The sequence below is a fragment of the Caloenas nicobarica genome, chromosome 13, assembly GCF_036013445.1.
Source record: "Caloenas nicobarica isolate bCalNic1 chromosome 13, bCalNic1.hap1, whole genome shotgun sequence".
Classification (NCBI taxonomy): Eukaryota; Metazoa; Chordata; class Aves; order Columbiformes; family Columbidae; genus Caloenas; species Caloenas nicobarica.
Genome location: NC_088257.1, coordinates 18,012,354 through 18,241,038, shown reverse-complemented (window position 1 = coordinate 18,241,038; position 228,685 = coordinate 18,012,354). Strand labels below are relative to the sequence as shown.

Below are 228,685 nucleotides of genomic sequence, written 5' to 3'. Positions count from 1 at the left end.
TTTAATCCTCTAGTCCTTGGCTGTACAGTATAGTCCCCTAGCGTTGCAAGTACAAGTCTCGTTAACCAACGATATTTGACATGTAAATGGGCAGAGTGTTCTGTCTTGTGTTAGAGGAAAATGAATTTGCATACTTCAAATTAGGCAGGAATATAGTATTTCCACTATTGAAGAAAATTACATGTATAGAAAATGTGTGCCTTACTCAACTTCACCTATCAACATGTGCAGAGTTAGGACTAGCTCTGATGGCCCAGATGATGAGAGTCTGCTTAAAATATGTCTTAAGTGGAAATTAAGGACAGACTTCTTAAAGTCTAATCCTGAAAGCCCCCAAGTTCTGCTTCTGCGTGTGCAGATGTGTCCTGACATTACCAAGCAATTTGGTTTTTTCCTTTAAGTGCCCAGAAGTTTGTGATCCCGTATCTGTCTTACAGAAGGGGCTGGGTTCATTTGGTATTTAAAGGGCAGACTTCACGCAGGGCCTATGCAAAACACAGTGCTGCAATGCAAAGTACAGTGCTTTCTTTTTAAACTCTGAAATGGAGAAGAAAATTGTGTGATCCCCTTTTTGTCAAAACCATCTTATGTTTAAGGCTTCAAAGTTAAACTCTGGCTAAAAGGGTTCAAACTCACCTCTGGATATCGAATGGTAGGAACTTTGTCATGGGACTGGAGTGATCCTTAGCCTTCCTTTCAAAATATACATTATATTCATTAGTAGGTGATAGTTAACCACTAAATCAGTACCTCTTTGCTTCCACATTGTAGTTCTTTCATCTACTTCATTCTATTTTCTTAACATATTAATCAAGGTAGCTAAATAAATAAATACATGTTCAAAAGAAGCCCCACAAACCCAGTACAAAGTTATGGGTGGCTCAAAGAAGTTAAGAATAAATATGGGCTGCCTGAGTGAATAAGCAGCACGTCCCTTAAGTTGAACGTTTCATCTGAAACACAAGTTTAGTTGTGTTTCCTTCTGAACATATGGGAAAAGCATCTCTGTGCCCAATTCACAATCATCTGCCATTCTGAGAGTAAAACCAGGGTATTACATACAGTGACAGGAACAGAAAAATGTTCATTACACTGTTGTTCAGTAGATGGAGCATGAGTTACTTTTACACAAAAATGCTAACCCAAGAGACTCCTAGCTATCCAGTCTCTTTGTTTATTAACATTCCCCACTAAATGCACAAAACAAAACAAAAAAAATCAGAGAAACTACTTGGCAAAACCTTTAAGCTGAACAGAATATACCTCTGCAGTGAATCTTGCTTTGTACATAACCTTCACATGCCTCATGAGCAAAACATCAGAAAAATCAAGATAGATGCTGAATTGCACAAATACTTGAGTTCCAGCATCACTAGGATACCGCAAAAATTTTCTTCAAGGCAGTGTTACCTAAGAGTGAACTACAAAAAACCAAGAAAAGTGAATATTATTATAACCTTTTAATTTACACAGCATTCAGACAAGCCAAATGACGATCCTTCTGAGAATCTGAGATTTTTAACTTGCTTGCTCTCCCTCTTACTTCATTGATAGCTTAAATGTTCTCCAGCTTTGAAACAGTGAGACACAGCTGGCTGAAAATACATCTTCCACGAGGAAATACCCAGTATGTTCCAGGGTGCTGCAAAGGAGAAAACCAGTGAGGCCTAGTACCGATAATAAAAGCTGGATTAGAGCAGAAGCTATTTGATAAGACTGAGAAACTAATTTATCATCTTTCAAAACAACAACAAAGAGGCTTATTTGTAGTTGAGGGGAAAAGTAAGAAATTCTGAGGAACACAAAATAATCATACAGATCTATTAATACCGGCAGCCTCTGTTAGGCAACTTCTGACACACTGTCTTTAAGAACAGATAATTATTTTAGGAAAAGATATCAGATTCTGAAGCATATTGCTGCTTTCTGCTGCTACATAGAAGCCATCCATCTGTTGTCAAGTTCGTCAATAGTTTGAAATCCAGTTGTAACATACCCAGAATGTACATACTTCGTACAGCATATGGGGGCAGTTCACATGATACTGGACAGGTGATACTGGGAGGTCCTTCATTGCAAGTATTATGGGATAACATCATCAGAATCAGATTTCTAAAGGGGATCCTGCATAGAAAGCATGTCAGGATGCACGGCTGACATGGCCCTTACCACCATTCCTGGAGGGTCCTGTGTCAGTGTCCACTCCATGTGGATGCTGCCAGGTCATTGAAAGGGCAGGAGGGGACAGCTTGGTGGAAGATGCGAGCAACAGTCACCTCTAAACTGACACCTCCAACAAGGCAGCTTTGGCAGGCCAAGACAATAATCTGGATCTTAGAATCATAGAATCACTTCAGTTAGAAGAGAACCTTAAGTTTATCGAGTCCAACCATAATCTAACTCTAGCACTAAACTAATGTCCCTAAGACCCTCATTTATAAGTCTTTTAAACACCTCCAGGGATGGTGACTCAACCACTTTCCTGAGCAGACTGTTGCCTGACAGCCTTTTCTGGGAAGAAAGAAAGGGTTGAAGGTTGAAGTTACTGCTAGGGCACAATTACAGGACAGAGAGAGAACATTGAGTGATATTCAGTGCTTAAACTGAAGTGACTCGTGCTATATAAGATGAAATACAGTGTGATGTACCTAGTGTATATTTACAGAGCATACAAGATGCCCGGCCTTGTCTTCAGTGCCAGAAGGACATGGGTCTCCCATGGAACCTGTGTTGCATCTTCTAGTCCTCTGTGGATATCACAGTTACTGTTGCATATGGTACTGGCTGCCAACAAGCAAGTAAAGGAGTCTGACCTCTTGTTTCTAACACAAAATTACTGTACTTGGACACAAGGGTAAACATGGAGCAAAAGTCACAAGCTAAGGGAAAGAAGTGCTTTCAGCCACTGGGAAGGAAAAGAGGTGAACAAGTCAAACCCTCAGCTCCTACCGCATCATATGTTATTCACTACTTTCTTCTAGATACTCCTCTCATTGTGTGGCAACAACTTAAAACTCTCATCACAAGTCTAATGAGGAGAGTGCAGCTTAATGGAATGCAGATTATGTCAAAAAGATTCGATATCTTTGTCTGACAAGATTACAAATATAAATGATAATGGAGACTGTACTGCTGATGTAATCAGACTTTTGTAAGACTTCTGGCTTTGTGCCTCTAACATGCAGATAAAAAAAAGTAAAAACAAGAGAACCATAGAAAATCAGAATGGCACATGCTGAATTGAATTTGTCAAGTTGATAGTCTTACTGCAATTAATGTGGATGCATCTAATAATTGTGAAGTCCTATAAAGACTTTCTCTTGTGCTCTTATATAGTTAAAATCTTCTTTTGCAATGATAGAGATAGAAGTGTAAACATACAGTTGTTTTTAGAAAGTTTTCAGATTATATAAATATTGGGATGGTGATAAACAAAAAGCCATTGAGTAGTCCACAGAATGGCAAAACAAGGCACTTTCAGATGTAAACCACAGCCTTATTCCTGCAGGATCAAAGAATCATATGCAGAGACCTGGCTCTGGACAGTGCTCCAGAAACCATCAGTTCTGGACAGACTGAAAATTTCTGTAGACAATCTCTTGAACACCACTAGGAAGGCTAATGTGGCTTATTACAGAAGAACACTGAACAGAAATACTGCGTTTCTTTGATAGACACCATTGTAACACAACCTCCACTTCAAAACTCTCAGTCATTCGCAGATGAACAGTGAGAGAGAACAGGGCACAGAGACTGAAATAAATCCAGTCTCCAACTTAGCATAGTGAAGTTATAGGTGGTTTGATCAGACTTGAACAGATGTCTATTAGGCGGCTCTTTAACATAGCAAGGGCATCTGACACATCCTTGTTATGATCCAGAAGAAATGAAAACTGAATAAAGCACAATTTGTAACACCAAGAGGACACAGCCAAGGCATATGGCGTTACCTCTCATCTGATACCTTCAAGTCAATAGGTGGGGTCTTTCTAAAGACAGTTTGTAATTCTGTTACAAATCAGTGCTCCTGTTGCAGGGAGCAGTGGATATGAATATGTGGTGTATGCCATGCACAGAGCAGATTAGATGATCACAAAATTCATCTTACAACTGTGAAATACATCCATTGGTATCTAACATGTCCCAGGTCTTATATCATGTCTACTCTATTTAGCCTCTCCACATTTGATTCCCAAATACCACTTTACTATAATAGCTTTCAAAATCACCCAATATTTTAATTAACGCTCAGATTCCCTAGAAATTACATTTTTAAACAATATAATGAACCAAATCCAGCTTTTACCTTACTTTGTGCCCCTAATAAAGATAAAGAGAACTAGAGCTTTTCACAGAAGTTACTGAAACAACAAAGATAAAACAAAGGTCAAACTTCCTACCTTTGGAAACACAGGCAATTCTCTTTCCTTCTGGCCAAGACATATGTGAGCATCAGATGTCGCTTCCTGTGAGTCCATTTCCCACAGGATTCTTTCAAATCACAGGCTCACCTCTGTGTGCTATTCCGCAGGGACTGCATACATGTGTATTAAGTAGGATAAGTCAGTGGAGTGGGGTTTTGTGCTTTTTTTGTTTGCTTTGTGAGTGCGGTTTTGTTTGTTTGTTGCCCCAGATTTCATAATTTTGGAAAGACCACTTTTCAATTCCAGATGTCTTCTGAAGAGTAGATGCGCCCTGCTGATCCCCTAGATATATTTGGTTCGCATATTTTCCTTTGAGATCTGTAGAGCCAGCTCTGTTCTGTCTGTTCAGTATCACAAATATCAACCGAAGTGTTAATGAAGATGCATCTGCAGGGCCAGATGCTGGCCTTGCTAATGGCTGTACCCAGCAACTTCCCTGCCTGCCATTGTATATTCTGAAAGGATGATCTTTCGGAAGATGAATATCCATGTGATGTGTTAGATATTACCTTTCCTATTACACCTATCCACCAGACAGTGCAGTCTGATTTTGATCAGAAATGCTGTTTCCTGGCAATAGAAAACATACTTCTTACTTTTATTAGGAACACATTTGATTTGTGTTCATCCAGGCAGTCAACAAGGGATTCTTACATCCTGTATTTCCATCATTGCTTTTTAAAGTGAAATATGAGTTTAGTTTGCCTTAACTGGAAGGGGAAAGCTTTTGACATGTCCTTTGTCACTACCCACTGAGAAGTGGGCCCCTATTTTTCTTAGCCTTGTTTTTGCTGTCGTAATTCTAGGAGCCTTCTTGTTGCTGTGGTATCACCCACTGGTTCCCACTCCAGCTCGGCTTCAGCCACCCTAGCTTGACCTCAGCACGGTCAAGTCAGGTCTCTATATTTCTTTGGAATATGCAGTCTGGCCCCACTTGTACTGTAGAACTCCTTTTTGCAGTTGTGCTCAGTCAGGAGTTTGTTGATGGTTCATGTTGGTTTCTGCCATGCCTGCTTGACTTCCCATGTGTTGGAATGGCACCGTCTTGTGCTTTGAGGAGGTTGTCCTTGAAATCCAATGGTTCTGTCCTGAGTCCCTTGCCCTTCACTGCAGTAGTAAGTTGGGCAGAAGTTTCTAGGGAATGCGATCAGGATGTGGGTAAACCAGGCTGTGATGTAGAGTGGTAACAAAACAGATGAACATTTGCTCCTTTGAAGGGCTATACAATCATAAACACATAAATACTACCAAAAGGAAACAGGAGGAAGGATTTAATGTTACCCATGCAAGCTGAAATATTTAATTACCTGGGTTTCCTCAAGGGCACTGTTTACAACTCTAACTCCTACAAACTAGCTAGAAATAATTATTCTGCTTATAACATTACCACCTGTATTCCTGTTTCAGTCCTGTTCTGGAAGTGAAAGCACAAAGGCTGAACTAGAAACAAATAGGACATCTTCAGTCACCAGGCATTACTCATTGTGCCCTTTGCTAATGACTGCATTAACTTATTTCCCCCAAAGACCATAGTATTGTTTGTTTCCCACACTGTTATTTCCCATATTTGACTCTCACCTGTTCTGTCTTTCATCTTAATCATAGCCAAATTTGAGGAAAGTTCTGGAAGATATTTCATAATGAAGTACTAGGATGCCAATGAAACTGACGGAAAAGGACAAGTAATTTCTTAACACCACCACCACCAAATCTCCAGACAAATCTCTTCAAGCCAAAACTGTTTATATTGTCTTTAATAAGTTACTAGTCAAAAACTGTTTTGATGTTTGTTATCTTCTGGCCACTTCTCAGTTGTGCACCTTGTTAATTTAAGTTGCCTGAAGAAGTATGCCATACCAACTTTTGACCACCTCTTTCCTTCCCTTACTCAGTCTCTTATTTATCAAAAGATCAGGCAGCCCAGCTGTTAGCTCTGGCATTTATTTCAATGTGGCTCTGTAGGAGTGTTTAACCTGGACAATACACATCCTCATTTTACTCACAGAAAGACCTGAAAGAACAGATGAAGGAGACCAGGGTAAAGAGAGAAAATCTCTGCACGCCACCAGAGCACAAAACCCCTTCCCCGAAAATGTACAGGGAGCCCCATGAGCAAATGGAAAAAGGAGCTCTTGCTGGTTAATGATACTATTATGTATCCATTAGGATCAGCTATGCCAGAAATAAAGGGAAAACACCCCATAGTTTGGATTAATCAAAGTGAGGGTGCTTCCAATCCTCTGATTTTTTTGTGGTGTCCTAACTTGTTCTGGCACATTAAACTTTCCTTGTAATTTGATTGTGTGCCTTTTAATATCTTCTACATAAAACCCAGCTCTGTAAATGTTGATAGTGCAAAGCACTTCTGAAATATCCTGAAAAGTAGTATAACATCTGTGCTGTTACCTTGGTTTTAGCTGGTGTAGTCTAAGGCAAAAAGCAATGTACTCCGCAAGTCAGCTGTGTGTTCTGGCCAATTCCTACATCCCTACTTGCTGCTTTGTTCATGTATTTCTTTATACCATCCACTATAAATTAAAAAAACAAGAAGTTCAAATATACCACTGCATCTCTGTACTCTGTTTAGCATAATCAATTTCCAGTAAACTTCCTGTTTTCTAAACAGCAGACATGAAGCTTTTGTATCATTTTTAATTAACTACAGTTCCTAGGTCCACGTGTAATTCTAACTGATTTATATTCTCTCTGTTTCTATAATATCCGTTCTATAACAAACGGATGGCCACATCACACAGGATAGCTCAAATGCAACATGTTCATAAACTTAGCCAATCCAAAGAAAAATTATCAACTGATAAAAGGCTTGAAGGAAATTAAATTTGAGGAAAGAGAGTTAAAAATGTATAGTTTAGGGAGAAATAGATGAGGAGGTGAGATACAAAAATCAAAAGTGTGTCAACAATGAAGCAAGAAATAGCAGAGGCACCGGGGTACAAAACTAAGCATGTGCACAAAATTACTTAGGGGAAGATGTAAACAGAACACTAAGGAACTGTTGGGGTTTATTTACATAAAGATCCCTGCAAGTCCAAACATGATCTCCATATAAAAGCATATTCTAAAATTGATTATAGCAGACTTTTCGTGAATATTCTGGAGCAAAATGGAGAAACAGAGACCACAAAGGAGAACAATCAGCATTCTTGACCTACTTTCTCATTTGCCTTCTAATATCTTTTCTCCAACTGCAAATTCTATTAGAAAACTATTAAGTTTACCAAGAAAGTAGTTAAAATTTAAGTGCTGTAGTTACTGAAACAAATTAGCATTCCTAATATCAAAATTCCAGGTTTAACCTTAGCTTTAAATTTATCTAGCTGTACAAAGATAAAGAAAGGTATGACTAAAAATTATGTTTTACCTCTGCCTTATAGTTACACCTTGTATATGTATCACTTGTTAAATGGTCATCATAATGCAAAGGTTTGTGTTACCACCTTATTTTTATCACCAGCATATTGGCTTTGACCAGACTGCGTACATTTTTGACAAAGAGCCCATGGCCTGAGAGTCCAGCAGTAACCATGATAACACCATAACTGACAACAGTATTTCAGCCACATGAGAAACAAGAACAACCCTGGGAACTACTAAAAACATGTAATAATTAAAGCAGGACGTGTTTCCCAGGAACAGTTATTTTAGAAAACAAACCCCACTGAAATAAACTGGAATTTTGCCAGATCTGGTACTTAAAAAGAAAGAAGGGGAGGGGGGAAGATAATAAAGGAAAAAATTAGAGCATTTGAAGATTAAGCAACTGTGCAAAATGAGAAAGCCGCCTTCACAGAGTCCTGAGGCAAGTACCAAAAGAACTGGGCCACTATTAGCATATGTATTCACTATGCCTCTGGAAGCAAGGAGGTGTTTAGAAAGATTCAAGTGAAACACCTGTCTTTTATACTAAGGAAAATACAAGAATTTAATAAAATGCAGGAAGGGTAACAGAGGACACTGTTAAGCAGAGGTGGAGCAGGCCAGCTGGACTGTTATAATTTGATTAAGGAGAGTTTGACTCAGTGGGATTCACACATGGGAGATTATTCCTATCAAACCTGACAGAATTTTTCACAGTGGTAACAAATACCACAGAGGGAAACTGCTGACATAAAAATGGGTTGACACTGTACTGCATATTGTTAAGTTAGAAAGTTAATGATTAGGGTATATACAGCATGAAAAGCTCGCAAAAGGAAAAAGCTGGTTTTGAAATGAAATATATGAAATCAAAAGACAAAGTGTAGACCAAATTTTAATTTACTGAGCTTCATCAAATTAAATGTATCTGCCTATTCCTAATATCTTTTGGTCAACTAACCATAGAGGCATAATGCACCACTTTCAGCAAAACATGTATTCCCATATTTGCTGCCTCATCTTCTACCTAAAAGTGTGTAAATTGTACATTATCTACATGAGACCAATCCTTCTTTTGCTTCTGGTCTTCCTGGGAGCTCAGTGTCAAGCTGCTATATTGGGAATCAGTTGTGCCATCATTCACAGAGCCCTGGAACAGTTGAAGTTAGAAGGCGTGCTCTGGAGATGACCCCCTTCCCAAAGCCAGGTAAGGTAAAGCAGGCTGCTCAGGCTCTCAGTCAGTTGGGTTTTGAGTATTTTCAGGAATCAAGATTTTGCAACCACTCTGGACAACCTGTTCCAGTGGTAAACTACTGTTAAAGGATGAAAGTTTTTCCTTATGTTTAGAACTGAATTTCATATATTTCCATTCCTGTCCATTGCCTGTTGTCCTGTCAGATAGTCTTCCTCTACCTGCATTACTCCCTTTGATCAGGTATTTGATCAAGTCTACTGATCCTTCTCTTCTTTAGGATGAGCTCTACCAATATTCTGAGCATCTCCTCATAATGCTAACTGGTCTCCAGCTGAACTTCCTACCTCTAGTCACAATCCTTTGAATCTGGCAGTTTAGCCAGTTTTCAGCCCACGTCAGTGTCCACTTATTCAGGCCATTCTTTAACAGTTTGTCTGTAGGGATGTTGGAGGAGACAGCACTGAAAGCCTTATTAAAGTCAAGGTAAACAATATCCACTGTTCTTCCCTCCTCCAGTGATCTAGTTATCTTATTGTACAAAGATATCAGGTTGATTCAACATGATTTCCCCTGCATAAATCCATGCTTACTACTCAAAGTCACCTTCTTGTCCTTCATATGTTTCAAAACGGTTTCCAGGATTCTTTGCTCACCATCTTCCCAGGGATAGAGGTGAATCTGATGGGCTGCAGTTCTGTAGATCCTCCTTCTTGCCAGTCTTGAAGATAATAGTGATATTTGCCTTCTTCTAGTTCTCAGGAAACTCCTTCAAACACCATGACTTTTCAAAGACTGGGTGGTCTTGCAGTCACATCAGCCAGCTCCCTCAACACTCATGGATGCATCCCATCAGGTGCCAGGCACTTCCGTGTATCCAGTTTGCTTAAACGTTCTCTAGCCAGATCCTCCTCTGCTAAGGGTAGGTCTTTATTTCTCCAGACTTTCCAACTGCTGCCAGAGACTTCATTTTCCTGAAGGCAAACCTTGCTCATAAAGACTGATGTAAAGAAAGCATTGACTGCCTCCTTGTTCTTTGTCACCCTCTCCCTCATGCCATTCAGCAGCAGGCCTACATTTTACTAGTCTTCCTTTTGCTGCTGGTATACCTGCAAAAAATTGTTGCCTTTCCCATCCATCACCACATTCAACTCCATATGGGCTTTAGCTTTTGTATTCCGTCCTTGCATGTGTCTTGGACAGCATGTCTATATTCCTGTGGGATCACTTGTCCACTCTTTCTCCTTTTTTATGCTTCTTTTTTATGTTTGAGTTGTGCCAGGAACTACTCCGATCATCCATTCAGACTTTCTGCCACCTTCATTTGATTTTCTACACATTGCGGTGGACCATCCTGGAGCTTGGAGAAAGTAAATCTCTGAAACATCCTGAACTCCTCTGCAGTCCCAGATTCTATGTGATTCTTAGAAGCAGAACCCTGAACAATCCAAAGCCTACTCTGCTGAAATCTAGGGTTCAGAGGCTGCTATTTGCCCAGTGCCTTCCTCCCAGAATCCTTAACTCCACCATTGTGTGGTCCCTGAACCTAAGGCTCCCTCAGCTTTCACACCCCTGACCAGTTCTTCTTTGTTTCTAAGTATCAGGTCTAGCACAGAACTTCCTCGCCTTGATTGCTCAGTCACCTGTATCAAGGAGTTATTAATGAATTCCAGAAACCTCCTGGCTTGCTTGTGTCCCACTCTGTTGCCCTTTCAGCAAATATCAGAGTGGATAAAGGCTCTGAAGGATCTGTGAGCTTTTTCTGGCTTTTGCTCTTTATGCTGTAGTCAAGTGTGGTAACTGTCCCTGCTGGGGGGAAAGGATATACAATGGTGCATAGCTACACAGAGAATACACTAGCAGATAATAAAGTAGGCACTATTTCTTTGGTAAACCTCCAGCTGACAAAAAGGTTTTTATCGCTTTATCTTTGCAGTGCTAGTGTGTGGCACAGAGAGAAAATTAATCAACAGCTTCCATTTATTTTTTTAGGATGGTTAATATGCCAGGCCTTAACAGGAGGGAGCACAGCCTGTGTTCAGCTGAATGCAAGGACTGAATTATAACCTAAAAGACTGGTAATTTTCTCATACAACCCCTCTGGTGGATTGTATCAGGTGAGGCTGTTGTACTACCCAGAAAGGTGGTCTAGAGGAACTCCAGGTCATTGTTGGAAAACATCTTTAATGAAAGCTCCTCAGCTCTAAAACTCATCTCCCTGCTTGGCTTAAGAGGAAGAATGTTTGGTGACTTTGGCTTCAAAACTGCACTTTAGTTAAGACTGAATTTATTTGAGTAAGTCCGTAATGTTTCTAGATAAAAGTTTGTTAAGGTTGAAGACAGTCACCCTAGATAATATCAACCAAATAACAAAGAAAGTTAAAGAATTACTCATTTCTTTTACCAACAGTAATGTTTACAGCAATGTAATCTGTTACAAAGATAACTTTAAAATAGCCTAATATTTGGAAGGAAATTAAATGCAGGCTTTCACAATTATCTGTTCTGAAGATCAGAGCTGGGGTCACACATATTGATTCTCTGTAATAACATTCTGAGTTCGGTTAGCAAACTCAGAGCTCTCAGTTTGGCAGCAATAAAGCAACACATTCATCTCTGTCAGGCTGATATTGTGGTCATTTCATAGACAAAAAAAGCAAGATAGTGGGTTCCTTGCTAAGAAAACATAATAACAATGTACGTATGTTAAGTAGTACTTGGAAAGTTTAGTTTTGTAGTTTCATATACATTGTAAAACATTTTAAACCCCACATGTTAGTGTGGCATTTAATTATATACTTTGTGGGGTACATGTGTGAAAGCTGCATTGCATCACGTAGCTGCATCGTATAACCCTGTGCCAGTATTCTTCCTCTGGGAAGGAGATGCATAAATCCCTTTTCTGAAATGATTTATGAATGGGGTGAGGAAGCCAGAAGAGAAATGCTTCCATACCACAATGCTGTGGTGCACTTCTACACCACAAATGCCTCCAGCTGCTGATTCATCCTTGACTATTTATGAGTATGAAAGTATAGCTATTGCTCAATATACTTGAAGAGGGGATTGCACAACACTGAGTAAAGGTCAAAAAGCAAATTCCACAAGTGACTGCTGCTGAAGATACCAAACTGGACATGTTTTCTTTTATGGCTACCACAGACCATATTACCCAATCTATCTGGGGAACCAATCAGTCAGTTTTCCAGCTGAACTGGCTCACCAGACCCAAGTCCTGAGCTCTGAAAGGAGCTGAGGGTTGGTGATATATTGGACAGAGGCTGTGAGTATAAAGCAACTAAGCTGGTGGCTTTGTGTCCACCCCCACCCCCAACTCAGGCCTAATCCTTAAAGAAACCTTCACCTCCTATCTGGACATTGTACTGCCTCTCAGTTCTGCTGGTATATCAGCATCTCTGAGCACTGTAAAAGCTGTGTAAATCTGCCCCACTCAGTATCTCACTGTAGCATATATTGTTCAGCCAAGCTAGCACTAGAATAGTTTGTCAAGCCAGGGGAGGGCTCTCCTTGGGACCTACCTCAGGTTTATCTTCAGGAGTGTCAAATGAGTTGGCACTGTCCTGTGCCGACTTTGTACCATTTATTCTCTACTCAGAAGTATACAGCTCCTCAGAACCTCACCGTTTCTAGGTCCTTCCTGTTACTGTTCTTCATGACATCGGCCTTGTGACATATGCCATGGGCTTAACATGCAGATGTGAAAAAACACATTTTGGTCTCTGACCACTTCATCTCTTCTTGAAAAGCCTCTTTTTTTCCTCAAATCTCACCTACCTGATACCTCTCATACATCCCTACTGCAGCCTGTGCCCGGAATAATGGCAGAAAAAACTTTCCACTTGTCCAGAATGTCTTGATCTCTTAGCTGGGCACCTATAACATGTATAAAGCCACCTCCTTATTTTCCTTTACTTAAAGAAGCCCATGTGTCTTTGTGTATGTGATTGAAAAGCACTGACCTTTCTTACAGCTGGTCACTTATCATATACGGAGGCTGAGTTTGTGCTGACTGGTGCCCCAGAAAGAAGATAAGGACAACCTAAAGGTAGGCTTCAGTGAGCTGAAATTGATATTCAACTCTTTCAGCTCTTAAACATAAATAAGCCACAGTGAAGCTTAAAAAGGAAGGAAGACATAGGCTTCTTTAAGTAAGAACAAAATGCCCTTGAGCAACAAAACGATGCCGAGTGAAGGAAGCATGAGCAGAACAGAATGATTCACACATGAAAGACATTGTGAACTGTACGGGAAAAGGTGCTTATTGTGCACAGGAGCATCCAATTACATGGGCACCAGTGGGCTTGGCTTACCCCGCTGTGCTGTCACCCATGATTACAGGGATCTAAAGTGACAGTAGATGTATAGGGAAATCCCAGACTGCTCTGACACAGAAAGATGGCACATAAAGAAGGGACTTGCACTATGAAAAGTGGTTACCCAATAAGTTGTCTGTCCTTTGCATGGAAGTACAACTCCTAATACATCTTCTGCTGGCAATGATCCTGACTGGTCTCTTGACTTTGATAGTTAGTAGACAGAAATGGGAAATCTAATACTATTTTTTTCAAGGGTTAAACTCCTTAAAATATTTCTGGTTTAGCCAGCCATCTTTGAAAATGTCTGTGCAAATTTAAGCTTGCACTATACCTAACCCATCTCAATTTCGTGTTTGCTATGGTGTGTGACACCTTTTTTTAGAGAAGATAAACATGGACCTATTACTTCTTACTGCTCTTTTCCTTCATCTGGTTGTTCGTCTGTCACCCACACTTTCAGTCCCCTATTACAATTCCTTCTGTCATAACATCGTTGTTTCTGACCTGTTTTCTCTGTTCCCCTTAGATGTTTTGCCCTGTTGTCCAAAAGGAAGTTGTTTCCGTGAGCAAGAATTGGGGTCTATTTCCCAAGCACACTTCTGCTGCTTTTGCTTATAATGTTTAGCAATTCTACAAGATCTCTTTTGGTAACATGATCTTTCTACTTTCCAAATTAATTTTGTCCTTCAAAACTGGTTTATTCCTGACTAAAAAAACCTGCATCTCTTTTTGTACTTACTTCCCAATGCATTGTATGTCTCTGCTAACTGTCTGCTAATATTCCTCTGTTCCTCTTCCTCCAGAATATCTTTATGAATTTTTGTGCCTATTTCTCCAGTATATTTTCTTTTCCTGATGCCATGTAAATCAACAGTCACCTTTTAATAACTTGTTACTCCAACTCTGACCTCTTCCTTCTCCCCCACTCAACTTTCAACCTGACACTTCTATCTGCAAAATCAAGCACATAAACTTCAAAAAGCAACCTAGTTACACCTTAGAAATGGTTTAGATTAAATCACCATAAGGTTCATGTATAACTGACTCCAAAGAAATTCAGTGTTTAAAGTGCAGTTTACTGTCAATCTGTGATGAAATTTCATATATTCTCCTACAAGAGTCTGTCATGCATCCAACTCTACAAAACTGTTTTACTAGCACCTTGAATGCTACTGTAATGAACACAAAATCTTAGCTGATGCCAAACAGGGACAAGGAAAAAGGAAAGATTTTTGGAATTCAAAAGAACCTTGAAAATTTGGGAGGGAGAGTCTAAAATAAGAGAAAATTTTATAGTGACACATTCTAAAAGGTATTGTCAGGAAGGTCAGGGCACTTATAACAGGACAAAACGGGGAAATGAGTGAGCAGTACTGCAGAAAATATCTGGGGTTATAGTGGTTCACAGACTATGAGATGCCACTTTCAAAAAATGGAAAAATCTCATTCTGGGGTATATTATCAGAAGTGTTGTATGCAAGACAAGGGAGGTAATTATTCTGCTCTACTTGTTACTAGTGAGAGAGCTTGGTTTCTGCTTTGGGCATAGCATTTAAAGAAGCATGGACATAGAGAATATCCACTAGAGAGCAAGAAAAAGAAAGATTTTCAAAAACAACGATCTTTAAAGGAGAATTTTTTTATGTTATAAAAAGGAGGTTGAGGGAAGGGGGTAAGAGTCTTCCAGTTTACCCAAGGTTATTACAACAAAGAGAGTGATCAATTGTTCTTAGTGTCGTCTTGAGGAGGGCAAGAAGTAATCTGCTTAATTTGCAGCAAAGAGGATTGAGGTTACACATTAGAAAAAACTTGCTACTATAAGGATAAGTTAACTATAAGTTAAGCTCTAGAACAGGCTATCTGGAGAGGTAGTAGGATCCCTTCTATAAGAATTTTTAAGAACAATTTTGGCTGATGGATAGGAGGGATAGGAGCTGCATGTATTTAACGTTTAAAATGAGGTAGAATATGATTTGGTCATAATTCTACCATAGCGTCTACATATATTCTATATGTAATTATACTGGATCAGGCTGTACATCTGACCTCGCAGTGATGAGCATCTTGATTGCAGAATTAGCAGGAATTCTTAGAGAGAATTTCTAAAGTGTTTGGTAAATGATACCATTGGATGTGTTCAAGCCATCTTCAGTATAATTGGTTATTTACACACATGCTGATAGGGATCATTAGCAGCACTATTTGATGACTGTTTCATTACAAACCAGAAAAAAATATGAAAGCAAATTATTTCAGGGCAGATCCTGCTAGAGCGGTCTATGACTGTCGACAGGTTGCTACAGTATTTTTGACACGGGACTTCCTCAATTTCCAAAATTCTTTTGTGTCAAATAATGCTCACAGAGAGCACATCTTACTTATATTTTCAAGTGCAATGTTTTCACATTTGTGAATTTCAACATATGGATTTTTGTCTATAAGATCAAGTTGTTTGTCTTGTTTACCTTGGAAATCCTCTTTCTCCCCATGTGACACTAAGCTACTGAGCTGCTCTGGCACATAACAACCTATTCAAATGGGAATAAACCCTTAGCCTGATATTTTCTTTTGGTGACCTGCATGTTGAATTCACTTCCTTCCTAGATATGACAATACACGATGTTAGTGTCTTGACATGTAATGAGGTTAGTAAGTTTTATTACACAACTTAGGATCTTTCAACTTTGCAATGGAATAAGGCATTTTTTAGACTTTTAATGACACTAAGTTTGCTGGACTTTTATGTTTCGAAGAAATTATAAAAGTGTCCAGTGGTCCAAGGCAAGTGCTTTGAGTAAATTACATTTAAATAAACAGATGAATAATCTGCTTATACTGAGCTGTGATAATGACTTTGTTATGTTTAATTCTCATAATCTTTCACTTGCCCATTTGTGGGACTTTCATTGTATGATGCCAGTAGCAAGAAGAGTTGTTAGAATTTTAAATTAATATTACATGCTTTATTTCCCAAGGATTAACAACTGCTTCAACAACGCCTTTCAAAACCCCAGTTCTTTCTTTTGTGTGTTGCAGGTCTATTGTTTTAACAAGCAACTAGTGATGCACACAGAAAAGTGAAAGAACTGTACTTCAAACTAACACATGGTCTTGCAAACACAAGACAAATGTTGGGAGATAATGGGCAAGAAATAATGTCTGCCAAATATTATTACTACAGGATGGAGATGCAAGAAAAGATTGTCCACACAGACTTAATTAGATAGTTATTGCAAGACAGATCTGTCAAAAACTCCCAAAATCCCAAGAGTTACAAAGCAAAGTATTCTGAACATAAGGTGCCTAAGACATCCCAGAACAAAAGCCTGGCCCAAACAAAAGCCAGCTCAATTGCTGTGGTAATTAATGACTGAGAAGATGAGTAGTTTATATATTAAACTCCATTACTTTAAGCTTGTGAAAAGAAGTCTACCCCATCAGGTGCTCTCAAAAACCTCAGACACCTAATTGGAGCAAGTAAGTCACAGTGCCTTTTCCCTACCATTGTAATAAAAAACCCTGATAGCACAAAGACCAGCAGCAAGTACAAACTGGTTTTAAACTGGTTTGGGAGTGTCTGTGGTTTGCTCTGGGTCTAGATAGGAAAGGATTCCTTTTAAAGGCTGTACCAGCCAGTTAGCTGACTGTTAGTCCCTTTATTACATCAAAGAACAATGACTTTGTTCTAATCCAGAATTTTTCAGCTTTCTCCTAGTATTTGAAGTTATTCATTCAGAGAAAAAAACCCAGCAACTCAGAACAATGGGACAGGTTTGGATCTGTGCTCTTTTCCGTAAAAATAGGACCAAATTCCATTGTATTTTTATGATGGGACCAGAAATATACACTAAGGGCTGCAGAGGCCACACAGGATCTACCTTATGAGCCTGAGGAAGGGCAGGCTGGGATACGAAGGTTCAAGAGCTGAAATTGTTCAGAGAATCCAAAGGTCTGGTAACTGAGAGGGAAAGAGAAGGGGGCAGAAAATGTTCTGATGGTATTTGTAGTCTTTCATTAGCTGTACCTCCATGTGATGCTTACCATAATTGAGATTTTGAGCCAAAGAAGGCATATCATCATATTTCCAAGTTGTACAACAGGTCAGGGAGATGGTGATGGAGCTGAAATATATGCAAAAGGAGTGTAACTTTTCTTCCATTGAGTCAGCAATGCACAGCTGGTGTAAACCACTTGTGTTTACCCTATGCCTTTAATCCGTCTGCAGTCTGTAGAACAACACATCCCTAGAGTCTTTCCTAGTCCTTGAATTCTAGGAGCTGTCACTTTAAATTTATTTCTTCCCTTGTCTGGGAGCTATTTTAGAGCAAATGCAGGCACATGTGCTCTGAGCAAGGCTCCTAAAAGCAGTCAACATGACAGGTACACTCCTACATATGTGCAGTATCTTCTTTCAACAGGCTAGAAACTGGTGGCAAATATTTTTCCTTTTAATGCATTTTTGTTAATCCATGGCCTGTTGCAGTTTTCCTTTTCTCCACTGCTTCCCACATCATTCCCTACGGCATAAAGCATTAGCCACAGCATCTTCGTAGAGTTTAAGGTAGTGCTGGGCTCACAACAGCCAAAATATCCCGGGGAAAGAGTAGTGCAAGGACTTGTGCTGGGAATCAGACCTATTACAGGTCTCCTCTGTTGTAGTTTTTCACATCTGCATCTCTTGAGCTCCAGCTTGTTTGGTCAGCTATTGCTTTTCAATCATGAGAGTCATCTTAGACTCTGGAGTCGCACTGCCTCGTTTCTGGCTCATTGCTCCCTGAATATGTTGTAGTGTCCTGCCTCTCCTTATAGTGCAGATAATTACCCTGCAGCCACTTCTCCAGCCTTGTCTCTTTGTCCTATATTATGAGCTAGTGACCGCTAGAAAAGCCTGAGTTTCATTCCGTTAGTCATTCTCTCCCTTTAAGTAGTATACATTGCATTGCTATTGTACCTTGCTCCCCAGAATAATCACCTTTTAACTTTTTCATCAACATAGAAACCTGCATTCCTCCTGCACTCAAACAATACTCTGATGGGATCCAAACTGAGGTGGGGGTGAGGCTTAAGGAGGATGGAGACTGGGAACACCAGCTGAAGCAGGGGAAACAAAAGAAAGGAGAAAAACAAACAAACGAAGAAAACAAACCAACAACAACAAAAACCCACCAAAAAAAACCCCCCAAACCACAACAAAAAAAACCAAAAAACTTTGCATAATGCATTTACTCTGGAGTTATTAATAACAAATCAATATCCACTTGACTCCAAAAACTGGATTGCTTGGAGAAGTTTAAGAATGGCAAACCAGACTAATCTTACTAGGCTTTCTTACGCTGTCTAAAATGAGATTTTAGTAGCTTTGCCTGTGAAGACACAGAAGAGGAACTTCTGGCTAGATGAGCTTCCAGGAGCAGACATCTCTAATAGCCAAAGGGCGAGATTCCCCTGTCAAAATGGAAATGTTTGTGGTGCAGAGTGTCACCTTGGAACTCATTGTCTGGGTTCTCTTTACAAAGAGACAGAAATAGGCCTTTCAAGGGTCACCTCATCTCACTCGAAGATAGGACAAATGACTAGAAATTCAGAAGAGTTTATTTCCCTCCACTGAATATGAAAGGAGACTCAAAAATTAGATCAGATGCAGGTATCTATGCTGCAGACTTCTCAGATTAGGTGAGATGAGTTCCGCTAGGCTCCCCACACATTTCCCATTTCTTTTATGTAAAAAGAAATACTTAAATACTAGATATAACGTTAAATATTAGATATCGTATTCCTTCACTACTGAGAGTAAAATTCCTTAGTAGACCCCTTACCATGTTGCAAATGTACTAATCAGGGAAGAGGACTTTGCTGTGATGGGAGCATTTAGAAGACAGATAAACAAGGGCAGCTTTCAACTCTAAAAATCAACCCCACTTCACTTGCCTGATATTAACAATAAACAAAGCTAATATTTGTTGGTACTTACTATTACTAACCATTGCCACATATTCAATAAGTTATTTAACCACCTTACTTAAAATTAGCTGTAAGCATACCATACCTTGGAGAGGGTGCCATGTTGTCGGGGCCAAGTGCTCCTGTCCTTGATGCTCTTAGTCCATAAGGTGATTGGTTTGGAGAAAGGGAGAACTGGAATTGAAGGAGAATATTCTTTACACCCCCTAAATTCAATGTTTCCTTCTTTTATAAGTGTTTAAGTTTCTGGACAGTTCTTAGACATTCACTTGTGCACTTTCCCAAGCTGCTACACGTGTTGTGTCCTGTTGTTTTGTGCTGGATTTTTTTTAAATTTATTTTTTGTTTTCTTCTTTAATCTTTTGTTAAACCGCTGCTGTTGCTGTCCCCTCCTTCACCTTACAGCAAAGTCTTTTCCCAGCTCTCCAGGGTGTGCCTTTTTAATCACCAGTGGCTGATCACTAATAATCAACTCATTGCTGACTCACAGCTCTCGGGGCTGTTTCAACATGTGCCCATATTTTCAAGGCCTTCACTGCTATCCCGAGTTTAAATTGTGTATATAGCTAAAGCACCAGCTCAAGTTCACACATAAAGTTCTTATAACAAGCTGTTAACAAACTTAACAGGCAGGGACTGGAGCCCGGCACAGTTAGTGTAAAGCCTGAGCAATGGCAATACTAGTTTTACGAGGACACCAGTTACAAAAATGTTTATACACTTCTTGATATCTATGTGATCTGAGTGTGTTCATGTTTGAATTCAAAACAAACTGATTTTAATTATCTCCTGCTTATTGAGCTCCTACTTCCAAGACTGCAATCGGTAGCCAAAAGGGGGAAGAAACAAACAAACAAACGACTTTGATTCTTTAAAAGAGAAGAATGAGCATCTGCAAGTGTTAATTCACTTCTGAAAGCACCCAGAAGAGTCTTCCTCCAGGAAAGCTGTTCTTTGCTGACTGGAGAGGCAAGATGGGTCAAGTGCCCTCAGATAAGCTTGTGTTACTGAACAAACAAAAAGCAGCTTTGAATAATTTTTCCACTTTAAGATGCCTACAGTTGGAAAGAAGAAATTCAGGCTTTCATGAAGTCATACTTCTATAATTATTTTTACTAGTAACTATAGGAACTACCACCAGGCTTTGTAAGTGCTCACCATACCTACCAAATGTCTGGTTTCTTTTCAAGGCAGAAGTACTACCAGATTTTGAAGCATCAATCAGCCTGAAATTAAACAGAAACTGTATTCTCCTCTTTTTTTTTTTTTTTTTGAAAGAACTATTACCTGTGAAATCCACAGCTCGACGTCTTTATTATTGTTAAACCCAAAGTTTCTCTCATTTCCTCCCTTCACTTCAGACTCCATTATTTCATTTCATAAAGGAACAAATAATTCTGTATCTTTTATAGGCTGAATCAACCCAGATGTTTCTTCACCTGACACTTTTTAACTAATTGGTGTCAATTCAAAGCACCTGTTGCTCAGCTATTTATCCCACTGTCTTTGCATTTATCCTCTCAGTCTATGTGGTTTTTGATGTGATGCGTTTTCTTTGCAATTTTGCTACCAGACTTAAGGAGAATAAGCAAAATCAAACTGCTCATTTTCTTTAAATCTAGGATTCTTTGAGCTAAGGTGGAAGCACTTTCTTTGTCTTTGTAACTCTGTCTTTTTTTCTCCTAGACAAAATATAGACTTCAAATACAAAAATACTTCTTCCTTGTTGCGGTCAATAGCTGCTACTTGCCAAACAGCAAGAACAAAGGTAGAGATACACTTCCAGCTCACTCATCCTCTCACAGCATGAAATGCACATCTGTTTAGGACTGAGATCACAAGGTAAGGTCTGAGAGCGGCTTATGCTCTAGGGACCGATTCAATCTAAACCCTTCCTGAAATCATGCCCTTCTCTGACACTGTCAGTCCAGAATGCTATCTAGGGAGTTGAATATATCAAGGGATAAACTTTGTATTCTTCCTTCTCTCTCTTCCAAACAGCGATTTCAGAACCTAAATTATTACAAGCACTTGTGTCTTACAAGAGGAGCAAACAAATTAATGTCACTTGTTTATTCACCAAAAAGTGGGAGAAAAGGAAGAAAAATATTCAAGCACCTTCCTGATATTTAATACTACAGCAACTGCCCCATCCCAATGCTTAAGAATAAATTGAGAGTTTAACCTTGTAGCACAGCAAATAAGAAGGCAGGCTTCCATGCGCACAGATTTGCTCAACGGATCCACTGCTGACAGCACACGTCAACTTGAACTGAAAAAGCATTGCTGAGCAAAAGTGAATTAAAAAACGAAAAATGGGCAGAAAGACCAGAAAAGGAAAACTCTCCTAGGAACTGAAAGAGCATCTATTCCAGTGCAACAAGGAAACCCCGAATATGTTTCCAACTGTAACAATTTGGTTTCATCAGGGCCCACTTAGTCCCCTCCATGGTCACTGTTCGGGCTAATAGTGTTAATTGGAGCAGGCTTTGATGAGGTCCAGACATTGCAGTGCTAATTGCCCATTAGGCTTTGTGCTGCCCATCATTGGGTGATGTCTATTAGTTGTTTAAATGACCATTATCTCCTGAGCGTTGTGGTCCCTAGTAGCGTTAGACTAAAGCTACAAAGCAGGAGATGGAAAAGCCAATTAACCCATCAGTGTCTCACTACAACTCCAACATCTCAGACCTCACAGTTATTTTCATTGCACTAGTGCAAGGCCCTGAGGGTTAGAGGGCTTTGGGTGCAGAGGTGACAACGCTGTCCCAGGGCCTGGTGGGGACTGCAGGGCTGACAGACTGCAGGCATATAAAGCAAAGGCTGCCGAATTGCAAACTTCCCAAGTTCACATTACAGAGGTGAAAGCACTAGGAGTAAATCTTTGCCATCCTTGCCTATTTTGGAGGATATTGATGTTTGAAGGTCAACTTCCCACTAATGGAACTACAAATGGGTATTTTGTCACCCATGACAGTCTTCCTCATTAGAGGATGTCTTACCTGTTCATTCATTTTCAGTTTTTAAGTGTTAGAGGTAGATCTTTACAAGCCTGAAATATCTTTTTCCCAGGATTCAAAAATCTAACAAAGGTGCTTCAAATTCATAGCCAAAAATATTGATATCCTACACAGCAATAATAACATTTGAGCTATTAGGTAATTAAGGTGTGGAACCTCCAAACACTATTTGGTAGATGTTTTCTTCTCTCTCTCTCTCTCTCTTTTTTTTTGGTGACCAACTGATTCTTTTACAATTTTTTTCGAAGTATTTTTTCCACTTTCTTTATCCTCAGGGTTCTGACACGGAATGACCTTCTTTTCTAGTCTGAAATATATTATTATATTAAGCTGTGCATTAAAAGAAGCTCAGCTGCCAGTTAAATGCCAAAATCTTTCGTAAAATAATTTATTATCTTTTAAAAAATTACGTGAGTGAAAAGTGCATTGGATATTGGATAAAGCATTAAAGGATTGAATTTTAAAGTCACAAAATGAAGAAACTAGGTTAGTAAATATGTAAGATTTCTAACCTGAATCAAAACAATAAGCTCAGATGAACAATTCTTTTGCTCCCAATGGTATTAGATTTCCAGATCAGCTGGTTTGGACTTTAAAAAAATCATTAAATGTGTATAAAAATATGTTTAATTGCTCAGGATGGGATCTCCCACACAATACACCCTGGCAGTGTATGCCTAGTGGGACTACCAGATATTTTCCAACAGTGCTGGACTTCTTAAGCAGGTAACTCCCTAAAATTGCCAGTTCTGGACCATTTCTCTACCAGCAGTATGCCTGTGCACTCATTTCTTCTGCTGTGGTCATTGCCCACAGCAGAAACATACAAAGAACAGATGTTTTGTTATTAACGTTGCTCTGGTGGAAAAGAAATAGTGTCTGCTAATGCTTCAAGCCTACGTGTGCCTTTTCTTAGCCATATTCACAGTGAGTCACGATGATCCTATATTAACAGGAAAAAAAGCAGTGATATGATCCCAGTGACCTTACTGGATGTATTTGAGAGAGAAGCTCATTTATGTGACTGTAGCAGAAAATGTCTTGTACTGACTGAGGGAAGCAGTGTATGCAATAATGCGCTATTTTCAAAACATGTCAGTGAAGGCAAGCTTGCCCCCAGCTTTTATCGTGGCATGTTATATTTCATTACTGTTAAAAACTAGAGGCTGATGAAAGACCTTGTGTAATTTGCCCACTGCATGATCAAATTCTTATTTTCTTTCTATTATTTCATGCTTGTCCTTGTCATACAGAAGACGATCTTGACAGTGTGTCTACATTTTGACGGGGTTGTCTGAAGTCAGCAGTCAGGGAAATGTGAACTACCACGTCTCAAAGAGCTGAAAATGGTGAAATGAAACATTCATGGTTCAAACATCAATATCTTTAACTCTTGAATTTCTCTTCACGTTTACAGAAAAGCTCCTTTATCTGCATCTCCCTCCCACATATTTTCATGTGTTGAAAGCTCCAGTTCTTCTCTAATAATTTTTGACACTTTCTATGAGACTATTTTCAGAGAATAGGACAATCAGGGCTCTTGAGAAAAAAGGAAAAGTGTGTCATGTATGTAATTTCATATTAAAGCAAACAGTTCAGAAGAACTGTGCTGATCATGTGAGCAGTTGAAAATGAAACCACTGCAAAATTTCTAGTCTTTTACACCAGGGACTGGGGAATGAGATACTTGAAAGTAGGATTTAGGACTCAGTTTTCAGTAGCACATAAATGACCTTGACAATTAGATTTGTGACATTTCCCTATCTAGCCTAAAATTCACTTGTCAGAGGGATTATATTGAATATTACACTTCACTGTGGCCCAAGTAAAACATTTTATTAAAATCCTAGCTTCAGTACACCTCACTGTCAATAAAACTATGAGATAAGAAACAAACCCTGAGAAACTGCAAGACCTTTGTTCTACAGAGCTTTGAAGAGGATGAGAAATTGCTAGATAAGTATCTGCCAAAAATGACAGTAAGAAATGAGAACATTTCTAGACAGGTTTCTAGCATGCATGAGTTTTTCACTCGTGATTGTTATTTTATTAAAGTATCAGCCTGAAAGCTTCACCGGGAGTGGTTGTTCTAATATGTTAAGTACAAAATAAACCTCTGCTGTGAGAAGATGACAATCGAAACAGATAAAATCCTACAAAGTGCAACAAGTGAGCATTGGTTTACATGCATTCACATTTTTGCATGTGTAAGTGAACCTGGAGCTGATGGCAGGTGAGATACAGAATCATACAATCATTTTGGTTGGCAGAGACCCTTAAGACTGAGTCCAACCGTTAACCCAACATTGGCACTACCCCATGTCCCTAAGAACCTCATCTCTGCATTTGTTAAACACCGCCACGGATGGTGACTCCACCACTGCTCTGGGCAGCCTGTTCCAATGCCTGACAACCTTTTTGGAGAAGAAATTTTTCCTAATATCCAATCTAAACCTCCCCTGGTGCTACATCTTCACTCAAGAACAACACAAGAATTGGCTCAGGTCCCTTCAGTGATTGATTATTTTAGCACCTCTTGGAGCTCTGGAGAAAGACCAGTGAAAGAGGCCAAAAGGCAAGAGCTAGGACGTCAAAGGGCAAAGGGCCTGAAATTTGTGCCAGGAAAAATTAAAGAAAGACTGGTACAGTATGCAAACAGTGAGGAATAAAACTATGGTTTTATGAAAAATGTGTCTTGTCAAATAAATGCAATACAGTTTTTTAATGGATCCTTGGCCTGATTTATAGAGAAAATTGTGCTAACAAAAAACCTGATCAATTTGTGTACCTTAGTCATACACAACAGTGATCATATATAATAAAGCTGTAAACTGGCTACCAGATATCTTACAACAGATATCTGGCAGCAAGTAAGCGTAAATCTTTCTCTGGGATCTTCTGTGCATCTCCAGGGGATTTCTTCTTCGCTAAATGCTGCTAAATTAATAATGTAGAAAAAGATAAAAAATTATTTAAGGAAAAACATGCAGATGGCTCATACTATTAGAATGGAAAATTATACACTTATCTCTATTATACAGACTAACCTGAACTGGTTTGGAAGGTGGAGAGCAACTGAGACACACATACTTCACCACAGCCAAAGGCATCATCTTATATGATCAACAATGTAGGTCATGTGTCTGACCAGAGGAATCATACCCATAACAACCATGTATTGAAAAGGGCTTTGGACCAGTCAGCAAACCAATTCTATTGGGAGCTTATGCTCAATATGTCAGTTAGGATTGTCCCTGGATGTGTAAGTGTTGCCCACGCATGCCAGGGAAGGATTGGGACACTGGTCGATGGAGCTTGGGGGTATTTGCCTTCTTGGTCTGTGTCAGCCCTTGGCCACTCAACTTTACAAATGGCTAAAAACCTGTGAGCCACCAGTTGTCAGGAACGAAGGTACAGGGCTTTTCAAAACATTTTAAACAGTTTTGTGAAACAGAGCTTGGGGTGGGTAGGAGAGCAGAAGAGAAGCTGACATGACAGGCTTAGACAGGAAGTGTTTGGACAGTCTCTTCATTTTGAAGGTGTGTCTGGATACAGGCACAAATCCAGTCTTGCCAAACCTATGCAGTTCTGCATTTTAAAACAAGTTTTTGGAGGAGTCTAGGGGAGCTGAACTAGGGCAGGAGGAGCAAGTGCATGGTTTTCACCACCGAAATACAGAAAGGTGTGATCTCCCCCATGCATTTTGAAGATGACATAGGAGTTGTGTTCAAGCTGACTTACGAGAGGGGAAGAACGACAGCCCTGACCTCACCCAGCTACACAGACATGAAGAGACTTTGGGAGCTTTCAGGATGGGCTCAAGCAAATCGCTGTTTGCCATAGGGCTGGGTGAGCATCTGTCTCATTTGCCATCATGGTCCCATCACTGACTGACATCAGGTATAGATTTTTGTAGCCAGCCCTATGCCTTTACACAGAGCAGGTACCAGCAGCCCAAAGCCCATTGGTACCTGCAGTCAACAATATAGATATATATGGTGGAGCATACACGTGACCTTGCAGATTGAGGTCAGGGAGCATGGACAGAGCCTCTGGGGTTAAGAGGTTTAAGTATGTACCTCTGTGTTAAGGAGGGACAAGACAGCATGACAAAATTTTTCCAGAGTGTACCCTGTGGAGTGTGCAACTGTCCTGTGCTCATTGCACAGTGCACCATTTGGACTGCACATGCTTACACAGTTTCCCTGTGACCTATTTGTTATTTTATACAGCCACACGATTCTGTCAGGCTCTGTGGCAGTGAGCGCTTTGCCACAAAACTCACTTGCTGTAGGGGTTTCACTTTGTAAGTCAATCAATGCAGAACTAACTGCACCATCAACATTGATCAGGTTTTGATGGCTTCGGCATTACAACACTGCAATATCCCATTACTTCCAGGTTGCTTTGCCTGCGTGCATACTGATGAAGGGCAGCACCCACATAACTTGGCTTGGCAGGTTCACAGGATGAAGCACAATAAGGCCTAAGCAAAGATACTTGATAGGAATTTTAATTTTTTCTTAGGTACAAACAACTGGAGCAATATAACTCACAGGTCAGCAGTTCCTGCCATCAGCCAAACAGCATATCTGACAGCTTTGCAGATGATACGGGCTGTCCATTTGTGAAAGCTTGCTTGACCCAGGGGGCCATTAGCAAGATCCAGAGAGGGAATAGCCCCTCCCTCTGACTGAATGTAAGTGCATTTAGTGCCCTGGGTTGACCTGTCACACTTTGAATCTCTTGTTGACTTCTAATGTTGTGGAAAAATTCACCCACATAACACTCCCACTACTTTCTGGCTAATAAATGTCTCCTTGTACTGCTGGACAGAACCTGACTATGTGGGCAGCTGAGACCTCCCTTTGTGGGTGTGAAGGGAGCCGGAGGGTAAAATAAATCTGGTTTCTCCTTTTTGTGCCATTTACTCCCTGAGAACAGAGGGAGGTACTCATGTCTGCCAGTTCTCAGTGCAGTCACCCTGCAGGGTAAGACACAGCTTATCTTCAGGATTGCATTTATATTGCAAATGCACTGAGGTAGATTAACAAGAGATTGTTACATGCGGCTTTGGGAAGACCAAGGTAGCTTTCGTGATGCTTGGTGGCAGCTTAAACTCAGTCCTACAAAGAACTATCTGAGTCTACAGGTAGCTGATCTAACACAATTTACACATATTCAGGGTTAGGCAGCTCCTCTTTGTTGGGTAAACGCCCATAAGCACATTTGTCCATCACTCTCTCAAATGTCGTACTTAAATGTTGCATAATCCCCTTTTAGGCATCTAAGAAGACAAGCGGAATTCCATGGTTTTAGGCTTGTCCCTTACCTATCATGTGGTAAAGGCTGCACCCCAGATAATTTCCATACTGTGAGGTAGAGGGGTGAGAGCAAATTCAGCAAAGTTAAGCCCCTCCAAGCTGTCACCATGCAACCCTGCTGCCGGCTGAAGCTGCCCACAGCTGGGGTTCACAGCGTCTGGGCAGGGCCAGGTTGGCCTAGCTGCTCTGAGCCAGGCCTGAGCCCACGGGCATGACGTTTGGGGTCCTCACTGAGCCTGAGGCTGTTCGCACCCCAGGTGATGAAGAGGAAGGTAGAGAGCAGTCAGTAATGGCTTTGACAGTGCACATAGTCTGGTGGTGGGGGGTGGTGATGTCTGAAAAGCCATAAACTCTAGCGTACAGAATTGATTTGACTTGTAATCGCTTAGCGCACTGTTTCACAGGCAGGGTTCTTCAAACACTGATGGAAGGAAGTTCTTCAGAGTAGAGAGTGATTTATGTCTTCCTGGAGCAGGGCTATGATACAATGGGCGTCTAGTTAGGAGATAGGATTACATCTATAGACCTTTTCAGTCTAGTTTTCCTCAGAATTACACACATTTTTCCCAGTGAGTTTGCACTGGATGGAATTTGAGTCCTAGAAAAGCTGAAGGATTTATCTAACAGGAATACTATTGCAGGATTAAAAGTCTAGGGTGGCTGTGATTGATGTGTTGTAATAACTATTATGTCTTGTCAGGCTTCTTCTGTGACGCCATTCCTGTAATTAATGGCCAAGGACTTTCTAATTCTCAGTGCTGCTCAAGGGTGCCAAGACACTTGAACCTTCCATAAAATATCACCAGAGGAGCTGGAACAGGGCTGCCAGAGCCAGCTCTAATGTTATCCCATCTCAGTGCTGAAGCCTGCAATCAAGTGTAATGCCCCAGCACGGATGCAACACCCACTCCTGAGTCCATGGGGCAGCCCTGCAGGGTCTCACATTTGGTAGGAGATGTAAATATTGCTTCTCCTGGAATGGCATGTTGGTAACATGGGCTTTCTCCCTTCACCTAACACGATCCCCCACAACATGCCTTATTGCAATGGTATGCCTGTAGCATAACATTTCCCACCTGACTGCATACATGTGATTATCTCTTCATGACATGTCCCACTCCCCCTCACTACAATGGTGCTCGTATTTTGGGACAAGTGAGTTAAGTGGTTGGAGGGCGTGACAACAGATTCGTGGCTGCTCTACTTGGTATGAAGACCAGCTTAATACCTCTTAATTTTTTTTCAGGGTCCTGGTTTTGAAATCTGGTTTTCAAGCCTAGCATGTCTGTTCTGTAATATGCTCCAGACATCAGTTTTTAAATGTAGATGAATTACTTGCTGTCTTTATTCAGACAACAGTTACATAGCTGTGGGCACCACTGGCAAGGAAACATTTTTAATATTTGCAAAGCTGTGTGGCTTCTGAGAGATGTTTACATCACTACACCTCTGTCATCTTTTGATGTTAAAGCATGTGTCAAAGAGATTGCACGGAGGCAATCCTGGAATATGATGGGGGCTCCACAGTGCAGTGTAAGATATGCTCTTCTCAACATGTGGCAGACACAATTCTGTGGTACTTCATGCTGAAGAATTCCTGTCATTGGTTCTCTAAGCCAGCCAAAGGCACCTGAACGCTACATATTCCAGAAGTAGGTGCATAATGTCACCATAATAGCATCGCCTTGAGAAATCAGATATATTTGCATAATGGGCTTTACCTAAGTAGTATTACCTCTGACAGTGAGTGTTGCAGTATTCTGTACAGCAACACAACCAGGTCCCAGATTTTTATACATATTTATATAAATACTTGCATATATATTTACACAGCCCTATTTGCAAATGCAGAGGGATATCACTGGATCGCCTAGTGAGAAATAGAAGCCATAGGGGGGAGAAAGACCTCAGGAGAGCAGAGAATATAGCATCCCCATACCAAAAGCTAACGGAAAATTAATTTATATGCTAGCAATATTGATTTTCTAGTATGTTGGTTTAAGCTGCACAAGGTCACTAAAATGTGATAAAGCATTTATTTATTTACAGCTGTTCTATGCAATCTTGGTATATCCAATTGTGTGAGTACTGTGCAAAACCAGCCACTCGGGCACGTGTGAGCATTATACAGAGCTTAATGTATAGCAGCCACCGTATCAGGCCCTTCATATACACAATTTATTATTGTATTGCTTGGAGTCCTCAGTAAGTCCTATACTTTCTAGGGCCTACGTTCATGCGGATTAAACTATGTGTGATGACCACAGAATCACAGAATCACAGAATGTTAGGAGTTGGAAGGGACCTCAAAAGATCATCTAGTCCAATCCGCCTGCCGGAACAGGAACACCTCGATGAGGTTACACAGGAAGGCATCCAGGTGGGTTTTGAATGTCTCCAGAGAAGGAGACTCCACAATCTCCCTGGGCAGCCCGTTCCAGGCTCTGTCACCCTCACTGAGAAGAAGTTTCTTCTCAAATTTAAGTGGAACCTCTTGTGCTCCAGCTTGAACCCATTACCCCTTGTCTTACTGTTGGTTGTCACTGAGAAGAGCCTGGCTCCATCCTCGTGACACTCACCCTTTATATATTTATAAGCATTAATGAGGTCACCCCTCAGTCTCCTCCAAACTAAAGAGACCCAGCTCCCTCAGCCTTTCCTTGTAAGGGAGATGCTCCACTCCCTCAATCATCTTCGTTGCCCTACGCTGGACTCTCTCCAGCAGTTCCCTGTCCTTCTTGAACTGAGGGGCCCAGAACTGGACACGATATTCCAGATGAGGTCTCACCAGGGCAGAGCAGAGGGGAAGGAGAACCTCTCTCGACCAACTAACCACCTCCCTTCTAATACACCCCAGGATGCCATTGGCCTTCTTGGCCGCAAGGGCACAGTGCTGGCTCATGGTCATCCTGCTGTCCACCAGGACCCCTAGGTCCCTTTCCCCTACACTGCTCTCTAATAGGTCATTCCCCAACCTATATTGGAACCTGGGGTTGTTCCTGCCCAGATGTAAGACTCTACACTTTCTCTTGTTATATTTCATTAAATTTTTCCCTGCCCAACTCTCCAGCCTGTCCAGATCTCGCTGGATGGCAGCACAGCCTTCTGGCGTGTCAGCCACTCCTCCCAGCTTGGTGTCATCAGCAAACTTGCTGATAATACACTCAATTCCCTCATCCAAGTCGTTGATGAATATATTGAATAATACTGGCCCCAGAACTGACCCTTGAGGCACTCCACTAGATACAGGCCTCCAACCAGACTCCGCCTCATTGACCACGACTCTCTGGCTTCTTTCCTTCAGCCAGTTTGCAGTCTACCTCACTACCCGATCATCCAGTCCACACTTCCTCAGTTTAGCTGTGAGGATGCTGTGGGAGACGGTGTCAAATGCTTTACTGAAGTCAAGGTAGACCACATCCACTGCTCTGCCACCATCTATCCACCTTGTTATGTCTTCATAAGAGGCTATGAGGTTGGTCAAGCACAACTTCCCCTTGGTGAAGCCAGGTTGACTGCCCGTAATGACCCTCTTATCCTTGATATGCCTTAAGATGGCACTAAGGTTAAGGTGTTCCATCACTTTCCCAGGGATGGAGGTGAGGCTGACCAGTCTATAGTTACCCGGGTCCTCCTTCTTGCCATTTTTGAAGACCAGAGTGACATTTGCTTTCCTTCAGTCCTCAGGCACCTCTCCCATTTCCCAAGACTTGGCAAAGATCATGGAGAGTGCTCCAGCAATGACTTCAGCCAACTCCCTCAGCACCCGTGGGTGCATCCCATCTGGACCCATGGATTTATGGATGTCCAGATTGCTTAATTGCTCCCTAACCCAGTCCTCATCAACTAAGGCAAACTCCTCCATTGTCCTGCCTTCCTCTGGGGCCTCAGGGGTACGGGGCTCCTCAGGACATCCTCCAGCAGAGTAGACAGAGACAAAGAAGGCATTCAGTAATTCTGCCTTCTCTGTATCTTCTGTCACCAGGGCACCCATCCCATTCATCAGTGGGCCTACGTTGCCTCTGGTGTTAGTTTTATCTGCCATGTATTTGAAGAAGCTCTTTCTGTTGTCCTCGACCCCTCTTGCCATGTTTAACTCTAAGGAGGCCTTAGCTTTCCTAGTTGCCTCCCTACATCCTTTAACAACAGCCTTATATTCTTCCCAAGTGGCCAGCCCCTCCTTCCATGATCTGTAAACTCTTCTCTTCCACTTGAGCTTACCCAACAGTTCCTTGTATAACCACGCAGGTCTCCTGGCTCCCTTCCTTGACTTCCTACGTGTCGGGATGCTCTGATCTTGAGCTTGGTAGAAGCGGTCCCTGAATGTTAACCAACTATCTTGGGCCCCTTTACCTTCAAGCAGCCTTGCCCATGGGATTTCCTCTAGCAATTGTTTGAAAAGGCCCAAGTTGGCCCTACTGAAGTCTAGGGTTGCAATTCTGCTTGCTATTCTGCTCACGCCACACGAGATCCTGAACTCCACCATCTCATGGTCACTGCAACCAAGGCAGCCCTCCACCTTTACTGCTTCAACCAGACTCTCCTTGTTAGTGAGGACGAGATCCAGCAGTGCACCTCTTCTAGTCGGCTCCTCCACCATTTGCATCAGAAAGTTATTGTCAATGCACTGGAGGAACCTCGTAGACTGAGGCTGGCTGGCTGAGTAGTCCTTCCAGCAAACATCAGGGTAGTTAAAATCCCCCATAACAACCAGAGCCTGTGACTGTGAGGCCGTGCTCAGCTGCCCGTAGAGGCCTCATCAACTTCCTCACCCTGATCTGGTGGCCTGTAATAGACTCCCACAACAGTATCACCCCTGCCAGCCTGCCCCTTAATTCTCACCCACAGACTCTCAACTCGCTCCTCAACTGCACCTGGACAGTACTCTATACATTGTAGTTGCTCTCTCACGTAAAAAGCAACTCCACCATCACGCCTGGCTGGCCTGTCTTTCCTGAAAAGGGCATAGCCATCCATGACCACATTCCAGTCATGTGACCACATTCCAGTCATCAAAACGTTGTTCAGCTGTTCAGTCATTTCTCCTCCAGAGATGTGGGAAGGCAGAAACCAAAGGGCTTGAGCACACACTTACTCACCAAAGCCAAACTTTTGATCAAAGTGATACTTCTTCATATTCTTCTGCATGTTCTCTTCTTAAGAGAACATGGGGCTCTTGGCATTGTCTTTAAAAAGTGCCTGTGTCAAGGAACAGCCAGTAGTTTCCAAACAATTAAATAACAGCAAAACTGAGGAACTCACTCATTCTTTAGGACTCAAATGAGGATAACAGCTCAGCTCCTTTCTTAATACTCGTCTTACGTGAGATCCCCAAAACTGCTGCTAGGGAAGAATAGGATAAGGAAGGAAGATTGTGCAAGGTTTATTTTACCCAGTTGTTGACACAAACTTGTCTATAACCTGGATTAAAATGAGGCCAATTGTGTAAAAGAAAGGCAGTAATTGACTTTACGTTTTAAGAATGTAATTATGGTTCGAGAACAGGTGATTTTAGAAACACAGAAAGCTCTAACTGAAGTGTTTGGTGGCATGAAGCAAGAAGAAACATGGATTCATTTTGTACCTAAGTACGTTACATACAGCTTAGGGAGGTAATAAAACGAAGTTTCCTGCTATTTATTGGAACCTTGAGACTGTTAAACCCCAGAATGTGCAGGTCTAAGTTTTTGACCAGCCAGCATGAACTGTGTATCCTATAGAAACTGTAGTCACTGTATCACGTACTAAAAAGCACTGTTCTATAAAGGTAGCTCACATTTCTCCTGGGGAGAAAGTCAATTAACAGTGTAACAGCTTTTTCCAAAAATGGAAGTGGTTCTTGACGCACATCAAGTGAGTCAAAAAGAAGGGGAAATGAAAGATGATCCTAAAAGATACCAAAGCTGGCTGCAATTAGTTCCATAATGGATTTTCATATATGAAATTTGGGAAATGTATTTTGGATTCTGTGTTCTTCCTCTTATGTAATGTCATTGGAAAATTTTAATTGGATCCTCCTCCTGTGATGTGCAATGACCCAAATACTGAGCAGAAAGTAACTGAACAAGATTAAGCCTTAGAAGCCTGAAGTAAAATAACTTTTAATGACAGGATGTAATTAATATACAACATAACTCAGGCTTAATTGTCGTAAAAGCCCCATAGTTTTGGCCACTTGTATGCATAGAAACCACACTTCCTAAGACCATATGCTCACAGAAAATATGTGGATTCTGAGAGAAATAAATTGTTCAAGTGGTAAAAAGCCTCAAAATGGTAATTCCTTGTTAACATGTTCTGCAGTGCATTTTGTCTTGCTGATTGTCAGCAAGAGGATAAAGGGAACTTTTGTTTCTTGATTCTTGTTGGTCTGATTCTCAGTTCCCATTGTGTGTGGTACTTAAACGCTGATGATCCAAAACTGTGCAGAATGTGCAAATTCTGTGTATCCCCCCTCCCCATTCCCCAAATACTTCAAGCCAAGCGTTTTGCCTCCTCCTGGACATCCAAAATCAAGGATATCAATGGTATAATTTGTATACTAGCTTTGAAATAGCCAAATTTCACTCACAACATTTCTGCATTCCAGTTGTTCTAGAGGGCTCAAATATGGATTTTTTGTTTGTTTGTTTGTTTGTTTGTTTGTTTGTTTAAATCTGGTGGTGAGGTGCCTGATTCAGCCCTCTGAAAACACAGTGAAACTGTGTCATTTATATTCTAATAGTGCAATCCAGCTTCTTTCTAAACAATTCCAGCAAGAGCATCTCCTCTCCTCTGAGAGTTATTTCTCTGTTTCATCAGATCTCCATTCTGGAATATGTATCTTCAGGTATTCTGCTTTTGTCTACCAAGTCATGTAAGCATACAGTCATCTTGTAGTAGTCAACTGCAACAAAGCTGGCATTGGCAAATGTAATTTTGTGTTAAAACAGGCAAATCAGAGACATACTGCAGCTCTTGGTTCATTCTGACATAAGCAAGACTTGGAAAACCAGCTGTGTATGACCACTGATGAAAAATGAATGAATCTGATTGGCCTGTATAGAGGAAAATGCAAGCACTCAAAAGAAAAAAAAAATATTCAATTAAAATCTAAAAATAATAAAATGTTAAGAATTCCTGTAAGGATTAAATCTTTTGCTGGATTTTTGCCAGAGGCATTGAGGACAACTGCTTTATGACAAGTACAAAACACCGCTATCCTTTGTGTTTAAGTTACCACAGTAACTCCAGTTTATGAACAGTTTGGGAACTGTTTGATTAGACACCAAATTTAAAAAAAAAGTCTAAATGTATTTGCATAGCATGCCTGCATAAAAGAACAGCTCCCTCCCAAAATTTTAAGTTTTTTTCCTCTTGCCTAGCCTTTACAATTGAATCAAGGATTCTCTTTCTCAAGTAGCAGCGCTTTCATTGCCGGTAAAACAAGGCTGGTAGCAAAAGAAAACTCTTAATAGACCACATGAGGCCATTGGAGGTTCATGCTTCCAGATATGAATTCTTTTATTAGAGCTTTACCTTCTGTGATGTTTTAAGACTTGCTGCAGGTTCTTTAAAATGAATAGGAATTTTCCTATTCCGAACTGTCAGCAGTTTGGAAACTTAAAACATCCAGGACATGTCTCAAGAAAACCGGTTGTTCTTTGATCCTAGATTAAAGCACCTGTTAGAAATTTTAGAGCTATGTAGTTTCTTACACAGTTCCAATTAATACGACACTTGAGCTTTATTCTGTGAATGCACAACAATGTAGAAAACTCCTTGGAATTCCCTCATCAGCTATATTCTATTTAAAAATACATGTATTGGTTTTTTATCAACATCCTCAACCACATTCTATACTCCATTTATACCCTCAGGTTTAGGAATTCACAGAGCTTTAGCTTCACAGTTTCTTACAAATAAATCCCAAAATGCATGCATGACTTGATTTAAGAAAGATATTTTACTTGTGTTTCATACACAAAAACTGATAATCAACAGTGGCTTAAAAAATTAACACTACTCCACTTTTTCACAAGTGTACAAAAAAGAAATAATGAATTTACATTCAACGGTAAAGCTTAAAGTCCACTCTAATAATAATAGTTGCATTGACATTCACATACACAAGCACAGAATAAATATTTCAGGATTCTTATAAGAGCATACAGCATACATACAGTACTTGAATTTTACATAATGCATGTTAGTAGGGTGGGAAATTCATAATCTCATAGAAAAAAGTAAAACTAAAATCAGAAAAGGTTGTGTGGGAGGTAACACCAAGGTACTGCACAGAGCGAGCAGGTTAATAAATCCATTTGTGTGAGGAGTTTGCTTCTGCTTGTTCATATTAGGACAGTTTGTTTGCAAAGGTGTATTCAAAGTGCAGATTAATGCAAAAAAAAAAAAAAAAAAAAAGGAGGATATTCTTGTATTTATTAATACATGCAAGAGGCAGCCCCCAAGTCACCCGACAGAATAAAGCTGTTATTGGCAAGTGGCCGATATAATACAGATGTTTCAGGCAATTTTTCTAAAGCACTTTAATAGCAGCAATTGTAATTTATAATGGCTCTAGATTGACTTCTGTTTGGGTTAAAGGGCATCATATTTCTTTAACATTTACAGCTATATTTCTTTATAAATAAATATCTCAAATAACAAATAGCATAGTTAACATTTCTTCTTTCTCTCTTTTGCATAAGTGTCGTGGAAAAACTCTGACCTTTTCAGAGACATAATGTGCAAAATAATGTTAGAGTGGAAATAGGGACACAGAGCATCACAGTCAGTTACATTCCTGGGATGTCAGCCCAGCGCTTCATACACTCTGCGGGCTGGCCGTGCCAGGGAAATGCAGGGCTTGAAGGGACAGTTTTCCCAATGGCTTGCTTGGTAAAAGATAAAAATTATGGTATCTTAAAGAGCTGTAAATGTGAGGGTTTATTTGCAGGAGTGTGTACAATACGTCATGTATAGGACTCAGTATTTCCACACAGTGACTTCTCAAGATATGGAAAGTCTGGTCACCTCCTCTCAGACATTTCCTCCCCAGCCTGAACATCTTTGAAAGTTTGTGTTCATCAGGTGTTTCCTCTATTGCATATTTACCAGCTCTTCTTGCATTTTATAATCTGATCTCACATCGCCTAGCTGACATCTGCACACAAATATTTCCAATCAGATAGAGGGTGCACAACATTAAAACTTTTAAACCTGTCCTGTAAGTGTCATCAAGACAGGAGCACAGGAACCACAGTGCAGAGTCCAACCTCTCACTGGCTGTACTGTGAAGATTCTCCTTTTCGGCGTAGGAGAAAGGAAACTTGTGTCTGCTTTTTAGATTCTGAAAACAAGCCAGAGTGGAGAAAAAGAGTTAACACCAGACTTAATAAAGCTTTTAAGACAAAACCTGTTAAGCAATTTAGACAGACACTGTGAATTTCCTGCTGATTTTCTCAAGTCTGTACATACAGGAAAATTGTTAATAGTAGGAAGAAGATGGGAGTTGCTACATAGGAGAAATCTGCCATTATTACAAAAACTGGCTAAATGGGTTCTTTCAGTATAAACCCCTCACTGGTCACTGTTCTCAGTGGTGCTGTTGCCCTTTTCTTTTTTCTCCTGAGTCTTGTTTCCCTTCTTCTTTTTCTTCTTTTTCTTGGTCTCTTCCTTCTTGCCAAAGGTTATGAAGTCACTTTTGTCAATGTGGCTGTTTGGTGGCTCCTGCCGGATGGAGATGATTGCAGGAGATCCTGGGATAATGAATTTGTCTGGCAACTCACCAGGACCACCTTGTTTGGAATTGCCCGGTCCAAATTTAAAGGTCCAGCTGTTGCTGTTCACACCAGCTCCCACTGGGGGGGACACCTCTCCTGCCTCAGGTTCTGAAAAAGTCAAAACAGCAAGAAAAGCTTAAAGCATCATTAAACACAAGCACTCACTGAGTATCAGCTTCCTATTTGAAAACTATGGCTTTAGCCTTGCTCTACATCAACCCTGGGTTGTCTGGCTGCTCATCTGGGTGTTAACAACTGGTTCTTGTCCAGGTTGCTCAATGTCAGTACACATCGACTCACACCACATACTGCTGGGCACAAGGTGTTCTGGATCCCATGTTGTACCTTGAAATACAGTTGTTCTCTATGTTTCTTGTGAATTTTAAGTGCATAGAATAAGAGATTGCTGTGATGCAGCTGACTGTAGTGCTTTATAGCATGAAGCACAAGCAGGTGTATTGTGTGGCATAAGGGTATGTTTGAGGGTGTCAAGTCTTTTGGGATGGGGTTAGAGGAGTGTCCAGGGCAGGGTGAGTCAGCCTTGGCAGTATGCACGTCCATCCTTGATAGCTAAGTAAAACCATCCTGTCAGCTGTGTCCAGGATTCCTCACGGAGGGAATGAGTTGGTGCATCCCAGACAGGAAACTGAGAGCCAACTAGTGTGTATGTATGTATGTACATATATACGCAACGTGGCTGATCAGCAGACATGGCCCTAGAGCAAAACCAAGTGTGAACTGAATTGCCTGGGTAGGGATACCACAGGACTCTTTTAAACAGTACAGAATCTGGTCTCAGAAATAGTTACAGTGGTCTTCAAGGCAAGGCTCTAAGAAAATGTTCCCTTATGCCAGGAAATAGGGTGACTCTTGTAAGAGAGTTGTAAAGTTTTTCTAAACTATGAACTTACAAGCAAAACAGGAAATTGGAAAGGGCTGGTGCCAAATCTGTGGTAAGCTGTCAAGAATGGTTCAGAAATAAATTAAATTGCAGTGAGTTCTCAAACCAGGAAAGTCCTCACTCTTATGTTTCTTTTTTTTTCTTATTGCAATATCACAACAGAAAGGCTGAAAAACACCAGATTGGTGACTAACTCTTGGCTCTTTGAATTGACGTGATAGAACAGTAGAACACAATATTTTCTACAGGCAAACATAAAGTGAAGTTCTGATCTCAGCTTTAGGCTTGGAGTATGAAGCAAGTTTACATTTTATTTCCATGATTTTTAAAAGATTGAGTTAATCAGTTTGAACTGCTTACATATGTTGCCCAGACAAGGACAATTTTAAGTGTTTAAAGGATTGTGATCAGGGGAAAGCTCAATGCTTATGTATTGATGCTAAAGCTCTCAAATCTGATGAAAACATTCTTATCTATCCTCTACAAGTGCAGTATTGCAAACATAGGAGCTGTCATGCTTGTAACCCAGCCACATACAAATTCTTGCGATGCCACACAAAAAATGACAGTACCCCTGATATGGTTAAGTCTCAGCATCACCTATTCTGCATCAGAGCTGTCCAGTTGAGTAGGTGAAGATGTTAAGGGTAAAAAAGGAGGTGGGATCTGCATGGCTACAAGGAATGGTTGAAAAACCAGCTGAGAGGGGCTCCATAACCCTTGGAAGAGGACGCAAGGGCACACAAAGGAGGAGAAGAAACAGAGAAGTCCTAAGTCTCCTGCTTGTGAAAGAGCACAGGAAGAGAAAACAACACAGACAATCTAGAGGGAGATCTCCAATGTTTCACCAGACCAGAAGATACTCTTCATTAAACCTCAGCTACTGACTGCTCTGTACCCCTGTAGCAGTAATGAAGAACGCTGCATTTGCCTTAGCAGCCATTCCAGGAAATGAACAGCATCTCCTGGACTTCTTATCTTACGACTCTTCATCTTCTGTAATGTTGTTCATACAATTTTCTATTTTATGAAATAAAACGCATGTCATGTGTGCAGATGTAAGGCTCTCCTCGTTCGAAAGCTAAAGAACACATTCTGCTGCTTGACAATCTTTCTCTTACCTGGCAGCAAAATAAACACTGCTGGAAAGCAGGATCCTTTTTCAGCTTTTCCATACCTACACAGTCCACGTTACAGAGCCAAAGAAATGTGTATAAGTGACACATCAGAACTGTCTCTGAGACCATCTGTGTAATACATTTGGCACATGGAATCTTTGTAAAGGAGGTGATATAACTGCTTTTATAATGTGATGTTTAATCAAGAATTAGAAGAGCCTGTACAATTCTTTTTTCCCTAAGACTATATTTAATGATAAAGAAGATTTGACTTCAAGTTTATGCTCTTTCCAGGAACTGCTGAAGTTGTTTTAGTGACCTTAACCTCCCTAGTCTCAAATATCGTTTTTGAAGTTATTATTAATGCAGAAGTTCTTCTATTTTATCAGTTGTAGCTTTCCTGTGAATTTCCTATGGTCTTAACTAGCAACTTCAGATTTTTTACATGCTTGTTGTTGGTAATAGCAGTGTTCTAGCAAGCCATTTCATACTAAATGCATTAATATGAACCAGCTTTCAGTTCTGCTTAATATTTTGGTCAGGTACCTTTTATACCACTTTTGTTTCTTTAAGATGACAAATTACAAAGGTGAACGTTATATGTCTTGGCCTTTTTCCAAATTATTAATCAATTGTCTTTCTCCGGCAATACAAAAATGTGAGCTTTCATATTGTAGATAATAAATTAAGCCTAGTTCGACAAATAAACTCTTACTCCATCCCAACAAGCCCATGCAACATTCATTCCAAACAACATTGGCCCAGACCCAATGCTCTTTTCCTGTTCCTGGCAGGAAAAAAACAACTGAAGGTGACCTCAAATCAGTTTTGAACCATCCTTGCTCTGGCTGGGGAGAGCCCTGTAGCACCGAATAGTCAGAAAAGTACTTCGAAGTGTAGAGGGTTACAACATTCTGTGGATTGCAGTGCCACCACAACACAGCTGAAACAATGTGGTGTGTGGTCGTGCCATTTTGACACGAGCATATTAGGCTGAAGACAGGATGAGGCAATGATAGTGACTTTATATTATCAGTTTTACCACACAGAGTAATGTGCAAGAATAGAGGGTATCCTTAAGGTACAGTATCTTGTGCATGAAAACTCTTATCAGTCTGACAGGGTGCACGTACACGTCTGCATTACTGAAATCTAATTCAGAACAAGATACTGACCCTTTAATCTGGTTCTGCCTGGACAAATCCACTCAGCAGATGAAGTCAGTAGCGTTTATCAGAAAGCCATCTGACCTAATGTATCCAAACATAACAACCCCATCACATCTATCCTGGAGTCAGGATTCTGTCAACTTAAAGACTAAGGGGGTTTGCTTGCATTTCTGTGTGCTTTTCTCCCAGCCCCCAAATATGTTTGTTGTCATACACATTTTAATACTCCTTAATACTCACTAAGCCAAAGGAAACTAATCATCCTTACAGCTGTGTGGAGAGCACACATACAAAAAGACAGAGATAGACAGAATGTAATGAGTTAATAACCATGATTTCCTACCAGTGGGGCTTCCACAGGATCCTCAGGAAATGTCCCTTCTGCGTCATTTACCAGATAACCTGTGTGCTTATCTGTACTGGCAGACTCGAAGGTCACAGTTCAGCTGTACTAACAATGTTGTATGTTTAGGCATTTCAGATCAAGGATAAATGTCACCACCTAGTTTCCAAAGCTTCCTTAAACATCTCTTCTGTTCCTTATTAGTGGGAATTTAACAATAAAAACTTTCCACTTAGATGCTATTTTACATTTAATAGGATTAGTTGTACTTCTCTTGCATATTTTCTGGGTTTTAATGAATGCTTTAAAGTTGTTTATTTAACTTAGAGGAAAACCTAAATAAAGCAAATCCGCCAGCTATATTTATGACACTTAATTTAAAACATTACACTTCTTCCTACAGCTACCCAGGGGGTTTTTGCCAGAGTTTGCACATAAAAGAGCAGAGTCTGGCCATTTCCTGGTGTAACTCAAAGGATTACTTTGGAGACTGCCCCTTTACTTTATTCTCAAGGAATACAGAAACCTTCATGTTCAATGAGCAAATGATTTATTTTTAAAACGCATGCATGCAGCAGAACCCAAAATCTAGGCTGCACCTGCAGGTCCTGCTGCTTCTTCGCCTGTGGGCCTGCCTGCTAAAATGGGAGATGAACTTCTCACCCCTTCCATTTTCTCGTACTCTCACCAAAATACAAGTGTCTCAGTAGACTTTAAATGGAACCTCGAGCAACAGAGACTCTGCAGTCAAGTAGATCATGTATTTTAGCTGGCAGGAAACGACTTCCAGGTTGTCTTTCAAAATTCTTTTTCTATCCAGTGACTGTTGTCTGAAAGGCACAGGCAGATTTACATACAAAAATCCCCCCACATCCTAAAATCACCCTTCTGACAGCTTGAAGCAGTAGGGTATGGTGCCTGCCTACTTTTTTCTATTCCAGAGGCATTTTCAGGTCAGATGCTGTAGCCCTCTACCTCTCACAGGACTTGAAAAACATACAAATCTCAGTCAACAGGCACTGATTCAGCAAGTCCTAATTGCTCTGAAAGCACCTGCTTTCCTACACATCATCACATAGAAAGTGTCACACAGATGTCACAGGATCCAAGATCCCAGGAGGGGAGCAGGTTGCAGGTGAGCTGTGACACCTTGCTGAGCAGAGAGCTTCTTGCTTGTGTGCTCCAGGCTGTTCTGATATTTGGGACACAGCCACCCTGGCTGTACATACAGACTGGAGAATGAGATGCTGGAAAGCAGCTCCATGGAGAGGGATCTGGGGGTTCTGGTCGATGGCAAATTGAACATGAGCCAACAGTGTCCCTGGCAGCCAAGAGGGACTCATGTCCTGGGTGCATCCAGTACAGCATCACCAGCCAGGCAGGAGGGGATTGTCCCGCTCTGCTCTGCGCTGGGGCGGCCTCATCTGGAGCATTCACTGTGTGCAAGGCTGGGGACACAGGATAAAATGGAGATAAAACTACTGGGGAGTGTCCAGAAGAGGACTATGAAGTTGGTGAAGGGTTTGGAGAGGAAGTCATATGAGGAGCTGATAAAGTCACTGGGTTTGTTCAGCCTGGAGGAGACTGAGGGCAGAGCTCATGGGGCTGCAGCTTCCTCAGCAGCGGAGCAGGAGGGGCAGGGCTGAGCTCTCCTCTCTGTGACCAGTGACAGAACCCCAGGGAATGGCAGGAAGATGTGCCAGGGGAGGGTCAGTTGGACATGAGGAAAAGGTTCTTCACCCAGAGGGTGCTGGACACTGGAACAGGCTCCCCAGGGAGGTGTCACGGCCCCAAGCCTGACAGTGTTCAAGAAGAGACTGGACAACGTCCTCAGACACACGGTGTGAACTGTGGGGTTGTCCTGTGCAGGGACAGGAGTTGGACTCAATGATCCTTGTGGGTCCCTCCAACTCAGAACATTCTATGATTCTATGATCTCAGCACACAGGTTTCTCGGAAATGCCCAACTCTCCCCATGTTCTTGTGCAGGGAGCCCAGGCCCAGGCTACAAGAAACAGGGTCCCTAAAATTTAGCTTGTAGTAGCAGCTACATTTTTTTTTTCTTAGATGTCATCCATAGAGCAGGGTATCCTTTCTCTAAATTCAGCTACCAAAAAAGTAGGCATCCAATCTAAACTGTCTTAATTTAGCTCTTGCTACAGTCTGTAGACAGGCATCCTCAGAAGGCAGTTCAACCTACCGAGCTTAAATGCCTGTTTTCAGATGCACTGAATGCTCTTTGTTCCTCTCCTCTTTGTTCCTCTCCTCTACCTTTGTTTCTTTAACTACAGATAAAGCCCAGGCAGCCAATTTAAACTAGACAGAGCTAACTTTTGGGTGGCTAGTGCAAAAGGAACTGAATTCCACTCCCAGAAGCGAGCTAAGCAGCATCATGGCTTGGGGGATGTTGTACTAATGACCATGCCAGTGTATTTAAAAAAAAAAAAAAAAAAAAAGTTGGAAATTGATCTTTCTAATGGTGACAGTCATGAAAATCCCGTGCAAGTATTTGCAAGATGAAGCCACTTTCTCAGCCCTTCGTGGGATTTTTATTTAGGCAGGCATGGGGATCTTTTGTTCAGATATCCCTGAGAAAACTCAGCTGTATTGTTAAGGTTGCACCATTTCCACCCCTTAGAAGGCCACATTTTAGTTATGACAGCAACAACACAGGAACAGTTTAGGTCTTGAGTGATACTCTGCTGCAAAACTCCCAAGTACAGGTCTGTCACTGAGATTTACAGTGCTGTCTTTTCAGGTGCAGCATTTGTGAATTCACTCAACTGAAGGCTTGGCTTTCATCAGCTTGTAAAACCATCCGAGCTGATATGTAAGTGGAACAAAGTTGAAATGCTGAGTGATGGGTACAAACAGTCTGAAATTGAGATGTCTTCTAAATTTGGGGCAAAATGCCTTCTCACACAACATTTCATCGCTCAGTCCACAAATCGATACACCATCAGCTCTGGGCTAAGACTGCAGTTTCTATCTCACCGACTTTTTTCTCTCTTTTGGGGAGGCCACGTGTTTTTTTCCTGTCCCTGGATAGCCCCACAGCTCCAATCTGGTGTTTACTAGGAACAGGTGGTGCTCACTTCCCATAACGCAAGCTGGCCATATATTCCAAGTGTCATGTACATCGTCTCTACCTCCTATGCCTCTGCTGCTTTCTTAAAGAACCTTTGTCAGAAGGCTAACCAGTGTTAGAACAGATGTGCTCCTGCTCAAGGGGGAGAAGAGGAAAGCATTTCTGCTCAGCTCTGTCTGCCTGCAGAGACATTTTTGACTGTGTGACATGCTCAGCCAAGACAGCAGCTTGCGTTCATTCTGTTCCACCCCTCCCCACTTTGTCCCTGTCCTTAAAAATGTGGTGGCTCATGGACTCAGGAGATCATTTGGATAAAAGCTTTCAATCAAACCATCTACTATCATTAAGTTTAAAGGAAATATTTTTCAGTGTATTTTTCTTTTTTTTCTAGGCACCAGAACATGCCAACTAAAGCCACCGTGAGACTAGAAATACCCCATCATTAATCACAGACCCTTCTGTTCGCAGGTCAGAGGAGCAAAACACATTAATTAAATGAATTTATTTAAAACTAAGATCAGGCAATAAGCAGGAAGCAAATTGCAGAGAAAGCTAGTCATTAACCTGATTTCTCTCTTCCCTGCTTCCTCCACTGATGCTGTACTGACTGCAGCTTCTGCCTCTGGCAGACTTAATGAATATTCACTGTCTGACATTCCGCACTGATTTTGAAAGAGCACATCAAATGCAAACAGCGTGCACTGAAAAAAACCCTCTGTGTCATTTGGAAGATCTCTGCAGACATTCTGGCTTCGCTGATCATCTCTAAGCCTTTTTGGGATTAAAATGTCCATTTAATCTTTTTTTTTTTTTTTTTTTTTTTTTTTAAATCACAAAACCACTAAACCCACGACAAAGAAAGCAAATAAAAATCCATCATCAGCATGATAAAATGACAGATACTAAACTGAAAGACAGACAAACGATACAGTCAGAACAAAGTTGAACCATTTTAACTATCAGTCTGCCAAAAAACCCCAACCACCTCTAAGGGCTATGTCAATTTGGAATCTTAAAGAAAAAGCGAATAATTCTCACTCTCTGCCCTTCCATCTGTTTGACCTGCTCTGCACTAATGACTCAGATACAGGAGGAATGAAGAAAATGAAAACTTCTCCCCACCAAGAACCCTATAGCTTTAATCCATTGCTTGGATTTAAAGCCAGTAACATTAAACAGGGTAATTATACCACATATGTTGTGGGAGATCTGTAACCCCCCACTGCTCCAACATCCAGATACAAAGCAGGGGGTGGGCACAGAGGTCACTCCCAGCTCAGTCTCAGGTTACTGCTCGTGCTGACACTGAAATTCAATTTAAATAGAGATTATCTGTCTCATTATAAGAAAACAATCTCAGATAGTTGTGTATGGGAGCAATTGTCTCAGCTACCAAATAGCTCTGCCAGCATATTCTGAGATACGGGAAAGCAAAATTTCATTTGCTTGCTACCACAGCCTGCTGTGGGCAGAACACAGCACAGGCTAAATGGCTTCTCACAGCTGCTGCAGAAGCAAACAGAGCCAAGTGCCTGCAGCCCCAAGCTACTCTCACTCCCTTTTCACTAAAAGAGGCTTTTCCTCCTGCAAAAACATCAAACTTCTCAGGTGACATCCTTCTAGTGCTCTACCTGTGTCTGGTCCTGCTCCCACAGGTAGAATTTATCTTGGGAAACACCTGTAAGTACTCTCTCAGCACAAGCTTTAACCTTTTGCTCACCAAACTGAGGACTAACCTGCTGCATCACCGCCACAGCATGCACAGACATCCATGATGCTCCATATCATCTTCCCAGCTCTAATGGGATGCTGGACTCTGGGAGATGCAGCGTATGAATGTTTGTGTTGCATGCAGAGGTTGTTAGGGAGAGACTACTCCTGCAATCTATGGTAGATGGATTTTTACATGGGCATTTCACCATGTCTTCAGGCCCACAGTGACCATTTTTGAGAACTTAAAGTTGAAAACAGCCCCTTAAGAACAAACTAACAAAACCACACCAGCCAATTTTCATCTTATAAATGGTTTGTATATACAGTCTGGACAGCTAGAGCATCAGCTGTTCTGCCCTTGTTTCAATTCAAACAGTAAGGGAAAGGGCAGTGAATAGTGCAGGAAATCTGGTGTTGGGGGGCTGCTGTGCCCCTCAGTACCTGGGAAGGGAGAGGGGAGAGGTGGCCTGGGCAGCGGTTGGGGACAATGTTTCCCTGAGGACCCGTGGTGGCTTGGCCTTGCTGCCACCCATCCCACCTCCACCAAGGAAAAGGCTTTTTTCTGCTTTTATGTCAAACCAGGTGCTATGGAGCCTCCTTAAATGCCCCAAACTGAACCACTGGGAGCAGAAAACAGCTCCCCAGGCCTCTGCTGGGGCCTGATTTTAGGATTGCTAGGTGACACAGCCCAAAAATGTATAATAGACTTTGAGACAAATCTTTAGAAACTGGGATATCTGATTTGCAGTTCAAATCCCCCTCTGGATGTGACCAGAAGGGAGGGGGCATTCTAACTGCTTTCAGGTGATTGGTGCTGCCTGTGGGTGCTGCCTCTGTTATATAAAGACATGAAATATTGCCAAGAGAGCAACAGTCATTGCAGAAGACAAAGCCTGGAATGTCAGGAGGACATGAACAGATCCGTGCACTGCTTAGTCTGTATTATGGAAAGCCAATCTGGTTACTGTGCTCTGTCCCATTTAAATAAACAAATAATTCAATCCTTACATAGAAGCACTTTCATGTGAGAGACAACAGGCTCACAGACCATCATAAATCCTGCTGGGAAGGCGAAAAGGAGGGAGCATTTCCTGGCTTCTGCTGCAGCCTGTGTTCTGTAGCCGGGCAGCTCCTCCTCCCCTTCTCTCTGCTAGATGAGCTGTGGAACGGGGACAGTTCCTGTCACCTCCTGCCACTGGAGGCCACTCTGTTTCTGTGGGGTGATCGCAGGATCAGCAGCTTAGAATCAGAATCATTTTGGTTGGAAGAGACCCTCATCAAGTCCAACCATAACCTAAATCTAGCAGTAAACCATGTCCCTAAGAACCACAAACTTGGATTCCTGTCTACAACCACCACAGCCACCTTCCACTTCATCGCCATCTCCATGGCTGGTTGGGATTGATTCCCCAAAGAAGGAAAATGTCAGGTTACCTAAGGGAAGACAGAAGGCAGGATTACATGTTTTCCTGGTGCTGGATCTCCTGGACAGGACTTGCTTATTTTTATTTATGTCCGCCTTGGAGAGTGAACACTCCTAAGAGAATCCAGTTGAATTCAGTCCCTTCTGCTTACCCTGAACAAAACTGTTTACCAAGTACCAGTCTCTACAGCTGTGAAAACCTTCTGCAGGTTAATTTTACCTTAGCACAGTCCATATTGCTGCTGGTGCATAAAGAGGAAAGAGCCCAGCTCAGCTGCCAAAACCCAGGGCTGGTAGGCAAAAGAGAATTCCCACTTTTTATCTGAGCACAATTAATAGAAAGACAGTAACTATGGAAACTTGAAGCATCAATTTTAGCCTTTCAAAGCAGAACCTAATTTTAACCAACCAACTGGATGCTTGAAGTGGTAGTGAAAGAAAATGGGACACATTTATTTCAGTGCTTGTAGAGGCATCTATTTTAAACATGAATGAACGTGTGAGCTTCATTTAGAAAGGAGAGCACAGATGGATCATGGACACCTACAAAATGGTCTTAAAAGATTTTTTTTCTTTCTTCATTGTCCATGCTTAGCTTACAGGCCTTACCCATTCGTCTTACATATGGCTGCCAGCCCAGCAGCTCAAACCACTCTAATTTCCAGGCCAGATGAGTACAGTGTGAAGCCTTCTGCTTGGATCTTCCTTTCAAAAACCACACAAAGCTTTGGAGAGTGGAAAATGCAGTGCCTTGTCTCTCAGAGGCTGAAGGTGGCTCCGTGCTCTGAATCTCAGAGCTGGAACCTGTTCCCTGGATCCCTCTGGCTCTGATCACAAATAAAGGGATAATTTTACTGGTATTTTATGGATGAAAGATGAAACTGGCCTTTTCTCTTTCTGGACCATAAAGGGGAAGAAACTGTTCAGTTTAGTTTCGTTTCATTATCCTCAAGGGGTTTCTTCATTTAAAAACTAAACTGTACCATATAGGTATGTACAACTAATTCAGACCTACAAAATCCTTTAGCTGACCATCTCTGACTAGTTTAGCACTGAACGTTTGCAAACTTCTCCTCCAAAAGCCAATTAACTAAATACTAAACAATGTCTATTTTGATTCTGACTGATATGGCTGTTAGCCAGCAACCTGCCCTAGAAAAGGTGTTTTACTTTAATACCTTTCACAGGAAGGGGCTGTAAAACCGAAGACATGGCAGGCCTCAAAACAGACTCCGGCAGTCACAGCCCTCTTTCCCTTCTACAATATGTATGTCACATTGGCAGCTTCCTATCATCTCCTGTTAGGATCACACCCCATTAATATTCCTTTTTACTGATGTGGGATGAATGGAGCTAGTAATATTTCATATCAGCTAAAAAGGAATCTTAATTAAATGTGATGAGTAACGGCTAATACAATATGATAAGCCCCCTGGATAAGCACGCTACACCATTTCTCTATTTTTCAGAATCCTTTAAACGTTCTCCAAGGAGAAAATGGAGGTGACATTGCGAAGACTCCCCACATCTATTCCCCTACTGCAGAAATAGCTCTGCTCTTTCAAGTGGTTGAGAGGTCCACACTTGGAGGACTTCTTAAGTTGTAGATAAATCCAGATATTATGACCATTTATAGTCATCTGGGTCTTTATCCTTTAAAACAGATTATTTTGGTACTCATGAGATGAACCAGACTGACTGCCGTGGAAGTCTGGACCTACTGTATCATGGCTCTGGGCCTTCTACCTGTTTGTCCATCCGTGCAGCTAAAGTCATCCTCTCTTAATGGAGAGGCCAGTACCTGCTTGAACCATAAGATGAAAAGTCGCATGAGGTTTTCAACAGATGTTCATCTGTGTGTCAACCAGGACACTGTGTAATTCTGCTGAATTTAATAGATCTGCATGCAGTTCTGCTCTGGGTGGCTGTTAAAAAGCCAATTTAAGTGTATTTCTGAACTTCATAACTTGTTCAGTACTTTATTCTACTTGGTCACAAAACTGAAATCACAAACTGCCAGGTGATGTGCTGTAAAGGCCATATAATGTGGAAACAAAATAAATTTAACAAAGAGATTACTTGAGGGGGGGTAACACACAATTATGGAACAAGAAGGTATGGTTATCAAAGTAAAGATGACATCGAAGTTGGCAGTTGCTTGAAATGGATGGCACCAGATCTCAACAGCCATTTTAACAAAGTTGCAAATGCCTTTTGTGTCTTGTGTCTAGGACTACACTTTCTTAAATATTCATCAGATGGTAAGTATTAAGTCTTGGAGGCTTAACACATGCAAAAAGTGGGTAGAGCTATCTCTGTTAATTTTCGCTCACTGTAACCTTTTCAGGACAGCACCCTCATAAGCCCAGTTGAAGAGTTAGTAAATTACCTACTTTCTATTTCAATTATTTTTATTTTAATTTAATAGCCTCAGTCATGCTTTAAGCCAAGAACTGTTCTCTCAATGGAACAATTGGACAAATGGCTCAGGCTTGTCTTTCCACGTAAAATGATGCTTTACATTATACTCAGGAACTGCTCATTTGCTAATGAATTCTCTTTCAAAAAAGGCATTGCTCAACCAGTTGTAGTAACATATCAGAAAGTTATTCATATAATATTCCTGACATTTCACTTCTCTGAAAGAAATATTAAAAATGGAAGAACTGGCTTGAAATGAACAGGAAGATCAAATCTGGGCAATGAATTACTACACATAAAGTGTAATGGATATAAAATGGATGTCTGACAGCAAAGTAACGAAAATTAACTTCATTTCTACATTATTGCTTAATGGAGGTTGACTTAGAAAAAAAATACTATCCTGATTAAATTTTAGAAAATTCACATTTCTTATAGCTGTGATACCTTTAAATGAAAAGGTAGGAAGAAAATCAAGGACAAACTGTATCTGGATTGATAGCATAGTTATTTTCCTTCCAGGAAATGTGTCATATGCCCAGGTAACTAGGACAAGCTGTCAAAGAATAGAGATATTTAAAAGATTTTAGTGATTATAAAGGCTAAAAGCTGATGTTATTGCTTCTTGAATCCTTCACTTCAAAAGGAATTTTAAATCACCATCTGGTGGGATCAACATGTAGAATGTTTTTAAAAATACTTTAACATTGAATTAAACTTTAAACATTTGTTTTCCCATCCTAATTGTGTGTGTATACATACATGTTAATATACAATTGGTTCATTTGTTTTGAATTTATGTGATTGTTGAGGAGGTGACTGGCTTCTTTTAAATATCCATTACTGCCTTTCCCTCTAGCTTTGAGATTCATACATGTGTTAGCTAATATAATGGCAAAAAGATCTCATTAATCATGTATGTTTCTACACACAGCACAGATTTCTTTGTTTTGGTTCTACTGTATTTATCTGGACTCTCTTTATCCCAGAATAGGTCCCTTTGCTAATTAAGAACTCGTCCTGACGACCAAGGATTATAATTTGCTTTTGTTTTACTTTCGTCTTGGAGATTCTTCCTTTAGTTGTCTTGGTATTGCTCCTACTTTTCACAATCTCCTCTCAGTTGGAGCTTCCATTTAATAGATACATTTTTGGTAACGACTACTTTCTGCCTGTCCTGGTCCATTTTAATCCCCACAGACTGCTCAAATTCACCGAGTCATGATGGGTGGTACACCTCATATTCCTGCTATTCTAGGGAACGCTCTTCTCCCATTCGGGCATACCAGGTGCCGGGCAAACCAGCTCTCCAGATCCCTCAGCTGAGTGCATTTGGTGTATGAGTTGGCAGCAGCTGCAATTCTTGATTGCAAAGGTGTGAGACCAGCACGTGTCAGCAGGGGAGCACAAAGCCAAAAGACCTTCATTTCCCCCTTCATAAAGGGAGATTTTCTTGTCAGCTATTTCAATATATTCCCTCACTGGCAAGGGCAAAAAAAAAAGAAGGCAACTTCTGCAGCAAAAGGCCAGTTGCCTGGACAGCAGCAAGAGCAGCCATGCATTGATCTTGATATGCCTTGTTCCACTATGCACTGGGTGTAAATGGCTGCAACCCCTACACTGCTTCATAGTCTCCCTATGATCCACATCTGCAGCACTGAGCCTAACTTAAACATATTCCCTTTACACCAGACTTGAAGAAGAAATGGCTTGGGGTCAGCAGCAGAAACATAGTTTGTGACAACAAGGAGAAAAAAGCTCTATTTTTATCTCTTCCTGCTGACACATGGAATAGCACCCACTTCATTCAAGCATACACGCAGCTGCTCAGTGGCTGGAATTTCTGCAGTGGCTTAGAGACCAGAGGAAATGCAGTCAAAGCACATATACTGTGTACCGAGGAGAAAAGACAGCAAAAGGATGCTTTAAAATGCTGTGTTTGATATGGTTCATTCTGCTCACCAGAGAGGCACAGAATTCTGAATTTTCCATTCAAAAATGTGTGTATATTTACTGAAACTAGCTCTAATATTTAATAGCTCTTCCTGTAAAAACAGTATAATCATGCATGCAGATCTTCGACAAGCAGCTATTGACAATTTTTGCATCAGCAATTATCCAATTTGCATCTCTAGTGAAACAACTCAGTGAACAGGAAAATAGATTTGTATCTCTGTGGATGAGCAAATCTGCCAGTTGCTTAGAGCTGCTGTGTCTGTCTTCAGGAAGGGACAATACCTGGAGAGACGACAAATATTCAGGCTCAATAGCAAATACTGATATGAGCCACACAGCCTTGCCCATATTATCTGAAAGAATCAAATAGCAGAAATATATTATGATGGATGTACTCTTTTTTTTTTCTTTTTTTTCAGGGGCCAGAGCTTTCCCTTTGGCAGATAAAGATATTTTAGCAGTAAAGACACAATTAAAAAACCCCAACCCCCCAAACAAAAAAAAAAAAAAAAAAAAAAAAAAGCTGAGAGGGTAAGTCAACAAAACAAAGGTTTATAAATACTGAAAATAATCTATGAATTGCCCAGCTGCTCTCTTCAAGGCCTCAGTCATTCACCAAAGTATATCGGATGGTGCCAGGTGGGATGATTTCCCCCTCACTGAAGAAGCTGAGATAAACTCATTGATTCAAAGCCACACTAGGACCCAGATTCACCTGCTTGAACAACTATGTCTGCGACTGCACCCAAACCTGTAGAGCTTTCTTAAGGCAAAACCCACTATGTTTCCCCTCTATAAATAACTTAGGAATCAGTTCCTACTGCTCCCAAATATCCTTCCCACTCCTGCCTCCAGCTTTGTTTTAGTGTTTGTCTTCAGAAGCCAAAGGGAATCACCCATTTCCCACCTCCTAATCCTCAACTCTCACAAGCTGTATCTACACATTTTCTGCTGCTCCCCTGGGTAATTCTGCTTTGGGATCAGTACAAAAGCTGCATTAAGAAAGAAAAATGCTGAGCAGGTGGCACTGCCATAGTCTAATACACACAGAATGGAACCAAACTTGTTCTCTTGTGGTTGTTGTATTTTAATCGCAGTTAAATAATGAAAGAACATAAACTTCAGCCTGAATTTTCTTGTGTAGCTTTTTCTACCCATGTGGGATTTTTGTGTCTCTAGTCTTTGCTCTATGGAATCATGTCATGCCCACTCACCCTGCCAGCTCTCAGAATATTTGTCACTTTGCTTAAACATCAGTTTTGTGATTGTATGAGAATCCCAGGTTTCACAGGGGCAGGGGGGCAAAGTTACTTTTACCTGCTAATGCATCAGAAAGCAAATAAAAGGAACAAATTCTCTGTTTTATATAAAAAAAAAAAATCTCTGCTTGAGGATTGAGTTTTGAGTGTTCTGGATTGGCAGCATAGGACTGACCCAATACAATTTCATGGTCTATTTATCTATCCTATTCTCTACACCATCATGTCTTTAATAACAGGTGCTCTCCCTTCCCCAGGCATCCGTGACAAACAGAACACACCATGAATGTGCTACTGCTGCAGAGAAAGCAACTGCCTTCATAAATCTAATTGCAGTCAATGAAGAGCTCACGTCTGAAAATCACAGAACTGGGTAATCAATAATCACGGTCTGCAAGAGAGAAAAATGTCTTCCGATGGCTTCTTTCAAAGCTGTGCACTGTTCGCTGGGTTCTTTTTCAGTATTCCAGTATTCTGCTGCTCCCCTAAAGGCTGTGTGAACCAACACCATTATTCTGCATAACTGTATCTGGCACTTGACCTGAATATGTTTCTCCCGATTAGGCAGTGACATTCTCATCTGGAAACTCTGTTTGTACATTTGAACTGTTGTCTCAGCACAAAGGTACACCCAAATTATTCTGAAAACCCAGCTGAATGTTCGTTAGGATGCACTGGCTGTATCTCAAAAACTTTAGTGATTGGCATGATTTGGAAGCTTTCACCCCCAGAGCCCAGCATCTGCTACAACTTGCACCTCCCAGCCTGTGTGTAATGAAGTGATGGGTCTCTGTCAAGTGGTGGAAGGGGCAAACCTCCACACCACAAATAACAATTACAATATTTTTTCCCTTACTGCCAACCTCAGCAGAGACATAAGAGAATTATTAACCCATAAATAAGAAATAGCCAGGGGCTACTAGCCTCGATTGTTCTAGGTCAAAGATGAAACACAAGCAGGCCTGCAAAGGAGGTAGAAATTCCCACCCAGCACCTCTCCTCTGCAGTAAACAGGAGACCTCACTGCCAGGTGCAACAATTTGCCTCCTTTCACAAATACTAAATTTATCTCAGCAACCGAATATTCCTCTTACCTTAATCCATGTTATATATTTTTCATAGTTACCATCAGAATTGCAGTCTCAGACCATATGTTCTGCACGAAAAAAACCTGCGACAGTTGCCTCTTTTCGGAGTGAATAAAGGCCATTCAAAATACAAACAATCCTCTCTTGTCTCCTCAGTTCCTCTGTGAAAGGAGAGGGAATTTGTACATAGCCCAGAAGGTCACAATTTTCGTATTTGGCAGAGCAGAAGGCAAGCTCTGCTCTACGGGAATACCGCTTCACCAGTTTCAAAAGTAACACTCTCAGCATCTGAGCTGACCTTAACTATTAGCCCAACATATGAAGTGGGTGGTTGTGCTTCCAAAAGTCAAGATCAAGAATATCTAAAAATTCACAGTACAGCAGCAGCACAATATGTTGAACATTGGCTTGACTAGCATGCCAAAATTGTGGTAAAATACTGTATTTGTATGTTCACAAAAATTAATACCATGGAATTAATACAGCTCCACTTTTTACTAGTAATTACTCTGAAGTGCAAAATAGCCAGTTCTCTCATTTTGTGCATACTACGCAATGGCTGCTGACTTTTCAAAGGCTCAAATGCTGCTCCAGAAGTATATAATCTCAGAATTTAACAAAATCAAATCTGTAATCCCTATGGCTTTAGGAAAAGCCTGGGTGGGTGGGTAGGGAGCAAAAGTAGGAGAAAGAAAAAAAGAATCATAACTCTGATGATGTAGAAAGCAAACAAGCAAACAAACAAAACCCCAACCAAACAAGAAGTTTATTTTTTTTTAAATCCAGTGATCTTTGGATGTTTGACTACTGACCTCTGTACATAGGACTGGTACTAATTAGTTTTCAAGTAACTTCTCAAGTATAATGCTCTGCACATCTCAAAGGAAAGGTTACTGCTGTGAAGCTGAAATGGTAGGGCAAATATTTAATTACTATTTTCTCCAGTTCCCAGCTTGTACCTCAAAAGTACATGTACAACCAGTCCAATGCAATCTTGTCCACTTTTGCCAGAATCCATCATATTACCCAAATCTCAGGCATTAGTATCAATGACTGTTGAAATGTTTGGAAACAAACAAAACAAAACAAAACAGTTTGGTCTTCTGGGCACTGTGTATCATTAAGGGAAGGCATCAACTAGACTGGGAAATTCACGTTCCACAAATGAGCTAAAAATAAAATTTTAAATTATAGAGGTGATTAGGGGTCTCTGAATAACCCTCACCACCACCTCAGCATTTTAGTTCTTCAACAGGAGCAGGTACAGGTCAGATGACTGCTCAGCCCATGTAAGGAGAGAACAGCAGCAGTGTGCTCAGGTGGCCAAAGAGGCCACCAGCATCCTGACTTGTTTCAGGAATAGTGTGGCCAGCAGGACTAGAGAAGTGATTGTGCCACTGTACTCGGTGCTGGTGAGGCCCCACCTTGAATACTGTGTTCAGTTTTGGGCCCCTTGCTATAGGAAAGACCCTGAGGTGCTGGAGTGAGTTCAGAGAAGGGAACAGAGCTGCCGAGGGTCCTGGAGCACAAGTCTTACGAGGAGAGGTTGAGGGAACTGGGGCTGTTCAGCCTGGAGAACAGAAGGCTGAGGGGAGACCTTCTTGCTGTCTACAACTACCTGAAAGGAGGCTGTAGTATGGAGGGCGTTGGTCCCTTCTTCTAAGTAGCAAGTGATAGGACAAGAGGAAATGGCCTCAAGTTGCGCCAGCGAAGGTTCATATTGGATATTAGGAAAAAATTCTCCCCAGAGAGGGTTGTGAAGCAGTAGAACAGGCTTCCCAGGGCAGTGGTGGAGTCACCATCCCTGGAGGGGTTTAAACGGCACATAGACGAGGTTCTTAGGGTCATGGTTTAGTGCTAGAGTTAGGTTATAGTTGGACTCAATGATCCTGAGGGTCTCTTCCAACCAGAATGATTTTATGATTCTTCTGAATATGCTCATGCAACACAACCACATGCAAGGCTTCCTCTACCTGCTATGATAAATTCCAAGCAATAGTGTCTCACGGGTAGCGGGTTTCTTCTCAAGAGCCTGCAATTGCCCACTAGCCATTAAATAGTTCTGTTAATACAACACATAGGTCACGTTCTCCAATCCAATCTTGCTGCTTATCAGTATTGCTGCTTATATTGCAGCTGGCAGCACAATCCATCTGCAATGGAATTGGTCATTGATCACACAGACTGGCTGCACATGTGGCAGCTGAATGCCTGGCAGCTCTTTCTGACTAGCGTATCTACTGAGAATGTCTGAGTCTGCTAAAATCATACCAGAGGTCTCATCTTCATTTAAGTTTCCACATCATTAGGTGCATTCTTGTACCTAGTTTTTCTTAGGCTGGACGGCTACAGTGTCCAGACTTAGAATAAATCTGTTTCTATGCACAGTGACACTGTTTGTCATTCTCAGCACACGGCAAAGGTTACAGCGCTGACTAAGAACAGAGAAGTCATGGCTCTGTGTGGTTTTTGCCTCTGTCTACAACATGGATGTCAGCATTTCCAGTGGTCATGGTAGGCTACTCGAATAATAGTGAAAAAGGAACTTGGTGAACATAATTCAGCTGATCAATTTTAGTTACCTGCCCTAGGAAGTGACAAACTAAGTAAAATGTCATTTCTCTCCATCAGAATTTGCTTGAGCTCACAAGCTTGTGTGACCAATTGGGATGTTTTCATTTATGCCACAGGTGACTGAAGTTAAACCAAAACGCCGTCCTGTTTCTTTTCCTGATTCTTAGTTTTTTACATGTGGATCTGGTAACACTTGTGTTCACAGCAGTCAAATGTTGATCTGTCTCCTGAACACCTGAGCATTTCTCTGATGTTGTACCTGGGTTTTGTTTGGTTTTTTTGTTGTTGGCTGGTTGGTTTGTTTGGTTTGGTTTGTTTTTCCTGATTTCCTACTGAGTGGCCCCAAAACAACACTTATCCACACTTGAAGCTCTGCATAAGCAAACCAGGGAGCATAAACAGGAGAAATATTCAGTACTTTTGCAAGTTGACTGCGATATAGAAGAGCTGAGCACCGCCTGAGTTATTGTTACAGTGTAGCTGTAAATCCATCTGTGCCTCATCTCTAATTTCGGAAATTAGTGTCTCCAGTGCTGGAACTCTATGTTCTTCATGCAGATATCTATCCAATATTCTACTTCATAAATAAACTTCAAAAAGAATACATTTTAGAAAAACTGACTCTGTCAGGGGATTACTGTACTGCTCAAATCCATTATCAAACGTTTCATTATTCTTGGACATCGTATCTCATTGTTTGTGTTCTTATTCAGGTAATGAAAGTCCTTATCTTCTTTTTCTCTTCATTATCTGTTACGATGAACTCTTCAACATGATCAGTTCTTGTTTCGTCTTTCTGCCACCATGTTTTCACAAGGTTGATTCTCTACAAGCACAACCGTCCTTCGTGCTGAACATACAGTTCCAGACTTCTAGTCTGTGGTAGCCCTACTCGTTTTTGTGCTGGTATCAGTTCTCATCAGCAGCTAATTGATTTGAAAATTAAGCTTACACAGGCCTTTTCAGGCAGATCAGCTCCCTGAACCTGCTAACACTATAGTCAGAGGAGAAACAACACTGATTTGAGAGCGGACTGGAATGTATGGCAAGAACTAAAAGAAAAAGCTGAACCACAAGTCCCAAACTTAGGCTGGTAGAAGCTGAGATGGAACTACACAGAGCCCATCCATTTAGCCCATGCGATCTCCCTGAAATGCAGGCAAGCTCTTCCCTGCTACACACCTCATATCATCCCTGCCAACTGCCTCCATGTTTCTTGGAATACAAGCTGGGTAAGAGCAAGGAAATATCCCATTGTCCTGAAGTTGAAAACTAACTTCTTTTTTTCGAATTAAAATTACTTGCAGTAAGCCTGTAACACAGGCAGGACTACAGCCATTGGGACAGATGTCAGCTTCCCAGTGCTTCCTCCAAACTCTGCTTTGTGCACCCTCTCGCCTCCCTCCATCCCCTGCAACCTTGCTTAACCATCACTAAAAAAAATTGAAGAATAGCAGCAAAAATCTGTCATGCTCATGATATCTCTGTGCCTTATAAAGCAGGGATTTTTATTTTGGTTTCCTAGCAACTCTGCAGGCCAACTTGGCAGTGATTTTGTACCGAGCACTACTAACACAGGGTTGTTGCAGCTCTTCTCAAAGAGATACTTCATACTCTCTAACTGTCCCTTTTTCTCCTGTTCCGCACAAGTGGAGTGCACTCTAAGACTGCCTGGAAGGTTAGTATAAAACAGGAAAAAACACCTATCTTTTACCTATATTCCATCTTCTGACGATTTTTTACTCCACATGAGGGAACTGTGAAGAGCTCTGAAACTGGTATTTAATTCAAATTCATCAGGGGAAATGAACAAAAGGAAAGGAGAATGTGCAGATCAGAGTGAAGTTATCATCAAAGATCTCTAGCCAGGGCTGACCTCACATCACAGTTATGAAGGACCCAGACACAGTTTCTACATCTGTTACAAACACCTGCCATCTGGGAATGGTACAAAGAGAAATACCAGTCAGGAGTAGGGAGGTTAATTGTAAACCTTGATGAGGATTAAGCTTTTAAAATTATATTTGACACATAATTTAAAGAGTCATAAAAATCCATCACGAAATAAACAGTCATAGCATCAGGCTGGGAATATATTTTCCACCGAGAAGAGCTACAAAGCTGGCAGAAACGCTCCAAGCTCCCCGCCACGCTGTCTAGCCAACACGCCTCAGAAAAGATCAGAAGTCGACCTGCACGGATTTAGCCTGCATGACCCGCTAGCCTCCCTGCCAGGGCTGCCAATTAGTTTCAGTTGTGATAGTGTTTTCTCCGACATGGCAAACTGCCAAGGGGGAACTGGATTAGGACCACCAAATTATTTTGCCAGTTGGCCCAGAAGCAAGCAGCTCTCTTTCCTGTTAATGAGTCTCCTAGAAAGGTTTAGCTGCAGTTTGAACGTCTGTACACTGAGATACATACACTGATTTACCGTGTGGAACAGAAACGTGCTTTGTTCTGTCTCCAGACTTCACTGCTGAAAAACATTTTACTATATAACTGCACCTGCAGTCTTCAGAGGGGTAACGACAGGGATCCAGAGCAGACCACAGCGTGTGTGGTTCTTGTGAAACTCTGTGACCTTTACTGCCCCACAGGAAATAAGCTCAATTAAAAGCAAAAGGTGACGTTGTTCATGGTGCTTTATTTCTCCCTACTGCAGTGAAGTCTGGGAATAACTGAACCAGATAATCTGACACTAATGCTATTCATTTATTTTAATTCTTCTGTTTTCAGCTACACATGTGGGAGGCTCTACTACCTACTTAGCATAAATTTGCAGCAAGATAATAATCTAGGAAGAACAGGTAATTTTTGCCACGAAGAGGTGATATTATGCATGATAACTAGAGAGGATGAATCCTTTGGAAAGCTAATGAGCCATGTGGTGCCAGCACACTCCTCCTCCTCCTCCCAATGGTCTGTGCATGCCGCAGGTGAAGGTTACTTCTTTGGGCCAGCTTATCCTCTATATATGACTGAATACATTTGACTGCAGGCATTTGGAAAGGACACTGCTTACCATGACAGTCTGTCTGCTTATACTGTCTGAGACAACAACGGGAGCAGTTTGAAATGGTATGGTGAACACTGAAGACAAAATATTCGGTTACTGTAGTTATTAATTATGACCACTTAGGTACCACAATAGGTGTGCAAGGTGATTTACCACTAAAACAACAGCCTCTTGCTCCTGGGAGCACACAGGATCACGGAAAAGTAATACAGCATGAGATAGTGAAAAAGCAAGAGCAGGAGGGAGGAGAATATAATTTGCAACTGCAGATCGTGAGATGTGTTTAATGTGTAATGTCCCTTGGTAATAAAAAAATCCAGTTTGGATTTTGTGTCTTACAAGCATGTTGTAAGGTCTGCAGGCAGTGTTTGAAGGAAACCTGGGGGAGGAATTGTTCATCCTTCATTTTTCAATATTTCAGTAATAGTTTTAAATACAGGTTTTGCCACTGTTCACTCACTGCCTTTGTTGAAAACCCCTCTGATTTTATTCTGAGTCTTACAACATTCTGTTCTTCCTTTAAGCTCAGCTACCATATTCAAGTGATTATGCCCAGCAAAAATGGCAGAAAATTGAATCAAAAGAACTAAAGAAGGTTCAGGATTTTGCCATTTGTTTTTAAGCTCAGTCTATGTCTTTTTGATTTCTAGGTGTCTCCCAACGTATTAAAAATCTGAATGTGAAAAACCTGCTGGAACTACCTGAAGACCAGAGTTTTCCTCTCGGCAATAACTAGGTATTTCTTTTTCAAGGTTTGAATAACCTAGTTAGAATAAGCAATCCAAAGGACCAGGCACTAGGCCAGGGAGGTGTGATTACAGGATAAGAAGGTATAAACTAAGGCAAAATCCCTCAGCCGGCTCTAGTAGCCACAGGGACAAACACGGAGTGGGAAGGGCAGCTGACCTCTCTTGCCATTAATTGTCTAAGTGAGCCTAAGGAGATCAGCTGCACAATTAGGTATTTAATCAGTGCCACTCCCAGCCAGGGCAGCAGCCTGTCTGTGTGTGCTTCAGTATTATATGCCTGAGATCTGACCTTTACATAAAGCTTGAACTCCCTTTGCAGCCCCTCAAATCCCACCCTGCTCGATGCAACAGCACAGCACACACCTCTCAAGGGAGCGTGAGAATCTGTTAGCACAGGATTTGCTTGCCAGTCAACAAATCTTACTTGCTTTTTCAACAGCTCCTTTCCTTAACAGTCAAAAAACAAGACGCAGGAGGCAGGCACAAGACAGAACTGGGCCACTAATAAATGCAAATGAAGCACTTGTTCTGTTCCTAGTAACAAACTCAATCGAATTATAAGCAATTTCATTTCATCATGTTCCAACCACTACCAATGAATTCTATTAGAGCTCCAGCCTCCTTGATAGCATTCATTGTGGGATGAACTGCTGCTGTGGACTGTTTTGCTCTGGTTATTTTTTGGTATTTGATGCCGGCACGGCGTGCTGAGCTGGGGTGTGCAGGCTCAGCACAAGGTCCCACAGCCTGCACCAAGTCTCCTCTGCCTTCTCTGAACCTGTCTTCTGCTGTGCAAGTAGAAGCAGCACACTATTTTTCTCAGCATAAACACATAGAAACAATTTCCACAAGACCACAAAGGGTTCGTGGGTTTTTTCTTCCTAATCAACCCATTTATTTCGCTAGCTGTGTGTGCGTGCTAAGAGGGGATGCTTTTAGGGATGGGTGATTCTAATTATACAAGACAAGAGCAAAGAAGCTGCACTCAGATTCATTCCCTCCACAGCCAGAGCCTTGATTTTTCTGAGAATTAAATCCCCATAATGAGGAGGATGCTTTTGCATGCTGCTATTACTGTTTTACATCTCTCATTACACCCTCTGAGTGCACATAAGTAATGACCGAATGAGTTCAGAGTTTAGCTCTCAAAGTAAATTCAGCATCTTTAGGTCAATGTTACATAAATAATCAAAGGTGTGCTGGAAAAATATGCACGGTATTGCAGTATTGCTTTCTCTGCTCTGTGCAGCCCAGTTCCATTCTGGCAGTCCCACCAAAGCAAGGATACAGCAAAGAGATCAGCAGGGTGCAATGGAGAGAAACGACCATAGAATAGTTTGGGTTGGAAGGGACCTTCCCAGCTCCCCCGGTGCCACCCCTGCCATGAGCAGGGACATCTGCACCAGCTCAGGTTGCTCAGAGCCCCGTCCAGCCTGGCCTGGGATGTCTCCAGGGATGGGGCATCCACCACCTCTCTGGGCAACATGGACCACTGTTTTACCACCCTCATTGTTAAAAATTTCTTCCTCATGTCTAGCCTGAATGTCCCCTCTTCTAGTTTAAAACCGTCACCCCTTGAATGGCCAAGAGGAGCGTGAAGCAGCCTCTGCTGGCTTCTTCAAAAGCAGGGCTTGTGAGCTGCTAAAGGTCTGACATCGCAGGCAAAGGGCCTGTAAGCACAAGACGGCTGAGACAATAATTACACAAGGTTCTGCAAACCCTGACCTAAGGGGCTCTCTAGGCCTGAGCAGGCTGGAGCGGAGCAGGCAAGGATGCCCTGAAACAGGCTCACAGCTCCGTTATTCTTTGCTCACCCCTGCTGCGGTGAGAGCATTTGGGGCCAGGTGGATGCAGACCCAGTCCTCAGTATCACCATAGAGCAACCTGTGATAAGAATAATTTTAATTTTTCTGCCCCTTGTTTTTTTTCTTTATAAACCAGGATAATGATCATGTCCTTTCCCTTGTGTTCCCAGCCTTTGCCGGCCCTGCTCATGTAAGTAGTAAGTTCCTTAAGGCAAGGCTTGTCTTTTCCAATTTGCATGGGCTTTGTGTAGTGCCATATGACCTGAGAGGCACTGCCACACTACAACATTAATAAAAGACATTGAAGCAATGCCCAGTTACAAAAATAAACACATGAAAAATACATTCATAACCCTTGTGTACACCAAAGTGCTGCAAACAGGCAGACATCCATTAGGGGAAGATGTAATATCACAGAGTGGTCTGTACTCCCTCACCCTCTTTTCTCCTTCCATCCCTTGCAATATAAATACATTCCAGATTAAAGTTTCTTAAAATCACTTAGAACGTTCCTTATTTTATTCACCTATTTTCTATCAGATAATGAATTGTATATTGCAAGACATAACAGCGTTGAAATTCATCTGGGATCATCAGTATGACAGGTTATTTTAACATCTACTTGAGTATATTTTCTTTTAGGAAAATCTAAAAAGAATAAAATTAAGACCACAGCAGTAGAGAAAGAAAAAAGAAAAAAGAAAAAAGAAAAAAGAAAAAAGAAAAAAGAAAAAAGAAAAAAGAAAAAAGAAAAAAGAAAAAAGAAAAAAGAAAGAAAAAACCACACACACAAAAGGAAGGCAGAACAGGGAGAAAATAAAGCAGCTGTAAGCTCATGTGGAAATAATTTGATTACCATCAATTCCCTGAAGTACTGACCAGATAAACACTTGTTTAGTTTATAAGTTCTGACAAGATCACAACCTAAGGTAGTACAGCTGTGAGTGATTTTTCTATTTATTCATTGAAACCTCTGTGAAAATAATACAGATGAAAATCAAAATCCATGTCTTCTGTGTAGCTATAGAATATTACCAGTCGGTATTTAGGACAAACTCCCTGTTTTTTTTTTTTTTACCAAGATCATAAAGCAGCACATGCCTAGAGCAATGGACAAGTGAAAAATTTGCTTAGATTGGAAAATTGGACTTTATTTTATTTACAAAATATTTTCCTAATAGATGTCTAGGAATCAATTACATCATCTGGAAAATCTATGTTTTTTGTAAGAAGTGTTGCGTCCCCCTTTTTTGCTCAGTTATGCAACATTTGGGGTACAACTAACTTCTAGATGGTAGGTTAATCAGGGTGGAAACCTGATAAACTGAGTTTTTGGTGTTTGATTCAAAAGAGTTAACAAACTGCTGACCATTGCAGACATAGCAAAGTTAATCCTAATAAAAATCTGATACTTTTCAAGAGATGTTCCTTTGTTCTTAAAGAGTAGAGTTAGTAACAGCTATCAAACAAGAAACACTTTTTAGGTAACTGACATTTTGAGGAAGCAAAGAGGTTATTGTAGGAAAGGATGAATTAAGCAGACAAGGAGTTACTGTCATTATACTTTCTCCCAGCACCTAAATATAAAAATTATAGCCAGCTAAACTGCTTATGTAAAATCTTTGTCATTTTAAGGAGTGATAACAGAAAAGTCTTGAGCTGCAGCAGCTTTTGTCCACGGTGTGGTAACAGCTGCTTCATATTACTCAGTCACAGAAGCCACTAGCCCTTTTGTGCCTGTTACTCTCATTTTATTCCAGGTGTCAGAAATTTTGCAGGTTTCCTGTGTGATTAGTATCTCAGCTGGAACTATCAGCCTTTTACGAACCTTCAAGAAATACGCATTGGAAAAATCAGCCCATGTGGAGATCAGAAGCTGGATGTGGTCATTTCCACTTTGGGAAATTCAACAACTGGCACCAGTCAGGGACAAATGTGGCCCTAAAGGATGTGGAAGGGCTGCACATGCACAGGGACTTGACTAAATTCCAAGATGCACAAATGCATTCTGCATTGCCTGGGGCTAATGATAAAGGCTAATTCCTCTCACAAATCTTCGCGGCAGGTGGAATCAAGAATTCCCCATGGTATATAAAGACTCTTTGAAGACTCTTTCATAGTCAAAATGAAATTAGTCAAATTTATCGAGACAATTAGACCACACAACTTTGATATTTCCAGCATTAGCCTTTTTCAAATTCTAATGAGATTTTTTTTCGTACACTGAGTCTTCAAGGACGAAGGTATCACACACTATTAAATCTCTCATCCATGTCATCTAATTTACTTGGTACACTCCACTGAAATATAATGGACCCCATGTGATAACGCTCACAAATACTACTTCAGGTCAGCCATGGGTTTTTTGAAGCTAAGAGGAAAATAACTAACAGAAAATAAATTTAACAGTGGCCAAATCATGACTGCAGTTTCTGCATTATATAATTTATCTTCCCCTCCTTTTTTTGCCCACTCAGCTGAACAGAAATCTAAACTAACCTCTTCATTCACCTAGTCCTGACTGCACATACTGAGAGCCCAGACTGCTGGTTCAGCTATAGTTTGCATGTGCTGAAGCAGAAGAGTTCCTGGGCAGAACAGTCATCAGCTTTTAAAAAATAATAATCAGTACGTCAAGCTGCATCTGTCATAAAAACATTCACATTTTTTTGAGATGTTCTTTTGAAAAATCTTTCTGATTTCAAAATGCTTTTCTACAGCTTGAGCAGCATCTGAAATTCTCAGCCCTCTCCAGCCTCCATCAGGCTGTCAGAAATGAGAAGCTTTAGTTCAGTGTGAAATATTGAAAAGGTGACGTGTGGCCGAGCCAGCGATCTGCATTTCAGCATTCCTGGAATAACAACACAAGGGGGAGGCACAGTGGACAGATGAGCAGGAAGAGACCAGAGTCACTAGATGAAAGGAATAAATGAGTTTTGAAGAGAAATAGGGAAGAGAGAGGGGCATACCTGGCAAAAAAAAATAGGCAAGAGATGAAAATGGAGGAAGCAGAAAGGGAAAGCAGAAGAGCAGGAAGTATCCAGGAAGTATCCTGAGAATAGTGTACTGGGAGTAGGGGCAAAACTGAGGATGGTGCCTCACATTGAAGGTCTCTGCAACTCAGCGGAATTAACTTGAGAATTCAATGACCAAGGTCAAAAGATGAGATAAAAGAAAGGGATTTAGCCTTCTATGGTCCTTGCAGATTATTTGTATTTTAGCGTAGTGTCATTGCTCTGCATCTATGTGAGAAAGCTGCCGTGATTTCCTTCTCTGGACTCTACTGCGCTGGTAGAGATACTGCAGCTTTAAATAATTATTTTAGCATGCTTTATGGGGATGATTTTTTTTCCATGATTACAAGAGGCTGTGAACCAAATCGCCATGATACTTTACTGTGTAGGCTTAGGAACTCGTTAAACTGCTTATGATCTTCATTTGAGGGATTTATTATATCACTAATTTGAAGACTGATTTTCAGGAGAAACATGAATACCTCAGTTGTGGTGTATTTTCCCTATTTTTTCCTTTTGAAATATTACAGATATTATCACAGTGGTTCTTAGACCACTTAGGTATGGTTCTTAGACATGGTATTTTGATACGTTGGTATTTCTGGTTTTGAAAGTTGGAATGATGAAATTTCATAGAAAATTGGTTATTGATTAAAACAATTATAGAAGATACAGATGTGCACAGCCGCATTTTCTAGCTCCTCCCATTTTAAACAGCTGCAACATTCTGCAATAAACCAAGATCCCACTTTTGTATTCTGGGTTGTTAAATTAGTTATTATCTTTTACAGCTTTAATCAATGAGCTGCTAAAGCTAAGCTAGGCTTGTGTTCTGTGCCATTATTTGTAAATTAACCTTTAACAGTCTCAAAGCAGCAACACTTTTGGCTCCTGCACATTCTTTGCAGTGACTGCTTGACAAGACTTAATTAGCCCCTTTTTCTGTAGATAAGGTCATTTGAAGAAGGTGAATAGAAACTCACTGACATTTAAGAAGAAATTGTTCTCCATTTACAACCACAATGTAAAGCTATATGATATGCAATATGTTGTACCTGAGGTCTTACAGCACTCAGTTATTTTCTTAGGCTCTTTCTCTTTAAACTGAATTTTTAGAAAAATACTTCAGAGGCCAAGAGCCTCGTGACAGTATTGTGGACCCCTGGGAGATTTTACTGCACTGTTATCCTGCTGTATTTCAAGAATAATGTCTCTTGCAACAGTGAGAGTCAAACTTAAAAAAAAAAAAAAATTCATTCCCTTCTGTGCTGATGTTAAATGGAGTCAAAGAAACAAACAGATCAAATTACTATTCCACGAAAAGAACAACTAACTTCAGTGTGGCTTTCTGTCCCCCTCATCACAATCTATTACCAAATCTCAGTGTGCCAATCTTCTTTCCAGTGACCTATGCTCAGCAATCACTTAAGAGTCTACACTGTGCCATTCCCAATGCTATCTGCATCCTGTAGGCCTTGTAGCATCCTTTCTCAATTGTTTCCTTCTACCAGATCTTCTGTGCTCACCTTCCTCTTCCAAGATTTTGACTGGTATCCCTTCTCATGTCCTTAGATTTCTCTGCTCAGATCTCTCCTGCTTACACTAATGCCCCATGTCATAATGAGAAAAGAAGAAAATGTCTCTTTCTGACAGAATGTTCTTATTCAAGTAGGATTTACTTGCTTGACAAACAAATCAGTCCATGAAACACAGAATTGTGTATATCACAACTTACACTAGATAATGACAGTGATTTCTTCTCCTACCAAGGTATCCTTGGATATTTTTATTAAAATCCGTGCCAGCATCCCTCTTCCCTTTCCTCACAGCTTTCCCACAGTCATTCTGCTCACAACACTCTACCCCAAACCAGTAGTATAAAGCTTAATAGGAAGACTGACTTCACCTTTCAGATAATTTTGCTTATTTGCCATATGTATAGTTGCCTCCCATTTAATTTTCAGTATTCATCACTTATTCTACAGCCCATGCCCCAGCAATGGACCTCTTCTGCATTCCAGATAATTGCAGCGGGAACCATCCTCTGAGAGCAACATAAATCTATTCCAGAGCAACTATAGGGTAAAACCTAAGAGGCTCTACAGTCTTTTAGGACAGTATGAGATATATGGACATGGAATATCCCTAACTAGCATGACGTGTAAAAAGGTCACAGTTAGGCAGGAGGTAAGGAACAGCAGGACAAACTGAATAAGAGAGGAAAGCTGTGATACACAAACTTCAGAGGACAAATATTGAAAAAGAGTCAGGCTTGGGGTGGTGGGAAACAAGGAGCTATATACGACTTTGTATAAAGATTTTATATATATACATATATAGCACATACAGTTCTCTTCAGACCTAGAGCTGATCTCTGGGTTTCTTAGTTATAATATTCCCCTGCCTTTTCAAGCAGCTACGAAACCCACAGCTAACCTGTCTCTCCTGCTTATTTCTCTTAAGGAATAGCAGCCAATATTACTACTGCTGTTTCCTTGGCCAGTTCAAGGGATAAACATATGCACCATGAATGCCAAGCACGGAGGACTGCCCATATTGAGGTCAGTAGCTTCTCACACAATATAATTGCTTTTTTCATAAGAGTGCTTTGAAAAACAAGGCTACCACTTCTCTTCCCCTGCTAATGACTTGGTAAAAGGAAACCAAAATGGCAGACATACTTAGAAGAGCGTTACCACTGCAAAATCAGAAGCATAAAATTAGCATATTTTAGGATTTCATTTGCCTATGCAACCTTAATTCAGTCCCTTGTGCATATTCATAATCCTAGCTTCCTTGAAGTCGGTGGGCTATTTGCCATGGACTTCAGAGATGCCAGTGTTTCACCCACGCTCTTCACCTACGTGCTTCCAAATTTCTGATGCAGATATTTCAATGCGGTCCTCTCATCTTTTGTTTACAGAGTTGTCGGAATGGAAGTATTTTTTTCTCTCTCTATATAAGCGGTGTGTGGCCCAGTGCCTTATTTACTGCACACATATAAAGCCTGCATTGAACAGAGGATTTAAAATTTCTCAGGGATGTTTTTCATCACAAAACCTTATCGTTCTCCTGAGTCTTATATGTGCCATGAATGCCTCTTTAGACTGTTTTGTGAAGCACTTCCATTACTAGTTCTGTTTTGTAGGTTGGAACCTGAAGCACAGAGACATAGACACAGATTTGTCTAATGCCCACTAATTCTAAACTCTGAATCATGCATATGTCTGATTTATTCAGAAATCTTCAATGCTGTATGTTTTGAGCAAAGTCTCTGTTCATCTTGGTTTCTATTATGATCTCCCACCATTTCTGCAAATCGAGCTCTACTTGTGAGTTAGGCATCCAGAAAATAAAGTTCAGTCAGATTAGTGGTCACCTATAGAAAGTCTAATATAATTGCCAAATCTGTTGAAGGACATAGAACAGAAACCAGAAATCTGTCTGCATTTCCTGGACTCAGAATATAGCATATGGGGGACACACAAGACGGCCCAGAGAGCTAAACCCAATGCTGTTCTCTACCCAGAAGGGTTTGAGCCTTCTTGTCCCACAACACTTGGAAATACCCTGACTACAAACTATTGGACTGGTGCATAAGAAAATGCAAAGATAATTTAAAAATGCCAGATCAAGATTCACTGTCCCCTCCATGGGTGAAAATAAAGTCAATAGGAGTGTTGTCAGTCAAATGAGGACTGGGTTTTTCTTAGGCAACACATATTTGCTGAAACACCATGTGACGTTCGAGTACAGCTGTGCATTAGGAATTAAGGATTTACTGATTTAACACTTGTTCATCCTTCTTAAAGTGCTCCTGTGACATCATCTTTGAATGCTCTCATTTATTAACTCTCTGAATCTGTCTCCATGAGGCATCTCATCTGTGACTTTTGCGGATTGTTAAATTAATTGAATGGTTTAGTGACCAACTAATTGGGATTAATCAATTGACTAAAACAACTTCACGGAGAATGTGTGCACAGAACAGGCTTGAAGGCGGTTTCGAGTCATCAGAAGTTGAGACCTGCAGCTGCCACGATATGCTGATAATAACAGAGATAACAAATAGCTTATCTAGGAGTTTATTTGGACCCAAGTGCACCCCATTCCTATGCAAATGATATGTTTGGAGCAAATGCATTTGATAACTGAATTGACTGCAATTGCCCATAATGAGTTCAATCTCTTCTGGAAACCATTAGCTGTGTATGTTAACCTGAAAAATATTATAGGTCTTGAACCTAAGCTAGAAAAAGAAAGAAGCATTGAAAGAGACATTTGTGGGAAACTGCAGGTAGGATTCCACAACAGTGGTAGTAAACTGCTGAAAATGTGATGCATGGTGATGTACATAAGCTATGAGAATTAACGCAGTCATTAATCCTAACTGAGATTTCCCTGTGAATCACCTGTTCACCATTGAGGACCGGGGATATTTATAGCTTTTGCTTACAAAGAGTGGAGAAGAATATTGCCTGAAACCCACTAAAAAAAGGGCTAATTAATATTATGTCAGGGTCACTAATCCCTTGGGAGTAGACAAAGACAAAACAAACGAGTCTTCGTTGTGCGGGAAAAAATATTGATTTACAAGGAACCTGATTCACAAAAATTTAATTTAAAGTCAGTATGGATAGTCCATAACACAGTTTTAATTAGTCACATTTTCCTGTATGGCAGAAAAATTCCCTGTTGCTGAAGGTATTTCTTACAACTTGTTTTAATAGTCAGCTAGAAATAAAAACCACAGAGAAACAATGGTCTACAATGCTCAGTCCAAGGGCTGATGATTCTATGCTCAGGTTCCCAAAGTGAGTCTAAAATGGTAAAACTCAAAAAGAATAGCAGGGATGAGTCCAGACAGTGGAAGAGGGCTCTGAGACCCAAATGCCAATGGACCCCCTCAGAAGACAGGACCATCCTACCTTTGCATTTACGTTCAGGCACTCAGAAATCTCCATTGCCGGCAAGCAAATGTCTGGGTGAATATTTGCATCCCTACTGAACTTGGTATAAGGTAATACACCGAGTGCTCTGTCAAGGGTGATTAGTGCAGCTGAAAAGCCTGAGGGAATCCCTTATAAAGGTTAGAGCGTACTTGTGGTGACATTTTCAAATGCAAACTCAACAGTTATGTGCCCTTCACAACATGCACAAGCTGTGCCTGCCTGCAAAGCCTGCAACAGAAGGAAGAGCACACAAAACCCAGGTAATTATAGCCTAGGGGCCCATTACATATTATATTAATTTCCTAATCTCTTTCTGCAGACAACCCTTCTGCAACACCAGTGCAGGTTTTGCTGGGCACCATTAATTCATGGATGTGTTGTAACTGTGATTGCAAACCCTAAAGTTTCTCCTCAGCCCTTTATCAGGTAAGATTCCCATTTAGGCCAAGGGAAAGTTTTGCACCAAAAAAGGATTAAATAAAGCAGATCTCCAATCTTTTCTGCTGGAGACCCCACTTCTTGGCCTTTGAGCTGCCTCTGTGATATGAGCCTCACTCCTCATTTTAATTTCTGGAGGACTCACAGTTCTTGCAGAGCTGCCATACAGGGCTCACAACCCTACACAGGGCACCCACTAAGTTTAGTTTAGTTTGGACATGACTGAAACTGCTCATCACACCAGTGACTGGCTGCTCCGCTACCTCTCTATATTATTCCTGCTCCAACACAAAAAGTGATAATATTTTGTTGCCTGCACTGCAAAAGATGCAGGTGATTTTCTTTTCTGAATTCAATGAGGACCTTTTGCCAATTCTTATTGACTGCTGTGAAGCCATCAGTCAGTGACTGAGTAAATGAAGCTACATTCTAAAATGTATTTTTGGTCATTTCTTTTGACAAGCAAATAACAGTTTAGTTTCCACAATGGTGTTCTAGTGAATGAAAATAGAAAAAAAAAAAAAGTCTGATTTCACCACAGAAAATGAGAAGAGACATTCAAAGAGACTTACAGGGTTTGCAAAAGTAAGAAAGGGAGAACTGATAGGCTCCTACTCCAATTTTACTGTTCCTTAGAAATAGAGGGAAAATCAAATCTAGGCCCAAGCATTTTGAATCCGAATACACACATCAGAACTGACATCCTGTCATTACACAAACCAATAACCTCTAAAGGCAGGATGAAAGCTGGGATCAAGGACTCTTATCTCTGGCGCTCATCTGAGACCACGTAAAGAAAAATATGCATTTTATGGTTTATTATTCCACTCTATCTAGATTCCACAGACTAATTTACAAGAACTTTACTTAGAGACACAAACCAGAAGAAAAACTAAGTTGGAAGCATTAGGAAGTCTACTTCAGTTAACATCAGTTCCTCACATATATTCCAGATTTTCACACCCTTACCTGGAGTAGCACTGGAGACTGTTGGCCACTGCTGATCCGGCCCTCCTGGTCCTCCACGTAGGACTCCTGCCTCCTCCATATGGACAGCACTGAATAAGCATATATCACAGTTAAGATTATACAGTTCGCCTCTGCCCTGGGCTTTAGAATATTTCGCTTTCTTGCTACTCTTCAAAGGTCATAACTGTTTGTTGCTGTGCAATTCCTGCTATAATACTGCATGATGCTAACAAATTCTGCTGGAGCACTGGAGAATTAGCTATTTTGACTTAAAAAAAAAAAAGTTATATTTGAATATTTACTAAAACACAGTTGTGGTGTAATTTATAAAACAAACACACCTGCAGGACACTTTGCTTTCATTGACTGGAAGACACTAACAAGGGAGTTACACACCTTCTGTGCTGTTACAATGTATTAGCATTAAAGCAAACAACAAAAGGTTGGTGGAGTTAGTTCTGAGCTTCTGTCATTATGCTGCTTTAACAGATCCCACTTTCCTGGGTTACTGCATGCTTCTCAAGGGCAATTCAGAAAGAGAAATACATTTTCTGAGATGCAGAAACTAACACAGCAAATTTTACAGTGTCATATCGTGAGCACTTGGCCTTGAAAGCTCCAATTTTGCTATTAGCCAGCACCCCAAATGGAAGGAAAAGAAAAAACTGCTACTTTTAATGCAAAACTAGGCACGTATTTGTGGGCAATTCCTTAGATAAACAGGATTCTGTGACTGTGTCCCTGCTCTCTGCTCATCTGCTGCTCAGCTCCCTTCCATGCTCCCAGTTGAACTTAATGGGCAGTTTCAACCAAATGTGACAGACATCAAGGTTCCTATGGATACTAAATTTCTACAAGTTTTATTAAAAAAATAGCATTTTATGAAAACCATCAGCTGGGCAGGTTGCACAGGCTCAGAATCTGAGATTCCAGGTAAGGATCCCATTGGGAACACACAAGAGCACACCTGACTCTGAGGACCAGTTGATCAGCTGCTCAGGTAGGCAGGAGAATTTCTACTTCAGCATCCTGCTCCCCAGACTGTTTACTCATTTTGCAGTAAGCAGTCAGGAATTAAAAAAAAAAAAACAAAAAACCAGTAGGAACATAAAACAAAGAAACCAGTTTTCCCAACAGAGCACAGAATCAAGCTTTGTCCTCTTTTCCTTCTGATCCCTGAGGTTTAGGTTCCTTTCTACACAGCAGCCCAAAGTCAGCTGGACAGGTACACTGTGCTTTAGAATTGCATCTAAACCTCTAAGGTAGTCCTATTAATCATGTCAGATTACACCTGGATATAAAACCAGTTTTCTAATCTGCTCAGGGAGAGCAAAGATATTAACTTACTTAGGCTCTACAAAACCAACTTTATTACAATGGTTTTTTTCCAGGTGTACTGAGTAGCAAATTGTAGCAGAGACTGCTTGTGATGTTAGGCAGAGGACTTTCAAAGATGTCTAAAGAGATTTGGACACAACCTCTCTTTTCCTTCTTAGAAAATCCAACTCATATCTTCAAAATGTCCTTTAAACTGTGTTAATCATCTTGATTGCACCACGTGGTTAATAAACTGACTGCAGGAGCAGCATACTATATGGTAATGAGAGACAACAAGATGGAAAATGTATGAATGCTGCAGACAGTCTGTCGAAATGTATCAGCATAGGTGATTACAGGGAGCTTTAAAGTAAAAACAAAGTGTATCATCACAGTTAAATAATCCAATAATTGGAGCAATTATGCCTCAACAGTCAATGCATACAAAGGCAGGAGCTAAAAACAAAAAAGCACAGATCTATGGTACTACAATAATATTATATAATAGCATAAGATGCAGTCAGACTGAATCTGTAACACCTGGAGATTGGAAGGGACAGCAGCAGAACTCAGGTGCTTTCCATCTCAGCATACAGATATCGTCAGTCTGGGGAATCAGAAGCCAGGCAGCTTTATCCTTTCCACACAGGACAAAGACGATTCTCCTTCCCATGTGGAAACACCATACATACCTTTGCATTCCTGCCCTTAGGGATGCAGAGTAGCGCCAGTCAGGATTGGGGTGTTTTGGCTGTAGAAACAAAAGTCCAGGATAACATTGTTAATGTGCTGAAAAGCATATGCATCTGGCTAATTTTGTCTACATGGAGCTACTCAATTTTTGTGAACATTCAGAACTGCCAAATCCTTCTATAAATCTAAAGAAACTTTCAAATGGGCACACAGAGATTTGTCTCTGTAAGAAATAATCGTTTGCATGCCAAGGCCTTTGGCTAGAGATGATCTCTGTGGAGGGACATTTAATACTGGAAACTGGTGGGCAGTTATTTTGTACATTCATCAACAGTCTGGGCATAGGAGAAAAAATCATAAATCCATAATACACATTGTTTGTTTACCTGTTAAGCTGAAGAAACTCAGGCTCCTGCACTGAATAGCATCTGCTCAAGGAGGTATAAAATACAGCCCCCTGCCATGGGGACGTGCAGGGTAGTGCATTTGCTGTGAAGTTTCTGCTGGCATTTCATGTACTGCAGAGGACTGCACTAGATTGTATCAGATTTGCGGACTGCAGCAAGTCTTTTATCAAAGGCAAACGTGCTCTTTCATAATATCAAGAGCTACTACATTCCCCATACTCTTGAGAGGGCAGAAGAGGTGGAAGGAGAAAATAGCCAGCAATACCCTTTGACCAACAAACCTCAGCATATGCTGACTTGCTGCAGAGTGTCTTGGTAAATGAAGAAATAATTAAGAAATCCTCTGTTGATAAAAATTGCTCCAGAAAACCTCTTTTGTATTCTCAGGGGACCATGACAATAATTTTCAACTACAGCCAATGAATGCAAGCTCAGGTCCTTTAAAATTAAGCCCTAAGCACATAACAAGGTTATTTCTCAGGATTCTCAAGACATTATTTTGTATGTGATATCACAGCCAGTGCTTAACTTCAGGGACCTGAATTTAAAGAGAGAATTTATGTCCAGAAATATGATGGACTACGATCATTCCTGGTCTGCCTTACACCATGCCAGACACACAAATAATATATGACAGTAATGGTTTAATTCTCTTCAAGCTATTGGAGACAGATCAGAAGTGAATTTTGTCCCATTACTTGAAAGAGAAGAAGAAAGTGTTGAATCCTCTGAATTATTTACAGCCAACTCTGTCTTTCCTCTTGAGGTTTGGGGTATGCTTTTCCCTGGATCAATAGGGTTTATTCAAACAAAAATGGAGCAATTAAAACTTATACCATCCCTCTATCACCAATATTTCTCAGGTTCAGCATCACTCAAGAGTGAGATGCACTTGGATGATGTGCGTTCTACTATTCTTTATGGTCTGAGTTACACAAAAGAGAGGGGGCTTCTATTTGCAACCACACATTAAACATCTGTGCTGGCAATTTCCTTCCCATTTAGCCCCCAGTTCTCTGGCACGCTCAGGTTCTGCTGAGTTTAGCAGAAAGTGGTTTGACAAGGAGCCCATTATGCATGGCTCCAGTGTTTTCTGATTTATTCCATTTTGGCCCCAGTCCCAGGGATGTCAAAGCAACTCTAAAGTCCACCATGTAGTAATAGTCAATGAAACAGGATAGAAAATAACACGCACTGATCAGATCCTCTCCTGAGTTTGCCTTTCTTGATGCACAAAGGGTGTTGACACCAGAAGATTTTGCTTTTCCTCTGCTGGGGATTTTCCTATAACAAGGGAATCTACAGGCTGGGAGTGGGGCGAAGGTCCCTTTGCTCTTTTTTGCAATTTGAGAGGTGCAGGCTACTAATTTGTACAGGCTTATGGACAGTGTGAGGAGGAATCTTACCACAGACCCAGGCAAAACACAGATGAAGTGAGATTACATCAAAGAGCTGGAAAAGTCTGACACGAGCTGGGTAGGAGCGAGAAAAGAGGAAAACAGCCACTTGTTTACAGTATATATATTTTTGGTTTTCAGCTGAGAGCTTTCCAGCTCTTGGCTAGAAAACAAAAATCTATGTTCTGTTGCAGTGGAAACTTCAAGATATCAGATCATAAACAGGTGATGACAGCAGGAGAAACTCATCAGGTAGAAATTCATCATTCATTCATTCTGCATGCACAGACCAACATTCAGCATGTCAATATAACAGAAAAAGCAGTAATTAGGAGGTTGAGGTATTTTCAAAGGTTACTACCCAGAAGCCATGGCATCTCGTGGCTACTCCCAAACAGTTCTCTATTTGCTACTACTCTTTAGGCAGGGCTATACTTATGCTCTCAGAGGAGCAAAAGAAGGAAGAAGGAGACAGAATCAGAAAAATATACTCTGGAGATGGACAAATCTGTTGTCACAGTTGACTTTCAGACCTTCCAGGGGCTGTTTTTTGCTTTCAACTGCAAAGTTCAATGCCTGGGACTTCTCTACTTTTTGAAATCTTTACAGGAAGAACGGGAGGAGGATGCAGCTGGGCAGCAGCCTGTCTTTGTCTGAACCTATTCTCACCCAGCTTCACTGTGCGCACTGCTTGACTGGGAACTTTCAGACCTCAGCAAGAGACGCATGTTTGTCCCACACTTGTGTTATCACAGGTCAATGTCCTGTAACTAGCAATATTAGTGACATTCCAATTTTGTCGGTATAATCAGCTTCTCCTTCTGTTCTGCTACAGACTTAAAGATCCTCTAGTCGTATGAGAAGAGTTGTTTCAATACACCTTTAAATGAGATTGGGCAATTAGGAGCAAGAAAAGCAAAAAAAGCATGACCGATAGTAGAAGTGACAATCCAGTAGAAGAAGCAAACCTGTTCAGTAATATCTTTCCCCAGTTCAGATGCAGCAGTATTGCTGCTTATAGATCCATCAGGCATTCGCAGTCTGCATGCTTGGGTTGGCTTACGTCTCTGGCTATGAAGAGCCCACTTTACCAGACCACCCACTGAAACCTGCCACATTGGCATGTGCCATCCCATGGCACACAGGCACTGGGTCATGACACGATATGGCCCATTTCAAAGTACAGCAGTGTCTTCAGCACAGTCCCAGGGGACAGGAGGCTGCACAGGAGCTGCCAGCTGGCTTCTCTGCAAAGCCCTGTCACAGGCTTTGCTGTGAGAAGTGTCGCTGTGTCATAAATCACCACCACCAGGAGAGGGTACAGCTGGCCAGGACGCACGGGTACAGAGAAGAAGCACAAAGAGGAACACAGACTCTGAAGTGGTCCAGACACTTCCCACTTGTACATCCCCATAATTTCACTATGTCACACAATGCTGACAAAGGTAATATTGTTCCTTCTACCTCTCCAGTTCCCAACTCATTCCAAGACCCTGTTTATCACATGCCAGCCCATTTTACTAACTTTAAAGTAATCTTAGCTCGCCATTTTCCTCAGAGATTTTTGGAGGCCATGTCTCAAGTCCAGTGGTCCTGTTCTTACCACTCATCAGTGGAGGTGAGGGAAATCACACAATCCAGCACAGAAGAAATCAACTTTTCCCCATCTCTCCCATCACCTGTTTTTTCTGATTTAGTAACAGTACACAATGTCATAATTGTGAGATGAGGCAAAATCTGCCCAGAGGCCTGTAGAAGTGGTTGTCACTGCACCAGGTGAACACCTCATGCCAACAGTCTGCTCCTGCTTGTTCTTCCAGGCACCAGGGTTACATTCTGCCAATCACATAACCACAAGCATTAACATGACTGGACATAAACAACCAACCCTACTTGAAAGTCTAATAAACAAAGCGAATGTATGATATAAAATGGAGCCACCTTAGTAACAAATAAGCTCATGAGAAGTTTGACACGGTTGTTCTCAAATTGCACAGCATGGGTTAATTTAAGAATAATTTCATTGGTTCATGAAGAATAAATTTAATTGAAAATACATTGTTACAAACATTTTGCCAGTCCTCTTTTTTAGCTAATACTTTAACACAGCAAGGATTTGTCCCTGGGATAGAAGGAATTTCTAGAATTTTTTAACATTGTCTTGATCCCATATTCATGAAAATCAATGCAAAGCATTGGCTTCAGTAGGTGTTAGAAGAGGGCCTGCTTGAGGTAGAAAAGTGTGAGTTAAACATTTACAGTTACCAGATGACGAGATTGCTAAAAGCATCCCACTCCATTCCTATTTCCACAGAAATGCACGACAGAATGGCATAAGGTATATTTATCAAATGTATCTGCTTTGAAGCAATAATAAAAGGCCTTTTAGAAGCCCTGACCACATACAGCTCTGCTTATTTTCCTGTGAGGCAATGCTGACAGATGTGGGGAAACAGAAGCTTCTATTCCTGATTTCCTTCTGTAAATATTTAGAATTAATTTGATGTGGAGAACAAACTATTTATAGATTGCACATGTGTTTACCATACAAGAAATCAGAATGGAAACTGGCAAAGGGTGTAATTCAGTAGCCCAAAGATTTTCTTCCTGGCAGTGTTCATTTGCATTCCTAACTCTAAGAAAATTAAGGTGAAGAAAACAGGCAAGTGCATCTGTGAAGCGTATGTAATGAGTTCCAAGAGAAGGAAAACTCCTCTGCTTAATATTGGATGTAAACATCTGCTGGCACAGCAATAAGCGTCAACCCAAGAGCCTGAGTGCCCTGAGGCAGAGAGCACTCTCCCTGCTTAGCAGGACAGGTTCAGATACTGCCACTAAACAAAAGAAAAGAACAAACATTTATAGCTAACCTTTACAATGTCAGTGGGGCTGGAGCATTTCTTAAAGGCTTAAGCTCTTGAACTGAGATTGTAAGATATTCCACCATTAATACCTTTAAAGCCTCTGTGAGAAATCTCTTTGAAAGACTGCTCCAGACAATGCTGTGCGTTTACTAGATTTAGACGCTTCAAAACACACTTGCGTTTTAAAGCAGCATCAAGACGTGTCCAACTCAAGTCTTGTTCTTTTTTTTCCCGTGTTTAGCAAGCTGGTTTTGAAGTATGAAGTACAGAGGAAGAGCCAGAAGCACAGTGAACAGCCGTAAAACTCCAATGAACCCCTGTGTCTTACCACCACTAATGTGCAACTTTTGTTCTTTCTGAAAAGTGTGCACAGAGCACCATGCAAATCTATTTATGAACATTGCATGGAACACCACATTTTGTCAGCCACGTGTGTCACCACACAAAAAATGGTACAAGGAAATGTATAATCAGAAGAGCTGATATCTAGTTCTATCAAGTATCCAGACTGCCCACTCATCATTAGGAATGTACCAGGCTGCCTCCTGGGGCAGAAAACTCCAGTTAAAACATATGTTGGTTTGATTGTTATTCCCTGCACTGAAGGCAAAAGGTTGTCGTGAGATGCAAGACATCCTGAACGAGCTTAACCGCACAGAAAGTGAAGAACAAGACAGGAGAGATGAAAAGACAAACCAAGGACCAGACACTACTCAGACTCACTCAGCATCTTCACAGGCACATGAGGAAAGGGCCTCCAGACCAAAGCACTGAAATGTTTCCTGAAGATGATGGAACATTACTGCAGCAGTGCAGCAGTAACAAAATCACATCTTCATGCCCCCTTCAAGCCATGTGCACCCAGCTCCCGAAAGGCAGGAATCCAGGCTGCCCACAACCGCACACAGAGCTGGCAACGAAGCCACAGTATTTTGCAGTCTCTATATTTTGCACACACCGCCTGCCTGGTCACTGCAGTTCTCTAGCTGATGAGAGCATGATACCCGTCGACCCCATGTTCTGATCCCTATCACCAGGCTCCTGACTGCAATAACTGTTTCCAAGGTTTTCCATGCAGCTGCGTCAGTGTGTTTCTTCTTTTACAAAACACCCTTAGTTTGAGATATTCTTATAAAGGACTGTACAGGCAAGGAGTGTGAATGCAGAAGCACAAGCTGTCTTGCAGAAACAAGCTCTCATTCCACCACCACAATGCCAGCAGTATGAGTCAGAATAGCCGCACAGGAATCAGCACTTCAACAGAAGAATTCCCTACCTAGCCTTAATACACCGGGTTTTCTCTTCCACTGCATCCTTCTAATGACTCAGTGAAGTCAGTCACAACTTACTGTAAAGAAATTATTAACACCTTTGACCTTACTAGTAAATACAAAGAAGACCAAGATCTTATTGCATCGAGTGTTGCTGAGATTAATCCCAAATAACTTTGAAGTATTTTGAAGTATTTTTCCTCTCACTGTATTAACATTTGCAAAATATTCACCTCCATGAAACCCTATGTGTGATACATATGTGTAGAGAGCCCATTCATCTGGTCCCATCCTCATCACTGAACAACTAATGCTAATAGAGCCAGAAGATCAATTCCCAAAAACTGAAAAAAAAAGAGACCCGTTCACATTTTCCAAAAGCAACAATCACATCAGAGATCAGCTTCCTAAAACAATGCAAGGACAATGATACCTGTTGCTATGCTTCACAAGTGAAGGCGTGGGCTTTTAAAGACTGCCTAAAAGTTCACTTTAACTAAAAAGAGAAGCACAGTTCTCTGAAGATCTAGTAACACAAAAATCATTATCCTTAAAAAGTAGAATCTGGTGTTGCTAAGCAATAGATAGCTTTTTTTGGTGCATATGCCGAGCTTGAAACAAGGGAAAGACAGGATTTTATAGTATGTAATTAGCTAGAAACTACTAATTAGTGAATGCCATTACATTCACCCATTTTCTCATGTACACCTGGCACTGACACATTTTCATAGTATGTACAACCACAGGGCAGTTTAAGAAGCAGAGACCTAAGAAAAAACGTTGTGATGAGTAAAACTTGTCAGAATTTCACTTCTGCTTATATCACACAGAACTATTTGAATAATTGATTACTCATTTGGATCATAACTCCACGCGGGCAGGCATTCATTACTTTGTTCCATGCTTTTGCACTCCAGGTTTGGGCTGGCTTTGCTGCCACTGCCTGATCTGCACTGATGTTCAAAACTTGCTAATTCATTGCATTCAGTGGAATGACTCCCTAAAATGGGATAGGAATCTGTCTGTTAAACTAGTTTCCTACCACTCTTGCATCCAAATTTAAGCCATTTTCAATTATTGCTCTTCTTTGTTTCCCCTGAAAAAAACAGATTTAAGGTGCATATTTCACTCTTTGATTCTTCAGCATACATGCTTATAGAATACATCTCAGGTTCCCTCCTATATCAAACACATTCCAGGCATTTTATTATACTCAGAAATATCTTAAGCTGTGTAGAAAAAACAAAAAATAATTCCCCACAACCTGCCACTGTGATTTATAGGAAAACACTGCATTAGTTTTAAATGGATTAGTTTTGAGTGGATGATCATTACTCCCTAGAAGGATTTTTATGGAAGACTTGCTAGTCCTTCAGATTTGTGCATCTTTGTGAACAGTTACAAAAGATGCAAATGTCTTAATATGTGAATAAGTATAAAGCAATAAAGAAACTAATTATATTTCTGCGGTAAGAATACACAAGTCAGGCTCCTTTCTATCCCACCACAGTTACTCCCCCAACTTCGACACATCTGGAGTCACAGCACACATTAATGTACAAACCAATCTATGTCTACCACAATTGCAGGGTAAAAACACGCAGTAATTGCAAAATTTTCCTTTTGTGAACCACAATTAGTGTCTCCTGTGAGTGCTTCCAAGTTTAGTTCTGATATATGTAGAAAGGAAACTGTACAGAGCAGGCAAACCACCCCCTCACTGCAGACTGCCTGGATGCTGGCATAAAGCAACCATTAATTCTTCACTGTGGGAAAATATTGAAAAGGTTAATACACTGATGGTCAAACCATAGGTATTAAACAATTTTCAATAGCAACCCAGCAGTTTAGAAGTTGTCACACTAACATAACAATGGTAACTTGCTGTAATTCTGTACAAAGATGTCACTGGATTGTCACCATCCAGAAAGCACAAAATGCAGCACAGAGTAGGACAAACATCAAAGGAGGGACTGCAGTTTTCAGACAATTGAAATACACCCATATTAGTAAGCAAAGCAAATTATTGCAATGATCTAAATTCAACAGCTTTGCCTAGGGTTGCAAACACCTATAACTGCCACAGAGTAATCTATTGATTTCCAGGCTAATCACTTTTTTTTTCTTGCAACGTTAGTTTTAGTGTTCCCTAGCACTCTGGCAGCAGGCAATTTTAGATCTGTAAGAGAAAAGAGAAAGAGGCACCACTCTGTACAGCATATGTTGCAAAAATTAAGTGAATCTCAACCAACAGATGCATATACTGAACTTACCAAATGGACCCTGAAAGTCCCAGTATTTACCTAGAAACAAAATGCATCGCAGAGATTAGAATTTGTTAGAACCATGTTTGGCAGCTGTCTGTCATCGGGCCCAATAGGGAATAGGCTTAATCTGAATTTTCCAGCCTGAACCTCTGCTTAAGTATAGATTTGATCAGAGCACCCTGCTGACCATTTATCACTGTAGCCTCACCTCATTAGGAGTAATGGAGTCATTTTTAAGTATGATCAGGTTTTGTGCACTCTGCCCACTCTGTCCTGTCAGATGCCTCTCAGTCACCACTGCAGAGGGACCAGTAGTTCCTGTTGGGCCACAGGTATTGTAAAACATAAAAGTGTCACTTCCCGATCCCGCAGTGAGGCATGCCTTATAGCAGTAGGTCTTGGTGAGAGACCCGTTGCCCCTCACTTCAATGAAATGGGGTTGGACTTTTAACCCCTGGGGCAACCTAGCATCGATGTTGTTGTTGGCCTGCTTGTACAAGTCAGCAGGGCACCGTTCTCTGACCCCACAGAACCCTGCACAACAGGAGTCTCCGTACAGACTGTATCTGTAGCACTTGATAACGGTAAGCCCAATGATTGTGAAAAGGAAAACAAAGGAGATGGCGCTCAAAGCGATGATGAGATAAAGAGTGATCTCTGAGTAATTGGTTGGACTTTTAAAGTGCCTTCTTGTATCAGGGATGATTTTGGAAACTCTGTCCACCACAGCAACAGTGATGGCTACTGATGAGGACATTGGTGGCTCTCCATTGTCTCTCACCTCCACCGTCAGGTTGAAAGTAGGTGTGCTGTCCTCCCCCAGTTTGCGAGTAGTCCTAATCTCCCCAGTATGGAGCTCTATCCTGAACAAACCTGGATCTGAAGTTTGCACCAGGTGGAAGAACAACCAGGCATTTTGTCCTGAATCCCCATCAATGGCTATAATTTTGGTTACCAAATATCCAGCATATGCCGAGCGTGGGATCATCTCCAGGGCTGCTGAAGTGTTGGTTGAGGTAGGATACAGAATCTGTGGGGCATGGTCATTCTCGTCCACCACATAGATGTGGACAGTGACAGTGCTGCTCAGTGGTGGGGTCCCAGCATCCTGAGCCTGGACAACCACCTGGAACTCCCGCAGTGTCTCATAGTCAAAGGATCTAACAGCATACATGTTGCCACTATCAGATTTAATAGAGACATAGGAGGTGACAGGTAGCCCTTCAATCTCCCCATCTAGCAGAGAATAGGATACGTAGGCATTTTCGGCGACATCTGGGTCAGTGGCTTTGATAGTGCACATCAAGGCTCCAAGGGGGTTGTTCTCTGTGATGTAAACTGAGTACACAGGTTCCTCAAACTGTGGAGGATTGTCATTGATGTCAGAGATCTCCACGTGGATCACCTTCTGGGAGGAGAGAGGGGGGCTCCCAGAGTCGGTAGCTGTAACTGTGATGTTGTAGGCTGCTGCTTTCTCATGGTCCAGTTTGCCCTGGGTGATCAAGGTGTAGGAGTTCTTGAAAGAATTGAGTGTGAAGGGGAGGCCAGGGGGAATACGCAGGCTCACCTGCTTATTTAGCCCTGAGTCCTGATCAGTGACACTCATCAGGGCCACCACAGTTCCTGCCTTTGCATCCTCTGGCACTGGGCTGTACAGGGAGGTCAGGACCACCTCAGGAACATTATCATTGGCATCCACAATGTTGACCAGAACCTTGCAGTGCCCAGCCATAGAAACAGGGCCCTGATCAGTGGCTTGCACATAGATCTCATAGGAGGATGCCTCTTCATAGTCCAAGGTACCATTAACCCGCACCTCCCCTGAATGTGGGTCCACACTAAAGAGCTGCCTCACCTTCTGTGGGGTGTAGCTGCCAAAGGAATAGATCACATCCCCGTTGGAGCCCTCATCGGGGTCTGAGGCATTGAGTTTGACCACTAGTGTGCCAGGCAGGGCATTCTCCAGAAGGCTCACAGTGTAGGTGGAGCGGTCAAAGGCAGGTGGGTTGTCATTGGTATCCACAACTCGCACAGAGATCTGGGCCGTACCAGACTTAGGGGGGTCCCCGCCATCCACAGCAGTGAGCACCAGCTGCTGCAGGGCACTCTGCTCCCGGTCCAGTGGTTGCTGCAGCACCAGCTCCAGGAGCTTGCTGCCACTCTGGAAGCCTTTAAGGTCCAGGACAAAGTGGTGGTTGGGGCTGAGCTGGTAGCCCTGCACAGAGTTGGTGCCCACATCAGGGTCCTGGGCACTCTCAATGTGGAAGCGGGCGCCGGGCACAGCAGACTCACTGATCTCCAGCCGGTAATCCTGGCGGGGGAAGCGTGGTGCATTGTCATTGATGTCCAGAACCTCCACCTCCACGTTGTGCACCTCGATGGGCTGCTCGATGACCAACTCCAGGCTGAGGAAGCAGGCAGGGCTCAGCTCACAGAGCGCCTCACGGTCCATGCGCTCCCGCACCAGCAGCACCCCTCGGCCCAGCTCCAGCTCCAGGTACTGCCGGCCGCTGCCCGAGGTCAGCCGCGCTCCCCTCGCCGCCAGTCGCCGCGGATCCACGCCCAGGTCGCTCGCCACGCTGCCCACAAAGGCACCGTGCGGCAGCTCCTCCCGCACCGAGTAGCGGAGCGGCCCGCCCGCCGCCCGCCCGGTGCACAGTCCCAGCAGCAGCAGCAGGCCCAGCACCACCGCCCCGCCGCGGCTCCGCCGAGCAGCCGCCGCCATGGCCGGCGGGGGTGGGGAGCTGCCGGAGCCCGGAGCCGCCTCGCCCGGCCCTGGCCCGGCCTCACTCCCCGCCGCCGCCCGGCTGCCTCATGCAAGCGGCGAGCAGCAGCAGCCGGCTGCCTCCGGCCCCGCCGCCGTCCGGTCCATGCTCGCCGGCTGCCCGAGACGGCGACTCCGGGGAGGAGGAAGAAGAAGAAGGAGGAAGGAGGAGGGACCGGGACTCGCTGGATCCGCTTTCTCCTGCTCCAGCTGCTGCGCGGGAGGAGGCGGGGGAGGACGCTAAGCCGCGGCTGGCTCCGGTTCAGCACCTGGGCAGCGAACAGCGACACGGCTGCCGGCGGGAGCCTCCCCCGCGCCCGCTGCCTGCCCGAGCCCGCTGCCTGCCCCGGCCTCACCCACGTGTTGCCGCCCCTCGCTGAGCCGGGCCCCTCGCTCCCGATGGCCGCGGGCTCTCGCCCCCGAGCCGGGAGGGGTGCGGCTCCCGCGCCGCCACCGCCCCTCGGTCTCCGCCCCGGCTTCGCTGCTGAAGCTTCGGGGGTGCGGGGAGGAGCGGGGCGGGGGAAGGGCTGCAAAACGCCAGCACTTCTGGACCTGCTGCTGCAGTGCTAAAGTACATCCGCCTGGAAGGGTTAAATCAGCGCAGGGCTCCGAAAAAAAATGGGCTTCCAGCCAGGTCTGGTGCCGTCCGTGCGTTGCTGCAGTGTGGTTGACGACCTCTTTCTTGGAGACCTGCCCCTCTGCTCCTTTGGAGATTCATCCTTGCTGCAGCACCGTCCCTCTGCCCAACCTCTGCCGGCCCCCCCGCTCCGCTTCCACTCTCCATCTACTCGGCTCCCTCTCGCCCTTGCTGCAGCCACCGTGCCCCGACAGCAGCTGGGCTGGTAGAATTCTGCAAGTCACACCCACGAGTTATGAGCATTTAAGGTGGGCTTCAGTTTCTCATCCCATGCAATAGACAGGCTCAAGGTGATCAAGTGCAGCTGGAGAGAAAAAGGAGAAATGCAACATGATCCATTTTCTAGTTACAGTTTTTTTCCTCCTCTACCCTTGTGATGGAGGACTGACAAAAAACAGGGCCAGAAAATTGAGCAAACTCAGCAGTGGGGCTAAGGGTGCTGCAGCTGCAACGAGTTTTACCCCAGCGCCACAAATCCCATCAAAGACAATAAACTTAAGCATTCATTCATTCATACAACATCTAAGTCACTAAGTTGACATACCAATTGAGACAAACCAGAGGACATAGTCCTCTAGGGGTGCAACTATGTTGCTCCTACTATGCAGTGCAGAAACTGCTTCTCTGCTAGTATTTCTCTCCCTGTTCTTTTTTTCCTTGCTTACCCAATGAAGTCTTTTGGAATGTCCACTGAATCTCTCTGGATTGGGCTGGGAGGGGGTGAACCCAGCATTCAGCTAAAACCTCTTTCATTGCCCTTTGTGGGACTAGGCACCCTTCACCATGTGGGATGAGTTTTGAGAGCACAACCTTACACTATAAATCTCAACAGTTTTACTGTAATGTACCTGATGCACAAACCCCAGAGAACAATCTCCCCAATTTTGACTGCTAAGAACCATTACCAGTCTATGGGCTTTTATCAGTGGCCACCATTATCAGAAAAGACAACACTAAGAGCAGGATCACCACATTTATGTTTCGACTGATGGGTTCATTTACTTCTCAGCCGATTTTTGTGGCCCAAATGTTTGTCCTCAGATTCATTCTAATGCGCCCAGTACCCCACTGTCTGCAAATATTGCTGCGGAACCGCCCAACACTGCTTATCTTTCTAAGCAGGATAAATGTAGGTATGTGCAGACCAAGTAGGGCAGATAGAGATGCCAAGTGCCTAGAACATATGGAAATGTGCCCATTTCATCCAGTTGTCTAAACAGGAGCCAAACACTTAAAAGAAAAATCAGCTTCAAATCTTTGGCTAGCTATCCACCTTTGAGATCACAACATTCACAGATACAGAGCAAAATGCCTTGACAGCCTCAAAAAAACCGCAACACCAATGCCCTGCTAAAGCTATTTTAAAAAAAGCTTTAGCAGCACTACTATACATGGATTATGCAGCAGTGAGTCAAAATAACTTGCAGTCATCCTATAAAACAGAAGTCCAAAGGGCCACACTTTCAGTTTTCCAGACAATTAAATAGTAGTTTCATCCAGACAGACCACAGATCATCTCTGCCCCACACCTCCCATGTGTACAGCCATGAAGTCCTCTAACAACCATACAGCACACCAATACAAGCTGCAAAACCACAGCAACACTGGCAACAGCTAAGGCCCTGCCTTAAAGACCATGTTCATAGAATCATAGAATCATTTTGGTTGGAAGACATCCTTAAGATCATCAAGTCCAACCATAACCTAACTCTGGCACTAAACCATGTCCCTAATGTTGGTACAGACTCTCCTGGAAATGAACAATGTGCATGCTAAGAGGTGATGGGAAAACAAAACTCATCTCCGTAGGCAGTGCCTTTCTGGCCACAAGTTGATTTTACTTAGAGTGTGTGAATGAATCACACCTATCACACATCCAGGGGTTTTAATACCAGCAAGGAATCTTTCACGCTGTTCCTAGACCCCACTAAGCTACTTGTGACAGACATACAGGTTCTGCTCTAGCACATTCCAGATGGGTCTCGCAGCACAGAAAAGCTGACGAACACACAAATGCCATCTCACCTCACTATTCACACACTACACAAGTTCATCTTTCCTCATGTCCTATCTGTGGACAGCTGAGATGGTGCACGACCAAAGTTTTGCAAAGCACCACAGAATTTAAAACCAAACAGAGATAACAAACACACACACACTTAACGGAGCCATGCTACAACATATTCCATAATATTTTCATTCCCACTAAACATGTTTCTAAACCTCAGGCTCTTCAAAATTCTTTCTGCTAATTTCAGAATTGTAAGTCCTAAGATTGTCTGGCTTCTTGCCTTTTTATAAGTTTTATAGCACAAATAAAATAGGTACTCTGATTTTCATTTTACAAAGTAATACTATAGCTTGGCTTATATACAGTAACACTGTACAAATGTAAGTCTTTCTCAAAATATGAGCTTTATACAGTTTATGCTGATTACATAGTTTATACATGATATACTGAAACTTGTTCCATCTGATTAAATGTTCCCCAATTCCCTTTAAATCCATATAAAAATTAATCAATGGCCACAATAATTTAGTTATTTCCATCAGCTTCAGTGGTAATGCTGAGTCAGTCCTGCAGGCCTCAACTTTTAATTCAGGAAAAACTTCCATTGAGAAAACACTTCAGGATCTAGTCAGTAGTAATATTGATTTTTGTAATGAAAGGCAAAAGCTGAAACACAGAAAAAACATAATTTCAGTTTCAATTGAATTGAGGCTTAGGGGCTTTCTAGTTTTCTTTTTCCCAAAGTTTTGCTTTCCAGTAATTTCTTGAAATTTCATCTAAGCATCAAATTTTGAAACACCTTCAAAGCTCACTAAACATAAATGTACCCAGCGGGTTCAGATCAATGCACATGAGCAAGAACATCAGAATCCATCCCTGCAGTAAAAACAGCTGATAAAACATACCAGGCCCAAATATCCATTTGCTGATAAACCTCATAACCCCTGAAGTGATTGGTTATTGCCTGCATGCGGGATCTCTATACCCAGGCCTTTTGGGCTTTGCTGACACACAAAAATTGCACCACTTTAATTAGTCTGGTTAAATTAAATGGTACATGTCCTTTAATATGAGTACAAACATACAGACATAGCAAAGAATACACTGATTTTATCAAGTCCTGTAGAAGAAAATTAAGTATATATCAGCATAGTAATAAATTGACATGTATCTATGCTAGCGGTTTTAGTAATATAACTATTTTAGCCATATAAGTCCTCACATTCCTGTGAAAGCCTTCCTTGAAACAGTTCTACATAGAGATATCCTTGAATTAGTAACAGTGTAATGCAGTGCCACAGAAATCTTTCTGTAGGTATTTCTCTCAGGAATGATACAATTTTACATGGATACAATTCTGTAAGTATTTAGGGGCTTGAAAAGTTCATCCATTTCAAATCACACCTGTACAAGGAATGTTTTCATATAACATTGTAACTAGAATCACCTCAATTTGCTTGAATAGCAATAAATCTGTGTTCACTTTGCTTCACTGCAAAACACCATACACAGTCTTTCCTCTGGCTGTTTTGGAGTCTTACACAGCAAAAGGAGAAAGACATATTAGAAAACAGGAAAGTGTAAAAATACAACATGTTAACTGAAGAACTCCAAAGTATTTTGACATCTGAAAAGAAATTTTGCTTCTTTGTAAATAATTTCACCATCAGTAAATGACATCCCTGAAACATGATATCCAGCAACTCAATATCATGATGCAGGTCCTTTCTGAAATGGTAGGCAGTCACCAGCTCCATGGATCAGGCTCTTGATTTTTGCATGTAATCTTGTTAGGATGTAGGTTTTTAGCAATCATGAGATTATTAGCAAACCATATAAATGCTCACACAATTTCTGCCAAGTGGTAAAACAGCATGCAAAAAAATATGGAGACAAGTCTAGAGAATCCATATAGTCCAGCCACTAGCACGCAGGTAAGCTGTGTCATTCTCTATAAAAACCTAGATTTTTCTCTATGTGCCTGCTTGCTTGTGGTGCCTACAATTTGTCTGCCTCACTTAGAATTAAATCAAGTCAAGAGGAAAGGAACAGCCATCAGTCACAAGCCAGACTACATCAACCACAGTGGAAAACAATACCCGTAAACTCTAAGGCAATGATTCAAATTTGTGGAGTTTCGTATATACAGTATTTTTCCAGTGACATGGTGGGACTGTAGCACCATCTTCTAGCCCACAGGTACTCTTGAGATCTATGGAAAAAAAAAAAATCTTGATAATTTCAAGGGATGCTGACACTATCTTCTTCAGTCCAGCCCCATCTTTCTTGGGATTCCTGCATTCTTCTGCATCCTACTTCCTTTAGTCATGCCCATTCCCCTTGTCTTCTCTGAAGGAGAATATCTACAGGATTGTTTCTGGTCTCTTCCCACATCTCAAGTACTATCTGATCAGGAAGATACTACCCAGAGACGATAAAGCAATGTAGCGGTGGGAGTAAAATGGGTTCATACCCTACAGTGGCTGACAAGCCTCCATCAGTCTTGATTTAGCAATCTGAGCTCAGAGATCCCCAAATATGAGAGCGCAGGTTCTGTAGGCACAACAGAGCCACCAAGCAACCCCTTACACAGAGCTCTGCCGGTGAACCAGATCTCTTTCAGCACATGGTCTGCATTTTTTCTATGGGAGTTTCTGGAGAGATGGGATTCTCCCTCTTCCCAAAAATACTGCAAAATGCCTTCCTGAGGTAATGTAAACTTCTTGTTTCTACACCGAACTTCTTTGCTCCTATGTTCAGTCATCTTCCATACTTGAATTACTTGTTGACAAGTCATCTTTTCACATGCCACTTGCTTCTCTCTTGTTTGAAATGAGAAGTATGGTGCCAAATTGCTCAGCTGGATTGGCTCTACTCTGACATATCTTTCCCTAAATCAATTTTTTCACATTGTATGAATCTAACTGGTAAGAATTTTATTTTGTATCACAAACATCTGAAGCCAGATTATGTAAATCATTGCTGTTATGGGAACCCAGGCTGCTAAACAGCCAGAAAAAATCCTGTTTGTATTTAGGCCACAATTTCTTTGCAGTAGTATACTTGCTGTCATTCTAGAAAGTAGCATGGAAAGAAAAAGAGGTGGTGGGCTGGGGTATGGAAAGGGATCTGTGTTGTAAACCTGAATTCAGACAAATCGCATCTAACAAAGATACATAGGAAATACATTTTGCTTCTCCTGGTCACCAGTGTACATTCAATTATTTCTCACTTCTGGTCTAAAATTTAAGGATGGATCTCTCTGACTCATTCTGTTTGTCTTCTGCGATATTTCTCTGATGACTCTAAAATCCTTTCAGTAAATTATTGACAATAACATCACATACTGTGCCATTCTAAATGGAAGGACATTAACAACTCGGACATTAATAAAATAACTTTCACCTTTCTGAAGTCACCACAAAGCCTGTAAGTGCTATTTCTACTGTGAAATGTTTTCTGGAAGGTTTTTATTGGCATGTTTTATTTTCAGAGCCACAGTCTGTCACTCTTCTACACAGGCTGTGATACTTCAGCTCAAGCCATCATCACTAAATATCCGCTCAGTGGACTGGTTGTGAGAGACACTCTAGTCAAACAAATCTCTTCCAGATGATTGTAACTGCATTTGTCTCCCTGGCTCTGGCTACTGCCTCACCCCGTGCTTCTCTTTGCATCACACACCCCTCTTTACAGTTTGAGAACTGGGACAAAGTTACAAGGCAGCTCTTGAAACCGTTCATGAATGTGTTGCCCAGAAACTGAAGTCTTAGTTTCGTTTTCTGCTTTAAGGAGTTCAAGCTTCTTTCCTCATCTCCCTACAAAGTGCCTTCACCATAAGCCACAGGATGTTCTCTGCCTTATTGAAACAAGGCAAAAACTTCTGCCATTTTAGATCAAAGAGAACAGCAATATAAGCATCATCCTGTATCCCAGTACCTGGGAAAGGAGGAGATGATAATAGAAACCTGGTTTTGCTCCAAGAAGTTTTATTAGCTTTATACTAAACCACCTTGGGATATAATTCACAGCAGAACCAGTTCTACTGTTGTATAGCTTTTGTGTTAGTTATTACATACACACTTGTGTTTGTCAGTGATGATGAACTACTTTCACAGCATGAGTTCTCCCATTTCATGCTCATAGCTCCAGATCCTGATGACACTGTGTCATAGGCAGTGCATAACCAGTATCATTACATCTACACTAGCACTTTATATTCTTTGTTATGTTTTTAATATTTTTAATACATAAATGTTGAGCTCTATGGGTTTAGGTAAATTTTATTAATGTCACTTTTTTCCTATCCTATCCTTTCCATGAAATTTAGTTATTAGTCAGATAGTCCTTGACCTAGCTTTTGTTGAGCCCCATTAATCCCCATACATGAAGCATTTCATACATGTTATTCTCATGTTCAGGCATATTTTGTTAACTCTACACCTCCTATGAGAAGATTTCAAATCTGAAGGGTCTATTTTCTATCTTTTTCTCTTGAAAGCCAGTCCTCCTGGAAGATTTTCTAACTTGTCCAACATCATGCATATATCTGCCAGTAAGCCATATTTCTGAGAAACAGGTAAGTTCCAGCACAAAGTGACTTCAAACACTGCTTTATTCTATTAAACAAGATTTTCTACTAGACTTGGATGGTCCTATCAGTCCAAGTCTCTGCTGATGACTCCTGAGCTCTCCTAACTGGACATCCAAGTTGGATGAACAGCTCTAAATCTGACAGTGTTGTCTTCCTGTTCACAGTCTGGCTCTTAAACCCATCCTTTCCTTCTTTGCTTGTCTATCTATTCTCCCTCTTCAATATTGGTTCCATGTGTTGGGGGTTGGTTTGGTTGGTTTTTGTTTTCCTGTTACTAGTCACGGCTTAACTTCAACTTTCTCTCTTTTATTTATACTATCTTCCCTTTTTTTTTCATTTTGGTTCCTATGCCTTTCTCCATCTTGTCTCTTTCCACCGAATATTCTCCTCTTCCCTTTCCATCTTCTACCTCTAGTTCATTCATTTATTTTCTACTCCATTTTCCATTAGTCCTCCTACCTCTTTTCTTTGTCTTAGGTCATCCACTCACTTCCTTTCTTTATGATGATATTTATTTCCCCTCAGTGTCCTAGGGCTTTTCTGTTTGTCCTTCTGGATATACAAGAAATTTACTGCATTCCAAAGTGATGCTGATAAGGGATGCTGATAAGGGATGCTGATGTCTCCTTTTCCCTTCATTTTTGTCTACACAACTCAGGTAAAGTAGGCAGCTAAGCACTCAACAGTGGCACAGAACCAATGGAAACAGAGACCTTGGTATAAAAATAGATAGTGAGAATCAAAAGTACAGGCAAGGAGTAATATGAGGAAGAGTCACCTTCTTCACTGCTGAAAAAGACTGATAGCATTTTCTTTAGAGCCTGTCAGTGCCTCTCTTTAATATGCAAAAGTTCAGGTTTTCATTATAAAAGACTATATAAGTACCCAAGTATTGTGTATTCGTTCTCTTGAAAACAGATACTGAGTTGCATCTGTCAACTTTATTTCTGCTCTCTGCTTACTCCTCAGTGTCTCTTAGAAGTTAACCACCTAAATCTGAAACTGCCTAGTTTGGATCTGAAACGGAGCTGCCAATTACGTAGGTTTGTGATCACACTGTTTCAATGATGACCTAAGTTTGCCTTTGAGCATGTCAGAAGTATTAACTGTCAATGCCCTAACTATGACCTGTACATCTTGTGCTACATCAGATTTTGCTTTTTGGAAGGTCAGTGCTTTCTCCTCCTTCATTTGCACTTTACTTTCTTGCTCTGTTGCTCACCTAATGACTTTTCCAGGTTTGTTGCATTGCCTAATAGCATCTCTGTGAATACTCTTAATCCGTGAAAGTACATCAAGTCAGAAAATTATAAATTCAAGACATAAAAAGCATATCTTCAGCTTTAATTTCAATGCTTAATTTATTGAGCCATGTATCTGGGCAATCATATTTAATTCAGATCCACAAAACTACACAAAAACACATTTTGAAGATCGCTTTTCCTTAAAAGAGTTGACCTGCTAACTTCCTAACAGGATTATCACTTGTACTGAATGGTTCAGTCATGCTTTTTTATTCAAAAGTTCTTCCACTGCAACTTTCTTTTACAAGCCTGCCTAATCCTTCCTTGACACACCTTCAGGTTTACTAAAACATTGTATATCTTCCACTACCTAAATTTAAAAAAAAAAAAAAAAAAAAAAAAAAAAGAGAGAGAGAGAGGCAAAAAAGCAGACTCATCTCTCTCACACCTGCTGCCACTCTTCTTCCTGATATTTTCAAAAATCATGAAACACAGCACCAGTTGAAGCATGACACTAGCCTACTGCACTGGGCTGCTAGTACCAAGTGCATTTTCTCAGCAAAGCAGACCTAGTCCCAATGTGACATCTTCAATGTGACATCTTCAATGTGACTTAAGTGTTTTGTGTTTATTCCCTCCACAGGAATATATTCCAATATACATTAAATGTACTGCCTGCAGTCACTCCAGACAGCCCAGACATGAGTGGAAGTCTAAGATGCATGAAGTGAAGATGGATGGACATGAACTATCCAATGGTTATAACTAAACAGTCTTCAGGTTGCTCTAAATTTCTTCCAGCAGCTGAGTCACAGTTCTGTCCTTATTTCTTCCCTGGCACGTCTCCACTCCAAAGCTACAAGGGAGGTTAAAACTGAGCTACAAGTGTCTGTTCCAGACCACCATGATATTCTTATAACTTGCTCCTGAAGCTAAATATATAATGCAGCACAGAAACTATGGACAGACTTTCTCAATCTAAAAATCAGACCCAAAATGCTACTGTACGGAGTTGTACAGAGCTGTCCTACATTTCAGCAATTTCTCAAATTAATAGAACAAACTATACTTAATCAGAATTAAAAATGTAGAGATGACTTTCCTTTACAAGGTTACATTTTAGGATTAACTGTTTAAGAGCTGTTTTCTTCATGTTGGAAAAAGTCAAGGTCAAATTTACCGGAAATTAAATCACTAGAGCCATGCTTTTTACAACTTAAAAGAGAGGCAGCTCAACCCCTCTACCTCTGGCTGCTGCACTGAGACAATTCCCATGCTTTCTCCAGCCAGAGGCTCAGTCACCATTCATTCCTTGCTGCAGAATGAATGAGCAACTAAAGCAACAGTAAAGGAAGAAATTTCACCCTGAGAACAAATGATGGAGGAAAATTTCCATCATTTTAGCACATGGCCAAATACCCAACAACTTTCTACTCCTACCAGCCTTGTGGTTGTGCTTTCTGCTGCAGGTCTTTGCCTACAGTTCTGATACATGTGCCGTGATCTGAACTACGCAGGTGGAAAATTAAAAACCTTCAACTATTTTAAAGAGCAGCTGAGAGCCATAAAAGAGGCCGGAGTGGATTAGAGCACAGGCTCCATAAAACAGAGTCTGTGAGGATGTTTTTTATGAGACCAGTGTGCTGCTCCACAGGAATGGCTGAGAAGGGAAAGTAGGGCAGGGAAGTATTTTTTTGTCTGCTAATTCTCAGCAGGCATTTCTGAGCTTAGAAGATTTTTACCTCAAATCCTATCTAAAAAAAAAAATTCCATCTGCCCAAACTGTCCTGTGCTTAGAATATTTTTAACCTTTAACCACATATACGATGGGCAAAATGTTAATACTGCAGATTCTGTTGAAATTATCTGACCTCAGGACAAGTCCCATTGATTTTCTTACTCAGCAGAACCAGGCACAGCATTTGACCCTGACTTACACTCTCTGCCAACGATTTTGGTTCATATTTGCATTTCTCTTCAGGGTCCTGGCACACAGTGGGATCCCACACCCTCCTTGCCCTCCAACTCTCTCCTACATAAACATGCAAAAGCTTGTTCTTTTTTTCTCTCTTCACTTGTAATCTATGTTCCAGTCATTTTATGCCTTTTACCTTAGTCATATTTTCGCTTTAATAAGGTTATCAGAACAGCAAAGAGAATTGGATTCCAACTGTGCACTTACAAGCAGTACCTGATAATGTGCCAAAAAGATTGTCTGACAATAATTCTATGCAAAAAAAAAGAAAAACAAAAACCAAAAAACAGCAACAATTTTGCTTTCTCACTTCTTGTGAATACTGTATCAATAGTTTGAGTTCATTACCCATAACTGATCTGAGTTTTTCCTTTCTGTAATCCTTCTGTACCCTTTTATTATCTTTTCTTTTGCATGTAAAGATGAAAAAAAATATATGTATAAGTATGAAGGAAGCATGAATATAAGTGTGTGCACATGTGAAAGCACACAAAGAAAATACAAAACAAGTATTAACAGGGAAAGTATACATTAATTGCTACAGAGCACCCTATATGGGGATTTAATCCAAATGAATGAAGAGGAAAAAAATTGCCTAAAATAAGGTGTCAAAAAGATGGAGAGGAGAACTGAAGCCTTAAAATGCACAGCTGAGGAATACAAGAGAACTGTAAAATTAAATAATGTTACCTAAGACTTACAAAGGGCTGAGACAAAATAACAATGCAAAAGATCGCAAACAGCACTTGTTCCTAAAGGCAACAAAGTCCCAGATCAGTCTATTGTCACCAGTGAATGAGAACCTGTGAGGCACGATAGCCAGTGTCTCCTGGTCACCAGTGACCATCAGGCACAGGAGCTGATGCTTGTGAATATGTGGATGTGAGAGTGTGAGTGAGAAAAATCTATACAAGAATGAGTGAGAGCAGGAAACTTCAGAGAATTTGCAGAAGAAAAACCACTTTTCCCTTCCACAACATCTTGCATTTAGTTCTGTTATACTGATTTCCTACATAACAACTCCCGATTCTTCTCTGAGAGACAGCATTTGTACACAAGGTCAGATCCTGAGAGCGTAAGGGTTCAGTGAGAAAGGATGAGACATAGCAATAGCCAGAAGATACTGTGAGGAACCAAGACAATCAAAACCAAACAACACTATGTGGAAGGGCCCAGAGAAGAACACGCAACCATAACTTTTGCAACCCAGGGAGACCTTAAGAAAGGCTTGAGGGCACATCCATAATAACTCTCTGCTCCAGGCCCACTTGCCCACCTACACACAGACATCAGCACCAGCTCCTGCATCCTTCTTCACAGCTCCTTGCAGACTCTAGCACTTGCTGCTGCTATTGCTGCTGGAGAACAGGACTAGCTCCAGGTAGCTGGAGAGGTTGCAAGGAGCAGAGCAGGAGGAAATGAGATGGGAGCAGTCGGCAGCATCTCTCAACTCACTATCTGGATGGGAACAACAACAGAGAATGAGGCAGCAGTGAACAGACCTTAGAAAATACAAGAACTGCAAAGTTGCACACAGGATTACAAAAGGATTTGGCAGCATGGCATGAAAAAAATCCAGTGTTGGACAGGCTGACAGGGACACTTATGGGTGAAACAGTGGTCAAGTTATTAAGAAGATGACAGAAGGCTGCTGACTACAGCTGCCCAGTTCAGGGCCTGTATGTCCAACTTCAGCACTGGTGAGACAGTTCAGACTCACCAGGGCAACATGTTCACTTCTGATTTACAGCACATAAGAGCACCTGAGAGTACTTAGAAGGGGAAGCAAAGGAAAAGGGAGATGCAATGTATACGGTGGGACAGATCACGACCGGAGGAAGGACTGAGAAGCAATGGCTTTCATGCAGTAACAGGAACGGAAAAAATAGTCTCTGGACCTAAGTTGGAGCTTTTGAAAATGGGACAAGACAAAAGCGAGATGGTGACAGAAGCAGCTGATCATGCCATAAAAGGAGAAGTCAGGAGATCTGGGTTCTGTTCACTGTTACATCAAGGGCTTCGTGACTTTTGGCAAAGTATCTTAATTGGTTCCTAAGATGTCAGCAATATCTGGGCTCAAATGGCCACTGCAAGGTTTAAAGCACTACTGTAAAGGATAATTGGATCATCTCAAGGAAGAAAGTACATATACATATTTATAATTTATTATTTGTAATGGGTGCTGAAAGCAGAGAACTGTTTGGATTTTTTTAAGCATACATTAAGCAAATCTGTTTCCAAACTTCTCTCCAGAATTCTTAAAACCTCAGTGAGAAAAAATATTTATGTTTTAAATTTAGTAAGAGTTCAATATTTCTTTCCTTGAGCACAAGATTCTTTACTGAATAGGTCAGAGTGGTTGACCTAATACAATATTCTTTTAAAAGCCAGATTATATCTGGTGTTTAGCACTAGTTAGTGCTATAGAATTAATGCAGATTTACCTTATGTATTTTGCATGTGGCAAGCTCATTCTTTGGTACTAAGGGAAACTTACATCATATATACCTGTTCCTGCAACAGCAGGCGATGGTTCTGGGATGCAGTGGGCAGTGTATCCTGCCTGGTGCTCAGCTGCTCTTCCAGAAGGGCACAGATCTCCCACAGGTCATGTCTGCCAACCTTACAGGGATACATCTGTTAGCCCTCCTGTACCTCAAATGACACTAGAGTACTTGCTTTTAACAACTCAGCTGAGCTCAGTGTATTTCTTCCACCCTTGAATAGAGAAACCACAGCAGGACATGTGAGATTCAGAGTGATAAGCAGTGATGATGATATCAAATGTACCCACTGAAATCAATCCCTCCTCGTACTAATCAAAACATTGTCCTCCACAAATAGATAGACCTATGATGTCTCAGTGTGATTCTTCTCATTTAATATTCTTTTAAAAATGTCTTATTTGGAGACAGATTTCAGGATTGAGCATTTGGAATACAAACTATTACTGGTCACATAGTTAGGAAAAAACTAAAATACTATCCAGCAGCAGCACCAGTGTTTATCCTGGGTTTCTTTATCACACTGAAGAGTGCTTGAAGGCACAAAGTTTAGGGGCCTTCAAGTCTAGTCCAGTCAGAAGGTGGCCATATCCCCCCGAACCATTACCACAGTACTCAGGGGAGGCATTTCTGTGGAAACAGAGCCAGTCTCCAGCCAACAAAGTCAAGGTTCACAAGATCAAAAAAGGCAGCCTGGTTCTGTCCTGGAAAGGACACAATAGGAACAGGAGACTGGGGCTGGTCCCTCTCTCAGGGGTTCCTAGATTTTAAATTGGAGTACAATCTGAAAACATTTATGGGAGGAGGAACTAGATCTCAGGAGAAGGTGAGGAAAGACAGGCAAGGGCTGGGGATGACCAAACAGCAGCAGAAAGAGCCAAAAAGCAGTTTTGAAAGACAGGAAGGCACAACCCAATCAGTATTCCTGTCCTTTGGGTACTTAAGTCCTGCAGCCATAAACACCATCATTATCTTCCAGCAGTACATGCACTGGGAGCAATCTTGACATTGTATTTTCACCAAAGACTTCCAGGGTTTTTTTTAGTCCTTTGTTCAATAATTCTGGCACATAAAATTACCCACAATGGGAACTCTGCCAAATGTTAATACTGCTGAGTTATCTTCTGGTTTTTATACTGCCACAATACAAAAGCCTTTACACTTTTCAGTCTTGCTAGAATCTCTCTGAAATAAGGTATCCCCCCTACAGGTAAAAGTATTAAAAAAAAAAAAGAAGCTATTAGATTTCCAATCTATCAAACATTTTATCTAGTATATTCCATTGTGATACTTCTGTTTAATTACTATACTGTTGCATCATCTAATGACTTAGTTAAGCTCTGCTTATTTTAATCTTTGATACTTCTGACAGTGCTGGGTTAATGGTTTGACTTGATGATCCTGAGGGTCTCTTCCAACCAAAATGATTCTATGTTTATGTCTGTTACAGTCTTTGTTATGTTTATTGGTCAGGCTTTATGTCTCCATGTGTTTGCCTTCCTTATCATCCCAATCTGACAAGGTCCTTAGTCACACAATCTTACTGGAAAAAACAATCGTTCTTGTACTCCACATATCCTTACCAATTAGAGTGACTGACCAGATTTTTTCTTATCACTACCTCCTTTATCATTTGTCCATCAGGTTTGTCTCTGTGTGTTCTCTTTATGGTTCCTTTGACCAGATACCTTTAAAGGACCAGACACTCTCCTTCCACATTTCACTTGAATCCTCCAGACTCTCTACATCCTCCTGTATGACATACCAGCCCTCCTCTATACCAACTGCATCTTTTATATTTCTGTATTGAACAAATCCTACTTTCACTTTTTCTGTTGTGAACTTTCATAAGAAACTACTTTAGAAAAACTCCTCTGGATAGTTTCCCCTCTAGTATAAGTTTCTAGAATTTAAAGTCAGTTCTTTATTTCACTGTTCATCATCATCTCTACCTTCTCTAATAGTTTCCCATGTGGCACTTGATAATGCTCTTCACTGATGGCCAAATAAATGGCTATTCTTCTAAAGTTCTACGCACCACTTACATCACTGCAGTCAGACAATGAAATCTTCATAAAGCCTCCTTCTTTCCACTCCATCAGAAGACAATATACATAACAGTTCTCCACATACACATACTAATCTTGACTCGATGAAACTCTTAACATAACTTGCTATTGGACTCGGATTCTCTTGTGTCAATTGTTTTGTCACCTGTTCCACATCTTTCTTCCCCCCACTTTCGCAGTTTCTTTGTTAACATCTCCAAGTCATGTCCCAGCTTTCTCTCTTCCTCCTGCCAGTTCTCATCTGACTTCACTGAAATGCATAATATTCACCAACACTGAGCTTATATTTGATACTTCACTTTGGAACATCTCCAAGCACTTCGCAGAGGAGCAGTCAGCATGACTGACATAAATTTACAGAGGGAACTTGACTCACAATGGCAGAAAGATCTGTCAAGACCATGCAGGAGAACCAAGAACAGATCCTATCTGTCTCCCACAACCCAGTTCAGTGCTCTGCTCATGGGACCACTGGGTCTCCTCCTGGGCAATGTATTAGATGAAGTTCTTAGAGACATGGCCTAGTGTCAGAGTTAGGTTATGTTTGGACTCAATGATCCTGAGGGTCTCTTCCAAGTAAAATGATTCTATGATTCTATGATTTCTACACCTTCTGCACTGAAATTAGGGACACTCCCGTTCCCTGCAACCCTGGTCCTGGGCTGGGCATTGTTTTTTCTTTGCTCCTAGTGTTCCTGTTCTCAGTTTCCATTCTCAGCTCAAGCCCCAATGCGGGTCTGGGCCACAATCATACAACTGCAATTATAGGAAGGTCCTGCCAGCTCTTGGCTGAAGCAGAGTTCTATGCTGGCAGGACTCGGAGGGAACTGAGCTTTCCAGCTCTTGCAAGTATCTACCAAGTACAGTGAACAAGAATGTCTCAAAAGCTTGTAACTCGGCCAACGTCAGCAGAACTTAATGGCTATCAAACATGACACAAAGACCAATTCATAACAAATATCAAGTCCTTTTTTCCAAAATACACTTCAGCAAGACTTTTAAAAGAAAGATCAGGCACATTTTTACTACAGGCAAAAATAGTATTTTTCACTACCTTCATATAATGGACAGAGCTGGAAATACAGAAATCCGTAGGTCCAAGATAATCAATTGAGATTGCTTTCATTAAAGAAAAAAGAAGAATTAGTAAGTTGCTCAGATTGTTTCCATCTGTTACTGAGGTGACAGAGTTCAGATGGCACATTAATCTGTCCTTTGGTTTGAGCAAAATATCACCCATACAAACAATATGGGTTTGCTACTAGAAGCAAATTCAGTTTGAACACAAGATGCTACCACATACAGTAATTCCTACTGTCCAGTTTCTCTCCGTGAAAGTATTTTGAAAAGCGTTCTTTTTGGAAGAATTAATATTACATTAAAATTTGTGGTATTAAGTGACTTAACACTACTTATAATAGTAACTAAAAAGTGTCTTTCAGAGAGAACAATTTTATATATAAAATTCTCTCAGTTTTATTGGAAGCAAACCAGGTTTGAGCATCAGCAGCAGCCAGACATATATTTGGAACAGTCTAATTGTACAGCAACATGGTTGATCAAAAGGATATTTCTGCTACCTCTGTGAATGTGGCTGGAAGCCCTTGGTACACAGAAATGAAATATTGTGAGATAATGTAATATACACTTGTTTGGGATTTCTAATGCATTTTAAATGGCCAGAAGTTATGGAGATTTTCCAGAATGCACATGAAAAACGCCAAGTATACAATTTATTTAGTGTCAATATATATTTTTACAAATGAGAAAAAAATATGATGGTGTTTTCAGGGAAGAAAAAAAAACACAACAAAAAAACATACACACACCACCCGAAAACATACAAAACCATAGCTATTGTAACTCCATTCTTCTACTTCTGTTCTACAGAATTAGTTAGGAGGAACCAGGGACATTTGAAGGTATCTTTGGCTTTTTCAATGTTTTGGACTGTCATGCGATGGAATTCAAGACTCCCCAGAGTCCTCCAAGTCCAGAAGCAAATTCTGTCTCATGAAACAAATTATCAACTCCCTTCTGCAATGGGAGAATACCATTAATGGTAGTCCTGAAAATCTGCAAGCTGTGTAATCTTGAATACTAGATCCAGTTAAATTTCACCATGAGTCTTGCAATAGTGTGATCTCAGATAATAATCCCCTGTGATGGGGGAATAATAAGGCTTTGAAGTGAGGTGATATTTGCTCACAGGTGCTCAAATGTTTCTTTCTTTCTCCCACATATACTTGGTACTACTGACAACGAGATTGCTAAAAACAAAATGAAGGAATTCTGATAAAATTAATTAGAATCTTGATTGCAAGTAGATAAACAAGCATTTAAAAGGGCACTACAAAGAACTTTATGGGTAGCATTATCATTTCATATCTTAAATGAGAGATTTATGAATTATTCAAAAAATGTCCTTGCTATTTGGCAGGATGCAAAAGGAATTAAAAACTCCTTACAGAACTTTAGTTTGGAAGGATCAGTGCAGTTGCCACCATCACAGATAGCTCTCAGCTGGTATCAATGACACAGTGCAGGTATAGGTCTAGGTAGGTACAGGTTAATTTTGAAGTATTAACAATGAGTTCCAGTAAACTGAATTTTACATTAAATCAGAGTGATACTTAATTTAAATGCAGTAGAAAAAAAAAATCACTTCTCTTGTTCTTTTATCTTACTGGTATTTCTAATCTGGCACGTATCTCTATCCCATTAATTTTTCTGCCTCTTAAGCACTGCCTTCAACAGTTCACAAAACATCATCCAGGAGAAGCAAAACACATTAGCACAATGTATCCTTTCAAAACAGGCTGTGTGTAGAAGATTATACTGTTCAGTATGTATCATGTATGAAAACTGACATTTCCTTTAATCACCTTCCTGATGACATTTACCATTGCCTTTGTCAAACAGCAAAACAGACTATAATAATTGTGTATAATCCCTTTCCATCAACTTTGCTTGGGTGCTAGAGTTACCAACAGGTTCAAGACAGTGTGACAGAACCTGTGAAATTTGCAGCAGAGAGTATTTGAAAGGTAAGGTAGGGTAGGATTTCCCTGCAAAAGGTAACACACAAGCTGCAGATTCTTATGCAGCACACCATGAACTGATAGCTGCAGTAAAGCCATCTCCACAGCTTTCCATGGAATCAGGGTACTACACCATGGAGTATCTCTCCTTCTTCCCTGTTGACAGTTATCCTAGAACCCTGAGTGCATATGACCAACTGCTCGAGCTCTGTCACCAGTCTCATCATTTTTATAGTGCTGTTTTATCTAAGGAACTCTTATTTTATAAGAGGAGAGAGAGAAGAAAATTAAAATATTCTCAGTTACATGTAGCTGAGGATAAAGGTGAGATCTAGGCTTCCTGTGGGAGCTGAATGATTAGCATAAATGCTTTCTAGTAAAGGAAAATAGCTACCCTACTACAGAAAAATATTCTTTCAGAACAGATCTCAGGACTACAAAGTACAAGTAGACTTGTAGTCTTGAGATCCGTTCTACTTGTTCTACAAACACATCTCAAGACTATGAACTACAAGTACAAACTTCGTTTCAGATACTGAAACTTTCCCCGAAGCTAGGTACGTGTGGTTTCAATCCCATGCTTGTGTGGCAAAGCAGAGCTTCTTAAATTTGTGTTATCCAAGTACAACCATCACCGCAGTTGCAGCTGGGGACAGGTGGATACAACTCAGCATTAGCATCCATGATGGGGTGCAACCAGCTGTGCATCTGACAGGGAAGGAAGTCAGATGTTTTGGCATGATTTTCCTATCTTTCACAGTGGGAATTGAGTATCTATTGGGAAATATACAGTAGTTTCAGGACCCTCATAAACACTTCAGTATGGCTCTTGAAAATGGAATTAAGCATCATTTTTGGAAAGGCTATAACACTTTTAAATGTCTACATTTGCCACATTTCAAAGAATCACAGAAAAAATTTAGGTTGGAAAGAACCCCAAGAGGTCTCTACTTCAACCTCCTACTCAAAGGGAGGAGGGCTGACCTGACAGGTAGATTAGGTTGCCCAGGACCTTCAGCCAGTGAAGCTTTGAGCATTTCCAAGGATGGAGATTCCAACGCCTCTCTGAGTTCTGCCCCTGGCTTGCAGTAATCTTACAAGGAAGAATTTATTCCTCATGTCCAGCAAGGATTTCTCTTGCAACAATCCATAACCATTTCCTCTCTTTCCATCACTACAATGCCCATTAGATAGTGGAAAACTACTGTTAACTACTGTTAATGCCCCCCCCCATTTTGTGTTTTTTGTGGAATTTTTTGTGGTTTTCGTTGGTTGGTTTTGTTTGTTTTTCTCCTTGTTTGCGTTTGTTTGTTTGTTTTGAGGGGGTGTTGTTTGGTTGTAGTTTGTTTTTTTCTTGGTTTCTGGTTTTGTTTGGTTTGGGGTTTTTTTCCAATTAAGTTTAACTCCAGTATTGGCTGATTTCCAAATTTTCCAAGAACCTAAATGACCTACATTGAAGAACACTGACCCTATATCCTAGGTGGTAACACAAACAATACAGAAGAGAACCACTTCGTGATGAACTATTAATTCATACAATGGGGCCTTACAGCTTCAAGTCTTAACAGTTCAATTTAGATTTTATCCAAAAAGCACCTGGTTTGTCTTTGACTAGCTTGAGTGAAGAAAAGCATTTTCATGAGACACAGCATTGCAATAGTAAAGAGCCTCACTGGATTAAAAGTTCCCAAATGATGATATTCCTCAGTGGGGATTTGTATTCTATGGCTGTGTTCTGACCATGAGCAAACTGGCATCTTTCCATATTCTGCATTAGCTCAGGTTAATTTTTCTGGCAGTTTTTCAAATAAGGTGAGATGCATTAAAGAGATTGAATGCCTTGTAGAGAAGCGTGATGTTGTAATAGAGAAGACAGGAACTCACTAATTCTGATCCCTAGACAAATCTACAATAAAATTAAAACAAAGATGAAAGTGCAAATAGCAGTCTTAAACCAACCACCCCAAATCCTTTGAAAGTATTCCAGCTGGCAACTCAGATTAGACAAGTCATTTACTGGGGTGATTTTACTTCACCAGCCCAAAAAAAATGATGAGACAAGGTGGCAGTTATATTTCTTCTGACTGGAAGGAAGAAATCGCTTTCTTTTTCCACCAGATTTCCTTCCTACCAACACTATATTGAAAACAAATAGCTTCAGAGCTTGATTGTCTTTAGGGTGTTCATGATTGCCCAATCAAAAAAAGCCAAAATGAAACAAAACACCCCACACACAAAAAAAGAAAACAAACACCACCACCACAACAACAAAAACAAACAAGTAAAAGATTCACTTGAAGGAACATATATTGATAACACAGAATTTATATAGGCCATGCTCCATGAGACTAGGATTCTACAAAGAAAACTAAGCCAACAGAAGGAAATATGTTTACAACATTACATTTTAATGGCTCCTGAAATACCACAAATTTTCTCATTATGTAAACCTTTTGGAGATAAATAGCAGGTCGACATATAAAGCAGAATTGAGATTATTTTAATACATTTGCCTAGACTTTTTCCTTCTTTTGGGGGTTGGGGCTGTGAGGAGTATGGGAAGAATGGGTAATGCAAGCCAAAGGGATTCTGGCTACAAGTCTGAAACTTAAAAAAAAAAAAAAAAACGACACCAAAAAAACCCCCACACCACCTCAGCCTGCATTGTTGCAGGGTCATTGGGTTTATAATATAAAATATTAAGTCAGTTCTGTTTCAGCACCTTCAGCATTTTTGTGCTCTTTGCAAGATCTGTACCCTTTCACAAGATCTGGTCACTGAACATTCACATCATCAATTACCTTGAGTAGTGCTTTTACTGGTGTTTATCAGTATTCATAAATTTACCGTTTTCTACTAAAAAAACCCTCCTCGAATTCTGCAGTTCTTTTAGGCCTACCCAAATGCCAAATGTTTTGAGTTCTTGTTATCTTTAGTACCTTAAGAAAAGAGAAAACAAACAAACACACACCCAGAAAAGGTCTCCTGAGCAAACACATAATTCGAGTTGGGTTTTTGGGGTTTGTGTTTGTTTCCTTCTCCTGTCCAAAAAAAGAGATTCCCCAAAGAACAGACAAACAAAAACTGTCTCTCATCTAAGTCTACAAAGTGTGATGTTTCCGAGATAAATTCCTCAGCAGCACAGATCCTATGGATAGATTATCCTCTCACAGAGTACCCAGTTGCTAAAAACTTTTGTCACATTAACCCATTCCCCTGCAATCCCCACTGTGCTAATTTAGACTGAGCAATACTGTCCAGCAACATTGCTTTTTATAGACCAGCACACTTGGTCCATGTTGCAGGCACAAACACAAAACCCAACAGTTTTGCCAAATCCTGTAACTTTAAAATGGCCTAATTTAGTCCTTACTATCTCAACTATGACAAACCAGTGGTTTAAACTTAAGTCTAAAAAAATATAATCTCTCTCTGCAGTCCTCAGGCATTCACCCACACTTTAGCAACATCTATCTCATGCTTATAGCTCAGCACCACTTTCTCCCCACAATGTGCCCAAGAGTATTTTATCCATCAGGAAACCTACTGGAGCATATAATCCACATACTAGAAGTTGCACTTTTTCTGCATCATAATCACTGGGACCAGTACTGTTTAATATCTTCATCAATGATATAGACAACGGGATTGAGTGCACCTTCAGCATGTTCATGAATGACACCAAGCTGAGCGGTGCAGGTGACACGCCTGAGGGACAGGATGCCATCCAGAGGGACCTAGACAAGCTCAAGAAGTGGGCCCATGAGAATCTCATGAGATTCAACAAGGCCATGTGCAAAGTCCTGCATCTGGGTCAGGGCAACCCCAGGTATCCATCCAGGCTGGGTATATAGAGATTGAGAGCAGCCTTGTGGAGAAGGACTTGGGGGTCCTGGTGGATGAAAGACTGGACATGAGCTGGCAATGTACGCTTGCAGCCCAGAACCAATCGTATCTTGCGCTGCACCAAAAGAAGCGTGGCCAGCAGGTCGAGGGAGGGGATTCTGCCCCTCTACGTTTGCTCCGGTGAGACCCCACCTGAAGTACTGTGTCCAGCTCTGGAGCCCTCAGTACAGGAAAGACATGGCCCTGCTGGAGAGGGGCCAGAGGAGGCCACCAAGATGATCAGAACAGCTCTGCTGGGAGGACGGGCTGAGAGAATTGGGGTGTTCAGCCTGGAGAAGGCTCTGGAGCAACCTCATTGTGGCCTTTCTGTACTTAAAAGTGGCCTATAAGAAAGATGGGGACAGAATTTTTAGCAGGGTCTGTTGAGATAGGACAAAGGGTGATGGTTTTAAATTAAAGGAGGGGAGATTCAGGCCAGACATGAAGAAATTTTTGACCCTGAGAGTGGTGAGAGCCTGGCCCAGGTTGCCCAGAGAGGTGGTGGATGAACCATCCCTGGAGACATCCCAGGCCAGGCTGGACGGGGCTCTGAGCAACCTGAGCTGGTGAAGATGTCCCTGCTCATGGCATGGGTTGGACTGGATGAGATTTCAAGGTCCCTTCCAACCCAAACTATCCTGTGATTCTATCATACAGCCCTGTAAGATGGGGCACACCTAGCAGACTCCTTCATTAAGGACAACCGAGAATCATAGGCCAGTTGTGTTTCAAGTTTGTGCCCATTGCCTCTTTTCCTCTCACTGGACACCACTGAAAAGTGCCTGGCTCTGTGTTCTTCACACCCTCCCTTTAGATATTTACACACATTAATGAGATTCCATGGACTGAGCCTTCTCTGGGCTAAACTGTTCCCAGCTCTCTCAGCCTTTCCTCATAAGAGAGGCGCTCCAGTCCCTTACCTATCTTAGAGGCCCTTCACTGGACTCTCACCAGTAGCTCCATACCTCTCTTGTACTGGGATTTGTGGAGTCTCACAAAGTTAGAAGACTGAAATCAGGCTTATATTGAAATGTATTCATGTCTTAATACTACAGGTCTGATGACAACCCTGTGAATTTAATACCAAGCAATGAAAAGTGCTTCAACCATAAGGATACTGCTCCAAACTCCATAAAACTATTGGCTAGAAAGCAGAGCCTAATATCTGTCTAAAATATATTCCCAAGACACATAGGAAACAGCTATGCAGTTCAAAAGATGAAGAGCCAATTAAGCTGTAAAACTTCCTTGCTCATCATCTGCATCCTACAAAGGAATTGGAAAAGGATGAGGAACAACACAGAACTTTTTGGAACTGACAGCCTCAGGTTTTATGAATGAACATCATAAACTTTGATTTTGCAGACGGATCATGCAAAGATGTTTGACTTGAGAAGGCAGCTTTTGCAGAACAAGAAAGAACTTAAAAGCCACTAAACAAGGTGTCAAGGAGGAGAGATCCATCAGCCTGGGACGAGTCCATAGGGAGATGGAGAAAATAACAGATCAAAATATAAAAGTTATTCATTTGGAGAAGAAAGAATCTAAAGAACAAAAATATGTTCATTTTCCTTAGAGAGACTGCTCAAAGACTAGAGAGTACAAACCTCTATTTACTACTGTACCTTCTTCTCTGCTATTTGATTTCCACTTGCCATATTTGTCAAATTTGCTTTTATTCTCCGAATTCCTCTGATAGCATCAAATCTTTCAGCTGTTGCCCTGCCCTTTACCTTACAAATCTCAACCAAACAACTTAATTCCCATGTGCCCGCTTGCCTCCCTTTTCAGGTCTGGTGTTGGATTTTGTTACTATTGTTTTGATTAATTATGAGTTCAAATAGTCCTCAGCAAGCCACACTTTTAGCAGACTTCATTTGAATTGAAATAAGCTGTCATTCAAAAAATACATAGCATGACTACTCTTACATTTGGCCACACTAAAAGTCCAGCAGCCCTCTCCAACAGGATACAGAAGATGCATGGGCCAGTTGTACAAAAACATGGCATATGAGGACCAGTCATCCCCTTGAGACACCATCCCATCTTATGACAATAACTCTATATTTTCCTCTCTTTTCAGTATCTTGAGTGTGATGTTGACTGTGTGACAAACTACTCTGAGGAAACGGAAATTGCTGTCACCAAAGCAGAATTAAAATGCTGAGAGTTCAGCAGCCTCAAATCTCCGCTACCTGATTTCCATCACAGAGTTCTAAAAGAACTGACAAATAAAAGAGTAGGATTGAGGAGGGTTTGGTTTGGTGTTTTTTGGCTTTAGTTAGTTAGTTATAATATTTAGGTATTTAAGATAAACTTGTCAAGTCTGCAGTAAAATAATCAGATCAGAGAAAAACAACTGCAGTGTTAGTAATTTAGAACAGTAAAATCCAGCCAACGGGACCACAAGCCCACTATCCTGCCTGTTTTGATAAAAATTTGGAGGAAGGAATAAATGAGAAATGAAGGTACACTGAAAAGGAAGGAAAATTCCCATAGATTTATCAAAGATAACTATTTGCTAGACTAGTCTTCAGTTCTCTTCAATAGAAATACAAACTGAAATTCATCTCATCTATTCTGATTTCAGAAAAGCATTCAATACTGTGCTAGACCAAGAAGTTTAACAATGGCACATGAACTTGAGCTATTCTAAAAACAATTGAGGTAGACAACAATAATGGCATCATTCACTGCAGGAACAACTTGACACCTGTCACAGAAATTGATGACATCTAATAAAGCAAAGTGCAGACTCCCATAACGTACTACTTATATCAATTAGTTTCAGTCATTTAAAAGTTGTGCGTCTAGTCTCTGCACTATGTCTAAACTCCTGTGTTTAAGATGAACAGGTTGAGTTGCTCTCAGCAGGTAGCTATGACTTTTTAACACCTAAGGTTCAAACATCAAGCATTTAGATGGATAAAGTCCCTGTGATTCCGTGAAAGTTAGGCAGGAGAACCACCATCTTGGGAGCCAACCTTTCCCCATTCACCTCTACCCCAAAAAAGTTCTGCAGTAATACTTACATGACTGATCAATCAACATATTACAACTATGGAAAAGGTAACCGCCATCCCAAGATGTATCAGATGATGCATTCCCTATCCCCAGGACTGGGAAGTATTCCTATCACTGTGCAGGAGGCCCTTTATCCCAAATATTATATATAATTTTGGTTGCATTTGCAAGAAATACATATATATCCACAAAGGAAGAACAGATGCAGAGAATGGATATTAGCATGATAAGACAAGTGCAGAGGTGACCTTAGAAAGACTGAAAGATGTTGACTTGTTTAGTTTAGCCAAATAAAGCCTAAAAAAAGACATGGTTGCTCTCTAAACTATAAAGAAAGCAAGCCCCAAAGAGGGAAAAGAACTACTTGTACTGAAAGGACCTTGCTGGTACAAAAACAAATATCTACAAATTCATAGCAAAGAACTGTTGGCAGCACGTTAGAAGAGGGTTTCAAAGCCTTAGAAGAATAACTTCCCAGTAGGAATACTGGGCACCACCTAGTGAATTTTGCAATTAAAAACAGTATTTTTACAATTAAAATTTAAATATCTGAATTCAAAGATCTAAGATTAAACGGTAGCTGATATAGGAAAGGACTGGACTTGATCCAAATTGTGTTTTCTGGTTCTATGCTTCCATACAAGAATTACTTCTCATACCTACCCTCCCTCACCATCTAATCTCACCCTTCCCTGCCCATCGTTTCCTTTGCCTTATGCACTTTCAAATACACTCACATTACTCTCCACATCCCCTCAAGCCCCTTGTCTCAAGCTAGTCCTTCCATCACTCTCCCTTCCACTACCTCTAAAAATAATACTCCAAGGCAGACATCAGACAAGTAAAGTTTCAGCCCAGGCATTCGTAGCCTTTCCTGAACACTAGGTTTTTTTGTTGAACATTGAAGCTGCATCCTTCTTTGCAAAAGGTAATTGGAGTGGTCAGAAAGAGGAAAATCAACAGCAGATTCCCCTGCTGAATTGTCTTTGACCATTGCTCTTTCTAGGATTTTCTTGGCCTGGCCCCAAGAGTAACTTCTGTAGCCAAGAATTCTGCCTACACGACTGAATTCTTACCATGTGGGCATAAGACTGTTGGTTCTGGGCAGGTTGTTAGCAGCACAGACAGAAAAAATTGGGAAGGTGCTTCAAACTTACATTTGGCTGTGTTCTGGGGGATGCTCCCATGAGAATGAGATGCAGAAGGGCTTACTCACATGGCTGGTCTTTACTCATGTGAGCAAGCCACTGATACTTAGCCTGCAGCAGTTCAGCCTAGATTGCACACCGCGGTCTCAAGGTAAGTGCATCCATTTTGGTCACTGGAAATGCACGCCACACTGCACAAAATTATTCCACTACTATCACAGTTTAGCAAGAAATACTCTCCATTGCTGGGTTTGTGTCTATTTTTGGACGCAACCTAAATATTGAATGCCAAGTCATGGAGAGGTCACTACACTCTGAATGTGGAAATATCTTAAAGGCCTTTTTTGTAGCACAATGGGCAACACAAGCAAACAAAAGAACTGTAACAACCCACAGTCACATCATGATCCCAGAAATACTCACTGAACTACTGCTTGCTTTAGTAATGCCACTGATTTGTCTCCAATATAGCACAGCAGCACAGCCGTGTAACATGCTTTTATTAAAGCTACATTACAGAAAGACACATCAAAATACTGAAAGAGATACAATTATAGTTTACTATACTGCTATTATGGCCATACATAGTGCTATTTTTAGCTCCAACCTATATAGAAGATGTAAAAGCACAAAAGGGTCTTACGTGTCTGCACATGTAAAAACCATTCAAGCAAATCAAGCACATCAAGACCAAGAATAAAGTTAACCTAAATTTTGAAAATATATTTAACGTATTGAATTTCAATTAGCTTTTCATATGTACAGACATTTTTTCCATTTTCCATGTAGTGAAAACTGTAATTCCCCCTTCCCTCTCCCAATTAAAAAAATAAAATAATCAAGGACATCTAAGTTCTGCTAAAATTACAGTTTTGGAGTAGGTCCCAGTGCCTTGAATTATAAGTATGGAGTTGCTCCCAGTGCCTTTTAAATATTTAATGCTTTCTTTTTGTTCCGTTCATATTCTTAGGGATCAGTGCAAAGATGCCTCCTCAGAAGTTCAAATGGTAACATTTTTAACTCCAAATGAGGCAGTCTGAAAGCACTTAAAGACAAAATTCAGTCAACACCCAAATTTAAATTTTATTTTTTACTGAAACTTCTATTGGTAAACACTGAAAAAATTATAATCCTCTCATTTGGATATAAAATGGATAAAAATATTCCTCATTAACAAAGAGATTGTGATCTTTCTGCATAGAAATCATATTTAAGTCCACAGGGATTTGCACTATAGAGAAGTTTTGAAGAATAAGTGACAGCTCTCTTTTCTACCTCAGATGACTGGAAACTATTTTCTAAGCATCTCTAACATAATTATGCTTTATTTTAAATCTTGGTGAATGTAAAGCATGTACAGAAATGAAGGAACAGAAACTGCAGCTTGTACCCACTTCTGATTATTTGAATATTCATGCCATTTTAACAACTTGCAAATTTTGCAAGAAATATGTCAATTGTATACAAACACATATAGTTGATTCTCCAGTATACTAGCTACCAGAATCATCTGCACCAACTTAATAATGACTGATTTCCTTCTGTTTCTAAGGGTGGAGAAGTTTTCACAGTCTCTGCCTCTGTTCCGCATCTCAGCTCAATTACTGCATAGCCTTTGGATTTGCTACGTAGGTCATGTCTGTGCTTACCCATTTCTTTATATTGGCAGCTAAGAAAATAAAAAGCCAAAGGTGACATCTCTAATTTATTTTGCCCACTATCAAACACTCCTAAAAAGGTCTCTCATATTTCAAGTTTTAAAATTCACCTATATGACTGAAATACAGCAAGATGTAATGAGATATATGATGCTTGTTCTCATTACAGAGATCAGGGATACTTTTGCATATTTTTTATTATTCAGACCATTAATGCGTTAGTAACCTGACTTTCAAGAACCTGGTCAATAGAAACATGGAAATTAGTTGTACCAGGGTGGTTTGTTTGTTTGTGGGTTTGTTGTTTTTTGTTTGGTTTTTTAATATAATATTCGTTATAAACGTTTTGCAATTATGAGCTACTCTCCAGCCAAAGATATGTTCTCAAGAAACTATCAGGGTTCTTGCAGCCAGCTGCTGTGTTAAGAGATTGCCAAAAAGGTTTTTAGTTCCCCATTACAAAGGTTCTAACTCAGCCTTTTTTTTTTTTTTTCGGATCTTCAAAATAATCAATGATATTCCCAAAGCATACCAATGCATTAGGCACAAATTCTTGTCTACATACTGCCAACTGCTACTTTCCTGGCGTCTACAATTTCTTACTGAAAGATACTGATGCTTCTGCTTTTGCAAGATTCATTCCACCACCCCGCTTTGCATAGCGAGGGACCCAAGACATGTGCAACTCTCTGCCACTACAAAGAACAAAACTTTAAACTGATTATGACTTTGATTAAATACTAGGTAAACCGTCATGAGTAAGTCAAATAACAAATATTTGAGAGAAGATCTTTCCTTGTCAGAGGGATTTATGTGAGAAAAGGTATTCATAAGAGAGGAGAAAGAGAAAAAAGAAAGAGACAAAAGAGGGGGAAAAAAACCAAGCCAAACCAAAACACAAATCTATTTCACCTTACCAACAGATAAATAAGAGAAGGCATGATAAACTAATTGCATAGTTAAGAGCAAATCAGGAATATTTTCTAGAACAACGGAAAACTTCCTAAAAAATCACTGCTTGGAAAGTCCAGCATTATAAAAGGAATTGCTATATAGCTGAATATGTATTTGATTATCCAAAGAAGTTGCTGAAGATACCCTTACATAAAGGTTCCAAAAGGGGCTGGCATTTACCTTTATTTAAGGGTACAATAATGATTTCAAAAATGAAAATAAACGTAATGGTTAGAGACTTAGGACAAGCTCTAATAATTGTAAATTAGGATAAAAACAACTGCAGGAAGAAGATTATACCATGCCTGAGTAACATAGGTTCTTATATTTGCCTTTGAGACATCTGGAACAGCTGTTACCACAGAGTACTGGCCTGGACAGAGCCAACAGTTAGTTACTGTTATGTTCACTAAGGAAATTTGACAGTCTGCGGGCAAAACATCTCAAAACTTCACAAAAATATAAAGACGACTCACAACACCTACTAAAAATACAACTAGTGTTACTTTGCGTATAAGTGAACTGAATCTTGGACAAGTAACACAGCAATTCCCAGCAGATCAGACCTGCAGACATAACCCACCTTGTAACCCCACAAAGTGATAAAAAAACCCCATATTTTCTCCTGCAAAGTCACCCAACACACTGCTGAGAAGAAACCAGCTTGGTCAGAAAGCTCAGAATAGAATTATTTTAGATTAAAAAAAACCCTACTAATTGCTTGGAAAGACATATGAGCACTACAAATTACATTTCTTAGAGGTGCTGGATATTGAATTCCTCCTAGTCCACCACAGGCTTACCTTGGACATTGTAAAGCAGCATCTTAGCTCAGCAAACTACCCACCCCTCAATGAAAAAATTGAATCATTGGGGGATAAAAAATAACTAAAAAAAACCAAAAAACCAAAATCACAGGCTCTATACAGTGTAGTTTAGAACCACCCATGGATCAGGAACTTGCACAGACTCTTATCATGCCCTTACTTAACTATCTGAGGACAGTGGCTCAGCTTGCAAGGTTTTCACTGTCATCTTTACCTTCAGTTATGTCTGAAGGTCCTAAATATTAGGACAAAATTGTCTTTTGTCATCCCATGACCATGTTTCACCCAAAGAGATCTTGGCTTTAGGAAAGATATAAAAGGAACTGAAGTTTCCTCCAGGTGCCATGAAATGACACCTGCTCTCCTGCAAATACCCTCAGTACCTTCTTTTTCACTGGGTTGCTGTCAGTGTGGACATAAGGTCATGTGCCGGGGAGACAAAATGTGAAAGGAAGAAGTACTTACCACGAGGACAGCACTCAACCGATCACTTTGGACCCGCTGCACTTGGATGCAGGGTCCTGGCACTTGTAACCTCGAACCACTGGGAACATTCCCAGCATCACCATTTGGGATGTTGCCATTACCAGGCCCAAGACCTACAGATGCCCTGTACAAGTAGGTATGAGTCAGTTTACCCACACCAGTGACCTCCAGCATGTCCGGTGCGAGGTGGGAGCTGGGAAGCATGTGCACGCTATAGCAATACTTTTTATAATCATCAGCTGGGCAGCAGCAGCTGCTGCAGCAGCAAGTCCGGCAGCGGCACAGTCGCACAATGGCAAGAAAGAGGAGGAACGCCGCAAAGATGCAGGAGACACAGGCAAGGGAAACAATCAAGTAGATGTTTGTAGCGTTGAGCAGTGGTGGTGGCTCCCCGCTGTCATCAAAGTCTGGCAGTGCCTGGGGCAGGGTGTCAGCCAGCAGGATGCCCACCGTCACAGTAGAGGAGAGAGGCGGATCCCCATGGTCCCGCACCACCACAACCACCTTGTGCTTGAGGAAGTCGGTGGAGCGCATGGAGCGTGTGGTGCGCAACTCACCAGAGTGTGGTGCCAAGCGGAACAGGGTGGAGTCAGAGGAGTGGGCAAGGTGATAGGAAAGCCAGGCGTTCTGCGCGTTGTCCTCATCATCTGCTACCACTTTGGTCACCAGGTAGTCCTCATCAGCCAGGCGGGGCACAACTTCCACAGCTACTGAGCCATTCTGGCTGGTGGGGTACAGGATGGCTGGGGCATTGTCATTCTGGTCTGAGATGTAAACATTCACAGTTATGGCAGCACTCAAGGCTGGTGACCCACTGTCCTTGGCTTCCACTTGGAAACTGAAGTTCCTAAGCTGCTCAAAGTCAAAGGCACGTGTTGCATAGATGCTCCCATTGGCCAAGCTCACAGACAAAAAGCTGGCCAGAGCACTGCCTGCAACTGTGGAATTCCTGAGCATATAAGTGACCCGTCCATTCTCTCCCATATCAGGGTCAGATGCTGAGACCTGGTAGAGAAAAGCACCAAGTGGATTGTTCTCCTCCACAAACACATCAAATGTGTCAGCACTGAAGACAGGGGCATTATCATTCACGTCAGCAATCTGCACCCAAAGGGTCTTCTGAGTGGTGAGGGGTGGAGAGCCCAAGTCTGTGGCAGTAATGGTGACGTTGTACCCACTGATCAGCTCTCGGTCCAGAAGCCCGCTTGTGACCAGGCTGTAGTAGTTTTCAAGAGAAGGCTTTAACTGGAAGGGAAGGTTATCAGGGATCTGGCAGGTTACTTTCCCATTCTCCCCAGGGTCCTTATCCATAATACTCAGCAGAGCTATCACTGTGCCAGGAACAGCATCCTCAGGAATGGGACTGGGAAGGGATGTAATTGTTATCTCTGGACCATGATTGTTCACATCAGTGATTTCAACCAGCAGCTTAGCTGTGCTGGACATGCCAAATGCCCCGTTATCCCTTGCCTCAATAAGCATTTCAAGGAGAGGTCTCTGAATAGCTAAAGCACCATTGACTGTCACCTCTCCAGTGTGTGGGTGAATTAAGAACATTTGCTGCAGATCAGCAGAAGTAGTATTGCTAAATGAATACCTGATCTCTCCATTTGGACCTTCATCCAAGTCTGTGGCATGCACTTGCACTACCAAAGTGCCACTGGGAGAGTTTTCCAAGATACTCGCCTTGTAGACTGAGTGCTCAAATTTCGGTGCATTGTCATTGGTATCCAGCACAGTCACAATGACCGGGACATCACCGGACTTTGGAGGATTCCCACCATCTTTGGCTGTAAGGACAAGTCTGTGAGTGGCTTGCTGCTCCCTGTCTAAGGCTTTCTTCAGCACCAATTCAGGATATTTACTCCCATCCCCGCGTGTCTGCATTTCCAAATGGAAATGTTCATCAGGGCTCAGAGTATAATTCTGGACACTGTTGGTACCTTCATCAAGATCCTGGGCATTGGGGAGTGTAAACCGTGCCCCAGGTGACAGGAACTCAGGCACGTTTATATGATATTCACTTAAAGGAAAGCTGGGGGAATTGTCGTTTATGTCCAAGACTTTAAATTCCATCCTATAAAGCTCTAAAGGGTTCTCTAACACAAGTTCATAATTCAGAAGACAGGCAGACTTTAATTCACAAAGCTGTTCTCTGTCTATGGGCTCGTTAACAGACAAAGCCCCCGTGCTTGCATTTATATTAAAATATTGCTTACTTGAACCGGTGATCATGCGAAATTTCCGAGCTGAAAGTGTAGCTGCATCTATTCCTAAATCCTTTGCTATGTTCCCAACAGACGCTCCGCTCTCCGTTTCCTCAGCGATGGAATACACAACTTGCCCGTTCGCGGTGCAGCAAATAAGGCAGAACACCATTAAATAGCCCCGCATTCTTCCTCTTCTGGCTCAGCTCCCCGCAGACCGGCTCAGCAGGAACATAATCCAGAATTTCAGCAAAACCCCCTTGAAGTTCCCAACGGCCACCGGGGCGCACGGGCGGGCAAGGCGACAAGTCAGCGGGAGGCACCCCGGTGGCTTCACGCACACACACACATCGCCCCCCCCCCCGCCCCGTCCCGCCGGCTGCCGTGCGGGGAGAGGCGGCAGTTCCGCTGCGCTGCGCCCGCCGCCGCCGCTCGCTGTGACCGGTGCGGCGGGACCGTGCGCGCCTCGTACACACGGGTGGCGGTTGTGGCGCCACCTAGAGGCCCCGGTGACACCTGCGCCGCCGGCGGAGGCGGCTGCGCTCCGGCAAAAAAAAAAAAAAAAAAAAAAAAAAAAAGAAGGGGTGGGGGGGTGGAAGAAGCCGCCGGCCGGCGGCTTCTTCCACCCCCCCACCCCTTCTTTTTTTTTTTTTTTTTTAACGCCCACGGAGATCCAGGGGGGCTCCGCGTCCCCGCTGCACGGATATATTTCCATGTAGGAGATGCGGAGCAGACCCCGCTCCCTCTCTCTCTTTCTCTTGCAGGAGGGGCAGGGAGAGAATGTCAGAGTAGCGCGGTGGAAGAGAAACGCGGATGAGAAGTGACAGGCATTGGCTAAACACGGGTCAGCACAGTCCAGACATGCTCCAGCTGAGCACAACATTTCCCAGAGGGGTTTTAAGAGCACAAATAAAGGAGGCAGTCGACTCTACCCTGTTAAACTTTTTCTTTTTTTTTTTTTTTTAAAGGGAAGAAAAATGCATAAAGAAAAAAAAAAGCGTGCCTCTTTCCTGCTTCACCGACTAGACAACATAAATGAACACGGATTATTGGAGAGAAGAAGGTTCTCTCCTGACAGACCCCAGTTTGATCACCCGCAGCCACAGACGAGCCCCTACCCGGCCCACCAAAGCAGGATAGGGATGGCTCAGGTGGGCAGGAGAAAGTGGGAGACTGCAGCAGTCGAATTACTTGTAGAGAAGTAAATAACGGTGCCAGAGAAGTCTTGCATTTAGGACAAATCCAGCAACTGTACAGAGAGACGAGCTGACACCACACAGAGATAGCATATCACAAGTATGGGGGGGGGGGGGGGGGGGAGAGAAATCAAAGCTCTCTGCTCCCTTGATTTTCAGTGTTGAGGGCACAGTTAGCAACTACCCCCTAAGCAGGCAGGAGATGGCAGAAAGCATTTCAAAATACCTTCCTGGAAAATCTTCCTGGAATGACCTTCGACAGTAATTTAGCCCTGACAACCCCTCCAGCCACCTCCATTTCCAGCTTCCTTCTGTGAGAGTTTATTATCCTGAGATCCTGATCGATCAAAAGCAAGAGGCTCTGAATGTGCTGCAAGGACAGAACTTAACCCTTCTTGTGTTCACTGTGCTTCTTTATGCAGCTGAGAATTTCTGGTCAAGTGAAGAAGAACATTTCAACTATTCATAATATCAGGGCCTTTCAGAATAAGAGAAAACGAGGAGCACAGCCAAAGTTGTACATTACATTTAAAACAAAACAAAAAAAAAAATCAATACATGTGTTTGTAACCTCACAACTCAGCAAAACCTCACAGTGAGGTTCCTATCCTGTCGGCACTAGAGCAAACCCTGGTCAGCCCCAGCACAAGTATTTGTGGATATTACGACTTTTTAATGCTAGGTGTCCTAGTAGTACTTGAATGTTGCATTTTACTTCTACTGTGCTGACGCTACAGAAGCTGTTAGAGGTGGGAGGTGAAGGGGTACAGAGAAAGCGGAGGGGGGAGGGCAAGCTGAGTGCAGGAGCTGCAGAGCTGGTGTGCCTCCACCTTAATTCACACGCTATGCAAATTCAGCCAATGGACTATTGCGCACACAGTATACAATGTAAATATTTATGGTACACTATTTACCTTGGGTTTTGTTGTGGTGTTGTTTTTTTTTTTTTAGCTTGTTAACGGCAGAAATCTCCAGTTCCCACTTAGCCACCATAAACTGTTATCTAGGACACCCCTCTCTGCCCCAAATATTCCCTAGGCTCCTTTTCTGCCAGGATATAACGTCATCTACAACATATGAAAAAGTTGCTGGTTTTACTGCTCTGTAGTGATGCACAGTCATTATAAACACCTGGAACCAATGCAATAAAACCCATTAGAGTCACAGGAAAGACTGATGAACTCCCCTTAACGTTGGCCTGGGGCAAAGATAAATCCATCTGCCTGGGAAGGCTAGGGCAGATGGGTGTTGGTGTCCTAGGTGCACTCACAGGTAAAACACACAGCCTCTACTCACCCAAGAATTTTGGGGCCAAGATCCTCCTGTTGAACAGATAACCATACTCAAAGGCAGATTTTCTTTAAATCTTACAATTAGAATAACAAGCTGCGGTTGTGCATACTGGTGCCTGAAATACCAACAGTGCCAGAAGAAACTGATTAATGAATAATGGCCAAGATAATTACAAAGTAATTGTACATGTGCCTCTTTCCAAGATGTACTCACCTTTTAGAAGCATCTGGCAGTCTACACCAATTTTGTCTTTAATTCACTAATTTACTACTCGTTTACCATCTGAAATAACTACTTTAGCTTCCTGCTATGTCTTTTATTTTGTAGTGTTGCCTAATGTTTGATTGCAGGGCTCTAAGGGAACCTGCCTTTGATTTTCTTTCTTTTTAACACCACTTTTAAGCCTTACAACCCTGCTTCAGCATTTTGGCATCCCTTGTCCCATTGTCCTTTTCCACTCTCTGCTGTGGACAGTGACATCCCCAGCAGCCAGGCAGCTTCACTCACCGCAACACACGTCTTGCTGGCACCATCTCAACACCCAGCTCCTACCACACCAGCTTCCCAGCCCAGTCTGGACGAGGACCTGATCCACACACTGCTCAGGCAGACAGCTCTGGGTCATGGCCAAAATCCAGTGCTTAGTAATATTAAATATCCAGAGCCAGTTACACCACAGCCAGTCCTGCCGTGAAGGGAGTAATGCCGTTGTGCAACAGTGAAATAATCCAACTTTGCCCTGTGCATGAAGCCACTGCTCTGCTCAGCAGAGTCCCAGGCCCATTCCTCCCTGTGTGTTCGTGCTCTGCGTCTCATATCCGGCTGCACCAGGGGTCTCATGGGTGCCTTTCCACTCACTTTCTCCACTATCACTCTCATTTGGCTGCCCTTCCACCTAATCCCTCTTTTCAGGGTCTTCAATCTCAAAGGTCTCCTCTCCATCTCACATCACTTACCCTAATTACGTTATTTGCACATCAATCGTATAAAACACCTTCAATGTAGACACTTTCCTTGGTATCATAGCAGATAGTATAGCCGCTGTTTAAAATTCTTCGTCTCTGATCTCGCGTTTGCCTTCAATCTGCCATCTCCAAACAGTTCCCTAGTCCCTTCCCCCGATCTAACCCAACCTTAAAGCCGGTTTGAACTGAGTCATTCAACTCTTCATGATGCCGAGGGCATGGTCGGGGACCTCCGCGGTTTCACCCACCGCTACACAACCCCTCTCATCATCTCCCGTTCCCCAACATGCTCACAGAGCATTTCCTCCACGTCCCTCCACCCAACAGGCAGCTGCATCGCTGCATTTACATAGCCCCTGAGCCCCGAGCACCCCTTACGTACTCTTTCTCCTGCTCCGTTTTATATTTTCAACTAATCATTCCCTTTTCGGGCAATAAGACTTCATTAGTCCAGCCGTGTGCTTGAAACAATGGTAGTGGCAAGAGGAAATTGTTAAGCGAGAAACGGCACAAAAAAAGGTGAATAGTAAAACCAGGTTCCCTCGGTGGTGTTGAGCACATGGCTGCACTACACTCGTGTTTGAATATCATCATCTACGTCAGTGATTATTTAAAGGCTCTGCGTTCACTGGCAATGCACCAGACGCCGTGCAGACGCGGAGCGCTGCCTTCGGCGGAGGCTTCCAGAGAACAAACACGGTCCGCTCGGTACTCAGGCTCGGGAAAATGCCAGGGGCGCCCACCAGAACCGAGGGGGCTGGCTGGTGCTAAACTGGGACAGGGCGATTCAGCAGGAGACAGCAGAAGGGGCTGAATCCGTTCGGGAGAGAAGACGGAGCGGCAGCCCGGCGGTTTCTCCTGCCAGAGGAACCGATGAGAGCCCCGCGGCGGCAGCTGTACCGGCCCGACCGGCAGCCCCAGCCCTTATCTCCACCCGTAAAAGAGCCCGTGAAAAGCCTGTACACTGACGGACGCCCGACAGTAAATAGAAACTGCCTACAGACTGAGGAAGCCCGGAGCCACAAGCAGGAGAACCTCCTCGGACCGAGCGCAAATGGCCAGCGCGGAGCCACCGACGGAGGTGCAGAGACCCCGCTAGCGTCTGTCTCATGTGGGCTCCTCCGGGCAGAGATGAGCGCAAGGACGATGGTATCCCAAGCAACACGAACCACCGGGCCCCTCCCGCTGAGGACCCGGCGTGGCAGGCAACCCGCGCTGTCCCCCATGGGAGTTGTACGCCGTGGGAGTCGTCCCCCACCCTCCGCACCGCAGCGCGGGGCTCATCCGCTGTTGGTACCGCAGCTCCGACTCCCTCCTCGCCCCCCTCCGCGGATGCAGCCTGTGCGGGCTGGCAGAGCGGGCAGTGATGTCAGGATACCCTTCAACAAGCCACGGGAGTTCGCAGCTGCTACATGGGGACAGCGGGAGCGGAGATGACTAAAAGGAGCCCGGGAGAACAATCTCGTAGGTAGAGGATTTCTAGATTTCAGGGAACCCCACGAAAATCCTCATTACTCCACATCAAGCCACAGAAATACTGACTCACAACGTGCTATTCGCTATATCGCAGCCAAGAATCAACCCCTCTTGAACACGAGGGTGGAGACTGCCCTGTTTACCCCGATACAAACCACCGGGCTTGGCGGAACCTGCCGGAGGGCACCAGCGACAGCGGGTACAGGGAATCGGTTCCCGTTCGTGCGGCAGAGCAGCTCCGAGCTGAACCTCCGGCGCCTCTCATAACTCCTCCGGCAGTCCTGCCGGGCATTTCCCTCCCTGTAAAATCCTCAGTTGTGAGCCTGCAAAACAACCTCCGACCACCACGGCGGTGCCAGAGCTGCCGCCGCGGCCGCGCAGCCGCTCCCCGCCCCTTCCGCTCCCAGAGCCGCCCACGGAAGCGCCCGGCAGCGCAGCCGGCTGCCGCCACCGCACTGTGCCGGGTAACATCAGCAGCATCGTTCTCCAACACAATATGAAGGGGTAATGAGAGCCTGAGCTTGCAGCGACTGGCAGCCCTGCGCGAAATTTTTCTTTTTTATTCGAGACACCGACTGGAAATTCTAGTGCCTTCTGTTCACGACTCCTGCCCAGACTACTCTACGAAGTAAAAGCATCCACGAGCTCGTTCTCTGCAGATAAGATTGCTTTATGTTTCTAAAAGAAATACTGAAATACCTCCTGGCAGTGTACGTCAATAACAAATCCCATTCAGACCTTCCGTTCATTACTGCAGTCAGAGAAACGGTATAGAAGCCCAAACCTTCCCTGCCCCAAACGATCGCCATTGGGAGACTCCACACCGCCCTTGATCATAGCCCGAGGAAAGGAGATGCTTTTCACATCTGTGGGCAAGTGCTGTGCTTTTCCACCCTCTTCTACAGAATTAAACCTTCTTAAAAACTTAATTAGAAGCTTCTCCTTAAGGAGATCGCAGTTTGCCGTTCCTGCCTTCTTTCGCATCCGTGAATTAAGGAAAGAAAGCGGCAGCCCTGGGATAAGCCTTGCTAGTCACGTGCGAAGGTAATTCACTCGTGCTTAACAGGTGACGACCCACTCCCCTTACGCACATCAGCTATCGGACACGATCAAAGGAGACTAGAAACACAATCCCCACCAAATACACAAAGAACTCAAACGTAAAGCCCTAACAAAAGAATCTAAAACAGATGCAGGAAGGAAAAAGAAATTCGTGGTAAAAGCTCACATTTTTCTATGTACCAGTACGAGATAACCCACTCAAACGATTTTTTTTCCTCCCAAGACCGACATGAAGTTTTAAACGTTCTTTACTTTCCGTAGCTCTTTAAGTACCGTTCTTATCAATTCGGAAACAACGATCTGCAATTTTAATTTTTTAGTCCACTTCCTTCGCGTAAAACATTTCCATTAGTACAAAACCCAACAAAACGTACGTTTATAAAAGGAAATACACCGTGTTAAAGATACCACTTCGACAAAAAAAATGTTAGTTCTTCAAACGCGTGTCTACTGAATGGAACGCGTAACAGAAAGAAGAGTGATATAAAAGTACTGCATGTTCTTACTATCCCGGCAGCTCTGCAAACTTTGTAGACTCTCAACTCCCACCAACTTAAAAATTTTCGACTCTCCATAGCACGTTTCTGGAGTGGGTGAGGCAGAACAGATGCCACAACACCACGAAGAGAATGAGATCAGGTCGTGGGGAGAGGTGCAGGGAGACCGGGGAGCAACTCCGCCTTCAAACAATTCTCCACTTTTTCATAGGGTATCCTGTCCCTCACTCCACTGTCCTTCGTATTTTACCAAACTTGCAGTTAGACTAGTACTCACGAGCTCCAACAACGTTTCCCCCTATCACTCCATAACTATCAAATCATGTCTTATAGCTGCTTGAAACTGGTGAAACCCAACAACCAGCGAAGGTCTGAATCTACAAAAACCCCAACGATCCTTAGTGAACGTGAACACAATATTCATTAAAGCGTAACCACACCAGGCTTCAAAGATAATTAGTACCCTAACTACAGTCGTCCTGAGGGAGTTACCAAACTCCTGGGTACCTCCCGAGAGATTTCAAACATTGAAAACCTCAAAAAAAAAAAAAAAATCTGGTAACACCTACTACTACCATCTGACTCTAGAAAGCAGCGGAGGATGGAAATCTTACAAAGTTAAAAATACCTTTAATCATAACGTCGGGCACAAAAAAAGAAAAACATTGCGAATACACTTACCACTGCTGAAGCAAGTGGGGAGAGAGACGGACCCTTCCCATCAGACCCGTTTTCTGCCGCGAGGCCGGGCGGCGGCGGGAAGTTGGGGCTGAAAACCATCAGGTCGCTCTTGCCCGCGCCGTCCGCCACGCACAGGCTCCGGCTCTGGCGCTGCGAGTACGACCAGCTCCCCACTTCGCTGGCGCACACCAGCGTCGCCGGCCCGGGCCCCGACAACACGCCCGCCCGCGGCGCCCACCGCGATGCTCCGTACAGCACGACCGCCAGCAGGAACAGGCTCGACACCGCGCAGATGGCCACCACCAGCCACACGTTCGTCGTCGCCGCCGCCACTCCTGTCGCTGCTGTGCCACTCTCCGCCGGACGCAGCCCCACCCCTGATGACGACGACGAGCCCGCGGCCGCCAGCGCCGCCTCGGCGCCCTCCACCAGCGACACGCTCAGCGTGGCCGTGACCGAACGCGCCGGCTCCCCGTGGTCCCGCACCACGATCACCAGCCTCTGCCGCGGGCCGTCCGCCTCCTCCAGCGCCCGCGCCGTGCTCACCTCGCCGCTGTACAGCCCCACGCGGAACGGGCCCTTCCCACGCGGCTCCCACAGCTCGTAGCGCAGCCACGCGTTGTAGCCCGAGTCCGCGTCCACCGCGCGGATCTTCGCCACCACCTGCCCCGCCGGCGCCCCCCACGCCGCCCACGCCCACAGCGCCTCCGAGCCCGGCCCCGACGCCGCCGAGCCCGCCGCCCCGGGCCCCGGCCCGCCGCCGCCGCCAGCCCCCAGCAGCGCCGGCGCGTTGTCGTTCTCGTCCACCACGAACAGCTGCACCGTGGCGTTGCCGCACAGCGGCGGCTCCCCCGCGTCCACCGCCCGCACCTCGAACTGCAGCACCTGCACCTCCTCGTAGTCCAACGGCTGCAGCGCCCACACGCGCCCGCTCTCCGCGTCCACCGACACGTAGCTCGACGCCGGACGCCACCCGCCGCCCGCCGACGCGCCCCCGCCCACGCCGCCCTCCCACACCGAGTACCGCATGCGCCCGTTGTCCGCCTCGTCCGGGTCCCGCGCCCACAGCCGCGCCAGCTCCGCGCCCGCCGCGTTGTTCTCCCGCGCCAGCACCGTGTACACGGCCTGCGCGAACGCCGGCGCGTTGTCGTTCACGTCCGACACCGGCACCCGCACCCCGCGCCGGGCGCGCAGCGACGGCGACCCGCCGTCCTCCGCCCGCACCTCCACCTCGTACTCCGACACCCGCTCCCGGTCCAGCGCCTCCCGCAGCACCAGCGAGTACGACCCCGCGAACGTCGACACCAGCCCGAACGGCGCCGCCGGCCACACCGCGCAGCGCACCCGACCGTTCGCCCCCGAGTCCCGGTCCGACACGCTCAGCAGCGCCACCACCGTCCCCACCGCCGCGTCCTCCGGCACCGGCACCGACAGCGACGTCACCCACACCTCCGGCGCGTTGTCGTTCACGTCCAGCACTTCCACCACCACCTTGCAGTGACCCGACAACGGAGGGTAGCCTTTGTCTCTTGCTTCTACCGTGATCTCATAACTATCCATCTCTTCGTAGTCTAATTTCCCTTGAAGTCTTATTTCTCCTTTGTTTTCGTCAATAGTGAACGTTTCTTTAATTTCTGCAGTGACATGTCTACTAAATAAATACAGAATATCACTATTGATACCTTCGTCCAGATCCGTGGCACTGAGTGTTATCAAGAGAGTCCCGAGCTCTGAACCCTCTAAGACTTTCACTTTATGTACCGACTGGTTGAACTGGGGCGCGTTGTCGTTCACGTCTAGTACCGAGATCACCAGCTCCATCGTACCCGTTAGGGACGGCCGGCCTCCGTCACTCGCCGTCAGCACCAACCGGTGCACAGGCACCGTCTCACGGTCCAGTGGTTTCGTTAGAACAAGAGCCAAAGAAGCACTCTGCTCGTTATTGCCCTGATGATCGAGACTAAAGTACTCGGTGGGGCTAAGCGAATAGGAGAGCTGCGCATTAGATCCAATATCTGCATCCGACGCGCCCTCCAGAGGAAACCGAGACCCCGGCATCGTGGATAATTCCGCGATGGTAAAAGCTTCTTCGTTCACACGGAACAGCGGGGCGTTGTCGTTGATATCGGTGACCTCCAGCTCCACGTGGAACACGCGCAGCGGCCGCTCCACCAGCACCTCCAGGCGCAGGGCGCACGGCGCGCTCTTCCCACACAGCTCCTCCCGGTCCAGCCGCGAGCTCACCACCAGCGCCCCGCTCGCCCCGCTCACCTCCACGCTCGCCCGCCGGCCCTGCGACACCAGCCGCAGCCGCCGCGCCTCCGCCTCGCCCGCCTCCACGCCCAGGTCCTGCGCCAGCCGGCCCACCACCGTCCCGGCCTTGGCTTCCTCGGGCACCGAGTACCGCACCTGCCCGCCGCCCAGCGCCCAGGCCGCCTGCAGCACCAGCACCCGCACCACGGGTCCCCACCACACGCCCATCACCGCCGCCACCCGCCCGGACCCCGCACGGCTCCCCGCCGCCGCCCAGACGCCCGCCTTAAGGCCTCCCCGGCAGGCGCGTGGTCCCGCTCCGCGCTCCGCCGCCCCGCTCGCCCTAACACACCGCATTCTGCCTCCTGCCGCCACCCATCCGCTGACGGCACCGTGACAGCGGCTCGGGGCGGAGCGGCTGCCTGTTCTCGGCGTCTTCGCGGCCAACAGCGACACCTGGTGTCCCACCGCTGCTCCCTCTGTGAGCAGCCGTCTCCCGTCCTCCGACCGTGCCCTGCAGCGGCGCTCCGTTCCCGGAAAGACAGGTCGTGGCTCAGTCCGCTCGGCAGACAAGCTCCGTGATCTCCCTTCGGAACATTCCTGTTCGTCAGAAAACGGCAATAGGTGGTTCTTCTCTTCTCTCCTTTTCTCCTCTCTTCTCCTCTCTCCTCTTCTCTTCTCCTCCTCTCTCCTCTCCTCTTCTCTTCTCTCCTCCTCTCCTCTCTTCTTCTCTCCTCCTCTCCTCTCTTCTTCTCTCCTCCTCTCCTCTCTTCTTCTCTCCTCCTCTCCTCTCTTCTTCTCTCCTCTCTTCTTCTTCCTAAAGGCACTTTAATTGATACACACTTGCCAAAATGTTTCCTAAAGACCTACGTTAACCCAGGACTCACACCTGAGAAGGTCTTAACTGAAAAGAACCGAATCCACTTCTGATTTCCTGACTTGGTCTTCCCTACACGTTGTCGAAGAGGCATAACTCAGTTTCCTTATTATTTATTTATGAAGAGAGTTCATCTGTTTCCTCTGCAGAATACTGTATCCTTGATCTGCCATCTATGGTACGTACTCAGGTATCCAGAAGACATAGATTTCCATGGAATTTATATGTGTCTAGTGCAGCACTAAAAACGGGTAGAAATGGCTTACTTTTTCATGGCTTTGTGGTAGTGATGTAGCTGAACAACTCCATGCACTCTCCTTGGTTTTCATACAACAAATACTAGCGTGAGGCAATCGTATTAAAAAAAAAAAATCTGTCTGTCCATAACAGAATGGTTTTTACCTTTTGAAATATGAGTTCAACCTAAGAAACTAGCAATGCACACAAAGTCCAAAGACTTTTAATTCCATCAGTCCTTAACCCTATTTGTCAGTCTAAACATAACACACATAGCACAAAACCTCTTGGAGGGGTGAAATAGCTTAGGGAATCTGAGCTCTGTAGTAGACTTTATGTGACTCAGTAAAGTACTTCCTTTAAGTTGTATTCCTCATTTGTAAGCTGCACAGTGACTGACAAGTTCTTTCTTACCTTTTTAGGCAAGTAGGCACTCACAGTACGGCAAACCAATGTGCCCATTACTGATGGAGATGAGCTGCTGCCGGATACACTATATTATCTACACATGCCATAACTGAAGACAACACAAAAGTGTTGCACCACTGCTCTGGTAAGGTACAGTTTGGTTTACATGTTCCCAGGCCCCCACCTCATCCATTCAGATAAAGACATCAGGGCCCTTTCTCTACACAACTACGGACTCCTCCTCCTACCCCACCACACAGACCAGGCAGCAGCACAAAACAGATGATTTCACATGGTAGTGATTTGCTGGTTCTGCCACAGAAGCATCAACAATGCAACAGGTGGTCAAAACCAAAATAAAGATACCAAATGCTAAAAAAATCCAGACATCTGTCGATAGGTCATCTTTAATTACAACTGTGGCTGTTCTAGCAATTGTTTTGATTTATTTCCAAGTCTCCATTGTCAGAGCCAAGTTCAAGGATCACTGTTCAGAATCTCAGGGAAGCAGGCTGCAAAAGCAAACAGGTTTTGTCCAGCCTCTCAAATCCCTCCTGTATTGCCCGTGTTTCTGTATCCACCTCTGTAAAGGTGGAAACAGAAATTAAACCCGAACTCTCACAGTATTCTCTTGAGGTAAACCTCATCCAAAGAGACGACAAGACAGTGAACCACAATCATGGCAAAGCATACAAATTCTGAAAGTAAGCAGACAACACTACAGGGTGTTTCAAAAAGATGGACCCTATTTCCAAGCAGTATATTTTATGACGGCAACATGTTACAATTACACAAAAATTTACAAATGGATTAATGAGTTATCAAGTTCTAGTAACCTTTTTATAAATGCTCTCTACACCTACTGTATTCTATGCCCTGCCCTTTCAAGTGGTAAGAGTTTCATTCATGGGTGGTTCATGGTTTCAGAAATATAGTGATTTCAAATTCAGTCCATCTTTGTTTACACACTGTATTTAGTAACATAGCTTTCACTCACAATTACTGACATCTCCTGAGAAAGGCAAACTAAGCCACACTGTCTATGAAAGAACCAACAGTTTCAAGTGCCATCCCATTTCATATTCACAAAATCATCATAAGGCATGCACACAATGAGACACAAAATAACAGTTTATTTTAAAAAGTATTCTCAGGAAAGGAAAAAAAAATATATATATATATAGTCTACTACTGCAGAGTACATGGAACTAGCAAGAGTCAGGAACTATAGCTGAGGTGCTTCTACAAATATATTCACCCACCAAAATCAACTCCCCTAGCAATACATCTTGCCTAATATAGGACTATAGCCGCACATTTTCCACACCTACCTTGGTTCATGCTCTTCTGCCATTACATACTTTTTATTAGAAAGTACACTTACATCATACTTGGAAAGGGACAGCATGAAATGCTTCTAGTATCTTTTAAATGTACAAAGTAATTCTGTAATACTTCACAAAGTAATATATGCCATACAAGGTGAACAGAGAAGAACCTGGAGTACCAACTGTGGTCACCTTGTGTGATCCCTGTTTCAGAGGAGAATCAAAAAAGAACAGACTTCTGATTAAGAAAAGATTGGAAAACAGCACTTCACAGCAGCCAAAATGAAAAACTTGATTGAAACTGCCCTATCTGCAAGACAGGAAAACATTCACAAATGAAGACATTCCATATAAAAAGAAAGGAGGCTGAAAGAAAAATTTAGAGCTGTGATTAACTACATAGATGGGAGGCAAAACAAACCTGGTCACTTGAGCAAGATAATAAGGTCAACACTGCAGTTGGGCACAGATCTTTGCCAGAAATTGTGCTGTTCAATATCACATCGAGGGATCTCAAAGTCTCAGAGAGTGATCTAATACAGATTACAGATCATACTACACTACAGAGCAGGGTTAAAATACAGGTCTGCTCAGAAGAACTGCAGAAAGAGTTGATGATACTGAAGACCTAGATAGGAAAATGGCAAAAGATTTTCCGTGCAGGACACCACAAAGCTGAACAGATGAGAAAAAGAACGTGGATTCAACAGAGACTCTGATGGACTCTGAAACCACTTAAGGTTCTGAAATGACATCTTTGATACAGAGAAGACAGTGATGTGGATCTATCAGCTCCATTCTAAGTGCCAATCAGAATGGTAAGACTTGTGAGACCATGGAAGAAAACAGCATTTCATCCAACTTCACGGAAATAAGAGGCTCAGAACCACTTTGAATATTTTCTGGAGGTCCTCCACTTCTTAAAATGGTAAGAAGAGAACAGATCAGGAAGAGTTTTGGAGGCAGCCAGCAGGTTGACTGAAGATTTAGAGCAGCTTCTGTTTGAGGAACATATTCTCATGTTGAAAAATAAAAGACTGCAAGAGGAGACAACAGACGTCTTCAAAGCAGAAGTACCATGAAGAATGACAGGGATCAAAAACATGAAAAACTAGATTAGACAACACAGCGAGAAAACCCATCCGACTTAAAGATGTCCGCTTTTCAGGATTGGTTTGGACTGCAGATTTCCACACATAGTTTCAGTTCCAGCTTATGCTGTCGTATTTCCCATTCACATCAGGCTTTTCCACTAAAAGATAACAGGTGCTACAGAAAACAGCAGCCTACCTTATCACAACCCAAATAGAAATAAAAGAGTAAACGATCACGTGAAGCTATTGCCACTGAGGTCGTGACGCTACCCAAAATGGCTACAGCAATTCAGATGACCAGGAAGAGAAAACAGCATTAAAAAATCCTGCAGTGGTGTAACAGTTTGCTGAACAAAAAGACAGAAGGGACACTGCAGCCGGCAGAGAGTCTGCACCCGCCACACATTAACAACCGGCGAGCCCCGGGGGCTCAGCGTGGCTCCCACCACCGCCTGCCCAGGGAGCAGGAGAGAATGGACAGAGAGAGGAGACGAACGAGAACGGCGACAAGGGGGAAGGGGCAAGAGGCGAGACAGAGAGGGCCACTGACCGTGTCTAGGAGAACGGGCGGCTCCGGCTGCGTCTCCTTCGCCGCGGGGCCGGGCGGCGGCGGGATGTTTGGGCTGAAAACCATGAGGTCGCTCTTGCCCGCGCCGTCCGCCACGCACAGGCTCCGGCTCTGGCGCTGCGAGTACGACCAGCTCCCCACTTCGCTGGCGCACACCAGCGTCGCCGGCCCGGGCCCCGACAGCACGCCCGCCCGCGGTGCCCACCGCGACGCCCCGTACAGCACGACCGCCAGCAAGAACAGGCTCGACACCGCGCAGATGGCCACCACCAGCCACACGTTCGTCGTCGCCACCGCTCCTGCCGCGGCCGCGCCGCCTTCCGCGCCCGCCCCCAAACGCAGCCCCGCCCCTGATGACGACGACGAGCCCGCGGCCGCCAGCGCCGCCTCGGCGCCCTCCACCAGCGACACGCTCAGCGTGGCCGTGACCGAGCGCGCCGGCTCCCCGTGGTCCCGCACCACGATCACCAGCCTCTGCCGCGGGCCGTCCGCCTCCTCCAGCGCCCGCGCCGTGCTCACCTCGCCGCTGTACAGCCCCACGCGGAACGGGCCCTTCCCACGCGGCTCCCACAGCTCGTAGCGCAGCCACGCGTTGTAGCCCGAGTCCGCGTCCACCGCGCGGATCTTCGCCACCACCTGCCCCGCCGGCGCCCCCCACGCCGCCCACGCCCACAGCGCCTCCGAGCCCGGCCCCGACGCCGCCGAGCCCGCCGCCCCGGGCCCCGGCCCGCCGCCGCCGGCCCCCAGCAGCGCCGGCGCGTTGTCGTTCTCGTCCACCACGAACAGCTGCACCGTGGCGTTGCCGCACAGCGGCGGCTCCCCCGCGTCCACCGCCCGCACCTCGAACTGCAGCACCTGCACCTCCTCGTAGTCCAACGGCTGCAGCGCCCACACGCGCCCGCTCTCCGCGTCCACCGACACGTAGCTCGACGCCGGACGCCACCCGCCGCCCGCCGACGCGCCCCCGCCCACGCCGCCCTCCCACACCGAGTACCGCACGCGCCCGTTGTCCGCCTCGTCCGGGTCCCGCGCCCACAGCCGCGCCAGCTCCGCGCCCGCCGCGTTGTTCTCCCGCGCCAGCACCGTGTACACGGCCTGCGCGAACGCCGGCGCGTTGTCGTTCACGTCCGACACCGGCACCCGCACCCCGCGCCGGGCGCGCAGCGACGGCGACCCGCCGTCCTCCGCCCGCACCTCCACCTCGTACTCCGACACCCGCTCCCGGTCCAGCGCCTCCCGCAGCACCAGCGAGTACGACCCCGCGAACGTCGACACCAGCCCGAACGGCGCCGCCGGCCACACCGCGCAGCGCACCCGACCGTTCGCCCCCGAGTCCCGGTCCGACACGCTCAGCAGCGCCACCACCGTCCCCACCGCCGCGTCCTCCGGCACCGGCACCGACAGCGACGTCACCCACACCTCCGGCGCGTTGTCGTTCACGTCCAGCACCTCCAGCTCCACGCTGCAGTGACCCGACAGCGGGGGCGTCCCTTTGTCTCTCGCTTCGATTTGCAACTCGTGTAACTGGACAGCTTCAAAATCTAAATGACTCGTCAGTCTGATCTCGCCCGTCTTCTGATCAATGCTGAAGAGATCTCTGTTACCAGCAGGAACCGAACTGACGATGCTGTAAGAAAACTCTTTATTGAGACCCTCATCCGGATCCGTGGCATTCAGTCGCATCAGCAGCGTCCCCTCTATAGCGTTCTCCAGCAGCTGCACTTTATACACTGACTGGTTGAACTGGGGTGCGTTGTCGTTCGCGTCCAGCACCGAGATCACCAGCTCCATCGTACCCGTTAGAGACGGCCGGCCCCCGTCACTCGCCGTCAGCACCAACCGGTGCACAGGCAGCGTCTCACGGTCCAGAGATTTCGCGAGCACTAGAAACAGGGATTTCCTATTATTATCAGAAGATTTAACATCAAGAGTAAAGTGCTCGCTGGGACTGAGTGTGTAGGAGAGCTGCGCATTAGATCCAATATCTGCATCTGTCGCGCCCTCCAGAGGGAACCGAGACCCCGGCAGCGACGATTCTGCGATGCTGAGGTTTTTCCCGGCGGCGGGGAAGAGCGGGGCGTTGTCGTTGATGTCGGTGACCTCCAGCTCCACGTGGAACACGCGCAGCGGCCGCTCCACCAGCACCTCCAGGCGCAGGGCGCACGGCGCGCTCTTCCCGCACAGCTCCTCCCGGTCCAGCCGCGAGCTCACCACCAGCGCCCCGCTCGCCCCGCTCACCTCCACGCTCGCCCGCCGGCCCTGCGACACCAGCCGCAGCCGCCGCGCCTCCGCCTCGCCCGTCTCCAGGCCCAGGTCCTGCGCCAGCCGGCCCACCACCGTCCCGGCCTTGGCTTCCTCCGGCACCGAGTACCGCACCTGCCCGCCGCCCAGCGCCCAGGCCGCCTGCAGAACCAGCGCCCGCAACACGGGCCCCCACCACACGCCCATCTCCGCCGCCACCCGCCCGGGCCCCGCACGGCTCCCCGCCGCCGCCCGGACGCACCGGCTCTCCTGCCCGCCCCGCCTCGCCCCGCCCCCCCGCGCTCACAGCCGGGCTCTCCGCCGCACCGGGGCGGAGCTGCCGAGCCGCTCGGCCGCCGTTTCTGAGCCTGCAGCGACACCGTGTGCTGCTCGCCGCTGCACACGCTCCCACCTTCGGCTCCGCACTGCTCCGCTCCTTTCTTGGCTCTTCCTCTTCTCCTTTCTTTTCCCTTTTCTTTTCTCTTCTTTTTTCTCCTTTAATTTTCTTCTCCTCTCTTTTATTTTTTCTATTTCTCTTTCGATGATTACTTGCTTTTTAATTGCATACATTCTCTTTTACCTTCTTCCTTTCTTCCTTCAATTACCTTTCTTCGTTTCTCTCTTTCTTCCTTCTCTTTCCTACTTTTTTTTTTGCTTCTCTTTCTTTTCTTCCTTCCCCTTCTCATTCACGTCCTGCCGTGCACTATCCTTGCCTCGTTCTCATCCTTGCCGCGGTCGAGGACGTCAAAGATGGAGCCATCAGCGCTAATTATTGGGCAACTGCTCCGAAGCACGGTACTCTAACCGAGGCGGGGGCTGTCTAGAGTTAAGGTGGGTGCGTTCTTGTCATCTTCCGATTTCTTCCTTTCTTTCTCCTCGTTGTCATCTTCCTTCCTTCTTTCTTGTTTTATTTTTCTGTGCATACTATCCTTTCTTTGTGTCCTGGGTTCGCCTGGCATATGTAATTTTCACTGGAAGCTGGGAAGGGACACAGCCAGGACAGCTGACCCAAACTAGCCAAAGGGAGATTCGATACCATACAACGTCATGCCCCATATATAACTTGGTGAGCTACCTGCGGGAGGGAATCGCTGCTCATGTGATCACTGCTAGAGAGTGGGCTGGGCGTTGGTTTTCTGGGAGCTGAGCGATTGCATTTTGTATCCCTTGCTTTCTATATTCTTTTATTGTTATTGTTGTGGTTGATGTTTATCTCTTCCTTTGCTGTTCCCTTAAATTGTTGGGTTTTGGTTGTGTTTTCTTTTTCCCCAAACCACAAGTTTTCCCTTTTGTTTCTCGATTCTCCTCTTCTTCCAACCAGGGAGGGTGCGGAGGAGTGAGCGAGCAGCGATGTGCTCCTAGTTGCTGACTGGTGCTAAACTATAACACTCTTCTTCTTCCTTTCTCATCTCATTTGTCTTCCTCTCGTCTTTTCATCTTTTTCTTCTTTTACATCCTTCTTTTCTGTCTCTTCCTTTTCCTTTTATCCCCCGCCCTTGCCCTACGCTTGCTTCCCCTATTCTATGGCTTCCTTATGTGTTATTTTCTTTCTTTTTTCACTCTTACCAATATATTTTTACATGTCTACAACACCCCCGACATGAAGAACGCGCATGCCCTTTGGCAAGAGCTCCAATTTGTCTTCCTTACTGTGTTCCATCCCTCCACACACGGAACAATCTTCCTCGAGTTCTCTGGCCTATGTAAGACAGACAGACTGCCTCTGCACTGCCCCTTCCTCCCTTTCTGGTAGAAGACCACACCTTTCAGCCTACAGTCCTCTCAAGGACCCAGCAAAATAACACAGCAAGGCAATCATGAGGTGAAGAACAGCTTTGCTACATCAGAACACATTCACCCCCTGGGAAACGCAAGTCCAAACCCCATGTACTTGGATGTCCATGCAACAGGCTGCAATGCATCTAAACAACACAGGGAGTCTTTCATTTGGGAAATCACACCTATCGCAGCTCAGCACTCCAGTCCTCCATAAAGGCTGAAAAAGCATGGGGCAACCACAGCTCCCAAGCACTCTTCATATACCTTGATGAAGAGCTATTCTCTCCACCTGCAAACCAGATGTCAGGCTCTTCCTTCCTCTTGCACACAGGCATGCATGACTAGAACAGCACAGAAACAACCTCAGTAGGCAGGGGCACTACACCTCAGAGAATACCTCTCCTTCATTAGCATGATCCACATGTCACAAAGCCAAACAAAACCCACTAAGGGAAGACCGGGGCATTTTGGATGAGAATAGCCCATTGATGCCTAACATCTCCACTCTGAGAATTGCATTGGGGTTCCTCCCCCATTTGTTCTTCTGCCACCAGCTCACACTATTCCTGGAAGCAGCAGGAAAGCAATGAGAGCAGGCAATGATGCTTTGCTGCTCCAGATCTACAGGCATTACAATCCAGGCAACATTCTGTTGATCCAACATGAAGATACCATGCCAAACTAGGAAGAAAAGTACATCTGTCTCTCAAACGCACCTTCTTTAAATAACATCGACTTACCTGCAGCATCACTGGTGGCTTCTTCAGAATAAGAAACATTTTCCACACACAAGAATTGTTTCTAAGGGACATGTTCACTTACCATTACCAGCGATTTCTAGTAAAACTGGAGAGAAAAAAACCCGCTCATTCTCCAAAAGCAGTGAAGTCACTGAACAGTGCACAGTGCTCCCCTATGCATTCTATCACAAGGGAAGCAGGAGGGACACCTGAAAGCCAAGGACATTCTGCCAATGTCAACCTCCGCTCAAGAGAGTGGAAACACCACCTCCTGCACTGATGGCAAACCACCTAAACACCTGCAACCTGACAGCTGCTAAATTATGTAGTCTGCACCTCATCCAATATTACCAACACATTGCCACTGAGAGGGAAAAAAACCTAAAAGGGTGGGAAGTTTTGGTAAGAGGAGAGAAGAAAACCAACCAATCCCATCCCGCTGTATTGAAATGTAAGGTCTGCCAACATTTTGAATATGGAGAGCACTTCTTCCCCTGCCTGGTAAGACTAAGAGCACAAACATAAAGAAGGAGAGGTTCACTGAAGGCTGGCAGCATGATCAAAATCTGTACAAGTTTCTGTTTGAGCAACAATGTTCCACTCCAAACACAAGTGATTAAAGGCATGTATGTCAGATGATTTAACAAAGTAGCAATATCACAAAAAACGACAGTGCCCGAACATATGCAGAACTTCTAGATGTCCTAAAGGGATTGTGGGAAAGTAGCACTGTGTGCTGGGACTCAAGGTTTTCTACTGGCATCCTCTATCCCATGCCCTGGGAAAGGATCCCAGCTAAGTAGACGTTGTCCAGTCCTTCCCCAATGACACAGATCATATTCTACCCAGCATCTCCATTTCCCTCAGGCAACACTCTTCACTGCCCAAGCTCACACCCTCTGTGATACATGCTCAGGCCTTATTCAGTGCTACTCACAGGGTCACTGCCACAACACCCAGACATTGCTCCACCACAGGAACATGCCCCAGCTCTAAACCCCACCCTGAGAATGACCCAGGGCTTTCCACATCCTCACCTTTCCTTGTGATCAGCACAAAGAACATATGGAGGCAAGCAAGGCCACACAGTGTCTGACAGACTCTTCCCAAGAGTATGAACTTCACCCTGAACACTTTTGCCTTCTCAGCAATCTCAGATGGAAACACCACAGTGCTGCAGATCAATGTTTTTAAAGATTCTGTGGTCAGAGCTGTGACTGCTCTGACGCCAGCCCATGTGGATTTCATTCCCTGAGAAAACCACACAAAATGGTGAAGTGCAAATGCAATCATACGCACAATATCAACTGGGTGGGATAATTTCCACAACAGAACACCAGAGCTGGGCTGCTGTGCAGGGTTTCGTGTCTATGTATCCATATCAGAATGAGTTTAAATGGACAAGATGACACACCATCGCTACCGAGGGCAACTGTGGAAGTGCACAAGGAGGGGAAGCTGAGTGCACAAAGATTCTATCTACCTACTCATGTGCCCTTAAAAACCTACCTGAGGAAGATCAAGGAACCACCATGGCAGCATCAATGGCTATGGAAGCTGCTCTAGATACCCACCACTGCACAATGACAGAAGATTGAAATGTTACCCTCCCACACCACCTTTCCTAAAACAACAGTAAAAACATTCATCAGACACTATTCAGCAGTCTGCATCTCATCCCCTTACCAACACATTCCCTATGGCAGGCAGGCAGCAGCACAAGTGGTGGGAGATTCTCCCTGGTGGGAGATATTCATAACCTCAAAGAATACTGTGGGCATTTCAATACTACACACTGCCTCACCATCAGGAAGACCTCCAACTTCAGACCCATGGAGCCTGGGAAAGGATCCTGCAAAATGATACCCTGTGTCCATGCTGCCCCATGCTTTCCTCTAGGCATCCTCCATTCCCCACTCTGGGACATGTCTTCTCAAGACAAGCACATCATCTCCCATTCTTGTCATCTTATGACATGGCCCATGGCCTTTTCAAGGATTTCCAGTTCCCTCAGACAAGTTTTCCTACTGCTCAAGGTGACCCTTCACATCAGGACATAGCAAGGCCCTATTCAGTACAACTGCCACATTCGCCTTAGTGACATGACACATTCTCCTTTCCTACCTCATGGCTCAATCCAACTTTTGCAGACCCTTCCCAGCAATGACAGCATATTGAAAACCAGACAGAGGTATCATATACGTGGTGTCAGCAAACTCTCAGCTGTTGACCCATCCTGTTTGGCAAAGCTTCAGCTATCTTGGATGGAAATGTAGCAGACTTGGAAGAAATACTATTTCTAAAGCTGATGTCAGACAGCTGTATTTAGAGCAATAGGCATAGATTTCATACTCTGAGAGACAAACCCAAATCTTGATGTGCACAGCACCATAACAGATGATATCAACTATGTAGGAGAATATTATTTGGTTTTATTGGAGAAGTGTACTTCATTGTTGTGGTGGTTTGCTTTGTTTTATTTTGCTTGTTTCTTTGCTTGCTCGCTTGTTTTTTATTTTCAGAAAATAAGATTTGCAGGATTTTTGAAACAATGTGGCTTTTGATACAAATACCAAAACAACATTGAAACAGTACAGCATATTCCATGCCAGTTCTCTGATAGGAATATGAATCCATAACCTAGGGAGCAGGGGAAGCAGAATAAGAACAAAAAAAATGCCATTTCTAACACCTACCTTGAGTCACATACCTCTGCCTGAACACTTTATGCTACTGAGTAACAAAATACTTAGAAAAAGAACAGAGAAAATGTCTGGCACATCTTCCCTATGTTCTTGATGGCTGGTTGAGAAAACACAAGGAGAATGCTTCTCTCCACGGGGAGAGAAAACATGGAAGTCTTAATTGTCAACTCACATCACACCTCTTGCAGAAGACAATCTAAGAGGAGAAGGAAAGAGTTCTCCACAATGCTGATACCAGCATGGTCTGCAGTAAAAGGTAGTAAGAAATAAATAGTGCCAGGAGAACAGTTACCACTTCAGCCTGCATGACCTGAACTACTTCAGCAAGCTACTCAGCACCAACAAGAGCGTTCGAGAGCCCATGTCGTGACAACTGTCAACACAATCCGCAGTGATTTTACTCCACCCAGAACACTAAACCTCGCCTGCGAAGCACAAATCCTGCGGGGTGCGGCAATATCTTTCTTTAGTTCACCCATAAGCAAGAGCCGAGGGGCTCCAGCAAGGACACCAAGAAAGATGCAATGGTCCCACCCACATCCTTAAGCACCCGCCAAACACCCACTGCCCACAGGTCCCGAAGGCTCAGCCCGATTCCCACCACCGCCTGTCCAAGGAGCAGGAGACAATGGACAGAGGCGGGAGACGAGCGAGAAGGGCAACAAGGAGTAAGGAGCGTCGGGAAAGGGGTGAGAGGCGAGGCAGGGAGGGCCACTGACCGTGTCCGGAAGAGCGGGCGGCTCTGGCTGCGTCTCCTTCGCCGCGGGGCCGGGCGGCGGCGGCAGGAAGTTGGGGCTGAAAACCATCAGGTCGCTCTTGCCCGCGCCGTCCGCCACGCACAGGCTCCGGCTCTGGCGCTGCGAGTACGACCAGCTCCCCACTTCGCTGGCGCACACCAGCGTCGCCGGCCCGGGCCCCGACAACACGCCCGCCCGCGGCGCCCACCGTGATGCTCCGTACAGCACCACCGCCAGCAGGAACAGGCTCGACACCGCGCAGATGGCCACCACCAGCCACACGTTCGTCGCCGCCGCCGCTCCTGCCGCGGCCGCGCCGCCTTCCGCGCCCGCCCCCAAACGCAGCCCCGCCCCTGATGACGACGACGAGCCCGCGGCCGCCAGCGCCGCCTCGGCGCCCTCCACCAGCGACACGCTCAGCGTGGCCGTGACCGAGCGCGCCGGCTCCCCGTGGTCCCGCACCACGATCACCAGCCTCTGCCGCGGGCCGTCCGCCTCCTCCAGCGCCCGCGCCGTGCTCACCTCGCCGCTGTACAGCCCCACGCGGAACGGGCCCTTCCCACGCGGCTCCCACAGCTCGTAGCGCAGCCACGCGTTGTAGCCCGAGTCCGCGTCCACCGCGCGGATCTTCGCCACCACCTGCCCCGCCGGCGCCCCCCACGCCGCCCACGCCCACAGCGCCTCCGAGCCCGGCCCCGACGCCGCCGAGCCCGCCGCCCCGGGCCCCGGCCCGCCGCCGCCGCCAGCCCCCAGCAGCGCCGGCGCGTTGTCGTTCTCGTCCACCACGAACAGCTGCACCGTGGCGTTGCCGCACAGCGGCGGCTCCCCCGCGTCCACCGCCCGCACCTCGAACTGCAGCACCTGCACCTCCTCGTAGTCCAACGGCTGCAGCGCCCACACACGCCCGCTTTCCGCGTCCACCGACACGTAGCTCGACGCCGGACGCCACCCGCCGCCCGCCGACGCGCCCCCGCCCACGCCGCCCTCCCACACCGAGTACCGCACGCGCCCGTTATCCGCCTCGTCAGGGTCCCGCGCCCACAGCCGCGCCAGCTCCGCGCCCGCCGCGTTGTTCTCCCGCGCCAGCACCGTGTACACGGCCTGCGCGAACGCCGGCGCGTTGTCGTTCACGTCCGACACCGGCACCCGCACCCCGCGCCGGGCGCGCAGCGACGGCGACCCGCCGTCCTCCGCCCGCACCTCCACCTCGTACTCCGACACCCGCTCCCGGTCCAGCGCCTCCCGCAGCACCAGCGAGTACGACCCCGCGAACGTCGACACCAGCCCGAACGGCGCCGCCGGCCACACCGCGCAGCGCACCCGACCGTTCGCCCCCGAGTCCCGGTCCGACACGCTCAGCAGCGCCACCACCGTCCCCACCGCCGCGTCCTCCGGCACCGGCACCGACAGCGACGTCACCCACACCTCCGGCGCGTTGTCGTTCACGTCCAGCACTTCCACCAACACCTTGCAGTGACCCGACAAAGGGGGCGTCCCCTTATCTGTCGCCTTAATTTGTACGTCATAGAAAGCAACTGTCTCAAAATCCAGAGTGCCCGTGAGTCTGATCTCCCCGCTTTTTGCATCAATGCTGAATATATCTGAAGCAGAAGGAACAACAGTATCCATTTCGTAAGTAATTTCTCGATTTAGTCCCTCGTCGATATCCACTGCGTTCACCTGGGTAACCAGTTTCCCCTTTAAGGAGTCTTCGGGCAAAAGCACGTTGTACACGGTCTGGTTGAACTGGGGCGCGTTGTCGTTCGCGTCCAGCACCGAGATCACCAGCTCCATCGTACCCGTTAGGGACAGCCGGCCTCCGTCACTCGCCGTCAGCACCAACCGGTGCACAGGCAGCGTCTCGCGGTCGAGAGGTTTCGTAAGCACCAAACCCAGGGATTTACTGCGCGAATTACTGTTTTCTTCCTCTACTGTGAAATGCTCAGTGGTGCTGAGGGTATAGGACAGCTGTGCGTTGGCTCCAATATCTGCATCCGACGCGCCCTCCAGAGGAAACCGAGACCCCGGCAGCGACGATTCTGCGATGCTGAGGTTTTTCCGGGCGGCGGGGAAGAGCGGGGCGTTGTCGTTGATGTCGGTGACCTCCAGCTCCACGTGGAACACGCGCAGCGGCCGCTCCACCAGCACCTCCAGGCGCAGGGCGCACGGCGCGCTCTTCCCGCACAGCTCCTCCCGGTCCAGCCGCGAGCTCACCACCAGCGCCCCGCTCGCCCCGCTCACCTCCACGCTCGCCCGCCGGCCCTGCGACACCAGCCGCAGCCGCCGCGCCTCCGCCTCGCCCGCCTCCAGGCCCAGGTCCTGCGCCAGCCGGCCCACCACCGTCCCGGCCTTGGCTTCCTCGGGCACCGAGTACCGCACCTGCCCGCCGCCCAGCACCCAGGCCGCCTGCAGCACCAGCACCCGCAAGGCGGGCCCCCTCCAACTGCCCATCGCCGCCGCCGCCACCCGCCCGGGCCCCGCACGGCTCCCCGCCGCCGCCCGGACGCACCGGCTCTCCTGCCCGCCCGGCGCCGCCCCCCCGCGCTCACAGCCGGGCTCTCCGCCGCACCGGGGCGGAGCCGCCGAGCCGCTCGGCCGCCGTTTCTGAGCCTGCAGCGACACCGTGTGCTGCTCCGACGCCGCACATGCTCCTACCATTGCACCCGCGTCTCCGACCCCGCGCTGCTCAGCTCCTCTCTCAGCTCTCCATTCCCTTCTCCTCTTTTTCTTGTTTCTTCCTTTTATGCTTCCTTCCTTTCTTCCTTGCTTGCTCACTCCTTTTTGAACAGATACCTTTCTTTCCCTCTTCCTTTCTTTCTTCTTCATTCTGTACTATCTTCATTCTCCCACTATCGCCTTCACGCTGCTCAGTTCCACTCTCAGCTCTTCATTGCCTTCTCCTCTTTTTCTTGTTTCTTCCTTTTATCCTTCTTTCATTTCTTCCTTGCTTGCTCACTCCTTTTTGAACAGATACCTTTCTTTCCCTCTTCCTTTCTTTCTTCTTCATTTTGTATTCTTTTCCCTTTCCTACGTTTTCATCTTCTTTTTCTGTTTTGTCTTCCTTCTCTCTCTGCTTTCTTCTCTTTCCTCCTTTTGGTTTCTTTCTTTCTTTCTCTTTCTTTCTTTCTTCCTTTCTTTCTTCCTTCCTTCCTTTCTTCCTTCCTTTCTTTCTTCCTTTCTTTCTTTCTTTCTGCCTTCCTTCCTTCTTCTTCTCCTTTTCTCCCTGCCGATCCCATTTCCATACTCCCCTTTCACTTCTTCTATTATTCTCTCTTCTTTAACCCCCTCGTAGCTTGCCAGTCACCTTCCACGCCGCGGTGGAGACCATCAAAGACGTAGCCCTGAGTGCTAATTGCGGGACATCAGGCCTAATTACGGCACATCTGCGCCGGAGCGCGGTCCTCTAACCAAGACAGAGGCTGTCAGAGGAATTCAATTCAGCAAGTAGAGACTCAGCAACTGCCAGTTCAGCAACTGGCGATAACATCGCTGCACTCTGGTAGGCTCCTTTATGTTTTCTTCCTTTCTTTCTCCTCGTTGTCATATTCCTTCCTTTCTTACTTTCTTATGTCGTCCTTCCTTGTTTGTTTTTTTCTTCCTTTTTCCTCCTTATTTCTCTCCCTCACCACTTTTCTTTATACAGTGATAGCATCGCTGCATGCTGCTAAATTCCATTAATCACGGAGAGACAAGGTCAGTGCATGCTGGTAATCTCCTCTATCATCCCTTCCTTCCTCCTTTCCTATTTACTTTCTCCCATGCTTCAATTTTCCTTCCATAGATTCCTTCCTTTAGTGCTTCCTTTCCCATTCAGTGCTTTCCTTCTTCCCATTTTTTCTTTCTTCCTTTTCTTCTCTTCCATCTTTCGACCTCTCTTCCTTCTCTCTTTCCTCTTTTTCCCCTTCTGTTCTTTCTCTTCCGTTTTATTTTCGTGGTCTGGCATGTCATATCTTTGGCTCCCATTCTTCTTTGCTTCCATCCATGTCTCTTCTTTTTCATATTTACCAAAAGATTTTCCACACGATTACATCACACTTACCATGAAGCATGGGAACAGCCTTTGGCAAAAGCTCTCCTTCCCCTTTCCTTATGCCTTCCACGCCTCTCGAAGGGGAACAACCTTCTTGCTTTCCTCCAGTCTATGCAAGACAGACAGACTGCCCCTTCACCTCCCCTTCCCTTCTCTTCTGGAAGAAGACCACACTGTTCTGCCTCCAGTCCACTCGACAATGCAACAAATAACAGAGCAAGGCAATCGTCTGGCAAAGAACAGCTCTGCCACATCAGAAGAGAATCCACCACCCACTCTGAAACACAAGCCCAAGCCCAACGTACCTGGACAAATAACAACACAGGCTCCAATGAGTCCAAACAATGCAGGGGAGTCTCACATTCTGGAACTCAAACTCATCAGAGCTCAGCACAACAATCCTCCAAGAAGGCTAAAAAGGCATGGGGCAACCACAGTTCCCAAGCATTCTTCCTGTACCTCGATGCAGAGCTGTTCTTCTGGCCTCATTTTGCACACACACAATTAAAAGTCAATCTCTTGCTTTTCCTTTCAGGCAGGCATGCAATGCATGAACACCACAGCAAGAACCTTAGTATCCAGGAGCAGTAGTCCACACAGCATACCTCTCCTTCATCAGTATGAGCCACCTGTCACACAGCCAAACAAGTACCACCAGGGTAACACCACGACATCTTCTCTGAGAACATCCCCTCGACATCAAACACATCCACTCCACAAACACACTGGGGTCCCTCCACCATCCATGGTTGCTGCCACCAGCTCATGCTGTGCCTGGAAGCAGCAGGAAAAGAACGAGAGCAGGCAGTGGTGCTTTGCTGCTCCAAACCTACAGGGATTACAATCCAGGCAATGTTCTGTTGACCCAACATGAAGATATCACGACTGAACAGGAACAAAAGTACACCTGTCTCTCAAACACACCTTCTTTAGGTATCCTCAACTTACCTGTAGCTTCACTGTTTTTTTCTTCAGAATAAGAATTGTTTTCAGGACAGGAGAATTACTGCTAAAGGACATTTTCCCTTAACATTTCTGAGTAACATCAACAGAAAAAAAATCACTCATGTCCTGTAAAAGCCTCAGACTCACTGGACAGTGCACAGTGCTCGCTTATGCACATCTATCACAGGGGAAGCAGAAAGGAGACCAGAACACCAAGGACTTTCTGTCAATGTCAATCTCAGCTCAGGAGAGTGGAAAAGCCATCCCCCACACTGATGGCAAATGGTCCAAAGCTCTGCAACCAGACAGCTGTGAAAATTCTGCATATGCATCTCATCCATTGTTACAAACACAATGCCACTATGAAAGAAGAAAAGCCAACAGGGCAGGAGTTTTTGCTGAAAGAAGAAAACTAAAAGAACCCATTCCACTGTATCGAAACGCAAGGTTTGACAACATTTTCAATGTGGAGAACACTTCTTCACCTACCTAGCAAGGAAGGCGAGCAGCCAAGGGGGCTTTAGAGAAGGGAAATTGATCCCCATTTCAAAAACGTTCTATTTCTCCAACAGCATACCACGTTCAGGAGCAAATTATTAAAGGAGCCTATGGCAGATGTCTTTACATCACATGGGAACACCACAGAGGACAAAAGGGTGCAAGGATGTCCAGAACTTCTAGAGGTCAGATGTGCAGAAATTCTGGAGATCCTGAGATGATCCCAAGCAAGCAGCGCTGCACCAGGCCTCTTCTCAAGGTTTTCTACTGGCATCCTGTATCTTGTTCCCTGGGAAATGGGATCCCCAGCTAAGCAGACATTGTCCAGTCCTCACCTAATGACACAAATCATGTTCCAGCCAGCATTTTCATTTCCCTCAGGCAACACTCTTCCCCACTCACTGTCACTCTCCCAGTGACACATGCCCAGGCCCTACCTGGTGTCACTCAGAGCATCACTGCCACAATACCCAGACCTTGCTCTACCACAAGAACATGTCCTAAGCTTAATCCCCACTCTAAGCATGACATAGGCCTCTAAACATCCTCACCTTCACTTGCGATCGGCACAAAGAACATATGGATGGATGCGAAGGTATTCACTGTCTGGCAGACTCTTCCCAGATGCCTGAGCTTCACCCTGAAAACTTTGTGTCTTCTCAGCAATCTCAGACGGAAACACCACAGAGCAGCAAATTAGAGTTCTTCTTAAAGATTCTGTTCTGACAGCTGTGACCCCAGTATGGACACATTTTATTATTAAAAAAATCCACACAAACTGTCAAAGCGCAAGTGCAATCAAAATATCAACCTGATGTAATGTGGTTAAAACCACATAACTTATGTCTAATCGTACCATAGAAAACCAGAGCTGAGCTGCTCTGCACGGTTTGCCACGTACAAGCACATATGAGAATGAGCCATGTGCAATATAAGAGAAGAAAACCCACAAATTTCTACTGAGGCCAACTGTACAAGTGCACAAATAGGGGAAGTCAGGAGCACAAAAATAACACCTGTCTCCTCATGTGCCCTTAAAAATCTTGTCTGAGCAGGAAGAAGGAATCACCATGGCAAGATTAATGGCTGTGAAAGCTCCTGTAGATGCCCAGCACTGTGCAAGGATAGTAGATTGAAGCATCACCCTCCCACAATGCCTTTCCAAAACAAGATGGAAAAGGTCCCTCAGACAGTATTCAGCAGCCTGCATCTCACCCCTCTTACCAACACGATCCCTATGTCAGGCTGGCAGTGGCACAAGGGACTGTCTCTGGTGGGAGATACTCATAACTTCAAAAGACATTGTGGGCATTTCAATACGAGACACTATCTCAACAACTGGAGGGACTCCAACTCCAGACCCATGCAGCCTGGAAAAGGATCGTGCAAAACAACACTCCGTGCTCCTCCTGCCTCATGCTTTCCTCTAGGCATCCTCGATTCTTCACTCTGGACAGGTGTTCTCAAAACAAGCACATCATCTCCCGTTCTTGTCTTCCTATAACATGAACCATAGCATTTCCCAAGGATTTCCATGACATTTCTACTCTAGAGAAGCTAAGCTGTGCTGCTGTGTGGGGTTTGGCATGTACATACCATATGAGAACGAGTTAATACTGACAAGGCAACACATCTTCTCTATCAAGGCCACCTGTGCAAGTGTATTGGTAGGGGAAGTCAAGTGTCCAAATCTCACGTCCTCCTCCTTACATGTCATTACAAAAGATTAATGAATCATTATGCCCACGTCCACAGCTGCTGAAGCTCTTGTAGATGCCTACCACAGCAAAAGGACAGCAGGTTGAAGCACTACCTCCCAAAACACCTTTCCCAAAACAGCACTAAAAATGTTCATCAGACAGAGTCCACCCCCTTGGAAACACAAACTGGCGACCCAGGTACTAGGACATTTGTGCAAACAGGTTCCAAAGAGTCCAAACAACACAAGAGACTCTTTCGTTCAAGGACTCTAACTTATCACAGGCCAACAGGACAATCCTCCAAGAAGGCTGAAAAAGCAAAGGGCAGTCCAGCCCCCCAGCATTTCTCATATACCTTGATGAAGAGCTGTTCTCACTGCATCATCTTCCACCTGCATGCTGAATGTCAAGCTTTTGCTTTTCTTTTCAGGGAGGCATGCACTGCCAGAAAAATATGGCAAGAACCTTGATATTCAGGGGCATTAGTCCTCAAGGAACAGCTCTCCTTGATCAGCATGAGTCACACATCACATAGATGAAAACCAGCCACAAAGGAAACATCATGGCATTTGCACTGAGAACATTCCATGGAAGCTCAACCCATCCAATCCAAGAAAACCATCGGGATCCCTCCTCCTTTTGTGCTTGCTGCCACGCTTTTACTCTGTGCATGGAATCAGCAGGAAAGGAATGAGAGCAGGCAGTGGTGCTTTGCTGGCCCAAGCCTACAGGCCTTACAATCCAGGCAACATTGCATTGATCTAACATGAGGGTACCATGACTAAACAGGAACAAAAGTACATCTGTCTCTCAAACTCATGTGCTTTAGCTAGGAGTGACTTACCTGTAGCATCACTGGTTGCTTCTTCAGAAAACAAACACTGTCAGGATGGGAGAATTCATTTTAAGGGACATTTACCCTTAAAGTTATCAGTGAGTTCAGAAAAGCTGCACAAAAGAAAATTACTTATGTTCTGCAAAAGCTTTGAAATCATTCTACAGTGAATTGTGCTCCCTTCTGCACTTCTATCACAGCAGAAGCAGGTGGGACACCTGAAGGCTAATGACATTCTCTCAGCATGAACCTCAGCTTGATATAGTGGAAAAGCTATCCCTCACAGTGATGGCCAACCACACAAAACTCTGCCACCTGAGAGCTGACAAAATTCTGCAGTCTACATCTCATCTAGTATTACCAAGACATTGCCAATAAGAGAAAAGACAAAACAAAAATCTGGCAGTTTCTGGTAAGAGAGAAGACAATTATAGGATCCCATCCCACTTTATTGAAATGTAACCAAATGCAATGCCAACACTTTGAACACGGGGGACACTTCTTCCCCTCCCCTCTGAACACTAAAGGAAGAAAGATGACCAAGGAGAGATTCAGATCAGGCTGGCAGCATGCCCCACACTGGGAAAGTGTTAAGCATTGGAGGAGGGCACACCATCCCTACTGAAGGTACCTGTGCAAGTGCCAAGTAGGGCAAGTAAAGTGCACAGAAGTCACACACACCTCCATATGTCTCCTTAAAATTCCCACCTGAGAATGAGCAAGAATCCACCAAGGCAACATCAACAGCTGTGGAAGCTGCTATAGATGCCCATCACTGCACAAGGATGGCAGATTGGGAAGATACTCTCTCAAAATACCTTTCCCAAAACAGGAGTGAAAATCACCATCAGACAATATTCAGCAGTTTGCATTTTATCTCCCATTCTTCTCATCTTACGACGTGGCCTATAGTCTTCCCAAGGATTTGCAGTTCCTGCAGACAAGCCTACCACTGCTCCAAGTCACCATCACACAGCATACAGCCAGGTCCTGCTCAGTGCCACTGCCACATTCAACTCAGTGATGTGCCACAGTTTCCTTTCCCACCTCAGCCTTACTTTAGCTTTTGCAGACCCTTCCCATAAATGACATCACCATAAAAAACACACAGATGTTATCATATACACGGTGTTTGCCAGACGCTCTCCAGCAGACGCTTTGTATTTGGGATACTCTTCAGCTATCTCGGATGGAAATGTTGCAGACCTGGGACCGTTACTCTTTCTAAAGGTGGTATTGCGACAGCTCTAATGGCAATGAGCTTTGCATTCATGATGTGAAAAAACAACCCAAATGCTAACGAGCACACCAATGTAGTGAATGATATCTACTGTGTAAGAGACATTGGTTGGGTTGGGGTTTTTTTACTGAAATGGGAAATTCCAGGGATTTATAAGAGTATGGCTGCTGATGCAAATATTCAAAGTGCATCAAAAGAGGCCGCTGCCCATCACACCACCTGTCCAGCAGGAACACAAAGCTCACAAGCTGGGAGAGGAAAAGGGAAGGAAAAATGAAAAAGAAAGAAAAAAAGCAAATGCCAGTTTCTAACACCTACCCTGGGTTCCAATACTCTACCAGAGCACTTTATGCTTCCTACTACTGTAACAAGATAGTCGGGGGAAACAAACAAACAAACAAAACAAAACAAACAAAGCAAACAAAACAAATAAAAACTACAACAAAACCAACCAAACAAAAAAAAAAACACAACAAAAAGAACAAAAACAAACAAACAAACCAAAAAACCACAAAAAACAATCCCCCCCAAAAACCACCAAGAAAAGTCCATCAGGCCGGCCTAGTCAGTAAGACTAATAAAACTAAATAGTGCCTGGGAGACTGTCACCAGCACAGCCTGTGTGTCTTACATTCCTTCGCCAAGCTCCGGTGGAAATCCTACACATGAGCAAGCAAGAGCATGTCAAAAGCCCATGGAGAGGCACCTCTCACGGCAATTCACACTGGTTTTATTCGATGGGAGCACAACTCACACAAAAACCTCACCTGCCGACCGTAACGGCTGCTGGGTGTGGCGACAACCTTTCTTTAGATCTCCTCCACAACAAGAGCCGAGGGGCTCCGGCAAGGATGCCAAAACAGATGCAAAGGTCCCGCCAAGCACCCACAGCCCGCGGTTCCCGAGGGCTCAGCAGGGCGCCCATCACCGCCCGCCCAGGGACCAAAACCGGAGCGACACAGGAGGCAGAAGGGAGAGAGGGGAGAGAAGAGGCTTCGGGGATAGGGGCGAGAGGCAAGACAGTGGGGGCCACTGACCGTGTCCGGGAGAACGGGCGGCTCCGGCTGCGTCTCCTTCGCCGCGGGGCCGGGCGGCGGCGGGAAGTTGGGGCTGAAAACCATCAAGTCGCTCTTGCCCGCGCCGTCCGCCACGCACAGGCTCCGGCTCTGGCGCTGCGAGTACGACCAGCTCCCCACTTCGCTGGCGCACACCAGCGTCGCCGGCCCGGGCCCCGACAGCACGCCCGCCCGCGGCGCCCACCGCGATGCTCCGTACAGCACCACCGCCAGCAGGAACAGGCTCGACACCGCGCAGATGGCCACCACCAGCCACACGTTCGTCGTCGCCACCGCTCCTGCCGCGGCCGCGCCGCCTTCCGCGCCCGCCCCCAAACGCAGCCCCGCCCCTGATGACGACGACGAGCCCGCGGCCGCCAGCGCCGCCTCGGCGCCCTCCACCAGCGACACGCTCAGCGTGGCCGTGACCGAGCGCGCCGGCTCCCCGTGGTCCCGCACCACGATCACCAGCCTCTGCCGCGGGCCGTCCGCCTCCTCCAGCGTCCGCGCCGTGCTCACCTCGCCGCTGTACAGCCCCACGCGGAACGGGCCCTTCCCACGCGGCTCCCACAGCTCGTAGCGCAGCCACGCGTTGTAGCCCGAGTCCGCGTCCACCGCGCGGATCTTCGCCACCACCTGCCCCGCCGGCGCCCCCCACACCGCCCACGCCCACAGCGCCCCCGAGCCCGCACCCGACGCCGCCGACCCCGCCGCCCCGGGCCCCGGCCCGCCGCCGCCGCCAGCCCCCAGCAGCGCCGGCGCGTTGTCGTTCTCGTCCACCACGAACAGCTGCACCGTGGCGTTGCCGCACAGCGGCGGCTCCCCCGCGTCCACCGCCCGCACCTCGAACTGCAGCACCTGCACCTCCTCGTAGTCCAACGGCTGCAGCGCCCACACACGCCCGCTCTCCGCGTCCACCGACACGTAGCTCGACGCCGGACGCCACCCGCCGCCCGCCGACGCGCCCCCGCCCACGCCGCCCTCCCACACCGAGTACCGCACGCGCCCGTTGTCCGCCTCGTCCGGGTCCCGCGCCCACAGCCGCGCCAGCTCCGCGCCCGCCGCGTTGTTCTCCCGCGCCAGCACCGTGTACACGGCCTGCGCGAACGCCGGCGCGTTGTCGTTCACGTCCGACACCGGCACCCGCAGCCCGCGCCGGGCGCGCAGCGACGGCGACCCGCCGTCCTCCGCCCGCACCTCCACCTCGTACTCCGACACCCGCTCCCGGTCCAGCGCCTCCCGCAGCACCAGCGAGTACGACCCCGCGAACGTCGACACCAGCCCGAACGGCGCCGCCGGCCACACCGCGCAGCGCACCCGACCGTTCGCCCCCGAGTCCCGGTCCGACACGCTCAGCAGCGCCACCACCGTCCCCACCGCCGCGTCCTCCGGCACCGGCACCGACAGCGACGTCACCCACACCTCCGGCGCGTTGTCGTTCACGTCCAGCACCTCCACCACCACCTTGCAGTGACCCGACAGCGGAGGTGTCCCCTTATCTATCGCCTTAATTTGTAGGTCGTAGAAACCGACTGTTTCGAAGTCAAGGGCGCCCGTCAGTCTAATATCTCCGCTTTTTGCATCGATGCTGAACACATCTGAGGCAGAGGCACTAACAATAGTATCCATTTCGTAAATTACTTCTCCATATATTCCGAAGTCTGGATCCGTGGCGCTCACTTGCGCCACCAGTTTCCCCTGTAAGGCGTCTTCTGGCAAAAGCACGTTGTACACGGTCTGGTTGAACTGGGGTGCGTTGTCATTCACGTCCAGCACCGAGATCACCAGCTCCATCGTGCCCATCAGAGACGGCCGACCTCCGTCACTCGCCATCAGCACCAACCGGTGCACAGGCAGCGTCTCACGGTCCAGAGATTTCGTGAGCACCAGAAACAGGGATTTACTACGCGACTTACTGTTTTCTTCCTCTACTCTGAAATGCTCATTGAGGCTGAGAGTATAGGACAGCTGTGCGTTGGCTCCGGTATCTGCATCCGATGCGCCCTCCAGCGGGAACCGAGACCCCGGAGGCGAGTTCTCCGACACACTGAGGTTTCTCCGGGCGGTAGGGAAGAGCGGAGCGTTGTCGTTGATGTCGGTGACCTCCAGCTCCACGTGGAACACGCGCAGCGGCCGCTCCACCAGCACCTCCAGGCGCAGGGCGCACGGCGCGCTCTTCCCGCACAGCTCCTCCCGGTCCAGCCGTGAGCTCACCACCAGCGCCCCGCTCGCCCCGCTCACCTCCACGCTCGCCCGCCGGCCCTGCGACACCAGCCGCAGCCGCCGCGCCTCCGCCTCGCCCGCCTCCAGGCCCAGGTCCTGCGCCAGCCGGCCCACCACCGTCCCGGCCTTGGCTTCCTCGGGCACCGAGTACCGCACCTGCCCGCCGCCCAGCGCCCAGGTCGCCTGCAGCAACAGCACCCACAACACGGGCCCCCACCACACGCCCATAGCCACCGCCGCCGCCGCCAGCGCCCGTCCGGGCCCTGCACGGCTCCCCGCCGCCGCCCGGACGCACCGGCTCTCTTGCCTGCCCCGCGCTCACAGCCGGGCTCTCCGCCGCACCGGGGCGGAGCTGCCGAACAGCTCCGCCGCCGTTTCTGAGCCTGCAGCGACACCGTGTGCTGCTCCGCCGCCGCACATCCTCCCATCCTCACACCCGCGCTGCTCAGCTCCTCTCTCCCCTCTTCCTCTTTTCTTTCTTTTGTTTTAATTTTTTCTTTTATTCTTTTCTTCCTCTTGTCTTTTTTCTTTCCTTTCCCTTTTCTTTTGTCTTCTCTTGTCTTCCTCTTTCAATGCTTACTTGCATTTTACTTGCAGACAGTCCTCTTTTACCTCCTGCCTTGAGTTATCTTTCTTCGTTTTTCTCTTCTCTTTCCAACTTTTTTTTCTTTTCTGCTTCTCTTTCTTCTCTTCCTTATCCTTTTCATTCATGTCCTGCCGTGTATTTGCTTCGCCTTTCCATTCTATTTCCACCCTTGTCTCTTCTTAACCCCGCTCACAGCTCACCAGTTGCCTCAGGAGCCTCACTTCCATTCTTCCTTCCATCCTTCCTTGTTTCCTTCTCCTCTTTTCCCCGACCTTCCCTCCCCTTCTCTTCTTCCTTCTTTGTCTCTTCCTTGTCTCCTTTACCAGACATATTTTCTATGTGACTACATCACTCCCACCGTGGAGAACTGATATGCCCTCATTCCTCTTCTTCATCGCTTCTCATCAAACCGTGCACAGTGCCCCTGAGTACCAAGGATGCCGAGGTCCTTAAATCCATTCAGCATGGAGAGATAACATCGGTGCATGCTGGTAACCTCCCCTGTCATTCATTCGTTTGCACATTCATCTGTTTGTTCATTATTTTTTTCCATCCTTAGTTACTCTTCCTCCTTTCTTTCTTCCTTCCTTACATTTCCTTGCATAGATTCCTTTCTTTTTCATTCTTTCCTTCTTCCTTTGCCTTTGGTCCTCTCTTCCTTGTCTCTTTCCTCCTTCTTTCTCTTCCTCTTTCTTTCCCGGTCTGGCCTTCCATATCCTTGCCTCCCATTCTCTTCTGCTTCCATCCTTGTCTCTTCCACATTTACAAAAAGATTTCCCACATGTCTACACTACACTTACCATGAAGCATGGAAATACCCTTTATAAGAACTCCCATTTCACTTCCTTCCACCTTCAGTGCCTCCAGATGGGGAAAAAGCTCCCTGCTTTTCTCCAGTCTATACAAGACAAACACACTGCCACTTCACCTCCCCTTCCTTTCCCTTCTGGATGAAGACCATGCTCTTCTGCCCCCAATCCACCTGAGGAGCCAGCAAATAAGAGAGCAAAGCAACCATATGGCAAGGAAGAGCTCTGCTACATTAGAGCAAAATCCATCAACCTCAGAAACACCAGACCAGGCCCCAGGTACTTGGACATCTCTGAAAATGGGCTCAAATGAGTCCAGACAATGCAAGGACACCTTTCATTTGGGAAATCAAACCCATCACAGCCCAGCACAACTGTCCTCCAGAAAGGCTGAAAATGCACGGCTGCTGAGTACTGTTCGTTTGTCTCGATGGACAGCTGTTCTTCTGGCCTCCTTTTCCACCTGAATGATGAAATTAAGCTCTTGCTTTCCCTTTCAGGCAGGCATGCAACACAGGAACAACAGACTGAGAACATGAGTATCCAGGAGCAGTAGTCCCCACGCAATACCTCTCCTTCATCAGCACGAGCCACTTGTCACACAGCCAAACACCAACAACATAACACCACGACATTTTCACTGAGAACATCCCCTCGATACACAATATATCCACTCTGCAAACACATTGGGTCCCTTCTCCATCTGTGTTTGCTGCCACCAGCTCACGCTGTGCCTGGAAGCAGCTGAAAAAGAATGAGAGCAGGTAGTGGTGCTTTGTGCTCCAAACCTACAGGGATTACAATCCAGGCTACATTCTGTTAATCCAACATGAAGATACCATGACTGAACAGGAACAAAAGCACATCTGTCTCTCAAACACACCTTCTTTAGGTATCATCAACTTACTTGCAGCATCACTGGTTGCTTCTTCAGAATAAAAAAACATTTTCAGGACAGGAGAATTGCTTCTAAGCAACATTTTCCCTTAACATTTATGTAGAACCTCAACAGAAAAAAATTTCTTATGTCCTCCATAAGCCTCAAAATTATTGGAAAGCGCACAGTTCTCCCTTATGCACTTATCACATGGGAAGCAGAAAGGAGATCTGAACACCAAGGACATTCTCTCAAAGTCAACCTCAGCTCAGAAGAGTGGAAAAGCTATCTCTTACACTGATGGCAGTTGGCCCAAAGCTCTGCAACCAGCTAGCTGTGAAAATTCTGACATATGCATCTAATCCACTGTTAGCGACACATTGCCAATGTGGGAGAAGAAAAACCATAAGGTGGGAGTTTTTGCTGAAAGAAGAAAACTAAAAGAACCCATTCCACTGTATTGACAGGCAAGGTTTGCCAACATCTTCAATACAGAGAGCACTTCTTCCCCTGCCTAGCAAGGGAGATGAGAAGAGAGATGAATGAGGAGGGCTTAAGAGAGGGCAGACAAAGTGATCCAGATTTCAAAAACCCTCTGTTTGACCAACAGCATACCATATTCAGGAGCAAATTACTAAAGGAGCCTATAGCAGACATCTTCACATAACATGGGAATACCATGGAGGGCAAAATGGTGCAAGGATGTGCAGAACTTCTGGAGGTCTTCAGAGGATCCCAGGCAAACAGCTCTGCATCAGGCCTCTTCTCAATGTTTTCTACTGGCATCCTCTATGATATGCCATGGGAAATGAGATCTGCAGCTACGTGAACATTATCCACTGTTTCCCCAATAACACAGACCATGTTCTACCCAGCATCTCCATTTTCCTTGAGCAACACTTTTCCCCAGTCACAGTCAATATCTCAGTGGCATAAGCCTGAGTCCTACTCAGTGCCCCTCAGAGCATCACTGCCACAATACCCAGACCTTGCTCCACCACAAGAATATGCCCCAGCTCTAAACCCCACTCTCAGTATGACCCTGGCCTTTGCACATCCTCACCTTACCCTGTGATTAGCACAAAGAACATATGCAAAGGCATTCACTGCCTGAAAGACTCTTCTCAGATGCCTGAACTTCACCCTAAATACTTTGTGCCTTCTCAGCAGTTTCAGATGGAAACACCACAGAGCTGCATGTTAGAGTCCTTTAAGATTCTGTGATTAGAGCTATGACAACTCTGAATCCAGTCTGCATGGATTTTATAATTTAAAAAAACCTGCACCAAATGTCAAAGCACAAGTGCACTCACAATATCAACTGGAAAATTTGTACCACAGAAAACCAGAGCTGGGCTGCTCTGCAAAGTTTGCCATGTACATGTGCAAATCTGAATGAGCCCTGTGTAATAGGACAGAGCATCTCTACTGAGGGCAACTGTGGAAGTGCACAAGTAGGGGAAGTCAGGAGCACAAAGATCACACTCACCTCCTCATGTGCCTTTAAAAATCTTGGCTGAGGAGGAAGAAGGAACTTCCATGGCAAGCTAAATGGCCATGGAACCTCCTATAGATACCCACCAATCTGCAAGGACAGCAGATTGAAGCACTACCCTCCCTCAACACCTTTCTCAAAACAAGACGGAAAAGGTCCCTCAGACAGTATTCAGCAGCCTGCATCTCACCCCTCTTACCAACACATTCCCTATGTCAGGCCGGCAGCACAAGGGACTGTCTCCGGTGTGAGATATTCATAACTTGAAAAGACATTGTGGGCATTTCAATACCAGACACTATCTCAACGAAGAGAAGTACTCCAACTCCAGAACCTTGGAGCCTGGGAAAGGATACTGCAAAAGAACACTCCACGCCCATCCTGCCTCATGCTTTCCTCTAGGCATCCTCCATTTCTCACTATGAGACATGTTCTCAAGACAAGCATATAATCTCTCATTCTCATCCTCTTATGGCACGGCCGATAGTCTTTCCCAAGGATTTACATAGCATTTCTACCATAGAAAACCTGAGCTGTGCTGCTGTGCAGGGTTTGGCATGTACGTATGCATATCAGAATGAGTTTTTTACCAAGGCCACCTGTGCAAGTGCATAAGTAGAGAAAGACAAGCGTCCAAAGGTCACGCTCTCCTTACATTTCCTTACAAAACCTGCCTGAAGAAGGTCAAGGAACCATCATCGCAACATCCACAGCTGCTGAAGCTTGTATACATTCCCACCACAGCACAAGGACAGCAGATTGAAGCACTACCCTCCCACAACCCCCTTCCCAATAGAGCAGTGAAAATGTTCATCACACAGAATCCACCACCCCCTCAGAAACACAAGCCAGAGCCCCAAGTACTTGGACATTTGTGCAAAAAGGCTCCAGAGAGTCCAAACAACACAGGGTAGTTTTTCATTCATGGACTCAAAAATCATCACAGGCCAGTACAAAAATCCTCCAAGAACTCTGAAAAAGAACAAGGCAGTCCCAGCCCCCCAGCACTTCTCATATACCTCGATGAAGAGGTGTTCTCCCTGCATCATTTTTCATCTGCACACTGAATGTCAAGCTCTTGGTTTTTCCTTCAGGCAGGCATGCACTGCCAGAACAACACAGCAAGAACCCTGGTACCCAGGGGCACTAGTCCTCAAGGAATAGCTCTCCTTTATCAGCATGATCCATGCATCACTACAGTTGAAAAAAATGCCATGAAGGAAACATCATGGCATTTTCACTGAGAACATTCCATGGATGCTTAACACATGCAGATCATCAGGGTCCCTCCTCCATTTGTGCTTGCTGCCACCCATCCACTCTGTGTATAGAAGTAGCAGGAAAAGAACGAGAGTGGGCAGTAGTGCTTTACTGGCCCAAACCTACAGGCATTACCATCCAGGCAACATTGTGTCGATCCAACATGAAGGTACCATGACTAAACAGGAACAAATGTAAATCTGTCTCTCAAACTCATCTGCTCTAGCTATGAGTGACTTGCCTGTGGCATCACTGGTTGCTTCTTCAGAAAAGAATCACTGCCAGGATGGGAGAACTGCTTTTAAGGGATATTTTCCCTTAAGGTCATCAGAGAGTTCTGGGAAAGCTGCACAAAAGAAAATGATTCGCATTTTGCAAAAGCTTTGAAATCATTCTGCAGTGCACCATGCTCCCTTCTGCACTTCTGTCACAGGGGAAGCAAGTGGAACAGCTGAAGCCTAATGACATTCTCTCAACATGAACCTCAGCTTGGTACAGTGGAAAAGCAATCCCTTACAGTAATGGCCAACCACCCAAAACTCTGCCACCTGAGAGCTGCCAAAATTCTGCAATCTGCATCTCATCCAGTATTATGAACATATTGCCAATGTAAGAGAAGAAAAACCAAAAAGTTGGACATTCCTGGTAAGAGAGAAGACAATTAAAGGATCCCATCCCACTGTATTGAAACACAACCGAATGCAATGCCAACATCTTGAATATTTCCCTAGGAAGACTAAGAGCAGAAAGATAACCTAAGAGTAGTTCGGAGAAGGCTGGCAGCATAACCCACATGGAGAAAGTCTTAAGCTTTAGAGAAGGGCATGCCATCTCTACTGAGGCTACCTGTGCACAGGTAGGGGAAATTGAGTGTACAGAGGTCACAAACACCACGGTATGTCTCCTTAAAAAACCCACCTTAGGAGGAGCAAGAATCCATCATGACAACATCAAGAGCCATAGAAGTTGCTATAGATGCCCACCACTGCACATGGACAGCAGATCGGGAAAATACCCTCTCACAGAACCTTTCCCATAACAAGAGTGAAAACTATTACCAGACAGTATTCAGCAGTCTGCATTTTATCTCCCACTCTTGTCATCTTATGACATGGACGTGGCTCATGGTCATCCCGAGGATTTCCACTTACTTTAAACAGGTCTTCCCACTGCTCAAAGTCACCATTCACATAGGACATGGACAGGCTCTACTCAGTGCCACCACCACATTCACCTCTGTGCCATGCCACAGTTTCCTTTCCCACCTCAGGGCTCACTCCAGATTTTGCAGACCTTCCCCAGCAATGACAGCACCATAAAAACCATACACACGTTATCGTATACAAGGTGTCTGGCAGACAGTCTGCAGCTGACACTTTGTAGTTGGGATACCCTTAAGTTATCTCAGATGGAAATATTGCAGACATGGGAGCAAAGCTCTTTCTAAAAGTGATATTGAGATAGCTCTATTGGCAATGAGCTTTGAATTCATTATGTGAAAGAATAACCCAAATGATGACTAGCACACCAATATAACAAATTATTATCTACTATGTAGGAGAATTTGGTTAGGTTGTTTTTTTATAGCTGAAAAGAGACATTCCAAGAATTTATAAGACTATGGCTACTGATGCAAACATTCGAAGAGGGTCAAAAGAAGCCAGAAACCATTACACTTCCTGTCCAAACAGGAATACAAAGATCACATGGTGGGTAAGGAAGAGGGAAGGAAAAACAAAAAAGAAAAAGCAAATGCCAGTTTCCGACACCTACTTTGGGTTCCAATCCTCCACCTGAACATTTTATGGTCCTAACTACTGTAAAAATATAGTGGCAAAAAAGAAAACAAGAAAAGTCCCTTTCCCCTGCCTAGTCAGCAGGACTACTGAAACTGTAAGTAGAGCCTAGGGGGACTGTCACCGCCACAGGCTGTGTGACATGCACTCCTTCAACAAGTTCAGGTGGAAATGCTACACACCAGCATTCAAAAGAGCCTCGCAAAAGCCCATGGCTTGGAAACTCTCATCACAATCCGCAGTGATTTTATTCGATGGGAGAACAACTCCAACCCACAACAGCAAACCTCACCTGCCGACCATAACTCCTGCTGAGTGCGTCAACACGTTTCTTTAGTTCTCCTCCACAGTAAGAGCCGAGGGGCTCCAACAAGGACGCCAAGGAAGATGCAAAGGACCGGTTCACATGCTTAAGAAGCCGCCAAGCACCCAGCGCCCACAGGTCTCGGAGGCTCAGCGCGATACCCACCACCGCATGCCCCCGGAGCAGGACAGAAGGGACGAGCAAGAAGGGCGACAAGGGGTAAGGGCCGCCGGGGAAAGGGCGAGAGGCGAGGCAGGGAGAGCCACTGACCGTGTCCAGGAGAGCGGGCGGCTCCGGCTGCGTCTCCTTCGCCGCGGGGCCGGGCGGTGGCGGCAGGAAGTTGGGGCTGAAAACCATCAGGTCGCTCTTGCCCGCGCCATCCGCCACGCACAGGCTCCGGCTCTGGCGCTGCGAGTACGACCAGCTCCCCACTTCGCTGGCGCACACCAGCGTCGCCGGCCCGGGCCCCGACAGCACGCCCGCCCGCGGCGCCCACCGCGACGCCCCGTACAGCACCACCGCCAGCAGGAACAGGCTCGACACCGCGCAGATGGCCACCACCAGCCACACGTTCGTCGCCGCCGCCGCTCCAGCCGCGGCCGCGCCGTCCTCCGCGCCCGCCCCCGCACGCAGCACCGCCCCTGATGACGACGACGAGCCCGCGGCCGCCAGCGCCGCCTCGGCGCCCTCCACCAGCGACACGCTCAGCGTGGCCGTGACCGAGCGCGCCGGCTCCCCGTGGTCCCGCACCACGATCACCAGCCTCTGCCGCGGGCCGTCCGCCTCCTCCAGCGCCCGCGCCGTGCTCACCTCGCCGCTGTACAGCCCCACGCGGAACGGGCCCTTCTCACGCGGCTCCCACAGCTCGTAGCGCAGCCACGCGTTGTAGCCCGAGTCCGCGTCCACCGCGCGGATCTTCGCCACCACCTGCCCCGCCGGCGCCCCCCACGCCGCCCACGCCCACAGCGCCTCCGAGCCCGCACCCGACGCCGCCGAGCCCGCCGCCCCGGGCCCCGGCCCGACACCGCCCCCGGCCCCCAGCAGCGCTGGCGCGTTGTCGTTCTCGTCCACCACGAACAGCTGCACCGTGGCGTTGCCGCACAGCGGCGGCTCCCCCGCGTCCACCGCCCGCACCTCGAACTGCAGCACCTGCACCTCCTCGTAGTCCAACGGCTGCAGCGCCCACACGCGCCCGCTCTCCGCGTCCACCGACACGTAGCTCGACGCCGGACGCCACCCGCCGCCCGCCGACGCGCCCCCGCCCACGCCGCCCTCCCACACCGAGTACCGCACGCGCCCGTTGTCCGCCTCGTCCGGGTCCCGCGCCCACAGCCGCGCCAGCTCCGCGCCCGCCGCGTTGTTCTCCCGCGCCAGCACCGTGTACACGGCCTGCGCGAACGCCGGCGCGTTGTCGTTCACGTCCGACACCGGCACCCGCACCCCGCGCCGGGCGCGCAGCGACGGCGACCCGCCGTCCTCCGCCCGCACCTCCACCTCGTACTCCGACACCCGCTCCCGGTCCAGCGCCTCCCGCAGCACCAGCGAGTACGACCCCGCGAACGTCGACACCAGCCCGAACGGCGCCGCCGGCCACACCACGCAGCGCACCCGACCGTTCGCCCCCGAGTCCCGGTCCGACACGCTCAGCAGCGCCACCACCGTCCCCACCGCCGCGTCCTCCGGCACCGGCACCGACAGCGACGTCACCCACACCTCCGGCGCGTTGTCGTTCACGTCCAGCACCTCCACCACCACCTTGCAGTGACCCGACAAAGGGGGCGTCCCCGTATCTGTCGCTTCGATTTGTATCTCATATGAACGCACGTCTTCGAAGTCCAGAGCGCTCGTGAGATGGATTTCTCCACTCTTCGGATTTAAATGGAAGAGATTTATTCCTTTTGGAGGAAAGGTATTGCTAGCTGCGAACGTCATTTCGCCATTGCTTCCCACATCCGAATCCGTGGCGTTCACTCGTGCCACCAGCGTCCCCTCTGCAGCGTTTTCCCGCAGCTGCACTTTATACACTGACTGGTTGAACTGAGGCGCGTTGTCGTTCGCATCCAGCACCGAGATCACCAGCTCCATCGTGCCCGTCAGAGACGGCCGGCCCCCGTCACTCGCCGTCAGCACCAGCCGGTGAACAGGCAGCATCTCGCGGTCCAGCGGTTTCGTGAGCACCAGAAACAGGGATTCTCGGTATTCTTCAGCCCGCTGTAAATCCAAACCGAAATGCTCGGTGGGGCTGAGGGTATAGGAGAGCTGCGCATTAGATCCAATATCTGCATCCGACGCGCCCTCCAGCGGGAACCGAGACCCTGGCATCGTGGTTAATTCCGCGATGCTGAGGTTTTTCCCGGCGGCGGGGAAGAGCGGGGCGTTGTCGTTGATGTCGGTGACCTCCAGCTCCACGTGGAACACGCGCAGCGGCCGCTCCACCAGCACCTCCAGGCGCAGGGCGCACGGCGCGCTCTTCCCGCACAGCTCCTCCCGGTCCAGCCGCGAGCTCACCACCAGCGCCCCGCTCGCCCCGCTCACCTCCACGCTCGCCCGCCGGCCCTGCGACACCAGCCGCAGCCGCCGCGCCTCCGCCTCGCCCGCCTCCAGGCCCAGGTCCTGCGCCAGCCGGCCCACCACCGTCCCGGCCTTGGCTTCCTCGGGCACCGAGTACCGCACCTGCCCGCCGCCCAGCACCCAGGCCGCCTGCAGCACCAGCACCCGCAATGCGGGCCCCCACCAAATGCCCATCGCCGCCACCGCCGCCGCCGCCACCCGCCCGGGCCCCGCACGGCTCCCCGCCGCCGCCCGGACGCACCGGCTCTCCTGCCCGCCCCGCGCCGCCCCTCCGCGCTCACAGCCGGGCTCTCTGCCGCACCGGGGCGGAGCTGCCGAGCCGCTCGGCCGCCGTTTCTGAGCCTGCAGCGACACCGTGTGCTGCTCCGCCGCCGCACACGCTCTCACAATCGCACCCGCGCTGCCAGCTCCTTTCTCAGCTCTCTCTTCCCGTCTCCTCTTTTTCTTATTTCTTTCTTCCTTGCTTGCGAACTGCTTCGCATAGGTTCCTTTCTTTCCATCTTCTTTTCCTTGCTTTCTCTTTTCTACTTTTAAATATTATTTTTCTACTCCTTTCCCTTCTTCTCTCCCTGCTTTCTTTCATCCGTTTTTTCTCTCTTCTCTTCCTACTTCTTTTCCTTCTTTCCATACTTCTCCCTGGTCTATACTCCCTTTTTCCTTCTTCCATCCTTGTCTCCACCCTTACCACCTCTCGCAGCTCACCCGTCCCTGTTGTCGCCGCGGCGGCGACCGTCAAAAGACGGAGCCATCAGCACTAATTACGGGACATCAGCGCGGAAAACGGTACTCTAACCGAGGCAGAGGCAGTTAGGGACCAGATCCGTTCGACATCTAGAGGTAAAGTTGATGCGTTCTAATAATCTTCTTTATAGGTTCCTCGTTTTTTTTAAATCCTCGTTGTCATCTTCCTTCCTTAGTTTGTTGCCTCATGTCGTCCTTCCTTGTTTTATTCTTTCTTTGTCCTCCTCTTTTCTTTCCTTCTTTCTCTCCCTCACCACCTTTTCATATACCGTGAAAGCATAGCTGCATGCTAATATTTCATTTATCGTTTCTTCCTTTGTTTATATTCTTTCTCTCTATTGCTTGCTTCGTACTTGTTTGCTTTTATTTCTCTCTGTCGTTCCCTTCTTCTTTCTCTTTGCTGTCCCCTTACTCCTTCTCCTATCTCTTCACTTCTTTTCTTTACCAGTATGTTTCCTACATGTATTTATCACACCCGAGATGGAACACGGACATGCCCTCTTCCTCACGACTTTTCATCAAGCCTTACACTGTCCCTCAGTACCGAGCATGTCGACGTCCTCAACTCCATTAACTCCGTTAACCATGCAGAGGTAACATGGGTGCATGCTGCGAATCTCCTCTATCATTCCTTCCTTCTCCTTTCTTTCTCCCATCCTTCCTTTTTCCTGGCATAGATTCTTTCCTTTCCTGTTTCCTTTCTCATTCTTTCCTTCTTCCTTTTCCTCTCTTTCTCTTTTGACCTCTTTTCTTTTTCTCTTCCTTTCCTCTTTCCTCCTTCTATTCTTTGTCTTCCATTTTCATTCCGGGTCCAGCCTGCAATATCCTCGTCACCTGTTTGCTTCTACTTCTGTCCTTGTCTCTTCTTTTCTTGTTCACGTGGACAAAAATATTTTCCAGACGACTACACCTCACTGGCCATGAGGCATGGAAATGGCGAGAACTCTCATTCCTCTTCCATGCCTCCAGAAAGGAACAACCTTCGTGCTTTCCTCCAGTTTATGCAGGACACAGACTGCACGTTCACATCACAGTCGTGTGTCCCCCACCGCCTCCTCTGGAAGAAAACCACACTCCTCTGCCTCCAGTACACTTGAGGACGCAGCACATAACACAGCAAGGCAATCCAGTGGCAAAGAACAGCTCTGCCACATCAGAACAGAATGCATCACGCTCGGAAACACAAGACCAAGTCCCAGGTACTTGGACACCTCTACAAACAGGCTCCAATGAGTCCAAACAATGCAGAGGAGTCTCTCATTTACGAACTCCAACCCAGCACAACCCGGCACAACAATGCTCCATAAAGGCTGAAAACGCACGGGGCAACCACAGCTCCCAAGCACTCTTCACGTACCTCGATGAATAGTAGTTCTTCTGGTCTCATTTTCCACCTGAATACTAAAATCAAGCTCTTGCTTTCCCTTTCAGGCAGACATGCAATGCAGGAACAACACACCAAGAACCTCAGTATCCAGGAGCAGTAGCCCCCACGGAATACCTCTCTTTCATCAGCATGACCTATCTGTCACACAGCCAAACAAACACCACCAAGGTAACACCACGACATTTTCACTGAGAACATGCCCTTGACACCCAACACATCCACTCTGCAAACTCACTGGGGTCCTTCCTCTATCCATAATTGCTGCTGCCAGCTCACACTGTGCCTGGAAGAAACAGGAAGGGAATGAGAGCAGGCAGTGGTGCTTTGCTACTCCAAAACTACAGGCATTACTATCCAGGGAACATTCCAATGATAAAAAAATAAAGATTCCATGACTGAGCAAGAACAAACCACATCTATCTCTCAAACACACCTTCTTTAAGTATCATAGTCTTACCTGTAGCATTGCTGGTTCCTTCTTCAGAATAAGAAACATTTTCAGGACACAATAATTGCTTCTAAGGGACATTTTCCCTTAACATTTATGTAGAACCTCAACAGAAAGAACTCACACACCCTGCAAAAGCCTCAGAATTACCGGACAGTGCACAGTGCTCTCTTATGCACTTCTATCACAGGGAAAGCAGAAGGGAGACCTGAAAGCTAAGGACGTTCTCACAACATCAACCTCAATTCAGGGGAGTGGAAAAGCCATCCCCCACACTGATGGCAATTGGTCCAAAACTCTGCAACCAGACAGCTGTGAAAATTCTGACACATGCATCTCATCCGCTGTTACAAACACAATGTCAATGTGAGACAAGAAAAACCATAAGGGTGGGAGATTTTGCTGAGAGAAGAAAACTAAAAGAACCCATTCCATGCATATTGAAACCCAAGGTTTGCCAACATCTTAAATGTTGAGAGCACTTCTTCCCTTGCCTAGCAGGGGAGATGAGAAGAGATGTGACCAAGGAGGGCTTTAGAGAAGTCAAAGTGATCCACATTTCAAAAAACTTCTGTTTGACCAACAGCATACTATGTTCAGGAGAAAATTACTAAAGGAGCCTGTGGCAGATGTCTTCACATCACAGAGGAATACTACGGAAGACAAAAGAGTATGAGGATTTGCAGAACTTCTGGAGGTCCTGAGCGGTGCATGGGAAAGCAGCACTGTGTGCTGGGAATCTTCTCGAGGTCTTCTACTGGCATCCTCTATCCTACACCATGGGAAATATTTCCATCTAAGCAGACATTATCCACTGCTTCTGCAGTGACACAGACCGTGTTCTACCCAGCATCTCCATTTCACTCAGGCAACACTCTTCCCCACTCACTGTCACTCTCCCAGTGACACATGCCCAGGCCCTACCTGGTGTCACTCAGAGCATCACTGCCACAATACCCAGACCTTGCTCTACCACAAGAACATGCCCCAACCTTAATCCCCACTCTGAGCATGACCCAGGCCTCTGGACATCCTCACCTTCCCTCACGATCAGCACAAAGAACATATAGATGGATGCAAAGATATTCACTGTCTGGCAGACTCTTCCCAGGTGCCTGAGCTTCATCCTGCATACTTTGTGTCTTCTCAACAACTTCAGATGGAAACACCATAGCACTGCATGTTACAGTTCTTCAAGATTCTGTGATTAGAGTTGTGACAGCTCAAATCCCAGTCTGCACAGATTTTATTATTTAAAAAGAACACACCAGTATCAACTGGGTGGGAAAATTTATACCACAGAGAACCACAGCTGGGCTGCTCTGCAGGGCTTGGCATGTACATGCACATATCAGAACAAGCCATGTGTAATAGGGTACACCATCTCTACTGAGGACAACTGTGCAAGTGCACAAGTAGGGGAAGTCAGGAGCACAAGGATCACACCAAACTCCTCATGTGCCCTTAAAAATCCTGCCTGAAGAGGAGAAAGGAGCCATCATAGCAAGATAAATGTCTGTGGAACCTCCCGCAGATGCGCAGCACTGCAAGGACAGCAGACTGAACCGCTACCCTCCCATAATGCCTCTCCCAAAACTAGATGGAAAAAGTCCATCAGACACTATTCAGCAGTCTGCATCTCACCACTCTGAGCAACACATTGGCTATGGCAGGCAGGCAGCAGCACAAGGGACTGTCTCTGGTGGGAGATACTCATAACTTCAAAGACAACTGTGGGCATTTCAATAGCACATAATCTCATGATCAGAAAGGCCTTCAGCACCAGATCCATAAAGTCTGGTGGTGGATCTTGGGCAAGAAGACCTTGTGCCAAACCTGCCTCGTGCTTTCCTCTAGGTATCCTCCATTCACCACTCTGGAACTTGTGTTCTCAAGATAAGCAGATTATCTCCCATTCTTGTCATTGTATGACATGGCCTGTGGTCTTCCCAAGGATTTCCAGCTACTATAAACAAGTCTTCCCACTGCTCAAGGTCACCATTCACATCAGGACATGTCCAGGCCCTACTCAGTGCCACTGCCACATTCACCTCTGTGACATGCCACAGTTTCATTTCCCAGCTCACCCTGGCTTTTGTAGAACCTTCCCATCAATGACAGCACCATAAAAAACCGTACAGATGTCACCATGTACATGGTGCCGGCAGATGCTCTGGAACTGATTCTTCATGTTGGGCAATGCCTTTATCTCAGATGGAACTGTTTCAGACCTGGGAACGATACTCTTTCCAAAGGTGATATTAGGACTGATCTAATGGCAATGAGCTCCGAATTCATAATGTGAGAACAACCCAAATCCTGATGAACACACCAATATAAGGAATTATATCAATTGTGTAGGAGAATTTGGTTGAGATGTTTTTTGTTGCTGAAATGAGAAATCCCAGGGATTTATTAGAGCACCGCTGCTGTGCAAATATTTAAAAAGCATCAAAAAAGGCCAGCACCCAATCACAACTGTCCAGTCAAGAACACAAAGCACACAAATGGAGAGGGGAAGAGGGGAGGAAAAACAAAAAAGAAGGAAAAGCAAAGGCCAATTTCTAACTCCTACCTTGGTTTCCATTCCTCTACCTGAGTACTTTTTGGTTCTACATGTATAAATTAAAAAGTGGCAAAAATAAACCAATAAAAGTCCTTCTTGCCTGCCGAGTCAGCAAGAGTAGTAAAGTCGGAAAAAGTGCCTGGGGGACTGTCACCACCGCAGACGGCGTGACTTGTATTCTTCCAGCAAGCTCGGCTGGAAATGCTACACACAACCAAGCAAGAGTGTCTCGAAAGCCTCACCGCATGGCATCGCGTGGCACCTCACGGCATTCCGCAGTGATTTTATTCACCGGCAGGACAACTCCCACCCAGAACAGCAATGTGTAGCCGGGAAATATAACTGCTTCTGGCTGAGGCAACACCTTTCCTTAGTTCTCCCACACAGCAAGGGCTGAGGGGCTCCGGCAAGGACGCCAAGGCTGATGCAAAGGTCCCGTTCACATCCTTAAGCACCTGCCAAGCACCCACCACCCAAGGGCACCGGGGGCTCAGCACGGCTCCCATCACCGCTTTCCCAGGGAGCGAGAGAGAAGGGACACGGAGGAAAGAAGAGCGAGAAAGTGAAGAAGGACTAGAGGGAAAACAGGGAGTCAGGCAAGGGGCAAGAGGCGAGGCAGAGAGGGCCACTGACCGTGTCCGGGAGAGCGGGCGGCTCCGGCTGCGTCTCCTTCGCCGCGGGGGCGGGAGGCGGCGGGAAGTTGGGGCTGAAAACCATCAGGTCGCTCTTGCCCGCGCCGTCCGCCACGCACAGGCTCCGGCTCTGGCGCTGCGAGTACGACCAGCTCCCCACTTCGCTGGCGCACACCAGCGTCGCCGGCCCGGGCCCCGACAGCACGCCCGCCCGCGGCGCCCACCGCGACGCCCCGTACAGCACCACCGCCAGAAGGAACAGGCTCGACACCGCGCAGATGGCCACCACCAGCCACACGTTCGTCGTCGTCGCCGCTCCAGCGGCGGCCGCGCCGCCTTCCGCGCCCGGCCCTGATGACGACGACGAGCCTGCGGCCGCCAGCGCCGCCTCGGCGCCCTCTACCAGCGACACGCTCAGCGTGGCCGTGGCCGAGCGCGCCGGCTCCCCGTGGTCCCGCACCACAATCACCAGCCTCTGCCGCGGGCCGTCCGCCTCCTCCAGCGCCCGCGCCGTGCTCACCTCGCCACTGTACAGCCCCACGCGGAACGGGCCCTTCCCACGCGGCTCCCACAGCTCGTAGCGCAGCCACGCGTTGTAGCCCGAGTCCGCGTCCACCGCGCGGATCTTCGCCACCACCTGCCCCGCCGGCGCCCCCCACGCCGCCCACGCCCACAGCGCCTCCGAGCCCGGCCCCGACGCCGCCGAGCCCGCCGCCCCGGGCCCCAGCCCGCCGCCGCCGCCAGCCCCCAGCAGCGCCGGCGCGTTGTCGTTCTCGTCCACCACGAACAGCTGCACCGTGGCGTTGCCGCACAGCGGCGGCTCCCCCGCGTCCACCGCCCGCACCTCGAACTGCAGCACCTGCACCTCCTCGTAGTCCAACGGCTGCAGCGCCCACACGCGCCCGCTCTCCGCGTCCACCGACACGTAGCTCGACGCCGGACGCCACCCGCCGCCCGCCGACGCGCCCCCGCCCACGCCGCCCTCCCACACCGAGTACCGCACGCGCCCGTTGTCCGCCTCGTCCGGGTCCCGCGCCCACAGCCGCGCCAGCTCCGCGCCCGCCGCGTTGTTCTCCCGCGCCAGCACCGTGTACACGGCCTGCGCGAACGCCGGCGCGTTGTCGTTCACGTCCGACACCGGCACCCGCACGCCGCGCCGGGCGCGCAGCGACGGCGACCCGCCGTCCTCCGCCCGCACCTCCACCTCGTACTCCGACACCCGCTCCCGGTCCAGCGCCTCCCGCAGCACCAGCGAGTACGACCCCGCGAACGTCGACACCAGCCCGAACGGCGCCGCCGGCCACACCGCGCAGCGCACCCGACCGTTCGCCCCCGAGTCCCGGTCCGACACGCTCAGCAGCGCCACCACCGTCCCCACCGCCGCGTCCTCCGGCACCGGCACCGACAGCGACGTCACCCACACCTCCGGCGCGTTGTCGTTCACGTCCAGCACCTCCAGCTCCACGCTGCAGTGACCCGACAGCGGGGGCGTCCCTTTGTCTCTCGCTTCGATTTGCAACTCGTGTAAATGGACAGCTTCAAAATCTAAATGACCCGTCAGTCTGATCTCGCCCGTCTTCTGATCAATGCTGAACAGATCTCTGTTACCAGCAGGAACCGAACTGACGATGCTGTAAGAAAACTCTTTATTGAGACCTTCGTCCGGATCCGTGGCGTTCACTCGTGCCACCAGCGTCCCCTCTACAGCGCTCTCCGGCAGCTGCACTTTATACACTGACTGGTTGAACTGGGGCGCGTTGTCGTTCACGTCCAGCACCGAGATCACCAGCTCCATCGTTCCCATAAGAGACGGCCGGCCTCCGTCACTCGCCGTCAGCACCAACCGGTACACAGGCAGCGTCTCACGGTCCAGAGATTTCGCGAGCACCAGGAATAGGGATTTCCTATTATCATCAGAGGATTTAACATCTAGTGTAAAGTGCTCGGTAGGGCTGAGGGTATAGGAGAGCTGCGCGTTGGCTCCGATATCTGCATCCGACGCGCCCTCCAGCGGAAACCGAGACCCGGGAGGAATGTTTTCCGATAAACTGAGGTTTTTCCGGGCTGCGGGGAAGAGCGGGGCGTTGTCGTTGATGTCGGTGACCTCCAGCTCCACGTGGAACACGCGCAGCGGCCGCTCCACCAGCACCTCCAGGCGCAGGGCGCACGGCGCGCTCTTCCCGCACAGCTCCTCCCGGTCCAGCCGCGAGCTCACCACCAGCGCCCCGCTCGCCCCGCTCACCTCCACGCTCGCCCGCCGGCCCTGCGACACCAGCCGCAGCCGCCGCGCCTCCGCCTCGCCCGCCTCCAGGCCCAGGTCCTGCGCCAGCCGGCCCACCACCGTCCCGGCCTTGGCTTCCTCGGGCACCGAGTACCGCACCTGCCCGCCGCCCAGCACCCAGGCCGCCTGCAGCACCAGCACCCGCAATGCGGGCCCCCACCAAATGCCCATCGCCGCCACCGCCGCCGCCGCCACCCGCCCGGGCCCCGCACGGCTCCCCGCCGCCGCCCGGACGCACCGGCTCTCCTGCCCGCCCGGCGCCGCCCCCCCGCGCTCACTGCCGGGCTCTCCGCCGCACCGGGGCGGAGCCGCCGAGCCGCTCGGCCGCCGTTTCTGAGCCTGCAGCGACACCGTGTGCTGCTCCGCCGCCGCACATCCTCTCACAATCGCCCTCGTGCTCTTCTCTCACCTCTTCCTTGCCTTCTTTTATTTTTTTTCTTTAGTCTTTATTCTTTTCCTCTTTTTCTTCCTGTCTTTTACTTTCTTCCTTGCTTGGTGGCTCTTTTTTCGCATACAATCCTGTCTTCCGTCTTTTCTCTTTTCACTTGAGTACTTCCTTTTCTGTTCCTTCTTCATTATCCTTCTTCGTATCCTCTCTTTGCTTCCCTACCTCTTCTGTTTGCATTTCTGTTTACTCTTTTATTTTTTTCTTTTACAAAATATTTTCCAAATGTCTACACTATGCTCACAATGAATGACGGGAAACTCAAGCCCATCACAGCCCAGCACAACAACCCTCCAGGAAGGCTGAAACAGCACAGGGCAAGTACAGCTCCCAAGCACTCTTCAGATATCTCGATGAAGAGCTCTCCTTATTTTCCACCTGCATTGTGAAAGTCAAGTTCTTCTATCCCCTTTCAGGCAGGCATGCACTGCCAGAGCAACGCAGGAAGAACCTTGGTATTGGGGGGCAGTAGTCCCCATGGAATAGCTCTCCATCAGCACGAAGCACATGTCACACTACCAAACAGAAGCCACCAAGGGAATACCACAGCATTTTCACTGAGAACATCCTCTGGACACCCAACACATCTACTTTAGGAAAAGCATTCAGGTCCCTCCTCCATCTCTCCTTGCTTCCACCAGCTCACACTGCCTGGAAGCAGTAGGAAAGGAAAAAGAGCAGGCAGCGGTGCTTTGCTGCTCCAGATCTACAGGCATTTCAATCCAGGCAACATTCTGTCGATCCAGCACAAAGATACCATGACTGAATAAGAACAAAAGAACATCTGTCTCTCAAACTCATCTGCTTTACCTATGAGCAACTTACCTGTAGCACCACTGGTTGCTTCTTCAGAAACAGAAACACCTTCACAACAGGAGAATTGGTTTTAAGCTACATTATCACTTAATGTTATCAGCAACTTCAGGGCATACTGGACAGAAAAAAAATCACTCATGTTCTCCAAGCACTTTGAAAAACACTGAACAGTGCTCTCTTATGCACTTGGATCACAGGGGAAGCAAGTGGGACACCTGAGGGCTACACATATTTTCCCCAATGTCAGCCTCAGCTTGGTATAGTGGAAAAAAAGTCCCTCACACTCACAGAATACTGCCCCCCAAAAAATCTACAACCCGACAGCTGCCAAAATTCCACCATCTGTATCTCATCCACTCTTACCAACACTTTGCCAATGTCAGAGAAGAAACAAACGGGTGGGTGTTTTTGCTAAGACAAGAGATGAAAACAAAAGGAACTCATTCCACTGTACTGAAACTCCAGGTTTGCCAACATCTTGAATACAGAGACCACTTTGTCATCTCCCTAGCAAGACTAAGACCAGAGAGATGACTGAGGAGACATTCAGAGAAGGCTGGCAGAACGATACAAATATCAAAATGCTTCCGTTTGGCCAACAACATTCCACATCAAAAAGAAGTTATTTAAGGCACATCTGGCACACCTTCAAAAGCAGTAATACATGGGAAAACAACAGGAAAGGAGAATATGTCAAATGTCTGGAGGTCCTGAGAGGATCCCAAGAGAACAGCCCCTGGTGCTGCAACTCTTCTCAAGGTTTTCTACTGGCACCTTCTACCCTGCGCTATGGGAAATGGTATCTCCACAGCTAACCAGGCATACTCCAGTTCTTCCCCAATGGCACGGACCGTGTTCTACCCAGTGTCTCCATTTCCCACAGGCATCACTCTTCATGCTCAAAATCACTCTCCCCATGACACAGGGCCAGGCCCAACTTGGTGCCACTCACAGGATCACTGATAAAATACTCAAAAATTTCTCAACCCCAACATGCCTAGCGCTAAAACTCTCTTCATGTGTGATCCAGGCCTTTGCACATCCTCACCTGCCCTCACAATTGGCACAAAGAGCACATGGAAGGCTGAAAAACCACACAGCATCTGGCAGGCTCTTCCCAGTTGTGTGAACTTCACCATGTATGCTTTGCACATTTTCAGCAATGTCAGATGGAAACACCACAGAGCTGCACATTAGAGTTCTATAATATTCTGCGATCAGCACTGTGACAGCTCTGATCCCAGTCTGCACAGCTTTTTTTCTTCAAGAGAACCACACTCAATGCCAAAGTGCAAGCACACTCACAATATCAACTGGGTGGGGAATTCCTACCACAGAAACCAGAGCTGTGCTGCTGTGTAGGGTTTGGCGGGTAAGTGCATATATCAGAACAAGCTATGTGTGCCAACAGGACACACCATCTCTACTGAGGCCACCTGTGCAAGTGTAGGAGTAGGGGAAGTTAAGAGCACAAAGATCACACCCACTTCACCACATCTTCTTACAAATCCTGCCTGAGGAGGAGCAAGGAATCATCATGGTAACATCAATGGATGTAGAAGACACTATGGATGCCCACCATCACCCAAGTACAGCAAGTGGAAGCACTACCCTCCCACAACAGCTTTCCCAAAATGAGTGATTCATCAGACATCATTCATCAGTCTGCATCCCCTCTCCTCTTACCAACACATTTTCTACATCAGGCAAGCAGTAGCACAAGGGACTGTCTCTGGTGGGAGACGTTCACAACCTCAAAGGAAATTGTGGTCATTTCACTACCAGACACTATCTCAAGATCCAGAAGGACTCCAGCTCCAGACCCTTGGAGCCTGGGAAATGATCCTGGGCAAGAACACTCCATGCTCATCCTGCCTTGTGCCTTCCTCTAGGCATCCTCCGTTCCTCACTCTGAAACATGCATTCTTAAGAATTCTTGTCTTATGACATAGCCCATGATCTTCCCAAGGATTTTCAGTTCCCATAGACAAGACTACCCATTGCTCAAGGTCACCCTTCACATTAGGAAAGGACCAGGTACAACTCAGTGCCACATTCATCTCTATGACATGCCACAGTTTCCTTTCCCATCTCAGGGCTCACTCCAGCTTTTGTAGACCCCTCCCATCACTAAGAGCACTATAGAAAAACACAGATGGTGTCATAGAGACAGTGTCCTCCAGACTCCACAGGAGACCCTTCATGGTTTGCAATGCTTCAGCTACCTCAGAGGGAAATTTTATGCACTGGGGAGCAATACTCTTTCTACAGGTGAGGTTGGGACAGCTCTAAATGACAAGGGCACCAATTTAATTCTGTGGGATAACAGCTGAAACTCTGGTGAGCACAGCACTGGAATGGATGGTATCAACTGTGTAAGACAATTTGTTTTGTGGTTGGGTTTCTTCAGGTTTTTGGGTTTTCTTTCTCCAACTGAAGATTTCTGGGTCTTCATATACCTCGATGAAGATACTTTTTTTCTGCCTCATTTTCCACCTGCTCTCGCTTTTCCTTTCAGGCAAGCATGCACTGCCAGAAAAACATGGTAAGTACTGCTGTACCCAGGGGCATTAATCCCCATGGAATATCTCTCCTTCTTTAACAGGAGCCACCCATCACACAGCCAAACAGAAGCCACAAAGATACTACTACAGCATTTTCACTAAGAACATTGTCCTGAGGGAACAGGCTGATGTAGTTGCCAAACCACTCTCCATGATTTTTCAAAAGTCGTGGCAGTCAGGTGAAGTCCCTGGTGACTGGAAAAAGGGAAACATTTCACTCATTTTTAAAAAGGGTAGAAAGGAGGATCCTGGAAACTAGCAACCTGTCAGCCTCACCTCTGTTCCTGGGAAAATACTGGATCAGATCCTCCTAGAAGCTGTGCTGAGGCATATGGAGGACAGGGAGGGCATTCAAGGCAGTCAGCACGGCTTCACCAAGGGTAAGTCCTGCCTGACCAAACTAGTGGCTTTCTATGATAGAGTGATTACATCAGTGGACAAGAGAAGACCTACGGATGTCATCAGTCTGGGCTTCTGTAAGGCCTTTGAAATGATCCCCCACAACATCCTTCCCTCCCACATCCTTCTCTCTACATTAGAGAGATATGGATTTGATGGATGGGGAAATCATTGCATCCAGAGGGTAGTGGTCAATGGCTCAATGTTCATATAGAGATGAGTGACAAGTGGTTTCCCTCAGGGGTCCGTCTGGGGCCCAGTATTGTTTAATGTCTTCATTGATGACATAGACAATGGGATCGAGTGCACCTTTAGCACATTTGCAGGTGGTGCCAAGCTGAGTGGTGCAGGTGACATGCCTGAGGGACAGAATGTCATTCAGAGGGACCTGGACAAGCTCCAAAAGTGGCCCCATGCAGAATTCCTGAGGTTCAAAAGGGCCAGTTGCAAGGTCCTGCACTTGGGCTGGGACAAGAGGTGGTGTTCCTAAATTAAAAGGAGATTAAACTAGATATAAGGAAGACATTCCTTACCATGAACATGGTGGAACATCACCCAGGTTGCCCAGAGAGATGGTGGATGCCCCATCCCTGGAGACATTCAGGGCCAGGCTGGACGGGGCTCCGAGCAACCTGATCTTGTTGAAGATGTCCCTCCTCAGTGCAGGGGTTGGACTAGATGGCCTTTAAAGGTCCATTCCAACCCAAATCGTTCTATGATTCTATGCTTCCCTGGACACCCAACACATCCACTCCAGGAAAACCATTAGAGACCTTTCTCTATCTGTGCTTGCTGCCCCCAGCTCATTGCTGTGCCTGGGAGCGGCAGGACAGGAACAGGAGCAGGCAGTGGTGCTTTGCTGGTCCAATACAGTCAACATTTGGTCGATCCAACATAACAACACCTCAACTAAACAGCAACAAAAGTTTATCTGTCTCTCAATCACAGCCTCTTCAGATATGAGTGACTTACCTGTTGCATTAGTCTTCGCTTGTTAAGAAAAGAAACCTTTCAGAACAGGAGAGTGGCTTCAAGGCACACTTTCCATTAATATTACCAGCATCTTCTGGGGAAGTTGGACAGAAAAAGATTTACTCATATTCTCCAAAAGCTTTGAAATTATCCTACAGTGCATCATGCTCCCTTACGTGTTCTCTTCCAGGAGAAGCAAGTGGGACATCCGAGGCCTAATGATACTCTCGCAATGTCAACCTCAGCTCAGAGTATTGGAAAAAAATCATCCCCCACACTTATGGCCAAACAGCCAATCCTCTGCAACCTCAGAGCTGCCAAAATTCTGCCCTCTGTATCTCATCCACTGTTACCAACGCATTGCCAACGTGAGAGAAGAAAAAACAAGAGAGTGGGAGCTTTGGTAAGAGGAGAGAAGAAAACCAAAGGATTCTATCCCACTGTATTGAAGCACAAGGTTTGCCAGCATCTCAAATATGGAGAGCACGTCTGACCCTCCCTAGCAAGACACATGAGCAGGAAGATGACTGAGGAGAGCTTCAGAGATCCCTAGCAGCATGATCCAACTTTGGAAAAGCTTCTGTCTGACCAACAGAATTCCAGATTTAAAAAAGAAAAAAGGTGATTAGAGGCAAGTGGCAGGTGCCATGACATCTGGCAGGACTGTGACAGAGATGGATGGGGGTGTCAAGATATGTGGAACTTCTGGAGGTCCTCAGAGGATTCCAGGCAAGTTGCCTGTGCATAGGGACACTTCTTGAAGTTTTCTACTGGCGTATTTCGTGCCGCGGTAAATGAGATCAGCTACACTGATGTTCTCCGCTTCTTCCCCAATGACACAAACCCTGTTCTACTCAGCATCTCCACTTCCTTCAGGCAACATTCTTCCCTGCTCAGGGTCAAACTCCCCATGACACATGCCCAGACTAAACACAGTGCCATGCAGAGCCATCACTGCCAAAATACCCAGACACTCTTCCAGCACAAGAACATGCTTCAGCTCTAAACACCTCCCTCTGTACGAGGGACTGTCACTGGTGGGAGACATTCGTAAGGTCAAATGACATGGAGAAAGAAAATCCGTGAGAAGTCCCAACTGCCATTACAGTCTCTTGCAGAGAAAAATGAAAGAAGATGAGAACAGAGAAGAAACCACATCTGATAACAACACGGTCAACATTCAGCAAAGGTAAAAACCACTAAATATTCCCTGAGGGACTGTCACCACCGCAGCCTGTGTGATTTGCAGTCCTTCAGCAAGCTCGGCTGGAAATGCTACAAACAACCAAGCAAAAGAGTCTTGAAAGCCCATGTCGTGGTACCTCCCACCGCATTCTGCAGTGATTTTATTCGACAGGAGAACAACTCGCAACCAGAACAGCTGTGCAGCTGTGAACCACAACTGATTTGGATGTGGCAAAACTTTTATTCAGTTCTCCCAAGAAAGCAGGAACTGAGGGGCTCCAGTAAGAACGCCAAGGCAGATGAAAACGTCCCATTCACATCCCGCCAAGCACCCACTACCCGCAGGGCCCGGGGGCTCAGCACGGCTCCCATCACCACCTGCCCAGGGAGCAGGAGAGAAGGGATATGGGGGAGAGAAGGGAGAAGGGCTAAAGGAGTAATAGGGAGATGGGGAACGGGGGAGAGGCGAGGCAGGGAGGGCCACTGACCGTGTCCAGGAGAGCGGGCGGCTCCGGCTGCGTCTCCTTCGCCGCGGGGCCCGGCGGCGGCGGCGGGAGATTGGGGCTAAAAACCATCAGGTCGCTCTTGCCCGCGCCGTCCGCCACGCACAGGCTCCGGCTCTGGCGCTGCGAGTACGACCAGCTCCCCACTTCGCTGGCGCACACCAGCGTCGCCGGCCCGGGCCCCGACAGCACGCCCGCCCGCGGCGCCCACCGCGACGCCCCGTACAGCACCACCGCCAGCAGGAACAGGCTCGACACCGCGCAGATGGCCACCACCAGCCACACGTTCGTCGTCGCCACCGCTCCTGCCGCGGCCACGCCGCCTTCCGCGCCCGCCCCCGCACGCAGCCCGGGCCCTGATGACGACGACGAGCCCGCGGCCGCCAGCGCCGCCTCGGCGCCCTCCACCAGCGACACGCTCAGCGTGGCCGTGACCGAGCGCGCCGGCTCCCCGTGGTCCCGCACCACGATCACCAGCCTCTGCCGCGGGCCGTCCGCCTCCTCCAGCGCCCGCGCCGTGCTCACCTCGCCGCTGTACAGCCCCACGCGGAACGGGCCCTTCCCACGCGGCTCCCACAGCTCGTAGCGCAGCCACGCGTTGTAGCCCGAGTCCGCGTCCACCGCGCGGATCTTCGCCACCACCTGCCCCGCCGGCGCCCCCCACGCCGCCCACGCCCACAGCGCCTCCGAGCCCGGCCCCGACGCCGCCGACCCCGCCGCCCCGGGCCCCGGCCCGCCGCCGCCGCCAGCCCCCAGCAGCGCCGGCGCGTTGTCGTTCTCGTCCACCACGAACAGCTGCACCGTGGCGTTGCCGCACAGCGGCGGCTCCCCCGCGTCCACCGCCCGCACCTCGAACTGCAGCACCTGCACCTCCTCGTAGTCCAACGGCTGCAGCGCCCACACGCGCCCGCTCTCCGCGTCCACCGACACGTAGCTCGACGCCGGACGCCACCCGCCGCCCGCCGACGCGCCCCCGCCCACGCCGCCCTCCCACACCGAGTACCGCACGCGCCCGTTGTCCGCCTCGTCCGGGTCCCGCGCCCACAGCCGCGCCAGCTCCGCGCCCGCCGCGTTGTTCTCCCGCGCCAGCACCGTGAACACGGCCTGCGCGAACGCCGGCGCGTTGTCGTTCACGTCCGACACCGGCACCCGCACGCCGCGCCGGGCGCGCAGCGACGGCGACCCGCCGTCCTCCGCCCGCACCTCCACCTCGTACTCCGACACCCGCTCCCGGTCCAGCGCCTCCCGCAGCACCAGCGAGTACGACCCCGCGAACGTCGACACCAGCCCGAACGGCGCCGCCGGCCACACCGCGCAGCGCACCCGACCGTTCGCCCCCGAGTCCCGGTCCGACACGCTCAGCAGCGCCACCACCGTCCCCACCGCCGCGTCCTCCGGCACCGGCACCGACAGCGACGTCACCCACACCTCCGGCGCGTTGTCGTTCACGTCCAGCACCTCCAGCTCCACGCTGCAGTGACCCGACAGCGGGGGCGTCCCTTTGTCTCTCGCTTCGATCTCCAGGTCATACGACTGAACGTCCTCGAAATCCAGTTCACCGGTAGTCCATATTTCACCGGATTTTCTGTCAATAATGAAGAGATCTTGAACTTGGGCAGAAATCGTGTCACTAAACGAATAATATATCTCCCGATTAATTCCCTCATCTTTGTCTGTTGCTGTTAGCTGGAAAAACACAGTTCCAGGGGCAGCGCTCTCTGGCAGCTGTACCTTATACACGGACTGGTTGAACTGCGGTGCGTTGTCGTTGGCGTCCAGCACTGAGATCACCAGCTCCATCGTGCCCGTTAGAGACGGCCGGCCCCCGTCACTCGCCGTCAGCACCAACCGGTGCACAGGCAGCGTCTCACGGTCCAGCGGTTTCGTTAATACAAGGACTACGGACATTTTGTTTTCGTCTTTGGATTTCACTTCCAATCCGAAACTCTCAGTGGGGCTGAGGGTATAGGAGAGCTGCGCGTTGGCTCCGATATCTGCATCCGACGCGCCCTCCAGCGGAAACCGAGACCCCGGAGGCGAGTTCTCCGGTAAACTGAGGTTTTTCCGGGCGATGGGGAAGAGCGGGGCGTTGTCGTTGATGTCGGTGACCTCCAGCTCCACGTGGAACACGCGCAGCGGCCGCTCCACCAGCACTTCCAGGCGCAGGGCGCACGGCGCGCTCTTCCCGCACAGCTCCTCCCGGTCCAGCCGCGAGCTCACCACCAGCGCCCCGCTCGCCCCGCTCACCTCCACGCTCGCCCGCCGGCCCTGCGACACCAGCCGCAGCCGCCGCGCCTCCGCCTCGCCCGCCTCCAGGCCCAGGTCCTGCGCCAGCCGGCCCACCACCGTCCCGGCCTTGGCTTCCTCGGGCACCGAGTACCGCATCTGCCCGCCGCCCAGCACCCAGGCCGCCTGCAGAACCAGCGCCCGCAACACGGGCCCCCACCACACGCCCATCGCTGCTGCCGCCGCCGCCGCCACCCGCCCGGGCCCCGCACGGCTCCCCGCCGCCGCCCGGACGCACCGGCTCTCCTGCCCGCCCCGCGCCGCTCCCCCCGCGCTCACAGCCGGGCTCTCCGCCGCACCGGGGCGGAGCCGCCGAGCCGCTCGGCCGCCGTTTCTGAGCCTGCAGCGACACCGTGTGCTGCTCCGACGCCGCACACGCTCCCACTATCGCCTTCACGCTGCTCGGTTCCCCTCTCAGCTCTTCATTGCCTTCTCCTCTTTTTCTTGTTTCTTCCTTTTATCCTTCCTTTCTTCTTTGCTTGCTCACTCCTTTTTGAACAGATACCTTTCTTTCCCTCTTCCTTTCTTCTTCATACTGTATTTTTTCCCATTCCTACGTTTTCATCTTCTTTTTCTACTTTGTCTTCCTTCTCTCTCTGCTTTCTTCTCTTTCCTCCTCTTTTCTTTCTTCGTTCTTCTTCTCCTTTTCTCCCTGCCGATCCCATTTCCATACTCCCCTTTCACTTCTTCTATTATTATCTCTTCTTTAACCCCCTCGTAGCTTGACAGTCAACTCCCACGCCGCGGTGGAGACAATCAAAGACGTAGCCCTGAGTGCTAATTACGGGACATCAGCCCTAATTACGGCATATCAGCGCCGGAGCGCGGTCCTCTAACCAAGACAGAGGCTGTCAGAGGAATTCAATTCAGCAAGTAGAGACTCAGCAACTGCCAGTTCAGCAACTGGCGATAACAGCGCTGCACTCTGGTAAGCTCCTTTATGATTTCTTCCTTTCTTTCTCCTCGTTGTCATCTTCCTTCCTTTCTTACGTCATCCTTCCTTGTTTTTTTTTTTCTTCCTCTTTCCCTCTTCTTTCTCTCCCTCACCACCTTTCTCTGTACAGTGATAACATTGCTGCATGCTGCTAAACTCCATTAATTACGGAGACACAAGGTAATCTGGTAATCTCCTCTATCATCCCTTCCTTCCTCCCTTCCTATTTTCTTTCTCCCATGCTTCAATTTTCCTTCCATAGATTCCTTCCTTTAGTGCTTCCTTCCCCATTCTTTTTTCCACACGATTACATCACACTTACCATGAAGCATGGGAACAGCCTTTGGCAAAAGCTCTCCTTCCCCTTTCCTTATGCCTTCCACGCCTCTCGACGGGGAACAACCTTCTTGCTTTCCTCCAGTCTATGCAAGACAGACAGACTGCCCCTTCACCTCCCCTTCCCTTCTCTTCTGGAAGAAGACCACACTGTTCTGCCTCCAGTCCACTCGACAATGCAACAAATAACAGAGCAAGGCAATCGTCTGGCAAAGAACAGCTCTGCCACATCAGAAGAGAATCCACCACCCACTCTGAAACACAAGCCCAAGCCCAACGTACCTGGACAAATAATAAAACAGGCTTCAATGAATCCAAACAATGCAGGGGAGTCTCTCATTCTGGAACTCAAACTCATCAGAGCTCAGCACAACAATCCTCCAAGAAGGCTAAAAAGGCATGGGGCAACCACAGTTCCCCAGCATTCTTTATGTACCTCGACGCAGAGCTGTTCTTCTGGCCTCATTTTCCACATGCACAATGAAAAGTCAATCTCTTGCTTTTCCTTTCAGGCAGGCATGCAATGCATGAACAACACAGCAAGAACCTCAGTATCCAGGAGCAGTAGTCCACACAGCATACCTCTCCTTCATCAGCATGAGCCTCCTGTCACACAGACAAACAAGTACCACCAGGACAACACCACAACATTTTCTCTGAGAACATCCCCTCGACATCCAACACATCCACTCCACAAACACACTGGGGTCCCTCCACCATCCATGGTTGCTGCCACCAGCTCATGCTGTGCCTGGAAGCAGCAGGAAAAGAACGAGAGCAGGCAGTGGTGCTTTACTGCTCCAAACCTACAGGGATTACAATCCAGGTAACATTCTGTTGACCCAACATGAAGATACCATGACTGAACAGGAACAAAAGTATATCTGTCTCTCGAACACACCTTCTTCAAGTATCCTTGATTTACCTGCAGCTTCACTGTTTTTTTCTTCAGAATAAGAATCGTTTTCAGGACAGGAGAATTACTTTTAAGGGACATTTTCCCTTAACATTTCTGAGTAACATCAACAGAAAAAAATCACTTATGTTTCACAAAAGCCTCAGACTCACTGGATAGTGCACAGTGCTCCCTTCTGCACTTCTTATCACATGGGAAGCAGAAAGGAGAACAGAACACCAAGGACTTTCTGTCAATGTCAATCTCAGCTCAGGAGAGTGGAAAAGCCATCCCCCACACTGATGGCAAATGGTACAAAGCTCTGCAACCAGACAGCTGTGAAAATTCTGACATATGCATCTCATCCATTGTTACAAACACAATGCCACTAAGAAAGAAGAAAAGCCAACAGAGTAGGCGTTTTTGCTGAAAGAAGAAAACTAGAAGAACCCATTCCCCTGTATTGAACCACAAGGTTTGGCAACATTTTCAATGTGGAGAACACTTCTTCACCTGCCTAAGAAGGGAGGTGAGCAGCAAGATGACAGAAGGGGGCTTTAGAGAAGGGAAAGTGATCCACGTTTCAAAAACCTTCTGTTTCTCCAACAGCATACCACGTTCAGGAGCAAATTATTAAAGGAGCCTATGGCAGATGTCTTTACATCACATGGGAACACCACAGAGGACAAAAGGGTGCAAGGATGTCCAGAACTTCTAGAGGTCAGATGTGCAGAAATTCTGGAGATCCTGAGATGATCCCAAGCAAGCAGCGCTGCATCAGGCCTCTTCTTAAGGTTTTCTACTGGCATCCTGTATCTTGTTCCCTGGGAAATGGGATCCCCAGCTAAGCAGACATTGTCCAGTCCTCACCTAATGACACAAACCATGTTCCAGCCAGCATTTTCATTTCCCTCAGGCAACACTCTTCCCCACTCACTGTCACTGTCCCAGTGACACATGCCCAGACCCTGCTTGGTGCCACTCAGAGCATCACTGCCACAATACCCAGACCTTGCTCTACCACAAGAACATATCCCAAACCTAATCCCCACTCTAAGCATGACATAGGCCTCTAGACATCCTCACCTTCACTTGTGATCGGCACAAAGAACATATGGATGGATGCAAAGGTATTCACTGTCTGGCAGACTCTTCCCAGATGCCTGAGCTTCACCCTGAATACTTTGTGTCTTCTCAGCAATCTCAGATGGAAACACCACAGAGCTGCAAATTAGAGTTTTTCTTAAATATTCTGTTCTGACAGCTGTGACTCCAGTATGCACAGATTTTATTATTTAAGAAACCCTTACAAAATATCAAAGTGCAAGTGCAATCAAAAATATCAACTTGATGTAATGTGGTTAAAACCACATAACTTATGTCTAATTGTACCATAGAAAACGAGAGCTGAGCTGCTCTGCATGGTTTGCCATGTACATGCACATATGAGAATGAGCCATGTGTAATATAAGAGAAGAAAGAACACAAATCTCTACTGAGGCCAACTGTACAAGTGCACAAGTAGGGGAAGTCAGGAGCACAAAAATAACACCTGCCTCCTCATGTGCCCTTAAAAATCTTGCCTGAGCAGCAAGAAGGAACCACCATGGCAAGATCAATGGCTGTGAAAGCTCCTGTAGATGCCCAGCACTGTGCAAGGACAGCAGATTGAAGCATCACCTTCCCACAACGCCTTTCCCAAAACAAGATCGAAAACATCCCTCAGACAGTATTCAGCAGCCTGCATCTCACTCCACTTACCAACACATGGCCTATGTCAGGCCAGCAGTGGCACAAGGGACTGTCTCTGGTGGGAGATATTCATAACTTCAAAAGACATTGTGGGCATTTCAATACCAGACACTATCTCAACAACAGGAAGGACTCCAACTCCAGATTCATGCAGCCTGGAAAAGGATCCTGCAAACAAACACTCCGTGTACATCCTGCCTCATGGTTTGCTCTAGGCATCCGCAATTCTTTGCTCTGGACATGTGTTCTCAAAACAAGCACATCATCTCCCATTCTTGTCTTCCTATAATATTGACCATAGTCTTTCCCAAGGATTTCCATCACATTTCTACTCTAGAGAACCTAAGCTGTGCTGCTGTGTTGGTTTTGGCATGTATGTGCCATATGAGAACAACTTAATACAGACAAGGCAACACATCATCTCTACCAAGGCCACCTGTGCAAGTGTATAGGTAGAGGAAGTCAAGTGTCCAAAGCTCACATCCTTCTCCTTACATGTCATTACAAATCTTGCCTTTAAAAAATTAATGAACACCATGCCCACATCCACAGTTGCTGAAGCTCTTGTAGATGCCTACCACAGCAAAAGCACAGCAGGTTGAAACGCTACCTGCCTGTGGGGGACTACGGTGGGTCCATGGATTCCCTGATAGAGGGCACGGGAACAGAGATCAGCCTTGAAGATATTATTAAGGCCTACTCATGAGAAAGATGGGAGTAATGAAGTATCTGGAGATATTAAGGTGTACCCATGAGAGAGAAGGGATGTACCCGTGAGAGAGAAGGGAGTAAAAGAGTAACATTGACGATAGCAAAATTAGCCAATGAGATCTTACTGCTGTAACTTGTAATCAATAGTGGAGAGACACATGAATTGGTAAAACGGTAAAAAAAGGCACTTGTGGCAATAAATGGCATCTACTACTTTCATCCTAGAAGAACTTGATCTACGTCATTTGTCTGTCTCAACCACGACACCTGCCCACAACACCTTTCCCAAAACAGCACTTAAAATGTTGATCACACAGAATCCACCACCCTCTTGGGAACACAAACCAAAGCCCCAGGTACTTGGACATTTGTGCAAACAGGTTCCAAAGAGTCCAAACAACACAAGAGACTCTTTCGTTCAAGGACTCTAACTTATCACAGGCCAGTACGACAATCCTCCAAGAAGGCTGAAAAAGCAAAGGGCACTCCCAGCCCCCCAGCATTTCTCATATACCTTGATGAAGAGCTGTTCTCCCTGCATCATCTTCCACCTGCACGCTGAATGTCAAGCTTTTGCTTTTCTTTTCAGGCAGGCATGCACTGCCAGAAAAATATGGCAAGAACCTTGATATTCAGGGGCATTAGTCCTCAAGGAACAGCTCTCCTTCATCAGCATGAGTCACACATCACATAGATGAAAACCAGCCATAAAGGAAACATCATGGCATTTGCACTGAGAACATTCCATGGAAGCTCAACCCATCCAATCCAAGAAAACCATCGGGATCCCTCCTCCTTTTGTGCTTGCTGCCACGCTTTTACTCTGTGCATGGAATCAGCAGGAAAGGAATGAGAGCAGGCAGTGGTGCTTTGCTGGCCCAAGCCTACAGGCCTTACAATCCAGGCAACATTGCATTGATCTAACACGAAGGTAACACAACTGAACAGGAACAAAAGTACATCTGTCTCTCAAACTCATCTGCTTTAGCTAGGAGTGACTTACCTGTAGCATCACTGGTTGCTTCTTCAGAAAACAAACACTGTCAGGATGGGAGAATTCATTTTAAGGGACATTTACCCTTAAAGTTATCAGTGAGTTCAGAAAAGCTGCACAAAAGAAAATTACTTATGTTCTGCAAAAGCTTTGAAATCATTCTACAGTGAATTGTGCTCCCTTCTGCACTTCTATCACAGCAGAAGCAGGTGGGACACCTGAAGGCTAATGACATTCTCTCAGCATGAACCTCAGCTTGATATAGTGGAAAAGCTATCCCTCACAGTGATGGCCAACCACACAAAACTCTGCCACCTGAGAGCTGACAAAATTCTGCAGTCTACATCTCACCTAGTATTACCAGGGCATTGCCAATAAAAGAAAAGACAAAACAAAAATCTGGCAGTTTCTGGTAAGAGAGAAGACAATTATAGGATCCCATCCCACTTTATTGAAATGTAACCAAATGCAATGCCAACACTTTGAACACGGGGGACACTTCTTCCCCTCCCCTCTGAACACTAAAGGAAGAAAGATGACCAAGGAGAGCTTCAGATCAGGCTGGCAGCATGCCCCACACTGGGAAAGTGTTAAGCATTGGAGGAGGACACACCATCTCTACCAAAGTTACCTGTGCAAGTGCACAAGTAGGGCAAGCAAAGTGCACAGAAGTCGCACACACCTCCATATGTATCCTTAAAATTCCCACCTGAGGATGAGCAAGAATCCACCAAGGCAACATCAACAGCTGTGGAAGCTGCTATACATGCCCACCACTGCACAAGGACGGCAGATTGGGAAGATACTCTCTCAAAATACCTCTCCCAAAACAGGAGTGAAAATGACCATCAGACGGTATTCAGCAGTTTGCATTTTATCTCCCATTCTTCTCGTCTTATGACGTGGCCTATAGTCTTCCTAAGGATTTGCAGTTCCTGCAGACAAGCCTACCCACTGCTTCAAGACACCATTCACATAGGACACGGCCAGGTTCTGCTCAGTGCCACTGTCACATTCACCTCTGTGATGTGCCACAGTTTCCTTTCCCACCTCAGCCTTACTTTAGCTTTTGCAGACCCTTCCCATAAATGACATCACCATAAAAAACATACAGATGTGTATCATATACACGGTGTTTGCCAGACGCTCTCCAGCAGACACTTTGTATTTGGGATACTCTTCAGCTATCTCGGATGGAAAAGTTTAAAGTCCTGGGACCGTTACTCTTTCTAAAGGTGGTATTGCGACAGCTCTAATGGCAATGAGCTTTGCATTCATGATGTGAAAAAACAACCCAAATGCTAACGAGCACACCAATGTAGTGAATGGTATCTACTGTGTAAGAGACATTGGTTGGGTTGGGGTTTTTTGCTGAAATGGGAAATTCCAGGGATTTATAAGAGTATGGCTGCTGATGCAAATATTCAAAGTGCATCAAAAGAGGCCACTGCCCATCACACCACCTGTCCATGCAGGAGCACAAAGCTCACAAGCTGGGAGAGGAAAAGGGAAGGAAAAATGAAAAAGAAAGAAAAAAAGAAAATGCCAGTTTCTAACACTTACCCTGGTTTCCAATACTCTACCAGAGCACTTTATGCTTTCTATTACTGTAACAACATTGTCGGAAAAAAACCCAAAAAACAAAACCAAAACACAAACACCAAAAACAACCTCCCCCCAAAAAACACCAAGAAAAGTCCATCGTGCCTGCCTAGTCAGTAAGACTAATAAAACTAAATAGTGCCTGGGAGACTGTCACCAGCACAGCCTGTGTGTCTTACATTCCTTCGCCAAGCTCCGGTGGAAATCCTACACATGAGCAAGCAAGAGCATGTCAAAAGCCCATGGAGTGGCACCTCTCACGGCAATTCACACTGGTTTTATTCAATGGGAGAACAACTCACGCCCACAACAGAAAACCTCACCGTAACTGATGGTAGGTGCGGCGATAACCTTTCTTTGGATCTCCTCCACAGCAAGAGCCGAGGGGCTGCGGCAAAGATGCCAAAACAGATGCAAAGGTCCCGCCAAGCACCCAGCGCCCGCGGTTCCCGGAGGCTCAGCAGGGCTCCCACCAATGCCTGCCCAGGGAGCGGAACAGAAGGGACACAGGGGGCAGAACGGAGAGAAGGGAGAGAAGAGGCTTCGGGGAAAGGGGCGAGAGGCAAGACAGTGTGGGCCACTGACCGTGTCCAGGAGAGCGGGCGGCTCCGGCTGCGTCTCCTTCGCCACGGGGCCGGGCGGCGGCGGCGGGAAGTTGGGGCTGAAAACCATCAGGTCACTCTTGCCCGCGCCGTCCGCCACGCACAGGCTCCGGCTCTGGCGCTGCGAGTACGACCAGCTCCCCACTTCGCTGGCGCACACCAGCGTCGCCGGCCCGGGCCCCGACAGCACGCCCGCCCGCGGCGCCCACCGCGATGCTCCGTACAGCACGACCGCCAGCAGGAACAGGCTCGACACCGCGCAGATGGCCACCACCAGCCACACGTTCGTCGTCGCCGCCGCCACTCCTGTCGCTGCTGTGCCACTCTCCGCCGGACGCAGCCCCACCCCTGATGACGACGACGAGCCCGCGGCCGCCAGCGCCGCCTCGGCGCCCTCCACCAGCGACACGCTCAGCGTGGCCGTGACCGAGCGCGCCGGCTCCCCGTGGTCCCGCACCACGATCACCAGCCTCTGCCGCGGGCCGTCCGCCTCCTCCAGCGCCCGCGCCGTGCTCACCTCGCCGCTGTACAGCCCCACGCGGAACGGGCCCTTCCCACGCGGCTCCCACAGCTCGTAGCGCAGCCACGCGTTGTAGCCCGAGTCCGCGTCCACCGCGCGGATCTTCGCCACCACCTGCCCCGCCGGCGCCCCCCACGCCGCCCACGCCCACAGCGCCTCCGAGCCCGGCCCCGACGCCGCCGAGCCCGCCGCCCCGGGCCCCGGCCCGCCGCCGCCGCCAGCCCCCAGCAGCGCCGGCGCGTTGTCGTTCTCGTCCACCACGAACAGCTGCACCGTGGCGTTGCCGCACAGCGGCGGCTCCCCCGCGTCCACCGCCCGCACCTCGAACTGCAGCACCTGCACCTCCTCGTAGTCCAACGGCTGCAGCGCCCACACGCGCCCGCTCTCCGCGTCCACCGACACGTAGCTCGACGCCGGACGCCACCCGCCGCCCGCCGACGCGCCCCCGCCCACGCCGCCCTCCCACACCGAGTACCGCACGCGCCCGTTGTCCGCCTCGTCCGGGTCCCGCGCCCACAGCCGCGCCAGCTCCGCGCCCGCCGCGTTGTTCTCCCGCGCCAGCACCGTGTACACGGCCTGCGCGAACGCCGGCGCGTTGTCGTTCACGTCCGACACCGGCACCCGCACGCCGCGCCGGGCGCGCAGCGACGGCGACCCGCCGTCCTCCGCCCGCACCTCCACCTCGTACTCCGACACCCGCTCCCGGTCCAGCGCCTCCCGCAGCACCAGCGAGTACGACCCCGCGAACGTCGACACCAGCCCGAACGGCGCCGCCGGCCACACCGCGCAGCGCACCCGACCGTTCGCCCCCGAGTCCCGGTCCGACACGCTCAGCAGCGCCACCACCGTCCCCACCGCCGCGTCCTCCGGCACAGGCACCCACAGCGACGTCACCCACACCTCCGGCGCGTTGTCGTTCACGTCCAGCACCTCCAGCTCCACGCTGCAGTGACCTGACAGTGGCGGCCACCCTTTGTCTCTCGCTTCAATACGAAAATTAAATACAGTGACTTCTTCGAAGTCCAAGGTTCCCGTGAGACGGATCTCCCCCGTCTTCGGATTTACAGCGATCACATCTCTTCCACTCTGGGGAAAGAAGTTGGTTGCCATGTAAGTCACCTCATTGTTAATTCCCTCGTCGGGATCCGTGGCGTTCACTCGGGCAAGCAGTGTCCCCTCTGCAGCGTTTTCCTGCACCTGCACTTTATACACTGACTGGTTGAACTGAGGCGCGTTGTCGTTCGCATCCAGCACCGAGATCACCAGCTCCATGGTCCCCATCAGAGACGGCCGGCCCCCGTCACTCGCCGTCAGCACCAACCGGTGAACAGGCAGCGTCTCACGGTCCAGCGGTTTCATTAAAATAAGATCGAGTACAATATTTTGCTCACTCGATTTTTGTAAATCCAAACCGAAGTGCTCCGTAGGGCTGAGCGAATAGGAGAGCTGAGCGTTGGCTCCGACATCTGCATCCGACGCGCCCTCCAGAGGAAACCGAGACCCTGGCAGCGACAGTTCCGCGATGCTGAGGTTTTTCCGGGCGGTGGGGAAGAGCGGGGCGTTGTCGTTGATGTCGGTGACCTCCAGCTCCACGTGGAACACGCGCAGCGGCCGCTCCACCAGCACCTCCAGGCGCAGGGCGCACGGCGCGCTCTTCCCGCACAGCTCCTCCCGGTCCAGCCGCGAGCTCACCACCAGCGCCCCGCTCGCCCCGCTCACCTCCACGCTCGCCCGCCGGCCCTGCGACACCAGCCGCAGCCGCCGCGCCTCCGCCTCGCCCGCCTCCAGGCCCAGGTCCTGCGCCAGCCGGCCCACCACCGTCCCGGCCTTGGCTTCCTCGGGCACCGAGTACCGCACCTGCCCGCCGCCCAGCACCCAGGCCGCCTGCAGCACCAGCACCCGCAACACGGGCTCCCACCACTCGCCCATCGCTGCTGCTGCCGCCGCCGCCGCCACCCGCCCGGGCCCCGCACGGCTCCCCGCCGCCGCCCGGACGCACCGGCTCTTCTGCCCGCCCCGCGCCGCCCCCCCGCGCTCACAGCCGGGCTCTCCGCCGCACCGGGGCGGAGCCGCCGAGCCGCTCGGCCGCCTTTTCTGAGCCTGTAGCGACACCGTGTGCTGCTCCGCCGCCGCACACGCTCCCACCGTTGCCGCGCCTCCGGCTCAGCTCCTCTCTCGCCTCTTCCCTCCTTTCTCCTCTTTCTTTTTCTTCTTTCTTCCTTATCTTCTTATTTTTCCTTGTTTGCATAGTTTCCTTTCTTTCACTCTTCCTTTCTTTCTTCCTTGTCTTCCTTTCTCTTTCTTACTTTTTAAACTTCTTTTTGGACTATCTATCTTGTCTCTCTGCTTTCTTCTCTTTCCTCCTTTGGTCTTTCTTTTCTTCTCTTTCTTCTTCTTTTCCATCTTGCCTACTGTTCCGTAGTCCATACTCTCCTCTCCCTTCTTCCATCCTTCTCTTTTATTTACTTCCACTCGCAGCTCTCCATTCACTTCCTGTCTCAGGGTGAAGAGCCACCAGCACTAGTCACGGGGCATCAGTGGAGACAGTTAGGGACCAACTCCGTTCAGCGTCTATAGGTAAGTTCGATGTGTTCTGGTAATGCTCTTTAGAGTTACTTCTTTTCTTTATCCTCGTTGTCATCTCCCTTCCTTAGTTTCTTTCTTGCCTCATGTCATCTTTCTTTGCTTTTTATGTTTTTTCCCCTTTCTTTCTCCTATCTATATTTTCTTTCTTCCTTCCTTCCCTTCTTTCTCTTTCTTTCTCTTTCTGTCTCTCTTTCTTCCTTCCCCTCATCACCTTTCTCTTTACAATGGTAGCTTTGTCCTTGTTTGCTTTTATTTCTTTCTGTTGTTCCCTCCTTCCATCTCTTTGGTATCCCCTTACTCCTCTTCTTATCCCTGTCCTGTCCTGCCCACTCTCTTCTTCTTCCTTTTACCGCTATGTTTCGCATATAACCACACCTCAGACACCATGGAGCACGGGCATCCCCTCAGGCAAGAGCTCTTGCCTCTTCCTCCCCACTTTTCATCATCGTCCCTGGGTACCGAGGATGTCCAGGTCCTCAGCTCCACTAACGCCATTATCAATGCATAGTTGGTGCATGCAATCTCCTCTACCATCCTTTCCATTCTTTCTTCCTTCTTTCCTTCCTCCCTTCATCCTTTCTTTCTCCCATGCTTCCTTTTTCCTGGCATAGATTCCTTCCTTAACTGCTTCCTTTTCTGTTCTTTCCTTCTTCATTTCCCTCCCTTCCTTTCTCTTTCATACTTTTTTTCATTTCCCTTCCTTTTCTCTTTCCTACTTTCTCCTTCTGTTCTTTCTCTGGTCTGGCCTGCCATATCCTTGCCTCCTATTCTCTTCTGCTTCTGTCTTTGTCTCTTCTTTTTCACATTTACCAAAAGATTTTCCACACGACTACACCACACTGGCCATGAAGCACTGAAATGCTCTCATTCCCCTTCCCTTCCACCTTCTATGCTTCCGGATGGGGAACAAACTTCCTGCTTTTCTCCAGTCCATGCAAGACAGACAGACAGAATGCCCCTTCACCTCACCTGCCCTTCTGGAAAAAGACCACACTCTTTCATCTCCAGTCCACTTGAGGACCCAGCAAACAACAGAGCAAGGCAAACATGTGGCAAAGAACAGCTCTGCTGCACCACTCTGAAACACAAGCCCCAGGTACTTGGACATCTGTGCAAAGAGGCTTGAAGAGTCCAAACAACACAATGGCATCTTTCATTTGGGAAATCAAACTCATGACACACAGCACAACAATGCTCCATGAAGGCTGAAAAAGCATGGGGCAAACACAGTTCCCGAGCACTCTTCATGTACCTCGATGCAGAGCTGCTCTTCTGGCCTCATTTTCCACCTGCACAATGAAAAGTCAAACTCTTGCTTTTCCTTTCAGGCAGGCATGCAGTCCATGAACAACACACCAAGAATCTCGACATCCAGGAGCATTTGTTCTCATGAAATACCTCTCCTTCATCAGCATGAGCCACTTGTCACACAGCCAAACAACCACCACAAGGTAACACCATGACATTTTCACTGAGAACAAAATCTTGCTGCCAAATACATCAAATCCACGAACACAGTGGGTCCCTCTTCCATCTGTAGTTGCTGTCACCAGCTCACACTGTGCCTGGAAGCAGCAGAAAAGGAACTAGAGCAGGCAGTGGTGCTTTCCTGGCCCAAACCCACCAGCATTACAATCCAGACTACATTCTGTTGATCCAACATGAAGATACCATGACTGAACAGAAATAAAAGTACTTCTGTCTCTCTCAAACACACCTTCTTTAAGTATCTTCAACTTACCTGTAGCATCACTGATTGCTTCTTCAGAATAAGAAACATTTTCAGGACAGGAGAATTGCTTCTAAGGGACCTTTTCCCTTGACATTTCTGAGGAACCTCAATGGAAAAAAATTACTCATGTTCTGCAAAAACCTCAACATTACTGGACAGTGCACAGTGCTCCCTTATGTACTTCTATCACAGGGGAAGGAAAAGAGAGACCTGAACGCCAAGGACATTCTCTCAAAGTCAACTTCAGCTCAGGAGAGTGGAAAAGCCATCCCCCACACTGACGGAAAATGGCTCAAAGCTCTGCAACCAGACAGCTGTGAAAATTCTGCCATCTGCATCCCATCCACTTTTGCCAACACATTACCAATGTGAGAGAAGGAAAAAACAAAAATGGTGGGAATTTTTGCTGAGAGAAGATAACTAAAGGAACCCCTTCTACTGCACTGAAAGGCAAGATTTGCCAACATGTTGAATACTGAGAGGTCTTCTTCCCCTCCCTAGCAAGGGAGACGAGCAGAGAGATGACAAGGAAAGATTTAGAGAAGGCAGACAAAGTGATCCAAATTTCAAAAATGTTCTGTTTGACCAACAACATACCATAATCCAGGGGCAAATTATTAAAGGAGCCTATGGCAGATGTCTTCACATCATGCAAGACCACCACAGAGGACAAAAGGGTGCTAGGATGTGCAGAACTCCTGAAGGTCCTGAGAGGATCCCAAGCAAGCAGGGCTGCATCAGGCCTCTTCTCAATGTTTTCTACTGGCATCTTCTATCCCACGCCATGGGAAATGAGATCTCCAGCTAGTGGACATTATCCAGTACTTCCCCAGTGACACAGACCATGTCATACCCAGCATCTCCATTTCCCTCAGGAAACACTCTTTGGCACTCACTGTCACTCTCCCGGTGACACATGCCCAGACCCTACTTGGTGTCACTGAGAGCATCACTGACACAATACCGAGACCTTGCTCTACCACAAGAACAAGCCCCAGCACTAAACCCCAGTCTCATCATGACCCAGGCCTTTGCACATACTCACCTTCCCTCATGATCAGCACAAAGAACATATAGATGGATGCAAAGGCATTCACTGCCTGGCAGACTCTTCCCAGATGCCTGAACTTCACCCTAAATATTTGTGACTTATCAGCAATCTCAGATGGAAACACCACAGAGCTGCATGTTACAATTCTTCTTCAAGATTCTGTGAGTAGAGTTGTGACAGCTCCCAGTCTGCACAGATTTTATTATTTAAAAAACCCACACCAAATGTCAAAGTGCAAGTGCACTCACAATATCAACTAGATGGGAAAATTTGCAGCACAGAAAACCAGAGCTGGGCTGCTCTGCAGGGTTTGGCATGTACGTGCACATATCAGAACGAGCCATGTGTAATAGGAAACAGTGTCTCTACCAAGGCCAACCGTGCAAGTGCACAAGTAGGGGAAGTCAGGAGCACAAAGAGCACACCCACCTCCTCATGTGCCCTCAAAAATCCTGCCTGAGCAGGAGGAAGGAACCATCATGGCAAGATCAACAGCTCTGGAAACTCCTGTAGATGCTCACCACTGCAAAAGGGCAGCAGATTTAAGTGCTACCTTCCCACAATGACTTTCCCAAAACAAGATGGAAAAGGCCTGTCAGAGAGTTTTCAGCAGTCTGCATCTCACCACCTCTTACCAATATCTATGTCAGGCTGGCAGCAGCACAAGGGATTGTCTCTGGTGGGAGATATTCGTAACTTCAAAAGACATTGTGGGCATTTCAATACCAGACACTATCTCAAAAATGGAAAGGAATCCAACTACAGACCCCTGGAGCCTGGGAAAGGATCCTGCAAAACAACGTTCTGCACCCATCCTGCCTCATGCTTTCCTCTAGGCATCCTCCATTTCTCACTCTGGACATGTGTTCTCAAAACAAACACATCATCTCCCATTCTTGTCTTCCTATAACATTGACCATAGTCTTTCCCAAGGATTTCCATCACATTTCTACCATAGAGAACATAAGCTGTGCTGCTGTGTGGGGTTTGGCATGTACATGCACATATCAGAATGAGTTAATACTGACAAGGGGACACACCACCTCTACCAAGACAACTTGTGCAAGTGTATAAGTAGGGGAAGGCAAGTGTCCAAAGGTCACACCCTCCTCCCTACATGTCCTTACAAATTCTGCCTGAAGTGGATCAAGGAATCATCATGGCAACATCCACAGCTGCAGAAGCTCCTGTATATGCGCACCACAACACAAGGACAGCAGGTTGAAACACTGCCCTCCCACACCTTTCCCAAAACAGCAGTGAAAATGTTGATCAGATAAAATCCACCACCCCCTCAGAAACACAAGCTGGAGCCCCAGGTACTTCGACATTTGTGCGAACAGGCTCCCAAGAGTCAAAACAGCACAGGACAGTCTTTCATTCAGGGACTCAAACTCATCACAGCCCAGCACAACAATCCTCCAACACTTCTGAAAAAGCACAGGGCAGTCCCAGACCCACTTCTCATATACCTCGATGAAGAGCTGTTCTCCCTGCATCGTTTTCCATGTGCATACTGCATGTCAAGCTCTCGCTTCTCCTTTCAGGCAGTCATACACTGCCAGAAAAAATACAGCGAGGAACTTGGTATCCAGGGGCATTAGTCAACATAGAATCATAGAATGTCCTCAGTTGGAAGTGACCCACAAGGATCATCAAGCCCAACTCCTGTCCCTGCACAGGACAACCCCACAGTTCACATGATATGTCTGAGGACATTGTCCAGTCTCTTCTTGATGACTGTCAGGTTTGGGGCCATGACAGCTCCCTGGGGAGCCTGTTCCAGTGCCCAGCACCCTTTGGGTAAAGAAACTTTTCCTAATCTCCAACTTAAACCTCCCCTGGCACATCTTCCTGCCATTGCCTCGGGTTCTGTCATTGGTCGCCAAAGAGAAGAGTTCGGCGCCTACCCTTCCTCCTCCCCTGCTGAGGAAGCTGTAGATGGTGATGAGCTCTCCCCTCAGTCTCCTCTTCTCCAGGATGAACAAACCAAGTGACTTTAGCTGTTCCTCATACGGCTTCCTCTCCAAAGCCTTTACCAACTTCATGGCCTCTTCTGGACACTTTTCAGTAACTTAACATATTTTTTGTACTGTGGCACCCAGAACTGCACACAGTGCTCCAGGTGAGGCCACACCAGTGCAGACCCAAGCGGGACAATCCCCTCCCTTGCCTGGCTGGCAATGCTGTGCTGGATGCACCCAGGACACAGTTGATCTCTTGGCTGCCAGGCCAAACTGCTGGCTCATGTTCAACTTGCCATCGACCGGAACCTCCAGATCCCTCTCCATGGAGCTGCTTTCCAGCTTCTCGCTCCCCCAGTCTGTATGTACAGCCAGGGTTGCCGTGTCACAGGTACAGAATCCGGCACTTGCTCTTGTTGAACTTCATGCAGTTGGTGATTGCCCAGTTCTCCAGTTTGTCCAGATCTCTCTGCAGGGCCTCTCTGCCATCGAGAGTGTCAACAGCTCCTCCCAATTTTATGTCATCAGCAAATTTACTAAGCAATCCCTCAACAAGTCCTCAACAAATACCTGTCCTTCATCAGCATGAGTCATGCACCATCCCCAGGAAAGTGATGGAACACCTTAACCTTAGTGCCACCTCAAGGCATATCAAGGATAAGAGGGTCATTAGGGGCAGTCAACATGGCTTCACCAAGGGGAAGTCGTACTTGACCAACATCATAGCCTTTTATAAGGACATAACAACGTGGATAGATGATGGCAGAGCAGTGGATGTGGTCTACCTTGACTTCAGTAAAGCATTTGACACAGTCTCCCACAGCATCCTCACAGCTAAACTGAGGAAGTGTGGACTGGACGATCAGGTAGTGAGGTGGACTGCGAACTGGCTGAAGGAAAGAAGCCAGAGAGTCGTGGTCAACAGGGCGGAGTCTGGTTGGAGGCCTGTATCTAGTGGAGTGCCTCAAGGGTCAGTACTGGGGCCAGTATTGTTCAATATATTCATCAATGACTTGGATGAGGGAATTGAGTGTACTATCAGCAAGTTTGCTGATGACACCAAGCTGGGAGGGGTGGCTGACACGCCAGAGGGCTGTGCTGCCATCCAACGAGACCTGGAGAGGCTGGAGAGTTGGGCAGGGAAAAATTTAATGAAATATAACAAGGGAAAGTGCAGAGTCTTGCATCTGGGTAGGAACCACCCCAGGTTCCAGTACAGGTTGGGGAATAACCTATTAGAGAGCAGTGTAGGGGAAAGGGACTTGGGGGTCCTGGTGGACAGCAGGATGACCATGAACCAGCACTGGGCCCTTGTGGCCAAGAAGGTCAATGGCATCCTGGGGCGTATTAGAAGGAGGGTGGTTAGCAGGTCAAGAGAGGTTCTCCTTCCCCTCTACTCTGCCCTGGTGAGACCTCATCTGGATTATTGTGTCCAGTTCTGGGTCCCTCAGTTCAAGAAGGACAGGGAACTGCTGGAGAGAGTCCAGCGTAGGGCAACAAAGATGATTAAGGGAGTGCAGCATCTTCTCCCTTATGAGGAAAGGCTGAAGGAGCTGGGGCTTTTTAGTCTGGAGAAGAGGAGACTGAGGGGAGACTTCATTAATGTTTATAAATATATAAAGGGTGAGTGTCACGAGGATGGAGCCAGGCTCTTCTCAGTGACAACCAACAGTAAGACAAGGGGTAATGGGTTCAAGCTGGAACACAAGAGGTTCCACTTAAATTTGAGAAGAAACTTCTTCGCAGTGAGGGTAACAGAACACTGGAACAGGCTGCCCAGGGAGGTTGTGGAGTCTCCTTCTCTGGAGACATTCAAAACCCACCTGGACGCCTTCCTGTGTAACCTCATCTGGGTGTTCCTGCTCTGGCAGGGGGATTGGACTAGATGATCTTTTCAGGTCCCTTTCAATCCCTAACATTCTGTGATTCTGTGATGCACCACACAGCTAAAAAAAAAAGCCATGAAAGAAACATCATGGCATTTTCACTGAGAACATTCCCTGGACGTCCAACACATGCAATCTGAGAAAACTATCAGGTCCCTCCTCCATTTGTGCTTGCTGCCACCCATTCACTCTATGCATGGAAGCAGCAGCAAAGGAACAAGAGCAGGCAGTGCTGCTTTGCTGGCCCAAACCTATAGGCATTACAATCCAGGCAACGTTCTGTCAATGTAACACGAAGATAACACAACTAAACACGAACAAAAGTACATCTGTCTCTCAAACTCAGCCACTTCAGCTATGAGCAACTTACCTGTGGCATCACTGGTTTCTTCTTCAGAAAAGAAACATTGCCAGGATAGGAGAACTGGTTTTAAGGGACATTTTCCCTTAAAATTGTCAGCAAGTTATGGGAAAGCTGCACAAAAGAAAATTACTCACATTCTACAAAAGCTTTGAAATCATTCTGCAGTGCACCATGCTCCCTTCAATCACAGTGGAAGCAGGTGGAGCAGATGAAGGGTAGTGACATTCTCTCAACGTGAACCTCAGCTTGGTATAGAGGGAATACCACTCCCCACACTGATGGCCAACCACCCAAAACTCTGCCACCTGAGGGCTGCTATAATTGTGCAGCCTGTATCTCATCCAGTATTACCAACACATTACCAAAATGAGAGAAGAAAAAAAAGTGGCAGGTTTTGGTAAGAGGAGAGAAAAAAATGAAAGGATCCCATCCCACTGTACTGAAGCACAACACAATGCAATGCTGACACCATTAAGACAAAGAGCAATTTTTGCCCTCCCTAGGAAGACTAAGAGCAGAAAGATGACCTACAAGAGATTCACAGAAGGCTGGCAGCATGATCCAAACTTGGGAAGTGAAGAGGACATGCCATCTCTATCGAGGCTACCTGTGCAAGTGCACAAGTAAGGAAGCTGAGTGCAAAGAAGTCACACACACCTGCATGTCTCCTCAAAAATCTCACCTGAGGAGGTGCAAAAATCCATCATGAAAACATCAATGGCTGTGGAAGCTGCTAGAGAGGCCAACCACTGCAAAAGGACAGCAGATTGGAGACATACCCTCTCACAATGCCTTTCCCAAAATGGGAGTGAAAACGATCATCAGACAGTATTCAGCAGGCCGCATCTCACCCCCTCTTACCAACACATTGCTTACGGCAGGCAGCAGCACGAGGGACATTCATGACCTCAAAGAAGATTGTGGGCATTTCAATAGCACATGCTATCTCATGATCAGAAAAGCCTTAAACACCAGATCCACAGAGTCTGGGAGAGGATCTTGGGCAAGAAGACCCTGTGCCCAACCTGATTCATGCTTTCCCTAGGCACTCTCCATTCACCAGCCTGGAATTTATGTTCTAAAGACAAGCAGATTATCTCCCATTCTTGTCATGATATGATATGCCCTATGGTCTTCCCAAGAATTTCCAGTTACTTTAAACAAGTCTTCCCACTGCTCAAGGTCACCAATCACATGAGGAGACGACCAGACCCTACTCAGTGCCACTGCCACATTCACCTCTGTAACATGACGCAGTTTCATTTCCCAGCTCACTCTGGCTTTTGCAGAGCCTTCCCATCAATGACAGCATCATAAAAAACATACAGACGTTATCCTGTACACAGTGTCTCCCAGATGCTCTGCAGCTGACACTTGGTATTTGGGATACACTTCAGCTAAATCAGACGGAAATGTTTTAGACCTGGGACTGATACACTTTCTACAGGTGATATTGGGACAGCTCTAGGGGCAATGAGCTCTGAATTCATAATGTGAGAGAACAACTGAAATGCTGACGAGTACACCAATGCAGTGACAGATATCCACTGTGAAGGAGAATTTGGTTGAGTTGGGTTTTGGTACTGAAATGAGAAAATCCCGGGATTTGGATGTATGGCTGCTGATCCAAATATTCAAAAATCATCCTAAAAGGCCACTGGCCATCACAGCACCTGTCCAGCCAGGAACACAAAGCTCAAAAGCTGGGGGGAAAGACGGAAGGAAAGACAAAAAAGAAAGAAAAAGCAAATGCCAACTTCTAACATTTACCTTGGGTACCATTCTTCTGTCTAAGCAATTTTGATTCTAACCACTAATAACAACGCAGTAGCAAATGGAAAACAAGAAAAGTCTCTCTTGCCTGCCTACTCAGCAAGAGTAATAGAGGTGTAAATAGTGCCTGGGGGACTGTCACCACCACGGCCTGCGTGACTTGCACTCCTTCAGAAAGTTCGGCTGGAAATGGCACACACCAGCAGGCAAGAGCCTCTCGAAAGCCCATGGCGTAGTAACTCTCATCGCAATCCACAGTGGTTTTATTCGACAGGAGAATGTTGCAGAACATAACTGCTGCTGCGTGCGGCAATACCTTTCTTTAGTTCTCCTCCACAGCAAGAGCCGAGGGGCTTCCAACAAGAAAGGCAAAAAAGACGCAAAGGTCCCGTTCACATCCTTAAGCACCCGCCAAGCACCCACCACCCGCGGGTCCCGGGGTCTCAGCCCAGCTCCACCAACGCCTGCGACAAGGGCTAAGGCGAGTCGGGGAAGGGGTGAGAAGTGAGGCAGGAAGGGTCACTGACCGTGTCCGGGAGAGCAGGCGGCTCCGACTGCGTCTCCTTCGCCGCGGGGCCGGGCGGCGGCGGGAAGTTGGGGCTGAAAACCATCAGGTCGCTCTTGCCCGCGCCGTCCGCCACGCACAGGCTCCGGCTCTGGCGCTGCGAGTACGACCAGCTCCCCACTTCGCTGGCGCACACCAGCGTCGCCGGCCCGGGCCCCGACAGCACGCCCGCCCGCGGCGCCCACCGCGATGCTCCGTACAGCACCACCGCCAGCAGGAACAGGCTCGACACCGCGCAGATGGCCACCACCAGCCACACGTTTGTCGCCGCCGCCGCTCCTGCCGCGGTCGCACCGAACTCCGCGCCCGCCCCGGCACGCAGCCCGGGCCCTGATGACGACGACGAGCCCGCGGCCGCCAGCGCCGCCTCGGCGCCCTCCACCAGCGACACGCTCAGCGTGGCCGTGACCGAGCGCGCCGGCTCCCCGTGGTCCCGCACCACGATCACCAGCCTCTGCCGCGGGCCGTCCGCCTCCTCCAGCGCCCGCGCCGTGCTCACCTCGCCGCTGTACAGCCCCACGCGGAACGGGCCCTTCCCACGCGGCTCCCACAGCTCGTAGCGCAGCCACGCGTTGTAGCCCGAGTCCGCGTCCACCGCGCGGATCTTCGCCACCACCTGCCCCGCCGGCGCCCCCCACGCCGCCCACGCCCACAGCGCCTCCGAGCCCGGCCCCGACGCCGCCGAGCCCGCCGCCCCGGGCCCCGGCCCGCCGCCGCCGCCGGCTGGCAGCAGCGCCGGCGCGTTGTCGTTCTCGTCCACCACGAACAGCTGCACCGTGGCGTTGCCGCACAGCGGCGGCTCCCCCGCGTCCACGGCCCGCACCTCGAACTGCAGCACCTGCACCTCCTCGTAGTCCAACGGCTGCAGCGCCCACACGCGCCCGCTCTCCGCGTCCACCGACACGTAGCTCGACGCCGGACGCCACCCGCCGCCCGCCGACGCGCCCCCGCCCACGCCGCCCTCCCACACCGAGTACCGCACGCGCCCGTTGTCCGCCTCGTCCGGGTCCCGCGCCCACAGCCGCGCCAGCTCCGCGCCCGCCGCGTTGTTCTCCCGCGCCAGCACCGTGTACACGGCCTGCGCGAACGCCGGCGCGTTGTCGTTCACGTCCGACACCGGCACCCGCACCCCGCGCCGGGCGCGCAGCGACGGCGACCCGCCGTCCTCCGCCCGCACCTCCACCTCGTACTCCGACACCCGCTCCCGGTCCAGCGCCTCCCGCAGCACCAGCGAGTACGACCCCGCGAACGTCGACACCAGCCCGAACGGCGCCGCCGGCCACACCGCGCAGCGCACCCGACCGTTCGCCCCCGAGTCCCGGTCCGACACGCTCAGCAGCGCCACCACCGTCCCCACCGCCGCGTCCTCCGGCACCGGCACCGACAGCGACGTCACCCACACCTCCGGCGCGTTGTCGTTCACGTCCAGCACCTCCACCAACACCTTGCAGTGACCCGACAGTGGTGCCCAGCCTTTGTCTATCGCTTGGATTTGTAACTCGTGTAAACGGACATCTTCAAAGTCAAGGGCGCCCGTCAGTCTGATCTCGCCGGTCTTCGGATCAATACTGAATAGAGCTCTGTTACCAGCAGGAACCGAACTGACGATGCTGTAAGAAAACTCTTTATTGAGGCCCTCATCCGGATCCGTGGCGTTCAGTCGCGTCACCAGAGTCCCTTCTGCAGCGTTCTCAGGCAGCTGTACCTTATACACCGACTGGTTGAACTGCGGCGCGTTGTCGTTCACGTCCAGCACCGAGATCACCAGCTCCATCGTGCCCGTTAGAGACGGCCGGCCCCCGTCACTCGCCGTCAGCACCAACCGGTGCACAGGCACCGTCTCGCGGTCCAGAGGTTTTGTGACCACCAGAAATAAGGACTCACCGTCCTCCTCCTTTTTTTGTAAATCCAGACGAAAAAGTTCGGTGGGGCTGAGTGTATAGGAGAGCTGAGCGTTGGCTCCGACATCTGCGTCCGACGCGCCCTCCAGCGGGAACCGAGACCCCGGCAGCGTCGTGAATTCCGCGATGCTGAGGTTTTTCCGGGCGGCGGGGAAAAGCGGGGCGTTGTCGTTGATGTCGGTGACCTCCAGCTCCACGTGGAACACGCGCAGCGGCCGCTCCACCAGCACCTCCAGGCGCAGGGCGCACGGCGCGCTCTTCCCGCACAGCTCCTCCCGGTCCAGCCGCGAGCTCACCACCAGCGCCCCGCTCGCCCCGCTCACCTCCACGCTCGTCCGCCGGCCCTGCGACACCAGCCGCAGCCGCCGCGCCTCCGCCTCGCCCGCCTCCAGGCCCAGGTCCTGCGCCAGCCGGCCCACCACCGTCCCGGCCTTGGCTTCCTCGGGCACTGAGTACCGCACCTGCCCGCCGCCCAGCGCCCAGGCCGCCTGCAGCACCAGCACCCGCAACACGGGCCCCCACCACACGCACATCGCTGCTGCCGCCGCCGCCGTCACCCGCCCGGGCCCCGCACGGCTCCCCGCCGCCGCCCGGATGCACCGGCTCTCCTGCCCGCCCCGCGCCGCCCCTCCGCGCTCGCAGCCGGGCTCTCCGCCGCACCGGGGCGGAGCTGCCGAGCCGCTCGGCCGCCGTTTCTGAGCCTGCAGCGACACCGTGTGCTGCTCCGCCGCCGCACACGCTCCCACCATCGCCGCCGCGCTGCTCAGCTCCTCTCTCAGCTCTCCACTCCCTTCTCCTCCTTTTCTTATTTCTTTCCACTTTCATTTCTTTCTTCCTTGCTTGCTCACTGCTTCTTCGTATAGGTTTCTTTCTTTCCATCTTCTTTTCCTTGCTTTCTGTTTTCTACTTTTAAATATTATTTATCTACTCTTTTTCCTTCTTCTCTCCCTGCTTTCTTTCATCTATTTTTCCTTTCTTCCCTTCCTTCTTCTTTTCCTTCTTTCCATATCTCTCCCTAATCTATACTCCCTTTTCCCTTCTTCCGTCTTTGTCCTCAGCCTTACTGTCTCTCGCAGCTCACCAGTCCCCGCTGCTGCCGCCGCGGAGACAGTCAAAAGATCCATCAGAAGAGCCATCAGCACTAATTACGGGACATCAGTGCGGAAAGCGGAGATAGTTAGGGACCAGATTCATTCGACATCTAGAGGTAATGTTGGTGCGTTCTAATAATCTTCTTTATAGGTTCCTCCTTTTTTTTTTTTTAAATCCTCGTTGTCATCTTCCTTCCTTAGTTAGTTTCTTGCCTCATGTCGTCCTTCTTTGTTTTATTCTTTCTTTTTCCTCCTTTCTTTCCTTCTTTCTCTCCTTCACCACCTTTACATATACAGTGAAAGCATAGCTGCATGCTACTATTTCATTTATCGTTTCTTCCTTTGTTTATCTTCTTTCTCTCTATTGCTTGCTTCGTACTTGTTTGCGGTTTTTTCTGTCTTTCCCTCGTTCCTTCTCTTTGCTGTCCCGTTACTCCTTCTCTCTTATCTCTTCTTCTTCCCTTTACCAGTATGTTTCCTACGGGTCTTTATCACACTCGACATGGAACACGGACATGCCCTCAGGCAAGAGGTCTTTCCTCTTCCTCACGACTTTTCATCAAGCCTTACACTGTCCCTCAGTACCGAGCATGTCGACGTCCTCAACTCCATTAACCATGCAGAGGTAACATCGGTACATGCTGCTGATCTCCTCTATCATCCCTTCCTTCCTCCTTTCTTTCTCCCATTCTTCCTTTTTCCTGGCATAGATTCTTTACTTTCCTGCTTCATTTCCCATTCTTGCCTTCTCCCTTTTCCTCTCTCTTTTGACCTCTTTTCCTTTTCTCTTCCTTTTCTCTGCCTTTTCTCTTCGTTTTCTCTTCCTTCTCCTTCTGTTCTTTCTCTTCCATTTTCTTTCCGAGTCCAGCCTGCCATATCCATGCCTCCTGTTTGCTTCTGCTCCTGTCCTTGTCTCTTATTTCATTTTTCACGTTAACCAAAATATTTTCCACACGGGCCATGCAGCCACATGGGTCATGCGGCCTGGAAATGGCAAGAGTTGTAATTCTCCTTCCATTTCACCATCCATGCCTGCAGAAAGGAACAATCTTCCTGCTTTCATCCAGCCTATGGAAGACGCAGACTGCGTCTTCACCACCGCCTCCTTCCCCTCTGGAAGAAAACCACACTCTTCTGCCTCCAGTACACTCAATGACCCAGCACATAACACAGCAAGGCAATCATGTGGTAAAGAAACAACTCTGCTACATCTGAACAGAATGCACCACCCTCAGAAACACAAGACCAAGTCCCAGGTGCTTGGACACCAATACAAACAGGTTCCAATGAGTCCAAACAATGCAGGGGAGTCTCTCATTTATGAACTCCAATCCATCACGACCCAGCACAACAATCCCGCACTAAGGCTGAAAACGCACAGGGCAACCACAGCTCTCAAGCTCTCTTCATATACCTCGATGAAGAGTTGTTCTTCTGTCCTCATTTTCCACATGAATGCTGAAATCAAGCTCTTGCTTTCCTTTTCAGGCAGGCACGCCCTCCACAAAAAACACACCAAGAACCCCAGTATCTAGGAGCAGAACTCCCAACGGAATACCTCTCCTTCATCAGCATGACCTACCTGTCACACAGCCAAACAAACACCATCAAGGTAACACCATGACATTTTCACTGAGAACATCCCCTCAACACCCAACAAACGCACTCTGCAAACTCACTGGGGTCCCTCCTCCATCTGTGCTTGCTGCCGCCAGCTCATGCTGGGGAATTGCTTTTAAGGGACTTTTTCCCTTAAAATTTCTGTGCCACCTCAACAGAAAAACTCACTCGTTCTGCAAAAGCCTCAAAAATCACTGGACAGTGCACAGTGCTCCTTTATGCACTTCTATCACAAGAGAAGCAGAAGGGAGACCTGAAAGCTAAGGATATTCTCACAATATCAACCTCAATTCAGGAGAGTGGAAAAGCCATCCCCCACACTGATGGCAATTGGTCCAAAACTCTGCAACCAGACAGCTGTGAAAATTCTGACACACGCATCTCATCCGCTGTTACAAACACAATGTCAATGTGAGACAAGAAAAACCATAAGGGTGGGAGATTTTGCTGAGAGAAGAAAACTAAAAGAACCCATTCCATGCATATTAAAATGCAAGGTTTGCCAACATCTTAAATGTCAAGAGCACTTCTTCCCTTGCCTAGCAGGGGAGATGAGAAGAGATGTGACCAAGGAGGGCTTTAGAGAAGTCAAAGTGATCCGCATTTCAAAAAACTTCTGTTTGACCAACAGCATACTATGTTCAGGAGAAAATTGTTAAAGGAGCCCATGGCAGATGTCTTCACATCACACATAAATACTAGGGAAAACAAAAGGGTGCGAGGATGTGCAGAACTTCTGGAGTCCTGAGAGCATCATGGCAAAGTAGCACTGTGTGCTGGGAATCTTCTCAAGGTTTTCTACTGGCATCCTCTGCCCTGCACCATGGGAAATATCTCCAGCTAAGCAGACATTATCCACTGCTTCTGCAGTGACACAGACCGTGTTCTACCCAGCATCTCCATTTCCCTCAGGCAACACTCTTTCCCCCACAAAATCACCCTCCAAGTGACACCAAGAGTCTGACAGTGTCCAGACTCTACTCAGTGCCATGTGAAGCCATAACTGCCACAATACCCAGACATCGCTCCACCACAAGAACATGTCCCAGCACTAAACCCCAATCTCATCATGACCCCGGCCTTTGCACATCCTCACCTTCCCTCATGATCAGCACAAAGAACATATAGATGGATTCAAAGGCATTCACTGCCTGGCAGACGCTTTCCAGATGCCTGAACTTCACCCTAAATACTTTGTGACTTATCAGCAATCTCAGATGGAAACACCACAGAGCTGTAAGTTACAGTTCTTCTTCAAGACTCTGTGATTAGAGTTGTGACAGCTCAAATCCCAGTCTGCACAGATTTTATTATTTAAAAAGAACACACCAAATGTCAAGGCACAAGTGCATTCACAGTATCGACTGGGTGGGAAAATTTATACCACAGAGAACCACAGCTGGGCTGCTCTGCAAGGCTTGGCATGTACAGGCACATATCAGAACAAGCCATGTGCAATAGGGTACACCATCTCTACCGAGGACAACTGTGCAAGTGCACAAGTAGGGGAAGTCAGGAACAGAAAGACCACACCCATCTCCTAATATCCCCTTAAAAATCCTGCCTGAAGAGGAGAAAGGAACCATCATAGCAAGATAAATAGCTATGGAACCTCCCGCAGATGCGCAGCACTGCGCAAGGACAGCAGACTGAACCGCTACCCTCCCACAACGCCTTTCCCAAAGCTAGATGGAAAAGGTCCATCAGACACTGTTCAGCAGTCTGCATCTCATCCCTCTTAGCAACACATTGGCTATGGCAGGTAGGCAGCAGCACAAGGGACTGTCTCTGGTGGGAGATATTCATAACTTCAAAGAAGATTGTGGGCGTTTCAATAGCACATGCTATCTCATGATCAGAAGAGTTTCCAACACCAGATCCATAGAGTCTGGTAATGGATCTTCGGCAAGAAGACTTTGTGCCAAAGTTGCCTCATGCTTTCCTTTAGGCATCCTCCATTCACCACTCTGGAACTTGCACTCTTAAGACAAGCAGATTATCTCCCATTCTTATCATCGTATGACGTGGTCTATAGTCTTCCTGAGGATTTCCAGTTACTTTAAACAATCTTCCCATTGCTCTAGTTCACCATTCATATCAGCAGATGGCCAAGCCCTACTCAGTACCGCTGCCATATTCACCTCAGTGACATGCCACAGTTTCATTTCCCAGCTCACTCTGGCTTTTGTAGAGCATTCCCATCAATGACAGCATCATAAAAAACATACAGACGTTATCATGTACACAGTGTCTCGCAGATGCTCTGCAACTGACACCGGGTATTTGGGATATGCTTCAGCTACCTCTACCTTCAGTCACCTCTACCGCCTGCATGACTTGCAGTCCTTCGGCAAGCTCGGGCGGAAATGCTACACACCGGCAAGCAAGAGCCTCTCGATAGCCCATAGCATGGTAACTCTCATCGCAATCCGCAGTGATTTCATTCGACAGGAGAACCCTGCCGACCGTAATACCTTTCTTTAGTTCTCCCCCACAGCAAGAACCGAGGGGCTGCAGCAAGAACGCCAAGGCAGATGCAAAGGTCCTGTTCACATCCTTAAGCACCCACCAAGCACACGCTGCCCGCGGGCTCAGCACGGCTCCTCAAACCGCTTGCCCAGGGACCCTGAGACAAGGATCAGAGAGGGCGAAGGGCGAAAAGGAAGAGAAAGAGGAAGGAGCGTCGGGGAAGGGTCGAGAGGCGAGGCAGGGAGGGGCACTGACCGTGTCCAGGAGAGCGGGCGGCTCCGACTGCGTCTCCTTCGCCGCGGGGCCGGGCGGTGGCGGGAAGTTGGGGCTGAAAACCATCAGGTCGCTCTTGCCCGCGCCGTCCGCCACGCACAGGCTCCGGCTCTGGCGCTGCGAGTACGACCAGCTCCCCACTTCGCTGGCGCACACCAGCGTCGCCGGCCCGGGCCCCGACAGCACGTCCGCCCGCGGCGCCCACCGCGATGCTCCGTACAGCACCACCGCCAGCAGGAACATGCTCGACACCGCGCAGATGGCCACCACCAGCCACACGTTTGTCGTCGCCGCCGCTCCTGCCGCGGTCGCACCGAACTCCGCGCCCGTCCCCGCACGCAGCCCGGGCCCTGATGACGACGACGAGCCCGCGGCCGCCAGCGCCGCCTCGGCGCCCTCCACCAGCGACACGCTCAGCGTGGCCGTGACCGAGCGCGCCGGCTCCCCGTGGTCCCGCACCACGATCACCAGCCTCTGCCGCGGACCGTCCGCCTCCTCCAGCGCCCGCGCCGTGCTCACCTCGCCGCTGTACAGCCCCACGCGGAACGGGCCCTTCCCACGCGGCTCCCACAGCTCGTAGCGCAGCCACGCGTTGTAGCCCGAGTCCGCGTCCACCGCGCGGATCTTCGCCACCACCTGCCCCGCCGGCGCCCCCCACGCCGCCCACGCCCACAGCGCCTCCGAGCCCGGCCCCGACGCCGCCGAGCCCGCCGCCCCGGGCCCCGGCCCGCCGCCGCCGCCAGCCCCCAGCAGCGCCGGCGCGTTGTCGTTCTCGTCCACCACGAACAGCTGCACCGTGGCGTTGCCGCACAGCGGCGGCTCCCCCGCGTCCACCGCCCGCACCTCGAACTGCAGCACCTGCACCTCCTCGTAGTCCAACGGCTGCAGCGCCCACACGCGCCCGCTCTCCGCGTCCACCGACACGTAGCTCGACGCCGGACGCCACCCGCCGCCCGCCGACGCGCCCCCGCCCACGCCGCCCTCCCACACCGAGTACCGCACGCGCCCGTTGTCCGCCTCGTCCGGGTCCCGCGCCCACAGCCGCGCCAGCTCCGCGCCCGCCGCGTTGTTCTCCCGCGCCAGCACCGTGTACACGGCCTGCGCGAACGCCGGCGCGTTGTCGTTCACGTCCGACACCGGCACCCGCACGCCGCGCCGGGCGTGCAGCGACGGCGACCCGCCGTCCTCCGCCCGCACCTCCACCTCGTACTCCGACACCCGCTCCCGGTCCAGCGCCTCCCGCAGCACCAGCGAGTACGACCCCGCGAACGTCGACACCAGCCCGAACGGCGCCGCCGGCCACACCGCGCAGCGCACCCGACCGTTCGCCCCCGAGTCCCGGTCCGACACGCTCAGCAGCGCCACCACCGTCCCCACCGCCGCGTCCTCCGGCACCGGCACCGACAGCGACGTCACCCACACCTCCGGCGCGTTGTCGTTCACGTCCAGCACCTCCACCAACACCTTGCAGTGACCCGACAAAGGGGGCATCCCCTTATCTTTTGCCTTAATTTGTAGGTCGTAGAAAGTAACTGTTTCGAAGTCAAGGGCGCCCGTCAGTCTGATATCTCCGCTTTTTGCATCGATGCTGAATATATCTGAGGTCGGGAGAGGAACAATAGTATTAATTTCGTAAATCACTTCTCCATACGTTCCCAAATCGGGATCCGTAGCATTCACCCGAACCAGCACTGTCCCCTCTAAGGCGTCTTCAAGCAGATGTACATTGTACACCGACTGGTTGAACTGGGGCGCGTTGTCATTCACGTCCAGCACCGAGATCACCAGCTCCATCGTACCCGTCAGAGACGGCCGGCCCCCGTCACTCGCCGTCAGCACCAACCGGTGCACAGGCAGCGTCTCACGGTCCAGCGGTTTCGTGAGCACTAGAAACAGGGATTTACTGCGCGAATTAGTATTTTCTTCCTCTACTGTGAAATACTCGCTGGGGCTGAGTGTATAGGAGAGCTGAGCGTTGGCTCCGACATCTGCATCCGACGCGCCCTCCAGCGGGAACCGAGACCCTGGCATCGTGGTTAATTCCGCGATGCTGAGGTTTTTCCCGGCGGCGGGGAAGAGCGGGGCGTTGTCGTTGATGTCGGTGACCTCCAGCTCCACGTGGAACACGCGCAGCGGCCGCTCCACCAGCACCTCCAGGCGCAGGGCGCACGGCGCGCTCTTCCCGCACAGCTCCTCCCGGTCCAGCCGCGAGCTCACCACCAGCGCCCCGCTCGCCCCGCTCACCTCCACGCTCGCCCGCCGGCCCTGCGACACCAGCCGCAGCCGCCGCGCCTCCGCCTCGCCCGCCTCCAGGCCCAGGTCCTGCGCCAGCCGGCCCACCACCGTCCCGGCCTTGGCTTCCTCGGGCACTGAGTACCGCATCTGCCCGCCGCCCAGCGCCCAGGCCGCCTGCAGCACCAGCACCCGCAACACGGGCCCCCACCACACGCCCATCGCTGCTGCTGCCGCCGCCGCCACCCGCCCGGGCCCCGCACGGCTCCCCGCCGCCGCCCGGACGCACCGGCTCTCCTGCCCGCCCCGCGCCGCCCCCCCGCGCTCACAGCCGGGCTCTCCGCCGCACCGGGGCGGAGCCGCCGAGCCGCTCGGCCGTCGTTTCTGAGCCTGCAGCGACACCGTGTGCTGCTCCGCCGCCGCACACGCTCCCACCATCGCCTCCGCGCTGCTCAGGTCCTCTATTAGCTCTTCCTCTTTTCTCTTGTCTCTTATTTTTTCTCCCTTCATCTTCCTCTTCTCTCTTTTATTTTTTCTGTTCTTCTTTCGATGCATACTTGCTTTTTAATGGCATATATTCTCTTTTACCTTCTTCCTTTCTTCCTTCAATTACCTTTCTTCGTCTCTCTCTCTTTCTTCTCTTTCCTACTTTTTTTCTGCTTCTCTTTCTTTCTTTTCTTCTTTCCCCTTCTCATTGATGTCCTGCCGTTCACTATCCCTGCCATCAGCGCTAATTATTGGGCAGCTGCTCTGGAGCGCGGTTCTCTAGCCGAGGCGGGGGCTGTCTAGAATTAAGGTGGGTGCGTTCTTGTAATATTCTTCTGATCTCTTCCTTTCTTTCTCCTCGTTGTCATCTTCCTTACTTAATTACTTCCTTGAACATTCATAACTTATTTTCCTTCCTTCCTTCTTGCTTCCTTTTTCTGTGTATACTATCTTTTCTTTGTGTCCTGGGTTTGGCTGGCATAGACATAATTTTCACTGGAAACTGGGAGGCACTGCAGCCAGGACAGCTAACCCAAACTAGCCAGCTCAATACCATATGACGTCATGCCCCATATATAACTTGGGGACCTGCCTGGGGGAGGGAATTACTGCTTGGGTGATCACTGCTCAAGAGTGGGCTAGACATCGAGTTTCTGGAGGGTGACCATTATGTATCCCTCACTTTATATATTCGTTTATTATTGTTGTTGTTGCTTATCTCTTCCTTTGCTGCTCTGTTTAACTGTTGTTCTGTTTTCTTCTGGGTTTCTTTCCAAAACCACGAGTTTTGTTTCCCGATTCTCCTCCCCATTCCATTGTGCAAGGAGGCGGGGAGGAATGAGTGAGCAGCCATGTGCTCCTAGGAGCTGACTGGGGCTAAAGCACGACACTTTTCTTCTTCCTTTCTCTTACTTTCTCACCTCATTTATCTTCATTTCTTCCCATCTTCTATCGCTTCCTTACGTGTTATTTTCTTTCCCTTTTCTCCTGTACCAATATATTTTTACATGTCTAAACATACTTGCCATGTAGAACAGACATGCCTTTTAGCAAGAGCTCTTATTCTTCTTCCTTACCATGTTCCACCCCTCTACACAGGGAACAAACTTCCTCCCATCCTCTGGTCTATGTAAGACAGACTGACTGCTCCTGCATCTCCCCTTCCTCCCCTTCTGGTAGAAGACCACATCCTTCATTTTCCAGTCCTCTCAAGGACCCAGCAAATAACACAGCAAGGCAATCAAGTGGCAGAGAACAGCTTTGCTACATCAGAACAGAATCCACCACCCTCAGAAACGCAAATCCAAGCCCCCCATACTTGGATCTCCATGCAACAGGCCGAAATACATCTAAACAACACAGGGAGTATTTCATTTGAGAAATGACACCTCCCACAGCTCAGCACTCCAATCCTCCAAGGTGGTTGAAAAAGCATGGGGCAAGCACAGCTCCCAAGCACTCTTCATATACCTTGATGAAGAGCTATTCTTTCCACCTGCAAACCGAATGTCAAGCTCTTGCTTCCTCTTGCGCACAGGCATGCATGGTTGGAACAGCACAGAAACAACCCCAGTAGGCAGGGGCACTAGACCTTAGAGAATACTTCTCCTTCATTAGCATGATCCACACATCACAAAGCCAAACGAAAGCCTCTAAGGGAAGACGGGCATTTTGGATAAGAACATCCCATCGATGCTCAACACATCCACTCTGAGAATTGCATTGGGGTTCCTCCCCCATCTGTTCTTCTGCCACCAGCTCACACTATTTCTTGAAGCAGCAGGAAAGGAAGGAGAGGAGGCAGTGGTGCTTTGCTGCTCCAGACCTACAGGTATTATGATCCAGGAAACATTCCATCAATCCAACATGAAGATACCACACCAAAACAGGAAGAAAAGTACATCTGTCTCTCAAAGACAGCCTCTTTAGTTATGAGTGACTTACCTGTAGCATCACGGTTTGCTTCTTCAGAATAAGAAACATTTTCAGGAGAGGAGAACTGGTTCTAATTGACTTTTTCCCTTACCATTACCAGAAATTTCTGGTGGAAATGGACAAAAAAAATCCACCACAACTCTCATTCTCCAAAAGCTGTCAAATCACTGAACATAGCACACCTTTATGTACTTCTATCACCAGGGAAGCAGGAGGGACACCTGAAACCCAAGTACATTCTGTCAATCTCAGCACAACAGAGTGGAAACACCATCTCCTGCACTGATGGCCAACTGCCCAAACGTCTGCAACCTGACAGCTGCTAAAATTCCGCAGTCTGCATCTCATCCAATATTACCAACACGTTGCCACTGAGCAGGAAGAAAAAAAAATAACAAAAGGGTGGTGGGTTTTGGTAAGAGGAGAGAAGAAAACCAGTGGATCCCATCCCACTGTATTGAAACATAAAGTCCACTGACATTTTGAATATGAAGAGCACTTACTCCCCTGCCTAGTAAGACTAAGAGCACAAACAAGGAGAGATTCAGTGAAATCTGGCAGTACGATCAAAATTTGTACAAGCTTCTCTTTGAGCAACAATATTCCACCTCAAACATGAGTGATTACAGGCATGTCAGATGACTTAACAAGCAGTAATACCATGAAGAACAACAGCACCCAAACATATGCAGAACTTTTGGAGGTCCTAAGAGGATCATGGGAAAGTAGCACTGTGTGCTGGGACTCTTCTCAATGTTTTCTACGGGCATCCTCTATCCTGTGCCCTGGGAAATGGGATCCCCAGCTAGGCAGACGTCCAGTCTTTACCTAATAACACAGATCATCTTCTACTCAGCATCTCCATTTCCCTCAGGCAACACTCTTCCCCACTCACAGTCACTCTCACAGTGACACATGCCCAGGCCCATCTCAGAGCATCACTGCCACAATACTCAGACTTGCTGCACCACAAGAACATCCTCCAGCTCTAATCCCCACGCTGCATGTGACCCAGGCCTCTGCACATCCTCACCTCTCATGACTGGGACAAAGAACATATGGATGGATGCAAAGGCACTCACTGCCTGGCAGACTCTTCCCAGGTGCCTGAATTTCACCCTGAATGCTTTGCGCCTTCTCAGCAATTGCAGGTGGAAACACTACAGAGATGCACGTTAGAGCTCCTCTTAAAGATTCCGTGATTAGAGCTGTGACAGCTCTGATCACAGTCCACGTGGATTTTACACTTTGAGAGAACCACACCAAATGTGAAAGCGCAAACACACTCACAGTGTCATCCACATGGGAGAATTTTCATGATAGAAAACTAAAGCTGGACTGCTGTGTAGGGTTGGGCGTGTATGTGCATGTATCTGAACGAGTCAATACTGACAAGAAGACATACCATCTCTGCTAAGGCCAACTGTGGAAGCACACAAGTAGGGGAAGTCAAGTGCCCAAAGGTCTCATCCTCCTCCTTACCTCCTCCCCTTACAAATCCTGCCCGAGGAGGATCAAGGAACCATCATGGCAACATCAACAGCTGTGGAAGATCCTGTAGATGCCCGCCATTACAAAAGCAGAACAGCTTTAAGCTGCCTGGATGCTTTGTGCCTTTTCAGCATTTTCATATAGAAATCGAGTTCTTAAAGATTCTGTGACTAGAGCTGTGACAGCTCAGATCGCAGTCCACACAGACCTCAATCTGCAAGGAGACCAAACCAATTGCTGACGTGCAAGTGATTTCTCAATTTCATCTGGATGGGAGAATTTGTACTATAGAAAACCAGAGCTGAGCTGTGCAGAGTTTGGCCTGTACATGCACATGTCAGAATGAGCCATGTGTGACAACAGGACACACCATCTCTACCAATGCTGACTGTGTTAGTGCACAAGTAAGGGGAGTCAAACACACAAAGGCTCCTCATATAGCCTTAAAAATCCTGCCTGAGGGAACATCAACTGCTGCAGAAACTACTCTACATGCCCACCACTACACAAGGACAGTGAAATGAAGCATTACCCTCCCACAATGCCTTTCCTGAAACAGCAGTGAAAATGTTCATCAGACAGTATTCAGCAGTTTGCATCTCATCAAGTCTTTGCCAACATATTGCCTACATCAGGCAGGCAGCAACACAAGGGACTGTCTCTGGTGTAGGAAATTCCTAACCTCAAAGAACATTGTGGGCATTTCAATACCATGTAACTGTCTCAAGATCCAGAAGGCTTCACACTCCAGTCTCTTGGGATCCTGAGAAGCAATTCTGGGTAAGAACACTCCACACCCATCCTGCCTCATGCTCTAGGCTTCTTCCATTTCCTACTATACCATATGCATTCTTAAGACAAGCAGTTCATGTCTCATTCTTGTCTTATGGCATGGCTCATGGTCTTCCCAAGGATTTCTTACTGCCGCAGACGAATCTTCCCACTGCTCTTTTCACCCTTCGCATCACGTAATGGCCAAGCCCTATTCAGTGCCACAGCCACATTCACCTTTGCAACATGCCACAGTTTTCTTTCCCACATCAAGGCTCAATCTGGCTTTTGCAGACCATTCCCATCCACAAAGGCACCATAAAAAAACCCCAAACAGATGGTATCACACACATGGTGGCCCACTGACCACTGCTGACTTGTCCTGTTTGGCAATGCTTCAGCTGTCTCAGATGGAAATGCAGCAGATCTGGGAGAAATGCTCTTTCTAAAGGTGATGTCAGGACAGCTCTAAATGGCAATGGGCATTGATTTCATGCTCTGAGAGAATAATCCAAATGTTGGCAAGCACAAAATCATAACAAATAATATCGACTGTGTAGGAGAATCTGATTTGGGGGTTTTTGTGCAGATGTAGATCTTTGGTACTGGGTTTTTTGTTGTTTCCTTGTTTGTTTTATCTTTTCAGAAAAGATTTCCTGAGCTTTTTAAAACGGTGTGGCTGTTGATACAAATATTGAACAAACATCAAAACAAACCAATGCATTCAGGCTACTTCCCTGGTCAGGAACACAAATCCACAACTTAGGAGACAGGGTGAGCAGAAGAAGAAAATTTCCATGTTCTAACACTTACCATGGGTCGTGCTCTTCTACCTGAACATTACATGCTACTAAGAAGAGTAAAAAGCTAGTTGGAAAAACAACACAGAACAAAGCTTCTTCTCTACTTTCTTCATGACTCTGCTGAGAGAACCAAAATGGAGATTTTTTCTCTTTACACCTCTAATGGCAATGAGCTTTGAATTCATGATGTGAGAGAACAACTCAAATGCAGCAACTGATATCTACTGTGTAGGAGAATTTGATTGTGTTGTGTTTTTTCTGCTGAAATGAGAAATTCCAGCGATTTGTAAGACTATGGCTGCTGATACAAATATTCAAATGGTATCAAAAAAGGCCACTGCCCATCACACCACTTGTCTAGCCAGGAACACAAAGCTCACAAAATGGGCAGGGAAGAGGGAAAGAAAAACGAAAAAGACAGAAAAAGCAAACACCACTTTCTAACATCTACCTTGGGTTCCGTTCCTCTGCCTCAGCACTTTATACTTCTAACTACTGTAACAAGATAGTGGCTAACGGAAAACAAGAAAAGTCCCTCTTGCCTACTTAGCCAGAATAATAAAGCTGTAAATAGTGCCTCAGGGACTATCACCACGACAGCCTGCGTGACTTGCACTCCGTCAGCAGCTCCGGTGGAAACGCTACCCACCAGCAAGCAAAGAACCTCTCGAAAGCCCATAGCGCGGAACCTCTCATGGCAATCCACAGCGATTTTTTTTCGACGACAGAACGTTGCGGACCATAACTGCTGCTGGGTGCGGCAATACCTTTCTTTAGTTCTCCTCCAAAGCAAGAGCCGAGGGGCTCCGGCAAGGACGCCAAAAATGAGGCAAAGGTCCCGTTCACATTCTTAAGCACCCGCCAAGCACCCACCGCCCACGGGCCCCGGGGGCGCAGCTCGGCTCCCACCAATGCCTGCCCAGGGAGCGGGGCAGAAGATACAAAAGTGGGGAGAGGGGCGAAGGAGGGTCGAAGAAGGGGATAGAGACGAGGCAAGGGGAGCACTGACCGTGTCCAGGAGAGTGGGCGGCTCCGGCTGCGTCTCCTTCGCCGCGGGGCCGGGCGGTGGCGGGAAGTTGGGGCTGAAAACCATCAGGTCGCTCTTGCCCGCGCCGTCCGCCACGCACAGGCTCCGGCTCTGGCGCTGCGAGTACGACCAGCTCCCCACTTCGCTGGCGCACACCAGCGTCGCCGGCCCGGGCCCCGACAACACGCCCGCCCGCGGCGCCCACCGCGACGCCCCGTACAGCACCAGCGCCAGCAGGAACAGGCTCGACACCGCGCAGATGGCCACCACCAGCCACACGTTCGTCGTCGCCGCCGCCGCTCCTGCCGCACCGCCCTCCGCGCCCGCCCCCGCACGCAGCCCCACCCCCGACGACGACGACGAGCCCGCGGCCGCCAGCGCCGCCTCGGCGCCCTCCACCAGCGACACGCTCAGCGTGGCCGTGGCCGAGCGCGCCGGCTCCCCGTGGTCCCGCACCACGATCACCAGCCTCTGCCGCGGACCGTCCGCCTCCTCCAGCGCCCGCGCCGTGCTCACCTCGCCGCTGTACAGCCCCACGCGGAACGGGCCCTTCCCACGCGGCTCCCACAGCTCGTAGCGCAGCCACGCGTTGTAGCCCGAGTCCGCGTCCACCGCGCGGATCTTCGCCACCACCTGCCCCGCCGGCGCCCCCCACGCCGCCCACGCCCACAGCGCCTCCGAGCCCGGCCCCGACGCCGCCGAGCCCGCCGCCCCGGGCCCCGGCCCGCCGCCGCCGCCAGCCCCCAGCAGCGCCGGCGCGTTGTCGTTCTCGTCCACCACGAACAGCTGCACCGTGGCGTTGCCGCACAACGGCGGCTCCCCCGCGTCCACCGCCCGCACCTCGAACTGCAGCACCTGCACCTCCTCGTAGTCCAACGGCTGCAGCGCCCACACACGCCCGCTCTCCGCGTCCACCGACACGTAGCTCGACGCCGGACGCCACCCGCCGCCCGCCGACGCGCCCCCGCCCACGCCGCCCTCCCACACCGAGTACCGCACGCGCCCGTTGTCCGCCTCGTCCGGGTCCCGCGCCCACAGCCGCGCCAGCTCCGCGCCCGCCGCGTTGTTCTCCCGCGCCAGCACCGTGTACACGGCCTGCGCGAACGCCGGCGCGTTGTCGTTCACGTCCGACACCGGCACCCGCAGCCCGCGCCGGGCGCGCAGCGACGGCGACCCGCCGTCCTCCGCCCGCACCTCCACCTCGTACTCCGACACCCGCTCCCGGTCCAGCGCCTCCCGCAGCACCAGCGAGTACGACCCCGCGAACGTCGACACCAGCCCGAACGGCGCCGCCGGCCACACCGCGCAGCGCACCCGACCGTTCGCCCCCGAGTCCCGGTCCGACACGCTCAGCAGCGCCACCACCGTCCCCACCGCCGCGTCCTCCGGCACCGGCACCGACAGCGACGTCACCCACACCTCCGGCGCGTTGTCGTTCACGTCCAGCACCTCCACCACCACCTTGCAGTGACCCGACAGTGGAGGATTTCCCTGATCTGCCGCATCCACTTGCAGCCGATAGAGACTAACATCCTCGAAGTCCAATTCACCCCTAAGACGGATCTCCCCGCTGTTTCTGTCGATCCCGAAAACGTCTCTTCCATCCTGAGGGAACAAGTGCTGTAGAGAATACGAGATATTCTTGTTCGTTCCCTCATCCAAATCCGTGGCGTTTACTCTGATCACTAAAGTGCCGCGTTCTGTATTTTCCAGCAGCTGCACTTTATACACTGACTGGTTGAACTGCGGCGCGTTGTCGTTCGCGTCCAGCACCGAGATCACCAGCTCCATGGTGCCCGTTAGAGACGGCCGGCCCCCGTCACTCGCCGTCAGCACCAACCGGTGCACAGGCAGCGTCTCACGGTCCAGAGGTTTCGTGAGCACCAGGAATAAGGACTCGCTGTCGTCCTCCGTTTTCTGCAAATCCAGGGAGAAGTGTTCAGTGGGGATGAGTGTGTAAGAGAGCTGCGCGTTGGCTCCGATATCTGCATCCGACGCGCCCTCCAGAGGAAACCGAGACCCCGGAGGCGAGTTCTCCGATAAACTGAGGTTTTTCCGGGCGGTGGGGAAGAGCGGGGCGTTGTCGTTGATGTCGGTGACCTCCAGCTCCACGTGGAACACGCGCAGCGGCCGCTCCACCAGCACCTCCAGGCGCAGGGCGCACGGCGCGCTCTTCCCGCACAGCTCCTCCCGGTCCAGCCGCGAGCTCACCACCAGCGCCCCGCTCGCCCCGCTCACCTCCACGCTCGCCCGCCGGCCCTGCGACACCAGCCGCAGCCGCCGCGCCTCCGCCTCGCCCGTCTCCAGGCCCAGGTCCTGCGCCAGCCGGCCCACCACCGTCCCGGCCTTGGCTTCCTCGGGCACCGAGTACCGCACCTGCCCGCCGCCCAGCGCCCAGGCCGCCTGCAGAACCAGCACCCACACAACGGGCTCCCAGCCCACCCGCGCTGGTCCACAAACGCCCATCGTAGTCACCGATTTCTTTTTCTCCCCGCCGCGTCGTTCTTTATCTATCGAAACGATTTTAGCTGTCCACTGTACAGTAATCCTTTCTCAGTGGCTGCACATCCTCTGCTGCTGGTTTTCTCATCTGCGTTCTTTTTTTCTGTGCCCCGGAAAGTCTTTCCCCGCCCTCCCCCTGCTTTTATCATGCGTTTTTTAGCTCAGAGCGACATCATGTGGCGCTCTGTACGAACTGCCTCTTACGGTTCTCTGCATATCTCCCTGCTTTACTTCATCTTTGCCGTTTTCCATTCCATGCACTTCAATTCTTTCTCACTTTGTTGCCGGATACTTGTGCACAGCATTTTCGTTGCATTGATTTAGGAGAGGTTCATAAGATTTCCCCCAGCTTCTTCGTAGAGCACCCTTCTGCCGGCTTTTCACTAATTACACCTGATTTTGAGGCCTGAATTTTGTTCTTCGGTTAAAACAAGCAGAAAAATCCCATCGAACTATTAATTCCTCTCGGATATGGTTTATTTTCTTTTGGACTGGTGTTTGTTGTCACCTCTTCTCATAGATTTTTGGCACCTGTCATCAGTCCAAGTGGCCGAAAGCTAATCTGTAACACTAGTTCTCTTAGTGATATGGTCTTGCCATAAACTGATCGAAAAATATGTTCTATATAAAGGGACAGGTGACAAGATGACCCTGATCGGGGTTCCTGTATTAGAAACCCTGCGGTTTAATTAAAGTGTCTCCTAAAATATGTGCGTTCCACATGCAGTTATATACACTTCTTGAAAAAAAAAAAAAAAATCTGGACGTGTTTTGTAACCAAGTGTTCCCTCGCCTCCATTCCCAGCATCCCTCTGAGAGAACAGCGGGATCAAACGGTTCGGCAATAACTCCTTCACAGGAGATACTCCCCGCTACCCATCAGCTCTTCTGACAGCCCAACTGATTACGTTGCTCAGTGCAAAGCGGATGCAGAAGGAGAACAGACTCTGAGACACGCAGGTTACTCCAGATTTCCCTCTACTCGGAGCTGAGGCAGACACGGGAGGGCTGAGCTGAAAGGAGACGCAGCCAACACGCGCGGTGACTCCAGTCCATTGGGAGGAAGCAGAAAAGCAGTGTCTTGGGCGAGATCCCTTCTTTAAATGAAACACCGCTCAGTTTTTCTGCTATCTGTGCTCTCCATTCCTGCTCGCCTTCTGCCGGAGGCTCACTTGTGTCTTAGGGCACCGCCATAAATGTTACCACGCCGGGTGCGCGGCTGTGGAAGGATTTGTGACCACTATTTGAAGCTTTAGGGCAAAATCCGCCTCCTGCCCACACAGATCTCGTCCGCCCCCGCTCGCATTCACCACCACCTGCCCCGGTCCCCCCAAGTAGCCGGGCTGCAACATCCCGACCACCGCACTTCCCGCAGCCGGACTGAGGATGAGGGCAGCTTCTGCCGGTACCTCCGCAGCTCACGTACACCGACAGTTCAAAAGATTATTGAACACGATCGTGCCTACTGACCTTTTTGTATTCCTGCGCGACTGGTCTCCGCAGCGCCGCCCGTTCATACAGATATCTGCCACTGAAGGTAGTCAGGTTTTTCCTGGACAGCAATGATGTCTTGATTACAAATTCATCCTTAATGCCATTAATGTATGGTCTATGCCATCAAAATGCAAAGACGAGCTCTTCTTCCTACTGGGTCTTTGTAACTTACCTGCATTTCCTCACCCCGACCAGTGACAGGGTTTTCTTCCCGAGGAAGGTCTTCAGACAGATCGCTTTTCATAGCCCAAATCCTTGCGGAAGTTCAGCCTTTGAAGACTGGTCTTTCCCTCCAGCGCTGCTCTTGAGCGGAGCAGCCCACGGGAAACGCCAAAAGGGTCCCCTGGCAGACACTGCTGCTGCTGGGGACTTCGACTTATTAAGCCCATTAGCACATCCCTGTCGCATTCATAACGCCCACATAGGTTTTGTCCTTCTCTTCCATTGTTTAGGTCTACATATTGATTTTCTGCATTCTCACACTGTCACTACCACAGACCACAGGTAAACAGACAGAGACAACTCTATCCTATTAAGCAGAACAGCACTTGTTAACTTTTTCCAGGTGCAGGGGACAGAATTGATCTTTTTTGGTAACAGAGGACGGGCAAAGACGGTTCTTCAGGGCAAGATTTTCGCCAAGTTATCCCGATCTCCGAGTTTCCTGGAGTTTTCTGGCAGTTTAATTTGTGTGGCAAAGTGAAATAAAGATTTGGGTAGAGATCACTGTCTTGGCTCGTGGATCAGAAGAGATGCTGGGACAGATCTTCTGTCAACAGATTCATCACGCTCTCTCCATGTGAGTCCAGGACAAGAGGTGTTCAAGCAGGATAGGTTGTGGGGTTTTGTGGTGGTTTTTGTTTGCTTGCTTGGTTGATTGGTTTGGTTGGTTGCTGGGTTTGTTTGTTTGTTCCCCCTACTTATCTGCTTGTTAGGTTAACCGACTCACCTGGAATAAGTAGCTCTTCTCTGGAGGAATATTTCATGCCATATTCATAGGAATGAAAATATAATGCCGATGTCAGCAAAAAGAGCACCATTGTATTTTCAAGTATTTTAGAGCCGTGTTAGGGTCTAAGTTAAGCTAGCTGTAAAATGTACTAGGATGTTTTAAATCAGTGGAACAGCTGTTAATGAGATGACAGCCACTGACGTCAAGATATAGGACATGGCGTCCTTTTTTCTGTGGTCTGAACACTTGGCTGCATCGTTTCTACATCCACCAAGCAGCAGCTGGAATAAATGGTTCCACAACGCCGGAGATGTGAGCCTCGCTAGGGATAAAAGTGTTTCTGTATGCAAAGAAACAGATAAAGAATCTAGGATAACCTACACGTTGGAAGAGTTGTTTCTTGTTTAATCAAATCCAGATCATATGAGATTCTCACATTCTGCTGAAATCCAGCTACTACTCGAGTAGCAGTAGGGTAGAGGGTGCCATTGGCAGATCCGGAAGCATTGTAGCATTGCCCTACTACCACAGATGTACAGCTAATTTGCCTTTTATACCACCTGTATCTATAATGAGAAGCCACAAAGGTCATAAGAAATAGCTGAGATGATCCTGCAAAAAGCACCCGAGCTAGTCAGTCTCAGAGTATGCCCTATGCCTCTAAGCAACAACTCGTGAAGAGCGGTGATCCACATCAACTACGTATCTGTATGGAAAGAAAAGAAATTCAGTAAAAGCTACTCACCTTTACAGCCCGACAGCCCATCAAATGCACGGGCGTTCCTCTGAGTCTCCTTCATTAGATAGGAAGGGGTGAAAGCCTAGTTAAACTGTTGCAAAAAAACCCCCCACACACCAAAAACCCCCAAAAAATCCCCAAACCACCACACACCACAGCAAACACGAGTTTCCACATTCCGAGTTAATTTCGCCCACCAGAGCTACGGAGCAAACGCTGAATTCTTAGAAAATCAAGTACAGCCAACACCAGTTGAAAGGTTCGTGTCTTGTCGTTCTTCAGACAGTGGAGAGAGAGAAAGACTTTTCCAGGGATATCTGGAAAGCTCTAGTTCGACTCCTGGTGAACTCAAAGCATGACTTCAGTTACACGTGGAGATAAGAAATGGAGAACCGGCAAGAGGGAAAAAAGCGGCAGCTCCCATAGAATCGCTGCCGTGACACAGGACACTTCCAGCTTTACCATCCCTGAGATGGGAAGAGCCGCACCGCAGCTCCAGATCAGCCGGCTCAGGGCAACTGTCCCCGTCCACGGAGATCCGGAAAGAACAGCCCGTTCCCTCCTGAAGGGCAGGCGATCCTCAAACTCACATTGTCGGATTTATCTTCCTGCGAAGAGTGTCCTTAAATCCTCTTTAACACAGTTTAGCGGTTGGAGCACGGCAAAGAAAAGCCGAAATCTGTTTTCAAAGACTGAGATCAAAAGCTTTTAAAACAGCCTCTCCCACCACTCAAGAGTGCTCTAATTCACCGAGGAAGGGACCTCCCGTATGGGGTCCCACCGGTCCTTCAGCTGGGCGTTCCACCCTCGGCAATCCCGGCGGAGGGGCCGGGGGTGACCTGGTCGCTCAGCGGCTGGAACACACATCGCCGCGGGGTTTAGTCCTCGCGTTTGCACATCACCTTCCCCAACCACCGAATATAACCGAGGCAGGCTCGGCGAGCAAGGAACGGCCACCGAACCCATCCCTTTTCGTCTCTGCTTTCAGGACGCTGACACAGCTGGAGCCCCCTCCCCCGGCGTTTCTTGGGAAGCTGCTACCGACGCCCATCGCTGGGCAGCAGCCGCCGCTGGCGCTCGGCCTGACACTCGGACAGCGACACGACCCGTGGGATGGTGAGGCAGGAGCCTTCCCGCAGCCGCCCAGCTCCCCCCGACAAGCCCAGCGCCTGCCCTGTGAGCCCCGTTCCCTCAGCACGGAGCCGCTCGCCCGGGGATCGCCCAGCTCCCGGCTCGGCTTCCCCGCCGCCATCCGCGGGAAGCGAATAGCGCTCCCGGTCGGAAAGCGCAGTAAAAAAAAAAAAAAAAAAAAAAAATTAAAAAAAAATTAAAAATCAGGTACTTCCAACGCGGCCCCAAGCCAGCGCGTCCGTCCCCGGGAGGGCACGGAGCCGCCTCTCGGCCCGGGCGAGGTCCCGCAGACGCCCCGCACCGCTCCCGTTGCTCTCTGCGGAGCAGCCCGGTCCCGGCCGCCCCTTCCTCTCCCCTGCGGAAGCTCCCGGCAGCCTCTGCTCCCGCCCCGGCCGCGCTCCTGCGGGCGACAGCGAAGCAGCGAGTGCGCGGCGGCTACCGGCGCTTCGGCGGCAGCTCCGGATTCCCTTGCGGGGCCCGGCAGCAGGTGCTGGCGTCCCGAGCGGGTCTGGGCTCTCGCTGATCCCCCTTGAAGGGGAAGGGGCGGGTTTGCCCCAGAACAAAGGCTGCGCTTGTTCTCCTTCTACCTCCCTGTCCGGTCGCTGAAGGTTTAATCCTCAACAGGCCTTTATTTAGGCTGGAATTCCTCTGAGTGGGGTTTTCTCACGTGTTAAGTGTTTTCTCACGTATTGTTTTAGGCGCAGAGTGCCCGCTGGCTTCTTTAAGGGAAGGCGTGTCTGCTGACACAGACCCCACCCGGTCGCTGTCAAGTGGAGATATCCTGTATCATTAAACATTGTGGCTCTTCACCCGCGATGAGAGCGCCCCCAGCCTTCCCCAGTTAATATCCCTGACATCTGTGCGTTCGCAGCACCCCACACGTCCCCGTTTTCCCGGGGGATGGCAGGCACCCAGAGCCGGCGGCGGGATGGTGCGATGGAGCTCAGCCGCCCCGCCCGCCCCTTCGGCTGCCCGCGCTGGAAGGAGCTGAGCTGGAAATCCTCGCCAGGTGCTCCGAGAAAACACAGTAGGCACCCTTAGAGGTAGAGGATAAAACGTGGAGAGTGATATTTACGGGCGGCAACTAGCACTGACCGAGAGGAAAGGCGGGTGAGATCTGCTTCCTCGCTCGGGTGTGGGGGCACAAGGCAGCCCCCGGCAGCGGGGCTCTCCCTGGCCCAGGACCCTTTGACCTTTAGAAAGGATCTCGAAAGACAGGGCGAGTTCCCCGAGAGCTGGTCGAGCCTGCGAGGCTGTCTCCTTCTGTGGAGACATACAAAACCCGCCTGGACACCTTCCTGTGTAACCTCATCTAGGTGTTCCTGCTCCGGCAGAGGGATTGGACTGGATGATCTTTCGAGGTCACTTCCAATCCCTGACATTCTGTGATTCTGTGAAGAGATGCCCACGCTCGGTCTGACTCCCAGTTCTTTGTGAATCCGTGCGGGATCCTGTCCCGGGGGTGGGGAAGCCCCCGTGTTGTCCCACGCTCGAAAAGCTGTGCGGAGACGAGGCCTCCCAGAGCCCTGCTGGCCGATCCCATTGCCTTTTGTTTGTTAAGTTTATTCCCCAGACACCATTAGAACTACAACTCGGGAGCAGATGGCTCCCCCTCGTCCCGAGGTTCATCCCGGACAGATTGCATACAATTTATTAATAACCCAACAGATGCTCGGGCACTTTCCAGCTCAGATTATATTTCCTGATTGCTCAAATCCCAGCGTGGGGGAGCTGCTCATTTATCTCCCACCGCTCATCTTTGTGCCTTACCAGCACTGACATGACAAGGAGGGAAGGGGTGAAATTCATGTCCCTCCTCCCGATCCTGCGTATGAGTGTCCGGGAGCTGAACGGGGTCTGATACCGGCCTTGGTTTGTCCTTCCCAGCGCCCGTGTCCCGGAAAGAACCACCGCTGCGTGCTGCCGGGACCGCCCGCTCCCGGCGGGCACAACGAGGACCAGCCGTCGGGTCTCTCCGGTGCTGCTCGACGCGGCGGGGCTGGAAGCCCAGGAGCTCGTTAGCTGCCAGCCTCGCCGGTGCGTGGCAGGGAGCAACATGTCGTGACTCCTACTAAACAGCAGGAGTCAGGATTTATGCCTGTTCCTTCCCAGGGTTATGCTGATTGAGTCACGGAGAACCAGGTTTCCCCTCCCCGAGCTGCTTTCCGAACCGTGGGGATCCCTGTATCGAGGTTGAAATTAAAACAACCCCATAAAAAAAGCGATACTGCCCTCGGCACGAACTCCCCCAGCCTTGGGCAGTACGGGCAGCGAGACAGGCAGAGCTGAGGGCCGGTGACCCCATCTCCCTCCCGGACACAGAGTCTTAAGAGAGGAGGGGGATATACGGGCAGAAACTGCTTACGCTCTGCGATACCCCTCCCAGAACTAGGTAAGATGCTCCGTGCTCCAGAAAAAGCCATCACAGACCTTTCAGCAACACTACGTTCAATTTTAATGTATAAAATGGGCTTTTCTTTGCTCTATAGGGAGAAGCACAAAAGCAGCAGGTTGTTTATACTACTGAATAAAATAAATGCAGGTCTCTGAGGGATCTTATGCAAACCACTTACCTTGAAACACAACCCCATGGGAAAGTGAGCTACGGAGAGATGTGTGTTTAATGTTTCACATCTTCAGAGCAGCATCCAAGCGGCTGGCTCAGCACCAGTTATCATTAGGTATCACAGAAGATAGGGGCTGTGGTTATAGTTTGGAATGCAGAAGTCACTTGTAAGGTATAAGCAGCAGGACATTTCGGGTTGAGGTTTAGTGGAGCATGATGTAGGAGTTAACCCTAAAGGCTTAAATTTAGTCTTGAAGCTGAAGTCTAATTGTTAAAGTGAGAGTTTCCAGGCAAATTGCATTTATGATCAGGATGCATGCCATAGTGTAGTTTTAAAATAAAACTAGGAAGCATGGCAATCTTTTCTGCTCAGTGGCAGCTGGGTTCAGTGAAAGGCACTTCACTTTCTGTGAATGCAGGTGAGAGATATTCTCAGGAATAACAGCAGAGGAATATTAAAGTCTGCTACATTTTTCATAGCTCCTGACATTTGCAATATAATTCCACTTCCTTGCTTTCACCATGCTTCCCATGCCCAACAGATTTAGTGCAGGGGTGAGTTTTCTTCATTTCAGTCTCTGTAATTACAGTGAGAGAATAATGCAGCTGTGGGAAAAATAATTCCTTCTTCCTCACTCTACAGCAATAGGGAAGAACTTCATGAAATGATGCCAGCCAGGCTTGCTGTGGAAAGGAGAATCAGGATGTAAAAGCTGGGGATGTTGTGTTAAGATGGCCACTGAGCACGATGTGAAGGGGGGTTGTGGGCTACCAGAGACTGAGCTTTTTGCAATTTCAGGTGGAATCCATATAGCACCTTAGACCCCGCTTACATAGCAATTTTCTTTCCTATCCGTAGGTTCTCCAAATACCACAGATTCCCTGAAATGTCCCCCAGAACGGGAATGGAGGGAAATTCCCACACTGGTACAGGGTTCCTGGTCAGATAGAGGCTATTTTATCCAGTTTTCAATGTTCTGCCCATCTTTCTTCCTTCCTTCTGTAACAACAACTACAAATATTATCCCATGGCAGAAATTCTCACAGGCCATTAAATTAGACAAATCTCCCACCATAATTCTTTTCTTTCACTTTCCTTTGGTGCACACCAGCTGTGCAGGTCCTGAAAGCCATCTCCTTTTTTCTTTCACAGACTTCCCGAATACACACATCCTCAGTGAGTTTCCTAGGCCAGGCCACAGAATAAGGCAGAGAACGAGCAAAACCAGCAAGAACAACAAAGATATTTTCTGGTTTGATAAATGTTTTTCAATCACTCACCGCATTGTGGCCCTGGTAAACTGCCACCACAATGAGTAAATGTTTTTAAATAGCGTACGCATTTTAAAGGAACATATAATTATGTGATCTGTTGATGCTTTGCTAAGTTTTCAGTCCCAACTTCCTCATTGCTGAACTCAAAAAAGGAGAAATATGAGGCATATCCAAAATAACAAGACTTGCAAAGTAGAACCTTGTGGAAAAAAATGACCAAAGAAAAGGTAGAAGGATTCACTTCCTGCATTTCTGCATTTCTGCATTTTTCTTTTCTTTTTTTTTTTCCCCACAATTTCCTTGAGACTGAAAGGATCAGCCATATTCTTTATCACTTGGAGGACAGACATCCCAATAAAGATAAAATGGAAGTGTGCTGTGATGATCAGCCAGCATATATCTTATACAAAAGAGAACTCATTGGGGAACTTCAGCTCTCCCCAGAGCAAGAGCATAAGGAAATGTTAGGGAAGAGAGAAAGAGATGGGGAATCAGGACTCAAGGGGTTCCCATTCGAAGTAGGAAAAAATGCTTCAGACTCTGCTTCTGCCAGTACGGATTTCTAAACAGGTACCAGCAGTGATGAGGGTGCAGGGTCAGGCACTGGGGATTGTCCTGATTCAATTTGACAGTAAGACAGAGGGCTCCTATCACACAAGTTTTCTCTAAGGTACAAATCTGGTACAAACGTCTGCCCACATTGCAGGCAGAAAGGGTTTGAATTATCATCAGTGATTGTATGGGAATGTAGTGGAAGATTTGGCGAGGAGGTTAGTTAAATATAAGTACGCTCAAAGTGACTTGCACCTGTCTGTAGAAAAAGCACATACATCACACCAATTGTTTTACTGACCTTGTGTGCCTGATGAGTAGGACCTCTGTGTTAGATAACATAGCCCTGTGAGAAACTCCAGGCACCTTATCACTATGTCTGAGATTCTTGCTTTGTTGTGAGAAAGAGCAGGAGGCTGCGCCTGCCTGAAGCCTTGAAATACAGGCGAGCTCAGCAGGCCCAGTGATCTTCCAGCAGGGCTGAACTTACCAGCGCCTGCGTCCCCACTTGTGTAACCTCTGCCTGGGAGCTTAGGTGCGACTTTGGAGATCCCCCAGTAGAGAGGTAACTAAAATAAAACTTGCTCTTTGCAATGCATTCGTGGCCTCTGGCTCTTCTTGCGATGTGCGTACGTATGTGTACACAGTGATTCCAGAGGCTTGGGCAGTTTGGAAAACTGCAGGGACCAGCTGGTCCTCTTCCACCTCTCCTAGGTCACACCACAGTCTTAACTAAAACCTCTTCTCAATGCCTTATATTCCCCAAACTTCCAATCTTTAAGCTTAGGTGAATTATTCTGGGCATTGTCATGGAAAAACACTTGCTTCTATTCAAGCAGTACCAAAATTACAGGATTGCCTGATGTTGGAGGTGGGAGGCCAAAAAGCCGGGGCAGACAGCAGAGCCTGGCTGGTGTGCAACTGGTAGCAAGGGATGGTTGGAGCAAGATATGTCCAGGCTTTGCAAGGCTCAGAATCACAGACTCACAGAATGGTTGGGGCTGAAGGGTTCTCTGAAGATCATCCTGTCCACCCCCGCTGCTAACGCAGGGTCACCAGAGCAGATCACACAGGGTCGCGTCCAGGCAGGTTTGAATGTCTCCAGAGGAGACTCCACACCTGCTCTGGGCAGCCTGGTCCAGGGCTCTGCCACCCTCGAAGTAAAGAAATTTTTCCTCATATTCAGATGGAACCTCCTGTGTTTTAGTCTGTGCATGTTGCCTGTCACCCTGTCACTGGGCACCACTGAACAGAGTCTGGTCCATCTTCTTGACACCCACCCCTGAGATATTTATAAGCATAAATAAGACCTCCTCTCAGCCTTCTCCTGGACAGCTTGACTCCAAACGAGAGAAACAAACCAGTTTTCTTGACAGCTATGCAGAATATTACGTTGGGCAATAATGTGTAAGCAAATGTGATGCAAATATGGAAATGTCAGAATTGTCTCTTTTATTGCTGTGGCAACAGCAACATCCATCTATTTTGGATTAAGGAAAAGGCTGTGATCACAGAATCACAGAATGGTTGTGTTTGGAAGAAATCTCTGGACAACATCTAGTCCACTCCCCTCTGCTCAAAGTGGGTCGCCCAGGACTGAGTCCAATCAATCATTTTACTGTGTGTTGGTTTCCTTGGGATCAGCTTTCAGCATTTGGAAGCAGAAAAAGTGGATTTGTTTGAAGAGTTTTACTTGGTTTGTTTTGTTAGAGATATGTCTGCATCATTCTTGTTTTGGAGGTCTTTCTGTGTACATGAGCTTAAAAATGTTCTCTGTCTTTGTCAAGCCTGCTGTTCTCTACTAATCTTTAACAGCCAGCTGTATGTGTGCCAAAAGATTTTACTGAAAAAAACCCCATAAAGCAGCAAGCAATCCAGTTAAGCCAATGAATGACAGCCCCACAACCCCAACCTAGAAAACACTGCAAGCTGCATCTAGATTGATACTTAATTTGCCACCAAAATAAATAAAAAAACAAAGCCTAAAGCACCATGACGTTCATCAGCAAAACAAAAGCTAGCGCAGAATAGCAGCCTCCTCCCTAGGAACTGGGGAAAAAAATAAATAACTTTCAGTCTCATCCCTTATAACAATTCCAGATAACAAGGTCCACTATATTTTGCAAACTGCAGGATACCAGGGACCACGGATTTCCATCAACCACCCTGGTTAGACTTGCCGCATGGACACCTGTCCCTGGTCACTAATCTTTTTTTGCCTTCTTCAACATTTTGGTCTCTTTTGGGCAGAAGCACACCCAGGCCTGCCCCACATGGAAACACGTTTATGAGAAGATCTGCTGTCTCTGGTTCCTGCCCAAGGCCCTAGTTTGGCCAAAGGGCTCAGTAGAAAGCTGTAGCTGGAGGGGTTCTTCAGCTCCTTTCTCTCTTCCCAAGGACATCAGGCAATGCTGTTCTCCCGATTTTTTGCTAATACAAACTCCTTGTCAGGCTTAGCCCACTGCCTTGTTTACAACTTCTTGACTTTTCCGCTGAACCCCAGAAAGAAACCAGGCACACAATACTATTGAAAAGCTCAGCATGTAAAGGGGGAATTTATATTTCACTTCTTGCCTTTGCTATTGGCTTTACAAGTGATTGCTCATCAGAAACCAATTACCCCAGAAAGGCTTGGGTTTGGGTCCCTACTGATGTTAGCAGGATGAATAGCCTCATTTACAATCTCTCAACTGGAAAACAAAAAGTAATGATAATAAAAAAAAGTCTTTTCTAATTCTCTCTGCCCCTGTTGTAATTCACAAGAAAATTAAACTAATAACTCTCTCTGTGAGCGTGTTATGCAGATGCCAGGAGTCAGGCATAAATGGATGAAACTATCCCTGGCAAAGTCTCTGGGGAAGGAACCTCTGAGCAGACAACTG

At 47.1% G+C, this 228,685-nt stretch overlaps 12 protein-coding genes across 14 annotated transcripts; all 12 read right to left on the bottom strand.

Moving 5' to 3' along the window:
• Positions 1-35,693: 35,693 nt before the first annotated feature.
• Positions 35,694-161,175, bottom strand: LOC135994129 (protocadherin alpha-C2-like). Of its 3 annotated transcripts, XM_065644440.1 has the most exons (5): positions 158,701-161,175; positions 73,406-73,464; positions 71,397-71,485; positions 37,407-37,508; positions 35,694-36,967 (listed from the first exon to the last, which is right to left on the bottom strand). In XM_065644440.1, the coding sequence occupies exons 1-5, from the start codon at positions 161,173-161,175 to the stop codon at positions 36,897-36,899; spliced, it is 2,796 nt and encodes a 931-aa protein (XP_065500512.1). In that variant the 3' UTR covers positions 35,694-36,896. The 3 variants fall into 3 exon arrangements, with proteins under 3 accessions (XP_065500512.1, XP_065500511.1, XP_065500510.1); XM_065644439.1 differs by having other exon boundaries at positions 36,909-37,508; XM_065644438.1 differs by lacking the exon at positions 158,701-161,175 and adding an exon at positions 81,821-84,337 and having other exon boundaries at positions 36,909-37,508.
• Positions 84,399-116,885, bottom strand: PCDHAC1 (protocadherin alpha subfamily C, 1). The gene is made up of 5 exons (XM_065644367.1): positions 114,413-116,885; positions 85,679-85,713; positions 85,125-85,226; positions 84,733-84,866; positions 84,399-84,589 (listed from the first exon to the last, which is right to left on the bottom strand). The coding sequence occupies exons 1-5, from the start codon at positions 116,825-116,827 to the stop codon at positions 84,399-84,401; spliced, it is 2,877 nt and encodes a 958-aa protein (XP_065500439.1). The 5' UTR covers positions 116,828-116,885.
• LOC135994071 (protocadherin alpha-2-like) lies at positions 123,760-126,291 on the bottom strand. The gene has a single exon (XM_065644366.1). The coding sequence runs from the start codon at positions 126,289-126,291 to the stop codon at positions 123,760-123,762; it is 2,532 nt and encodes an 843-aa protein (XP_065500438.1).
• LOC135994070 (protocadherin alpha-6-like) lies at positions 130,438-133,023 on the bottom strand. The gene has a single exon (XM_065644365.1). It carries the CDS (start codon positions 133,021-133,023, stop codon positions 130,438-130,440), a length of 2,586 nt encoding a protein of 861 aa, XP_065500437.1.
• Positions 138,583-141,435, bottom strand: LOC135994068 (protocadherin alpha-2-like). Its single transcript, XM_065644364.1, has one exon. It carries the CDS (start codon positions 141,433-141,435, stop codon positions 138,583-138,585), a length of 2,853 nt encoding a protein of 950 aa, XP_065500436.1.
• Positions 148,835-151,731, bottom strand: LOC135994067 (protocadherin alpha-2-like). The gene is given in 2 exon segments (XM_065644363.1): positions 148,835-151,611; positions 151,614-151,731. Coding segments are annotated over 2 exon segments (2,895 nt in total).
• Positions 161,176-166,716: 5,541 nt separating the features above from the next.
• LOC135993757 (protocadherin alpha-3-like) lies at positions 166,717-169,227 on the bottom strand. The gene has a single exon (XM_065643812.1). The coding sequence runs from the start codon at positions 169,225-169,227 to the stop codon at positions 166,717-166,719; it is 2,511 nt and encodes an 836-aa protein (XP_065499884.1).
• Positions 169,228-175,865: 6,638 nt separating this feature from the next.
• Positions 175,866-178,397, bottom strand: LOC135993756 (protocadherin alpha-2-like). Its single transcript, XM_065643811.1, has one exon. The coding sequence runs from the start codon at positions 178,395-178,397 to the stop codon at positions 175,866-175,868; it is 2,532 nt and encodes an 843-aa protein (XP_065499883.1).
• A 7,228-nt stretch (positions 178,398-185,625) lies between these two features.
• On the bottom strand, positions 185,626-188,583 carry LOC135993755 (protocadherin alpha-6-like). Its single transcript, XM_065643810.1, has 2 exons — positions 185,774-188,583; positions 185,626-185,657 (listed from the first exon to the last, which is right to left on the bottom strand). Exons 1-2 carry the CDS (start codon positions 188,499-188,501, stop codon positions 185,626-185,628), a joined length of 2,760 nt encoding a protein of 919 aa, XP_065499882.1. The 5' UTR covers positions 188,502-188,583.
• Positions 188,584-198,404: 9,821 nt separating this feature from the next.
• Positions 198,405-201,143, bottom strand: LOC135993754 (protocadherin alpha-2-like). The gene has a single exon (XM_065643808.1). The coding sequence runs from the start codon at positions 201,141-201,143 to the stop codon at positions 198,405-198,407; it is 2,739 nt and encodes a 912-aa protein (XP_065499880.1).
• Positions 201,144-205,662: 4,519 nt separating this feature from the next.
• LOC135993753 (protocadherin alpha-2-like) lies at positions 205,663-208,517 on the bottom strand. The gene is given in 2 exon segments (XM_065643807.1): positions 205,663-205,754; positions 205,757-208,517. Coding segments are annotated over 2 exon segments (2,853 nt in total).
• Positions 208,518-214,415: 5,898 nt separating this feature from the next.
• LOC135993752 (protocadherin alpha-6-like) lies at positions 214,416-217,399 on the bottom strand. Its single transcript, XM_065643806.1, has 2 exons — positions 217,372-217,399; positions 214,416-217,102 (listed from the first exon to the last, which is right to left on the bottom strand). The coding sequence occupies exons 1-2, from the start codon at positions 217,397-217,399 to the stop codon at positions 214,416-214,418; spliced, it is 2,715 nt and encodes a 904-aa protein (XP_065499878.1).
• Between the last annotated feature and the right edge of the window lie 11,286 nt (positions 217,400-228,685).

Coding starts and splice junctions, on each gene's coding strand:
- LOC135994129 (XM_065644438.1), bottom strand. CDS start 84,337: ATGGCGGCGGCTGCTCGGCGGAGCCGCGGCGGGGCGGTGGTGCTGGGC. Junction 73,465..81,820: donor ACTCCATTACTCCTAATGAG/GTGAGGCTACAG, acceptor TTGTTTCTACAG/CCAAAACACCCCAATCCTGA. Junction 37,509..71,396: donor AGTCTCCAGTGCTACTCCAG/GTAAGGGTGTGA, acceptor TGACTTTTTCAG/AACCTGAGGCAGGAGAGGTG.
- PCDHAC1 (XM_065644367.1), bottom strand. CDS start 116,827: ATGCGGGGCTATTTAATGGTGTTCTGCCTTATTTGCTGCACCGCGAAC. Junction 85,714..114,412: donor GGTTGAGTGCTGTCCTCGTG/GTAAGTACTTCT, acceptor AGCCCAATCCAG/AGAGATTCAGTGGACATTCC. Junction 84,867..85,124: donor GAGCGGGGGGGCCGGCAGAG/GTTGGGCAGAGG, acceptor GCACCCCCGAAG/CTTCAGCAGCGAAGCCGGGG.
- LOC135994071 (XM_065644366.1), bottom strand. CDS start 126,291: ATGGGCGTGTGGTGGGGACCCGTGGTGCGGGTGCTGGTGCTGCAGGCG.
- LOC135994070 (XM_065644365.1), bottom strand. CDS start 133,023: ATGGGCGTGTGGTGGGGGCCCGTGTTGCGGGCGCTGGTTCTGCAGGCG.
- LOC135994068 (XM_065644364.1), bottom strand. CDS start 141,435: ATGGTAGGAGCATGTGCGGCGTCGGAGCAGCACACGGTGTCGCTGCAG.
- LOC135993757 (XM_065643812.1), bottom strand. CDS start 169,227: ATGGGCATTTGGTGGGGGCCCGCATTGCGGGTGCTGGTGCTGCAGGCG.
- LOC135993756 (XM_065643811.1), bottom strand. CDS start 178,397: ATGGGCGTGTGGTGGGGGCCCGTGTTGCGGGCGCTGGTTCTGCAGGCG.
- LOC135993755 (XM_065643810.1), bottom strand. CDS start 188,501: ATGGGCGAGTGGTGGGAGCCCGTGTTGCGGGTGCTGGTGCTGCAGGCG. Junction 185,658..185,773: donor CGCACCTACCATCAGTTACG/GTGAGGTTTTCT, acceptor GCTCATGTGTAG/GATTTCCACCGGAGCTTGGC.
- LOC135993754 (XM_065643808.1), bottom strand. CDS start 201,143: ATGGTGGGAGCGTGTGCGGCGGCGGAGCAGCACACGGTGTCGCTGCAG.
- LOC135993752 (XM_065643806.1), bottom strand. CDS start 217,399: ATGCTGTGCACAAGTATCCGGCAACAAA. Junction 217,103..217,371: donor CACAAGTATCCGGCAACAAA/GTGAGAAAGAAT, acceptor TCGTTTCGATAG/ATAAAGAACGACGCGGCGGG.